Genomic DNA, 213,540 nt, shown 5'->3' on the forward strand with positions numbered 1-213,540 from the left:
GACCGCCACAGACCTCTGTGTACCCGTGCTGGGGCTGTGGAGGAACCACCCCATCGGGTTGGGGCGGGGGGAGTAATACAGGCATCAGGGATATTAGGTGGAGACTCAAAGGAAGTGTGGGTCTGGGCGAAGGTGCTTCTGGGAGACGGAACAGCAGGTGCAAAGGCCCTGAGGCAAGAGGCAGTAAAGTGACCAGGTATTGGAGGGGATGAAGTTGGTGGGAGACGAAGACAGAAAAGAATGGGGTCCCAGATCCTGGAGGGCCTGGAGGGCCTGGAGGGCCTATGGTCTTTTCCTGAGAGCAGTGGGAATCCCTGGGGGTTTTGAACACCAGCTAGGTGGACACGGACTGACTTATGTTTTAAGGAAACTGGAGGCTGCTGCAAAAATTCCCGCACAGAGGATGTGGCTTAGACGGGGTGGTAGCAGTGGAGGTGATGGGCTGTGGTAGGAATCTGCAACCACATTGAAGGTCAGGCCTCCAGGGTTTGCAGATGGAGGGGTGTGGCTATAAGAGGGAAAGGAGGTTTTTGAGCTGAGCACCTGGAGAGATGGGGCCGGCACTGACTGGACGAGGAAGAGCGTGGCCGAGGGAGGTTTGCTGGAAATGAGAAGCGGGGCGGGGGAGCCTTTAAGAGACCAGGAGGAAGCAGCAGGGGAGAAGGCAGAGGGCAGCATCCTAGGGCAAGAGCTTCTCAGAGGGGCCAGACCATGTATTTAAAACACAGGAGGTGGTAAGGACACTGGGGGGGTGGGGGGGGGGACCGGATGCTGAAGAGAAAGTGACAAGAGGGAAAGTGGAGCTGAGGGCTGCGGGCCTCCTGGAAGTTATGCTGTAAAGGGAAATGGGCAGGGGCAGGTGCCCCAACCTTTTGTTTTTCCAGAAGGGAGAGTTCACAGCATCTTAGGTACGTGAGAGGCGAGCCTCCAACAGGTTTCTCTGAGCCCACGTCTAGGCAGAATATGGGGTCCGTGACCATAAAGACTGTTCACCTTGTTCTCCAGGCTCACCTGTGAGCAGGGTACCAAGGACGTGTCAGCGCGTGTCTGAGGAATGAGCCCGAGCAAGAGAAGCCCTTACAATTGTCCGAGTGGGGAGTGAAGGCTTGGGGGTCAGGGGTTGCCAGCGGGGGTGGGGGGGGGGGAGGAAGGCAACAGGGGCTGGCTCAGAGAGGAGGGGGTTTGGCAGGGGTGAGGGGACAGCAGACCTGAGTCTGGGGTGCCCACCCGGTGCCCGGGTGAGTTTCTACAAACAGCAGATTTAGGCCCTGTGGATGCGACCGGTAAGGGATGGGGCCCGGGAGGCCGCCCCTGAGGGGTGTGGGCCGCGCCCAGCGCAGGCTCTCCAGACCAAACGCCACGGGGTTATTAAGACCCAGAGAGGTTGTGGATTCAGACATGAAGGTCATGGGCGACGTGGCCAAATGCAGTGTCCCTGTCCTGGGCGGAGGCGTGAGCTGGAACCGAGGGAATCGCCAGCTAGTGTAGACGAGACTCCTGGCAATAGGGTCACGGACCCGCAAGGGGAGGAGGGCAGCCGGGGCCGGGAGAGCCAGCCGAGCCGGACGCTCCCCGTGACGCTGGCCGGGGCCTCTGCTCCCGCCCCTCAAGTCACCGGCGGCTCCTTCCCACCGTCCCCTGGCCCAGCGGCTCTCGGACTCGCGCTCGCCTCCGAATTACCCGGGGCTTGTCCGCACAGACTGCAGGAGTTTCGATTCTGCGAGTCTGGGCGGGGGCACCCAAGACAGCTTGCGTTTCCAACAGGTCCCCGGGGCGCTGCAGCGCAGGGGCCCCGCCTGGGCAGCGCGGCCCCTGGAGCCCACTTCGCGGAGGGGCCGGCGCTCGGGGCCCGCGGGGCGCCGCCTCCGGTTGCCGGGCAGAGCCGGGCCGCGCGCGCCTCCATTGGCCGCAGGTGGGCCGCGCCCCGCCCGACAGGTAGTCCGCCCCGCGCGGAGCCATTGGGTCGCGGCCGCCGGGACCCCCGGGGATTGGCCCAGGTGGCGGCCCCGCCTCGCCCTCATTGGCCGCAGGTGCCACCGCCCCCGCCCCGGGACCGCCCGTCCCGCCGATTGGCCGCCCGCCGGGCCTCGGGTCGGCCATGTTCCGACCCTCCCTCCTCCCCCCGCCCCGGGCCTGACGCCGGGACTCCGTGCGCACACCTCGCGCGCCCCCGCCGGCCGTGCCCCCGTCCCGCCCAGCCCGCCCCCCAAGTTCCGCGGAGTTGGCCGGACCCGCGCCCCGGGATCCCGGCGCCGCGCGCGCGCCCTTCCGCGTTCCACCGCGGGCCCCACCTGGCGCCCCGGCCGGCCGCTGGGTCCCCGCGCCATGGCCCGAGCGCCCGGGGCGCGGCGCTGACGGCGGCCGGGGAGCGCGCCATGCCCAGCAGGACCGGCCCCAAGATGGACGGGAGCGGCTGCCGAGTCCGCCTGAAGGCGCACTCCAGCGGGTGAGCGCGCGACGCCCGACGGCGGGGACCGGCCCGGACCGGGGGGCAGAGCCAGGCGCGGGGACCGGCCCGGACCGGGGGGCAGAGCCAGGCGCGGGGACCGGCCCGGACCGGGGGGCAGAGCCAGGCGCGGGGACAGGGGGGCAGAGCCAGGCGCGGGGACCGGCCCGCACCGCGCCCGCCGTCGGGGGCAGTGTCGCTGCGGCGCGGGAGGGAGGGGACGGCGAAGGCCCTCGGGGCGCAGGGGTGCCGGGGAGGTCCTGACGCGCCCTCGCCGAGAGGCGGCCGTGGACGGGACGGGCGCTCCAGGCGCCCTTGGACGTCGCTCGCGGGAAAGGTCGCGGGGTCCTCTGGCGCCGAGGATGGGGCGCTGCGGGCTCCGGCGGCCGCTCGCGTCCCTCCTCCGCTCGCACTCGCCCCGAGGACTTTGCGGCGCGGGAGGCGGCCCCCGGCCCCGCACTGACATATTCCCGCCACAGCTGGTTGGACATCAAGGCCACAAACCTGTAAAGACTAAAGTTTTCGTCAAGTTGTGAAAACTCCTGGTTGAGTTGTAAGAATCAGGGTTTCCTAAACTTTCCCCAATTTAGCCGGCCGGAGTTCTAAGAAAAGTTTAATGACCCAGGTCCTGGGTGCAGGACGCAGGTTAGGGGCAGTGAGCAGCCCGTGGTTGCGCGAATTGGGGCGTGGTGGGGGTTCCCGTAAGTCTCCGGGAGCGGTTCTGTTGGGACCGGATCTTTCGGACACCGATCAGCTCTGCGTCCGCGCGCGTCGCCCTGGGCTCCACCTGCTCGCTGTAAAACGGGGCGAACGGGCTCTTCACAGAGGTCAGAGGCCGGGAGCGCCCGGTACGGCTCGGGTAGCGCCCCACACCCAGCAGCCGCGGGGCAGGGCTGCGTGGGGGGGGGGGGGGGGGCGGGGACGGTGCCCAGAGGCCAGATCCTGCCTCTGCCCCGGGAGCGCTGTAGACGAGGCTGGCGGGAGAGCTTCCTTACATTCGTGTTGGTCTCCAGGGGCCCTGAAATCGGACCCGGCTGTCCGAGGGTCACCGGTACCGGCGCTGGGAGGGGAGCGCATCGCTAGCCTGGCGCGTGAATTTGGCCGTCTTGGCCATAGTGGCTTGCCACGGGCGCATCTCAAAGGTTAGGGTTAGAGTTAGGGTGCATAGTCCCAGCTGAGGAGGGGCTTGCGGCTCTTGAGCTCGTGAGGGCACCTTGTTTGGGGTGTGGGGTCAGACCTCTCCTGTCCTTTCTGCCATCCTCAGCTGGGTTGCCTGGGAGCAGGGTATGTGTGGGACAGTTGGTGACAGGGCTCCAGGGAGGAATGATTTCTGGGGAAGGCCAGTCCACCTGAAGAGGTCCAGGAATCCTGTTTCTGGCCTGGAAGGGTGGTCTGTCCATTAAAACTAGTTCTGAGGCTGTAACATCCTGGCTTGCTGGTTTTGGTAAACCGTGGAAGGCCTGTCACAACACAGACGCCCTCTTCCCAGCCAGGAATTGTGGGATCGATCAACAGCCACTTTGTGAAAACTCAGAGTGGATCCTCAGCGAAAGGAAGTCCATACCCCAGCAGCCTGGGTGGGTGGGTGGGTGGGGCCTGCCCCCCCCCCCCAGTCTGCCTCCAGGGTGGGGCACTGAGGGCAGGGATGGAGGCCCTCGAGGAGGGTTCTGGGCAAAGTTGACTGGAGCTCTTGGGGGTTCTGGACTGAGCCACCACTGCCCTCACCCTGCCCCTGACTTTGGCCCCTGGAGAGCGCTTTGGTTACTGCCAGTAATGTGACCTGTTGAGTCTGCTTTCTCTGGGCTGATGTGGCCCACTCGTTCCTCCCATTCCCTACCTCAGCTCCCTCCTCTCCCCTCCCCTCCTCCCCTCCCCTCCCCTCCCCTCCTCCCCTCCTCTCCCTTCCTCCCCTCCCCTCCCTTCCTCCTCTCCCCTCCCCTCTTCCTTTCCCTCCCCTCCCCTCCCTTCCTCCCCTCCCCTCCCCTCTTCCTTTCCCTCCCCTCCCTTCCCCTCTTCCTTTCCCTCCCCTCCTCCCCACCTCTCCCCTCCCCGGCCTTCCCCACCCTCTTCCCCTCTTCCTCCCCCTCCCACACTCTTCCCTTCTCCCTCTGTGGTGCTCCCGGCTGTGCAGACAGTTCCTGCCTAGCCCAGCTCCTCACCCCACCCGCGCCTGCCCCATGTGTCTCCCAGGGCACTTGAGAGGCATAGTCCTCAGAATGCAGCGAGGATGCATTCTGGAAAGCACCCACCAAGGTCAGCGCTCACTTATCCAAACAGCAGGGGTCCAAGTGGAGCTCTGTCCCCGACGGGACTGTGCTGCCACCTTGCTGGCAGATTGTTTGGGGCAGAGGTCAGACACATCGAAGACGCCATTCTTAAAAATAGGGGGCCCCCAGCTTGGCCTTGGAAGATGTGCTGTGACTGGGGTCTCAGCAGGGTCCGGCAGCACCTGTGTCATGAGGAGATTCCCAGGTGATGTGGACCCGAGTCGGACGCTATGCTGGGTGGCCTCTCAGCGCCCGCTTTCCTGAGGTCACAGGAACAGCCGTGTGGGTCTTCCCTTTCTCCAGCTCAAGCCTGGGCTGCTGTCCCTGCCGTCAGCTTTGGGGGAAGGTCTGATGAAGCCCGTGGGCTTGAGCTGAACACACTGGGCACACCCCCCACCCCCTCCTTTGATGGGCAAATAACCTGGTCCCTGAGCAAGTGCTTGCCTGGCTCTTCCCGATGCCCCTGCCTCGTTCTTTCCCCCAGTTAGGCAGGTCCCGGTGCAGAATAGATCTTTCTGTGCAAAGGCATTCATGGTAGTAATTAAAGAATAAAACTGGTCAGTGGTTCTGTTGGGGGTCCTGTAATATTTTGTTTGGGAGATTTTTCATTTAATCAACTCAGTTATTAATAAATCAATAGTATTTGATTTAAATGTGCTCCTTGGTGAAACGTGTGCATCCTCTGCCCCAGGGACATCCTGATCACCAGCCTAGACGCGGCGATGACCTTCGAGGAGCTCTGTGAGGAAGTGAGAGAGATGTGCAGTCTCCACCAGGGGCACCCGCTCACCCTCAAGTGGGTCGACAACGAAGGTAGCCCTTGGTCTGTGGTCTGGCAACGACATACCGTAAATCTCCACACGTGTGCTTGTGGGAAGTTAGGTCAGCCCTGCCTCAGGGAGGTTTAAAACTATGGAATTAAGCTGGTTAACAGCCAGCTTCCCTGGGGGGATGCTGGAAGTCATTTCCGGGAAGAGGCTGCCTTCAGGGAAGCTTGGTTTGGGGGCTGGGAAGGGAGGAGAGCCCCCAGGGCAGCGGGGAGAGGGCTGCAGGGGTCTCGCTGCCCCGCCTGGGCCAGCCCTTGCCCTCCTCCCTGTTCTTCCTCTCTCGTGTTCTGGGTTTTCCAGTGGGTGATTTGGAAAGGTGAGCTCTCTTCTGATTTTCCTTTTCTCAGGGAAAGCAGGAGGGTGAGTAGCTAGGGCCCCGCGGTGCACACATCTGAGAAAGCTGGGGGGTGGGGGCAGCTCCCGGGGTATGGGTTCTATGCATCTCTGTGTTCCTATCCAGGATGGGGGTAGGGAGTCTCTGCTTTCGTCCAGGACTGAGCCAAGAAGAATGTCCTTTATCTTGCCCAACCGAGAGTTAGCACGGTTTTGCTCTCCAGGTGGCCTTCTTGGGGCTCAGGGTGAACTCACTTCCCTTTGGGGGATCCACCGGCTCTGATGTGGGGCCCTGGTCGGAGCTGATTCCTGGTCTGGCTGGTTCTTGGACTTCCTAGCTCTGCTGTGGGCGGCTGGTCCCGAGCAGAGAGATGTGGCCTTTCCAGACTCGAGTTGGACCCCTTTGCCGTAGGCCTGCGGTGACCTCAGTGATGTCTCTTGCCCCGCCTAGGTGACCCCTGCACTGTGTCCTCCCAGATGGAGCTGGAGGAGGCCTTCCGCCTGGCCTGTCAGCACAGGGACGAAGGGCTCACCATTCACGGTTAGTGGCAGCTGGAGGGGTGGGGTGGTCCCACTGTGGTCTGGGGAGAGGGGAGCCCAGCGTCCCCCAGACAGCCTGGGGGACTAGAGGCCATGTGGAGGATCGTGGTTTAAAATGTCGGGATTCCAGAGAGAATTTAAGGATGTCGGATACAGTGCAGCTTGGGTTTGTTTTTTCTCTTATGTTTTATTAACCCAAATAAAAACTGCTGTGGCTGATAGAAAAGCTCCTTCTCACTGGACACAGGAGCCTGGGTTCTGGTTGCTGGTCCTCATCGTCCCCATTCCCTGGAGGCCAGCATCTCTGGGCACATCAGAGGCCTGGGCTCGCTCACTGGCCTCCATCTGTTCCCGTCCCCGGCGAGGAGCCCGGACGGTGCACAGCACCACTGTCTGGGGACAAGAACTTCCCTGTGCCTCTCTCCTGGCTCACAGAGTTCCTCAGCCCAGTAAGCTCAGAGCTGGGTTACACGTTGAGTCACGTAAATGTGAGCTGTTATCATTGCAGTATAGCCTCTGTAAATTGGGGGTGTCAGGCTGCCCCCCCAGCACTTTCGGGGTTCTGTAGGGTGTCTGAGCGTGGTTCTGGCAGCTGTGGCCCACCAGCCACGTCTGCGTTCCCTTCTACGCGGGGCGAGCGGGCAGCGACCAGAGCTCAGGACCAGCGGTTTCTGTGGGACCGTCATTGTCCCTGCTACTGGGGTAGTGGGTGGGTACAGGATCGATTCTGAGGCTCTTTATGCAAATGTGGTTTAGAAACTGGAGGTCTCGCCCCGCCCACTTCCTGGCGGTAAACACGCTTAAATCGCTGCCGGGATGCTGCCGGCTAAGGTGCTTTAAAAAGCCACTTCTATTTTCTAGATTAAGGGAAGGGTTGTTTCAGCTAGGGTTTAATACTTTGTAAGCTTCTGTTTTAATAATCTATTATGGAAGCCCAGGGTATATTTTAAGATACTTCATTTTGATTCCACTTGAGTACGAGGTGGAATCTAACGTACTTTCCAAAGTCCCTCTGTGAAGGAGGTGTGTGTCCTCCCCTGTCCGTGCTGGCTTACTGCTGCGCACCGGCCGGCTTCCTTGGGCGGCTCTGCCTGAGTCCCCCGACGGCTTTTCGCCCCGAAGTCTTCAGTGGACTTCGAAGTCCCGTAAAAGGGGGCTTGACGTCGGTGTGGTTGGGCTTCCACGGTTGTGCCCCCGTGAGCATCTCCCCACAGGGGGCTTGCCAGCCACCTGGCCTTTGTGTGCGAAGCCCGACTCGGAGCAGGACCTCCCGCAAGGTGCCCCGAGTGACAGACTGCTCTCTCTCCCTCTGTCCAGTGTTCCCCAGCATCCCCGAGCAGCCAGGCATGCCTTGTCCGGGAGAACACAGTGAGTACCTTTTCCTGTGACTCGTGTTGCGTGTTCTGGCTCGAACTCGTGGCCCGTCGTGTCGGGAATGTGGAGTTGGGTGCCTTGTGTGGCCCGTGGCTTAGGAACACTTATCCTCCTGCAGCGACGCGGGGCAGAGCGCGTGGCTGATGCGGCCTCACGTGGTTGCCGTGGCCCTTGTGCGTGGCTAGCGAGTGCTGCCCTCCCGGCGCTGGCCTGTCCAACGGTGCCGCATGGAAAAGTCCAGGGAAGCCCTGATCTCCCTGAGGACGGAGGGGCCGGGCTGGGGCATCTGCCCCAGCTGCTGCCACGCCCGCACCTGGTCGTTTGCCCCCTCCCCAGGACTTCTCCTCCTGGGGCTGTTGGTAGGGGACGGAGTCCCAGGAGCAGTGGGGCCGGAGGAGAGCTTCTGACCTCGTCCCAGGGGCCATCGGACCCCAAGCAGGCAGAGCACTTCCGTCCTGCCCTGTCCTTGAAGACAGGGCACTCATGTGGGCGTAAATCACTCACCAGCCACCCGGACCCTCCCCCGGCCTGGTGCCCTGCCCTCTGTGTTGTGGCGAGCACCGACCTCCGGGCCAGCCTGGGTGCCTGCGCGTTGGGCTCCCCTCGGCCCCTTCCCAACAGGGGACCCAGGGGCGGGCTCTCTCAGCCTCTTGTCGGGTCCCTTGGTCTGTGCTGAGTTCCTGTGGCCCCCCGGACCCGGTGGAGGTAGCGAGTGGGTTGTGTGCGTGAGCGCTGGGCTTAAAGCACTGGGGCTGAGGATGGACTCGGGGACCCTTCGTGCCAAGGAGAGAGTGGCTGGTGATTGGGGAGTGGCCTTGGGGCTTCCAGAGAGAACTGGGGACCCTGAAGGAGCGGCCAGCACGGCTGTGGAATCCTGGCAGGAGTGGAGCAGGGCGGTCTGACGGGGCCAGAACTGCCGCGGGGCTGGCTGGACACGCTGCCCTGGTGGGTGGGCGGGTGCTGGATGTGGGGGCCGGTTTCGGGGAGAGCGGGAGAAGCTCTAGGGGCTCGTTCCTTCATTCGGTCGTGCCTGTGCCTCCGTGCCCGGCGCTGCACAGGCTGGGTGCGGGCAGCGGGAGCCCCAGGACCTCCCAGCTGGGAGGCAGGCGGCGGCCAGATAAACACCCAAACGCTCAGAGGGGGAGCAGGGGGCAGGGTGGGGTGGGTGAGCCTGCAGCTCGAGAGTTGGAGGCCAGGAAACGCACTGAGGAGGGGGTGGGAGAGGGGCCGGCCCGTGAGCCATGGAGGCCAGAGGGCCGACCTGCCAGCGGGGGCGGGCCCTCCCACGCGAGCCTCCCCGCAGAGGGGCACCCAGCTGTCGACGGGACTTGACCTGGCCTTGTGTGGGCTCAGCCTCTGGAGGGCAGGAGGGTGCGCGGTTTCTGCCCCCAGCGCGGTAGACGTGGGAGTGCCGGGCAGTGGCTGTGTCACTGTGCAGGAATGCAGAGAATGTAGGGAGCTTCTAGAAAGCACTGTCCTTGAGATGCTTCGAGGGGTGGCTCTGGAGCTTTGATGACCACTCAGCCTTGCTGATCGTACCGCCGGCACCTGGAGGCAGCCGGTCCCAGGGAGGGGCTGAGGCTGGCTGACAGGTGCTGTCTCCCCCTGCGCGCGGTTCCCGGCCGCACACACCCTCATCCCTGCACCGGGCACACAGGACAAGGGCTGCCTCACCTGCTGGCCAGGGGTGTGTGAGCAGAACGCCTTCCTCACGCGGGTCTCCTGGGCTCTGGGCTCTTTGAGTGTTGGTCTTCTCCCCAATATTTTGCTCTTTTGGCTTGATTTTAATGCCAAAAAAAAATCCGTTCTGGTCACCGATGGCCACGGTGTGCGGTGAGATTTTGGTGCCTGTGTGGGCACTCACATCCGGTGTTATTGGTCAGCACGCCTGATGCCTGGGGAGCGAGAAGGGTCAGACAGGTGCCAGGTGAGTGGCGCCCCCGAGCTGTGTCGGGACCACGTGAGGAGGGCTGGACGGACTGATGGACGGACGGGCGGCAGAAGTGCAGTCCCGCGGTGGCACCTGGGCACGTCCAGCTGGAAGGGCCACCCTGCACCATCTGGCCTGTGTCCACTTTCAGCAAAACACCGTCCAGCACATTCTATTCGGGTTGTTAATCGGAACTTAGTCGTTTTTATAGAGTTTCACAAGATCGTGTAAAGTACACATAAGATAAAATGCACCGTTTTGGCCACTGTGGAGCGAGTGACTCTGTGGCAGTTAGGACATCCAGTGTTGTGCCACCTCTCCCTCCCGCCCGTCGGCGGCCGCTCCCCATTCCCTGCTCCACCCAGCCCCCCACGGCCACGGCTTGTCGCTCCGGCTCTGGATTTACCTGCTTTGGACTCCCATGGAGTCATGGGAGGTGCACTTTGTCACTGACCTCTGTCCCTTAGCATGACATTTTCCACCTTCATCCCTGTCATGGTGCGTGTCAAAACCACGTTGCTTCTTTTCCCGGTTTTTCACTGTGGTAAATTACATACAGCATAAGACTTGCCGTCTTGACCATTTTTTAAAGTTTATTTATTTTGAGAGAGAGTGCATGGGTGTGAGCAGGGGAGGGACAAAGGGAGAAAGAATCCCAAGCAGACTCCACGCTGACGTGGGGCTCGATCCCATGAACCATGAGATCATGACCTGAACCGAAATCAGGAGTTGGATGCCCCCCAGGTGCCCCTTGACCATTTCTAAGTGGCTGGTTCGTTGATGTTAATCATGTTCACCCTGTTACGCAACAGTCAGCACCATCCATCTCCTGGGCTCTGGACTCTGGATCTCAGCTCAGGTAGTGATTTCACGGTTCGTGAGTTCGAGCCCCACGTCTGGCTGTGCACTGACAGCAGGGAACCTGCTTGGGATTCTCTCTCTCTCTCCTTCTCTCTCTGCCCCTCCTCTGCTCGTGCTTGCTCTCTCCCTCTTTCAAAATAAATACACACACATTAAAAAAAAAAACAAATTGAAGCTCTGTTCCCACCGGCACCTCCCCCAGCCCCTGCCACTCTCCGTTCTATGACTTTGACCGGTCGAAGTACCTCACGTAAGTGGAGTCAAACAGGATTTGTCTTTTTGTGACTGGTTTATTTTACGGAGCAGAACGTCCTCAAGGTTCATCCCCATAGCGTATGACCTGTAGCATCACAGGGTTTCCTTGTGTTTCCAAGGCTGAATGATATTCCATCGTATCTATGGACCACGTTTGGTTTATCAGCCACAGGTGGACACTGGGTCGCTTCCTTGCTTCAGCTCTTGTGAACACAGATGTACAAATATCTCTTAGATCTTGCTTTCAATTTTGGCGGGGGGGGGGGGTGGTATATACTCAGAAGTGGAGCTGCTGGGTCATACGGTGTCTCTGTTGCCACACTGGTTTCCACACTGGTTTCCACAGCAGCCACACCGGTGTATGTCCCCACCAGCTGTGCACAGGGTCCCAGTTTCCCCACATCCTCACCAGCACTTACCAGTTTCCAATTCCTTTTTTTTTTTTTTTTTTTTTAATTTTAGTGAGTGAGCGAGTGGGGGAGAGGGGCAGAGGAAGAGAGAGAGAGAGAATCTTAAGCAGACTCCACACTCAGCACAGAGCCCGGGGCTCCATCCCACGACCCTGGGATCCTAACCTGAGCCGAAACAAGAGTCAGATGCTCAACCGACTGAGAAGCCCAGGTGCCCCTCCGTTTTTTGAAGCATCCCCATGGGTGTCAGGGGGCCTCTCGTAGTGCCGACCCGCATTTCCCTGAGGGTGAGTGACGCCGAGCATCTTTTCCTGGGCTTCTTGGCCACGCGGTGTGTTCTTTGGAGAATGTCCGTTTGTGTCCTTGGTCCGTTTTTGAGTGCGGTTGTTAATGTTTTTGCTGCTGGGTTTGGGGAGTCCTTTTACGTTCTGGGTTTTAATCCTTCATCAGCTGTATGGTTTGCACATACTTTCTCCCACTCTGTGGGTCGTCTTTCCGCTCTGGATCGTGTCTCTTGATGCACAAAACTGTTAACCTTTCATGAAGTCCAGTCTGTCCGTTTTTGTTGTTTTTGCCTCTGCTTTTGGTATCCCATCCAAGAAACTGTCGACTACAATGTGGTCAAGTTTTATCCTACGTTTTCTTCTAAGAGTTTTATAATTTCAGGCGTTACATTGAGGTCTCTGACGCATTTGGGGTTAATTTTCGTATATGGCGTGAGGTGTAGGGGTCCAGCTTCATTCTTTGGCATGAGGACGTCCAGTGTTCCCAGTGCCTGTTTGTTGAAAAGACCAACCTCTCCCCATTGAATGGCCCTTCTCGAGAGTCACCTGACCGGCGTGGGAGGGTTGGCTTCTGGACTGTCTGTTCTCTTGGACTTCGAAAGTCTGTTTTTATGCCAACATCACGCTGTTTTGGTTACTGTAGTAAGTTTTGAAATCGGGGAGTGTGAGGGCTCCGGCTTTGTTCCTTTGCAAGACGGTTTGGCCGTTCTGGGTCCCCGGAGATGATTTTTAGGATGAGTATTTCTGTTTCTGCAAGAACGTGTCATTGGGATCTTGCTAGGGGTTGCATGGAATCTTTGGGTCGGTTTGGGTGGTATTAACGCGACGACAACATGAAGCCTTCCAGCCCGGACACGCGGGATGTTTACTTTTATCGTCTTTACTTTGAGCACGATGTTGTAGTTTTCAGCGTGCAAGTCTTTGACCTCCTTCGTGGGTTTAGTAAGTACTTTATTCTTAATGCTATTGTGAGATGGAACTGTTTTCTGAATTTCTTTTTTTGGGTTGCTCGTTGCTTGTGTATAAAAATGCAGCCGATTCTGGTGTCGGCTTTGCATCCTGCTATTTTGCTGAATTTGTGTCCTAGTGCCGACAACTTTTTTGTGGAATCATTAGTGTTTTCTGTGTCATCTGTGAAGAGATCATTTTCCTCTTCCCTTTCCAATGGATGTGCTTTTATTCATTCTTTTTTCTTGCCTGACTGCTCCTGTTAGAACTTCTAGTGTGTGGAAGAGGGGAGCAGGCATCCTTGTCTTGTTCCTGATCTTGGAGGAAATGCTTTCAGTCTTTGAGCACTCGGGGAGATGCTTGCGGGGGATGTTCATATATGGCTTTTACCACGTCCCTTTGTTGCCATAATGAGACTTGTATATGGTCTTTGTCCCCAATTTCTGGCCGAGCTCTTAAGTCCCTCGGAATCTCCTGAGCAAGGCGAGTGTCTTTGTCATTCTTTGTCATGGGAGTGTCATTCTTTAAGAGTACCTTTCGAACACATTAGAATTTATGCTAATGAGGGGGTTTAGGGTGGGGCCTCTAGATAGCCTCAGGATGGGGCGGTGACCAGAAAGGCCTAGTGACTAGAGCGGTTTACAGTCTTACCCCCTGACCTCTCGGGAGGAGAGAAGGGCTGGAGGTTGAATCAATCCTGCCTCCTTAAAACCCCGTGAGGAGGGTGGGTGGGGGCGGTGTCTGGCGGTGACACATGGAGATGTGGGGACAGGGGCTTGTCTAGAGAGTGTGGAAGCCCCACGCCCTTCCCCCACACCTTGCCCCGTGGATCTCTTCCGTCCGGCTGTTGCCGAGTTAATCCAGTCACTCCAGCAAATTAATCCCACCTGGGAGGGGTTGAGGGACTGCGTCATCTGTCGCCATTCGGTCTACAGCACGCAGTTGACAGCCTGGATTGGTGACTGGCCTCTGAAGTGGGGAGGCGGCCGTCTCGTGGGCCGAACCCTTCACCTGTGGGACCTGGGGCTGACCAGGTAGAGAGCGTCAGAATTGAGTTCACTGCTTGGCGCTAGGGGGAGAAGACACGCGTGGTGCCTTCCGTTCCTCGTTTGCCGAGGGTTTTGTTGTTGTTGTTTTAAAAGCGAAGTCACTTGGGGGCCTGGGTGGCTCAGTCGGTTAAGCGGTTAAGCGTCTTGGTTTCAGCTCAGGGCTCAGGTCATGATGTCACGGGTTCGTGAGTTCGTGCCCCGTGTGGGCTCTGTGCTGGCGGCATGGATCCTGCTTGGGATTCTCTCTCTCTCTCTCTCTCTCTCTCTCTCTCTCTCTCTCTCCCTCTCTCTCTCTCTCTCTCTCCCTCTCTCTCTCTCTCTCTCTCTCTTTCTCTCTCTCTCTCTCTCTCTCTCTCTCTCTGCCCCTACCCAGCTCATGCTGTCTCTGTCTCTCTCAAAAATAACTAAACTTAAAAAGATAAGTAAATAAAAGAAGTCACTTTTGTCAAGAGGATATGGAACTACGTTCCATAGAGCTGGGAACTCTAACGTGCAGAAATTCAGCAGCTTCACCTGAGGGCTTCTGGCATCTCTAGGCCCAAATAAAAACTGCCTCTTTAGATTGGAAACATCTACAGTGTGCATGTCTACAACGTGAATCTGCCTAAAACCGGGCAACGCCGGGCTTTTCAGGAGCTCCCATCCTAAGCCACCGCCTCCAGTGACTAGAACTTTCCGTGAATCTGACAAAGACTGGAGAGATTTGGTGCTCGGCTGGAAGTCAGGGTGTGTGAAGGGTCCGGAGTGCTCCAGGAGCTTCCTTACATGGTTCCTGACACCTTCCCAGTCCCCAGTGTCCCCACACCCACCATCGACAGCCGTGTCTCAGCCAGCAGCTCCCCTGTTCTCCTTCTCTCCGCCTCCCCATCTGCCATATTGTTCTCTCCCTTGTTTGTTGAGTATTTTGACCACGAAAGGATTTTTCTCTTCATGAAATGCCCTTTCTTTGTCAGTGGAGCCGACCGTGTGGTCGTGTGGCTTTTCCCTCCATTCTCTTCCTGTGTATCGCACTGATTGGTCGTTCCCCTGTGGAGCCATTGCTGCGTTCTGGGGCAAATCCCACTTGGTCACGCGCTGTGGTGCTGAGTTCTGTTTCCTTTCGCGTCAGTGATCAGAAGAATACTGGGCTGTAGTTTTCTCTTCCCGTAGTGTCTCTCCCTGGCTTGGTGTCGGGTCACGGCGGCCTCCTAGAATGAGTTCACAGATTTCCCTCCTCTTCAACGTTTTGGAGAAGTTTGAGAAGGATGGATGTTAGTTCTTTAAATGTTCTGTAGAATTCACCAGTGAAGCTGTCTGGGCCAGGGCCTTCTTTGTCGGGAGATCTTTGATTATTGATTCAATCTCTTTACTGATTGTAGGTCTGTTTATATTTCCTATTTCTTTTTTTTTTAATGTTTATTTTAAAGAGAAATCCTTTTTAAAATTTTATTTATTTATTTATAGAAGCCATGTTTTATTTTATTTTATTTTTTAATTATTTCAATGTTTATTCTCGAGAGAGGGAGAGGGAGAGGGAGAGAGAGAGAGAGAGAGAGAATGAGTGGGGGAGGGGCAGAGCGAGAGCGAGAGCGAGAGAGAGAGAATCTGAAGCAGGCTCCAGGCTCTGAGCTGTCAGCACAGAGTCTGATGCAGGGCTTGAACTCATGAGCCGTGAGATCTTGACCTGAGCCAAAGTTGGACGCTTAACCGACTGAGCCACCCAGGCGCCCCTTGAGAAATCCTTTTTTTTTTAAATGTTTCTTATTTATTTTTGAGAGACAGAAGACAGAGTATGAGTGGGGAGAGGCAGAGAGAGAGGGAGACACAGAATCCAAAGCAGGCTCCAGGCTCTGAGCTGTCAGCACAGAGCCTGACGCGGGGCTGGAACCCACGAACTGCGAGATTGTGACCTGAGCCAAAGTCGGACGCTCAACCGACCGAGCCACCCAGGAGCCCCAAAAGTTTGTCAATTCTGTTGATCTTTTCAAAGGACCAACTCTTGTTTTCATTGATTTTTTTTTTCTATTGTTTCTGTATTTTCCGTTTTGTTGATCTCTGCTCTAATCCTTGTTATTTCCTTCTTCCTGCTAGCTTCGGGTCAGTTCCATCTTCTTCTTCTTCTTCCAGTTCCGTAAGTCGAGAATTTAGCTGGCTGGTGGGCGACCGTCCTTGGTTTCCGGTGTTGGCTCCACAGCGGCAGGGCCCCCCGCGCCCTGCGCCTCTGGTTTCATCTGTCTCTAAGTTTGTTTTATTTCCCTTGTGATTTCTCTTTTGATCCATCCGCTGTCTCATTGGTGGACAGGGGCGACTTTTCCAGTTTTCCTTCTGTGATTTGCTTCCGACTCCGTCCTGCTGTGGTCGGAGAAGACGCTTTGTGTGACATTTATCTTTTGAAATCCATTGAGACTCGCGGCCTCACCTGTGGTGTCCCGGAGGATGTCCCGCGGACGCCTGAGAACGTGGGTGCGGCTGTTGAGCGGAGCGTTGTGCGGGTCTGTGAGGTCGCCTTGGGTTGTTGTGTGGAGACCTCTGTGTCCTTATTACCTTCTGTCTGGATCTCCCGCAATGTGTTTATCCGTTCGCGTGCTGGTGGGCACTTGGCTGTTTCCCCGGCTGCTCTTTCTGGAGAGCCCTGCTGTGAACATTCTCCCGCGGGCTCCAGGCTTCGAAAGTCCCGAACGGGTAGCTTGGTTTTGGCCACACCGTACAGTTTGTACCTGCTGAGGCATCATCGGGGTGAACTGTCAGCAGGGTCCCCTGAGCGTCCCCCCTTTAGAGGCGGCCTGACTTCAGTCCAGCCCCGGGTCCCGTGTGAGCTGACCTCAGTAGCCTGAGGTTGCCTGTCGGGTGCAAGTGATGGGGTGAATGTGCTCTGGGGGTTCGGCTGCGAGGCCAGGCCCCCTGCCCTCAGCAACGAGGGCCCCGCAGGAGCCGAGAGACCCAGGAGGGTCCCTCCCACCAAGTGGCAGCACGTTTCTGGGGCTTTCTGGGACGAGGCCTGTGGCACAATAAGGAATTAAGAATCCTGGCAGTTTGGGGGGCCAGGGCTCTGTGGGAGAGGTGAGCAGGCCACCCGTGGCCCTGAGGGGACCCGCAGTGAGGCAGGCCTGGGGCGGCCCTAGCAGTTTGTTGAGGCCCAGAAACAGTGTGGGACGCCCACCTGCCGTTCCAGGCCACCCGAGGCCGAGAGGAAGGTGGCGGCTGCACAGAGGGGCTCTGTGGCCTCGCGAGTGGCTGGGCCTCACTCCCCGTGCGCAGCTCCGTTCACAGCCATGCCCGCCGGTTCTCACTCGGGCGGCTCTTCCCGCCACTGGTGTGCAAGGCAGATGTCGTCGCCCAAGCCGCTCCTCTGTCTCGTGCCTTTTTGTACCTCCGGTCACGCAGAAATGTTATTGTTGTGAGTTTTGCATGTTCAAATCTGTTAATATTTTCCTTTCTGGCTACCCCAAAGGGCAGACTTTTGTTTTTTTGCGTTTAGGTCTTTGATCCGTCTGGAACGTGCATGCGTCTCAAGGGGCCCCAGCTCTTGGGCCCGAGATGCAGCACACCTGGCTCTGGTTTGTACCTGGGGCTCAGGGAACCTGGGCTTTTTTACCCGCAAGATGCAGCAACTGTCTCACTTGGGAGTGGGGGGGACGTTACTAATGCATCACACACGCCTGGGCCATGGCTCCCTGGAAGCAGATGGTCACTGTGACAAACAGCAGAGCGGTGCTCTTAACCGGGGGTGTCACCGGGTGAAGGGGGCGAGGGCGAGACAGCGGAGGCTGCGTGGGCTGGACGGTGGGCGGGGTCCAAGGTCCCTTCCTGGGAGGGGCCGCCCCTCTCTGACTCCCCAGCCCCAGGGCTGCTGCAGCCAAGGGCCACCAGCGCAGAACAGCGTTGCCCTGCCTGGGTCTGAGGGCTGAAGTCTGAGCAGGGGGCTCCAAGAGGGCGCCTTCGGACTCTTGGCTCCTGGTGGTGGGCGCTGTGTCTTCCCTCCAGCTCCTCCCCCGAGTGTCTGTGACTCTGCCTCTGTGTGTAAAACAACGGAGCGATGGGACTGTATGTGCTCAGTAAGTGCTTATTCAGCATGTCCGTAGAGGACTGAGGCCCAGGTGGTGGACTTCAATGCGGTCAACGAGAGGGGCCCGTCCTGACAGTGAGAGAGGCTCCCGGCCGGGGCCTCTGTGATGTCCCAAGGGGGCTTCCTGGAGGAGGAGGAGCCTCGCCTGACTTAGAGCTGGACTGGGCCCTGTAGACACACTCCCTTCTTGGGCAGGGGCAGCCGAAGTGGCTTCTGGGCCTGAGCCTGGCCCCCGGGGCAAGGCCTCTGTGGTTGAAGGGAGGTCGTATCTGGGTCAGGACCCCGAGAGGTCAGACCCACCTCCCAGCGTGACCCTGTGGGTCTGGGGTTGGCCAGGACGATGATGTGAGCTTGCCTTTATCTGCCCTTTGTCTGCTGCCCTGTGGGCCGGGACAGGGGACAGGCTTCCTCACCTGTCGGGAGCCCCAGGCGTTTGGGAGCTTTTGAAGTCCTCCTCCTACCAGCTGCTGTGGGGCGGGTGGTAACAGGCCCGGCCCCAGGCCATTTCCACTTCCACTCCCGGGAAGGAAGGTTTCCACAGCCTGAGACTGAGATGTTAAAGGCGGGTGTCCTGACACAGGCTGACAAATGTTGCTGACCTGTGTGGGGGGACGCTGGGCTCACCTGGACACATCTGTCCGGAGGCTCAGAGGAGCAGCGGCCCCAAAATAGGGGCTGGGTTGGGGCTGGTGGGGAAGAGCTGTGGTGACGGGAAGGGAAGGGGGTGGCAGAACCTCTTGCTGGGCCGTGGCAGGACCCCCGGGCCAGGCCCAGCCTCACTCCCCTGGCCCTGCTTTCTGGCTCCTGCCTGCCCCGCCCATGGCCCAGGGCACTGTCTGGCTAGAAGCTTCCCTGAGGCTGGACGGCTGCCTGGAGGCAGGGTTACTCAGGGAGGGGGACTTGGCTGGGCGTGACCCACACGGCCACACCGGCTGGAAGCCGGGTGTAGAGTCTGTGGTGTGAGAAGTGTGTTCGGGAGACCGGAGAAGGTGGTGGTTGTTACACGCGGGTGGTCACAGCGCTGCTGGTCCAAACCTCAGCTCCGAGGTGAGCCTGCTGTGTGGCTTCAGGCAGGTGGGCGTGCCTCCCTGGGCTTCCTTTCCCTGTAAAGGGGTCTGTACTAGTGGCCACCTCGCGGGGCTGCGTGGGGGCTCCAGGAACGAGCTGAGTCTGCGGTGAGGCCGGCTTGCCCCCACCCCGAGCCCGCCCAGCTGGTCAGGTGTATTAGGGCCCTGCGGGCGGTTGTGGGTGCGTTTGGGCCCTGCAGGAGGGTTGTCGGCGGCACCGGGAGGAGGGAAGAGCCCAGGGGTGAGGGGCTCTAGGTTGGACCAGTCGGTGGAGCAGGGACTTGGGGGCTGAAGCCCTCGGACGCATCTTCCAGGTGCCGGAGGGCAGGTTCTCTGGGAGTCCCTCTGGAATATGCCCATTCCCTGCTATTTATAGGTGTGTCTATTGTTTCCGTAAAAATGGTGTTTCATTCACCTTTGTCTCAAATTACTTGCAACAAACTCAAAGCTAGTCATCCAGCTAGTACGGGCTTCGGGCTTCCGATAGATAGAATTAGCAGCCGGCCAGTTGAGCCTGGCTTTTCTGAGATCTTCAAAACTGGATGTTCTGGTCCGGATTGAATGTGCGCTTGGCTGGAGGACAGGGGCTGTGCCCTAAAGCTCAAGGCTTTGCTTGCGGTGGACTTGGGCTACGTTGGAGTTTCCCGCTGAGCCCTGTGTAGACGTGGTGGTTCGGTTACTTTACGACTTTGTAGTCTCAGCCAGGGGTCTGCACACTTTCTGGAAAGGCCAGGTAGTAATCAAGCGGTCTGTGCCCCAGCGCCTCAGCTGCCTTAGACAGATGAGCCGCAGGGGCTGAAATTTCTCAAATGCGTGTTTTGTGTAAATTCCACGCTCTTGAGAAATTACAAGCCATCCTTAACTTGATGCTTGGGGCCCCGAGCCTGTGTCCCCCAGCCCTCGCTCCCTGTGGTGGAGCCCTGGGCCTCGGGGGGGGGGGGGGGGGGGGAGCCTCAGTGTTACCTTCACGGCTCGCGGTGTGTGAAATGCCTTCCCGTGGCCACTCAGCGGCAGGGTGATTGGAGCCCCCAAGTGACTTCAGGCCCCACTGTGAGCGACTGACGGGGCTGGAATTTGAACCCAGAGCTTTGGCCCTGAGCCTGTTCGTGTGCAGGAGCGAGCACAGATGTGGGAGCCCCGGCGCCTGCTTGTAAGTGGTGGGTGGGGGTGTTCGAACCAGGCGTGTGCAGGTCCCGGGCAGGGTGTGTTTTGGTGCTCGGTAGGGGAGAGGTCCCCCCTGAGCCCCCAGCCCCCGGCGTGGATCCCGGCTATGGAGGGTCATTGCAAGTCCGGTGACTCCAGGCAGGCCGGACGAGCTCCCCGGCCTAGGCTGAGAGTGTCTTTTTCCTGGGGTTTTTGGGAATTGGAGGGAATTGGGGGTGGGCTCCCCTGTAGCCACGATGGCCGGGACCGTGGCTTCTGTCCCCCTTCCCTTCTGGGGCCACGGCACCCAGGCCTCCGGACGCGTTCTGAGTCTCTGGACCCGGCGGGGCGGTTGGGGGGGGGGGGGCACTCCCACTCAAGCGGCCCCTGCTTTCCCGCACCCTGCCCGGGGGCCTGACCTGGGGGGGGGGGGGCGGCACAGCCGCCTGGGCCCTGTCCCCACGGACACTGCACTCCAAAGGCTCTGAGGCCGAGCTGCCCTCCTTGTGGCCGCTGCCCCGCGTCCTCTTTCAGGACCGTCCTAATGCAGAGATGCTTGTTTTCATGTGACGTCAGCTCCTCGGTATCCAGGCCGTGTTTTAGTTGGTGCCTCAGCTGCCGGCCCCAGCTTCCCAGGGGAGCCGGGTACCACCCGGCCTGGAGACACGAGGAGGCAGGGATGTGAGAGGCGGGGGACGGGCCGGCCAGCCTGCCTTTAAATACCTGCTCCTCGCCGTTGAGCGCACCCTGCCCGCGGTGGGCCCGAGGGGAGCGGAGGGCAGCGCCGGCGCAGGGAGGGTTAGGAAGATGCCTCCCTTCACGCCCACCGCTCCGTAGAGCATAAAGAACCCTGTGCCGAGCAGGGGGGGGGGAAGAAAGCCCGGTGAGTAATGCACATCGCTTGTGCCTTTCTGTCCGGGGCTGCAGGCCCCGCGCGAGGCGGCGATGCTGCCCGGCGGCTGGGTCCCGGCCGGCGGCCTGGCCCGCAGCCTGGGCGCCGCACAGATGTTCCAGCCACGGGCGCCGGGGGCAGGGATGCGGCGGCCGGGCGGCCGGAGGCTCCTGTTTCCGAGCTGACAGGTTTTCGGCTAAACAGGCCTGGGAGGAGCTGCCGACGCGGGGGGCGCCGGAAGGAAACGTATCCCCGGGAAGCGAAGCGCGGCCTGTCAGCGCGGCCGGGCGGCCCCGGGAAATGAACGGCCTCGCGGTCCTCGGGGGGCTCTGGCCGCGGGGAGCGTGGCTGCGGCGGGGGGGCTCGTCCGGGCGACTCCAGTCCGCCGTGACCGTGCGTGAGCGCCGCCGGCTGCTCCCTCCGCATCGCTGCGGGGCGAGGGCTCCGCGGGGCCGCCGCCCCCGGCCGCGGCCAGCACCTGCCTCCCCGCACCGAGCCCCGCAGGGCTGCTCCCGCTGTGCGTGCCCCTGCCGGCCCCGGCCCCGTGTTCGCGTTGACGACAGCGTCGTGTCGGAGTCTGGGCGGCTCGGCCGGTGTTGACGTGCCCGGCTCGCTCCGGCGGGGTCCTCGGGTGTCGGCGATGAGTGTGGGGCCAGCGTCCGGTTTTCCGTGCTGAGATGGTCGGAGGTAGACCCAGATGCGCCTAGGGGCCGCTCGGTTGCTGGTGGGGATGTGGGAACGGGGGTGATTTCTGACGTCCATTTTGCAAGGTGTTTTTGTAAAAAACAACAACAACAACAACAAAACCCAGAAAACAACCACAGCAGGCAACCCCCCCCTCCCTGGGGCTGGCGGGGAGCTGACGGCCTGGGGGGACGGGCTGCCGGGGGCGGATGGGATGGCCCCTCGTGTGGACGGTGCCGGGGTGATGGGGAGGCCTGTGAGCAAGCCCACCCCTCCCCCAGGAGCAGGAGGGATCGTCTCTGTGCTGCCAGCCCGGGTCACAGGGGTAACTCGTTAGTTTTGGTCCTTGAATTAGGAAATTCAGGGTGTGCTGATGGGTGCGTGGGAGAGGAGAGGGAGCAGGGGTGTCGGCTCACGTGTGTGCTTGCCAATGAGGAGAAATTAGCTGTGTCATAGTTTCTTGGGATGTCTGGGACATCTTGGCCTCTTTCCTTCCGTGTGGTCACGTGCTGCTAGTGTGTGGCCGATGTGAACCCTCACGGTGCTGACCCATTGCGGGGGGACCCGGAGCTGGGCCTGAGCAGGTGGCTTCCGGGGCCTCAGCAGGGTTTGGTCAGAGCCAAAGAGCAGGGACAGGTTGGGGAGGCGAACCCCCCAAAAGACCCCAGTGTGTGTTGCTGTCGTCAGAGGGGGCTGGGCTGTGTTTCACCTGTGTCTGTCCTGGTCAAATCCGCGTGGGGTCTCGTATGCGTCCTGTCTTGGCGCGTCAGCCGCCGACAAGGTGCCATCACGAAGTTCAGAGCCGCTGACAGTCACGGAAGGAGTTGTGTGTGCCGTTTGCCCAACTCTGCGGGGAGTGTGGTCCTGCTGACCTTCCAGACATCGGCTGTGGGCCGCCTGGACACCAGTCGGTCACCCAGAGCAGCCGAGAGCCCTGGACGGTTCCCTCCGCCCGGTGGATGCCGCCCTCAGCCCCTCCTGTCAGGTGTCACCGTGGTGCAGACGTGGGCTTGTCCGTAGTTCCAGTGGACACCCCCTGTCCCCGAAGCCGTCCGTATTCCTGCCTTGTCCCCTCTGCTGTTTGTGTAGTGGCAAAGGCCACATCTCGTCTGACCACCCAGATGTTACAGGGTGAGCCCCTGTGGGTCGAGCCACCGGGTCGGAGCTCAGGGCGGCGGGTGCCTGCGGTCAGGCTCCAGACTCCTCAGGGTCCAAAGACCAGGCCAAAGGGTTTTCCTTTCCCAGGACTGGGAGCTGTTTCAGGGGCACGCTTTTCTGGGGAGAGGGGGAGCCAGCCCAGTCCTACTGAGGATAAACCTCTGTTCCAGGTTTGACGTGTCTTTGGTGTTTATATCCAATGAACAAAGTTGTTTTTTTTTTAAATTTTTTGAATGTTTATTCATTTTTTGAGAGATGGAGAGAGATAGAGTGTGAGTGGGGGAGGGGCAGAGAGAGAGGGAGACACAGCATCCGAAGCAGCTCCAGGCTCTGAGCTGTCAGCGCAGGACCTGACGTGCCGACGTGGGGCTCGAACCCATGAACCGTGAGATCGTGACCTGAGCCGAAGTCAGACACTTAACTGACTGAGCCACCCAGGCATCCCGAGAAAGTTTACTTTTTGTGCCTCCCCCTTCCTTGCTGGTGGCAAAGAGGAGTTTAGGGGCCAGGGTCTGGGTGGGTCTGGCTGGTCTTGCTTAATTAATCCCTCCTGCCACAGGGCCTTTGCTTGTGCCGTTTCCCTTGCTCTTGCAGAGTGAGTGGCACTTAGGGCCACTGTCCCCACAACCACTGCCCCCTAAGAGTTGGATGGGCCTTTTGTGCTCCTGTGGGGCCCCAGCTCTAGGCCCAGGGAGCCCACTCTGTAAGTGTGTGTTGCTTTATGGGAGGGACAGAAAAGCAAAGTAAGCCTTCTGAACCAATTTCTCATCCAGCATTGGGATTGTTTTTGGTAATAAAGTTACAGCACGGAAGACAGCGCCGCAAAACCCCCACAGGTGTATTTGGAGTGGCAGCTTATTTTTAGGATTATCCTAAATAGGTAGAGTAGGGCACTTCATCTACGACTGGTCTCCGTGTCTCCTTCTGTGTCTTTGAGGCCTCCAGGATGACCCGGCCGATTTGTCCCCACCCCAGGCAGCCGGACTGTGACCCGGCAGCTCTGCCACTTCCCCTGAGCAAGGTTCAGAACCAGGAGAGGCAGGAATGCCTAGCTGACAGCTAAGGAATCTTTCAAAGGCGCTCTGCGTGCAGTCGGACAGAGACGCCTGCTGACCCAGCCCCACGCTGCTGCCTGTGCGTTCGCTGGGTGAACGAGAGACAGTATCCACAATGTCGGTGGGTGGAGGGGACCCTGAGTTTATGTTTTATTGTTCAGTTTGGTGGTTTGAATGTGTGTGTGTGTGTGTGTGTGTGTGTGTGTGTGTGTGTGTGTGTTCAGTTTGCTTTTTTGACTTCTCTTCTGGGAAATTTAAAATGATTTGATTTGTAGCAATATGGAGCGTCGCCGGGGTGAAGGGCCCCAGGTGGAGAGCGGGTGGGTGGTCGGCGCCCACCAGGGCTGCCTGTTCACTTGGCCCCTGATGGCGCCCTGGTGCCCTGCCTCTGTTTACCCATTTGTGAGCTGGGATTGTGGAAGGAACTGAACAAAGTCATGTCGGGCATAGGTTGGACGTGCCTTATCTTGGTGAGGGAACCATGCCGTTACCGCTAAAGGCTTGTGTATAAATTTGTATTGTATGTTATTCTCATATTTTGGATTTGATTTTGAGTTTGATATATTTCTGTCTTAAGGTGTTGAATAGTCCTTTGTGGTTTAAAAGGCCAGAACAGGTATCTCTGCCCCTTCTACCTCCTGGAGGAGCTCGCTTTCAATCTGAGCGGGTTCTTGGCATTTATTTCCAGATTTCTAAATAACACGTTTATGCTGCTGTTTCTAGACTGTTCTGTTTGGGACATTACCTGTTCCCCTCTGTCTCTGGAATAGGTGAGTTCTCCCTTCTTCTGCCCCCAAAATAGTGTTAGATCACCATTTATTGTTTAATCACTGAGTGTTCACATTATGACAGATTGCAAAGATAGTCATGAGCCACTAGAATTACATTTTTTTAGTACAACTTTTAGTTTTTCTTGGAAATAATAATTGCCTTTTTTTCATGGAGTTTTCTAGAAGTCTTATCTCAAATTTGCATGTAATTTTTCCAGCAGGGTAGCTCCCACCCCCTTGATGTCTGCACCATATCCCTCCTGGTGCCTCCAGGGCCTTGGCACAGTCTGTCTTGGGGCCTCTTCTGCCATCATCCTGGGTAACCCCTTGCCCCTCTTCTCTGCCTGCTTCCTCCGTCCCTGGCTCCACCATCCCCTCTCTTGGCTTAATCTCTGGTTCAGACATCCTTCACAGACTTTCTGAGAAAGGGCAGCCTGGAAGTAGATGTTTTGAGATCTGGTTTACAAGTGCTTTTGCGCTAACCGTACTTTTCATGATAGTTGAGCTAGGTATAGAATCCCATATTGGAAACCGTTTTCCCCAAGCATTTTAATTTTTTTTGTCTATTTATTTTGAGCGAGAGCAAGAGCAAACAGGGCAGGGACAGAGAGAGAGGGAGAGGGAGTATCCCAAGCAGGCCCCACACTCTCAGGGTGGAACCTGACAGGGGGGTCGATCTCACGAACCCTGAGATCATGACCTGAGCCAAAATTAAGAGTCAGACAACTTACTGACTGAGCCACCCAGGTGCCCCTTTCTCAGAGCTTTTTTAATGTTTGTTCATTTTTGAGAGACAGAGCGCAAGCGGGGGAGGGGCAGAGAGAGAGGGAGACCCAGAATCTGAAGCAGGCTCCAGGCTCCAAGCTGTCAGCACAGAGTCCGATGCGGGGCTCAAACTCAAGGAATGTGAGATCATGACCTGAGCTGAAGTCGGATGCTTAACCGACTGAGCCCCCAGGCACCCCTCCAAGAGCTTTGAAGGGCTTGCACCAGCATCTTCTAGCTTCCAGTCCAATTGAGAAGTCAAGAGCCATTTTGACTTGTGTGTGTGTGTGTGTGTGTGTGTGTGTGTGTGTGTGTGTGTTTTCTTTTCTCCTGAAAGTGTCTTTTTTTAGCTCCCCAAAGTGTTTTCTTTGTCTTCAGTGTTTTCAGGTTTCATTATGATATGTCTTGATGTGGCCTTTTTTGTCTCTTGTGCTGGGAAGTTCCCATATGGAAACTGAAGACATTCAGGCATGGGAGGCTTTATTTATTTCGTTGATGATTTCCTCTCATGCTATCATCTTTTCCTGGAGCTACCGTGGGTCATTCATTGGCACTCTTAGACTGATCCTCTAATTTTCTTGTCTATTTTCCACTTCTAGGAGAAGTTTTATTTTCTAGGAGATATCTTCCATTTTTCATGTCTTAACCATCTTTAAGTTTGTTGTCTTGTCCTTAGTTTTTAATTTCCAAGAGCTCTTTTTTGTGTCCTGAAAGTTTCTTTCTTTTTTTTTTTTTTTTTTTCTGTTGTTATTTTTTTAATAACAGGCGTGGAGCCTGACACAGGACTCAATACCTCAAGCTGAAATCAGGAGTCAGATGCTCAACTGAGTTACCCAGGTGCCCTCGAAAGTTCCTTTTTAAAATAGTAACTTTCTCTTGTTTCAGAGGTGGGAAATCACATCATTTGTTTGAGGTTATTAATTATGGCAAGGGCCCCCATGATGTAATTGTGCACGTTCTCGAGCACTGTGCTGGTTCAAGGCTCCCACGTATGAGCTGGAGTCACCCTCACGATGGCCCAGTGAAGGATACACTGTTGTGTCCATCCTGTGACAACGGCACCTGAGGCAGAGAGAGGTCAAGCGATTTTCCCAAATCACAGCCACACGGAACTGAGACTTGTGCCCCACGGCTGGGCCCGAGTTTATGCTCTTTGCTGCAGTGCAAGTGCCCACTCTGCCCCTTGCCAGCCACATGACCGAGGTCACAGCCCTGTCCACCCTGCGGTCCAGACCCTGGGCGTGACTCCCCATCGCCGCGAAGACTGGGGGAGTCAGGGCAGCGCGGTGTGAGCTCGGAGTGGTGACAGACAGGAATGACAGTTGTGCAGTTGAGTGAGCGGTGAAGTCTTGTCCGGTGTTTCATTTGGCTCCCGACACGGCTCTGTTTCCGCCAAAGTTCTTTTCCTCCCTTCGTTTTGGCCTGGGAAGGTTTCCGCAGCCCCTGGGTGACCTTTCGTTGTCTGCCTGTGTTGACACGGGGGGCACTGCAGAGCTGGGGGAGGCCAGAGTATGGTGGCCAGGGGGGCACCCTGCCTGGGCAGGGGCCCGGGTGCCCCACCTGGGTGAGGGGACGCCACCATCCCCCGGGCTGAGCCCACGGTCCGCCCGCTGCGCCGGGTGAGGATGGGGCCTCCCCTTTAGAGGTTGGGAGCCTGCGCCGTGGGCACCCCACTCCCTGGCACGTGGAGCTTTGGACTCCCGGGCTTTTTGGTGTCCCGTTCCGCCCGGTCCCCTGCTGACTGCCGGGCCTTCTGCTTTCCAGGTCCCCACCTAGGGCTGCTCCCTCCTTTGCTGCTCTTTTTATTGGTGTTTTCCTCCCTCTGGCTTTGGTCTTGGGAGGGAATGTGAGTAAATGTGTCCCTGCTGCTGTGTTTACCTGGACACCATCTAGATTATACCTTCCTGAGGCTAAATTATGCAGGAGGACTGGGGTCAGAGACGTCTTCACGACGGACGTGGGCGTGCGTGGATGCTGTGCATCATCAGCACGTCCCGAGGGCCCTGAATCACCGCGGGACCAGGACGAGGCCAGGGCCTTCCAGGAGCGGCTGTGACTCATTTCCCTTTGTCGGCTGGTGGTGACTCTCACACCCCTGTCCCTGAGTGGATTTGAGAAGGTGCAGCTGGGTGGACACCCAGGTGTTTCGGCCACACTGGGGTGCGTGTGTGTGTGTGCGAATGGACTTTATTTTTTACAGCACTTGTGGATTTTCAGAGAACTCGGAAGATAGCACAGACTACCACAGTCCCCCCATTACTGATGCCTGCGTTGGTGTGTATGTTGCGGGGAACTAACCAATTTCAATAGGTTACCGTTAGCTAAGGTCCACGCGTTATCCAGATTTTCTTCATTTTCCTCCATATCCTCTTTCTGACCCCACATGACGGGCACTTAGTTCCCACGTCTCCGTGGGCTCCTCTGAGCTGTGACAGTTTCTCAGACTTTGCTTGTTCTGGATGACCGCGGCGGTTTTGAGGGTTGCTGGTCAGGTGTTTTGCTGGTCACAGCGTCTCTTGATTTGTGTTCTTCGGATGTTTTTTTCTCGTGGTTGGACCAGGGTGTGGGTTTTGGGGAGGAAACCCCAGAGGTGGAGCGTTCTCTCATCGAATCACCGCTCCCCACTCCCAACACGGCCTGTCGCTGGGCTGTGTCTGCCGCCGACCCCGCTCCCTCTTGGGAAGGATGTCACTGCACAGTCCACACCTGAGGGCAGGGAGGCACACCCCCTCTCTGAGGGACGTCTGTATGAATTACCTGGGTTCCGCACCGAGGGTTGACTCTTGGCTCTGTTTATTTCTACACCAACGTCTGTCTCGGTCAGTGTGGGCTCACAGGTGCGGGTGTCACAGCTGGCACTGTTCTCATTGCTGCGAGTTGGCCCCGGGGAGCGATGAGGGCCTGAGGGTGCTCCTGCGGCCCCCAGGGGGCAGGCAAGGAGGGGGATCTCTGCGCCCCCTTCCAGCCAGGACGGAGGAGGCGCCGGGCCCGGACCCACAGGCCCAGACACACTGCCCAGTCGCCCGCCCCGGACACAGGCTCTCCCTCACGTCCCTTTACCTCTGGAGCTTCTCGGGGACACATGGCACTTTTTGCTTAGTCTCAGGAGACCAAGGCGGTGCCCTGATCAGCCTTCACGGTAGCTCAGTCCTGGACAGAGCAGCCAAGCTTCGATGGGGACGCCTCTGCTTGGTAAGCCTGCTCACTTCTCTTCCATCGCGTGATTTTGTTCCACGGTGACATTAAAACAGGCTTGATCAAGGTTGTCGTGGTTCCAGCTGAAGTCCCCAGCTGGACACTGCGTCGTTGCACCGGGGAAGGTGCTCCCACCTGCCCCACCCGTCCTGGGCGCCTTGTCTGCACTCCGGTGCTGTGCCTGTCGTGAGGCGGAAACGTGCGCGGCGGGGGCTTGGGGGGCTCCCCGAGCGGCCATTCAGGGCAGACTTGGTAACGTGCATCTTTCAAGCATCCGTCTCACCGTCTGCAGATCCGGTAACGCTTCGCTTACCTTAGCCAGGAAGGAACATGAATTGGTATGGAGACTACGGCTGATCATTTTGTGGGTCTGAGATTAGTTGATCCTGTGATAGAAGCAGTGGTGTGCTGGGAACGTTCAGCCGCCCGCTCTCTGGGGAAAGGACAGGGCCGACCTGGTTTGTCTCTTTCCCTGTTGGTCGGGTGTAGACACTCCCACCTGGACGGATTCCAAGCTACCACCAGGACTTCGCTGAAGGCACGATTGGCTCCTGAGAACTGGGCACAGCCCTGCAGGTGTCCCTGGAGAGGGGCTTCCCCCGTCGAGAAGGAGGTCGGGGAGGTGACAGGTGACCAGGTCCTGGTGGGCTGGTCGCCGCAGCTCTGAAAAGGACACCTTTCCGATTGGCCCTGGGCTGTCCCCCTTCAGCACAGGGCCCATAACATGTGATGGTGAGCCTGGTGACAACAGCCTCTGGGGCAGTGCACCCTGGAGGCCGCATTGGAGGGACAGCACGCTGTGCCTGCCGGCCTCTCACATCCCCTCCGCTCTACTCTTCTCCTCATGTCTTTTTTCTTTTTAATTTTTTTTTTAATGTTTATTTACCTTTGAGAGATAGAGAAAGAGCGTGAGCAGGGGAGGGGCAGAGACAGAGGGGGAGACAGAATCAGAAGCAGGCTCCAGGTGCCGAGCTGTCAGCACAGAGCCCAACGCGGGGCTCGAACCCACGAACCGTGAGATCATGACCTGAGCTGAAGTCAGACGCTCAGCTGACTGAGCCCCCCAGGCGCCCCCTCCTTCTATCTTAATAGGGCTGCCGATGAAGTGACATGGAGATAGTGACACCAGTTCTGCATGCTTCTGTCCCACCTCACTCTCTGGAAGCGTCTGGCTCTTGGACTGGACCCTGCCCTGGGACCCTGGAGGGACAGGACTTAGGGAGAACGCGCTGTCTCGAGGGAGGGGCCGCGTGGACCCCTCCTTTCCAATTCCAGCCCCCGGCCCCGTTGGCCCACCTGCCGCCCTGGTCAGCAGCCGCAGCACCCTCCTCACACTCACGAAAACCTGAGGATCTGAGACCTTTTGGATGTGTGGTCTTCATCTAGCATTGACTGCATTTGAAACTTAAAAAGGGAAATAGTAATTCATTCAAGCGTTTTAAGCCTGTTACATGTTAACATAAGGAATGTTAATGACAAAATTTAAATTTAATTCTAATGACTCCTGTCCAAAAAAACAAAACAAAACCTTGAGGGTGAGGGTGGCCACTCCACTGCCAACCTCGGTGATGTCGGGCGCCGTCGGGCGTGGGGCAGCCGGCTGGATACGCCCATCTGCTTCGAGGTCAGCCCGTCGCTGAAACGCAGGGGGAAAGTTAGCATATCAAACAATTTGGAGGGTTTTAATAGTCTTTTCAGATACACGTGCACAAAGTGGTTGTTTCTTACAGGTCAGTTGCCACGTGGACTCGGAAACCGAATCTTAGGTTAAAATCCTTCGGTCTGTCTTGATTTTAGGGTGTTCGTGACCCAAGCGTGCTTTGTCCCTGAGCTGTGCGGCTCTCCCAGAGAGGCTCGGGGAACCCCTCCACCCCGTTGAGAGATTGAAGGAGGCAGAGACGGTCTAACTGTGGGGATAGCTTGTACCCAGGGCTCTCCAGCAGGGGCTCCCGGCACCCTGGGGTCTGTCCCCGGGCCTCACCGGGCTTAGCCAGCTACCCTGTCCCCACCCCCCCCACCCCCCCCACCCCCGCCATGGTAGAACACATGTGGCTGGCTAGTCTGCAGCCCTGCTGTCTGTGCTGAGGACATTCGGGGTCCACTACCTCTGGGTGCCCCGCCACGCAGGCCACTCAGAGTTGGGCCTGTATGGCTGCACTGCGTCACCAAGTGGAGGTCAGATGTGGGGCCAGGCACTGGAGGCGGGGCCTTTCACAGCTGTGGGGCTTGCACCCCACGGTGACCGGCCTGAGCCTGCTGTGGGGTCTCCCCACCCTGCCCTGTGAGTCTAGGTGGGGCTGGGCCAGCGATGAGGGAGCCAGGTGAGTGCACAGAGGTGCCCCCAGGCTGTCTGAACCAGCTCAGGTGGGCACTGCAGCGTGGCAGGAGGGCGGAGTTGTGGGAGTGGCAGGAAGGTCCTGAGGGAGAGGCAGGTCCGCGTCGCTGTGCCTGTGGGTCCTGCCAGCCGGCCCTTAAATTGTACTTCCTTGGATGGTGTTTTTCTAACGAAAACTTCATTGATGATATTTTTGATTTTTTTTTTTTTTTTGCATATTTGAGGTGAAGATGAGGACGTGGAGTTGGCCTGTGTTCCCACGGCCCCTGGGGGTTCTTAGCCAACACCTGGGGCGCCTTTATGGTGGCATTTTGCCAGATGTGTCCGCAGACCTTCAGAACCGGGCTCCGAGGGGCGGCCATCCCTGTGGTCCTGCGGCCGGCCGGCGGCAGGGGCCGAAAGCCCCAGTCTTGGCCAAACCAGGTTTTTGTTCATTGTACTTTTTTGAAAACACTTTAGTATCTGCAGATGCTCCCGGCCGATGCGCTGGTGGTTTCCATTTGAGCACGAGGGCCTCGCAGACGGTTTCGGCATCGACTGGTGGCTTTGCCAGACTCAGGTGCTGGGATGCCGGGGACCCTTCCCCCGCGCTGGCTGGCATCATGCTGCGGGGAGAGCGCCTCCTCCCCAGGCTGGTTACAAAAACATGTGCAGGACCCACACGGACTGGAGGGTTTCCTAACACTCGAGTGTATGAAACTCCCCTTGTGCTGTGATTGATACTCAGGCTCAAAGCCTCCCACATCGAGCGCGGGGTCGGCGGGCTCCGCGGGCTCTGACGTTTCCGAGTTTTTGAGCATTTTGCTGCTTCCTGGCCCAGTTGCTTCCGGGACCCCCACTCATTCTGCAGGCCAGCCCGGGGCGGTGTTCCTCAGGAAGCCCCGGACCCCACGCAGCCCCCAGCCCTAGCCCTGCCTCCCCCCACCCCCCGCCGTGCAGCCCACATAGGCAGACACGAGGGGTCCAGATCTGGTGGCCAGAGCCGAGGCCTCCGCACGCGGGGCGGGGCTTCTGTGCCTCTGTTCCCTGCACTTTGTGTGCCCGCCCGGGGCACACGTTTTCAGGGGTTGTCCCAGAGCTGGTGTCAGCCTGGCCGTCGCCTGGGTTTATGTTTTTCCTGGTCGCGTAGTTTTAGGGCATTTCTGCCATCCTCGTTTGGCATACGTGTGGGTTGTATAAACCATTAACCTGATCCAGAAATAAAAACTGCATGAAAAGGTTACTCAGTCCCCTTTAGGCGGTTCCATCGCTCCCGTGTGTCTCTTCGTGAACACGGGAGCGTGAGTGCGTGTTCTCCTGCGAAGGGTCTCCGTGTGTGTATGCCCTTGTTAATGTCTGACCCGCGCCCACCTTTTTAGTAATAGGATCATGTTTGTGTCTTTAGAAGGAGAACAGAGATCAAAGTAAATGATGAATTAAATACCGACGATCGCCACAAGTACCCCCAAATCCAGAAAAACAACGCAAGTTACACCGTGCAGTAAACACCTGCTGGGCACGATTCTAGACTTCTTTCTCGTCAGTATTTTCGAAGGGTCAACACTCGGCCTTCTCACGGCAGCTTTCCGGTATTTTCTATAGGGAAGCCTCAGTGACCGTTACCTCCATGCCCCTGTCCTTTGGTTGACAGAATTTTACTTCTTGGCCACTTACAAAATCCTTTCTTTTTCCAGCCTCCTAATTATTACTGGTTATGCCGCATAAATGTTGAGGATTGTTTTGAAATTTGGGGAGAATCTCAGCCCATTGCTTTCATCTGAGGTGGGTCGGGCTTCAGAGTGCTCTGGGTCCCCTTGTGGGGGACCGGTCTCACTGCTCTTTGGGGTGAGCTTGCCCCATTATGTTGTCATCAGAGCCCTCGTTGGAGGCACCGATCGTGTGAATTTTACGTTCTCTGCACCCACGTTGTAAAGCCCTGGAGGTGTGTGAGGTGTTGGGCCCGATTTGGTGTCACCCTGCTGAGGACGGCCACCATGGGCGGTGCCGCTCCCGCGTTCTAGGTCACGCCGCTCGCCGTCATTCGCCGTCATCATTCGCTGTCCTTTTTCTTCAGAATAACTGCTGGTGCTTCGAAACCAGGAGGCAGGTGGGTGGTGATCGTTGGCCATGCAAAGCGTCTTGGCAGACAGCGCGATGCCCGCATCCAGCCACCCTCCCCCTCACGCGTCTTCCCTGGTAATTATGGTTTTAAAAACTCACCTGATATAAAATTTACCACTTAACCTTTTTTATTACTCACTTATTATTTATTTACTTGCTTGTTTGTTGTTAAGTAGGCTCCGTGCCCAGCATGGAGCCCAAAGCGGAGCTTGAACTTAACAACCCTGAGGTCCAGACCGAAGCCAAGATCAAGAGTCAGTCGCTTAACCGGCTGAGCCACCCAGGCGCCCCTCACTTAATCTTTTTTAAATTATTCTTTTGATGAAGCTTTTATTGTTTTAGAGCTATTTCGGTTCGCAGAGCAATCGTTCCCGTATGTCTCCTGCACCCACACACGCACAGCCTGCCCCACTGTCTGAGCCTCCGCGACCGTCCATGAGCCTGTAGGGACCTGTTACATCACCGTCCACGGTTAACGTTGGGGCTGCTCTCGGCGTCGTACGATGTGAGGGTTTACACAGTGTGAGGGCATGTGTCCACCATCGTGGTATCTTACAGGGACTTCGCTGCCCTGTAAGTTCTCCACCTGCTCGCCCCTCCCTCCCCCAATCCCTGGCCACCACTGATCTCTTTACCGTCTCCATGGTTTTGCCTTTTCCAGAACGTCACGTAGTTGGAATCCTACAGTGTGTAGCCTTCAGATTGGCTCCTTTCACTTAGTGACATGCATTCAAGGCCCCTCTGTGTTTTCATGGCTTGAGAGCTCATTTGTTGTTGGCGCTGAATAACACCCATTGTCCGAGTGTGCCGCAGTTAATTTATCCATCACCTGCTGAAAGACGTTGTGGTTGGTTCCAAGTTTGGGCCGTGATCAGCGAAGCTGCTGAGGCCTCCGTGTGCCGGGTTCTATGTGGACGGAAGCGTTCAGTTCCTTTGGGTAAATCCTGAGGAGTGTGACCGCTGGATCGCATGGAAAGAGTATGTTCAGCTTTGTTGATGTTTCTGTATTTTTGAGAAAGAGAGAGAGCGAGCGTGCTCGAGCGAGCATGAGTGGGGGAGGGGCAGAGAGAGGGGGAGACACAGAATCCGAAGCGGGCTCCAGGCTCTGAGCCGTCAGCACAGAGCCCGACGTGGGGCTCGAACTCACCGACTGTGAGATCGTGACCTGAGCTGAAGTCAGACGCTTCACCGACTGAGCCACCCAGGCGCCCACGTCCAACTTTCCATGAAACCGCCAAACTGGTCCCCAGAGTGGCTGCAGCGTGTCGCGTTCCCACTGGCAGTGACGCTTCTGCTCCTCATGGTCCCAGGTTTTGGTGTGAGAGCTCTGAAATTTGGTCATTCTCGCAGGCACGGCTTAGCCGTCTCAGTGTGTGGTTCACAGGCGTTGGCTGTGTGTGCGACAGACCTAGAGCGCTTTCTCCTGGGCCCCAGCACGCAGGAGCCCTGGCGGGCGGGGCGGAGGCGGCTTTGTCCCGGGGCGGACGGAGCCGACCGCCGGCACCTGTGGACAGCGTCCCGAGCTGCCGGGTGGCCCTCACGGCCAAGGTGCCTCTGGGGAGGCGTCCCCTCGCGGGGGTGTCGATGGCGCCCTCGTTTCTGCAGGACCCATTTGGGCCTTACCCATCGTGCGGAAGGTTTTCATGTTGTGTCTCCCCAGGAGTAAAACAAGATATCCTAGCGGCGTGTCATTATATGGTCAGAGGGATGCACCGTGGCCGGAAGAAGCTAAAGGGGCTTTCTTCCGTTGTGTGAGGGGGGACAGGGTCCTGCGGGTGGTCGGCCGGCTCAGCTCGGGCGCGGGGCGCGGAGCCCCGTCCCGCCTCGAGGTGGGGCCCGGGGACAGGCGTGAGGGGCGGGCTGCCTGGTGACTGGCACGTGTCGGCCGCCTGGACGCTTGGTGTGAGGGCATCCTTTGTTCAGGCCGGAGCAGGGCTGGCTCTGAACAGCTGCTCTCTCTGCCCACCCCGGGAGGGGGTGGGGGGCGCTTCGCCGTAGATGCCATCCAGGTTCTGCCACCTCGCCCTGGGTGACCAGGGAAGGTCACTCTTCTGTTTCTTCATCTACCCGGCCCAGGCTCCGCTTCCCTCCGCCTGGACAGCCTGGACAGCCGTCCTCAGGGTCTGTCTGCCTCCCCCGGTCCCTGTGCTGTCTCCCTGTGTGCTTCCACCCCTCCCCCTCTCCCCTCCCCTCCCCTCCCTCCCATCCTTCTCTCCACCCCTCCCCCTCTCCCCTCCCCTCTCCTCCCTCCCATCCTTCACTCCACCCCTCCCCCTCTCCCCTCCCCTCTCCTCCCTCCCATCCTTCACTCCACCCCTCCCCCTCTCCCCTCCCCTCTTCCCCTCCCCCATCCTTCTCTCCACCCCTCCCCATCCCCCACCCCTCTCCCCTCCCTCCCCTCATCCTCTCCACCCCTCCCCCTTCCCCATTCCCCTCCTTCCCTCCTCCCTCATCCTTTCCTCCAACCCTCCCCCTTCCCCCTCCCCCTTCCCTCTTCCCCTCTCTACCCGTCCCTCCCCCATCCCCTTCTCCCCATCCCCCTTCCACACCATCCTTCCCTCCCCAGTCTCTGCTCAAAGGCCTCCCCCTACACGAAAGCTCACCCCACCCTTGTGGCCCCCATGGGCGTTTACGAAACAAATTTCAGTGAAGCTGTCCCTCAGTACAGCAATGGATCTCATGACTCAACTCCCCTGCTCCCGTCGAGGGGGTTCCCAACGGTCCCCATATCCCGGGACTGGTGGGGGATGGGGAGGCTGCGTCGTCGGCACTGCCTGCGGCCTGCGTGGAATGTCACCTCCCCTCTCTGGGTCAGGCTGCGGGAGCCCTGAACAGCCTGGGGTCACGTGTACAGCTCAGCTGTCTGGGAGCCGTCACAGTATCTCCCCCCAGCAGGGACTGTCTCCGGAGGGACAGTGGTGACCGCGAGTGGGTGCGTTGGCAGAAAGGATGCGACCCAAAGTGCTTCTCGGGGCCATGGGGGCGGGGGGGGCTCTTCACATGGAGAAACGAAGCTCTGAGTGTTCATCGCATTGCGCGTCCCTGTCCCCGTGTCTGTGGTTCTGTTCGTGGGACCTGGTGTGACCAGAGTGACGGCCTTTGCCTCCTAGCATCAGGGGAAGGGTCTGAGACAGAGTCCATCCATGACGCCAGTGACCTGGCTGTGGGAGGGGCTGTCATTTTTGCTTTTAACATTTAGCTTGTTTTTGGACTTTTTTCCATACAAATATTTTAACCATATTAATTTAACTTTCTGTACAATTTGCAGAACCTCATTTTTCTTGGTATGATGATCTGAGATATTATTGAATACACTTAGTGAATACCACTTTCAAAACCTGCCAAGTGTAACACGATTTGGACATTTTATTTTATTTTATTTTTTTAATTTTTTTAAATGTTTATTTACTTTTGAGACAGAGAGAGACAGAGCATGAATGGGGGAGGGTCAGAGAGAGAGGGAGACACAGAATCGGAAGCAGGCTCCAGGCTCCGAGCTGTCAGCACAGAGCCCGACACGGGGCTCGAACTCACGGACCGTGAGATCATGACCTGAGCCGAAGTCAGACGCTTAACCGACTGAGCCACCCAGGCGCCCCAATTTTATTTTATTTTTAAAGTTTATTTGTTTGAGAGAGAGAAAGTATGAGTCGGGGGCAGGGGGGTAGAGAATCCCAAGCAGGCTCTGCACTGAGCCTGACATGGAGCTCGAACCCACAAACTGTGAGATCATGTCTTGAGCCAAAACCAAGAGTCAGACGCTTAACTGACTGAGCCACCCAGGTGCTTTGATATGGATACATTTAAATAATGGTCAGAGAATTATGGCTCAGCATTGTTTTTTGTGGGTTTTTTAATTGTAGCAAAATACACATAATATAAAACATACCATTTTAACTATTTTTAAGTACATTCCCATTGTTGTGCACCCAACCCCACCATCCATGTCTAGAACTTTCCATCTTCCCAAACTGAGACTCTGCCCCCATTAAACACTACCTCCCTCATCCCGCACGCCCCCGCCCCCCGTCTCTTCTGGATTTGCCAACTCCGTAAGTAGAGTCACGCAGTATTTGTCCTTTTGTGACTGGCTTACCTCACTCCGCGTTCTGTCCTCAAGACTCAGTGATGTTGTAGCAGGTGCCAGAATTCCCTTCCTTTTTAAGGCTGAATAATATTCCACATTATGTTTATGCCACATTTTGTTTATCCATTCATCCATTGGGACACCTGGGCTGCTGCCACCTGTTGGCTGCTGTGAACACAGGGGTACAGATGTCCCCTTAAGACCCTGCTCTCTGTTCTTTGGGGCACATACCCAGAAGTGGAGTTGCTGGATCATATGGTAATTCTGTTTTTGTTTTTATGATTATTTTTTATAAATGTGTATTTATTTTGAGAGAGAGAGGGGGAGACAATGAGCAGGAGGAGGGGCAGAGACAGAGGGAGAGAGAGAATCCCAAGCAGGCTGTATGCTCGGCACAGAGCCAGATGTGGGGCTCGATCTCATGAACCATGAGATCATGACCTGAGTGGAAATCAAGAGTCAGACTCTCGACAGACTGAGCCACCCAGGTGCTTTTAAATTTTTAATGTATTTAAAGCTGAACTCTTTTCCACAGAGGCTACGCTATCTTGCACTCGCACTCACAGTGTTCAGAGTTCCGGGTTCTCCATATTTTCAGGAATACACAGTTATTTGCTGTGTATTTATAGTAGCCACTGTAATGGGCGTGAGATGGTCTCTTGTGGTTTTGATTTGCGTTTCCCTAATAATTAGTGACATTGAGCATCTTCCGTGTATTGGCCATGTGTCTTCTTTGGAGAAATGTCTATTCAAGTCCTTCGCCCATTTTTAAGTCGAGTGTTTCCTTTTTTATTGTTGAGTTGTCCTGGTTGGGTTTTGGTGACGGACCACACACCGTGTTGATCTTTACCTGGTCTGTTGGATCTCACTGCTCTTCACATGTTGTAGAAGCAGGAAACTTCTGAAGGCATCGTCTTCCGGGGTGGAGAACACGTGAGCGTCCGTGGTGTCGGTGCTGAGTGTGGGTGACTGTTTTCCTCCTCTTCTGCTTTCTTTTGATGTTGTTCAGACCTTTAATCGGATTATTTATATAGCAGAAAAACTCACTCCGAAGGAAAAAGGCTTGTGTAGAGCAGAGACCATTGTTTGAGAAGCGCCCTGAGGGAGGTAAGTGGATTGATCCCCTCCTCACCACCAGCAGTGCAGTGAGTTGTTGGCCTGCATTTCATTTCTCCCCCGGACACTTGTGGGGCTCCAGCCTAGCCCGTCACTGGGTCTGTGCCCAGCCCTCCCCGGCAAGCTCAGTTATTTCAGCCCCCTCCCCCCGCCCCCAGCACGTTTCCCTGCACCAAGTGAATCCCTATGAGAACCGGAAAAGTTCGAACAGCCCAGCCCAGCCGGGGTCTCTGGCCCCCTCTGTGTGAGGGCAACAGTGACAGTCCCCAGTGCTTCCTAGGATAATGCCACACACGGGGAGACCCAGTTCGGCACGAAGAGGGGGAGGCCGCCGCGGTCCTGCCTGGGGCAGGAGGCCCTGGACACCCCTGCCGGAGCAAACACGTGGTCTGAATGGTTGGCCCTCTACCTGCCCTCCTCCCTTCTGGCAGCAAGTGCTGGGCCCCTGTGAGCGTAAGTCACAGGTGAATGAAAACCAACTTCATTTTCCCAGCTTTTGGATTTTAAGGAAGCCGTGGGGTCAGGTGGACTGGAAGTCCTGCCAGTTTATTTAGGAAGGAAACCTTCTGGAACGCCACATCGATGTTCCCGCAAGCAAACAAAATAGACATAATTTATTCATGGGTTTTAGCTGGTCTGTTCTTGTACGCAGGGAACTTTTTAATTTAATTATTTTTCAGCATTAAACGATGGCTCATCTGAGGAAGCCAAGGCCCTGATTTTCAAGATGCTCAGATTGTGAGGAGCTGGGGGCTGGCTGATGCGTGGGAGTCGGGGGGGGGGGGGGGCGGGGGGACTGGATTTCAGCCCCAGCCAGGACATTAAACAGATCTGACATCTTAAACGAGGGGCCCCCAGACCCGTGCCCCTCACGCTCTTGCCTCCCTGGTGTGTGCGTGGGAAACGCAGCCACGCTCCCCTCCGAGTGGGGGAGCCCGGGCGCCGCCCTGCCGCTCCAGCGTCTGGAGACCCGGTTTGGCACAGAAATGCGTGATGGGTTATTTTAACCAAAGCACAAGAGAGAGTGCAGCGCCTGCCAGAGCGGGTGGGGGGATCCTGCTGTGAGAGAGGCTTGCAGCTGGAGACCGGGACTCCTGGCTTCCTCCTCAGTGCCGCCGGCATGGATGGGCACGGTGCTGTGTGGACAGGTGTGGACAGGCGCAGAGGCCATGTGGATAAGGGTGGACAGGTGTGGGTGTGCATGGATGCGGTGTAGACAGGTATGGACACTGTAGACGGGTATAGATGAGCCGACTCGCTGCTCCCTGGCCTCCCCGCGTGCTCCTTTGCTGCCTCAGCACCCACTTGGAGCCCAGTACCTTCTGGACCCCCCGGGTCCCTGGGCGGGTCAGACTGTGTGGGTGTGGGACCCCGGCCTGCTCTGTGGGGGACTCCTGAGCGTAGGCCTGTGTCAGGGCACCAGGGGCGGACGGGGGGTGCCCCGGTCCCCATGTTTATCGCCACGTCTCTCTCTGGACACGCCTGTGCCCTCCACATCCTGTGCAGCCTCCTCCCACGGAAGCCACGGGTCCTTGGAATGTTCTACCTGATGCGGTTTTGGCGTGCTTCCCTTTACCATTGCCCCCCCCCCCCAATCTGGAGCAGCAGCCCCTGTTTGGACCCCATCTCTGGCGAGACAGCCTGGCTGCACTAGGCTGTGTGGCCCCAGGGACCCCCTCCTACGTGAAAGCATCACGCGGGCGCGTGCCCGTGCCGGCCCCTTGGGGGACACGGCGGTGGCCGTGGTGGAGTCTCAGCGTGTCACCTCTTCCGAGCCTTCTGCTCTTCAGTGGTCCCCCAGCTCCCCTCGCTCTTCTCAGCCTCGACTTAACTCCTGCCGTCGCTGTCGCGCTTCTGAAAGCTCGACAGTGGTCGCCTTCACTCTCCTGCCCGTGGAAAGCTCTGTCCCCCTTCCCCTGCGCTCCCCACCCATTAGTGTGGTGTCCCCGTGCCCCGCCTGAGCCATGGTGCAGATAGGGTCATGTGCCCTGGCCTGCGGTGCCCGGTGGGTGGGAACTCTTCCCCTGGGGTCTTGGGCTGCTGCTTTGTTGGTCACCGGGGGTCCGTGCACATCGCCCCCGGATTGCAGGCCCCCGGCCACACGGTCCCCGGAAGCGTGCCGTGTGCCCAGTGTTCCCGTTTCACACAGTCCGTGACATTCTCTGGCTTGCCTTGCAGAGCCCCTTTGGCTCTGTGATGGTCCAGCTCTGCGTCCTGAACGTCCGGGACTCGGGCTGTCCTGTTGGCCTCCTTCTGCTTTCCTGGAGGGAGCCCTTTCCTGGTGTGTGGTCAGCTCTCGAGGCATGGATGGTCCGCCTGTGGTTTGGTGGCCACAGGGGCAGGCCGGGCGCGCTCGGGGGGAGGACGCGCTGCTTGTGAACGGGGCATATTGGTGCAGGAGGCGGCGCCCACGGCGTGCTGGTCAGTACTTGGTTTCCACCATGGGGTTGCGGGAGCGAGGCCCCTCACGGAGGAACAAAGAAAACGCTCCTCCCAAAAGCCCTGGGTTTCCAAGTTGCTCAGGAGATTCTCAGGAGGAAAAGGGCAGTTCATGGTCTGGGCATTTCCTCTGGGGACGCGCCTTCTGGGGCCCCTGCCCGCTGTCGGTGCTCCAGGTGGCGTCCAGTCCCCAGCGCCACGAGTCTTGTGCCCACATCTGAGCCTCCCCGCTCCAGCTTCTCTTCTCCCTGGCGCCCACGTGGTCAGCACTACCTGGTCAGCATGTGTCCCGGGGCCCCGGCGGTGTGCGTGGACACAGGGGCCAGCTCAGTCTTCCGGGCCATCCGGCCGGCCCAGGCCCTTCCTCCCAGGGAGGCGCTCGGCGGTCCGGCCGACGGAGGACCCTGGCTGGGCTCAGCGGCACGGCGCCTGTCCCGCCCGCATCTGCCTCCCTGGTGGGGTGTTGGCGGTGGTCACGAAGATGCCCTCCCATTCTTTGTTCTGAGTCCTGTGATTGAGGCAGGTGGGTCCTGTGCGTGCCCCAGGGACTCCTGCCAGAGCCTTAGGTCACCGAGCATCAGGGCAGCACCGGAGGCTGCCCTCAGCGCCCAGACGCCTGCCTGCCAGGAGGAGGCTCCGAGCTTGGGTGGCAGCGTCCCCCAGACCCCGCGTCCTGCTCCGGCCTCTGCTCTCTGGGCCTCAGTTTCCGCAGGGGGCAGATGTGGACACAAAGAACTTCATCTCACAAGTTTGAGAGGATTGAATGCGGTGACGCAGAGACGTGCCCCGTCCGAGCTCCCCTTGTAGGTGCTCGGAGGCGGTGGCCGGTACGGGACAGCACCGGCGTTGGTAACGTGTTTCCCCGGGGTGCGTGAGGGTTCTCCGGGAGGGGGGCACGGCCGCTCCCACGGCCACCGCCCGAGAGTCAGCAGCGAGTGGTCCTGGGCTGGAGGTCGTGAGCCTGGGGAGGCGGAGCTGAGCATCTTCCGCGGACGGTCAGGCTTGCTCGTCAGACTCCTGAATCTTTGTCAACTGTTGGCTCTCGTGTAGCAGAGACTGAGGGAGTGCTATGGCGGGGGGGGGGGGCCCACCTTGACCTCAGCCTGAGTGTCACTGGACACACACACACCTGGGAACACGGTGTTTGCCCACAGCACGCGGAGCCTTCAACGCTGGAAGCCATTACTTACGCTCGTGTCGGATTTTGCCGTGTTTCGGGGGAGAGAGCCGTCAGGAAGGTTGATCAGCTCACGTGCGTGCAGAGCTGGTGTAAGTTCTCGTAACAAAGGTGGGTCCCGACGGTGTTTGTCACCCAGCACATCCTTCGACATCACTCGGCGGCACCCTGACGGACGAGGCGCCCACGCACAGGAGGCTCAGGACAGCAAGGCTGCGTGTTGGCTGGCATGGTGACAAAGGTGGCTTTAGGGCCAGGCCAAGGTCAGTTGGGACGCCGCAGACCTACCAGGGGCTGTGGGCTCCACTGGTGCCCCCGCCGATCTGCTTCCCCCCCGGGGACAAGGCGGTTTCTCTTCCTCCGTTTTGACAAAGACCCCGAGCTCTGCCCTGACATCGGTTATCCTCCGGGGTCCTAAGCCCTCTCTGACCCTCAGGCTCGATGCCCTGACGTCACAGGCCTGGGTCTGGGGGGAACTTGGACCCATCCTGGCCCCCCCAGTGCTGAAGCCGCTGGGGGAGAGGTTGTCAGGTGGGCAGTGGACACAGGTGGCAGGGCCGGCTGACACAGGCTGTGGGCCTGGCTCCCACTCACTTCTGGGAGGGCCGAGATTCCCGCTTCTCAGGATTGTGCAGACTCATGGGTCACCTGTGTGTCAACCCGTGTGTCAGGCACGTGGCTGCGGGGAGCACTGGTTGTCTTACGTTCTGGTGCGACCGAGGACCCTGGTGTGACGTTCTCTGGCCTCTTCGGGGGACTTGGGAGAAGGCTGGGAAGAGCCGGGCTATTGGAGGATGTGGGAGGCACGTCAGGTTCCCCGTGGCAGGGGCCCATGGGAGAGGAGGTCCCACGAGTACGGAACACTTCACTGGCTGGTTTTGGGGACCCCGGGGTGTCCAGGGCGTGGCTTCTCACGGGGATGCGGCCCTGGGATGTGCAGGCCTTCAGACCGGCTCCCTAGATGTAGCAGGTGCTTCAGTTAAATAAAACAGACATGTCTGCGAAAATGGGAACACGAGGTGTGCTGAATTTCAACATGGGCTGTGACCCTGCCTCTGAGTAGAGCGGGCCCTGGGACCTTCTCTGCATGGTGGGGCTGTTTGCGCCCAGGGGGGTGTCGTGGCTCCTGGAGTCAGCGACCGCGACTTCGGAACCTCTCTGAGGACAGATGGACTGCAGCTGGGAGGGGTCGGCGACCAGCGGGAAAACCAGCTCCCCACCACGCCCCTGGAAGCTTCTGGTGGGTCTGCTGCTGGTGGGGGGTTTTCGACCGTGCACCATCCCGGCAGAAGTGGAGTGGCCAGTGCTGAGGCTGGTGACGGAGAACCGCGGCCGTGCGTCCTGGCCTCCACGGACTTCAGCCTCCGTGCTGCCACTCGTGGACGGGATAATGGGGCTTTTACTGCTTTTAAGCTGGTAACACAGCCACCTTCACGTGCGCTGTGATTTGGGGCTTCGTGGGAGAAATCTGTTCCTGGCGCCACACAGCTCTGTGTGAGCGGAAACCTCCTGGTCCCCCATTATGGCACAGGGAGGGACGCCCCTTCCCCCGAACTGGTGGGATCGTAAATTAGGAGATCCGTGTGAAGGGCGGTGCGAGGTACCCAGCGAATGGGCTCTTTTTTTACCCTTTCTAAGATGGCCCCTCAGCACGGCATTCTGGAAAGGCCCCCTCCCAGGGCCCTGTCATTCATTCATTCGCTCGTTCATTCAGTAGTTCATTCGTGTGTGCTTTGCATGCACGTTAGTGGCCGTCCCTGCGTGCCAGGGCTGGGGAGACGCTGGGAGAGCATTGACCTGCAGGATGCACTGCTAATCCCCCCTTGTTAGTGAGCAAACATGCAGAAACAGGTAATTTAAAGTTCTACGTTATAATTAGGGTAAGTGGCCGCCACGGCGGAGCCAACACGGAGACATTGGGTGGGGTCGGCCGGCCCACGCACCCAGGACGGCCCGCAGAAGCCTGGCCCCTGCGGTGACGCTCCGGGGAAGGAGTGGGGGGCGGCCTGCAGGCGTAGGGGCATAGCATGTGCAAAGGCCCTGTTGGCAGAGCAGCCGTGGGAGGCGACGCTGGGGGAGCTGCACAGGGTCCCTGGTGACTGATTTGCTGCCGCTGCATTTCTCGAGCCCGTAAGGAGTCAACACGACAAACCTGGGCGTGACCTGCTTCCTCTTCTCATTAGGTTGGACATGCATTGTCCGTGTCTGGCTGAAACGGACTTGCAAGGAGCAGAAAAATCTTGAGATACATTTTCAAGGTGACAAAAGTAAGACGGGGATGGCTTACGGTGGGGGAAGGCGCCGCTCGGTGTGGAGCACCCCGTGCTGACGAGCCCTGTCCCGGGGTGACGGGGGCACCGGTGTTGAGCCAGCTCGTTGAACCGGACCCCATCCCTGTCGACTGTTAACTGTCCCCGTGTCTTCTCAACACGGCGCCGCTCAGTCTTTGCACCCCAGCCCAGAGGCGAAGCGGAGACCTTCCCCTCCCCTGGCCGACCTGCCCGCTCCTCCCTGTGACCCACAGTGCAGCCTCCCTCGGTTCGATTCCGTCTTGCAGTGGTAGAGGTTGTTTTGCTAAAGTTATTTCTAAATGTGCCACGTGGAAAACCGTGTGCGTCAGGGGAAACCATCTGCGGTCGCGAAGTTTCCACAGAGGCAGCAACTTTTGTGCTGGCGCATCTCGTCTTGTCCCCTGTTCACCTGACGGTCACCAGCTGCCAGCCAGGACCTCTCCTCTCTGTCCCTGCCTCCGGTGGCCCCGACTGGCTGCCCCTTCCTTCTTGTCTCCGAGGTCTGGGTTTTGCCCCCAGGGTTCTGTCTCTGGATCTGAACGCCTCACCCCTCCCTCTCTGATTACAGCCTCGCCCGGACACCAGTGATGGGGAGCCCACGGGCTCTTTGCGGGCTCTTGGACCTCCTCCCAGCTCAGGATCCCGGGCGGCCGTTTGGGGTGAATGTAGGGGGATGGGGGACGGGACGAAGGAGGAACAGGCACACCGGCGGTCCGCCCTTAGCACTGCCCTCTCCTCTGCTGCCCTGAGGACCGGCTGCCCAGTGTGTGTGTTGAGGGCACACCCCAGCTGACCTCTCGTGCCCCCACTGCCTCCACTCACCTCAAGGAAAACCGGGGCCGCACCCAGGAGGCAGGTGCCCTGGTCAGACTGCTCCCCGATAAGGAGGGGATCCCAGGCGGGGCCGGGGTGGGCAGCCTCTCTCCAGGCACCTCCCTCGTCTCTCGGTGGCCAGCGGGTGTCACGTGGCCTTTCCTTGCCTCAGTTTCCCACTCTGGTGTGACCAGCACGGGGTGAGAACTCCATCAGCTTGGATGAGCCAGTGCACAGACGGGCCAGCACCGCACTGCACACCGACACGGCCACACAGGCTGGTGGCCGTCAGGGGCCGTCGAGGCCCGCCTCATTGAGGGGAGGCGGGGTGGGGGGTTCTGCAGAGGCCCCTGTGGCGGGGACACTTCTTTGGAGGGAGGTTTTGGTCTTGCTAGAATTTCCATCAGGTAAAGGATCACACTTTTACTTTGTCGTTTTGGTACACAATCTCGCACTTCGGGTGGGTGGGGTGGGGGGTATGGGGCTCACTTCCTGGAGGCTGGGGGCTCCGGTGGGTTGCCTTGCTTCCTGACGGCTGCCTTTCTAAAGTAAGCAGGACTATGAGGAAATAGTTACTTTATTTTGTTAAAATGATGCTTGGGGCGCCTGGGTGGCTCAGTCGGTTAAGCGTCCGACTTCGGCTCAGGTCATGATCTCATAGTCCGTGAGTTCGAGCCCCGCGTCGGGCTCTGTGCTGACAGCTCAGAGCCTGGAGCCTGTTTCAGATTCTGTGTCCCCCTCTCCCTCTGCCCCTCCCCTGCTCATGCTCTGTCTCTCTCTGTCAAAAATAAACGTTAAAAAAATTTTTTTTTTTAATAAAAAATAAAAAAATAAAATGATTTTTTGTGCAGGGATCCTGAGGGGCTCCTCTGGGACTGGCCTGGCCCCTCGCAGGGTGGCGGGGGGGGGGGTGCTACTTTCTGACCCTGGAGTCCCTCTGGCAATATCGAAATCCACCTGTGCCCCCTTCTGGTTTTAGTTTTGACAACCCCGAGCTTTCCCACAGTAGTTTCTTAAAACCTTTCAGAAGGCTTAATTTCTAGGAGAAACAGGCCCCTTTTGTGTGTTTAATTACTAAAGCTGTTTTGAATCTCACACAGAATTTGAGAATCTAAATAAATGCACTGGCTAAGTCCTCTAGCTGGGGGGATGCTGGGGGGCACCCTCCACCCTCACTCTTCTATGTGGGACCCTGGATCCCCCGTGCAGTTGCTGACGCCCCCACCCCCTTTCTCTCCTTCGACCTTGTTATAAAAGCCCAGGGATGACCTTCAGTGGGGAGGCTCCGATGCTAATTTACTTGTTTTCTTTTTAGTTTGGGTTTGTTTCGTTCGTTTGTTCGTTCGTTCATTCATTCAAGCTCAGCTGTTGTGACCATGAGCCAGGCAATTCAGGTGCACTTGGCCTCTTGGCCACTGGGTGTGGGACCCAGAGCAAAGACTTCAGGTTCCTCGTGCCTCAGTTTCTCCCTCTTGGTAGGACTGCCTGCTCATTAGGCTGGCAGGTGGGGCTGGTGTGAGGGGCCACACCGTGCTCTGTGCTGGCAGCGGTCGGGGTTCCTCTCGTCCCTCACCCACTAGAACAGGCCCCAGGAAGGGAGAGGTGTGCCCGCGGATGCACATCTGAGCCTCAGCCAGCCCCCCTCTCCCCCCCCCCGGCCGGGTGTGTGTGTGTGTGTGTGTGTGTGTGCATGCACGCGCATTCCTGCCTGCTGTGTTGCTCTCCTGTCTGTTGCTGCTACTTGGAGGTTAAGGACCGGGCAGACTTTAGAGACACAGAACTGACCTGAGTCCAGACAGCGCCACCCTCTGGCCGGCCCTGCAGTCCGGCCTGGAAAACCGAGGACGTCAGCACCTGCCACACACAGGAGACAGCTGTTCCGTATGCGACAGGCGTAGGGCAGGTACGTAAGAGAAACAGATCAGAGGCACTTATGCGGTGGACACACAGGGGATGCGTCTCGAGAGAGGAGATGTGCGACACAGCAGAAACACGTGTGACAGATGCAAAGACGTGTAACAAGTACACAGGGGAGACGTGCGTACCACGGACGCGGAGTAGGTACGCAGAGGACTCCTGAACAACATGGGTTTGAACTGCACGGATCTGCTTACACATGCTTGTTGTCCATACGGTGCGTGGCTGTAAATGTTTTCCGTACGATTTTTGCAACATTTCCTCTTCTCCAGCTTCCTTTATTCTAAGAGTACAGTACGGCCTACTGTAATGCTGTTGTGGTGCTGCGATACTGTATTACGGTAACGCAAAAAATGTGTGTCAATCGACTATTGGTGTTATCGATAAGGCCTCCTGGTCCATAGTAGGCTGTTACTGCTCTACGTGGATTTTTGTCTGTGCGGTGGGGTCGGCACCCCCAACCAGGGTGTGTTCAAGGGTCACCTGGGTGATGGCTCTGTAGCAGAACTGCATCTGTGACAGGTGCCTGGTAAATCCAGACCTTAAAACAGACGCGTAGTGGATACATAACAGGCCCAGCACACTGATGGTGCATCAGGAATGATTCCAGGGCCCCTTGCACCAGAAAGGGTTGCGGATAAGGGCTGGAAAAACAGTGCAATTTCCTTTCCGTCTTTTCACGTTACCAGACGTAGAACAGCCACTCTTCCTGTCCCGGCCAGTGGGGGAGCCTAACTTCTGAGGGGGCCCTGATGCCTGGCGGGGTTTCAGGCCAGAGTGGGTGGGTGGTCTGGATCCAGTCCTTGCCTTGACCCAGCCCCACCCCGGACCCGTCCCTTAGCTCTGCCTGAAGTTTTGTTTTGTTTTAATTTGTATTTCTCCCCCAGAGTCTTCTGTGGGCTTTGCAAGTCCTGCTTGCAAGTTTTTGTTCTGTTTTTGCTTGTGTGGGTCAACCATAGATTCCTAGAAACTTTGTCTTTTTTTTCTTTATTTCAACTTTGTAGAAGAGAAGTCTAAAAATACAGCCCCCCCCCCCACCTCACTGGGGGTCCAGAAGCAAATGCAATGGCCAACCATGGGGGCAGATAACCCGTAAGTGGCCCCACCAGGGGATCACGGGACCCTCCCCTCTTTTTCTTGTGATGTTTTCTTCTCTGGGCAGGCGCAAAGCTTCTCTTCAAGGAAGACAAGGTGTGAAGGAGGTGCCCGCAGGAACTTGTTTCCTGACCCCCGGCCACCCCCACATGTGCCAGGGCGCTCTGCGAACACAGTTGCCTCCCTAGCCTGGGGCTGGTTGCTCCCAGCGCCCTATCTAACCGCCTCTTGAATTCAAATCACATCAACGTGATAAATAAATTTTTAATATTGCGACCATTCTAGGCCTTTCTCAGTGGATAGAGCTACAGCTGGCTTTCTCCGGTCCCTTTTAGAATGAGGCGAGGTGTAAGTAGTGGAAAGTCCGCAGCCATTTGTCTGTTTAACGCACACTTACTGAGGCCCATGGTGAGAATGGAAATGGGAATGTGATTCCTGTGCTCAGGAAACTTCCGGTTACAAGCGAGGGCCGGCACAGCGAAGTAAATGGTGGTCTGGCGGGACATGGTCAGCGTGGCCATGTGCGTACCTGTGCTCCTGGGGCTCCTCATCGGCTTGCCCAGATGTGGGCAGAAGGGAGGAGAAGGTGGGGCTTACAGCATCCGCAGCTGAACATCAAAACTGGGGCCGGACTCTTAGGATCTCTAGCCCCGCAGAGGACGGTGGCCCTGGACGCGGGGCCCTTGCCCTGGAGGGACAGGGAAGACAGTGGACTCGGTCACTGTGCGCAGGCCCCATGGTGGCCGCCTCTGGTTCAGGGCCTGGGATGACGCCACATGTCCACACGGAGTTTGTGTCCTGGCGGGGAGAGAAAGATTGGACAGGTGAGCCCGCAGACCTCTGGGGAGAGAAGCCGGGACAGGCGAGCCCGCAGGCACATGGAGCCACACGATGGCTGGAGGGCTGCGGGGAGGGGTGGGGGCTGCCTCCATGCACAGAGGGAGCAAGCTTTGCCCAGGTGGGAGGAGGTGAGGCAGGAGCGCAGAGGAACAGGGGTGACTGGGGGTGAGGGGAGGGGAGGTGCCACTGAGAGGTGGGAGCCACGGGATTGGACGTGATTGGACCTATGATGTAGGAAGCAAATGGGCCCACTGCTGCCCAGGAGAGGGTTAGGGAGAAGGGGCAGGAGTCCGGCACTGGGACAACATTGGCGGAACCTGGGAGGGCTGGGGGTGGTTCCCCTGTGAATGGGTGGGAGCGGGAAGTGAGCGTGGAGGGAGGAACGTGGGCAGGTGGACGTGGGCAGGTCTCCGGGGGAGGGGCGCACAGGATTACAAGGTTTACCCTTCCCGCACGGCCCCTGTTGACCGTCCGGCGGCATCCAGCCATTGTTTTCAGCGACGGGGTCCACCCGCATCCGGGACGGCACCCCATTGGCCTCTGGCTTATCTGTGCTCCCCCGCGGCCCCACGGTACCTCCAGAGTGGTGGTGCTGTTCGAGCGGACGCTGGGACACTCTGTTCGTGGGGAAGGTCATTCCTTTTCGTCACAGCGCCAGCGCCCTCTGCACCTGGGGTCTCCTGTCGGGGGGCTTCACAGGCACATACACTTGTGTCACGGCCACACCGACCCTGCCCACTGTCTCCGGCACCGTGTCTGCGCTTGTCCCGTGTGGTCCTCCAAGCCCAGAGATGGCCGGGGACACAGGGCATCGGCAGACGCGAGCCCCAAAGGGGCCGGAGGTGTGGGGAGGTGGTCGTGAGCATGTGGGGGGCTCACTGCTGACAACAGGCTCGTTTCCCTCCGGCTGGTCTGAGAGTGAAGTGAGGGCAGCAAGCTTTTGTTCCAGTGTCCCGTGAGGTCTTTTTAAATGTCCAGGTGAAGTGGGTTTGGGGTGAGGCAGTCACGTGGCTAAGAGCTTCAAAGAGGAGCTCGAGGGCCCCCCAGGGTCCTTTCTCGGTGCTGCTCTGGGGGCCATGATCGGGCGACTTCGGGAGGATTTCTTTGAGATGTTTAGTAGTCGTGGGACAAGAGTCCTTCCTGCAGGGTGGACAGCGTGCTGGGACGAGCCCCGGGGGGGGCCCTCCGTGGGAGGGGAGCTGTTGCTCTGGCCCTCCGTGGCCTCATTTGCACCTGACTTGTTCCGGAAGCTCGAGCCCCCTGCCCCCCAGCTGACTCAGTGGCCCTACCGACCTCTGATTCTCATGATCACAGAGCCTTCTTCCCCGAGAGCTGGCTTTGGAGAGACCCGGGCTCCGACTCAGAGTGGGTGCCAGAGCCGAAAAATGGAAATGAGTTTCTTGTTTGTTTTTTTTAAAGAAAATTGTCATGAGAAATTCCAAACATCTACAAAAGTAGAATTGTGTACTGAAGACAGCTCCACCAGTGACCGCTGGCCAGCCAGTGCCCCGCCCTTCCCAGCCCAAATCCCGGACATCTAGCTTCCACACTGCAGCAGACATCTCTAAAAGACAGCATCCCGTAATAGCGTTGTCTCACCGACACAGAAAGACCTTTAATGTCACGTTTTAATATCGCCAAATTGGTAAATACTATTCCAATTCCCAAACTGCCTCAGTTTTTTAAAAGAGGGCTTGCTTTTGAATCAGAACTGTAATCAATAAGGCACGTACCTCGCGGTTTATCGCGCGTGTGGATGCGTGTTTGGTCCGTGTCGTTTATCGCGTGTGCCGAACGTTCCGTCTGCACCGGGGTCCCCCCGGGGCTGTTCTTCTGGGCCCCCTGCCCCGCCCCACCATCCCTAACCCCTGCCAACCGCACACCTGTTCTCCATCTCCATAATTCTGGTGTTTGGTGAGTATGTGCTCAGTGTGCAGTCCTTTGGGACTGGTGTCGGCACTCAGCACAGCGTCTGGGGACTCACCCAGGGAGGTGTGTGTGTGTGTGTGTGTGTGTGTGTGTGTGTGTGTGTGGGCTCCATTCTCCTGCCGCGTAGCGCTCCACGGTGTGGCCACACATGCCCTGGTCAGCTGCTCACCAGTGGGTGGTGGGTGTGAGTCCCGTGGCAGATGGCCTCGCCCTCCTGCAGCGAGTCCTGGAGACCCTCCCCAGACCAGCGGCCACTCCTCCCTGGAGCAGCACCGAACACCCGCGTGGATGGGCGCCGTTCACCCGTGGGTCTTGGGGTTCGCCCGCAGCAGGATCCTTACGCAGACACCACACCCGCGTTGCTCCTTCAGGGGCTTCCCTGGGAGCGATTCCTGGCAGTGGGTCACGTGATGGGTGCCTGTGTGCTTACGCTTGGTGCTGCTGACTCCCGCCGTCGGGCCCTCCCGTGCCCGCACGGAGCTGTCCTTCCGTGACGGCGGACCTGAGACAGCGGGAGAGCCGTACTTTAAGTAGCGCTTCAGAGCAAAAGGGATCAAGGTAGACCCCTCCCGTGAGTTCCTGCGGATCCCTTGCGGGGCCCGTGGTCCTCCTGGGCCTGGCGGAAGCCTGTGCCGAGCCCGCCCTTCGTCCGATCTTCTCTTCACCTCATCCTTAGAACTCAGTGCAAATGTTCCCTCCTCCGGGAAGCCTGCCTGGCCCCGCCTACCTCTGTGCTTTCCACGTACCTCAGGTTAGGGGGTCTCCCATCCCTGGGACCAGGCACTGACCTTGGTGGCTCCTGGAGGCCAAGCCATGTTCCTACCGCCTCCGGGTCCCTGGAGCTGGGGCCATGTTGTCGTCACCTCTGGGTTCCCGGTCTTGGCAGACCACTGTTGTGTCCCCGGCATTCGTGACGGCTTGAACAGAGGAGGGGAGGGAATTGGCGGTGGCTTTGGTGACCGTGGTGAGATGGGGTGTCCCCTGAGTTGAGGCCCCCTGAGCGTGACCCCATGCTGGGTCTCTGGAACAAACGTGATTGGTGCAGACAGGACGCCAGGGGCTGAGGCGAGTGAGGGGCACACCCCGCACGCTTCCGTCATCTCTCTCACCACCCCCCCCACCCCTTCTTACAGGAACCTTTGATGACATTGGGCCGACCCATTGTCTCCATCTCAGGGCCCTTGATCACAGCAGCAAAGTCCCATTTGCCTTGTAAGGTGACGTACAGTTTCCAGGGACTAGGATGGGGACGTCTCTGGGGGCCGTCGTTCAGCCGAACATGGAAGCTTCCAGGCCTGTAAGTGGGGATTTCTGTCCCCACTGGTGGGGTTCCTGGAGTGGGAGCCTGAGAGCCAGCTCTAGCTATCCCTAGGGGACCCTTGGCCTTGGGTGGCCTCCACTGGCTTCTGTGGAGTGGAGTCCATGATACCTACCCCTTCCTCCTATGTGGCTTCTTCTGATCCAAGGTAGTAATGGATTGAAACACGTCAATCACAACACCTGCACTGAGCAACCCCAGGTGGCCGGCAGGTGCCAGCCGCACGGAGCCGATCCCCTGGAATGTGAGTCGGAGGGAAGGGGAGGTGACAGCAGTGACCTTGATGGTTGATGTCGGCTCACACTCAGGCCGGCTTCGGGGATGTCCTGACACAGGCCTGCGGGCCAAGTGCGTCCCTGAGACTTGATCTTGCTGGTGCCGGCAGCCTGATGTCCGGCGGCCGACCAGGGCAGGCCGGAGATGGTGGGGTGAGGGTGAGTCCAAAATGTCCAGAGGCAGGGTTGGTGGGCTCGGTCACCTGCTGGGGTGCGGGGGGAGTGTGGGTTTGTTGCCAGGGTAGCCCAGGAAGAGGCCAGGGACCTTCGGGACAGGGCATTTTATTCAGGGCTCCCAGGAGTGACCAAGAACAGGAAGCAGATGGGCCCAGGCACAGAGATCGGCTTCTCTCCGCAGCACCAGCTTCCTGGGAGGGGCTCCACCCCCGGTCAGGTGACTTCCTAGCCTCCCGTCTATTGGGTCACATCTTCGGGGAACAAACAAAGCCTCTGGCCTGACTCCGAGGTTCCACTGTCCCCTGGATGCCCTTGGTCCTTCACAAACCCTTCACTGGCCAACCCCCCACCCCCCGCCCTACGGGGATGGGGAGGGCTGGGCCCGACGGGAACTGGGGGCAGACTGTGTAGGTGGGGAGTGGAGCCCCACAGGGCTGGGGGTACAAGCACCTGTTCGGACGTGGCCATGCGGGTCCTCTCCTCAGGGTGCCACACCTGTCATCGTCACGCAAACCGGGAGAGCACATGCACGCCCACCCCCCCCGACTCCCAAGGGCAGATTCTGGGCATATTCACACTGTACCTCGGGTTATGAGATGTGGACTGTTTTCATGCCGGCGCTCAGGTGGCAGTAAGTGTGCATGGGGTGGGTAAGAGAGGCGCCAGCGTGTTGGCAGGATTCTGGGGACACTCACGCTTCAGCCTTGGACTCCCTTAAGCCACTGTGTCAACCTCGGCTCTGCCTGGGACAAAGCCCACCCTTGCCAGACCCTCTCTGAGCTCCTGTTCAAGGGGGTCCAGGTCCTTTCCCCAAAACCTTTCTTCCTTACGATTTGATCCTCAGACACAGAATTTACAAAAATTTGGCACCTATGTGCATCCGGCCACCATCCAGCCATCTGTCCCTCGAGGTTTGCAAATTTCCACCCAAGAGGGGAGGACCACCATTGGTTTTCTCACAGATGAGCTGGGGCAGACCCCTCCTTGTGCTCCCGCAGCTGGAGGGCAGGCCTCTTACTGCTGGCATCCCTGAGGCCCGGGCGCGTCTTGCAGGTCTGTGTGTCCCTTGGGGGCACGCACAATAGTGGTGCTTCCAGTTTCGGGCCTCTTAGATTAGACGCGGAATGTTGAGGGGTTGGGCTGGCATCTGGGGCAGGGGGAGGGCTGGGTGTGGGCGTGGGGTGCGGGCACAGAAGTACTTGTGGTCCAGTCCCCGGAGGTGATTCTGACGGATGGCAGGTCTGTGGTGTGGCCGAGGAGGAGGACGGTCAAGGTCATTGGTGTTGAGATGGAGAGAAGGTGACCCAGTGCCCAGATGTTTGAGGGTGGGGAGATGATGGTGTTGACGCGTGCAGAGGGGCAGGGAGTGGTCGCGGGGAGCCCGCCCGCCATCCCCGGCCCTGGGAGGTGGATGCCAGGTCGAGGGCCCCGTGGGGCTGGCTTTCGGGAAGAGAGGGCTTGCAGGTGGTGTGAGAGAAACACATGACCCGGGGCTCTGCACGACTGTCACGTGTCTGCTGGGGAGTCAGAGACATCAGGCAGAGAACCAGCCTGCTCAGCCCCTCGCGGCAGGGACAGGAAGCGCAGGCTGACAGAGGTGCCTCGGGGACCCCGGGAGCGGGTTTTCTGTGTGCGTCCCAGGTGTCTGTGCTCATGGCAGTGCCATCGATGCACTGTGGTGAGCGAAGACGCGTCTGGAACAAGAGAGACGCCCCCTTCGTTGCACTAAAAGAGTACAGTAGACGTGAGCTCTTTTCAGAGGTGCTTTTATGTGACTTACAAGGGTACTTACAAGGGTGGCCAAATAACAGGTTGCGTTTTGAGTGTGGGCCCCAGAAGGTTCATCTTAGAGAGCGGGGGGAAAAAAAAAGCCAAAGACAAGGTTAAGAACGCAGTACGGGAGTCCCCTCTTGGGCCTGTGCTGATATTGGGAGTTTTAACTTTTCTCCATGGAAGAAAATGACCTGGTGCCTCCATTCTCCATTTTCTTTCTGATTTTTTACCAAAATAAAGCATTCCAGAAACTGTAAAGTCTGGAGTGTTCAACGGAATGAGTTTTTACAAGGTCCCTGTCAGCTTCCAGTTGAATAGGGGATACCCCCCACCCAGGCGCCTCCCCCCACCCCCACCGCCCCCCCACCGACAGATAGTTTTGCTTGTTTTCGAACTTTTTGTTGTGGAATCCTACAGGATCTCAGTCAGCATCTGTGAGTGTGACTTCCCCAGAGTGTCGGATGTGGTTCTGGCTCATCATTCCCTTTGCCCCGTCAGGCACTGTGTGAATTCACCGCGACTTTATCCGCTGCGCTCGTGAAGGTTCCGGTTTTTAGCTGCTGCACACGTGCGTGTACGTGGATGTGCGCTGAGCCTCGGGGCCTGGGCCTGGCCAGCCGTGTTTCATCTGCCATCTTCCCTGAAGCGGCTGCACCAGTTTACGCTCCGCCCTGTTTCCGGACATCACTCGTGTGGATTTTTTCCAGACCAGCAACGGGTCGTGGCACCAATGAGTGTCGTACGATTGAACTGCGTTCTGACACCGTCTGCCCGGGGTTAGTGCAGGCCCCACAGGTTGATTCCACAAGACTGCCCCGATTTCAGACACCTGTCGCGGTCCCACGATACTCCCAACCAAGCCACTATCAGCCAGGTGTCCCCAAGACCCCCTCGCAGGTTCAGGAATGTGCCAGAATGGCTCACAGAACTCAGGAGGACACCTCAGTTTGCTGGTGTATCGTGAAGGGTGCAACTCGGGACCAGCCTGACGGGGGAGCTGCAGAGGGTGAGGTGCAGGCCTCGGCTTGTGGACGCCCGTGACCTCCCCGGGCGCACGAGCCTGCAGGCCCTTCACACCTCGTCGGCTGGGGACGTTTCCTTACAGAGCTGTGATGATGAAATCCTCGGCCATTGGTGATTAACTCAGCCTGCAGCCCCTCTCCCCTCCCCAGAGGCTGGGTGTGGGGTCCCAGCCCTCCAGTCACGCCTCACTCTCTCTGAAGCTACCGAGTCCTCTCCTTAGTGTACAAAAGACCCTCCCTCTGTCACTCTGGACAGTGCAGGGGTTTAGGACGTGTGCACCAGCCCACCCCTGTGATGAGTGTGAATTCATCGCACCCCTTCAGGCTTTCGGGGGGTGTCCAGCACGTGGGGGTGTCGCCAAGCTCTTCAGGTGTGCCAGCGGAGCCGATGTAAAATGAAATGAAATTCTGGTCTCGGTTTGCATTCCTCATCGCCTCTTCCCACATACTTCTGGACTTTCCTCAGGACCCGCTTTTGTGACGTGCCTGCCCACGTCTTCTGCGTACTTTCAAAATTGGGGTGTTTAAAAACAACCCAGTTGGGGTGTGCGTCCTTTTTATTGATCTGTAGAGTCACTGCATGTATTCTGGTTGTGAGGATCACCACGAATTTGCTCTGACGCCCAGCGGTTTGCGTCTTCATTCTTTCGATGAACAGAAAATGGACTCTTATGTCACAATTAGTGCTTTTGGTAGTGTGTTGAAGAAATGCCTCTTTGCCCCAAGGACCTGAACACGCTCTCTCATGCCACGATTGCAAGCTTTCGTGACTCCTGTGACTCCTGTGAGTGAGCTTGGTGTGTGTGGTGTGAGGTAGGGGTCGTTTGCATCCTTGCTGGTAACCAACCAGTTGAACCAGGACCATTTCTTGAGAAGCCCGTCTGTCTCCCACCACATTTCAGTGGCATCCTTGTCATAAATTAGGTGACTGTGTGTGGGGACCTGTTTCTGGCCTTCTGTCCCATTGATCTTATACCAACATCACACTGGTTTAATTCACCTTGATGATAACCATTCATATCGTGTGTTGTAAGTCCTCTGATTTTGTTTTCCTTCAAGATTTTCCTGGTTCCTCTCTGCCTTCTCAATTTCAATACAGATTTTACAATTGGGTTATAAATTCCCAAAACCCAGTGAGGCTGTTTATTTGTTTGTTTGTTTGGTTGGTTGGTTGGTTGGTTTCAGTTTGGATTGCATTTGAATTTATAGATCAACACGGGAGAACTGTTGTCTCTACAATATTGAGGCTTCCAACCCCTGAGCATATACTTGTGCGGTCTTCACGTTCTCTCGGTAACATTTTATAGCCTTTTGTCCAGCAGCCCTGCACGTTGTTTGTAGAGCACTTCACTGGTATTTAACTTCATGTTAAGTGATGTTACTTTTATAGTTCTCCATAAAACTTATTTGTTGATAGAAATGTATTGAGAAATGCAGTTAGTTGCTTCACGTTGACTTTTTGTCCAGCGACCTTGTGAATATGATAAATTCACACATTAATGCTGGCACTTCATCTGCAGACACCTTTCGATTTCCTAGACAATCATTCTGTCAGTGAATAACTTTTATTTCCATCTCCCCAACCCTGCACCTGTTGCCTTCTGGCACTGGCCGTGTTTACCTTTCCAAACGATGTGGAACAGAAGTGGTGACAACCAGCAGCCTCTTGCTCCTGATCTGGGGAAAGCTTGCAAAATTTCACCATTAAGGATGTTTGTGAAGGGATTTTTTTCCTTCTGAAAATCCCCACCATCAAATTAAAGTGGTTCCATCTTATTCCTAGTCGAGTTTTTGTCCCGAATTGTGTTGGATTTTATCAAATGCTTCCTTTGTCTCTTGACATACTTTTCTCTTTTTTTCTATTAATAAGGCAAATTAACTGATTGACTTGAACGTCACCCACCCCTGCACTTCCTTTATGCGATCCGTTTGATTGTGATGCTTACCTTTTCTATAGTTTGCTGGATTCACTTTGCTAACATTTTGTTTGGTGTTTTTGCAACCTTATTTGTGACAGAGACTGGCCTATTATTCTCCTTTTTTGTAACGTTATCATCAGAATTTAACACCGAGGTAGTTTGGCCTTATAAAATTAAATGTTTTTCTTTTTTAATTCTTACGCACATTTTACGTAAAATGATATTAGTCCTAACTTAATTATTTGGAAGGATTTACCAGTAAAGCTCTATGAACCTGGAGTCTTCTTTGTGGGAAAGTTTTAAAAGCTGTTTAATTTTTAAAATAGAAATCAAATATCGAAATTTTGTATTTCTTCTCTCATCTTTAGTCATGTTTTGAAGGACTTCGAAATGTCTAAAGATTTATTGAAAGTTCATAGCTTTATTATGTTTTAAAATATCTTTAATATCTATAGATATTATTAAATTATTGGGTTTGTCTTTCTCTTTTTAATTTTGTGAGTTTTTCATCATGTGTTTTGTGTCATATTGGGTGCATACAAATTTAGGATCATGATATCTGCTTTTCGGATTGATACTTTCACCATCTTTAAATTTTTAAGATGAAAAATACCGTTAGCCTGCGAGTTTCCTTTGTCCAACATCAACATAACTATACTAGCACCTGTATATGCCAAGGGGGAGGAGAACATAGTGTTTACGTGGTGTCCTTTTACTTTAAACTCTTCTGTATCATATTTTGACAACAGGTTGTACTAGCAGAAGTTGCTTTTAGTGTAGGCTGACAGTCCATGTCTTTTAATTGAAGCATTTAGTCCAATTACATTTAATGTGATACTGAAATGTTACAGTTTAAATCTGCCACCTTACTATTCATTTTACAACCTACCCATCTGTTTCTTTTTCACCTTCCTTTCTTGCCTGCCCTAGGTTCAGTCAAGTGTTAGTATTCCAAACTCTCCCCCCTTTATTAGCTTTGTTTAGAAATACTTCAAAAAATACATTTTTTAAATATTCTGGCTGCCTTAGAAATTACAAAACATGTTCTTGGAATGTACCTTAAATTAAATACTTGTACTATTTCCCAGGTAAGGCAAGAACCTTAGAACACTTCAGTTATATTTAACCCCTATCAATTTCTATGCTATTATTGTCATGCATGTGGATATCACATATATTTTAAACCCCAGAAATCATGATTAATAATTGTTTTAAATTTTTTTTAACGTTTAGTCATTTTTGAGAGACAGAGAGAGAGTGCGAGTGGGGGAGGGACAGAGAGAGAGAGAGACACAGAATCCGAAGCAGGCTCCAGTGTCTGAGCTGTCAGCACAGGGCCCAATGCAGGGCTCGAACTCAACAAACCGTGAGATCATGACCTGAGCCGAAGTTGGACGCTTCACCGACTGAGCCACCCAGGCACCCCATTAATAATTGTTTTAAATGGTGCTCATTCAGATTTACCTGTTTCTATAACCTTCTGATGTGCTTGATTTCTTCCTGCCTGATCATGTTTATGTCTGAGACCATTTTTCTTCTGTTTGAAATATCCCTTTTAGTATTTCTGTTAGCACAGATTTGCTGATAATTAGTTGGTTTTGTTTGTGCGAAGATGTGTTTTGCGTTCATTTTGGAGGGCTGTTTCCCACTGGGTGCACGAGTGTCGGCAGTCAGGGGTCTCCCAGCACTTTGAGTACGTTGTTTCTTTCGGGAAGTCACCTGTCAGTCTTGTTCCCTTGAAGGTGATGCTTCTCTCTCTCTTTCTCTCTCTTTTTCTTCCTGGCTGCTTTTAAAGTGGTCTTTGTTCTTCTATTTCAGCAGCCCTGTGAACGAGAGGGAAGTATTGAATTTATCCCAACTGAGGTTATAGAGCTTTTTGGATCTAGGGTATAATGTCTTTTGTCTTTTTGGAAAATGTCAGCCAGTATCTTTTCAACTGCTGCCCCATTCACTCCGCCTTCTTCCCTCAGGACTGCATACCCACATTTTTTCACTATATCCCATTTGTCTCTTATGCTCTTTTCTGTATTTTTTTTTTTTTTCCATCCTGGTTTTCTTTACCTTCTGTGCTTCAATCTGGATATTCTCTACTGATGTGTCTTATTTGGTATAATCTGCTTTTAAGTCTTTCTCCTGAATTATTAACATCAATTACTCTTTTTTGCTTTTAAATTTCTGAAATCCTAGGATTTTTTAGGGCTTCTTTTTCTCTGGGTCTCATTTGATGGTGAAATTCTCTCATCTAATCTTTTTAAATACATTTGAATGTCTGAATTACCTGAGTCTATTTCTGTAGACTATTCAGTATGCTTCTCTTTCTTGGCCTGCCTGGTAATTTTTGGTTGAATATCAGATATTGTGTTTGAAAAACTAGGTAGGCACTCTGAATGATGTTATTTTCCTCATGAGATAATTAAATTTTATTTTGGCAGACGGAGTTTGGGCAAATCACCTTGATTCAGCTCAGGCTGGCCCATTGCCCCTTTTGCATATATGTCTCTCAGTAATGTCAACCCAGAAGGTCTGGGGGTTAGCAGAACCCCAGTCTCCAGCTCTTGTCTCCCCAGTACCAAGAGCCGGCCAAAATGTCTACCTGGGCTGTCTTTTGGGTTTTGTTTTTTTCTTTTAGCAGCTGCTTTTTGCTTGGCCTCTTGGCCTCTGGCCTTGAACTTGTGCAGCTCGGGAACCACTGGATGCCCCGAAGGTTGGTTGCAGGCTGGTTGCAGGCTCTCTTCTTTGCAGGGTCTCGAGGGGGCCTCGCAGGGCAGAGCCACGATGCCTCCCCGGTGGGCCTGAGGGCAAAGCATCGGCCCAGAAGGGCTTATTCTCCAGCCTTAAGATCTAATGGGACTTGCCTTGTAAGTTGTGGGCGCGCTCGGGCCCCCAGCACCTTTTCCTTCCTTCCTGTCTCTCCCTTTTGGAGCGGGAACGGCCATCCCAGGCCCGTCCCCACATTGTATTTTGGAAGCACACGTCTTGTTTTGGAGTCACAGGTCCCCAGCTGGACAGGAGTCTTGTCTCCGGGTGAATCGTACCTAGAGTCTCACTGTGCCTCATGGAGACGAGTCCGTGGATGGCAAGAACTGATGCTGGGATGAGTTGAGGCCTGAGGTCGGTGGGGTGGCACGAGTGTCCTTTGCATGTGAGAAGAACACAGACTTGAGGGGACTGGGGCAGAATGTCAGGGACCGAATGTGTCCCCGCAAACTATACGGAAGCCCTAACCCCTAACGCGATGGTGTTTGGAAATGAGGTCTCGGGGAGGTGATAGTTGAGGTCACGGGGCGGGGCGCTTATGATGGGATCATTGCCCTTCTGAGAGCCCAACAGCTGTCTCTGCTGTGAACACACAGCGAGAACGTCCTCGGGCCAGGAGGAGGCCTCTCGGGGACCGCCGCACCTGCGCCTTGATCCTGCCCAGACCTCCACCCTCCAGACCGAGAGTCACTTTTGGCTGCTCCCCACCCCCTCGTCTCTGGTGTTGTGTCACAGGAGTCCAGGCTGGCTGCGCCCCTTCCTTAGGCTTGGGTTTTCCTGGGCACGCTGAGCCCCGGCTTCTGTCTCCTGATGGCTGCCCGGGAGCTGCAGGCCTTTCTGTTTGGCCTCCAAGGACTCACCAAGCAGCCTGACGGGGCGCCTGGGGGGCTCAGTCGGTTAAGCGTCTGACTCTGGATTTCAGCTCAGGTCAGGATCTTACGGTTCGTGAGTTAGAGCTCCACGCTGACGGTGCGGAGCCTGCTTGGGATTCTCCCCGCCATCCCCTCCGCCCCTCCACCCCCGTACTCTCTCTCAAAATAAATAAACACTGAAAAAAAAAAAACCTGAGGACACAAGGTGGCCCTGGTGACACAGCGCTCCTCCTGGCATCGTCTCATCTGCTCATGTGTCTGACTGTGAGGCCCTGGCACTTTCCATGGTGCTTTTCCTGCTGTCGTGGTTTGATTTTGGAGGCAGGATTGGACCCAGGTGCCCGTCCGCGGTGCCCGTTCTCCTGGTTGGAGCTGCCGCTTCCCTGGTGAGCCTGGCTCTGCCTCCCGTGTCGTGGGAGGTGTCGTGGGAGGGGCGGCTGGTCCTGCTGCAGCCGTGGGGGCGCCGGGCAGCTGTGAGCAGCTTGTAAAAGTGAATCCACAGAGGAAAACCCCCACACAGGGAAGAGTTGCATTCTGCATGAGTGTATTTGCAGTAGGTTACTTGCAAGTTGGTATACATCTTTCCATAGACTCTTTCAGAAATTTCGCTCAGCCATTTCTTTTTTTATTATTTTTTTTATTTTTGAGAGAGAGAGCACGAACAGAGGCAGGGCAGAGCGAGGGGGAGACACAGAATCTGAAGCAGGCTCCGGGCTCTGAGCTGTCAGCACAGAGCCCGACGCGGGGCTCGAACTCAACGGACTATGAGATCATGACCCGAGCGGAAGTCGGACGCTTAACCGACTGAACCACCCAGGGACCCCTCGGTCAGCTGTTTCATTAAACGCTGATTTGTACCACCAAACATTAAGATATTTGTGATAAAATTATTCGAAAGTTGAACTGTTATAACTCCTCTCGCTCAGAACACCTCTTAGGATTGGTCTTCTTCACGGACGTGGATGGTGTTCGGTGAGGAAGGGCGGCTGTGTGGACCCCTCGGCGGCCCGCGACCCTGTCCTCCCGGCGGTAAAGGGGTTGCGCCCCATGGGTGCTCCATCACCGTGGTTGACGTGCGTGCACCTCGCTGGTCCTTAGAGCCAATCAGAGATCGGTTCCGAAGCGGGCGTCCTGCGTGTCCCGGTCGCTTGCGTCTGTCCGCGGCGCCTTTCCCTCTGGAGGAGGAGCGCTTTGCGTCCCCTGCCCCGGCCACTGACACGGCAGCGCCTCCCTGTCCCCTCCTCGGTGACCCGGCTTTCTCTGCCCTGCTGGCCTGGCCATGGGGAGAGGGGGTGGCAGGGATGTCATGCTGGCAGATGCTGGCGGCCCAGCCCGAGTGCGTCCCCACTCCCCCTGCTGGAGAGGCTCTGCTGTGCGGCCCTCACGCAATTTAAGCTTTAAAACCAGGGTCTGCCAGCGGGTGTGGCCGCGGGTTAGCCTGGAACCGGGGGGCAGTGCCCGGGGGGGGGGGGTGCCCGCGTGGGTAGAACCCAGCTCACTCCTGCCTCCTGTGGCCTCCTGGCGTGTGGATGCTGTCCCCGTCATGTCCACCCAGCCAGTGGTGACCCGGCCTGGTGCTCCTGCCCTGGGGAGGGGAGTCCCTCTCGGCAGCCTGGTCGGGTCATTTTGGTCATGTGACTGCCCGGGACCCAGGACATCACTGGGGGTCGCCCTGCTCTGTTTTCGTCAGCGCCCTTCCCCGCCTGCACAATGACAAGGTTTGGGGTGGCCCCGTGCCCGTGTGCTCCCAGCGAGGGCACCCAGGACTTACGATGACAAGTGCCTCACACACACCATGGGCCAGGAAGCCTTGCCCCGGGGCACGTCCGGGTACCTGTCCTGAGGGCTGACCCCATGATTACTGGGCCGCCCCCCATGGCACGTCACTGCCCAGCTGTCCCCTCCGCGTCCCTTCGTCCCCTGGTTTAAATATTCATGGTGTTTATCATCATTTGCCGTCAGCTCCAGGAGGACAGTCTTCTGTCCTCTTTGTGTGTGTCCCTAGTGCCTCCCGAGGGTGCTGACTGCTTGCAGGGATGAGGAGATGCGGGCAGCGGCTTCGCTCCTGTGCGGGCCAGTCAAGCACCTGTGTTTTCCGTGTACTTACCTAGACCTTTCGTGGTGTTGTTGTCACAAGGCCGTGTCCTGTGCTGCATCCTTGTGGGGAGGAGGTGGCCCCTGCCGTGCAGGTAGAAGCCAGGCAGGTACGACACTTCCCGCGGGGACAAGGACTGCGGCTCACGTGACCCGAGAAGGCCACTCGCCTCCCTCATCACGTGGTTCCCGGCTGTGTGGTCCCAAGACCTTTCCCATGGCCACGTCTGTCCCTGTGGTTCCTCGCCCACCTTCCACGGCTCAGCACCCTCTGACCCACACCTCGAGCTGGAAGGAGATGCTGAGAGGCAGCCTTGTGATCGGGGACACCCCTCAGGTGCACGAGATCTGTGTCCTGTGCCTGTCCCACCCCGCGGCCCCAGCCCCTGGCACGGTGACCGTGTGTTCGTCCCTCAGAACCTTCCAGACTGTGCAGCAGCCCCACAGTTTCCCCACAGCCGGGCTGACATCCCGCCCAAACCCCCAAGCTGCTATTACACAAGGTCACGTGAAGGACGCAGTAGGAGCCTTTCAGTGGGATGTGACCTGGGGGGAGTGTCCTGTGAGCCCAGATGCCGGCCGGGCGATGTGGCGCAGAGAACGGCCCGGCAGGGCCGCCGGCCCCCCGCCTCCGTCCCCTCACACCAGCTCTGCACACAGTCCTGGATGACCGAGCGACCAGGGCATCTCAGACGTCTTAGCCCAAAACATGCTCTTTGTCATTGCTGTTCTGTGTCACAGACCAAGCCCGGCGGCCCCCGCCCTCGGGGGCACAGAGCCGGGGCGCGGGGGAGGTCGCTCTCCCTGACGGAGCAGCGCCCCTTCTGCCCTGAGACCCCGGTGTCGACCTCACGCCACCTCCCACCCCGCGGCCCGAAGCCACCTCGGCCTCGCCTGGGGCCTCGTCACCGACGTGGGACCCCCTCCCCGGGGGCATCGGGCCATCCGGTCACTGTGCCCTGACGTGTGCCACGTGGTGCGGCCACTCGCACCCGGTTCCGAGGCGCCGCGCGGGGCCGCGGTCCGCTGCCCGGGGACGAGAGGGGCCGGGACATTCGGCACGGCCCACGCCATGCCCTGGGTCTGCGGGCGCAGGGCGTATCTCTCGGCTCCTCGGCCGTTCTCGTCGGCGCCCTCCAGACGCTCGATTGCCATAGAAACCGAGCTCGTTAAAATTCCCCACAGCCTCCTAATTATAGAATTTCAAAGGCGAGCAGCCCTTCCTCCGAGGGTTGGAGTTGAGGTGGGGGGTGGGGGCAGCCCACGCGGGCCCAGCGCCGCCCGGAGCTGGCCCAGCTTTGCCGCGATGCCACGTCTGCGGCGCCCAGGACGGGCCCCGGAGGGCACACCCCGAGCCCGGAGCTCGGCCCTGACCGCACAGCCGAGACGGGACCCTGGGGGCCGCCAGGACTGTGGGCGAGCTCCACGTGCCTCGCGCGGGCCCCCCACGCGTCTGTGGGCGGGCTCCGCGGGCACTGGGATCAGGGGGACGAGGTGGTCGAGCCGTGGGGGCGCGGGGCCCGTGTTCTCCCCCGAGCAGCCACGCCTCTGCACGCACGTGCTCTCCGAGGACACGTGCTCTTTTCTTCCTTTGTGAACCGTGCCTGTCACTTCGGATCGGGAATAAGGGCCGTGACTTTCCGGGCAGAAACCCGGGACCTGCGAACGTGACCGTTGCCCGAGCCGGTGGCCCGTGAGGTCGGTGGCCGTGGCCTCCGAGGGGAGGGGACCGTTGGGCCCCCACAGCCTCCATCGTCACCTCTGAGATCAGGGGCTCGGGAGGGCAGAGCGGGTTCCATCCGGCTGCGTCCGGCCCCGCACTTGGGGAGCATTCCAGGAAAGACTCAGCTTCGAAAGCGTTGGGCGCTTTGTTTGGTGTTTGCCACTGTGGGAATTTGGGTTTTCCAGGAAAGGCTCTCAGTTTGGTTCAGAAGTTAAGGAAGTGCTAATCCCAATCCAGTCGTGAGAGAAGCCCCAGGCTAAACCCCCAGGCGGGCACCCGAGTCTGACCACGCTCCTCAAGGCCAGCAAGGTCGTCAAAACCCCGGGGCCGGCTGAGAAACCGCCACCACCAGCGGGTCCGCGGAAGGACGACATGCCGTGTGGGATTGAGGGTGTTGTCTGGGCCAGAACCAGCGCGTCAGGGAAAAGTTAGCGGGGCAGAGCGTGTGCCTTAGTTGACGCGTCAGCTCGTTGGCGGTAACGAAGGCTCCACACACTCGTCCGATGTCAAGCAGAGGGGCACCGGGCCTGCCTGCGGTCTGCACCGTTCCTCCCAAGTCTGAGATTGTAAATTGCTGTGCCCATAGCCTCCAGCCAGGATAGAGCTTAACCCGTACCCACCCCCGTGACCTGTCGCCCGGAGGCCACACTGTCCTGAACTTGGCATTGGTCTTTCACTTACTAGAACAATTTCATCTCGTGATTATGGATCCTAAAACAATTTGTTGTTGATTTTGTCTATTTTGTGGTTGTGTAAGAGTGGCACCGTTTCCTAAAGCCATTGATATATTGATATATGTATCAATATATCATTTTCTATTGACTTTTTAGGTAGTTTGATTTTCGAAGATGTATCTGTCATGCTGTGGGTGGCTCAAGTCAGGTGTTACCGCCAGTCGGGTCCTGTGGTGCAGCCGCACGCTCACTGCGTCCATTTACCATCCTCTTGTCTGTGACCCTGGGCATCTTCAGACGTGCTTGAATGTCCCCCAGCTCGTGTGTGACAGTTTCTCTTGGGCTTTGATCAAGGAGTAATGCAATCGCTAGGTCGTGGAGGAAGCAAATGTTCCTCCCCACAAATATCGGTGCTATGTTATCCCCCCCTCTCGGAGAATAAGCAGCTTCTAGGTTGCTGTACGTCAGGGTTGTGGGAGATTAACCTGGGCCCACCGCTCAGGCATCGAGGATACCGAGGTGCCTTTGGGTTTCCCTGATTACTCACGAGGTGGGGCTTCTGGTCATTTTCATTCACTGTCTGTCTTCTGTGGAATGCCTGTTCTTGTCTTTTGTTCATGTTTTTCCTTTGTTAACTTATGGAACTTGTGTGTGCATCCTAAGTCACGAAGCCTCACCACGTGTGTGTGCTGATTCTCTTTGGCTTCCCTGGTGGCCTCTGGCTGAACATGCGTGCTTGTTTTGATGCACTCAGGTGCACTTGCTCCTTTTTCTACTGCCTTTTGTGTTTTCAGAGTTTTTCTCGCCTTCATATTAGTAAGATCTTCTCCTACGTTTCCTTATAGAATTTGTTGTCGTTTTGCTCCTCATGTGTAAGTTCTAGTCTTTTGAGGGGACAGAGCTGTGTGTGGAGTGAGGCCTATGCAGGCCACGTGCAGCCCTTGGTCTTGTCCCCTCGGTGAGTGTGCCTGCCTGCTGTGCATTCCCTAATGCCCCTTGGCCTCTGCTAGGACATCTTCGTGTGTCTTATTTTGGCCGACTTTAACCAAATTTGAAGGATATCCAGTTGGGCATATTTTTAGACATATTTTAGGGCATATTTTCCGTGTGGCAAGTGGGCCGGAATCAAGAAACCCAGAGTGTTGGTGCTGGTGTGTCCCCATCAGGCCAGCTCGGTTCCCTCTGTATCTCTGTGTCCCCTGGTCTGTGTCTGTCACTCAGTGCTTTCTCTCTTCAGGACACCTGGGGGTTGTGAATGCCACATCCAGGGAGGGTCAGGGGATGTGATCACCATGCGTGGGGACAGCCAGACCTGTGGACATCAGCACCGACCCGCTGCCAGCCAGGCATCCCTCAAACCAAGGCAGGTGGCCTGGAAGGGCTGGGTCTGGCAGGGCACGCCTTGTCAGCTGGGCAAAGGCCCTGGAGGTCACCGGGGACTCCTTAAGGGCAAGGGACACATAGACTGAGGGTGGTACTGCCTCCTGTGGACTCCAGGCCTGAAGCCCAGGTGTGAACTCACAGGGGGAGAGCAGGAAGGTGGAGGCTGGTGCCACCTCCCTCCAGGCCCTGCTCTTGTCCGGGAATTGCTGAGAGCCTGTGGCGGGAAACCTTTGAGGGGTCCTTGGGCAGCGCGTGGGCCTCTGCCAAAGCCCCAGCTGCCCGCCGGCTGTGGGGCTCCTGCCGCAGAGGAATCCGACTTCTTGTTTCTTGGTCTCCCGCTTAAAGGGAGGGAGGCAGGCTCCGAGTGGCCGTCCAGCCAGAGCTGCTAATTTGCTTGTTTTAAAAACATTCCGTTACAGTTTCCACATCGGTGTATATTCGTGGCACTTCCACGGCTCATGAAAGTGGCTTTCACTGCGGAACTTTATAAAAGCACAAAGCTTCCCGTTGTATCCTGAGTGTTTTGTTTGTACCAGCGTTTGCCTCAGAGTGTTTGGAAGGAGCGAGTTATGAGCATTTTTAGGGAAGAATAAAACCAACGGTTCTAGTTCCCCAACTGGCTCTGGCATTTTTGATCAGCAGTGTCCTTCTTACAAGTTTACATTATTGAACGTGTGTTTTGAAAGCGACGTGTTGGGTAACGCTCGACTCAGCACGAGCGCCCGGCCTGTCTGCCCCACCTCTGCCCCGAGATGTGTCAGGCCGGGGACACCGGGAGGGGGTCTTGTGTGTCCGGGTGGGCAGGTCGCCCGGCCGAATGCTGTGTTTCTGGCTGACCGTGGACTCCACGTGGCAGCCGCAGCCCCTCTGTGGATGGTGAGACGTGAGCTCACGGCCCCTCTGAACCACATCCCAGTGTGGAACAGGGGGCCTGGTTTCCGCGCCCAGAGGAAGGAGGGTGGAAAGGAAAACAAGGAGGAGGGCTTGGAAGTGGGCTGGCCTCCAGTGACGTTCTGGCCGGACCCTCTCGGGGGCCGCCCGGCTGCTGTCCTCCCTGCCAGGGTGGCCGCCGGGCACACCGTCGCGCCAGCCCCTGGACGGAGCGGCCGTCACCGCGGGCTGACGGCCACCGGGCTCCTGTCCTCGTGTGGGGGGGCGCTGGTGGCCGCGGGGCTGTCCTTTACCCGTCTTCTATCCTCCCTAGAGTCCGTCTACCGCCGCGGAGCCAGAAGATGGAGAAAGCTGCACCGCGCCAACGGCCACCTCTTCCAGGCCAAGCGCTTTAACAGGGTGAGTGCCGCCGACGCGGGGCCCGGCCTGAGCAGGACCCTTCCGCGGAGAGTGGGCGGGGCCGCGGAGGCCGTGCCAGCGGGTTCCAGAAAGGAGCCGTGGTGAGGCTCTGGTCAGGCCTTTTCTGCACGTGGTGGCTGTTTGACGGATGCAGTCTGTGCATCTCGGCGTTGCTCTGCTGGGATGACACCAGCCGCAGCGCGTGCTCTTGGCCGCGAGGACCTCCTGTGTGCCCGGGGCCCCCTCACGGCCCGCGTCTGCCACCCAGGTGGGCCCGCTGCCCAGCCCTTCGTTTCCATCGTTCCTCTTCAGGACGCTGTCACATTCTCCAGCAATGATGTGGTTTGTGTGGCTTTGTGGTTGGTCCGCTTCACAGTGGGGGAGGGGGCAGGGGGTGCCTGCAGGTGCCTCACTGGCCAAGGCCCTTCACGTCCCGGGGCCGCCGGATCCCCGCGCCACAGACGGGGCTTAAAGCAGCAAGTCCTTCTCTCCCAGTTGCGGAGCCACAGGCCCCAAGCCGCGGCGTGGGCAGGGCTCTGCTCCCTCTGATGGCTCTAGTGGACCATCCGTCCAGCCTTTTCCAGCTCCCGGGGGCTGTGGCGGTCCTGGGTTTGTGGCTGCTGCAGTCCGATGTCTGTTCTGTCCTCACATGGCCTCTCTTCTCTCGTAAGGACGTCCGTCGGGATTAGCCCCCACCTGATCGACTATGACTTCATTTTAACTAAGTACCTCTACAGAAATTCTTTTTCAAAAATGAGGCCTCATTTGGAGGTTGTAAGGGGACGTGAATTCGGGGACACCATTCAGCCCGCTCCAGCAGCCACACGCGTGCTCACCTGAGGGCCTTTGCACGTGCTGAGGGCTGTGCCCGGTGCGCCCGCCCCCATGCTCTCGGAGCACGTGGTCTGTCTTACTTTCTGTCTCTTGGCTTGGACGACTATCCAGCTCCTCCTCTGTGCCCCCGTCACATATGCACCTGCTGCCCCCCACTGGGTGCAGTGCTCTGGTCACTGGGACTCTGAACGTGGGTTCCCCGATGATTGGAGGAAGGTCAGCCAGGGGAGACCCAGGGCACTGGGTAGGGACCAAGAAGAATGGGGCACGTCTGTGAGGAATGAGAAAGACCCTGGGAACCGAGGTGGGTGGTGGGAGAGCACAGGCTCCAAGGAATGTCAGGTGTCTTGGGGGAGGTTAGGCATCACCAGCAAGCCAGTGCCTGAGGACAGAGGTGTGCCCTGGGCCGACTGGGCCGACTGGGCCGACTGACTGGGTGTGGACGGGAACTTTTGTGAAGAAATGGAAACATCCCAACTCCCAGGGTGCAAAGCACCTGCCGCCCCCTCCCCGTGTTTATTTTACCAGCCAGCTTTGCGGCCAGGAGGCTTCTCTTTCTGCACATCTGGGCACCAGCTTGGTTCTGGACAGAGAGGGGTCTCGGCCAGACGGGACCAGCCACCTTTCGGGATATCACAGAAGGTTCTAGGAGTCCCGCTCCCCCATGTTGACTGCTGGTGAAACACCGTTTCTTCATCACAGCTGACTCACCGGTCCAAGACGAAGCCCACCCAGCCAGCAAGACAGGCCGGGGCCCGGCTTGTCCCCCCCTGCAGATTTTAGGAGAAAACCCCATTTCTCTGATTGCAGGGTGCAGACCCTGACTCTGCTTTCCCCTGCCTGCCCCTCCTGCCCCTCCCCGTTCCCACCCTGTTATACATGTTCAGCTGTCCCCAGAGCCCCAGAGTGGGTTTCCCCACACACGGGGAGGGAGAAGGGAGCCTGTCCGAAGACCCTCGACTCAGATCGTTTGGTCGTTCACAGATGAGGAGGCAGATGTGTGTGCAATTTGTTGACAATTTTGGTTTCCCGCCTGACTGTCCTTGGCTTGACGTCCCGTTGCCTGAGCCCTGGCGGCTGGCTCCGTGCCGTTCACCGTGTTAATCACAGGGCTGTGCACTTCAACTCCACCTGTCACTTGAAAGGATGTTTGCAGAGCCCCGCGCTTTGTTCTACAGGAATCGGCAAGACCTACAGGCGAAAAGCCCCCAAGAGGTCATTTCCTCCGTCCTCCTCGGCAACTCAAGGGCGGAAAGTGAGTGAACTCAGTCACACCGCCGGCCATCTTCCCAAGGCACCTGCCTGGATCGTTATTTGCCTTCGACATGACGTTTCTTCTAGAACAATGAGAAAAGGTTCCATTGGTGAATCAAAGGGAGAGATCCAGCGAGTTTCTGGAGAAGAAATGAAAACCTCTGTCCTGGAGCAGGAGACACGGGCGGCATGGATGGGGGGGCATGAGGGCGAGGCCCCCTCTGCAGGATGCGACTGATGGTCAGAGTCCCGCCCTGGGAAGCCCCGGGGCGTGAGCATCTCTGGCAAATGCCCGTCGAGGATTTCTCCTAAGCTTCTTGGTCCCAGCGACTAGAACAGGGGTTAGCAAGCAATTCCTGTTAAATCCATGTTGAGGGCCGGAGAGTAGATACCTTAGACTCGCTGGGCCACAAGGCCTCTGTCGCAGCCACCGCCCCGTCATAGTATACTAGCCACAGGCAGTGGGTCGACAAACGTGTGAGGGCCTGTTCCAGTAAAACTTTATTTGGAAAAGACAGGTGGTGGTCCTCATTGGCCTGCCCCTGGACTAGGGATTGGAGTTACCACTGGCTGAACCATCAGGCCGCGAGAGGAGCAGTTCTGGGGCCTGGCGGGAGCCGCCTTTCCCACCCCGCAAGAAGCAGCAGAAACCCAGACCAAAGGCTCCGACCTCAGATGAGCTCAATATGGCCCAAAACTAGAACGGATGATGTGAAATCCGAGCAAGGGCCAGATTCAGTGGCGTGTAAGGAGACTTAAAATGTTTTTACCCCATTAACTTATTAATTCATGTGAATTTCAGAGAATCGTGGCTCGGGGGTTAGGTTTTGATTTATTTCTTTGTGATGTCTCCTGAAGTGTTAACCAGTCAAACACAGGTCTGAGATCAAGAGCCCTTGCCAACGTGCGATAGCCTCTCCGGACAAGCGAGGGCACGCCGCTGCTGGTCAGCGGCTGGCCCGGCCCGGCCCCTGCTCACCTCTGGGAAGGAATGTGTTACCTCGCAAAGGCACCGGTCGGCTGTGAGTTTGCCCCTATCCGCGAGCCAAGCGTTGCAGATTAGGTTGTTCAGGGGTGACAATGGGAAGGCTGCTCGTGTTGGTGGGTTACGTAAGAAGGTGCTTTTGTTTCATGGCTTCATAAATGGTGTTTGACAGACACACGCGCAGAAGAGAGTGAAACCCATCTTCATACCTGAAGCTCCTCCTTTGAATGCGAAGCTGGGCTTTTACCCGGCTTGAGACCGTGGCCCCCGCGGCCGTCCACTGCGCCCCGTCCAGGCCATTCCCCGCTGGGCCCACCCTCTGTGCCTGCCAGCTCGTGGGACAGACGCTTTAGGCAACACGGAGGACTCGGAATAAATTCTTCTCTTTCCTGTTTCCGGAGTTAAAAGTGACGCGGGGTGTGTGAGTGTGCGTTTGCTTAACCTTAGCAAACGTGGTTGGGGCACCTGTGTGCCAGGACCAGCCCCCCTCAGGCCCTGGTTTCTGAGCTCGGTGCTTCGCTGGTGAGGAGTCGGCTTCTTGGTGCCCGTGGCCCTGAGCACAGGCCCACGGCCTGTCCGTGTCACCCCGATCCGCCCCCCCCCGGCCCCCGCCCGAGTCCACCCATCAGAGGATTCCATCAGCCGTCGTGAATGAACTACAGTACAGTGTGGTCCTTCACGGTTGTCTCCAGGAGCAGAGACTCTCTCAAAAGAAGGGAATTTGTTAAAAACGGCAAAAGAGGCTAAAGCCTGCCAAGGAGTTCAAGCCAGGAAAGATGGTCGCGGGAACCCGGCAGACGTGCGGCCACGCGTGTGACCGGCTTTCTGAACACACTCATCTTCGTGCCCTTTCAACAGCCCAACGTGAGGAAAGCATCACCAAACCAGCTGACGATTGCCATTAATTTCAGCTACTTAGAGCTTGAAGAACGAAGATTGACCGCGGAAAAATCTTTAAAACTACCAAAAACCCAAGCAATCGCAGGCTGCCCCTAGCGGCCAACACACGACACGTAATGCCAGGCAGAGTTAGTCTCTCTGTGGCTGTGCGGGGGAGGTGTGTGGATGCCCCCCACGCCCCCCTCAGCCTGGGTCACTGCACCAGACGGGGAGCCACCCTGTTCGGCACACGACCCGGCAAGGGCTGGAATCCCCTCCGGTCCCTGCAAGCAAGGGGGGGCCTTGCCCGGGGAGGGGTCTTGTCACCCCTGCCGGAGCGGGACCCCATGGTTCCCCCAGCCTGGGAGCGGACCCAAGCAGGGGGCCCGGAGCTTGGGCAGAGCCTGGTGCCCGACGTGACCCACTGGTTGGGCCACCTCTTGTCTAGCTCCCATCATCGTTCGGGACATCAGGGAAGGTGCAGCGTGCCCCAGTGCTGAGCTGGGTCCCCTGCAGTGAGGCGCGGGCCTCAGGGGCGCCCAGGCCCTCGGCGTGACGGCCGCTGTCCTTGCAGAGAGCGTACTGCGGCCGGTGCAGCGAGAGGATATGGGGCCTCGCGGGGCAGGGCTACAGATGCATCAACTGCAAGCTGCTGGTCCATAAACGCTGCCACGTGCTCGTCCCGCTGACCTGCAAAAGGCATATGGTGAGTGTGGCCCAGATTGGGCCCGGGGGCCCGCGGGGGGGGGCAGCCTCGAGCCCACTGCCCACGCTGACCCTGGCGGCCCTCAGTCCCCCTCTGTCCAAATAGGGTCCTGCCGCCAGCGAGGCAAGAGGAGGGGCTGGGACGGGGCCCCTCTTCCGAGCCCTGTGACCCCTAGCACTCGTGGCGGGGGGCCTCCGGTGCCCGCTGCCACTCTGGCACGAAGGTGCGGGGCAGGGAAGGCTTGTGTGGACCCCAGGCACGAAGCAGCTCTCGAGCAGAGCAGAGGGGAAAGCGCCATGACGCTCCGCACGCCAGGGCCTGTGCCGTGTGACCCTCACCGCCAGCCCGCGATCCTGGAGTCGGAGCTCCCAGCCCTTTGAGATGCTGTTCGTTTCCTTACTGAGCGTCCAGGCTCCCTTGTGCTCCTGGGCCTCTGGCCGTCACCCCTGATGGGACAAGAGCAGAGTCCAGACCTTGTCACACCCTGATGTTGCTGAGCCCTGGGATGTGGGGTCCCGTAGGTCCGCGTCGGCCTAAGAAACGAGGCCAGCCCCACAGATGTAGTCAGTCGGGGGCCGAACGATGCCAATGCCTGGAGCCCGGTGTCCGCCAATAGGGGGCTGTGGCAGGGGTGACCTCAGCCTCCTGGGACTCTGATGCAGCCGTGGGGGCAAGGGAGACTACCAAGCACTATGAACAGATGCCCTGCTTTTTAAAGCACCTGCTGGAAAGGTCACAGTGTGAGGTGCTGAGTGATCACCCTGCCTGTGGAATCACGAAATTTCTATGTGGGTCTCTCCACCTCCAGGGCAACAATGTTACCAGGTACACTTGTGTAACATGTATTGTCACACACGCTACAATGTGTATACCAGAAGAGGTGATCCTAGAAAGTCACAGGGTATCTGCAGAAGCTACACTGTGACACCTGACCGGTCACTTTGTAATGCTCATGTCTTCGCAGGATTCTGTCATGCCTTCCCAAGAACCTGCAGTAGACGACAAGGACAACGTGGACCTTCCTTCTGAGAACACCGATGGAAGTAGGGGCTGCTTTCTTCCCACTCGTGGAGCCCGGGCTCTCCGGCCCGGAATCCCTGCTTGCCCGCCATTCTGACCACACCTCACTGAGGGCCTTCCCTCATCCTGGGCAGAGATGGCAGGGTGGGGTGGCCTTCTGTGGGCACGCACATCTCTGTGAGTGGCTGCCATAGGAGTCGGGGTGGGCGTTTTCCCTCGGCACCGACCGTGGGAGTTCTAGAAGTTGTTTACGGTGGCACCCACCCTGGGAAGGCTGCTGCGTCGAGCTGGTCTCCATCCGTGGAAAGGCCTGCTGTCAAGGTGGTTCTTGAGTTTCTGTAGGATTTCGTGGGGGTTTGGGTGGGGGAGAGACTTTTGTTTAATAGTAAGAAGCATTCGGAGAATGATTTTGAATACTAGTTGGACTGATGGCTTAGCTCTGAGCTCCCAAAGTCTGTGGATTATTATGAGAGCTTCGAAGAGTCCCTGCCCTCGAGTGGTGAATGTGAGCTCTGCACCCTGAGAGTCCTTGAAGGATGGAATGAGACCACAGAAGATAAAGCATTTAGCACAACGGCTCACACAAAGCAGACAACAACCCACACACTCACCCACCCACCCACCTACCTACCCATCCAACCATCCATCCACTTATCTGTCCATCTGCCCATCCACCTACCTATTCATCTGTCTACCTGTCCACTCATCTATCCACTCACCATCCATCCATCCACCCCCCCCCCACCTATCCATCCACTTATCCATCCGTCCATCCTTCTGTCCATCCATCCTTCCGTCCATCCCTCCGTCCATCCATCCAACCATCCATCAGTCCATCCATCCATCCATCCATCCATCCACTCATCTGTCCACCCACCCACCCACCATCCATCCACCACCCATCCATCCACCCATCCTTCCATCCATCCAACTATCCATCAGTCCATCAGTCCACCCACCCACCTATCCATCTATCCATCCATCCTTCCTTCCTTCCTTCCTTCCTTCCTTCCTTCCTTCCTTCCTTCTGTCCGTCCATCCATCCATCCATCCACCCACCTACCCATCCATCCATCTATCCATCCATCCATCTATCCATCCACCATCCCCTCTTCTGCCCGCCTGCCCACCTATCCATCTGCACACCCTAAGAACAGTGTCTGGAAAGCTAAATACCACAGTCTTCTTGAAGTTACTTCCACATGAATCGCTGAGAACATGTGTCACAAATGCAGGTTCCCGGGCTCCACCCACAGAGGTGTAGAGTCAGCAGGTCTGGGTGGGACCAGGAAGCTGCATTTTCTTATGACTGTGCGGTCAGCTGTGGCCACTCCGTGATTCGCCCTGAATGCTGCAGATTTGGCCTGGGCCACCGGTGTGTCCAGAGGATCGAGGGGCCCTGGGTTCCCCTGTGTGTCAGGCTACATTCCTGACAATGCCTAGAATGCCCTGTTTTTTCTTTCTCTCTTCACTAGTTGCTTATATTTCTTCAAGCCGGAAACATGACAACATTAAAGATGATTCTGAGGTGAGTAAATGAGATGGCTCGTTAGTGTTTCCAATCTTTTTTTACAAGTTCACTAGCTCGTTTCTGGGGCAGTTATGGAAATTTAAATAGGAACTAGACAGGCTTGGGAATGCTAACCTGTCTAACCTCACCGTAAGCGAGGGAGTGGTCTGCGGGCATCTAGGGTGATGTTCAGTCAGGGCTTCAGGATGGAGTCCCACGGAGGTTCTGGCGTTTCGCGCAGAAGGGATCTCCAGAGCATTAGGTGGACAGAGAGCGAGCGTGTGCGGCTGACAGGAGCCACTGCTCAGTCGCAGGCGTGAGGGTGCAACGTTCACTGCACGGTTCTCTCAGCGACGGGGAACTGGGGGATGAGGTGTCATTGGCCAGGCCTGTGTGAGCCCAGGCCGCGGGCTGGTGTGAGCCTGGGTCAGGGGACCTCTCTGCCCTCAGAATCCTCTTCTGTCCAGTTTGGGTAATGATCACTCCTGGCACACACAGGAAGCTTTCCACGACACCAGTCAGTGGCGGGGCTCTTTCCGCATGGGTCCAGGGTGGCACAGGCCATCCCCGCCCCCACAAGGGAACCCCCATGCTCCTCGGCTTTGAGAAAAGGAGGGAGAGCTGGTCCCTGGCGGGTGGGGTCGCTAGCTTTTTATTGTCTCCCGGGGTCCACGTGGAGGAATCACCCTGGGTTGTTCTTGCCCTTTGTCCCGTTTCGGGCGTGTTTATGGCTGGGCGGTCCAGGGTCAGAGGTAGATTGATAGATTCTTGCCGAATTTGCTAGTGACTTGTTCTCCCCTCACTCCTAAGGGTTCGAACGTTGCGTTTTCTCCTGTCTCCTGTCACAGGACAGGCGTTCCCGTCACTGGGAAATTGGCACCTCAGGAAGCAGCAGGATGTTGGCACTGCCCGCGTGGGGCACGGGGCCTCTGGCTTTGGGGGATGGGGTATGCAGTGTGGCGAAGTCAGTGTGTTGGGGGGCAGTGAGGAGTGGGTGGGCGCCGGCCCAGAACCTGCCTGCAGAAAACAGGCTGCTGGCCTGTCATGGCTCAGTCTCGCTGGGGCACGTCCTTTTATGAATCCCCCAGAGGCTCTTTGGGGCGCAGATGTGGCAACACCTGCTGCAGGGTCAGTCTCCCCAGTGCCCCCTCTCTGTCCAGACAGCAGAGTGGGCCCAGGGCTTACAGCTCTTGAGCTGCAACTTTTGTCGGATTTTATGTGCATCAGACCCTCCCTTGATTTGTCTGTTGTACCGTTTCCACACCACCGAGCAATTCTCCAAGTCTTGGGGGACCCTGACCAGGTGTCCTACAAATCTGACCCCCCTCTACCTGGAGCTAGTGTCAGACCCCAAAGGGAAGGGCTCAGATACCGTTCACGCATCCCGGTGGCCACCTGCGTGTGCTTCTGACCAACCAGCTGTAAACCGGGGTTCCCACGACCCTTTCCTTGGGTTCAGTTAATTTGCTAAAGCGGCTCACGGGACTCAGGGAAATATTTTGCTTCCTGGATGCCTGGTTTGTGATAAAAGGAGATCGCTCAGGAACAGCCGGATGGAGGAGGTGCACGGGGCCAGGGCTGGGGGAAGGGGGCGGGGTGTCCGTGCTCCGTCCAGGCCAGCTCCCCGTGTCACCAACCAGAAGCTCTCCAGACGTGGTCCTTTTGGGTTTGTGTGGGGACTTCGTAACAGGGGCGTGACTGATGAGTCCTTGGCCATTGGAGAACGGGCCCAACCCCGGCCCCTCTCCCCTCCCCGGAGGTCAGGGGGTGAGGCTGAGTTCTGACGCTCTATAATAAGCAGGGGTTGGTAATCACCCCCATCTTTAGGTGGCCTGGGCTTCTCAAAAGTTGTCTCATTAACATAAAAAAAATGCCTTTTCTGTGAGGTAGGGAGCTCCAGGGGTGTTTGGGAACTCTGTGCCAGGAATGGGGCTGAGACCAACATATTTGTCAGTATAAATCCCAGGGTCACGATTTACTCCTTCTGTCCCGGGAAGCCTGCTGCTGCCCTTTTGTGTTCCACCCCGGCTTTGGACTGAGAGTTTCGGCTCAGGCCTGTGTGTGGCCGGCTCTGGGCGGTCGGTGGGGCATCAGATGATTCCAGTGAGTGAGGAGAAGTCACACAGACTCCAGTTCGCAGCCTCCGTCCACAAAACCTCAGGACAGCTCTGCCTTGCTGGGACCACAGCTCTCCCAGAGTACCTGATAAATGGCGCCCAGACTTCCTGACTTTCCTTGCTGGTCATTCCCCGTCTGGGATGAGTCAGGAGCACTTAGTTACCCCCTGCTTCCCCTACAGATACCCTTGCCAGAGACAGTTCTTAGGAGGGAGGCTTCTGTTCTTAATCGGATCACCTTTCTCTTTTATTATGTATTTCCAGGAGTCCGAACTCGGGCCTTTGCAGATCTCAGCTAGTTCTGCTCTGTAGCCCCCGGGGGAGCCTGTCCTGGGGAGGCCGGCCCCTGTCAGCCACGTGCCCACAGAGGGCCGCCTGTGGCTGGCGACTGGGCCACGGTCTGCAGAAATGACGGGCTTTCGGAGTGGCGGGACTGGGGTGGTCTTCGGGGCACAGAGTCGGGGCCCGTGAGCAGAATCGTGCCCTGAGCTCCAGGCCACGCGCAGGGACTCGTCACCCTCCGCGGGGAGGGGGGAGGGGTCCCGCCCTTTCCCACGTTCTGTCTCGTCCTCAGGACCTCAAGCCGGTTATCGACGGGATGGATGGAATCAAGATATCTCAGGGGCTCGGGCTGCAGGACTTTGACCTGATTCGGGTCATTGGGCGCGGGAGCTACGCCAAGGTGCTCCTGGTGCGGCTGAAGAAGAACGACCAGATGTACGCCATGAAGGTGGTGAAGAAGGAGCTGGTCCATGACGACGAGGTGAGGGCCGGCGCGGGCTCGCGCCTCCTTCGTGGGGACCTTCGGGCTCCTGGGCTTTGTCCCGTCAAGGGGAGCAAGACACTCGTAACAAAATTCACCGCTGCGGCCACGTCCAAGTACACGTTTGTGTATACTCGGTGCCTCGTCCCCGCCGTCTCGTTCCGGGCCGTTGGCACCCCCAGAAGGAAGCCCCGCGCCCGCCGGCCGTTGCGCCCGCCCCCCCGCACCACCCATCGGCCTCCTGTCTCCGGCCCTTGCGTGTAGTCAGAACTGCATTGCCTCTTATGCCTGAGCAAGACTCCGTTTGGTGAGCAGACCACACTTGGTCTATGTGCTCACCTGTTGGTAGCGACCGGGATTGCTTCCACCTTTTGGCGACTGTCATTCGTGCCGCCGTGAGTGTCCACGTACGGGCATCTGCTCCTGGCCCTGCGTCCAGGCCTTTGGGGGTCTTCCCGGGAGCGGGGGCGCCGGGGCGCCAGGGTTCCTGGTGCTTAGCTATTCGAGGAGTCACCAAGCAGCGGTCCCACGGCAGACGCAGCATTTCCTGTTCCCACCAGCCACGCGTGAGGCTCCCGCTTTCTGCGCACCCTTTCCAGGAACTGCTGCTTCCTGTTTTTCGATTACCGCTGTCCCGGCAGGTGTGAGACGGCAGTGTGCTTTGCATTCCCGTGGTGACTCCCTCCGTGGGCCTCTTGGCTTCGTGGACGTTGGGTCTTTTTCCCTCGCACTTGAGTGCGGGTTCCACGTCTTTGGCTCACAGGTAGCAGTGGTCCTGGGACTCCCAGCCCTGTAGCGCAGGAGGCGGCTCGGTGCGTGTGGGGCCAGAGCACCCAGGAAGGCTGCCCTGCCCGGGCCCCGACTCGTGGTTTGGAGGGAGAAGGGGGGCTGAACTGGAGCTTTTACTTGCTCTGCCGGCAGGGTGCATTCGTGCAGTGCACGGACTGCCCAACTGGCCCTTGAGTGCTAAGCTCACAGGTGAGGAGACTGCGGCTCAGAGAAGCGGCGGCTTGCTACCACCTTCACTGCTGGCCAGCAGCACTGCACGATGACTCCAGACGCCCCCTCCCAGCACCCTGGCCACCTGGAAAGTTAGTGGAATGTGTGAGGTCAAGTTTGTAGAATTGAAAGAAAAGGTCAGGAGAGACTTACTGCTTTGGTTCATGCTTGGCGTTTTCAGGTCATCCCCTGTGGCCCAAGGTGTGACGGTGGGACTTTTAGGTGGTCTCTCGAGAAGAGCGGGACTCTGGGAGTCAGTGAGTGGAGCTGAATGTGTGTGAGCGTGTGTGCACGTCCACGTGTGCCACGGGCGTGTCGCTACGTGTCTGCCCGTGTCATGGGCGTGTCTGTGTGTGTGCAAGACTTCGTGTCACATGGCTGCCTGTGTGCGCGTCTGCGTCTGAGGGAGACCCCGGTGTCCGTGACCGTGAGTCTGGGCTGTGGACATCAGGCGTAGGGGCACCGCAGTGGGCTGAATGGCGACCCCTGAAAAGATACGTCTGCATCCTAATCCCTGGAGCCTGTGAATCTGGAAATGGGGTCCTGGCAGATGTAATTAGGTTGAGGATCTTGGGGAGATCACCCTGGATTGTGTGGGTGGGCCCTGAATGCAATGAGAGGTGTCCTAGAGAAAGAGACAGACAGACAGAAGCAGCACAGACACCCAGGGAAGCCGATGTGGTGATGGAGGCACAGGAGAGTCAAGAGGCCCCCCCTCCCCCCCCTTGGCCCACCCCCATGTCAGGCTTCTGACTCAGAACAGAGAGTACGAGTGGGGAAGTTTCCAGGCCCTGGAAACTCGGGAGCCTGGCAGCAATGGAGTGGGAGACCCTGGCGGCTGGACTCGGGGGGGGGGGGGGGGGGGGGAGTCTCGGCCACTCACGAGGGTTTTCGCCTGAGCACCTGGGGACCCAGGCCCCTTTGGAGCACGGATGGCCAGGCTGGTCGGGCGCTGCGGGAGGCCTCCTCTGCAGTGCGAGATGCCCGCTGCGGCTACCCAGCACCCATCGCCCGAGCGAGTCTGGAGCTCAGGGAGAGGTGGGCTGGGAGCGCTCTGCATGGACGTCAGGTCTGCAGCCGGTGTGCACGGGGGGTCTTCTGGGGGAGAGAGGGGGCTCCAGACTGAGCCCAAGGAGGACGAAGCCGACATGGTCGTTGGTCCACTGAAGAGTGCGCTCTTTTGTTTGCAAAAACCTTCAGGGACAGGCGGCGCCGCTCTGGACACATTGCTCTCCCTCTCGCTTTCTCAACCCCTAGGAGGAGAGGTTTAACCTGGAAGTTTGGGAACCTCATCTACCTCTGCTTTTGGGGTTGGAGTGGAATCAGTGCTGTGGAATCATTGTGGCTCTAGAGTAACTTGACTTTGCAGCTTTCCCCCCAGTTCCAGCGTGGACTGGGAGGCAGATAGCCTGTGGCGGGAGCTGGTACGAGACATGGGATGGGATACTGGGGAATCTGCTTAAGCATCCATCCTGTTTCCTCGCGTCTTAAGCGGAGATGATAATACCCACGTGCCAAGGCTGCCGTGGGGAGCACGTGAGGCAGTGCATGGAGAGCCTGCAACCCAGAGGCCAGCACGGAGCTGGTGGTGGAGGCAGGGATGTGGTGATGGAGGTGTCATGGTGATGATGGTGGGGATGGTGATGGTGATACATTTCTTAGTGGGCATTTTCCTTTCCTGTGTGCACTGTCTTCTTACAAGCAGAGGTGAGAGACACGTCTCTCTTGCCCCCCTTCTCCAGGATGAAGGGTGTTTGGGAGCCTCATTAACACACCCTGGTTTCTATTTCAGGATATTGACTGGGTGCAGACAGAGAAGCATGTGTTTGAGCAGGCATCCAGCAACCCTTTCCTGGTCGGCTTACATTCCTGCTTCCAGACAACAAGTCGGTAAGAAAACGAGCACGTTTCTAAGAGTGCTGCTTCCTGAATTGAACTACGTGGAAACGGAGTTGGCATAAGGTTTTCACTATCGTATGTGAGGTTCTCTGAATTGCAAGCATGGGGCTTCTTCTTTGGCTCATCAGACTAGCTTTGTTATTCTCATTAGCTGGTGTCATATTAAGTAAATTTCATGCATTTGAACCTAAATTATTTCACTGCATTTATAAAATATTTGACGAAAACATCCCACTGAGTTGAGTCTAGGCGTATAGGCGTTGGGTCAGGTGTTAGGATGCCACTGTGGGCAGGAGGTGGGTTTCTGTGCTCATAGCTCTTACCGACAAGCAGAATAAATAAATAAATACCAACGGCTTCACTCATAAACTTAGGTGTATAGGAATCCTACTGTTTTAAAAGGCCTGGGTGGCTCAGTTGGTTGAGCAGCCGACTCTTGATTTCAGCTCAGGTCATGATCTCACAGTCATGAGATCAAGCCCTGCATCGGGCTCCACGGCGCAGAGCCTGCTTAAGATTCTCCCTCTCCCTCCGCCCCAACCCCACTCGTGCTCGCTCGCTCTCTCTGTAAAAAAAAAAAAAAAAAAAAAAAAGTTAAACTAAAACAAAAGGCTTGAAAACTACTGGTCTAGGATAGTCAATATATATTTAGAATTCTTTTCAGCCAGTTGACTTGAACTCACCCAGTTTGTTTATTTGAAAAATTATTGACCACATTCTGTGTCGGGGTCTTCCAGACCACCCCCAGGTTCAGCGATTTAGTAGGAGAACTCATGGGACCGGCACACAGTAGGACTCAAGGTGAAGATTTCTTGCTGTGAACGGGTATAAAGCAAAACTGGCAAAGGAAAGAGACGCCTGGGGCCAAGTCAGGAGAAAAGCAGGCGGGAGATTCTAAGGGCAGTCACACAGGATGCCCGTGCTCGTCCAGCAAGGAACTGTGACAGCTTGGGGTGTCTACTGGGGGCTGACAAAGGGGCGCCCTCCACCTGGCACAGAGCAGAACTCTGGGCTGCCGGAAGGCGAGCAGGTGTTGAGCAGAAAGCATACTGTTGGTGCCCAGCGGGGCCGCCCTCCCTGATCGGTGGCAGGAGCTGCTACCGGGCAAGTCAGCCGAGGGCCAGCCTTGCAAGCAGGCCTTTCTGAGGACGACAGCGTCTGTCCCGCTCGTGGTAACTCAGCTCAGCTGTAAGTCAGGCCGGCGACTCCTACAGTCCCACGTCCACCCGCAACTCCCTCCTGACCTTCAGTCCCCTGGCCCACCTGGACTGGCTGCCACCTGTGTGTCCAAAGCACCTGGGATAAATGACCTTGCCCTTGTTCCCTCCCTGGGTCTCACTGATCGCACCTCCTCAGTGTGTCGCAGATTCCTCTGTTCTCTCCAGCCTGAGCCCCGGCCTCCTTGGGGCCTCGGGTCTCTGTTCCCCCACGTCGCGCTCAAGCCATGTTTGGAAAACACCGACCCAGACTGTCTTTCTCCTGCCTCGAAGCTTCTCTGGCTACTTTCCCAGTTGCTTGTGCGATACGATCCGGGCTCCCCGGCTTGTGGACGAGGTTGCTGTGACCGGGCTCCTCCCTGGCTCCCCCCCTCCCCCGCCCCGTCCCTTTGCCACTTTGCCAGGTGGTCCCAGCCCCTCCCACCTCCTCTCCTGCCCGAGAGCTTCTGGAAACGCCCGGCAGTCACAGATTCCCTTTACTGTGTTTCGGTACATTCCCTCCATGTGTCCTTTTAGGCTGGCCTCAGCCTCTGGGAATCATGGAACACGCCCAGGGGAAGACAGCCCATCCCAACCGTATCCTTCCCGAATGGCGAGATCCCAAAAGACTTGTGTTTTGGTTAATTTCCCTGTACGAACCGCGGGGATGTGGATGTGGGAGGCCAGACTTCCAACTTCACTCCCATTTTTGCCTGGAGCACAGCCCTCGCTGCCCCCGGAGATGGCCTGGCGTGTCATGTGCCCAGGTGGACTGCTTGTCCGTTCGGTGTCTCTGTGACCCCTGTGACACAACCTCATGCCCCACCGCTTTTCCAACGGACATTTAGAAGATCTGTTTACAGTGTTCGGGGGCGGGGGCAATAATTAACGTGCACGACAGGTTTGTCTCTCCCTTTCACAGGATCTGTCAGTCTGTCTGGAAGCACCAAACGCTTGGCTGCCTGGGCTGGGGCGTCTGTCCTGAGCTGTGTTCACGTACCTGCCTCCCCGACTGGCTCTGGGTCCGGGGCAGCAGTGGTGCTGGGCGGTTTTGTGTCCTGAGCACTTGGTTAACACCTGGCCCCTCGTAGGCAGGCGTGGAGTTTAAAGCATGTTTTGTAAAGGTACAATCAAGTCCCTGGTATGGGGATAAGAGAACGCGACTCACACATCAGCGGGGGTCACAGGTGTCACAGCCGGCTCGGAGGAGAGCTCCAGGTCCAGCGCGCACCTGAGCCATCCACGGCAGAGATGCGGACTCACGAGGGGAGAACCGCCTGGTTCCGGGCCCGGGGGCCCCGGGGTCCTTCCGGCAGACGGGCTGCCTCGCAAGTCGGCCTTGGCAAAGCCGCTTACACAGTTGGGAGGTCACCCCGATTCGCCGAGAGACCCCCTAGAGCAGAGAGCTGGGAGGACTCGTGCACGCAGCCCCCGGTTTTCTGCCTGGAGGCCCAGCCCTGCTGTCGGCGGTGCGACCTCGCACGGGGTCGCCTCTCTGTGCCCCAGTGTCCTCTGGGAATGGGGCTGCAGGGCTGCTGCCTCGTGGGGCTCCTGTGGGATTAGTAGGACACAGAGCCGTCGCCACGGGCCCAGCTCGTGGCCACCTATGCATGGACGTGGGCCCCTTTGAGGGCCTCTCTCCACGTGGGTTCTGTGCCTTTGAACAGAGGCACCGCCAGCGGGGTGTCGGGGCTCCAAGGGACAAGCAGCCTCCCTGTTGCGGTCGGGTGTCTGTGAGCACTGTGCCCACAAACCCTCCCGCCAGCAGGACCCCCCCCCAGGGACTGAAGTCAGGAGCCGTGCCGAGGCCCCAGCGTGCGGGGTGGGGGCGGCCGCGGGGACAGGACCCTTGTGGGCAGCAGCGCCCGCAGACACCGCGGGATGATCAGCCACCGGAGCTGTGGCTGCCTCTCGGGGCGGCCGCGTCCGTGCTCGTGGCTACACAGAAACCCCAAGTTTTACGGCTCGGCAACAATATCGCCGCGAACGTCACGAAACAAGTGCAGTCGTGTCGTGATACAAAATAAACACCTGCGTCGCGGAGGGACCACGTCAGCGCTGCACCGACCGCCCGTCTTCCAGCGAGCGGCCAAAATCAACTGCAAAATTGCCTCAACAGGAATTGCTTCTGTTTGAGCCGTTCCAGGAAAAATGGGCTAACGTGGCTATTTTTAGCAGCCCCCCCCATGAAGTTGTAGTCTGGGGACACTTTTCTCACTTCGTGGGATCTCAGATCTCAGACGAGCACGCTGCCGTTACGCCATTCGCAGTTAACTGGCTGTTCCGTGTGCCTCGGTGTATCGTCGTACCCTCACTCCGCGTGGGGGGCGTGCTCGCTGGGAAACAGAAGGAGCCTGTTCCACCCTTGTTTGTTTACGGAAGAGCCTCGTGCGCTCTCCGCCAACCTAGACACTCGAGTGAATTGCTCTTGGTTCAAAGTGGTGTCTAGGTAGTAAATGCCACTTAGCCAGTGTTATTCTGTGTTCTCTTTATAAACTGCACTCGAATACTTGCCTTCAGCTCTGGAGAGATGTCAGCCGGGACTCAGTAATGGCCCCGGCTCGAGGAGGGACCGCAGTGCGTGAGCGACGGCCCGGGAAGGCCCTGAGAGCGGGGGTGAGGAGGGGGCTGGAGCTCGGCCCTAGCGCCTCTCCGCGGGGCGGGTGGCAGGGATGGGTCCCAGGCGAGCTGGTGTGTGTCAGGAAGGAGCAGGAGATGACTTGTAGATGTAAGGGGCCGTCCCGAAGCTGTGCGCAACCATTTAGGCTCCGGGGAAACCGAGGCGACGGCAATTCCCAGCGAGGTGGTGTTGTGCTGGGGAAGCCCGAAGCCCAGTCCCCGGGAGGGTTGGCAGCGTGGGGTCAGGGCATGAGCAAAGGCCCCGTGGGCACACGGAGGCCTGAAGGGAAGGCTCAGAGCGGAGCTGGGGATGAAGCGTGTTGCCCGATGCCAGGCGGGATCCCCAAGCAGCCCCGAGAGTGGGGGAGAGCTCCCGTGCATCACGTGGTTGTGCACACGGTGGCGGCCGGGGGATGGTTGGCGAGGCGAGAGGCGGCTGAGCAGAGGCAAACCATGTCCCTGGGGGCTGGGGGAAAACCAGGCTGCCTCGGGGCCGTGGGATCAGAGGGAGGCCGTGAGCAGGGCAGGAGCATGGGCGCCTCCCCTGTGAGCGCGTGAGCCACCGCGCATTCAAATTACAATACGCTTGTCAGAGTCATGATTTAATGTGAGCCTGGAATTAAAGAAGCAGGTGCCACGTGGTGGGGGGGCGGGGGCAGGGGCAGAGCCATCGATGCATTTGCTCCTTTTGTACCTGGACCGTCCGCAGGGGTTAAGATTTGGCCCTGACCCGGTTCCCAGGGTGGGACTGCCTGGGCCCTGGACCCCCCAGCAGGGAGGGCGCAGTGGGGGGAGGGTCGTTCAGTCCCACCTGCAGGAGGTTTTGGGGGGCTCTCCGCTTTACCTTCACAAGCCCAGGTAGACGGCACTGCTTTTGGAAACATCGAGGGCAGTGTTGATGGACCGTCTCGAAGCCCCGAATGGTGAGGGGCCCTCAGGGACCAGCATCCATCCCCAGGGCCTCAGCGCCGAGCCCTCCTGCCACCGGGGACCATACACTGCTCTTGTGTGCAAGCGGGTGGTTGTGTCTTCCTCATCCAGAGGTGACCGGTCGCTTTGGGGCCAGGACAAGTTGGGGGCAGGCACGTTATTGCCGTGTGCTTGAGGACAGAGGAGCCTGGGCGCAGGCCATGCTCTGCGGCATCCTGGGACTGTCCCCTCGGCACCTGGGGACCTGACTCGGATGAGGCCATGAGGCCAAGTCATCCTGGCCCAGGACAGTTCTCACTCGGGCTCAGACGAACCCAGGGCTCCTCGTGTCCAGGAAATTGTCAGGACAGACTGTGACCTCAGAGGCCACAGAAAAGAGTAGCTTCTTTTAAAAACTTTATGCAATTTTATTTTTCTATTTATTTAGTTATTTAAGCCATCTCCATGTGGGGCTCGAACTCACGACCCCGAGATCAAGAGCCACACTCTCTCCCGACTGAGCCCTCCAGGTGCCCCTGTGCAATCTTAAAATGCAGAGAAACGCCAGGTGGGGGGAGACAACTCAGCGGACCCCCAGCGCCCTGGATTTTCACTGTCACGCTTTTGTGTCTTATTTTTTCCTTTCTGCTGTTTGCTTTTTGACGTGGGTACAGTTTTCTCCGTGCGGAGTCTCCACTCCCTGGTGTCGTTCCGGCCCGAGTTCTTTCCTCCCCGCAGAGCGGCCGGCTAAGCTTCGCGCCCTCCTAGCTTTTCAGACGTGTGGTTAGAACGCTGGTAGACAGGAGGCCGCCCCTCGCTTCCCGTCCACGCGTCGGTTCACCTCTTTCTCTGATGACGCGGCGCGGGCGGCGCGTGGCAGTGGGCGAGCCTGGCCTCTTCCCGACCTCGTGGGAGTGTTCTGATGTTTGCACTGTGAGCGCATCGGCAGCTGCTGTGGGAAAAGTGGCACCAAGCCACCTGACGAGTGTCACACAGATACCTGCTCCCGCAAGAGGCTGGGGAGGTGGGGGACAGCAGAGGCCGGTGTCCCCACCTGCGGCCATCACATCGGGCTCTGCATCTGCAGAAGGGGTGCCTCGCCTGCCGGAGCCGTCCCCTCCTGACGCTTGGACGACTGTCACCTGGTCTCCTCCGGGGCCTCCCCCGGGAACCTGGGCTACAGTTTGCAGGCTCCCAGCCCCAGGAGTTGCATGAAGGTTCCGGACAGGCCAGTAACCAGCAGGGATAGTGGCCTTGTTTCTAGTTTACCGTCCAGAAAGAACGTGGCCGTGGGTGCCCGGGTGGCTCAGTCGGTTGAAAAGCAACCTGAGTCAGTTCAGCTGAGGTCGTGACCTCCTGTTTTGTGAGTTTGAGCCCCGCGTCGGGCTCCGTGCTGACCTGGGAGCCTTCTTGGGAGTCTCTCTCTGCCCCTCCCCGCCCCACACACAATAAATAAACATTTTAAAAATGAAGAATAAAAGTAAAAGGGAGAAAGGGCGTGTCAGTGTCCCCACCATGTCGGGACGCAGCCGTTACTAAGCCCCTGAGCTGTGCCGTCACGAGGTACACGTGGGGTTGACGTTTGCTTGACTCCCTGGGGGACAAGGCCACGTCGCGCATTATTGCTAATGTGCTTTCAGATTTGGTTTGTGGATGGTTCTTCTGGGAGTTTTCACCAATATCCATTCTGTACGCTTCTTGCGCCGTCCTCGCTGGATTTTTGAGTTTTCTCTTGTATTCTCTAGAACATTCTCAATTGCGCTGGCGTCTCTTGGCAGGACCTCGCGAGACGCCTGGGGCTGGGGCTGTGGAAGGAGCCGCCTCCCCCTCTGCCTGCCAGCTTTTGTTCGCATGACTTTTACGTTTTCCTGGCGGGAACGCGCTCCTGCCGGCGTCCTGCGGCCGCTTCGCGGCGGTGGCCTCTCCTGCTTTGCTTTGCTCCGCTCCTCTCCGCTCCGTGCGCAGGTGGCCTCCTGAGCGGTGTGTGTCCCTCTCCCGTGTGAGGACGCCTGCCCCAGCTCGGCCCCCGCGTCCCCGGGCCGAGCCTCCAGGCCCCAGCCACGGGTGGGTATGTTCTGCAGTGTCTCCCGCTCCGGAAGCTTCCGCCTCTTGCCGGCACCTCTCTGCCATCTTCGACCTGCCCGGTCCTGCGGGGCTCACCGGCCTTGCCTCCTGCCTCCCCTCCTTGCTGTTCACCACGAGTTCTTCTTTTCCTCTGTCCCCCGAGCGGCTTCTCCTTCCTCCCGGGACCGTTCCCTTGGGGGGGGGGGGGGGGGCGACGGCCCCCGTGGTGTGGGAGAGGCACCTGCAAGCGGGGGTTCTGAGCCTGGGGTCTCGGTGCCCCGGCCTCGTGTGACGTCAGGTCTCGTCGACAGCGACCGTGACCCCGAGGGAGTCCTTTAGCCTTGCAGGGCCCCGGCCTCCCGCGTGTGAAGTAGGGGAGGGGTAGAGCTTTGCCTCTCGGTCACCGGGCGGACCGTTAAGGCGCGGATGTGCTGAGGTCACTGCCCGAGCTTCGGTGAGGCCGCACGAGCCCTCCTTATTTCTCCTACCAGGGGCCTGCACCTTCTCTCAGAGGGTCAGACAGTAAGGATTTTCACCTCTGAGGGCCGCTCGGTTCGTGTCGGAAGTGTTTGCCGTGGTGCAGGCAGCCCTACACAGCACGGAGACACCGACGCTCGCCAGTGTCCCGATAAAGCTTTATTTACAAACAGGTTGTGCCGGCCCCTACCTAGTTCATAGTTTCACCCCCTGACCCAAGCTCGCTCTATCCTGTGGCATCGGTGTTTCCGTCTGACTGGTTTGGGGGGCTGGGGGCTTTATTCCCCAGGGGTGGGGAGACGTGGGGGAGGGAGTGCTAGGTCCTCGGCTCTGAGGAGTGAGTGCACGCTGGGCTCTCGCTCTGAGGGTCTGTGGGGGTCCGTGGGGGTCCCATGCCCGGGTTTACTGCAGCCAGCGGGGCACAGCCCCTCGGTCCCCCTCTGGGGGGGTCAGGGCAGGGTTAGGCGCCGACCTGGGCTCCTCAGTCCTGCTTCCTTCCCTTCCCGGTGGAGGACACGCAGGCTGGGGGGAGTTGGGCAGAGGTCGGCCATCCGATGTTGAAGGGCCGCCCCAGGCCTCCTCCACCTGTCGCCGGCCCCCCTCTGGGTTGGGAGGGGCTGTGGGTGAAGGGACTCGTGCCACACGGGAGCTGCCCCGCGTGCCAGGCGCCCACTAGCGGGAGGTGAGCCCTGTGACTCTGGTGCAGTTTTGCTCTGAGGAAACGCCGAAAGCAGTCTTAGGTTTATCTGTAGACCAAAGACGCGGAAAAACATAGGTCTGCCGCCACCTTCGCAAAGACAGCAGAGTTCCTCCTCCGCTGGGATTGGGGCTTGATCAGCTTTGCAAAGTGAACAAACCCCTTGACCTGGGAATTACCCCAGGACCACAGAGCAGCCCAGCCTGGCTCCGCCTCCCCTCAGATTCCCACGGCTTTTCTCTGGGTGGAAAAAGGAAACTGCCTTTGTTTCCACTGCTCCGTTTTTAAACGTCCCCTCCGTTTTTCGGCTCCTTAAAGCTCCCGATGCTCTCCCCAGAGTTAGCGTGCCGTTATTCTCTCTGGCCGCGGCGTGGGTTTGCATCATCACCTGACGTCACCGCAGGCGGGCCGGGCCCCGGCAGCGTTTCCCGGGGAGCACAGCGTTGGGGTGAACGTCGCTGCTGGGGGGGCAGGCCGTCAAGGGAGCCGTATCGCCTGGGGACGTGATTCCTGGTCCTTGTGGAAAATCTCTGCCCTGCATCTGAAGTCACCCTCGGGGTTAGAGGTCCGGGGGTCTCTTCCCAGGGGTCCGATGACCTTTGCCACACTTCCGCCCTGGTGGCCGCCTGTGCAGACTGTCAGAGCCAGATGGTGGCGTGAACCCTGTTGCCTCTGCTGCAGCGTGAATGCCAACACACAACACACACGTGAGCGGGCGAGGCTTTGTGGGGGGGAGCGTCACAGACGCAGCCGAGTCCGTGGGGAGGTCCAGGTTTCTGCACCAGATGCGCCCTTTGGAGCAGGGGAGCGGAGTGAGGGTTGACTTGCCCCCCGCCTCAGGCCGGGTGGCCGGGGCTGCTCGGGCCTGTTTCCATCTGCGGATTCACAGATTTCGGGCCGTTGCTCTTGTAAGTGTGTAAAAGTGTGTGTCAGAACCTTGGTAGGTGGTCTGGAGCCCGTCTTCTCCGGTCTTGTGGCACCTGTGACCCTCCCACTCCCCGCCCGGAGGAACCATGATCTGCCCTCAACGGGGTGTTTCTGGAAGATTGTGCATGAATTTAACTTTGAAAACGGCATCTTACCAAACTCGAGAAAGAGGTCATGCAGTAGGAACCACGCGGTAGCTGGCCTGGAGACCGGGACAGCGTGTGGTCTTAGTTCCTTAGTCGCGGGGTCACACAGGGTCACTCGGGCCCCCCTGCCCAGCTGCCCCCAGGCCTCTCACCGTGAAGTCACCCCTGCGCCGGGGCTGTCCGTCCGGTGTCCAGCCCCCCGCAACCTCGCCCGCCGTCCCTGGTGCCTGCTCACCGCCCCGCCCCCATCCAAACCTCCTGGGCTCCCGCCCGGCAACAGGGCACCTCCTGTGCCTCCCTGGGGTCCACCCGGACTCAGCGGCCAGAGCGGTCACTCGCCGGACGTCGTCACCCCTCACCTGGCCTGTGCACCCGCACACCGCCCTCCTGTCCCCTCTGCCTCCGGGGTGGCCCTGCAGCTCCATGACCTGCGTCTGCCCTCTTGGGACACCTTCCCCAGCCACCTGTGCACGTGGTGCCCTCCCTACCCGCAGTGGCTTCCGCCCCCGCCCCTGCCGTACCTTCACCTCCTTTACCCTAAGGCCGGCCCGTGGGGGGAGTGCTTGCTCCTGTGCTGAGGGACATGAGCGGCTGAAGGGGATTGTCACGGTGTTCTCTGTTGGAACTGAGCCCACGCCCCCCAGGATGTTGCTTCAGTGACCCAGCTCTTCAGGCTGGGCTGCATTCCTCACCCGGCGAGAGGGGTCAGGTGACCCAGGGGCCTCCCTCCTCATGGGAGGAGAGCTGACGTGCCCGCAGCCTGGCTCAGCGGTCCTGGTGCCGGGAATTCCCCACGTTGAACCCCCACTGGTGAGGTCCGCACGGGCCGCCCTGGCGTCTCAGCCCCAACCACCCTCTGTCTCCCTCCAGGCTGTTCCTGGTCATAGAGTATGTCAACGGCGGGGACCTCATGTTCCACATGCAGAGACAGAGGAAGCTTCCAGAGGACCATGCCAGGTGGGTGTGGGCAGGCGGGCACAGGCCGGCAATGAGCTGGGAGGGGCCCGGGGGGGCACAGCAAAGAGGACGTTGCTGTCCCCTGCCGAGTGTCAGACTCCAGAGCCAGCTGGCACGTCGCCCGGAGAAGTGGGTGCTTCCTAGGCGAGTATGTGCGCACAGGGACACCGCCGAGCTGTTTTGCCTTTTTCCTGTTTCCAAAATGGGGGGGGGGGGGGGCACACTCCTGCTGGGAACTCACCTGAGTGGGCATCATGGCCGCCGCCTCTGGTTCTGGTTCACGGATGCAGGGCGATGGCTCTCGGAGGAGAATAACCCATTTCTATTGAAGTGACAGTGACTCTCGGGGCCACCCACGCCGCCCGCCCTCCGCAGCCTGGGCCCTAAGTGTGAATCTCCTCTCCACCTCCTTCCTGTTTTCCATGGTTTTCCCTGCTCCTCCTCACCTCCCTTAAATCAACTCCACGCAGGGGCGCCTGGGTGGCTCAGTCGGTTGAGCGTCCCACTTCAGCTCTGGACATGATCTTGCAGTTTGTGAGTCCGAGCCCCGCATCAGGCTCCGTGCTGACAGCTCAGAGCCCGGAGTCTGCTTCCGATTCTGTGTCTCCTTCTCTCTCTGCCCCTCCCCCACTCATGTTCTGTCTGTCTCTGTCTCAGAAATAAATAAACATTAAAAAAAAAATCAATTCCATACAGTGATTTTGGTCACCTTACATCCTTTCCGGGGAAAGGCAGGTACTAACCCAGGAGTGGCTCGCTCCCCACACAGTGGCCTTTTCTTTTTTATTTATTTTTTATTTTCTTGAAGTTTATCTATTTTGAGAGAGATCGAGAGGGCACACGTGGGGGAGGGGCAGAGAGAGAGGGAGAGAGAGAGAATCCCAAGCAGGCTTCGCGCTGTCAGTGCAGAGCCCGACATGGGGCTTGATCTCACGAACCGTGAGATCAGGACCTGAGCCGAGATCAAGAATCAGATGCTTAACCGACTGAGCCCCCCGGGCGCCTCACGTTTTCCTTTTCTTTGATTGTGGTAGAACAGACGTAACCCCAAATACACCATTATTGCCAGTGTAAACGCACAGCTCAGGGACATTAGGCACATCCACACGGTCATGCGGCCATCCCCACCGCCCGCCTCCAGAACTTTCCATCTTCCCTAACTGATGCTCTGCCCCTGTGAAACGCTGGCCCCCAGCGTCTCCCCAGTCCTCCCAAGAGACCTCGAGAGTGGAATCCTAGGCATGTGTCCTTTGAGGACTGGCCGACGTCCTCAGGCTTCATTGTTGCAGCAGGCTCAGGAACGTTCCCTTGCATGGAGGGACCCCGTTTTGCTTACCCGCCCGTCTGACACTGCTCCCGCCTTTGGCTTCGGTGACCGGGTGGCCCGGTGCCCGGGCCCTTCGGGACGCTGCATCGTGCGGCCTTCCCGTGTTAGCTTCCTGAGGACCCTCCGTGCTGTTCTCCACGGGAGCGCCCACCGGTCGTGCTCTCACAGTCCGCTCTCCACGTCCTCGCCAGCGTGGCTTACTTTCCGCCCGTCTCTGAGAGTGGCCACCCTAGCGGGTGTGTGGCGGTCCCGATCTGCGCTCCCCTAACGTCTGGGACGCCGAGCGCCTCTGGCGGTCTGGTTGGCCCCACGTGCTGGATGAGCACGAGGACCCCAGGGCGTCGGGCGTCCCCCCAGCTCCCGCTCTGTCCGGACCCGGGCCTCTCGTCCAGGCGCCTCGTTGACTTTGCTCTGCTGCCCCCAGATTCTACGCCGCTGAGATCTGCATCGCGCTCAACTTCTTACACGAGAGAGGGATCATCTACCGGGACCTGAAGCTGGACAACGTCCTCCTCGACGCGGACGGCCACATCAAGCTAACGGACTACGGCATGTGCAAGGCGAGCACCCGGCCCCCAGGGCCACCCCGCCTGCCCCTGGAATTCCCGGTCGGCATAGCACCGTGGCCGTCTCGGCCCCTCGGGGTCGGAGGTGCTGACCGCCCGGTCACCGCGGCCCGAAGGGGCCCAGGCCAGGCGCCTCCTGCTCTAACCGACCTCAGACGCTTTTCTTGCTTCCTGGTAACTGACTGTGTCCCCGCAGGAAGGCCTGGGCCCTGGCGACACCACCAGCACGTTCTGCGGGACCCCGAATTACATCGCCCCGGAGATCCTGCGGGGAGAGGAGTACGGTGAGCGGGGCTGTGGGACGGGGCTGCTCACAGGCACACAGCAGGCGGGTGTGGACGAGCACAGCCCCCCACCCCTGTAAGGGACCCCTGACCCCTTGGGGATGCGGGCACGATGCAGAGGGTCAGGTTGACCTGCTGGGGCTGACGCTGCCGGGGGACCTAACCACGGACCCCGCAGCCGGGGAGAGCGGTTTTATTGACCAAATTACACCTAAAGCACACAGCCCTCACTTGGTTCCCTCCTGTCACCCGCTGGCCTCCGCCCTATGTGAACCTGTGTGGCTCCCACGTGTCCCGGGTGTCCATTCAAGCGTCCCCTGGTGGAGGACACTGCGTGGGGTTCCTTTTGTCTCGAGGAGCCCTAAGGGGTTGGGAAGGAGGAAAAGCCACACGAAGCCACGAGCCCCCGGGCCTGGAGCCCCAGTTGGTGTCCTGCCCCCAGTCAGTGGGAGACACACGGCTGTAAACCGAGCCAGCAGCTGTAGGTTACCCAGAATGCCCTGCAGCCCCTGCAGACCGTGAAGAGCGTGTCTGCGCCTCTCCGTTCTCCGGGTTTGAAATGAAAACGAGATTACAGTGTGTGCGCGTGCCTGTGTTCGCGTGTGTGCCCCGGATACGTGTGTGTGTGCGCTCGCACGTGTGATGCATCTTTGTACACGTGTGCACACCCCACACCCTTGTGTCCTAGGGTTTGCAGTGGAGCACATCACCAATATGTCACCAAGTATTTTTAAACGTTTCTTTGCCGTGAAAATGGGGGCTGGCTGGCTGGGCGGGTAGGTCGCTTGTCCTCTGGGGCAGGAGGCGCCCAGGAGGCTGCTACAACCAAAGTCGCTGAGTAGCCAGACGGGGAAGGACAGCCGGTAGATGGGCAGGCCGGTTGGGGAGCCTAGCAGCTGGCCCGGGGCGGGATGGGGGCGACTGGCCCAAGCAGTCTCGGGGCTGCGGGCACGACTGAAGCCAGGCTTTCCCACTCCCGCTGCCCTGTGCAGTAAAATTGTTAACACTGTCAGATTAACTGAAACAGTGAATACAGAAAGATGTGAAAAACGGGGTTTCTTTTTTCAAGTTCATTATTTTTTCAAGAGAGAGGGAGAGAGAGAGAATCCCAAGCAGGCTCCCCACGGTCAGCACAGAGGCCTATGCAGGGCTTGAACTCAGGAACCGTGAGATCAGGACATGAGCTGAACTCAAGAGTTGGACGTTTAACCGACCGAGCCACCCAGGTGCCCCTGAGTTTATGCAGGCTTAGAGAAGGGATTTTTTTCAAGCTCAGGTGAACCGAAGGAAAACGAAAAGCACGGCTGCCCAACAGGTGTGCTCAGTTTTACGTGTCTGTGTGGTCGAAGGGGCCACAAGCAGGATTAAAGGCCAAACGACAATCTGGAAAACCAGCAAAGTGCCAGGCATCGAGTTAATGGTCCTGGTGTGAAAACAGCCTTGCAACTAGTTAAGAAAGAAAAACACAGGGGCCCCACGATGGTGGGCAGAGGGGTCACAGCGCCGGTCAGAGACGTGCACACCGCCCCACTCGGCTGCCTCCCTCAGCGGTCGGAGCACCCCCATCCTGCAGCCGTGCCCCTGCCGACCGCCCGTGTGCCGGGCCTCTGCCATCCCTCCAGGGTTCAGCGTGGATTGGTGGGCACTGGGCGTCCTGATGTTTGAGATGATGGCCGGGCGCTCCCCCTTTGACATCATCACCGACAACCCCGACATGAACACAGAGGACTACCTTTTTCAAGGTACGTGGGCCACCGGGCGTCTCCCGAGGGTTCAGGTGCCGCCCCCAGGCTGTGCGCGCAGGTCTGTCCCCACCTCACGGAGCAGGTGTTTCCTCTTTTGGGGGGCTATGGATGGAAGGGTCCCGGGCTGGCCCCTGCAGTGCTACAGAAGCCACGTCCTCATAGACTGGCTCTCAGGGAGGCAAAGGCTGGGGTGGGAAGTGGGAGCCCCACCAGGAAAGACAGCCTGCCCTGCTGTAGCCCGGACTCCTCCCTGCCCCTGCCAGGTGTGCACCCTGGAGGCCTGGGTGGGCGGGGCCACCGTTAGGGTCTAGGCCGAGGCCATCCGGAGGTGCAGAACACCTGCCTGCGGGATGCTGATGCCCAGGAACACCGGGTCCCCACGGCGCCCTCTGGCGGTCGTGTGTGGAGGCGCCCACGTTTGTGAGGATGCTCTTGGCTCCCGTGTGGTCCTGGGCACGTGTGACTATGCGCACGTGGGGGGCGTGGGGGACCTTCTGTGGGCGAAAGGCCCTGCTGCATGGAGGGAGGAGGGGCCAGGGCCCTAAGAGCGCCCTGGACACTCTTGCTCAGAAAGGGTTTGGAGCTCCCAGGTAGCTGGGCAGAGCAAACACAGTAGGGAGCGTCGGGAGGGACACAGACTCCTCACCAGGGCCCCGATCGTTGCAGTAATCCTGGAGAAACCCATCCGGATCCCCCGATTCCTCTCGGTGAAAGCCTCCCACGTCTTGAAAGGATTTTTAAACAAGGTACACTGTGGCCGCCCTGACGTCCCGTCCCGTCTGTGGCTGCCTGGGCTGACCGGGGCCCCGCGGGCACTTGTTTCCAGGGTCAGCTGCGGGACGCCTCGGGGTGGGTGTGAGTCTCTGCCTCCCTATTTGACCTCTGTCCCGTGAATCATCAGTTTTTAGTCACACTTGCCGAAACATGAGATGCGAAATCATGCCAAAGAGAAATTTAACGAAGCCTCCGGTGTTAGGGGTAGAATTTTTAGTGAAGGGAATGTCTGCTCATCACCGGGCTGGTTAAGACTGGCTGGAGATGATCCGAGGAAGCTCTTTCTATCCTGGAGGGAAGGAAAGCTGGTCTTCTCTTGCCGTGACTTGGGGCTTCTTTGCTCCATGCTGACATGTCCTTATTTGATCTCTGACCCCTAGGACCCCAAAGAGAGGCTCGGCTGCCGGCCACAGACTGGATTTTCCGATATCAAGTCTCATGCATTCTTTCGCAGCATCGACTGGGACCTGGTAAAGCACAAAAGACCCAGTCCCCACCCCACCTCGCCCCCGAGGCAGGGATGGGGGTGAAGGGCATGGTTCCTGCCGTAGTGAGGATCTGGGCCCCAGAAGCGATTTGGAAACTCACCTGTTCACCTATAATTGACAGGGACCCTGTGGGGCCGTGATCAGCCCCTGGGACGGTGGTCCCAGGTGGTCCTAGGAGAAGTCCTGCCTGGGAGTCCCCTAGCACACGCTATACCGCCTCGGGTCGCCTTGGGGATGTCCTTGATCTGTGACCACACCGCCTGGTCCGAAATCCAGTGGTGGGAGCCAGCCCAGCGAGGGGCGTCTTCTCTGGTTTCATAGTTGGTTTTCCAGAGCCGCCTTTCTTGTTCCCGTCCCGGGCTGCTGCTAACAGCAAAGTGTGCAAGCCCTTCCGACCTCCGTGCCGTGGTTTCTGGTGCTAAAGGGGAATTGAACCAATTTTGTTTTGAAATACATAGATGGTTGCAAGTTACTGAAATATAACCTGGAAAATATGCTCCTCCGAGGAAAAGGAGATTAGCTCACTAAGTACATGTTGAACTTGAGCTTGAACTAGATCAGGTGAAAGCCCCTCTCTGGGGCAGTGTCGTGCCCCCCTCCTGGCTGCTGTAGTGGCCCCGCGGCCAGCGCCGAGCACGACCCCCAGCCCTGTGGACGGAGAAGCTCTTGTCCGCTCCACCTGGTCACTGTCACTGTCACTGTCACTTTCCAGAGGACAGTCATCTGTGCCTTTGTGGGGAGAAGGGCCAACCCCATTCTCAAGACCCTGGTCGCCCGCCCTGCCACACGCTGCCCTGTCCAGGCCCTGGCTGAGCTGTTTTCAAGACAGAATCCAGCCTCCTCTTCCTTGGGGTTATTAGACAAATACTTAGAACAATATTCAGAGCACATGCACTTTTTAACTAAGAAGCTGACTTTGAGGGGCGCCTGGCCAGCTCAGTCAGTGGAGCGTGCGACTCTTGATCTCAGGGTTGTGAGTTCAAGCCCCACGTTGGGCATAGAGCCTGCTTAAAAAAAGGAAAGCTGAAGAAAGAAAAAAGGAACTGCCTCTGATGACTCCAGCAGCAGTGGGAGGAGATCTAGATTCTGGCTGGTCTCTATTATCCATACAGCTCGGGACACGCTGGAGGAACGAGCTGCCCCCAGGCTAGGGTTAGTGATGGCCCCTTTCTGCTTTCAGGCCTGTCCCCCCACCCAGGCACCCATAGAACCCCTGGAGGGACCGCCCATGGCCCACGTGCCAACTGGCTAAGCTATGGCAGTGCCCAGTGCCCTCGCGCCCTGCAGACTTAGGTTCCACGAAGTGCAGCCCCAGAAACAGGAAAGGCCTCTGTGGAAACCTCGCCCACTGCCCTGGGGCTCCGGCCAGATGTCCGGCCTCGGCGAGAGCCCTTTGATGCCGCATCCCCTGAAGGTGGCACCTGCTCATTCTGACCAATGCGTCCTTGCCGAAAGCCCCATTCCTGTCTCTAGTTGGCCTGGGTCTCATTCTAGACCTTAACGGTTTTCCCAAGATCAGAAGGGAGAGGGTCGGGGGCGTGGATATGAAGTAAGGAGGTTAGTCTTTTATGATCAGAGTCCATGTTTATAAGCCACATTCAGAACCCAGTGGGCCGAGGCAGGCGCATGTGGGCCCGCCCTTGGCTCTACCGAGTGAGGGACAGCCTGGCTGGCAGCCGCCGTTGCTTCAGATGCACATCTGCCTGAGCAGAAGCACGTGCTTTGCGTGAAGAGGGACACGGGGTCCAGGGCCCGGAGCCCCCGCGGTGCTTGAGGGGGTGTCGTTTTCGCTGAGAGGACTATGAGATAGTGGAGGGAAGAAGCATTTTGATGCAGTGGGTGCTAGCGTCCCTCTGCCTCATGGCCCCCAGGCCAGTCCCTGCTCCACACACGTGCTGTTGGGGGTCATAGCCCAGAGCTGGGGAAACGGGGAGCAGTGGAGACCAGAGAAGCCCCGCTCAGAGAGGCCGGGGCCCCGTCTCGCCACGGCGTGCAGCACCAGCCTCCCGCCGGGCTGGGGCTGGAGCCCTGCGGTCAGCTGGACCCTGCCCTGCCCCTCCCTTCTGCCCAGTCCTCGGGGACCCGGCCTCCGGGGCCTGTGCCTCTCCCCGCCCCCACTGCTGCCCTCCCAGCGGTCCCCTGCCCGGCCTCGCCAGAGGCAGCCTCCTCTCAGGCGGCACTGAGCCCCTCGATGCCCCTGGCACACTCTGCAGGGCCGTCCACCTCCTTCAGCCCATCAGAACAGACCCACCTGGCCGCCATGGCGAGCCCCTTCCGGCACCTTCCTTCTGCTCCCACCCGGTGCGGCCGATCGGCAGCCCCCCGGGAGGCACTCCAGGTGCACCGTTCTCGCTCCTGCTTTTGACTGAGGAAAGGGGGTCCGAGGGAGGGTGGGGGTGGGGGGGCCGGGAGGATCCCAGGTGAGCACCCAGGTGCGCTCGCTTCTTGATCTGCCGTGACTTGCTGTTTAAATCTTATAGCAGCCAAGACCTAAGGTAGGCAGCTAGTTTAAGAAGTGCCCCCCTTCCCACTTCTTGGGGGAAAAGACTTCGTCCTGACCAAAGAATTTGGGTAACTGCGCAAAGGTGAGAAGCTGCAAACTCCCCCCAGGCACAGCCCCGTGGCCCCCGTGCGTTTGGACACGGCTGACCCGCTCTGGCTGCAGGGACGGCCGTTCTCTCTGCCACGCAGCCCTCCTGGCATCCTCTGGGTGACAGAAGACGCCTGTCTCTGCCCTGTGACTGGCTGCCATGCTGGCCACGTCCCTGTGCGTGTTGGTCAGCCGCCGGAAACGACTCACATCTGAGACACCCTCATGTCCTTCACTGGCTCAAGTGGGGCCCGTGCTTGTCACATCCCGTGCCCGGAACAACTCCCCGTCACGTTGGTCTTGGACAGTCCCACGGCTTGCTCGGGGACATGTGGCGGCCCCCGCTGGAGGTCCCGGGCTCAGCCCTTCCAAGGGCCCTCCAGGCCCCGGGAGCTGAGGGGCGGGGGCTGCACAGGGCTGGCTCCACGTGTGGCTACATGGGAGGGAGGAGACCCAACGCGATAGATCCATGGAGCAGGGACCCCCGTCCCTCACTTACGGCTCAGTGTTCTGGGGAACGTGCCTGGCCCAGCACTGGTAGGTGCACAGCACACACCTGGTGAGGGGGGAGGGAACTGGGCGTGTAACTGAGGGACTGAGCCGGCAGGCCCTCCCCACCCTCGCCCATGTGACATGCTGCTGAATGGCACCTGTCCTGGGCACCCGTCTCTGCCCTGTGGCACAAGCGTGTCCCAGCCCCATAAATGGTGAGTTGGAAGTCAGAGTCTGGATCCTGAGGAGTCCTGTTTCCTACCTGGTGAGCATTGCGATTAGAAAGTCAGAAGGTCAACGATGGCTTTATGGGGAGGAAGGGCCTGGCGGGATGGGCGCTCACCAGGCACCGGCGTGGGCAGTGGTGTCCCTGCCAAGTCCCCGCTCCTTTATGACCAGGATTCCAAGATGTAAGAAACAAAAAAACTCCCAAGAGCAGCCTCCTTCGGGTTCAGTGGCAGGACCACTGGGCCCAGCGTGGCTCTGTCCCAGGTACCGCCAGCATTTTTTTAACTCGGGTCAGGACTTTTCTGGCTTCGGATACGTTTTCCCAGATCTTGTGTTTAAGGGAATGGAAAACTGGCATTCAGATACAGGACGTGTTTAAACCCCGTCTTCCTATTCCATTCTGTGACTTAAGTCCCTTCCAAAACCCAAATCCGGTGGAGACGGCGCACAGTACACGGCTCTGACCTGTCGCGTTGTCCTTCCCAGTTGGAGAAGAAGCAGGCCCTCCCGCCGTTCCAGCCCCAGATAACCGACGAGTACGGTCTGGACAACTTTGACACCCAGTTCACCAGCGAGCCCGTGCAACTGACCCCTGACGACGAGTAAGGCCTCGGGAGGGTGGCGTGGCGAGGCAGGGGGAAGGCTAGGGCGGGGCCCGTTGGGCGCTAGGAGGCTCTCCGCTGGGGGCGGGGCCTGAGGAGGTGAAGCCGCGGCGGGGCGGGGCCTTCTGGGGGCGGGATGCCGCAGGCTGGGGGCGGGGCTGTGAGGGGCCAGGAGGCTACAGGCAGGGGCGGGGCTTGCTGGGGGCGGGGCCGTTGGGGCCTCATTGGGGTTGGGGCGGAGGCTGCTGGGGTGTCAAGCGGCCGGCGGGGGCGGGGCTGACCCAAGCCCGCGCCGTTCTGTGCACCCAGGGACGTCATAAAGAGGATCGACCAGTCGGAGTTTGAAGGTTTTGAGTACATCAACCCGTTACTGCTGTCCACCGAGGAGTCCGTGTGAGGCCGTCTTCTGTGTCATGGACACGTCTGTGAATGACCCCTTCACTCTATCCTTAACCACAGCGCATGCATGCCAGGCTGGGCGCGGGGCTCCGGGCGCGGCCAGGGAGGGACGCTTGCCGCTGAGACCGCGGACGGGGGCGTCCCGCCGGCGCTTCTCGGGGCGGACCGGTCTCGCGTCTGGGCCCGCGCGGCCGGCTTCGTGCTGGAGGAACCTGCTTCTCGTGCCTGCGCCGCGGAGGAGCCGCGGTGACCGTGTCCGAGGGACAAACTGCCCCACGATTTCGAAGGTGCACACTTTCCACAGAAACAGAACTGACCTGCTCCGCCAGGAGAGTTAGCCTGTAACGTCCTGAGGAATAAAATGTGCCCATGATGTCGAAGCCTGCCTTCGGTGCCTTTTTTCCTGCCAGGGGCGCCTGCCCGGCCTGGCAGGTGACATCACACGGGCGGGCCGCAGCGGGCGGGGCCATGCACCTGCAGGAGGCTGGATTCGGTAAGTTCCTGTCGCTGAGATTCAACACATATTTTGTTTGACTTTTGTTTTTAATGTTTATTTTTGAGAGACAGTGAGGGGGGGAGGGGCAGAGAGAGGGGGACACAGAATCCGAAGCAGGTTCCATGCTGGCAGCACAGAGCCCGACACGGGGCTTGAAATCAGGAACAGCTAGATCATGATGTGAGCCGAAGTCGGACCCTTCACCGACGGAGCTCCCCATGAGCCCCTTAACACGTAGGTGCTTGAACAGCGGTGCAGGCTGATGCAGAGGGCACGCCTCACCCAGAGTGGGGCATTGGATGGCAAGGGGCCAGGATCCTAGATTCTAACGCTGCTCCCCGAAGCTCCTGAAGACCACAGAAAAGGGAGAAAATCGAACTAAACTCGCACAAAATACTTCTGAAAACACTAAGCAGCGCCTACATGATGTCTTACGTATTAAATTTTTTAAAAACTATTTGTATCAGTAATAATGATGCTCAGAATTGGGAAGTTTGAACAGATCTGTGTGGGTGGCCGTCCGCTTACGGAATAAGTCTGGAACACCCACACGCACGCTCCTGACACAGCCCACCTCCTGCCCCCATAACCTGCCCAGGTGGCATGCGCCCATCACCCTCCTCCTCGGATGAATGCCAAACTGAAGGTTTTCTAAAAGGAGGTGAGCCGCCTCTGACACGCTCCTTGTGGCTCGAGCCCCGGGCAGGGCGTGGGAGGGCTCCTCTTCCACCCGCGGGACACACCGAGTGTCCCTCTGCCCACTTGTGCTCCGTCACCACACGCACCGCATCCCCCGCGCACCGGGGCTCGCCTCTGCACCCCGCGGCTGGGGGTTTGGGGCGGGAGATGGTGGTAGGAAAAGTGGAAACGAGGGGCCACCTGCGTGGCAGTGCCCCCGTCCTGCCCTGACTCAGGCAGATGAGCCGACTCGCGTGCTCAGGGCGAGGCACCACCGACCCACAGCCCCCGGCCGCCCGTGGCCTCTGGACCCTCCCACCCCGGTTGCAGAGCAGCCTTTACACGACACGGACACTTGCCCCAACCAGCACCTCAACCGCAACCCGGAAGTGTTGCCTCCGAAGACCGAAATTCAGGACCGCAGAGCAGATGGGGGAGCCAACTTCGGGGTCTCAGTGTCACAGCCGGTGGTGACATCCAGTAGCACGGCTCCTGTCGGAGGGCCACGCGGTCACTCTTGACTGGTGAGCAGCGCCCGGGGACGAGCGGATGTCACCTGGGGAGGGTGAGACCCCCAGCGTGCCCAGGAAAGGGATAACGTCCCCTGAGAGCCCCCTTCATCCTGATGGGGGCCATCTGCCACAGTGGGTACAAGGACAACGTCTGCAGGGGCCCCGGATTTGTCCCCATTTACAGCACGTACTTCCCTGCCACGGTGCCACCGGCTTCCCAGTTACCAGTGTGGCCGCTCACGTGCGAACGTGTGCAGCGTGCTGCTTGTGGCCAAAGTATAAATTAAGGTGCGGGACAGATCGAGGGAGGGCTCGGAGACAGCCGTCCTGACATTTGCCAACAGCTCTGGGCCCCGTACGGCGCGCGTCCTGCTGGCCCGAGGAAACTGGAGCCGCCGCGCTGTCCCGTGTGGTCTGTGCGGTTAGCGAGCCGTGCGGCTGGCCGCCTGCCTCCTGCAGACGATGCTGCCGCCCTCGGGCCCAGGCCGTCGGACTCTGCCCATCTAGCACAGGCTGTAGCGGACACACTTGCTGTTATTTTTGTCAGCAGTGGATGTTTCTAGGAAGCAGCGGTTTTTTCAAAACCAGGCTTTATTTAGAGCAGTTTCAGGTTCACGTGGAAATGGCGGGGCAGCTGCAGAGCCCCCCCCGCACCCCCCACCCTCGTGGTCCCCCTCCCCCTCCGAGAGGCTGCAGGGACGCGGCATCGTCTCCAGGGTGCCACGTGTACGTCTCCGTGCTGGGCAGCACGCGGGTTGGCACAGAACGTTTCAGGACACGCATCTACCACTTTAGCTCATGCCAAGTACCTTCGGGCCCCGCGAGACCCCCGGGCTCCCGATTCGGGCCCCTCCCCCATCCTCTGGCCCCCAGTGGTCTTCTTCCCGTCTCCGTGGCGTTGCCTTTCCCAGAAGCTCCCACAGTTGGAGTCCTGTCCCACGTAGTCTTTTCAGAGTGGTGTCTGTCACCCGGGCCCTCCGTGGTCTTTCCATGGCTTGTGTGACCCGCTTCCTGCTGCCGGTGCTCTACAGCCACGTGGCTGTGGTGGGGACGAAGAGGTCACCAGAGCCCGTGGGCCACCAGCACCGGAAGGAAAACTACCTACACAGTCTCGTGCCCCATTTTCCACTTGCCCTGGAAGCCAGAACACAGGGCTGGTGCAGAATGTTCCGGCAGACTGGCCTGCCCACTGCCGGTGGCGCCTGGCCCGTTCCCTGCCCCGAAGTTCCCCACTGGAGGAGATGCTGCCCGTCGGCGAGGTCCGGGGTGCCTCACAGTGATTCTCTTCACCCTGGAGCAGTCTGCGCTGTGCAAGGAACAGGTTCATCCGGGGAATTAAAACACGGTGCGAGCGGAGTCTGCGGAGGCGGGAGAATGCACTGTCCCCTGCCTGTCCACCTGTCTGGAGACACGGCCGACTTTGGGACAGATGCCTAGTTCGCTCACGAGAATCTCCGCTCATCTGCGCGAACCTGGGTCCTCCCGCCGAGGGGCTCTGCCCATTTCTGACTCCAGGAAAGCACCCTGCTTCCCGAAAGCCAGAAAGGATCCTGTGTTTCGGCCTCAAGACGAACCACCTACAACGCCAGCAGTCCACACGGGCACGTTTTTTAATAGGCAGCTTCCAAAACGGTTCTGGCAGGTGGAGTCAGGGCCTCCGTGCCCGCGGGGCTCACGCAGGTCAGTCACCACACCACGTCCTCTGCACTCTCCTCCAGGCACTGAGCGAGGTGGTTGTCGATGTCCAGCTGGGCCAGCCTGCGACAGGGAGATGGTCACTCACACAGAGGCAAGGGCGCCCAGCACACACGTTCTCGCCCTCCCCTCTGCTGACAAGCACAGCGAAGGTCAGCCAGAGAGAGACCCGGTCTCCACAGCTGGTCAGAACCCAGGGGAAGGTCCGGGGGGTGGGAGGGGGGGGCGCACACCAACCAGAAAAGGCCCTTCCCCAATCCTGTCGCTTGGGGAGGTTTCTCTGGGCCCAGGCGCTCAGTGCACCTGCCACGGGTCCGTCAGACACGTTCTCGAGGCTCACGCAGACTCCTGCCTCTGAGGCTGGGGGGCGGGCGCACCCTGTGTCTGAACGAACCCCCCCAGGGGATTCCGGCCCCGACTCGGCTTGAGAACCTCACGGCTCCCAGCCAACTGCCGGGGCTGGAGCCTGAACGCCCGTCCCCAGGAAAGGGGATCGGCAGAGACCATCAGCGGTGCAAGAACGGGTCAGCGGCTCCTCCGTCAGGCCTCACGGTCTTCCTTCCTCGTGCCCACACCCCCAGAGGGCTGAGCCCCCCGACTGCAAGCAGCAAAGCTCCTGTGTCCACTGCAGCGTGGGGTCTCCCTTACCTGGTGGCTGGCCGGCCCGCGGCTCCTGGGCCCCCTGCTATCGGCCGCCCCCGGACCAGGCCCCCCTCGTCCAGCCCTGCTCATGCTCCGGACGGGCCCAGCCTCCTCCGTCTCCCTGGGCTCGGCAGCCTGGATGACGACCCCTTTCACGTTGGGACTCGAACGTCACCCACAACCTCTGCCCCAGCCCAGGCATGTGTCACGGCGGCCGAGGCCCCACCTGCACCTCACAGAGTAGAAGACGCGGGTCCTGCCCCAACAGCCCTCCCCACCGGGGGCTCCCCAGGTCTCCATCAGTGGCTGACAGAACGGCCGCCTCATACAACGTCCTGAGTCCTGTCGGGACCTCCGGAGACGCCTGTGGGACATGGCCTCTGAGGGGATTTGCCCAGATGGCTTCTCTACTCTCAGAGACCTCCCAAGATGGGACCTTTCCTCTGCCCACATCTAGGGCCATCCTGGTCAGCTGGTCAAGTTCACCCGCCAGAGGGGAAAGGCCCTTTCCCGGGACATCACCGCGAGGCCCTGAAGGCCACGGCACCGCCCTCACCCTGTGGCTCGGGGAGCCCATGCCCCTTCTGGTGGCCGTCGGCCGCCCTCAGACCCTGTAGGCGGCTCGGTGTGCTCTGAAGTCCCTGGGGCCCCTGCAGGCTCTCTCCGAGGCTGCCAGAAGATTCTAAGGTCTGCACCAGGCCACCTTGTCTGGGGTGTCCGGGAGGTACCCTCTGGGCCCCTTCGGACCTCCCCCTGGTCAAAGAGCTTTGTCTCGGCCAAACCCGTTCTACAGAGTCCCTGCAGCAGCTTGTCCCAAGACAGGCCTGCCTCGCTGTCCCACGGGAACCCAGTGTGTGGACAGCTGGCCCGGCTGCACGAGAGGAGACTCAGCCCAAGATCCTCCGCTGGCTGCCGACTCAAACAGAGCGGGCTCCGTGTCTGGCAGCTTGAGGGGCCTCGGAGCCGCAAGACGCCAACAAGCCAGGCTCTCGTGGAGCACAGGGAACAGCTCAGCTTCCGGTTTCCATGTCTTCGTGTCAGCTGGCCCATGGGAGCCTGTTTTCCCAACCGTGTGTGTGTGTGTGTGTGTGTGTGTGTGTGTGTGTGTGCGTGTGTGTGCGTGTGTGTGTGACTCACGGGCATCAGAAAGTACACGGGGCACCGGGCACGGCAACAGGCACATCTTCAGGGCACGGGGCTCACACCCGGTCTGGCGAACCCAGTACGTGGTTGTCTGTCACACTGAAGAATAAAACAGTGCCCCGAGTGACCTGGAAAACGCTAAGGCTTTGAGAAGATCGGCGAGTTTGTCCTCAGGCGCCGTCTCCCCGAGGCACATACTCCGCCAGAATCGCTACGGGCGTCTGTCCCCCCCCCCCGGGGACAAACACGGAGAGCAATGCGTGACTTCGGTTTCCGGGGGAGAAGTTCCCAAGTGGGGCGCCTGGCTGGTTGGGCCAAAAGAGCGTGTGACTCTTGGCGTCGGGGATCGTGAGTTCGAGCCCCACATTGGGTGTAGAGTTTACTTTAAAAAAAATTTTTGGTTTTGAATGAAAGATATTACATTTAAAAAATTCCCAAGAATTACTAAAAGCCCACGCTTTTCTAGAAAAGTCACAAGACAATGTGACAGTTCGATTACCGTGTCCACCTGCTAACCCGGGCCCTCCCAAGGCCCAGTCTGTCTCCTTGCCCCGAACATCCCACAAAGGACGTGAGCCTTCGCTTCCAGTGACCCGGGATGTCTGTTGTCCCCAGTCACAGCCACAACCTGAGGGTTGTGCTCTGGCCCACGGACCCTCTCCCTCGTCAAGTGGAAGAACGTGCCACAGTGTTTCCGATGCGCGGAGACGTGAGCCCAAACGCGCCGACACCTACTTTGGGAAAAATGAGGCGCGCTCCCAAGTCTTCCTTCAACTGCTTACAAAACTCGAAACTGGAACTTTTCTGTAACGTCTCCGTCGCTGGAAGTCTGTTTTTTAGACTGTGCAGAAATGCCAGCATGCCAAGGACAAAAAGGACCCCCTAGAACAGGAGGACAATTGGGGCACCCGACCGCATCAGCTCTCCAGAAAACCATTTCCCTCCGGGGCTCCCGATGGTACCTCCGGCCCTTGGGTTTCTGCGGATGGGGATGAATCAGGAAATCAGGAGCACCCCTGGTTTAAAGGCGCTCACTGCTTTGTCAGAACGGCCAAGCCAGCCCCAAACATCGGTTCTGGCAAGAGGCAGGCAGGACGGTGAAAGGCTGGGTCCGCAGACGCTTTGCAGACCTGGCGCTCACACGACAGCCAGGGAACCTCCCGTGGGCCACCGGGCTCCCTTCTCCCTGCCCGGCAGGTGGCTTCCCCTGCCGAGACCTCACCCACTGCCTCGCCCGACCTGTGGGCTCCGCGAGGAGATGAGCACAGGGGTGCCGGGCCCACCCCCAACACCAGGCTCTCAAAGGCTTGTTGTGATACAAAGCGCAGCCTGGAGAAGCCCAGACAGCCGAGCACAGACGGGACATCGTCTCTCTGATTAAAAGGTCGGCTCTAAAGACCTTCCGGTGCGGGGCTCCGCGCTGCTTATTTTGATAAGGTTTGCTGGTGTTTGCTCTGTCATCAGCGGCTCCGTTGCCTTCCCCGTCCTGGGCTGTTTTTGCTTCCGTGGACCAGGGACATGACCCGCGACTTAAGGACACCGTTCTCCCAGCCACGCGACGTCCGGCGCTGGTCCGCTTACCGAACCTGCTGTCCGTTCACTTCACTTGACCGGGATCCTTTTGATAATCCTGACCCCTGTGAACCCCACGTCTGTGTCCTGAACTGTGTGACACACGGCCCAGGAGCTGGGCGTCTGGAGATTAAGATCTTAACAAAATTGGAACCACTCCCCTTACTTAAAAAAAAGAAAAAAAGATAAAAGATATACATCGAGTTTTTAAAGAACAAAACACCTCTAGACACAAAAAGTCATTTTTAAAACCTCCAACCTACCACTGGGAAGGTACAGTGAACTATGTACACAGGAAACTGCTTGGTGACCCCACAGTCTGGCAGTCACCACAGGGACCCTGTGTCAGGGTGGACCGGCTTAGAGGCGGGGGAAGAGGTTCGGTGCTCCCCCCAGGCCGTGGCGTCCTCTCCAGGGAGGAGAGGGCCGGCGGACCCCCAGACCTGCCCGTCTCCCGAGGCGTGCTGTCCCTGCGCGCCGCGCACTCCGCCCGCACGAACTACTGTTTGAAGGGCCCACAACTGAGCTCGGGCACCCTTAACCCCCTAAAGCCCGCTGTGGTTTCCAAACAGGGCTGGGGTCCGCAGAGGCGGAGGGAGGCCGAGGGCGGGGCGCACTCACCCGGGGGCGAAGTCGGTCTGGCACATGGGGCAGGTCCGCAGGGTCGGCGCCGCCTCCCACGGTCGCTCCCGGGCGCCGGGGGTCCCGCGGGGCTCAGGCCCCAGACATCGCTGCGGGGACCGGGCGGGGGACCCCGGGAGCCCCCCGGCCCCAAGGAGCGGCTTGTAGCAACGGCCTGAGCCCCCGCCTCCGCTCGGGGCCGGTGGGAAGGGCGTCCAGGAAAAGGTGTGCGGTCCCACGGTGAACACCTCGGGGGACGCGGCACGCTCGGGACCGCGTCCGGATTCCTGCCAAATGGGGTCGACGGGCCGCGTCATTGGTGCCTGGGCGCCTCCGGGGCCAGGGACACACACGCACCCGGCCACCCCGGGGGTCCCCCCGACGCACCGGGCCGGGGAAGGCGGGCAGCGGCGGCAGCTCTCCGTCGGGGTTCAGATCCGCTCTCGCAGCGCGCAACAGCTCCGCCCACGGCCGCGCGCACTCGCCTACGTCCTCCGGGGGGGGCCCCGCGCGGCCACTGAGCGAGCAGAGAGACCTCAGTGGGGGGCGCTCCGCAGGGGGCCCGTGGGGAGGGGGCTCGGGGAGGGCGGGTGGGACCGGGGAGACCTCGGCGGGGGGGTGGGGGGCTGGAGCGGGGAGACCTAGTGAGCGTGCGTCCCGCGAGGGAGGGGGCTGGCGTGGGCGGGGAGGGCTGGGGGGGAGCGGGGGAGGGTGACAACCCCGAGGGGGCGGAGCGAGCCGGGTTCCGGGAAGCACACACGGGCCTGCCCCCAGCGCCCCGCGCCCCCTTCCCCCGTCCCGCGGCCCCCAGCCTCACCCGTCCCCCGAGGACGGCCTCCGGCGGCGCAGCCCCAACCGCGGCCTCCGCGCCGCCTCCATTTGTCTCGAGCCGCGCGTCCGGCGGAAGTGGGCGGCCCGCCGCGGACCCCGCCCCCGAGACAGGCCCCGCCCCCGGCCCCGGCCCCCGCAGGGCTCCCCGCCGGCTCCCCGCCCCCTCCCTGCGGGGACAGGACCCGGGCCCCGGGCCCGCGCGCCAAACTCCCGCCTGCGCGCCGTAGACCCGGGCCCCCTCCTCGACCTGACCCCACCCCGCCCTTGTGCGCGCTGGGAGCCGCGCTTTGCACCCGCCCCAGCGCACCCCACAGCCTGCTCCTCGCGGCCCCGAGGCGGCCTCGCCTTTGGGACACCGTCAGGGAGGAAGGGGTTCTGACCTCAACATTTGGGGAGACTGAGGCCAGGGGTCCCTCCTCTAACCAGAGGTGGGACTGAGGGAACTGATTTCCAGCTGCAGAGGGGCGTGGGGGGGACCCCATCTCGCGCTGCCCCCCCGTAGGTTTGGGGTCTGCAGAGGTTTGGGAGGAGAAACTGTACATGAAGTCAGGCCAGGGGCCCCTCCGCATCCGCCCCCGGCAGCCACCCTCAGTTAAAGCCCACCTGCCCCATCGCCTGGGCCCGCCCTGGCTCTCCCACCTCCCACCGCAGGGGTCAGCTCGGACCCTCAGCTTCCCTCTCAGTCCAGGCGGAGAAAGGGACTAGCCTCCTTAGGACCATCGAGTTTTCCTAATAAAGGGAGGAACCTGTTGTTTTTTTTTTTTTTTTTTTTTTAATTAAGGGGGGGAAAAGTGAGGCAACAAGGTCCAGGTGGCCAGCCAAGGCGGGGAGGGGGCCTGTAAGGGAAGGCTTGTGGGGGCTCCCGGAGACTCTCGCCGGCGAGCCCCCAGCCCACCACTTGGTGGCAGCAAAAGTCCAGGCACCCTCCGCCGCTGCTGCTCCGTCGGAGCCCTGTGCCCCGTGGGCCCCAAGACGGGCCCCTGGGTGACCCCCACCTCACTGGGGCTGGAGTGCACAGGGAGCCGGGGGGCCGGAAGCTCCCCTCCGTGGACACGTGGATGTCACTTGAGGCGCTGGGACCCCAGCGGCTTTGGGGCTCTGCTCTTGCACCCCCTTCCTCAGGGCTCCCACGGCCCAGTTCCAACCCTCCTCACCCTGGCCCCTCTGCGCCTCACGGTCCTGCCCTCCGCCAAGCCCAGGTCTTGGGCACCCCCCCCTCACTGCACACTCCAGTCCCAAGGCCCCCCATCCCGAGGTCAAGGTCACCCTTCATCCAGCTGCCAGGACAGACCTTCACCCGGGGGGGACGGGCCTGTTCACCAACGCTCCCTGAATGTCTACCTGTGTCGGGGACTGTCGTAGATACTAACGCCCCCCGGGGGAGCGAGGCAGGGTCCTCACCCCCAGAGCCTGCCCACCGATGGAAAACAGACCCCACGTGCATAAGCCAGCAGAGCTGCAAGCAGGTGGTCCCAGGAGTCCCTAGAGGAGGCGACCTACTGTGGGGCCTGCTCCCAGGGTGGGGAAGCCCAGACGGACCCCGGGCATGCAGGCCGCAGGAGCCCGGCAGCCCCGGGACTGCCCAGCGGCTCGTGTCAGGGGTTCCCACGCGCCCGGCTTCAGCCTCCACAGCCTCGAAGCCTTTGATGGAAACACCAGCACTTCTGCAGTCCGAGCCACGGGGACACGCGGGAGGGCCGGCGCTACGCCTCCCTGAGGCAGAGGAAGGCGCCGACTTCTCCCCGGGAGCTGAGCGCCGGGGTTCAGTGTCCCAACTATTCCTGCCCCTTCCAGTGCCTTCCTCTGTAGACCTCGCACGGCCTGGGCTCCTGACCAAGAAAGGCAGAGCAAGGCATTGGCGGGGAGACTACTGCCCTGGCCTGAAGGCAGGTGACCCCCCGGTGAGGACAGGTGTCTCCGGTGAGGACAGGTGACCCCGTTGAAGGCGGGTGACCCTCTGGTGAGGGCAGTCGTGCCCCGGTGAGGACAGGTACCCCCGGTGAGGACAGGTGACCCCCTAGTTAGGGCAGGTGACCCCTGGTGAGGGCAGGTGACACGCTGGTAAGGACTGGTGCCCCCGGTGAGGGCAGGTGACCCCCTGGTTAGGGCAGGTGACCCCTGGTAAGGGCAGGTGACACCCTGGTAAGGACTGGTGCCCCCGGTGAGGGCAGGTGACCCGGTGAGGACGAGCCCAGGGAAAGAGTCAGGGCCTGACAGAGCCTGGCTGTGGCCTAGGGCCCAGAAGGGCGGGGGGCACCCGTTCTCCAGCCCAGGGGGCCTTGCTTGCCCTTGGCTGCCAAGGGAGAAGCCCGGGTCCCCAGGCCAGGCCGGCGCCGCCTGGGGAGCAGAGGCCCTCCGGGAGCCAGAGCACCGTGTACAACTCGTCCTCCTGGGGGCTCCTCCTCCCTGGTTTCATCCGGCTCCCGGGGATCGACTCCCCCCATCCCGCCGGCGCCTACAGCCTGGGACGCTTCCACGGACGACGGAGCCGGGGTGACCCGCCAGGCGGGGGGCAGGTGCTGGCGCCTGTCAGGAAGCCCTGCCCCTCCCCCTCTCTGCCACCGCCTGCCCGACAGACAGCTGCCCGCTGCCCCTGCCCGCACAGGGACCTTTTGCGCGGGGAGTGGAAGCGCCAGGTCCCCCGACGCAGCGGCGGTGTGGGACAGGAGAAGGTCGGACGTTGAACTTGATTGAAGGGCTCACGTTTTCTGGGCCGCCCGCCGCGGTGACAGGCAGCGAGCGGAGCTTCACTGGAAGATCATTTCTGATCGTGACGGATGCCCGCCCTGCGGAGACAAGTTCCATACGAGCCAAATTCGTGTTTACGAAGACCGTCTCCGCGAGAAGAGGCCCCCTCGGGCAAAGCAGCAAGTGCGGGGCAGGGGTGCGGGAGCCCGCAGCCAGCGGCCCACTCCGAGCTCTCCCCGGCTCCGTCCGCAGGGCAGTGCTGGCATGTGCGTGATGGGCCAGTGCCACCCCCTCCCGGGTGCCGGGTCCAGCGTGGGACATGTGCGGCCAGGCGGTCAGGGGCCCCTCGCTCCCGCCACCTTCCGCCACCAGGGAGCACAGGTCTCGGCTCCTGGTGCTCTCAGAGCCAGGTGGGTGCGGGTTCCTCGCTCCCTCTGGGGGAGCGAGACCGACCTCCCGCAGGCGCCGATGTCCCCAGGAGCCCGGCCGAGGTTCCCAATCAGACCCTGCTCCGAGGCAGGGCTTGAGCCCCGCGAGGCCTCTAGCCACGTCCCGGCCCGGAACAAGCTGGGGCGGTCTAAGCCCCCCGCCCCCTCCTTGGATTTTGGGGGGGCCGGTTCTGCCCGCGGGCCACCGTGCAAATGGGGTCAGGACGGCACGGATGGGCGGAACAGGGGCCGAAGCTGGCGGGCACGACCTGGAAAGCCCTGGAAAGCGGAACGGCCTTGTAGGTGACGCTGGCTGTGGGCGGCGCGTGTTTGCGGCGGCGGCCGCCGCCTCCCTTGCCGCGTGACGGGACAGCAGGGCTCCCGCTCGGGGCGCCCCGGCCGTGCCTGCTCTCCAGGTGAGGACGGCCCGGAATGCCGGGCCGCCTCCTCCCCAGAGTTCGGCCCTCTGACGAAGCCAGGCGGCGGGCTCCGCTGGACCACACCTGCCGGCCGGCGTGTGCCAGGCTGGCAAGCCTGCCCGCAGCCAGGCAGAGGCATCCGTGGGCGTGCGGAGTGCCTGGTAGACGGGCCAGATTGAAGCAGTTGCCTGGGAAACATCGCAGGATCTGTAGGGCGGCAGTGGGTGTGTGGGGCCCGCTCACCGGCTCTGGAACAAGGGCGTGCGCGGCCTCCTCCAGGCGTCCCCTCCCGGCCGCAGAGGGATGGGCGCGGACGGCCGGGACCCGGCAGCGGGCAGCGGGCTGCAGCCCCCGCTCTACGAGCCCAAAAGCCAAGAAACAGCTGGGGCGTTGGCACGGGAGAGACGCGGCCCCGTTTCCAAGCCCCCACCTCTCTCCGGGACAAGTTTCCGAGCCCTGCTTCCAAGCCTCCCCACCCCGTCCCGGCGTCCCGTAGAACCTTGTCACTGCCGTGAGGTCCCGCGTCCCGCGCCCCCTGTTCCGTCCTGCGCCCACGCCCTCTGCACAGCCACACCGGCCCTGCCTGTGTCCCTGTGTCTCCGGCTCAGGCTTCTGCCCCCCACTGGCTCCCCCTGCTGACCCTCGGGCTCTGCTCTGGTGCCCCCACCCCCCCCCACTCCCCCACCCCCACCCCCGCGCAAAGAAGCCTTCCTGAGCCACCTGAAGCTCCTCCACAGGCCCTCCGTCCACCGGGTGGCCGCTGCTGGCTTTTCCTACCGCACAAGTGGGGGCGGGAGGCCGGGGGTGCCGCTACCTTCCCGGAGGGCCAGCCTGCCGTCTGCCCCCACCGTGTCCCCAGAGCCTCCGGCGGGGCCGGCCGAAAGGGGGCCCAGACGGGACTCTTCGGCCGACCCTGAGTGTGAGCCAGGGGTGGGCTCTCCTCCTGTGGGGAGCAGGGGTCACGTCAGGGGGTCGAGCCACGTTGCACCAAACTCTGCGTCCGCTGGGAACCCGCGAATGGGACCCGATCTGGAGGCCGGGTCTCCGCGGACGGAATCAAGTTAAGAGGCTGCGTTGGGTCAGGGTGGGCCCGCAGTCCACCCCGACTGGTGTCCTTGTGGGAAGAGGGAAGCTTGCCAGAGCGACGCGGCCCGGGGGCAGGAAAGGTCCTCCCCGGGGCCTTCGAGGGACGGCGGCCCTGCTCAGCGTGAGTGGGGACTGTGGCCCCCAGACTGTGCCAGCACGGACTAGTTCTGTGGTTCTGAGCCCCCAGTCATTTGTGCGGCAGCGTCGGGACACCGTCTGCTTCAGCACCCGGTGCGGTGCGGTCAGTCGGGGGCGACTGGGCATCCCCGACCCGCCTGTCTCACCCCCTGCCTGCTGACCACCCCCCAGAGCAGAGGAGGCCGCTGCCGCCTGAGAGTATGGCCCGGAACAGGCCCAGCTCAGCCTCAAGCTCACGAATGTCCCGGGGGGCGCCCAGGCCGGGGTGACAGGGGTCAGACCCACTCCCAGGAGCGAGGGGCCTCCCCCGGCCTCCCCCGAGTGGGCGTGGCTTCTCCACAGGGACCGCTCGTCCCACCTGCTGCCTCCTTAGGACAACCCTGCCGGGGCCTTGACTTCCTGAGATGCCGGCAGGTCCCTGTGCCTTCCAGGCCCCCGGCCTCGGCCACCATGAGCCATGGCTGCGCGGCCACCACGAGCCCCCGTTTCTGTGAGGCCAATTTCCAGCCTGGCGCTGTGAAAGAGCTCTGACCTGGAAAGCTGTCATCCGCTTCCCTGGAGGTGTCCTTGAGTTGGCTCCTGGGGCACCTGCTGGGGCCCACAGTGGGGGGGAGGGGTCTCTGTCAGAGGAGCTGCTGGGCCTCAGCCTGGGCCTTCACTCCTCCCCTTCTCCCCTTCCTCCCTCTCCCTGTTCCTCCCCTTACCCTTCCACCTCCTCCTCCTCCTCCCTCTCCCTGCTCCCCCTCCTCTCTCTCCCCTCTCCCCCTCCCCTCCTCTGCCTCCTCCCCTCCGCTTCTCCCCTCCTCCCTCTCCTCCCCTCCCCTCCTCCCCCTCCTCCCTCTCCGTGCTCCTCTCCTTTCCCTCCTCCCCTTCCCTGCCCTCCTCCCCTTCTCCCTCTCTCCTCCCCTCCCTCCTCCTTCACCCCTCCTCCCCTCCCCTTTCCGTTATGCACCTCCTCCCACTTGACTTCTTTTCCTTTCTGTCCTTTTCTCCTTCTTCCCCTCCTCCTTTTTTGCCCCAACCCTGACCCTTCTTCTCTGGCCCCCTCCTCCATTTGAGGGCAGAGAGGCTGGGTCAGGGGTCAGTGGATGGTTATTTGACCTCCCTGGCAATGACAGGTAGAGGTCTTTGGGGGCAGGGCTGCTGGGCACGGGCAGGGGGAACCCCCTCTCTCCTCTACCCCTACCCCCAGGGGCCAGGCACCTGGAGTTACTTATCAGCCTTTGAGTCTTACTGGGACCCTTTGACCAACCAGAGGGCCAGGCTGCCACCAGGGGTCACAGGGTTATCAGCTCGCGGCACAGTGAGGGACACTAGTCCCCAGCAGAGGGTCTGTGTCTCCGCTTGCCAGGTTTGGAGCAGGAAGCTGGTAGGGTTTTTGCCTGGCCCGGTGAGGGGGCCGGCAGGAGGGGCCAGGCTGGCTCTCTGACCTGAGACCCCTCAGCTTCACCCTTCCGGAAGCCGGAGCTGCAGGAGCCCCAGCCTCGCCCGCTACCGCTGCCCCGGGGCCTGGGCCTCAGGTAGGCGCCGAGCTTCTCCGACTCTGCTGCCTGGACCTTCCAGGGCCTGGCAACACCCCCTCGCCCCTGCACAGGCCAGAGGGCAGCCCTGGTTCCTGAGGGTCCCTTTTGAGGCCTGCAGGGGCCGTCCGGCCGGTGGGAGCCCTGGCACACCGGCCTGCAGAATCCCTTGTCTGAACTGGCCGCACACCCGCCCGGGGCCAAGCAGCGGGGGAGGGGGGGCACCCACGTAGGCAGCCGCCCCAAGTCCCCTTGGGCCACTGAAATGGGCCTGTCCTTCCTTCCCGCTGCCTGGGTCACGCTGTCTCCCCCGGGGCCTCACCTCTCCAGCCCTCAGTCCAGGATGCGGAGGGAGGGGTCCTGGCTGGAGCGGCAGCCCTGGGAGACAGCCGGCCCCCCCAGTCCCTGAGGCACCTTCAGGCCCAGCTGGCCGCTCAGAAGCCTGGGGAGGGGGTGCATGATGGTTGAAAACACCCAGAGGGGAGGGAGGGGGCTGGGGAGGGAGAAGGGCACTGGGATCTGGAACACAGGACTCCTTTTGGGTTGTTGTTGGGGATGCGGGGAGGCACAGGTGGTCCTGTCCACCCCCCCCCCCCCGGTGGAGCTGGGAGGGCAGAACCAGCCGGCCACCGCGGAGGCCCCACCAGCAGCCCCTCTCCTCCCACGCCGCCTCCCTCTGTTCCCACGGGGAGTGTGGGGGCTTCCGTGTGGCCCGCACTCTGCTAACGCATCGCTGGGCAAGTCTCTGCTGCTGGCCACCCCGCCCCCGCCAGACGCCAGGCGGCCCAGCGGCCTCGGCGCACATGGGTCATACGTGCCTGGCCCCTTCGGTCATCGTCCGCCCCTTCGTGGAGGGCAGGGCAGGCAGCTGGGGCCTGAGCGGCAACCCCCACCCCCCGGTCTCCCAGCTGTGGGGATGGTACCCCCGAGGCCCTGCTTGGGGTGGAGGCAGGGACAGGTCCCTGATTTCTCAGAGCCCTAACCCTCTGCCACAGAGGTGAGACTGTGTCAGTGTCTGCTTCTCCCACAACCTGCCCTGCGAGCAGCCCCACTGAGGGGCCAGGGGCCTCAGGCCCAGCTCTCGCTTCGGGGGCACCAGCCTGCTCGCCCGTGTCCAGCCCCGCGGGGGAGGTGCCGTCATTCGGCCCCATTTACAGACGGGCCTACTGAGGCCAGGAGCCATCCGTCCCTTAGTCCTAGACCACGGGACGGTGAGCACAGAGCTGGGGCTTGAACGCAGCGCCCCCTCACTGCTGTCTGGGCTCCTGGTCTCGCTGCCTCAGCGGCAGCTGGGGGCCTGGCATAGGAGTGGTTGGGGCCACAGCGCGAGGGGCGGAGCTGGGTGCCCAAGGCCGGGCAGAGCGTGAGGCCCACTCCTCCCGTTTGGGGGCTCCTAAGCTTTGGAGAGCCCTCTGCTGCACCCGCCTCCCCCAAGACCCTTGGGGAGTTGACTGTCCCCCCTGCTCTGCACCCATGCCCAGCCCCTCCCACCGCCTCCTAAGATGCCCAACCCCCCCCCACCACCTCCTAGGATGCCCAACCCCCCACCTCCTAGGATGGCCAGACACCCCCCCCCCCCACAGCCGCCAACAAGCAGCACCTCCTCCCCACGGAACGAGAGCATCTGGCTTTGGGGGGTGGGCAGTACAAAGAAAAAGCCACCAAGCCATGTGGACAGGGAGGGAAGATCTGCCAGGACTTCAGGCCACAGGGGCCCCCTGGGGACAAAGAGAGGCCCCAGATGCCTGCCACTGCTGGGCAGCCTTCCCTGAGGGCCACAGCCCCAGGCCCCCTGACCACCCAGAGTGGCCTGGAGCTGGTGGGCACGTGGCAGAGGGCCAGCTGGGGTGGGTTCCAGCTGCCCTTGTCCCCACAGGCCGGGGCTTCCGGGGATAGCTGGTGAGGGACCTGTACTCAAGTGGTGGTGATGCCCCGCAGCACGGAGTCCTGTGAAACAGACCTGGGCCTCGCCACCTCCGCCGGCGTCCCCTGCTGTCACCTGCAGGCACTGTCCTCTCTCTGCTGGTCAGTTGTCCCTGATGTGCCCATCCTCAGACCTGCCCTTGCCATCGCGGCCTTTGTCCCCCTGTCGGCCCCTCCTCCCAGGTCACCGTAAATGACAGTAGCCCCCGTGGAAGTGTGAAAGAAAGTAGGCGAAATTAACTGTAATAACGTGTTTCATTTGAGCCCAACATCCCTAAAACATCACATTTCAACGAGGAACCCGCACGTACGTGATGAGAGTGTTGTCACGTGTTCTCTGGTCACGCTAGATGTCTGGAACCAAGTGCAGGGCCCGTTGGCCACAGAGTGAGTGCTCGGGGGCCACGTGTGGTGGGCAGCACCGTGGACTGGGGGGCAGGAGCCTGAGGAGCCCGTGGTCTCCACTCTGGGCATTTCCTGCCACATTGAGGCTGCAGGCTCCAGCGAGGGGCTCCTGACTGTCCCCAAATCCCCTATCAACGTGCTTGGACACACTGCTAAGGGTGGGAGAAACCCCAGAGATTCGTCACCCCACCCGGGCCTTCTGTACCCCAGGTGGGGGCGGGCCTGGGCCCTGAGAACGCCCTCCTCCGGGGAAAGCAAGGGTCCCTCTGGCCTCAGCCTCTCCATTCCTCCCCAGCCTGGCCTGAGAGCCAGCACGCCCCGGCAGGGGTGCTGACGCCCGCTGTCTCAGTCCGTCTGGGCTGCTCACAGATTATCTCAGACCGGGGCTGCAAGGCTGAGATCTGGGTGTCGGCGGGGTCGGGGTCTGCTGAGGACCCTCTTCTGTGTCACAAATGACCGACTTCTTGCTATGTCCTCACCCGGAAGAAGGGGCGAGGGAGCTCTCCGGGGTCCCCTCTCGAGGGCACTGATCCCATCATGGGGCTCCCCCCTTGTAAGCTACTCGCCTCCCAAAGTCCTCACTTCTCTAGTGGGGGCTTAGGTTTCAAGGTGAAACCTTGAATTTTAGGGGATGCAAATACACCGACCGCAGAGCGCCAGCTGGGTTCCAGGTGCCCTGCCAGCTACCACTCGGGCGGGGGGCGCCCCGAGACCCAGGCTCCACCACTCGGGCGGGGGGCGCCCCGAGACCCAGGCTCCACCACTCGGGCGGGGGGCGCCCCGAGACCCAGGCTCCACCACTCGGGTGGAGGGCGCCCCGAGACCCAGGCTCTGACGTGCAATCACACGCACACGGGGGGGGGGGGGGGGGGGTCGCGGAATATCCTTACTCTGTCCAGGCGCTTTGCCAAGCTCACAAGACAGGTCACGAATTCAGAATTCTCAAGGAGGAAGTTCAAAGTGAAACAGTTTATCTTTAGAGAAACAACAGCGGCTGGCCGGCGGGCTGGCCAAGGCGGGAAAGGGACTCCCTTCCAGCATCTTCCATCAACTGCTGTTACTCCGTGAGGGTGAGACCCCTGCTCCACCTGGTGCCGGGGGGCCCAACCAGCCAGGGTAGGCCCTTCCCCAAGAGCAGGTGTTTGGGCCCCCCAGGGGTAAATCCGGTCAGGAGAAACTACCCGAGGTTGGAGAGGGGTGCATTTTCCCTGAGGAGCCATCTTCGTGAAAAGGCATCCGTTGTCTTACAGACGCTGAAGGGGGGGCGGGGGGGCGCTCTGCCTGGTGTGAGGGAGCTCGAGCCCGGGCAGGGTCCTGGTGGGGGAGGCAGGCAGACCCCGCCTAGCACGGCGGCCCGGGGTGGCCCGTCCCCGACACAGGGTGGAACAGAAGGCCTCTCCCCTTGGTCGCTGGGAGTGGAGTCCTCCCCAGCGCCCCTCGGCCTTCTCAGGTGTGGCCGGCGGACACCGGAGCCGGAGGGGGCAGGACAGGAGCTCGGTGTTCCTGCTGCCCGGCACCCCCACCCCGGCCAGGCTTCATCCTTGCTCCCTGGGTCCCTCGCGGCGAAGCCTTGGCTCCGCAGGGGGCCCTTCCGCCCACAGCCCGTGTTCCTGAGCGTGTGTTGGTGCGTGCACACGGGCCCGTGTGTGTGTGTGTGTGTGTGTGTGCACTCCTCGTGCTCTCTCTCCCCCGGAGCTTTGACCGCGGGGTTCCCGTGGGGGAGACCGAGCCCAGAGGGGCTCAGCCTGCTGCCCAGGGTGTGTCTTCAGCCTCAAAGCCCCCCTCCCCGGGGAGGAGCCGCTGGCAGGCCCGGCTCGCAGGGGGGAGATCCCAGGGAGGGGCCCTTCAAGCCCTGCCCCCCGGTGAGAGCCGGCCCGCAGCCCCGCCTCCTGCCCCCCTTCCTCCCTCTCAACTTTGCCCTCTCCCCCTCCCCTCTCCCTCTCCCCCTCCTGCAAGCAGATCCCAATCCAAACTTGTTAACCTCTCCCCGGCAGCCCTTCCAAGTTAAACATTACTCACGGAGATGAGAGCCTCTGGGCAGCGCTCGGCCTGGAGGTGGGGCGGTCTGTGGAAGGTGCTGGGCAGAGGCCAATGCCAGGCCCGTGGCCGCGGGACCTTCCCTGCCGTGTCCGTGGGGCTGTGGGAGATGGCCCTGGGGGTGGCGGGCCAGGCAGCCTGCACCCCGTACCCAGGCGCTCTGGCCCCATGGCCAACTCCTAAAGTCACGGGCAGGGCAGCCGGCAGGGGGTCCCTGGGCAGGGTGGGGAGGGGCTGCCCAGGGACCGCGGAGGGGCCTGGCCGGGGCCAGGCGAGGGACTTCCTCTTGCCTGTTACTCCAGCCTGGGGACACAGCATTCAGAAAAGTAGCCTCGGCCACTCGGAATCTATTGTCCGTATCCAGTCCTCAGTGTTTCCAGCAGCAAAGTGGAGGCAGGGGGTGCTGTTTGCTGAACTTCCCTTCCCTTCGCCCCACCCGGAAGCTGTGCTGCCCCAGCCTGTCAGTGACAGAGGTGGGGGGGGGGGGCTCTCAGGCTCAACACAGTACCCCCTAGGACCCTGTCCCTGGGGGAGCAATGCTGGGGGTGAACACCTCTTCCTCCTCCTTACTTCAGTGCCCTCCACCCTCCACGTGGACCCTGACCAGAGCTGCTGCCTCAGGGCCTTTGCACCTGCTGTTCTCCACCCAGAATGCTCATTCCTTACCCATTTTGGGGCTTTGTTGAAATGGACTTCATAAGGAGCCCCCTCAGCATCCCATCTACCTCACTCTGGTCTACTCTTTGTAGGACTGTGTGTCCCCATCTCGTATAAAACATACGGAAATTTAATTTTTCATTGTCTCTCATGAAACTGTAAGCACTTGAGAACAAGGACTTTTTCCCGCTCATCTCTCAGTAAATACAGGTCCTTGATAAACTTGGTGGAAGAAATCGATTCCACATTCATGCCTGGCATGGGGTCTCCCCCGTGGACACCACCGCCCCTCAGGGCCAGAGCCCCCTGACCTCCTCCTGGATCTCAGCCTGGGCAGGACGCGTCTGGCTGACCGGAGCTCAGACCAGGGGCCTCGCGTGGGGCCCGGCAGGAGCCCAAACGGTCAGGTCGGGAGGAAAGGGTAGGGGCAGTGGCGGTCCCGGGAGCCTGCGTTGTTACGTAAAGAGCGCGAGGCAGAAGGGCAGACGGACAGGACTGCCTGCGGGTGCCGGGGGTGCCCAGACTCCGCTTGCTCCGGGGCCACGAGCTGTCTGTCCTCAAATTTCACACCCTCCGCATGAAGCCTGCTCTCAGGCCCCTCAGCATCCAACAGCTCCCCAGACCCAGTGACCCCTTCCTGTCTTCTGCCCGGACAGAGCCCGCTGGAGTTGGTGCTTAAGGGGACAACCCCGTCCACCTCCGGCTAGAGCCGCCCCCACTCCAGGGGGCCCCCAGCACGGGCAGGGCCCCTGGGACACAGCCTGAGGACAGACGGGCTCGCAGGGGTGGGTGCAGTGGGTCACGAGGCCCACCTGCAGGGCTGGCTGCTTCCCTGCACACCTTTCTGTGAACGCGTCTGTGCGGGGCTCCGGAGACGGGCGGCCCACCTGCCTGCCTCGTGCCCGGGCCTGCGAGCGGCCTGCCCACGTCAGACAGGGGCGAGTTGGGGCTTCGTACCTCACATGGAGCAGGAGGGCAGGAATGTGAGCCTCGAAACCACCTTGTTTCAATACCGTTTCTGGGAGCAGAGACCGCAGCCGACGGGGTAGCTGCTGTGAGCACCTTCTTTGCCCTTCTGGACGCTGGCCCGATGCAGCGCGGCCCGACTCTCGGACCGGCCCCCACGCCCCCCACGTCGCCCCCTCTGCCCTGCCTGTCCTGCTCCCCTCTCTGAACCTCAGGCCCAGCTTCTGCTTTGGGTGGGGGAGGCTGCTGGGGGTGGGGCCGGGGTTGTTTTGTCTCCGCCCCTTGGGCTGCCGGGGAGGGGCGGGCCCTGCTTCGGGGTGGGGGTGGGGGTGGGGGTGGGGCCCCCCGGCACCCCCGCACCCCAGCAGGCCACAGCAGGGGTGTGGTGCCCCCCACCCCACGCAGCGCTTCCCAGCCCACGAGCCACCGAGGAGACTCCTCAACCACTGTGGAGAAAGTGAGTCCACAGTGTGGCGCTAGCACCCGGAGGGGGGAGGGTGTTTCACGGGAGGTGGGGGGCGGTGACCCGGGTAGCCCACGCTCCCACCCCACCCCAGTCGCACATGGCTGGCCCTCCAGCCCCAAGTGTCCTTGTGCTTGGTTTGCGCCGAGGACTGAGCTCAGGCTGGGCGTTACAGGGACAGCTGGGTAAAGTGTTGGCCCACACGGGCGCGGCGGTTGACCCCCGGTAGGAGACCCGGGCCCAGGAGCAGAGGCCGCACGGCTCCACTGCCGATCAGGACCCAGGTGTGCAGCGCATGGCCCACGACAGGCCCGGACAGGACTGCCACCATGCGGGAGGGGGTTCGGACGCCCAGGGGCACAGCGGCAGGGGCTCAGCCGACCGGGCCACGGGCCCCTGCGGCTCTCCCGCCACCTCGGAGCCCCTCTGCCGTAGGTCACCGGTTTCCGACGAGGGAGCGGCAGGGGCTTCCCAGGCCAGACGGGCTGCTACCCCCGCAGCCAGCGAGGCCTGGCGCCGGCCTGCCCCTGCCTCCCCGGCCGCGAGGGCCCGCGCAGCTCCCACAGGGCGGCCCGCATGGCAGGGATCCCGGAGCGGGAGGGAGGGCCGCCCTGGGCCCGTGCCCTCTGCCACGGGGGCTCCAGCACAGCCGCCCTGCGGGGACGGGCCGCGCGGCCCCCCAAGGCCCCGCCGGCGGGCGGGCAGGGGCGCGGGGGCGCGGGGGACCCCACGGCCGGGGGAGGGGAGGGGGGTGGGGGCCCGGCCGGGGCGCAGGGGGGCGCGCGACGGGGTCGGCCCGGCAGCGCCCGGAGGCCTGGGCGGCAGGAAGGGGAAAGGTGACGTCATTGCCGCCTGGAATCTGCTGTTTGGAGGCGTCGCCATGGAGACCGGAAGGCTGGGGCGGGTAAAAATAGCAAACCCGAAGGGTGTGCGTTCCAAGAAATCGAGTCTCTGAAAAGAAAGGAGCCGTGGTCTTGTTTCCGGCCTGCGGGCTCCCCGCGTCCCCGCCGCCCGAGAGCCCTGTCCCCTGTCCCCTCGCAGGGCGCAGCGAGGCGCCTTGGAAGCCCCGATCGCCGCAGAGGCCTCCCTCCGGGCGGCGGGCAGGGCGGCGAGTGGCTGGGTGTCCTCCCGACTTCTCCTTCCAGGCAGGGCCAAGCGGGCGGGTGGGGAGGACAGGGGCTTAGCACCCTGTGTCCCCCCCCCCTCCCCGCCGAGGAGCCCCCCACCACGGGGCTGACAGCGCAGGCGGCCCGCACACCCACCCCACCCGCGTCCACGGCCCCCCTTCCAGGCGGGGAGCGGGGAGCGGCCCTGCCCTGCTCCTCACTGCCTGCCCCCCAGATGCCCTGCACATGTTGCCCGTCGGTCCCTTCAAGCCGTGTCCTCACGGGTCACCCTCAGTCCCCGGTTCCAGGTCACCCTCAGTTCCAGGTCGGTCATGGAAGTGCGGCAGGGGGTCCGAGGTCCCTGGGCCCCTGTCCCCCAACAGCTGAGGCCGGAGGCTCCTGGGAGGACCCCCAGCAGCCAGCGGAGGGCTCCCTGGGCTGGGGCCCACCTCCGGGAAACATGGCTGTCCTGCTGGGGCTCCTTCCGCCCCCCCACCCCCACCCCCTGGGTCCTTCCCTGGGGGTCCTCTGTTCTGAGCAAAGTGATATCTGGTTGCCTCTCCTCCCAGGAGCACACGTCCTGGCTGAAATGTCGCTGGGCTTGGGGCCCTCGGATGATCCAGGTGTCCTCGGAGGGGCCAAGAGCACCAGATGGGGCCGGGGGAGGGGAGGGGGTGCCAGCGGGAGCGACCCCCAATCCAGAGAGAGAGGAACGCCTGTGCCCGTCCTGGGAGCAATGACTGAAACGCAGCAGCCAGTGATGCCCTTGGGACCCCTTCCCTTATGCCTGAGATCTGGCTGGGGCTGGGTCGCTGCCCACCGCCCTCCGGGTGCCGCTCAGGGAGGACCTTCGGTCTCCTGTTCCTGGAGGGGTGGGGGCTGGGACCTGGGCTGAGCAGCCCCTCCTCCCGCACGGGGTGAGGGGGCCCTGGGAACATGGGGGTCTTGCCTCTTAGGCCCAGACCCCCTTGGCTTGTGGTTGGAGCTGGAGAGGGGAAACGGAGCCCCGTGTAGGGGGAGCTCCTGCCCCCAAGAAATAGCTCACATGCCTTATGTAATGAGTGAGCTCACTGGTCCGCCTGCCAGGAATGACGGCAGGAGGGCGGGAGGGGGCCTGCTCGGGGAACCAAGCGTGCCTCCGATTTACAGTTTATGATTTTCAGGGAGGGGAGCCTGTGGCCTTGCTTCCAGGAGAGAGGAGCCCAGGGGCCTGGGGTGGGAGATGGCAGACCTGGGTCCCCCTGGCACGGGAGGAGGCCCTGGAGGGGCTGGGTGCTGTGACCAGGCCTGGGGTGCCGGCCCTACTCCCCACCCCCCCACCAGCCAGGTGCTGACAGAACCCTCCTAAGTCATCTAAAACCCTATAGGGAGCACTGAGGGAGCTCCGGAGGGGGGCGCCAGCTGCCCTCCTCATCTTGGGACTCTGCCGCTCTGAGGATGACTCCCCTTTCTCCCTTCCCTGCCGGAGCACCCCCCCCCCCCGTGGCCCCTCACCTCTGGGGTGTGCGGCGTCCTCTCGCCTCCTCTGCAGTAGGTTCGAACCCTAACTCAACCTGGCCTCTCTGTCTCCTGGAGAGGCTACCTCGGGCCCAGAGAGGTAGAGGTCTTAGGGCCCCCGCAGTTTGGGGGCCGTTAGGGCGGTGCCTGTCAGACAAGAGGAAGCACCTGGGGACACCTGGCCAGACCAGTGGCTGGGCCTGAGGCAACGTGCCTCCTCGGACCTCTGTCAGCTGGTCAGTCGGTTCACCAGGATTTAATGAGAGTCTGTCTACTCACCACTCACTGCTAGAGTGACAGGGCCCCTGGCGGGCAAGGGGCAGGTGACAGGCAGAGGGCAGATAGCACCAGGCAAGGGGAGGCTCACTCCAGAGCCTGGGTGGGGGGCGGAGGAGGGGGAGGACAGTGCTGGCGCCCGGGTCGTGTGGCTGGAAGGGCCGAACGGAGGCAGCCGGAGGGGCTGGGGGCCCGAGAGAGGGAAGACGAGGCTGTGTCCTGCTGCTGTGGGGAAGGGCAGATACAGGAGAGAGAGGGGACACCTCGGTGGGGGTGGGGGCCCAGCAGGTGGGACTCTCCCTCCACAATGGGGAGGGAACACAGCCGCTTGGGGAAATGGCTGTCTCAAGGGGCTCCCTGCTGCCCCTCCCCGGATGCTGGGAGCACTCACCGGGGCGCTCGGAGCACTCACCACCACATCACCTGTCTGAACCCTGCGGCAGGCTCCCACCGGCTCACCCCACGGTGCCCCGGGCAGGTCGGGGGCACCCTGAGCCTCGCCGTGCTCTGCTTTGACACGGCGACCATAGCACCTCCCCACTCAGTGCCTCGAAGGTGCGATACTGGGGTGTGCGTACAGCCCCAGGCACCCAGATCCCACTTCTGGCCACGTGGCCCGACGGTCATAAGCGGCATTGCGGTAAGTCCGGCCCCGGGAGGACCGACTCTGGAAGGTGCCAGTGGGAAACTTCCTGCAGGCAAGAACCTGCCCTTCCTGCCCCCATCGGGTCCCCAGTGCCCACCCGGCTCAGCAGTGTCTGTAGGGCAAAGAGGCGGGGGTGGGGCGTGGGGGCGGGTCTTTGAAGGATGCTGGTGATGTCCAGGCCCCGGCTCCGCCCTGATATCCCCTCCGCCCTGCAGCGTTGTGCCCCCACCCCTCTTGGCTTACGTGGAGGCCACATGCTCTGACTTGGGGGCCCCCGGCTGGCCCAGGGCTACAGGGCACAGGCATGAGGCGGCCACCCTGTGATCTGTGGGGTATGGCCAGGGCCCCGGGCAGGCCATGCCCGGCAAGGTGTACGTTCCAGAGCAGCACAGGATGCTTCGGGGGACAGGGTCCTGCAGGCAGGGGTGGGGCTGCAGGGCAGAGCGCCCACACAGGCTCTCTCTGCACTCCTCCAGGCTGAGTCCTCTCCAGAGGGCCCCACCAGCTGAGGACACATCCCTAGAGCACACCAGCAAGCCCTGGAGCTCAAAGCCCCTGTTGGGGGTCGGGGGGGGGTTGCTCTGGGTCCAACCCCTGCTCACCTTTCCTGCTGCTGTTCCTGGATCCCCAATGTGCTCTGTGCTGGCCGAGCTGTTTCTCCCAGAGGAAAGGGTTCCAGAGCCGGCTTGGTCTCTCCAACCCGGGGCCTGGGGCCTGGGCCAGGCCCCCTCCCGCCCTGGCTGTGGCTTACAGGCAGGACATAGCAAACACCTGGCTCCTGGGCGCGACGGCCCTAATGCCCTGCCCAGGCTCCCAGGGGGTGGGCAGTGACAGTGCTGCCCCATCCAGCTTCATTTGGCAGCTGAGACCAGGCCCGCCACGGTGGGACCCACCAAGCCGGCAGTGCCATGGAACCATGGGGTGGGTGGTTGGGGCAAGGGGCCCCTGATTTTCCCTCCTCCCACCTGGAGGAAGACAAGGGCAGTTCCTGGGCAGTAGACGGGTACATAGGGGTGACAAGCAGGACTTAGGGGCACAGGGTGAGGCAGTCAGCCCCTGCAGCACTGTGCTGGGCTCGCCCCCTCATTCCCAATGGCAGCCAGAGTGGGACTCGCGTGTCCTGTGGCCAGGTGCTCTGCTCAGCTTCCCAAGCATCACCTTGGCTGACCCCCCACTCTGCAGGTCTTAACTGCCTGCTGAATGCTGGGACCCATGGGTGACCCTGCATAACCCTGGCCCCTGACCATCCCAGGGAAGGCAGACACACAATCTCAGCCACGTGGAATGAATAGTTCTTGGATAGCCCACAAGGCTGACCCCACAGAAGCTCCTATGGGGAATGGGGGGGGGGGTTCTTCCTGGCCAGAATGGTCCAGAAGAAACAACAGGGAAGGTCAACAAAATCAAAAGCAGCTTCTTTAGAAAACTAGAAAGTGCGGGTCAGCACAAAGAAGAAATTAAAAATATCTATAGTTTCCTCACTCGGCAAAAACCACTATCTTGTTTTCTGATATAGGAACCGAAGGCTATAAAAGTCTGAGTACTACGTCAGCTGCATCTAGGAATTTTGACTAACAGTGTTTTCATTATCATTCTCATTAAAAGATTTTGTGATTCCATTTTAATTCCTTTTCTAATCAATGACTTAGTCAAAGTCTGTTCTTTAATGTCCCAAACTGTGGCATTTTATGGTGGGAATATGAATTCATTTTTCTTTGTTATTTTCAGTTTAGAGTTCCAGTTTGTTTGTTTTAATTATTACCAAAGAAAGACAGATACATAGGTAAAAGGAACAGAAGGAGCCAAAAAGTTAGGCCACTTTCAACAAGTCCGTAGTGGTCCCTGAGTCCCATTCTGGACCCTGGGTCCAAGGGTCTGGTGTCAGCCTCTCTCAATTCTTTCAGCTGTTTCTTGTCTGATGTTTCTCCACATTTTTAAATTACATGCCCTCGCTTTTTTTTTAAACCAGATTTAGACATTATGAGATGTCACTGAAGGAGCTCTCACCAGCACCCTCAGCTCCTAGTCTTTCTTTTTTTTCACCTTCCCAAGTGAACTATTTCATTTTTTTTTTTTTTTTGTTACTGTTGTTTGCACTATTATAATTATGTAAATACCATTCACTGCTGGGCCAAGTAGTGAACTCTGTTTAGATTGTTTTCTTTGTTTTTCCTGGAGTTAACATTTGCCTTTATGTTTTCACCTGCTGAGTTTCCTCTGTACCTATAGCTAATGCCTCCTACATCTTCCGACAGGCACTCCGTACAGTTTTTGATCTAGTAGAATGCATCCTATATTCCATTGGTTCTGCATTTTCCTAGAACTCTCTGTCCTGTCCCAGTCTGGGATGGCTGCTCTCTGAGCTCCACCACCAGGCTGGTGGGCAGAGTCTCCAAGTCCCCTTCACAGAGTGGACAGCCCCTTCCTAACTTGTGCTGTCATGACTGGTTCCAACTCCCATTTCAGAAAGGCCTATGACCTCCACTGTGTCCCACACCGGCCTGAACTCTCAGCTCACAACAGGCATAAGGCCAGCTCCAGGCCTCATGTAGGCTGCTCTGTCTCCACACTGCTCACCACTATGGTTCATGTTCCAATGTTTCCAGTTCTGCAGAACTTCCTTCCCTGTGCATTTTCACAGAACATTTAAAGAGTGGCCTCCACTCTCTGGCATACATTTGTGTTACACAAGGAAGGGGACCAGCTCCTCTGCCCTCTTGTTTGAAAGAGAAGCCGATGCTCTTGGTGTCCTCCTAGTGTCCCCTCAGGCCTCACCCTACAGGCACAATGGTAAGACTTTCGGCTGCCTCAGGCTAGAGCCTGCTCCGCTGGGCAGTTCAAGCTAAGAGGGGTCAAAGAGAGAATTTATGCTTCTTCCCATAACATCCTTAAAAATACATCTTGGGGGCGCCTGGATGGCTCAGTCGGTTAAGTGTCCGACTTCAGCTCAGGTCACGATCTCGCGGTCCGTGAGTTCGAGCCCCGCGTCGGGCTCTGGGCTGATGGCTCAGAGCCTGGAGCCTGCTTCCGATTCTGTGTCACCCTCTCTCTCTGCCCCTCCCCCGTTCATGCTCTCTCTCTGTCTCAAAAATAAATAAACATTAAAAAAAATTAAAAAAAATACATTTCGTGTTTTCTAACAATCTCCAGCTTACGGAAAAGTTGTAAGAATGATACAGGACCTCTCCCTGAAGCATTTGTGAATTAATTGCTGACCTAGGGCTCTACCCTGCACCCAAACAAGGCTGTTCTCTGACATAACCATAACACCTCGTCCAAAGTAGGGTCATCGCCATCTGGTCTTAGACTACATCCAAGACTTTCTGGTTGTCCCAGTACTGTGCATGGGATCCAACCCAGGGCCACACATCTGTGCCATCATCTTTTTAGTCTCTGAAGATCCAGAACATTCCTTGGCCTCTCCCTGACAGCTGAAACCCTGACACCTGTGAAGGTTCTGGGCCCGTCCTTCTGTACATAGTCCCTCCACGTGGATGTCTGAGTTTTCCTCGTGATCAGAGGCAGGCTATGCTTCTTCGGCAGGAGAATCGCACAACTGACGTGCCGTCTGCCCGTCCCACCCTGTCAGCGGTGCAGGACTACGATTGAGCCAACGAGTGATGGTGTCCGATTAGATTGTTTGGTTACCGTGGTGTCTGCCCGCATCTCCCCTGGGGACTCACTCTTCTTCCCTTAGTGATTACGGGAACCTTGCGTGAGGCACTTTAAAACCAGGCAAATAGACTATTTCTCATCAAACTTTCAACTTACAAATATTTTATCCTAGTAAGTATCTGAATATGCGTGGACTTGTGGTTTCCTATTTTATTCTGTGATTATAACTTGTGACAATAATTGTGACCTCTGATTTGCCAGTGGGGGGGGTGGAGCTTCAAGCTGGTAACGTCCTTTTGACATGTCCCAGTTATGCTTTGAGCCCTTCAGTACTTCTGGGCACAGGAAGGTGTCCCAGGCTCATCCTGTCCTCTCCCTGCCCAAGCCCTGGGAACATCTTGCCAAAGAACTCTGGTTCCTTCTGTGGAGGATGGAATTTAGAAACCAGGATGTGTGTTCTCAGTGTGCTCACTGCTGTTGGGGTGTCACTCCTCTCAGGCCCTCTCACTAGACAGAGCTGCGAATTATATGGATGTTTGTACAAACACACGTTTACATCTACAATTTTTCTCTTTGTTTATAAACATTGCAACTTATCGGTTCACGGAAGTCTTGCTGATTCCAATTCAACACACGATTCATTTATTCCTCTCCATATTAAAAACAATGTTTATTTTTGAGAGAGAGAGAGAGAGAGAGAGAGAGAGAGTGTGTGTGTGTGTGTGTGTGTGAGCTTGAGCGCGGGAGGGGTAAAAATAGGGGGAGAGAAAGAATCCCAAGCAGGATCGGAGTTTTCAGCGCGTGAAGCCCAATGCGGGACTTAATCCCATGACCCTGGGATCATGACTTGAGCCGAAATCAGAGTCAGATGCTCAACCGACTGAGCCACGCAGGTGCCTCATCCAGGTTAAGGTTTTAAAATGGCATCTTAGCACTTTCTTAACAATGACAGTTTGTGCCTGGCTTCAACCAGGTGTTTTCTTCCACTTCCCAGGGGGCAGGGGGCAGGGGGCAGGTGGGAGCTGGGGAGGACTGGGCTGGTCCACTCGGGGAAGCAGGAAGCCATCTGTTGGGGTCTCTCTGTCGGGGCTGCTGCCTCGAGCCTTCCAGCCCTTTTCCCCCATTGGGCCTGTGAGCGTCCCCCTCCCCCCCCATCACTGCCAGTGCCCTCACCTCTGACCCTGAACACTGCTGGCTCCAAGGCCAGCTCCCAGCCTCTCAAGCCCTCCTCAGGACCCGAATGATGTCGCTCCTCTGCCGGCCGATGTGTCAATCCTTGGCCACAGGAGGTGGAAGCCACGTGGGGCAGAACTTGGTCTCCTTCCCTGTTGGTCCCAGCACTCAGCCCTGTGCCTGCAGGGGTACAAGTCCCACAGATATGAACACACACAGCCGGCTGCCCACATCGTGAGCCGGGGCGGGGGCGCAGGTGTAGTGGGTCCCTGCCCTCCGATGTGGCTTTGCCCGTGGACTGGACCTTCTGCCTGCCAGCCTGGTGCCTGGCCAGTGGTAGGGGGACAGGGGGAGGAGTGAGCCACCCACCATCCAGCTGTGGGGGTGGGGTGGAGGGAGAAAGGCCAGCAGGGCTGAGACACCCCACTGGGTCAGAGAGAAGACAGGGAGCCTGGTTGGCTCTGTCTAGGCATGGCTGGCCTGGCCTTTGGGGGGTGAGGTGGGCTTGGCTGCTCCAGAAACTCCAACATCTTTCGGGGAGGAGGCCTCGAAGTCCAATGAGGAGGAGTTTTAGAGGTGATCCAGGCCCTTTCTGCTTCTCAGGGCTCTTCACCCCTCACCTGTCCCCTACTACATATCTCCCGCAACTTGGGAAAAATGTTGGGTCCCCTGCCCGGCCCCTTCCTGGGACCCCTTCCCAGACGCATGCGAAGTCAGAGGATGTACAGGGAAGTGGTCCATTGGATCTGGGCACTGCCTATCAAGGGGACCAAGGGCTTGGGGCCCCTGTGGGGGTGTCTGCTTGGCCAAAAGAACAGGAGAAATTCTGTGCTTGGCTGGAAACCCTTCCCAGACAGCCCTCTGGTGCCCCAACCGCCTCCTTTGGATTACAGGTTGCCCGAGCTGTGTAGAATTCAAACCCACGTGGAAGGAACTAACCTTCTCAGGGAAAATAGAAACGTTTTTGGTCCAAATGTGGAGCAAGAAAATGGTATCCCAAAACAAGAGGTGCCTTTTCTTTGTTTGTGAAATACTCCTTTGGAGCTTCATGTCTGCACACATAGAGACGCCTCCTATCGGGGCTGCTGTTGCTGGGGGAATCCGAGAGAAGGGTGGGAGGGACAGCCCTAGGACACAGGCGAGGGTGGGGGGGGGGTTCGTGTCCATGGAGGGGAGTGATCTGGTGTCCAGACTTGGGGCCACTGCACCCTGAATCTCAAGCCCCTCCCTGGCGTCCCCCTGTGCCCGCCCATCCTAGCTGCCTCCCCAGACACCTGCCGGCACCTCAGGGGTGACACGGGCCATAGTGATGCCTGGTCGGCTCCCCGGGCAGGTGCCACCCCCTAGGAGCGCTGGACTGGGGCCACTTTCAGCCTCCACTGGGGAGGTAGGAGCAGGAGGTGACAAGCTGAAGTCAACTGAAGGTCACTCAGGCTGGAGCGGGCATGGTCCTCACATGTCACCTAGTGCCCAGGTCAGCTTGGGTGCCCGTGTCCTGTGGAGGAAAAGGTGTGGCTGTGTAGCTTGGCTGGACTGTCCTGCCCTGGGGTTGAGCACAGATAGAACCATCTCTTTGACTTCCAGTGCCTACCCGCTAGGCCTCAGCTAAGATGCTGCCTCCTCTGGGGGCCATCTAGCCAGCCTGTCCAACTTGGAGCCTCTGGTCTTTTCCTGTCCTGCACTTTCTGGTTTGTCTCTCCCCCTTGCCAGCCAGTCGTGGAAGGACACACAGTGAGGTGTCTCCCTGGGGCTGCCTCAGGCGCCCTCCAGACGTGGAAGGGGCTCTCCAGCCGGGGGGAGGGGCGGGGGAGAGGGCTGCAGCATAAGGGTCAGGCCGCCTGTCTACGGACCGACCCCGGGCCGGGCCCGGGCAGTGACCTGGCCTGTGCGCGCAGGGCACAGTTCCCGACTCGGGGTTGTGCATCGGAGGCACAAAGCCCCTGCCCCAGGGAGCAGGCAGTTCTGCACTGGGACCAGTGGGAGGCGAAGCTGCGGGCTGCCACGCGACCAGGGTGCACGGTCGTGGGGTGGTCGGTGCAGCCGGTCAATCATCCAGGGGACAGGGGCGGGGGGGGGGGGGCGCGTGCTGGGCCGCGCCTGCACGTGTGGTGGGTCCCTGGGCCACGCTGCACTGTGTCTCTTGTGTGGCCTCCCTCGGGTGGGGCAATCCTAACGTGGAGTAACCCCCTAGACGTCCTCGTCATTCTATGGGACCCGGGTCGTGCTCTGCGGCGTCCCCGCCGAGCGTGGGGTCCCCGTGGACTTGACGGCGTGGCGGGCGGCGGAGGCCGCGCCGCCCTCGACCCGCCCGCCCCTCCGCGAGTCTGCGGTTGTGGCGGGGGCCGCGTGTGGGTTTCGGGGCCCCGGCGGCGGCGGCGGTGTCGGCGGCGGAACCGGCGCCTTCCCAGCGGCGCAGGAAGCGGCCTCGGCCGGAAGGGGGGGCCCCGGGCGCCGCCGCTGCCCCCGCCGAGCGCCCTTCCGGAGGGCGGGGCCGAGCGGGGCCGAGCGGGAGGGGGGGGGGCCGAGGGGGACCGAGCGGGGCCGAGTCCGGGGCGGGCGGGGCCGAGCGGAGCCGAGTCCCCGGCGGACGGGCCCGAGCGCGGCCGAGCAGGCCCGAGCCCGGGCGGGGTGGCGGCGGGGGGGAGAGCGCGTTCTTGGAAGAGCCGGGCCGGGAGGCGGTCGCATTCCTGGCCGGCGCTGGGCTGAGGCGGACGCGCGGCTCCAGACGGCGCGAGGGGCGGGGCGGCGGCGGCGCGGGGCGGGGCGGCGCGGGGCGGGGCGGCGGCGTGAGCTCAGCGCTCGGCGCTCAGTCCGAGCCGGAGCGAGCCGCCGGGAGGATGTGCGCCGAGCCCCGCGCCGCCGCCGCCGCCGCCGCCGCCGCGCTCTGAGGGCCGCCGCCACAGGCGCTCCCGCCGCCCCGGAAGCCGCGCGCGCGCAGGCGGGCGGGCGGGCCGCGGAGCCGGGCGCGGGCGGCGGGGTGGGCGCGGGCCGGGCCGGGGCGGCCGGCGGCGGGCGCGACGCGGCCGGCCAGCGCCGCCGGGACGAGCCGGGCGGGCGCCGCGCGGTGGGAGGAGCGGGGCGGCGGCGGCGGCGGCGGCGCGCCGCGCGAGGACGGCCCGGCGGGCCCCGCGCCCGCGCCCCCGCTCCTCCCGGGCCCCTCGGCCTCGGCCGCCGCGGCGATTCGCGCCTCGCGGCGCCGGCACCTGCCCGCGCGCCCCCCGCGAGCCCCGGGCCCGCGAGCGTTGGCGTTGGCGTTGGCGGCGCGCGCAGGGTCATGCCCCGCGCCTAGGGCCCGGGGGGCGCGCGGGGGGCGCGCGGGGGGCCCGGGCGGCGGCGGCGGCGGCGGCGGCGGGCGGGGCGCGGGGCGCGTGGATGTGGCGCCGGGCCCGGGCGCCGGCGGGCTCCAGCGGCGGGACCCCTTCGCCCCGCCCGCCTACCCCTTCGCGCCCCCGGGCGAGGCCGAGGCCGCGGCCGTGATCGGTCGGGAGCCGGCGGCGGCGGCGGCGGCGGGGGGAGGGGGCCGGGGCAGGGGCCGGGGGCGCCGCCGGGGCGCCCGGGGCGGCGGCGGGGGCCGCGGGGGCCCGGGCGCGCGGGAGCGGGAGCGGCCCGGGGAGCCGGAGCGCACCATGGAGGCGGCGGCGGGCGGCCGCGGCGGTTTCCAGCCGCACCCGGGGCTGCAGAAGACGCTGGAGCAGTTCCACCTGAGCTCTATGAGCTCGCTGGGCGGCCCGGCCGCCTTCTCGGCGCGCTGGGCGCAGGAGGCCTACAAGAAGGAGAGCGCCAAGGAGGCAAGCGCGGCTGCGGTGCCGGCGCCGGTGCCCGCGGCCGCTGAGCCGCCGCCCGTGCTGCACCTGCCAGCCATCCAGCCGCCGCCGCCGGTGCTCCCCGGGCCTTTCTTCATGCCATCCGATCGTTCCACCGAGCGCTGCGAGACCGTGCTGGAGGGCGAGACCATCTCGTGCTTCGTGGTGGGCGGCGAGAAGCGCCTGTGCCTGCCGCAGATCCTCAACTCGGTGCTGCGCGACTTCTCGCTGCAGCAGATCAACTCGGTGTGCGACGAGCTGCACATCTATTGCTCGCGCTGCACGGCGGACCAGCTGGAGATCCTCAAAGTCATGGGCATCCTGCCCTTCTCGGCGCCCTCGTGCGGGCTCATCACCAAGACGGACGCCGAGCGCCTGTGCAACGCGCTGCTGTACGGCGGCGCCTACCCGCCGCCCTGCAAGAAGGAGCTGGCCGCCAGTCTGGCGCTGGGCCTGGAGCTCAGCGAGCGCAGCGTGCGTGTGTACCACGAGTGCTTCGGCAAGTGCAAGGGGCTGCTGGTGCCCGAGCTCTACAGCAGCCCGAGCGCCGCCTGCATCCAGTGCCTCGACTGCCGCCTCATGTACCCGCCGCACAAGTTCGTGGTGCACTCACACAAGGCGCTGGAGAACCGGACCTGCCACTGGGGCTTCGACTCGGCCAACTGGCGGGCCTACATCCTGCTGAGCCAGGACTACACGGGCAAGGAGGAGCAGGCGCGCCTCGGCCGCTGCCTGGACGACGTGAAGGAGAAGTTTGACTATGGCAACAAGTACAAGCGGCGGGTGCCCCGGGTGAGTGTCCCTGCCGGCCGAGGGAGGAGGCTGGGTGTGCTGGGCCCCAGGGCCCGGAAGCTGGGAGGGCCGGGGAAAGGCTGGGGGGCCGTCCCGGGGCCAGGCAGGGGCTCTGTCCCTGCAGGCCGGGACTTGTCTTAGGGTTTGTTTTTGAGGAAATTCAGGGTGGCGTCAGTGTCCCCATCGACGGCTGCGTAGGAAGGTCCTCCGGCTCGATCCCCATGATGAGCCGGCTTGCTAGGAGTTGGGGTGGGGGTGGGGGGTCCTAGTGTTCTGCGGCCTGGTGGGCACAGAAGCCATCGCTCAGATGGGCTGCGAAGGGCAGGCTTCGGGACTCAGACGCTCTTGTCCCGAGTCCTGGGAGGTTAGATGTGGGCCGAGCCCAGGCTGCAGCCTCAGGCCTGGGGCCTGCCTTGGGGCCCTGAGGAGGTGTCCAGACCGAGTCGGCTCCCAGGCTCGCAGACAGAGAGGGCTGCCTGCCCATGGACCGCAGCAGACAGAACTGGGCCAGGCAGCGCCTGTTTGTGCCTTGAAGTCTTGGGAGACAGACTCAGAAACGAAGCCAGGTGTCCAGGCCGCGGTGGCAGGGGGCCGAGACACGGCGACTCCAGCTCTGTGCGTCTCCGTGGGCCTGCCAGGGTGTGAATCCTTGAGTCCCCCGTGTGGCGGCAAGGGCCACTCGGCCCTGGGCTTGGGGCCCTGGTCAGTGGGCACCTGGGGCCCTGAGTAGGAGTAGCTCGTGGCCTACGATCTGTTTTGGACACGCCTGGTTCCTTGTCTCCCTCTCTCTGAAACGCTGAAGGGCGGGGGAGGCCACTGGCTGAGGCTCTGTTGTCTGCCCGGTGGAGGATCTCTGATCCGGCCGGGCAGCTTCTGGGCCACTGGACGCCAGAACCTTTCATTGGGGTCCTCACCAGCTCTTCGTGGTGCCTTCCCCTCCCCAAGTATTTGTAACTTTTCTTTTAAATATCCAGGCTTATTAAACTGCACGCTCGGAATGCTGCACTGGCTTAGCTATTCTTAGGAGGCCTAATTAATTCAGCTATTGCATCAAACTTTTCTTTTTCTAAATCTGTGAATAGATGCTCCCGCCCGGTTTTCTCTGGGCGCCCCTCCAGCGCAGTGTCAGAGTCTCGGTGAGCAGAGGAGGGGCTGGGGATGTAGGGGCCTGTTTGCCTGTGCTTGGGGAGAGGGCTGCCGTGTGCGCGCGCACACGTGCACGAGCGTTCGGTGGCATTTCTGCCCTCAGCTATGCCGGTGCCCAGGTGGCAGCCGTCCGCTGACTGTAGGGCAGGGGTTGTGCACGAGGGATGCTTTGAGTCGGGGAGGATGCTGGCAGGAAAGGCCGGCCCGAGCCCTCGATTTCAGATGAGTCTGTGATGGGCGACGCGATAAGCACCCCGTGTGAACTGGGGGCTTTTCTGTTTGGGGCGCCCGCTCCTTCCACCGTCGCTGTGGCCTAGGGGAGTCCTGTGTGCAGGGCTGTGGTAGGTGCGGGCTGTAGCCGGTGGGTGAGGCCGTGGCAGGTGCCCCACCTCCAGAGCAGGTGGCAGAGGGCCTTGTCCGGCGGGGTGTGCCTGTGTTGGCGTCCAAGTTGTGGGGTGGGGGCTCGCCGGGGCTGGCCTTTGGTCACAGCTACAGTCCTGGTCCCGGGGTCCCTTGTAGCAGGCCCTGTGCTTCTGGGCGCGGCCGTCCCCAGGCTCGGGGAAGGCCCAGCCTGGGCTCCCGGGCCGGAGCGCTGCCTGGGGAGGAGGCAGGACTGTTTCCGGGCGCCACCGTCCGTGGAGCTGAGGCCAGACCCCGTTTCTGCTCCGGCCTTTTCAACAGATGACCAGCGCCCTGTCTCCTTCCGTGCTTTCCCCCATGCTGCTTTAAATTTTACGTACCGATTAAACGAAAATTTCCCAAGATGAGGAGGACGCGCTTATCGTAAGTGGGTGGGGTCTCCAGGTCAGTGTCAGCCCCCACTGTCCCGTGTGGTGGTGGCCTGGGCGTCTGCCCACGAGCTCTCGTGCCGGCTCTGCCACCTCGTGGGGTGCTCTTCCTGCTGGCTTTTTCTGCCTGTCCTGTTCTTGGGGCTCTGCCTGCTGTCTTGGCTCTGTGACCACGCAGTTGGGAGTCCTGGGGTGTGTCGTTCTCTTTAAATCCCTTAGCAGAGCCATGTGCTCGTCTGTCTGCGTGCCGAGGGCACCACGTGAGGAGGAAGGTCTCGGCTTCAGGGAGGGATGGGACCCCCCGGCTGCCTAGACCCCACTTGCTATGGAAGGAGCTGCCTGGGAAGAGCCCCCCCCCCCCCACCGTGCCCCGCCTATCTGTGATCGCTCCTTCCGGTCGCCTCTGATGGCTTATTTGTGGAATATATTTTGATTTCTTCAATTATTTTATAGCTTAGTTTAGTATTTTTGACTTAGCAGGGATGAGGATAGCAGGGAACAAAGAATGTGCTAGAATTCCTCTCTGTAGGGGACATGACTCCCCTGGGGCCTTGGGTTCTGGTGAGGCAGTGGGAGCTGAGGCACGTTCCCGTGTTGTGGGGCTCGAGCCGCCCAGCTCTCCTGCCAGCCGGAGACTCGGCACCGTTCGCCCTCGGTGCCAGGAGGGCCGCTGGTCTCTGGGGGTCTCGGAGACCCGCTCACCTTTGCCCACCCTGCTTTGCCTGTGGCTGTGGCCGTGGTGGGTTGTCTGTGGTTGCCCCAGTGTGGAAATGAGTGTGGGGTGGGGCTCCGACCTCGAACCTGGAAATCCTGTGAAGGAGGCCTGTCTGCGAGTGTGGGTTGGCAGGCCTCCTTAAGGATGCCCCCTCGCGTCACGGGGGCCTGCGGGAAGTGCTGTCGGCCGTGCTGGGGCCGTGGGGAGCCGTCTCCCAGCCTCTCCCCGCTCCCCCACCCACGGGGTGCTGCCCTGGGCGCCCTGTGGTAGGCTAGCCCAGCCGTGGGACCCCAGGGGATGGCTCCCACGTCCTCATTGCGTCTCTCCTGCTGCGTGACCTCGAGCCAGTTGGCCTAACCTGTATGGGTCTCCGTTTTCTCGTGTATGAGATGGGGACCGTAGCAAGTGGTGACCGGTGATGTTTTATTTCTCTAGGGTGTTTAGGTGTCCGGTAGGGGTGGGACACGTCCTGTGTGGAAGAACACATGGCAAGGAGATGGGGACCGTGGTGCCCTTTCTACCCCTGCTCTCCTCTTCTGCCCGACTGGCTCTGTCCCTTCCTCTTGGGCTTGTCTGATGGTGTCTGCGCTGAATTGGTCTGGTTGTTTAGCAGCGTAGGTTGCTGTCACAGAGGAGGACGTGGGTGCTGCCGGCTCAGCTGCTGCTGGGGGCCTGGCCTCTTGGCCCGCAGGAGGCCTCCTTGCGGGGTAACCAGGGCCGACCGCGGGACGGGGCGCTGCCTCCCTGGGGCCCGGGCAGGGTTGGGGCTCCTCGGAGATGCTCTTTGTTCTCCCGGGGGTCCCGGTTCCCAGATCGGAGAGCCTGGCTTGTGCGGATCGTCCATCCGTCCTTCGGATCGCCAGGTTTTCAGAAGGGTCCTTTTGTAGCCTTGCCCTTGTCATGCGGCTCGTTGTGCTCCAGGGGCCTGCAGGCCGATGGCCCCTTGGTGTGTGGCGTGAGGGTCCGCGACTGCATGTGTCTGGATTCCTGACGTTGGGACAGGTTTTCTCGTGTCACCTGCAACTTCTCCCTGGTCAGAGGGCAGGCTTCCTCAGAGCAGGGACCGGCCGGCAGCCCTGGGGATGCCGAGTCTTGTGGCCTGTCTTGGGGAGTGACTGCACCTCTTGGGTCCACAGGCCGGGAAGGGGGTCTTGGCCTGTGGACTCTCTCCCGGAGAGGTGTGTCTGGTCTTATTTGAGCTGATGTTATCATGGGAAGGAACAGTGTGAAGACGGTGCTGCCAGGCTGGAACAGACTCCGACCCGCGCGCTTCCTTGGGGCCCCCTCTTGAATGGGGTGCCGTCCTTTGGATGCCGTCTGCTGTGTGGGCAGAGACTTAGCGACGGAGTCGTCTCTTTGTCCACTTGCTTTGCTGTAGGTTTTTGTGGGGTTCCGTGGTGATTTCCTGGCTGCAGACGTGTGGTTGAGAAGGTGGGTGCCGGCTTAGGTGACGCCCTGGACGGCCCTTGGCCACCCCCTCCCACCCATGCGGAAGGACAGGGTGTGCCAGAGTGAAGGCTGGGGAGTCTTCTCCGGTGGGGGACGTGGCAGCTCAAACGAGCTCTGCTTCCCCCCCCCCCCCCCCCATGCCGTGGAATTGGCCGTGCGGGAGCGAGGGGCTGCTGAATGGCTGGCCGGGTGCCTCAGCCCGTCTGAGTGAGCAGAGGCAGGTCTAGATGGTTCTCCAGGTGTGGGCTGTCCGCCTGTCTGTCTGTCTGCCTGCCATCCTGCCAGTTTCCAGCTGGGCCAGTCCCCCTAGCTTCTGGGGTCTCCCCAGGGCAGCAGCTCGCCTGGGGCAGCGGGGTCATTGAGTGACCTTTGCCTCTGTTCCTGCTGTCTTACTGGGGTCCGTCCGTCCGTCAGCTGGGGCTATGAGAGTAGGGTCATTGACTCTTGGCGTCTCGGTTTCTCAACCTTCCCCGCAGCCAGTTTGTGTAATGTCTGTCTGAGGTGCCGGGTGAGGGCAGACAGGCCTGCGCTGGAGGAAGTCTGGGGGAGTGTGGCCGAGCCGCACCCCGCACCCCTGGCCGCCGGGGAGCCGGGGGGGGGGGGGGCTGGGGGAGGCCGTGCTTCCGGGGCCGGCCCTGGCCGTCTGGCGGGAGGTGACCGCGGGAGGTGGCCCAGGCCGGCGGCCGGACTCTTCACGGCGGCCCCGGAGACTGTTACACAAGCACCAATAATGTGTCTCTTTCTAAGGATTGCGAAAGTCAGGGAGGATTTCTCCACTGGAGGAATTATGCAAGTTTCAACTGAAATGTTTTTAAAAAGTTTCTTTGTTTTGAGTCAAAATATAGAGGCTGAATTATTTCCTTAAGGTCCGTGAGAGCTGCAGGGGGAGGAGAAGGCCTCCGTTCTTGCCCCAGCCCTTGCCCTCCTGGCTCGCGGTCCCTGGGGAAATGGGGAACCAGGCGGAGTTGGGACGGAGCCGGGGCGTGGCCTGGGGACCATGCCCATTGCTCCCCGCTTTCTGTTTATTGACCATCTCAGATGGGGGGAGGCGGATCAGAGTCGCAGTGAAGGGACAGGAAGTCATTTCCTGGGGGTGTGGGGTGGTGTGGGGCTGTGTGTGGCGGGCGGCCCCTCCCTGCAGGGCCTCGCGTGGTCTGAAGCGGGTTTCGGTTGGCGTTGGGTTAGAGCCACAAACGGTGTCCATGGGAATGAAGTGGCGTGGGTGGTAGGGACCTTGGGGGGGGGGGGCTACACATGTGGCCACCCTGTTGCACGTGTGAGCATGACCCAGGTCCCCGCCCTGCCTGACCTCTCAGAGGCTGCCCTGCACCCCCCCCTCCCCCGCTGCCCTGCCCGGTAGCCCAGGTGCGGTTTGTACAGGCAAACTTGGGTCACGCTCAGGAAGCCTCTAGCATGTTTGCAGGGCTGGCGTGGAGTAAACAGTAGCTCTTACGCTGCTCCTCTGTGAATCAAGAGTCCGATTCTAGGGGAGCCTTGCTTTCAGAGCAGTGAGGACGGGCTGGAGGCCCGTTTTGCTGCATGAGACTTACTGTTTTTCTGGGCAACATCACCGCAGAGGCTCGGCGAGGTGGAGTGGCCTTGCTGGTCACAGCATGGGAGCCCGGAGGGGGGCCTGGGGGTGGGGGTCCCTCCAGTTTTGGGACTCACCACCGCTTGTGTCAACTTGTTACTAAAATTAAGGACCCGGACCCTGGTGTGAAATGGAACTGGGATGGTTGGGGGACGGGAGAGATGTCCAGAAGAAGGACGAGAGTGGACGGGGCACCTGCTGGGGCAGAGATCCCTCTGGCCGCGTGTAGGTCTGCTGGTGACCGTGGTGCCCGGTACCTGCTGCGCGTGCCCCGGGCACTGCTCTGGTCGTTGCTGGAAATTTTCGTCCCTTGGGGTAATCCTCGTGTCTTTCGTGTGGGTGGAGGCAGATGGGAGGCTTCGGGAGGGGTCCTGGCAGAGCCCGGGAAACCCGTGAGATTGTCTGGGTGTTTGGCACCTGTGTCTCATCTGACTTTACTGCTGGGACTGGGGAGGCTGCAGAGAACACGACTTGGAGACTTCAGCTACAGGTCGCGATTCAGGAAGCGCCGGCGCCACGCTCGGGGCCACGCTCGGGGCCGCGCAGCCTGTGGTGGTCGGGCCTTCCGCTCCGTTCCCCGGGCCACCCCGCTGCGGTGGGCCTGGGATTTGTGTGTTTGTGGTTGTCAGCCTCGTGGAGGGGGCAGGTTGGTCACAGCTGGGTCCCCAGTTCCGGGCCCGGAGTAAATACTCCTTGAATGACTCACAGAGGCATGAAATCACTAGTTATCGAGAAACCTCGGCAGCTCTGCTCCTGACGGCGAGGAGAGAGGGAGGGAGTTTCTCGGGAGTAGAGTGGTGTCCCTCAGGCGTCGTTTGTCCTGGCCGTGTCGTGTGTCGTCAAGAAGGTGGCTCGCTCAGATCTGCGCGGGGGGGCTTCGAACCTGCTCTGACTCGGGTGCTTGGCTGTTGCCTGTTGAGCGAAGGTGTTCTCAGCTCTGGCGCCGGATGAGCCTGGCCGTGCTGCCCGCCTCGAGGGGGCTTCCGATGGCACGTTAGCTGGCTGCTTTGGAAGGAACATCTCTTGTTGGAAATAGGCTTCCCGGGGACCCGCTGGGGTGCTTGAGGTAGAGGGTCACCGCTGTGGCAGGTGGGGTGGCAGGGAGGAGAGGGGAGCCCGAGACGGTCAGCCGGGTCCCTGTGGTCTGAGGGCCCCAGGTGCCAGTGGGGCTCTCGTGTGGCCCTTGCCCCCTAACCGGACCCCGGAGCCCACGTGTGAGGGGGCAGGTAGGGGTGACAGTCCCATGATGGCGGCTCCACCGTGTGTCCCAGCTCCTGGGTCTGAACCTCTGGGATGGGGGTGGGGACAGTGCACGTGTTCTGGGGGCATCTGCTGGTGGCGGGTTGTCTGTCTCCCTGCCCCAGAGGCCGTCTGCTGTGTCCTCACGGGAAGCTACTTGCTTGTGACTTGGTGTCTGGGGACCTGCCTAGAGTCTGGGTCTGGGGCACGTTCTCCCCTGTGCCCTCCTCTTCTCCACCGGGGCGTGCGGCGTGTTGGGGGAGGAAGTGTGTTTTTGGCGGGGGGGGGGGGGGGGGGGGGGCTGAAGGTCTGTCCTGCTTCATACGCAGGACACGACCCCCGCGCTGCAGTGTCCCCACAGCCCGGGTGAGCACGGCCACCCCCGCCGGGCGCTCGGTGCCGGATGACCGGAGAGAACCTTTCATGGGGGCCAGGCCTGCCTTCCCTTGGGAGCAGAGCCAGCTTCTCGTGCCCTGTCTCCATCTGTCCCCTGTCAGCTGAGTGTTCTTTCGGTGACCCCAGCCCCCTGGTGAGACCTCTGTGTGTGGGGGGGTGGCAGCGATGGGCGAGCCGGCTCCTGCGTGTGGCATTCGTGGCTCCCCCTCTGGCCCTCCTTCCACAGAGCCGTGGGTTGGGCACCACTTCAGTCCGTGGGGCTATCCCCGTGGATGCTTTTGTCTGCCTGACGTTCTCCGTCCAGACCTGCTCCCCGCTACACCGAGACCGTCAGGATGGGAAGTGACAGTGGCTCAGCTGTGGGGACGTGGACACTGGTCTGCGATCCTGATGTAGGCTCTGTGCTGAAAGTGACACAGAAACCCCTGTTGTTGGTTTTTTTTAAATTTTTTAATGTTTGTTTTTGAGAGAGAGAGAGAGCGAGAGCAGGGGAGAGGCAGAGAGAGAGGGGAAGACGCGGAATTTGAAGCAGGCTCCAGCTGTCAGCACAGAGCCTGATGTGGGGCTTGAACTCGCAGACCACGAGATCATGACCCGAGCTGGAGTCAGATGCTTAACCGACTGAGCCACCCAGGCGCCCCCATAAGCCCCTGTTTGAAAGACCCACAGCCCTGTTGCCGGCCTGGGCCCTGTGGCGCCCCGTCTGGGTCCCTAAGCCGCCCTGGTCGGCTGAGATCCATGCGTCGCGCTGGTGCCGGGGCTGCCCTGGTCGGGCCCCTGCTCACAGGGAGCTCCCCTTCTCGAGGGGGGCGCTCTCAGCCTTGCGGTTCCTGCCGTGTGGCCCCTGGCCCCCACCGCAGAGCGAGGCCACGTGTGCCAGCCTGGGGCCTGTGCCTGTGTGTGGACGGTGAGCGCGGCCGTCCAGGCTCAGCCATCGCCACCGGTGAGGCAAGTGTGTTTCTCCAGTGGCCGGGCTGGTGCTCCCTGAGCACGTGGAGGACCCCGGATGGAAGGGGGCGGTCAAGTGCGCCACCGGGGAAGCCGGGAACCCTCTCCCCGGAGGGACAGGCAGGTGCGCTCGTCCCACGTGCTGGGAGCCTGCATGGGAGGTTGAGGCAGAGGTGCCGGGCGGGGGCGGCCAGGAGCAGCCCATGGTGGGATCTCCGGGCTGGCGACTCTGCCCCCTTCCCACCCCGGGCGGGGGGCCGGGGCCGCGGCCAGAGAGCGCTGCGGAGGTGAGGGTACCCCGGGCCTGGCGGGAAGTCCGTGCGGCCCCGGCGGGCGCGTGCGGGTGGTCCCGCCTTACCTGCTGCCTCCCTGCTTCCTGGCGTTACAACTGTGTTGCCCAAACCATTAAAAAAATGATGCTCCCGAGCTGAATGATATGCAAATGTAGTCAATTAAGCGAGGGGATTTTAATTAGCAGTTTAAGTTCATGTGTGAAGTGCCTTGCCTTAATTACTTGACAGTTTTGTTGTAAATTTGCTAAGTTTTTTTTGCAGAACTATCAAAACTGTGATTTTTTTTTTTTTTAACATTCTTGTATGCAGTAAGTGTCGCCCAGCCTGCCTGACCTTAGTGGATTTTGTCTCATTTTAGGAAGCTCTTTCAGCTTTGAGAACAAGGTAGGCCCGCGGGTTGCCTCGGTGCGGCTCGGCGAGCGGGGACGTGTTCCGTGTTTGTGGAGCGCGGGCCGGCCGTGGTCTTGGGCTGGGGAAGCGGGCCCGGTCCTGGAGCGGAGGTCAGGGAGGGTCTTGACTGACGGGACCACAGAGGGCTGGGGGCTACAGGCCTGTGCCCTGAAGAGCTTTGAGGGGCCCGCACGGTGGGCCCGGGTCCCGTCGTCGCCACAGCACCCATCTCGGTCCCTGATGCCTGCTGGGGGCCCGGGGGGAGGTCTGGACTTTGAAGCTCCTTCCCAAATACGCAGGAGGAAGCCTCTCCTCCTGCACACCCCCCACGCCCCGAACCAGAGTGTGGTGTCCACCCCACGGGCTCAGCCGGGGCCGGCCTGGTGTCCCTTCGCTGCCTCCAGGCGAGCGTTCCGGCGTGGGAGCGGGTGGTCCTGTGGGGCTGGCGTTGGAGCCTCCTCCCCTTTACGGGAGAACGTGCCCTCACTGTTCTCCAGAGGGTCTGGGGTCACGGAGGGTCCCTCTGTGGATTCCCCTGCACCCCTAGACTTAATTGCCTGGTGGAGCTTGGCGCCTCTTGTGTAGTTAGACGTTTTATTTTCTCACTTAAACGTTTTTATTTGAATCGTGATTGCTTTGGTGGATCTGTTTTCTCAGTCTCTGCGACAAAGGCTTGTGTCTTGGTTCTCTGGGTGATCCCTGGGGGGCCGAGGACCACGACGGGGACCCAGCAGGGCGGCCCCACAGGGTGGCCTGCCGTCCCCGTGGCTCCAGGCTTTTGGAACCTTGGCCAGCGTCAGCCTCCTCAACAGGTGTGAGGGGCCGGGTGCCCGTGGAGGGGGTGCAGGTGGCACCGGGGAGCTGGGCCAGGGGGTGGCAGGAGCTCGGTGGCCGCTCTGCATGCCTGGGCCTCTGCCGCTGTTGGTTACGCTTCACTGGCCTCGTGGGACAGAAATCCAGGAAGGCGGTGCCGGGCAGGGCTGCCCGGATCCCTTCCTGTCACTCCCGGCGCCGAGATGGTGGGCGCGCGCCATCTGATGCAGGGCCCGGGAGGGGTGCGCCCCTTCCAGCGCCATCGGGGCGCGTCTGGGGATACGGATACGGAAACGGAAACGCACAGTTAGGGTGGGAGGTTGCCCGCTGACACCTGGGTGGCGAGGCTAGTGAGTGTGGCCCACACGCCCGGCCCAGCACTTCCCAGTGTCTCACTCGTTTGGTTTCCTCCGACTTCTCCCCCTTTTTTTTGCACGGGGCGGTGCTGATTTCGTAGTTCAGCACTTCATCTCCTAACGTGTCCAGAGTCCGCACGGGTCACAGCCGTGGCGCCGTCAGCGTAGCTGACAGTAACGAAGGGATCTCCTTCCTGCCAGAGGCGCCCAGCCCGCACTCGGGTCCCTGCTGTCTCAGAAGTGGCTCTTCCGCGCTTGCTTTGCAGGGTCCAGGGCCACCGTTGCTCATGACTGAGGGGCCTTCTGCGCGTGCCTGCTGCGTGCACACGTGTGCGTGTGCCTGCCTCTGTGCACGTGTGTAAGGCCACATATTTCCAAGTATTCTGTGGTATCGAGGGTTCCGGCATTTATTTAGCTGCGTTTTTGTTACGAGTGAGGCTTCAGGGAGCGTCTTGCCGCAAACACTTCCCGGAAGCCTCCGAGCACCAGCGTAGATGCGGGAACGTCATCTCAGACCGGCTGCGCCCCCCGCGTCCCCCCGCGGGTTAAGAGGTACACTCTGTCTGCTCTGCTCTTCTGTTTCATTGCGACCCCCAGGGGACTCCATCCTGAACGTCCTGTGTGTGCGCCTGTGTCCCCGTGGAGCCGGCGTGGCCCCGTCACTGGCGCCTGTCTGCACAGGCCCTCGCCCGGCGGCTCTGGTCACTCGCTTGCCGCCTCGTTGCCGTGTGGCTTTGCCGCTTGAGCACATCGGCCTGTCCTCACTCTTGGGGCGGATGGTCTGGCTTCCCACGTGGATGACTTTGAACAGGAGTCGCGGATCGTCGCCGGCCCGTGTGCGCGTGCCTGGGACCTGGGCCCCGAGTGACGTGGCCGAGCCGGAGGGCACCTAGATCGTGCTGGGCTGTCCTCTGAAGTGGCTCTCCCGTCCCCCTGCGGGGGGGGGGGGGGGGGGAGGGAGGGGCCCCCGTGTCCTGTGCTGGCCGAGGTCAGTCCTCTCTGACCGTGTGTCTCCTTGGGCACGTGTGAGGTCAGGTGGGGGGGCTTCTTGTGGAAGATTCGGCAGATCAAAGGGGGCACCTGCTGGTGTTACTTACACACACACAACATGCACATCTGTATCTCCTGTGCCTCCTAAATCTCGACTGAGGGGTGACCGCTCCGTGCTCTGACGCCAGGAGACCTGGGGCCCCTGAGAGGGTTCTCGATTTTACACATTCCTGAAACTCGTTCTGTACATGGCTTGCCAGTTTGTTACACGCCCAGAGAATTAAGAAGGTTCCTTTGCTCTTACAACCTTTGGTGGCTGTCATTCGGGATAACTTTGTTAATTTGAACGGTGAAAATCTCATTTCTTAACTTCTTTCTACTGGCATTGGCCATTTTGTTATTGTTCGTGTTTTTGTAATTAGCCTCGTGCATTTGCTTTGTTGTGGTAAAATATTGCTATCGTAAAACTTGCTGTTCTAGCCTTTTTTTTTTTTGAGAGAGCATGTGGTGGGAGCTGGGTGGGGCAGGGGGTGAGGGGGAGAGAGAGAGAGAAAGAGAAAGAGAGACAATGAATCCCTATAGGCTCCACGCTGAGCCCTACTCGGGGCTCGATCCCACGAACTGTGAGATCATGACCTGAGCCAGAATCAAGAGTGGGACGCTTAACTGACTGAGCCACCCAAGCGCCCTAAACTGGGTTGTTCTCTAATTGAGTTTTGGAAGTTCTTTACATAACTTAGGTATGTTCTTCACCCAATGTAATTTGCTAATGTTTTCTGCTAATCTGTGACTGACTTTTTCATTCTCTGAACAGTGTCTTTAGGAGAGCAGGTATTTTTAGTTTTGATGAAGTCCAAGTTACAATTTTTATTTTATTTTTATTTGTCTCTATATATATACTTGCTGTTTGTTTATTTTGCGAGAGAAAGAGAGGGAGAGAACGAGCAGGGGAGGGGCAGAGAGAGAAGGGGGACAGAGGATCAGAAGCGGGCTCCGAGCTGAGGGCACAGAGTCTGATGTGGGGCTCGGGCCCACGAACGGTGAGATCGTGACCTGAGCCGAAGTTGGATGCTCAATCAGCTGAGCCACCCACGCACCCCAGTGTTTTTAATTTTTTGAGAAACGGCCGCACTTTCCTACAGTGGCTGCACCGTTGTGCGTTCCTACCACCAGGTGCACGAGGGTTGCGTTTCTCCCGCATGCTTGCTGAGGATCCGTGTTTGTTTTGTGTTTTCTGTGGTTTGGATAAGGCAGCCACCCTGATGGGCGCAGGCGGGTGGTCGGTCGTCGCGACCCCGGTCTGCACGTCCCCGCGGTGGGTGAGGTGAGCGACCCGTGTGCTTCTTGGCCGTGCGCTCGCCTTCTGTGGAGAAATGCCTGTTCAAGTCCTTTGCCCCTTTTTGAGTCGAGCTGTTCTGTTTTATTCATTGGTGGGAGTTCTTGATGTATTCTGGATGTGAGTCCCGTCCGTTGTGGTAAGTGACGGTCCGGTGTCATGTCTCTGGTACGTATTGGGGCCTGCGATCCTCCGTTGGCGTCAGAGGCAGGAGCCTGCCTGTGCAGGAGACCCTCCGCGCCACCCAGGCAAGGGCAGGGACTGGGGTGAGGGGCTCTGGGTGTTTGGGGGGGCAAGTCTCATGGTGCGAGCACAGTGGCAGGTGGACCTGAATGTGGATGTCATCTTATTTTTGATTTTGTTTATTAAAAGATTTCATTTTACTTCATTTATTTAAAAAAACCTTTTTTTTAATGTTTGTTTATTTTTGGGACAGAGACAGAGCATGGATGGGGGAGGGGCAGAGAGAGAGGGAGACACAGAATCCGAAGCAGGCTCCAGGCTCCGAGCGGTCAGCACAGAGCCCGACGTGGGGCTCGAACTCACGAACCGCGAGATGGTGACCTGAGCTGAAGTCGGATGCTTCACCGACGGAGCCACCCAGGCGCCCCAAAGATTTTATTTTTAAGTGATCTCTACACCCAATGTGGGGCTCGAACTCACAACCCCGAGATCAAAAGTTGCGTGCCCCACCGACTGGGCCAGCCAGGTGCCCCGTGGAGGTCATTCTGCTGTGGAGTGCCTACCGTGGGTGCGGCCTGTGGCAGCCGGGAAGGGGTCAGTCCCCCCTCGAAATCCATTGTGTCCGCAGCTCACACCCCTCTCGTGTGGACTTTTAGGTCCAGGCCTATTCTCAGCCATAGTTTGCACTAGTTTGCTTCTGTCGGTTCCAGGAGGCTAGTAGGGGTGACAGGTGGCCTGGGGGGTGCTGGTCCTCCAGACGGGCCAGATGCGGTTGTGTTGAGGCACCTTGTGTGGGAGGCGAGTGTGTGTAAGTGACCACGGCCTTGAGGCTGAAGGGGGCGGCCTTGTCCTTTCTGCAGAGCCCTGGAGGGCCTGGCTTCCTGGCTCTTTGGGTCATGGGGTGGCCCCTGGGGCCTGGAAGGTTGCCTTGGCCAGGACATGTGGCAGCCACGCTGCCTGTGCCCGTCCCTGGGGCTGCCCTGACCGAGCCAGGGACTCCGCTGCCAGCAACCATTTCCGTGACTTGGTTTCCAGATGCCCCTTGACCCTTGGCCTCTGGGGTCAGGTGCAGGCTTGGATCCGAGAGCAGATTCCTGGTCCAGGTGACAGCTCTTCCTTTTCGTCGGGCTCTTCTTAGCTGTGGACTATTAACAAGGGCAGGGGTGCTCTGGGAAGGAGGCTCCTCAGTGTTTGTTTGGCAGATCCTCCTGGGGTTCCCATCTGCCAGGCGCTGGTCGGAGGAAGGCCTGGCCGTGGGAGCCTGGGCAGGGGCCCTGCGTCCAGCCTCAGGAAGGGTGGCTCTTTGGGTTTGGGTTGAAGGGGGAAAGTTGAAAATCTCTTAGGGGCCACTTGTCTGCTGCCCACAGCGAGGCGAAGGTCACTGTCCCTTTTTTTTTTTTTTTTTAATTTTTTTTTAACGTTCATTTATTTTTGAGACAGAGACAGAGCATGAACAGGGGAGGGGCAGAGAGAGAGGGAGACACAGAATCCGAAACAGGCTCCAGGCTCCGAGCTGTCAGCACAGAGCCCGACGCGGGGCTCGAACTCACGGACCGCGAGATCGTGACCTGAGCCGAAGTCGGCCGCTTAACCGACTGAGCCACCCAGGCGCTCCCCCATTTTTTTTTTTTTTTTAAAGTTTGTTTATTTTTGAGAGAAAGCACGAGCAGGAAGGGGCAGAGAGAGAGGAAGACACAGAAGCTGAAGCATCTCCAGGCTCTGAGCTGTCGGCAGAGAGCCTCATGTGGGGCTTGGACTCAAGAGCCATGAGATCGTGACCTGAGCTGAAGTCGGACACTTAACCGATCGAGCCCCCCAGGTGCCCCAGAGGTCACTATCCTTGACAGTGTCCTTGAGTCTGATTTTCAGCGTCCTTTTCTCCTTCCCTCATCTCTGGATGAGGAGTAGTCACCGCAGCTATTTCCGGTCAAGTAGGAGTTTCTAGAAGTTTCGACAGAAACGGCAGAGCTCCCTGGGCGTCTCCTGGGCCCAGGTCCCGGCCAGGCCCCTTCCTCACCCTGGGATCCCGGGTCGTGCCGCTTCGCTGGGCCTCGGTGTCCCCTTCTGGAGCACGTGCTGAAGCGCCGTGCCGCGCAGATCTGAACCTCCCAGTACTCGCAGCGCCCTTTCTTAGACCCAAAGCCAGGGCGTCTGACACGGGAGGCGGCCGGGAGCCCGTCGGGGCCACGTGGCACGCGGAGGCTGGTGCAGCGGCTCCCCCCCCAGCCAGCTGAGCCGGTGGGATGGACGTCAGCAGGTGCTGTGAGCAGAAAGCGCAGGCTGTGCCAGGCAGTGGAGGCTCCCTGTGCCCGCGCTGGGTGTGTCCGCGTACCGGGACCTGTGCCGTCCATTGTTGGCACCGCCCCCCTCCCTGCGTTGGCGCCTCCCCTTCCCAGACTGCAAGTCTCAGCCACCTTACGAGGGGCGGCGTCCACGGTGGGGCGCACGATGGAGCGTCCCACCCGGGCCTCTGCGTGTCAAGTCCGCACGGCCCCTGACTCACCCGCTGGGATGTCGGGAGCCCCCACTGTCCTGGGAGCCAGCAGTGGGAAACTCCTTATCCACAGCCTTGATCTGAATGGGGTAAAATGGACCCCAGAGCGATTCTTTTTTCTTTTTTTTAAGTAGCCCAACTTGGGGCTTGAACTTGTGACCCCCAGACCAAGAGTCGCATCTGCCATCGACTGAGCCAGTCGGGTGCCCCGACCCCAGAGTGCCTCTTATCTGGAAAGATGAGGTTTCCCAGAAAGTGAAAACAAGGCAGTGGGTAGAGAAGCAGCTTAGAGACCGTGGTTCCCTGTCCTGCTCACGTTGGGTGGACAGCCGGCGACACCGGCCCATGGACCTGACTTTTACAGCTGTCCTGCACCTTGGCCGGCGGCTGGGCCTTGGGGCTGCGGTTCTGTGCTCGGCAGTCCTGGCTGGATCAGAGGCGTTTCTTTCCATCTCCTGCTGCCTGTGTGTCCAGGTCCACGTGCTCGTCGGGTTCCTGGATCGTTGTCCCAGAGAACGGAATTGGAATTTGAGATCAGGTATCATAACCAGGGTTTGTTACAGTCCTGGAAATTGGGGGTTTTCAGAGTTAGGGGTCATGTGGCTGTTTCGTTTCCGACGCACTCGGCTGCGTTGAGAAAAACCACTAAACGGGCTTAACTATCGAGGGAGTTGATCGTCCTGCACCAGCCATGGCTCAAACGTGGTACCTGCCGGGCCGTCCCGAGAGCACCGGGCGTGCGGTCTTGGCACGTGTGCTTGTGTTCCCGCGTGTCCCCCTGCTGCGGGTGGCTGATGACGGAGTGGAAATCTGCCCATCTGTAGGCCTGCCGCCTCGCCTTGGCTTGGGACTTTTCATTTTGGAAAATCTTTCAGCCTCTGGTGGAGTTGTGAGAGCAGCCCTCACCGAGGCTCATCACCGTCGACACCTCGCCGCGTGGGCGCACCTCTCTTTTGAGAGTGCGTCCTCGGTGCACGTTTCCTGACCGTGAGGACGTTCTGCTGTTGGCACGGCTTGGTGACCGCCAGGGTGCAGCCTGCGGCCGGGGTGTCTTTGTCCCCGAGCCTCTTTGGGGTTCATACCTTTTTCATACCCCGAGCCTCTTTGGGGTCCTTCACGACGACGGTGCACAGGGGGCACGGGGCGTCCTGTGGATCGTGCCTCCGGTCCGCCCGCCTGGCGGAGGTGGCGGGGGCAGCCCGCGGTGGAGGCGGGGGCCGCGTGCGGCTTGTGGATTCCTGCACCCGCCACTCGGCAGGGAGCCAGGTCGGCACAGATGGAGGCCTGTCCCTGGATGTGGACACGTCCTTCCAGCCGGAGCCCTGCTGAGTGTGGGGTTGGGTCACAACAGGGCACATGTTGACGGCCGAGTATTTTTCTGCACGTGAACGTTGGCCTTTTTTCCGCGTCTCTGTCGTAGGTCATTTATAGAAACTGAGCCGCTTCCTTCCGTTCCGCGGTTTTCCCCGGCTCCTGGCTCTGCAGGCCTCCCACGAGGCTGCGTCTGCTGACACTTCACCGTCCCTTGCCTGTGTCTCTGCCGGCGGTGCCCGGAAAGGCTGGGGCACGTGGGCACTCCTGCTCTTCCTTGCTCAGAATGTTCTCCTGGGCTGGCACCCTGTGCCGGGAGGCTTCCCCGGAGGCCAGTATGGCCAGTGGGGTCAGGAGGGACAAGAAACCAGGGCCGGGTGGTGGCATCCTTCAGGTGCTGGTTGCTGTGGCTTGGGTTGCGGTGGGAGCACGGCAACTGTCGTTTTTGTTTCCAGTCTTAAAACAAGTCTTAACCTCGAATTTCTGGAAGTTCCGCGAAGTCAAAAAGGCAAAGGTCCGGTGCCGTTCAGCTGGCCCGAGAAGGATGAGCGTGCTTTGAGAGCAGGGATCGCTGCCCTAGCGTCAGGGGTGTCCGGGCTCTCGTCGGGGAGCAGCCTGCGCCCCTGACCCCCGGGAGCAGCCTGCGCCCCCGCCTCCTGGTGTCCAGTCCTTTCTGGAGGAGGCGGTGTTCGTACCGTGGTTTTTCACGCTCCCTTTGTTTGTGGCCCAGGGGCCGGGCTTTCTGACGGGACGAGGCGGTCGTGAGCGTGGGTCTGTCACACGAGCACTTCGAGGAGACGGCGTATAAACCTGAGTTGCTCCAAACCCTCCCTCGCACGCCCCGTCCCCGAGGCTTTGGCCTCTGCCGGGGTCTCGTTTCTGTCCCTGAACACAGGTTCCCACCACGCGTGTATTTATTAATTGCCTGCATGCCCCACGGCCCAGCAGCAGGAGGCAGGGGCAGGAACGGGCCTTTTTGGGGGAATGAGGGCACAGGAGCAGCTGGGGCCGTGTGGCGGGGGCCATGTACCGGTTGTCTGCAAGGGCCTGGCGGGGGGGCATGTGGGAGTGGGCGGCGGGTCCCCCAGCGGGACCCGATGCTGTCCGCCGACGCCCCCCTGCCCCGTCTCCGCCCGGCTGTCAGGGTCCGCGGCCCGTGTTGAACGGAGGCCTTCGTCCCGGTGCTGCCGGGGCCGCCTCGGAGCCCACGCTTCAGCGGGAAGGAGCCCACAGCTGCCGGGTGGCAGTTAGGGGGCTGGAGGGGCGAGTGCCCTGCCGGCCAAGGCCTCGGCCAGGGTTAGTGCCAGTGGCCCCTGGACGCTGGGGGCCAGAGTAGACGTCACGGTCAGAGTGCCTACGGACTCACCTGCGAGCCACGCCCACCCTGCCCGTCGACTTCGAGGCCTGCTCTGACTGCGGAATCCCTGCAGGCCGACGCGCACCCGCCACGGGCTGGCGTCTTGTTGGTGTGGCCTCGCCCTCACGCCTGCTGGAGTTCACCCCGCTGTTCGGCGGTCCCGGGAGGGCCTCTCCCGGGGGTGCCGAGAGCGAAGACGACCGGCCCCCTCTTTGGGCCCTGGGAGACCCTGGCTGCGACAGAGGAGACAAGGGCTACCCCGCACGGCCTTGGGGCTGCGGTCCTGCAGTGCTGGAAGGGCCTTCGTGGGCCCGGAGCTGTCCTGAGCTGTGCTGGCCGTTCTTGTTTCCGACGCCCTGGGCGCATTCCTGAGTGGTCTCTAGGTGTGTCCGGGGGGACGGCTGTTTCTCTGGGTCTTTTGGCTCCTGCTTGTTTGTCTCCAGGTGATTCTGAAGTCCAGATTAGGTAGCCTCCCTGGACGTGCCTGCTTGGAAGACTGGCACGCTGGGCCTTTGCACCCCCGCCCCCCGCTGCATCGCACCGGCGCTGTCCCCTGCCCAGTCCTTCTGCCCTGACATGGCCTCGGTGAGCCCGGTGATGGGGAGTTAGGACAGGTGTTGGTGCTGAGGGAGAGGCTGCCCCAGGCCCTCCTGCTTCACCCTGGTGCACCTCCTGCGTCATGGGTGCTTGGGGGATCCCTGCCCCGCTGTGGCCCATCATGTCACCTCCCTGTCCCTTGAGTAGCCCTGCAGTGATGCTGCTTCACCCAAGAATGACCAGACGGAAAGCTCAAGACCCCATTTAGATCTTTATTTGTCTACTGTTCATTTTAAAGTACTTGACGCTCAGTCTGGACATGTTGAGAATGCACCCGCTGGCTGAGGGACTGTCCTTTTGATGTGCCTGGCCATCATGGCCACCTCTGGGGTTGGGCCGGGTGGACCAGGGGGTGGGAGCACCCTTGGAATCTTCTGTTTGCTGCCCACACAGCGACGGCAGCTCTCCTTCCTCCAGATGCCTATTCCCCTCCGTGGGCACTGGGAGCCCGTGGCCCTGCACCGCCCAGAGTGGCCCGCTTGGTTGAGTGACAGAGTCTCAGGTGGTGCCCCTGCTTCCCACGCTGCCGCCTCCTGGATGCTCTCTCCTCCTTTTGTGGCTGCTTAAGGGGTCGGTGGACGAGGTCTGCGTCTACAGGGCGAATGGCACAAACCGGGCATCCCCCGTCCTGTCCTCTCCACTTGGCCTTGGGCAGCGACTTCCTGTTGTTCAGGCTTTGTCCTGTCGACCTCCTGTTTGTGTCACCTGCGCCGCTGCCTCCCCAGTCCCGCCTCAGCTGCTCGCCCCTGCAGCCTGCGCCCAGACCCGCCGCGTCGTGTCTCACGTTTGAGGACTCCGTCCTTTCGCTCCCTTTAATAGCTCTGCGGTCACGTTCACCCCGATCTGGCATCCGACTCCTGACCTCACCCGCCATCTGCCCCGCCCTGGGGCCCTTGTGCCGCCCTCACTTCCTCTCTGCTCTGGGCCCTGCAGTTGGTGGCCTCCGTTTCCTGCTCGCTGGCCTGCTGTTGCCACTGGCCTTGGCCCACCTGGGAGGCCGGGCCAGTGCCGCACACGGTGCGTGGCCCACCTCTGCCTTCCTCTGGAGCCCGGGGCCTGGAGGGTGGCCGCGTGGGGCCTGGCCCGCCGTCTGGTGTGCGCGCTGGTCCCGGTTGGGGCTTGAGCTGGTGGTGTTTCTGGGTGGTTGGTTCTGTGTCCCTTTCCTCTGGAGGCTTCCATGGCCTTGGTCCTCACTGCTCTGTCTCTGTTACTTTCCAGGGCTTTCCTCAGCTTTATTGCCTAACTCTGTGTTCTTGTCTACTTTCGGGCTTTGTGATTTCATTTGTAATTTCTAAGATGTCCTTTTCTGGTTCTTTGTTCCTTTTGTGAAAACTTTTACCTGTCCTTGTGTTGTGGCTGTGTCCTCTTGTCTCCTGTCCCCAGGGACGTTGACAGGTTTCTCTGAAATCCCGTTTTTGCCTTGTTTCTGAGCTCCACTCTCCCTGCCTTGGCGACGCCTGACCGTCGGGCCCGGCAGGGTGGCAGCACGCCCTTGGCCGTGGGGCCGGCGGCCTGCTCCTCATGCGGACTTGCAGACCGGTCCCTGACTTTGCTCCCTTCAGACCTCCTCTCCGCCCCCAGGCCAGCGGACCCGGTGCTTTTCCTGGCGGTGCCCAGGGGTCTTTCCCAGAGCCTTGGGCCCTTGCCCCCTCCTCCCCGCCCCTCCTGTCGTCACATGTGCTCAGGGTCAGGACCGCTCCTCCTTCATTGGACGGGAGGGGTTTGCGCGACTTTTTTATTTTTAAGAATTTATTTTTAAGCAGATGTACACCGTGGGGCTCAAACTCCCAACCCAAGATCAAGAGTCCCATGCTCCACTGACAGAACCAGCCAGGCGTCCCGTGGCGATTAAAAAAAATTTTTTTTTTTTTGAATTTAAAAGATTTTTTTAATGTTTATTTTTGAGAGAGACAGAGCATAAGCGGGGAAGGGGCAGAGAGACAGGGAGACAGAATCCGAAGCAGGCTCCAGAGAGCGCAGAGCCCAGCGCGGGGCTCGAGCTCACAGACCGTGAGATATCACGACTTGAGCTGAAGTCCAACATGTAACCGACTGAGCCCCCCCCCAGGCGCCCCCGTTGGCAGTTTTTTGAAAGGAGAATGGAGTCGAAGCATTTTTGCGTTTTCATCTTAAAACTGGTTTTTGGGGGCACCTGGGGGGCTCAGACGGTTGAGCGTCCAACTCTTAATTTTGTCTCGGGTCATGGTCCCAGGGTTGTGGGATTGAGCCCCGTGTCGGGCTCCGCACTGAGCCCATGCTCGCTCGCTCGCTCGCTCGCTCCCTCCCTCCCTCCCTTTCCCCCTCTCTGTCCCTCTTCTCATGCACGCTCTTGTTTCTCTCTCTCCTCCCCCACCCAAAAAACGGCTTTCTTCTTTCAAATGATGCATTTTAATTATTACATCTTCTCCACGTGTTTCCTGGATTTGCAAAAGGTGTTGGTGTTTTATTATTTTTTTAAGGTGTTGGCATTTTAAGCGTGGAGGAAGGAAGGGTGCAGAGAGCTGCTTTGGAAAGGAAAATACAGCAATGCCGGTTACTTGTGATTTGAACCAGAAGTAACCCTCAGGTCCCGGGACTTACTTTCTTGGAACGTTTCCTCGCGTGTGTGCGTGCATTTCACACAGGGTTCGCCGTCCTTGAAGGTCGTCAGGGTCTGTGGCCGAATGTGGTCTCCACTGAGGCCTGGGAGAGCGACAGACCCCAAAGGCTGCTTCATCCCCAAGGAGTGACCGAGTTCCAGATTCTGTTGAGGGAATGCAGAGTGAGGAAGGATGTGAGCTCAGACGTTCTAGAACCGTTTTTTTAAATTTTTTTTTTTTTTTTTTTTAACGTTTATTTATTTTTGAGACAGAGAGAGACAGAGCATGAACGGGGGAGGGGCAGAGAGAGAGGGAGACACAGAATCGGAAGCAGGCTCCAGGCTCTGAGCCATCAGCCCAGAGCCCGACGCGGGGCTCGAACTCGCGGACCGCGAGATCGTGACCTGAGCTGAAGCCGGACACTTAACCGACTGAGCCACCCAGGCGCCCCTAGAACCGTTTTTTTAAAAGCGGGTTGAAAACTCTTTGTCAAGAAGTGAGGCCTGTCGGGAGGAGTCTCGTGATCTTTGCTGCTCGTTTGGGAGGTTTTTCTCTGGAGTGCCCTTTAGTACCCGGCTGTTTATCAGACCGCCCCAAGGCCCTGTGCCGCCTTCTCTGGGGAGTGTGGTCTGGAGCTTTCTGTTAAACGTTTGCTTTGCTTCGTTTGTTCTTGGCTCTGGATCAGTCCGTCGCTCTTGCTGGTTTTCTAGGCCAGTAGTTTCTTAAACTTGAGCTTCAGAATTCTTAAGAATGGCTAGCTTCCGGGGGGTCTTACCCCCGGAGTGTCAGATTCCTAGGCCTGAGACGGGTTCTGAGCGTTCGCATCCCTCGTAATTTCCCCGGTGATCCTGGCTGCACTGTGGGGAACCCCTTGGGAGAAGCCCTGATCCACAGCGCTGCCTGCCCGGCCCTGGGCCGGATCCAGCCCCCACCCGTCTTTGTAAATAAAGTTTTATTGGTTCTCAGCCACGCCCCTTTTTGTTCCCAGTGTGGGCTGCTTCTGTGATGAAGCAGCAGCTTCAAGTGGTTGTGAGTGGTTGTGAGTGAGAGCGCACGGCCCTCAAAGCTAAAAATACTTACGATTTGGCCCTTTACAGGGAAAGCTTGCCAATTCCTGATCTAGAGAAAGAAATGATTTTAATGCACCGCTACTGTATTTTTGTGAATCTTTACGGGATGGAAAGGATATGTTTGGGATCAACCACAGAAGAAATGGTAACCTTATGCTGCTAGTTTATATTTGTCGTGGACCCGTGGGAATTGTTTAAGACTAGAGAACAGTCGGGGCGCCTGGGTGGCTCAGTCGCTTAAGCCTCCGACTTCAGCTCAGGTCATGATCTCACGGTTTGTGAGTTCAAGCCCCACGTCGGGCTCTGTGCCGACAGCTCAGAGCCTGGAGCCCGTTTCAGATTCTGTGACTCCCTCTCTCTCTGCCCCTCCCCCGCTCACACTCTGTCTCTGTCTCTCTCAAAAATAAACATTAAAAAAAAAAAAAAAAGACTACAGAACGAATGAGTCCTGGACTATGAAGGGTCTGGTTGGGATACTTGTCGTATAGTTATTTTTTATTTTATTTTATTTTATTTTATTTTTTAAGACCCACTTCTTTTTGAGAGAGAGCGTGCAAGCAGGGTAGGGGGTGGGGGGGCAGGGGACAGAAGATCCCAAGCAGGCTCCTGCACTGTCGGCACAGAGTCTGATGGGGGTCTCGAGATCGTGGCTTGAGCTGAAATTGAGTTGGACGCTTAACCGACTGAGCCCCCCAGCGGCCCCTAAAACAGCTTTTTAAAGATATACTAAACATCATAAGCTGCATGTAATTAAAGCGTGCGGTTCGATAACTTTGGTAAGTGTGTACACACGTAAAACCATCACTAGGGTCCCAATCAGGAGCCTGCCCATCACCCGCACAGTGTCCCTGTGCCTGTTTGTGATCCCTCCTTCCTGCCCCCCCTCCCCCAGGCAGCCACTGATCTGCTTCCTGTCACCAGAGAGGAGTTTTCCTTCTCTAGAGCTTTATATAAACGAAATCTCTCTCTCTCTCTCTCTCTCTCTCTCTCTCTCTCTCTCTCTGTTTTTGGGTTTGATTTCTTCCACTCAGCATAATTATTTTGAGATTCTTCTGTGTCGTGTGTGTATTTGTTTAACTGCTGGGCAGCGTTCGTCGCGTGGATGTGCTGCGCCTTGTTTACGCACACACCTGTCGAGGCGGCCGGATCCTTTCCAGTTCTCGGCGAGTCAGGCGAAGCGGCCGTGACCGTTTATTTACCAGTGTTCGTAGGGACACACGAGCTTCTCTCCTTTGGCTGCGCGCCTCCGTGGGGAGTGGCTGGGTCAGGGATGTAAATGTGTGGATGTTGAACTTTCTAGTAGGCGTGCAGTGGTATCGCCTGGTGGTTCTGTGTCTCCCCGATGACTGGCGATGTTGGGCTGCTCTTCGTGCGCTCGTTTGCTGCCCAAAGATCTTCTGTGATGAAGCGTCTGTTCGGAATCCTGCCCGTTATGGAAGGAGTCGTTGCCCTGTTGTGCAGTTTGAAGACTTCTGTGTGTGTTCTGGGTGCACGCCCCTTTCACGTTGATGCCTTGCGGAAATCGTCTCCCTCTGTGGCTTTCTTTTTTAACAGCGTCTTTTGGAGAGTTGGCTGTGAAACGTTGATCAACTCTGATTAATCGGTTCTGTTCTCTTGGGTCGGGCCCACGGTGCGCTAGCCGACAGATCTTTGCCTCAGCCGGATCACGGAGGCCGCCTCCTGTGCTTTTTCCTGGACATTTTGCAACTTTAAGGTTTACGTTTAGGTCTGTGATCCGTCGGGGGTTCATCTCGGGTCCGCTGCGAGGTGCGCGTCCGAGCTGATCGTGCGCACGGACGTCCCACTTGGTCCCGCACCGTTTGCTCAAGAGTCTGCTCTCTCCCCGCTGGATTGTCGCTGCACTTTTGTTCAGAAGCCGTTGTGCATATGCGTGTGGGTTTCTTTCTGCACCGTGTTGTGTTCACTTGGTCTGTTTGTGTGTCTTTTTATCAGCACCCTGCTGGTTTTGATTACTACCGCTTTCTAGTGCAGTCAGGTGATGTGAGCTCGCCAGCGCCGCCTTCCCGTTGGTAGGCCGTCCTAGGCCCTCTGCGTTTCCATATGAATTTGGGAAGCAGTTTGTCATTGCCGTGGAAAAAAAACCTGCCAAAAATGTGATTGGGATTGATCTGGGAAGAACTGACATCTTAACAATTCTGAATTTTCCAAACTGTGATCAAGGCAGTCACTCCGTGCGTTTGTTTTAAATTTCTCTCGACAACATTTCCCAGTTTTCAGCGCATAGGCCGTGATGCCTTTTGTCAGATGTATTGAATTATCTCTAAGTTTTTCTTTTTTGGTGTTACTGGAAGTAGTATTGCTTTTTACTTTTTTTTTAAAGGTTTTTTTGTAGTTTCAAGTTTTTATTTCAATTCCAGTTTGTTAACATACAGTGTAATAAGAATTTCCAGTAACGTTGCTCAAAAAAACATTTTTTTAAGTTCATAAATTTTTTTTAATGTTTATTTATTTTTGACAGAGAGAGAGAGAGAGAGAGCGCGCGCGCGCGCGCGCATGAGCGGGGGAGGGGCAGAGAGACAGGGAGACACAGAATCTGAAACAGGCTCCGGGCTCTGAGCTGTCAGCACAGAGCCTGACGCGGGGCTTGAACTCACGGACCGCGAGATCCTGACCTGAGCCGAAGTCGGACGCTCACCCGACCGAGCCACCCGGGCGCCCCTGAAGTTTATTTAGTTTGAGAGACAGAGCAGAGGAGGGGCAGAGAGAGGGAGAGAGAGAATCCCAGGCAGGCTCTGTGCTCGAGCTCACGAACCGTGAGATCGTGACCTGAGCTGAAACCAAGAGTCAGACGCTCCACCGACTGAGCCACCCGGGTGCCCCTCAAGTAACATCGCTTTTTAAATTTCAGTGCCTGGTTTTACGTTGCCGGTACGGTTGGCTTTTGTATACTGACCTTGCCTCCTGCAGGCCACCTGGCAGCTCACTCCTGAGTTCCAGTAGCTTCCTTGTCGATTCCATCATAGTCACAGATGATAATGTCACCTGTGAATAAAGCTAGCGTTACCTCTCCCTTCGCAGGCCTGACGCCTGTGACCTGTCCTGCCTGGTCGCGCTGGCTGGCGTCTCCAGCGCAGAGTTGACTAGAGGTGGCGCGAGTGGACATCCGTGCTCCCCGTCATGGGGGCTGGCGTGCCGCGCTCTCTCACCGCCGGGTGCGTTAGCTGTTGGGTTTTCGTCGGTGCCGTTTATCAGACTGAGGGAGTCCCTGCAGGCCCGTCCTAGTTGGTCTTGATCAAGGACGGGTGTTGGATGTTGTCAGATGCTTTTTCTGCGTCCACTGAGATTATCGATACGAGGAATAAGTAACTCTTTCGGTTTATCGATACGGTGAATTATGCTGATTTTGAATGCCAGCTAAACTTATTCCTGGAACACATCTTCCCTCGTCATGGCATATTACCCTTTTTTAAAAAAATCTATTTACCTGTCTGTCTGTCTTTAAAGTAAGCTCTGTACCCAACGTTGGGCTTGAACTTCCAACTTGGAGACTAAGAGTCACCAGCTGAGCCAGGCGGGTGCCCCGGTGTATTATCCTTTTACGATATTGAAGTTTGACTTGGTAAAATTTTGTTTATAATTTTTGCATTTATATTCATAAGGGATATTGGTGTGTGGTTTTTTGTTATGTTTTGGTTTTCTTGTAATGTTTTTTGTCTGGTTTTAGTATCACGATAACGTTAGGTTCATAGAATTATTGGGGAAGTAAGTATTCCCTCTTAAATTTTCTGAAAACTACTTCTCTTTTTTTTTTTTTTTTAAAGAGGGTCATTCCTTTAAAACATTTTTTTTAATGTTTATTTTTGAGAGAGAGAGAGAGAGAGAGAGAGAGAGCGCGCGGGGGAGGGGCAGAGAGAGGGAGACACAGAGTCTGAAGGAGGCTCCAGGCTCTGAGCTGTCAGCACAGAGCCCGACGCGGGGCTCGAGCTCACGAACCGTGAGATCATGGCCTGAGTCACAGTTGGATCCTTAACTCACTGAGTCACCCAGGAGCCCCCCAAATTCTTCCTTTTAAAAATATCTGGTGGCAGGACTCCTGGGTGGCTCAGTCGGTTAAGTGTCCGACTCTTGATTTTGGCTCAGGTCATGTCTCGCGGTTTGTGGGTTCGAGCCCCGTGTCGGGCTCTGCGCTGACAGTATGGAGCCTGCTTGGGCTCTCTCTCCTTTTCTCTCTGCCCCTCCTGTGTGTCCTCTCTCACAAAATAAATAAACTTAAAAAAAAACAAACCCAAAATATATATTTGGTAGTACTTACCGGTTGAAGGCCATCTGGGTCTGGAGGGTTGTGGAGAAGGTTTTAACTAGATGGGGCTGTGCAGGCTGCCTGCTCTTGGTCAAGGGTTTGCTCTCCAAGTAATTGGTCACTTTGTCTATGCCGTCAGCTTTGTCGTCATAACGTTGTTCGTAATGTTCCCTTGTTAGTTTCTAACTAGCTAGAGAAATAGTGCTGAGGCCTTTCACGGTCCTGATGCTGACTGACCATTTTTAATTCTTTATCCCCCCCAAGCAGTCTAGCTGGAGGCTTAACAATCTTACTGATCTCCAAGAATCGGCTTTGGTTTCACTGATTTTCTCCGTTATTTTTCTGTTTTGTACTTCGTTGATTTTTGTCTTGATCTTTATAGTTTTCTCTCTTTGACTTGCTTTGGGTTGAGTCTGTCCTTGGTTCATAAGTTGGAAGCTGACTCAATTATTTAAGACCTTTCTTCTTTTCAAATACTTGATTTTCTCCTAAGTCCTGTTTTCAGGATTTTGCACAGATTCTGATGTGCTGTGTTTTCATTTTCATTCCATTCAAATACTTTTATAATTGCCTTTTGATTTCTCCTTTGATATATGGGTTATTTAGAAGTGTGTTACTTTGCACATATTTGAGAATTCTGCAGAGATTTTTTTGTTGTTGTTTTCTAATTGAGTTCTGCCTTGGTCAGAGTACACGGTTCGTATGATATGGGCCCTCTCAAATGTACTGAGACTTGTTTTCAGTCCATAATAGACTCTGTCTCGGTAAATGTTCCCTGTGCGCTTGGCTGGGACCTGCGTTGGGGGCGGGGGGCTCTGTAAATATTGGTCAGGTCAGATTGTTGATGGTGTCGCGTGGTGGTGCCGTTGTGTCTTTGCCGATTTTTTTATCATTGCCCGATCGAGTTTTATGGAAGAGTGTTGAAGTCTTCTAGTGTAATTGAAGGTCTGTCTCTGTGCAGTTATATTGGTTTTTGCTTCATGTGCTTTGTAGCTTTGTTATTTGGGGCATTAATGTTTGTGCTTTGTGTCTGGTTACTTGACTTTTGTATCCGTTGCCCCTAGTTAATGTTCTTTGCTCTGAAATTGACTTTGATACTAATATAGCTATTCCGGTTTTCTTTGGGTTGTTGTGAACATGGCAATCTGTTTCCATCCTTTTTTTTTTTTTTTAAGATCTTATTTTTACGTGATCTCTGCACTGAGTGTGGGGCTCAAACTCAACAGCCCCAAGATCGAGAGTCACATGCTCTTCTGACTGAGCCGGCCAGCCGCCCCTGTCCTTTGTGAATTCTTATGCCTGTGGCCGTTCTGGTCAGTTTTAGTGGCTGACTCTTACTGTGGTTCGTGTTTTCCCACTCGTTTGGCTGCACATCTTTTGAAAGTGATGTCTGGTGCTGCACGTTCCTGTGTCTCTGTCGGTCTTCTCGGGCTTTGTCCCGAGGTGCGGTTGAGCTACTTGGAGATAGCTTGGCCCTTAACCGGTCTCTCGGGGTTTGTTAGGTGGGTCCAGGGCAGACCTCCTCTCAGGGCTAACTGGACAGAGCCTTCGTGAGTGGAGTACCGCCCCAATTCAGAGGTTTCCCAGCCTGCCTGGTGGGAGCCTCGGGTCCTGCTCCCACCCACCCTGTCGGTGCCTGTGTCTGTTCTTGCACACGTGTTCTGGTCTTTGCTACAGCCCCCACCCCCCCACCGCGTGTGTCCCTGGACCGCCAGTTCCATCTCCTCAGCTCCACCGAAACCCTCGCGACGGTGAGCTGGGCGGGTGGAGGGCTCGGCGCGATTGCTTCCGTATCTTGGGGTCCCTGTGCTTGGCTGTGTGTGCCTTGAGGGCGGGCGGCTGCTGGGCCTTGTCTGGCTTTTGGCGCCCCCAGATCCTGGGGGCAGGGGTGATTGGCCCCTGTGACGCCATCCTGGCTGCAGATGGTTCCTCTCGTCTCGTTGTGGCTGTTGTCCCCCGCTGAAATCGACTCGCGGTTTCTCTGATCAGGTACTGTCTTCATTAGCGACACTGGAGAAGGAAGGCACAAAGTAAGGGAGCTGCTGTCCTTTTGCTCGCTGCGCACATCGGCAGCACGGGAGGTGCCCTGCACAGGCAGGGGCTTCCGGCAGAGGTAACTCATGACTTTGGGGGCGCCTGGGTGGCTCAGTCGGTTAAGCGTCCGACTCTTGATTTCGGCTCAGGTCATGATCCTGTGGTTCTGTGAGTTCAAGCCCCACATGGGGCTCTGTGCTGACGGCTCAGAGCCAGCTTGGGATTCATTTTCTCTACCTCTGTCTCTGCCCTCCCCCACTTGCACCGTCTGTCTCTCTCAAAAAATGTAAATAAACTTACAAAAGACAAAACAAACAAGAAACAGCTCAGGACTTTGAACGACAGACCCTTGGGGGTGACCTCAGCTGGAGGAAGGAAGGTGAGCAAAGCAAGCTGAGGTAGAAGGTTCTAGAAAATCGCTGAATTGTGCTGACTGGCGTGTCCATTGTGAGCGGGTGTATTTTCCTTTTTGCAGTAATTTTGGCTGCATTAAATTCGTTTTGTTACCGTCTTCATTACCGCCTTTTCAATTTTAGTCGGAATTGATGATGAACAAAGTACCATGATTTTGACTATTCAGACTAGCAGCTGCATCAAGCCAGCGCTCAACCAGCCTAGTGACAGGCGTGGCGCTCCTGTGCTCTCGGTGACACCTGCAAGGACGGGCTGTGTCCACGCGCTGTGGTGACACCTGCAGGACCAGGGTTGGTGTCCTGAGCTCTCGGTGACACCTGTGAGCGCAGACAATGCCGGCAGTCGAGCTGGCTGTTGGGGCAGGGGTCCTACCCTTCCCGTGAAGCGCCACTCACAACTGGGGGGCTCAGCCTGAGCAGAGATACAACTGAGTGTTTTGGCTTGTTTATCAGCATCTCCGGACAGTGGGGTCCCTTTAAGAGTGAGCAAGTTCACATTCATGGTGCTCTTCAGGGAGGAGCAGGGCAGTAAGGGTGACCCGTACTCTGTCAGGTGAGGGTTGTGGCCTTTCGAGACCACCTCCGCCTGGAGCCTTCTCTTAGGGCTGAAGGCACGGTCGGCGGTTTGGGGGCTTGGCCGGGCTGGAGGGGGTGCTGTGTTCTCATGAGCTGCCTGGGGGCAGGGGGCTCTGGGGAGCGACGGGGCAGCGCTCCTCCGCTCTCATCTGAAAGGCGTTGGGTGCGTGAAGTGGGTGCTGGGCAGTGGCCGGACCACCAGGAAAGGCTCGCTCCGAGGAGGGAGCACCCCCGTGGCTCTCGACGTCTCCGACCCCGTGCCCGAGCATGCTTCAGGGACGACGGCCTGGGCATCCTGGTGCCGGGTGGAATCATGAGCTTTGTGCTTCCAGATCGTTCTCGGTCACAGGTCCACGGTTCTGCTGCCCGTGAGTGGGTTCTCTGAGCGGAAGCACCTCTCGCGTCCGAGGACTTGGAAGCCTCTTGTCTTGGTTGGCGTTCAGAGCTTGCATCAGAGGCCCCCTCAGCGGGAAGGCCGGCTGTCTTCCCGAACGGCCTGGGCCGGCCCCAGCTCTGTGGTCGGCTCTGTGCTCCGTGGCCACTGCTCTAGGGATGGCGGCTGCCGGGGCTGCCTCGATGGGGGCCTTGCGGGCACGGTGGCTGCCACACCCAGCAGCTGGTCCCCCAGCGGACGTCGCTCACTCCTGCCAACTGTCTGTCCCAGGGCGCTGGCACTCAGGACCCTTCTGAAGGCGCTCCATGGAGCTGCTGTCCCTCCCCGAAGAGTCCCTGAAGACCCCCACCCCCACCCCCACCCCCACCCCCCACAGCCGGGCCTGGGGCAGCAGCTCAGAGAACGAGTTGTCGGGCAGGGCCTGAGGCCCGGGAATCTGGTACTGTGTTGTATGTGCTCATGTTCTGGGTCTTTCCTGACAGCTGGCTGGCTGCCACCGCTGTGTGCACCCCCCACCCCGATTCCTTCGTCCAGGCTTTTGGACGAGGCCACGTGTTGGTTCGGCGCTTTGAGCGAGCACACGGGCAGGGGCTCGTGCAGGGAAGCAGGGCCTTGAGCACTGGTGCACCTGAGTGTGGCACAAGGCGCCCAGCACGCAGGGGGTGGGGAGGGGACGGGCGCTGGCCGCATCTCGGCTGTCGAGGGGCGTTTTGCTTCCTGAGTTGGCTCTCTGCTGCGTAAGCAGGACCCTCCCAGGCTTGTGGCTGTGTGGGGGGCTGTGTCCAGGTCCGCGGGGCCTTGTCCCGCCTCCGCAGGTGGTGCCGAGCTGACCGAGGCCGAGAACTCTGGAGAGGGTGATGAGGAAGCAGGCGGGGCCGAAGAGTCTTGCCCGGCGCCCACCACCCCCGCCAGTCCTCAGAGAGGACCATCCTGAAGCACAGTGATTTGGTTTGGGAGATGGGGGTGAGTTTTCCTGCTGGGTTTATAACACGGTTCTTTCCCTGGTCGTGTGGGGTGTTTTACCTGACTTGCCCCAGGAGGGCTGCAGAGCAGGGGGGCCGGGGGGCCCTGCGCATGCGTGGGGTAGGGGTGTGGGGGCTTTGCCAGCCCTGGTGCTCCTGCCCCGGAAACGGCTCAGAGCCGGCCCAGCTGGGCCGTAGCTTGGGGGTGGTGCCGGCTCGAGTCCGTGGTGTTGGGGGTCCATCCACCACTCAGGACAGTGACCTGCTCACTGCTGGTTTCGATGGTCCTCTCACACTGGGGCCTCGGTGTGGCTGTGCTGTTGGGGATTCCAGGAGAGCACACGCCTGACTCTCGAGCCCTGCTGAGGACCTGCTGTGATGTGCGGCCCGTGCCTCTGGCCGGCACATCCCTCGTAGGCCTCTGCCCTTAAGGCCTAAGGAGGCCACGCAGAGCCTCGGGGGCTGGAGGGCAGGCTGGGGCAGACCCGGTGAGGGCCTGGGGAGCTTCCGAGCTTTGTGAGAGGACCCAGATTCGAGATTCTGCTCCCCGGGCCGTGAGTGACCGTCTAGCTGGTGGTGGACTTTATGGTGATATGAGCACGGACTTGGAAGGGAAGCACACGCAGGAGGAGCTGGGGGTGGCCGAGGGCGTCCTCCGCCGGCCCTGTGCACAGCAGCACAGGGACGGTCCTCGTGCGCTGCCTGTCCCGCACAGCACAGGGACTGTTGGGGGGTGAGGGTGGGCGGCACCCTCACGAGGAAGGAGCGGGTTTGCTTTGCTGGCGAGCACTAGCCCGGGGCAGCAGAGGCCAGTGCCTGGCTCATCTCTGTTTTTCTTCGTGCCCGTTGGGAGGGGACACACCCGGGGTGGGCATGTGAATCCATGCACGGCCCTCCCCTCTGTTGGCCGCGCCCTGGGCGGTCGCAGTCTCGGCAGGAGAGCCCATCTGCTGGTGGGTACGGTCACTCTGGGGCCTGTGCCTCTTGGGTTTCTATCCTTTCTGGTTCTCAGCGTGAGCAGGTCTGGGAGATAGCGATCACTCCGCCCGATGCCAAGGGCTGGATGCAGCCCGGTGACCTGCGCCGGCCCCCTGGGATTGGGGGTGTGGCCGCAGGTCCTGGGCTCTGTCCCCATTTACAAGAGGTCAGGCGGTCACAGAGGGTGATGAGGCCTGCGGGCCCCGGGCCTCCATCTGGTGATTGTAAAACGGGCAATACACATTTTTGGAGGGGGTATGGTGGAGAAACAAACTGCAGACGGTGTCAGGGGCCACCCTCTCTGCGCCCCCCCCGCCCCCCCCCCGCCCCGGGCAGACACCTTTGTGGCCTTTTTCTCCTGGTGTGTATGCTGAGGGTGAAAAGTTCAGGCCGTCCCATCTCCAGAGGGGCTGGGGGTGGGGCAGAGCCACACGCCCGCTTTCCTTCCTCCTGGTCCCTGAATCATGAGGGTGGCCGGGGAGGGCTGGTCCGACTGTGGGAGACCCTTGAGCTGAGGTGGTGGACCCGTGTGCCCTGCTGGGCTCTCAGTCGGTCAGCTGGCCGGGCCTGGGACGGGCGGACAAGTTCACCTGAGCCCCCTCCGCCGCTCTGGCCCTGCCATCCGCAGGCTGGGGCTGTGGGGATGACCGGGACCGTCCCAGCGGTGGCCTGGCTGGCCCTCACGCTGCCACCGCCCCTTCCCCGCCGGCTTTCCCCCACCCGTTCAGGAGGATGGCACCTGATCCCGGAAGTCTGCTGGGGCTGTTGGGTGACGTCCTTTCCGAGACGGCCTCCTTCCTAGGGGTGCGGAGTTGGGCTACGTGAAGCCCCATGTCACTGGCCTTCCTTAAAGGAGGGCCTGTTTGGGTTCCTGTTACTGCTCCGGGCCGTCTGGGGGTGGGGGGCCAGCGTGGGGATGCGCAGCACGCGGCTGGCGGCTTTGTGCTCTCTGTCTGCCCCACAATGACCCGGACGTTCCTTCCCTGTGTGTCGAGCGGCTCCTGCCCCCAGAGACCTTTGTTCCTGTGAGCCCACCATGCTGGGGGTGCCCCGCCACTCCTGTGCGCCCCTCCCCCCGGGGCTCTGATGCAGCCCTCGTCCTCTCTGAGGGGCTGCTGGTGGCTGCCTGGAGCATGGGAACTCGGGGGACCTTGGGGCACCCCCCCCCACCCCCCACCCCCACTCCAGGTTTCCTGCTGAAGGGCCAGGAGGTGCTGACGACAAATGTCTTGGCTGGAGAGGCTGGTGTGGGGGAAGGGAAGCCTGGCCAGGTTCCCAGAAAGCCACTTCTTGAAAAGGGACCCCATCCCCGATGCCACAGGCAGACCAGGTTCAGGGAGGCTGGGGGAGGAGGGCTGAGCCTGCCCCGATTGGTTGTTTCTTTTTCTCCAGGGGGCAGTGGCCCCATGGGCAGGTGCGGGGCCAGCTGAGCTGAGGGGCCCGGGGAGGGTGGCCTGGCCGTGGGGGCGCCCCGCCCCCACCCCCTTGCAGGCCCTGCAAAGAGCCGGGTCGAAAGGTCACCGCCTTAATTTTTGTTGCCGCCTCTGAGTTCCCACGACCCTCGCCCTCGGCACAGACGGGCAGGCTGGGAGCTTTGACAGGGCCTTTCAGGGGATGAAAAACACGCCAAAAGGTCAGAATCGCAAGCCACCAAGGTGAAATGTTTCAGTAGCTTAAAACTGGCGTTAGGAGTTGCGAGCAAACACGCATGTGGGTCCAGGTTTCGGGCAAGTGGAAACCAGAGCTCGTCCTAAAGCCCAGTGGCCTGGAGATAAACAGACGGGGGGCGGCTGTTCCCTGGACCCCCTGTGCGAGTGGGGCTGGGTGTGGGGGTGCGGGCCGGCCCGGGGGTCCCAGCGGCCGGCGTGCGGGCACCAGCTCCCAGCTCCGGCACAGGGAAGCGTCCTTTGTGATTTAAAACCAAATGATGGAGGGTGAGTTAGTTCATGTTTCTGCATTGTGACTGATGGTCCCCAAAGCCCTTAAATTAAACACTGCCGTGTCTCGTAAATATTGTCCTTGCTGTAATTACACGTTTGATCAAAACCGAGTCTTCCCTGTTGCTGTTTTAGCGTGTGGTCTGCAGGGTTGGAGTCTGATCTCTCTCCCCTCTCCTTTATCCACGTGTTCTGGCCCCGTTTCTCCGGACCCTGGAGCGGACGGGCTGTTTCTGCTCACGGGAGGATGGCCGCTGCTGCGCACCACCCCCCCAAGCAGCCCTGGACCCCACGTGACCTCCACGTGACCTCCCCCCGCCCCCCAGCTCTGTGCAGCCCGCCTTATTAGATGTGTTTCTTCCTGGGGGGTGGGTCAGGTGGCAGGAGCCCCTGGTCTTAAATCAGGGGGGTGCCTGGTAAAAGTGATCACCGGCCAGGGGAGCACCTGAAAACACAGGCTGCTGGTCCTTTCCACCAGGAAGACATTTGTTACATTGCCAGCAGCCCCGAAGCCCAGATGTCTGACCCCCAGGCTTGCTCTTTCTCAGATGGCCCCTGAGGCCATCTGGCCCTTCACCGGTCAGTGCCAGTCCCGGGGTCTGTGCCGTGAACCCGGGACTAGGGCTCCCGGGGCTCCACACCCCGGGCTTGTGGCCGCTGTTCTGCCTCTTGGCCCCACTTTTCTGTTTGCATCACTCTGGTAGATTCTTGGGCGTGCTGGTATAGACAGGTGTGAGCCAGGCTTCTTGTGCTCGCTCTGTGGGTGAGACGCAGCTGTTGCACGGACCTTCCTACGGGCGAGACGGGCGAGACGGGCGAGACGGGGCAGGCTGCCTGCTTACTCTCTACTCTGCGCCTGCGGCGGGGTTCCGCGGCGGGGTTCCGCGGCGGGGTCCCGCGGCGGGGTCCCGCGGCGGGGTCCCGCGGTGGGGTCCCGTGGTGGGGTCCCGCGGTGAAGTCCAAGGACTGGCTGCACCCTGTAGGGGTCGGAGCGCTGGCACTCCTGAGGCACGAGGCTGGGGTGGAAGAGTGACGACACACGGTTCCCGCGGATATGTCCCCCTGGTCGGGGTTGGCTGTCCAAGCTGGCTGCAGGCTTGGCCGCTAGGGCTGCTCTCAGCAGTTGTCTTCATGCGGCCGGGTGCTGTGGGAAGGAGCCTCGAATTTAGGCGTCAGAGAAGTGGTGAGGAGGTGGCCGGGCCACGTTCTGGTCACGGAAGCGGGCCGTGCCGTTCTGTGCTTGGGAGGACGTCTTGACCCTGCTCCATCGGGCGTGGCGTCCTGGGGGCCGAGGCCTGGTCTGGCCGCAGTCAGGCCCCTGACCCTGGGAACCTGCGGGGCAGAAAGGCTGCCGGAGGGGCAGTTGGGACGTGGTGTGCAGGGGGATCCGGGGAGCGGTGTGCTTCAGACCCCTCGCACCGCCTGTCCGGAGGAGGGGAGTGGATGGGGGTGGGGGTCTGGCTCCGGGGGAGCACCCGCAGGACTCGTGTGCCGGGTCGTGGCCCCTGGCAGGGGCTGTCGCAGCTTCTCACCGTGTGGGACTGGCCGGGCAGCTTAAGGGGTGGCCTGCGTGCTCCGTGCTCCAGAGGGGAGTGCCCGGCCAGGAAGGAGGGGCAGGGGTCGGGGGCTGTGGTCAGGGGGCGTGTCTTGGTGTCATTCTCCAGACCTGGGTGTGGTTGGAGGTGGCGGGTGGCCTTCTGATTTTCTGGAAGGGCCAGGTAGGGGTGCTCCCCTCCTTCCTCCCTGCAGCTCAGCCCCCGCCTGGCTCCCAGTCGTCTGTCTTTCCTTTTTTTGTATTTGTCGGGAATGGGAGATTGTTCACAGGCTAGAAAGTGCTGAAGTATTTGGGGAAACCACCCTCACACCTCTGTTCTGGTTTCTTCTCTGAACTGCCAGAGTGTTTCTGCTACAAAGCTTGTGTGCACTTTCCCGTGATTTGGCACAGATGGGTGCCACACGCTCACGTCCCTCCGTCTGCCCACGTGATGCCTGAGGTTCTGTGCCCACGCTGGCGGTGTGTGTTCTGGTGTGCGGACAGCCTGTCCCCACCCCCCACCCGCCCCGGGCCGCCTGGCTTGTGTCCATCCTGCCCCACGCAGGCAGCCCCGGTGACGCCTGGCCACATGCAGCCTGCGATGCGTTTCTAGAAGTGGGATGCCGGGTCAGGGACCCAGGAGGTGTGTCAGTCAGTGGGACTTGCACGGGCGAGGGCCACTCCCACGAGACAGGCCGTATTCTAGGCACTGGATGCTGAGGAACACTGACTACACCCTCTGGCCCTGCTTCTCTTGCCATATCCATTTTTTGTTAAGTTAAAAAAAAATTAAGGAGCGCCTGGGTGGCTCAGTCAGTTAAGCATCCGACTTCGGTTCAGGTCATGATCTCGCAGTTCACGGGTTCAAGCCCCGCGTCGGGCTCTGCGCCGACAGCTCAGAGCCTGGAGCCTGCTTTGGATTCTGTGTCTCTCCCTCTCTCTCTCTGCCCCTCCTACATTCGCACTGTCTGTCTCTCTCTCTCTCTCAGAAATAAACATTAATAAAAATTCCCGTTAGCGCACAACGTAGTGACTGCACATCCACGTAACACGGCCCTCATCATGCCCGGCGTGACCGGCGTAACCCTTCATCCCCGTCAACCTGCTTTGCTCTCTGGGAACAGCAGCGCGTTATGTGTAGTTAGGGTCTGTTTCATGCTTCATCTCTTTTCCCTTTGCCCATTTTGTCCATTAAATTTCACCTATGAGTGAAATCCCGTGGTATTTGCCTGTCTCTGACCGACCGAAATATTTTTTTCTTACTGACTTATTTTGCTTGGTGCTGTACTCTCTGGTTTGTCCGTGGTGTTGCAGTCGGCAAGATTTCATTCTTTTTTAAGGCTGAGTAATGTTCTATTTATTGTGTGTGTTTGTGTGCATGTATAAGTATACATGAGCGTATGTGTGTACGTACGTATACGTAAGCATACGTGTCTGTACAAGTGCATATATAAGCACACGTGTGCGTATGTATAAGCGTACGTGTGTACGTGTGCGTATACATAAGCATACGCGTCTGTGTGCGTATATAAGCATGTGTGTGTGTGTGTGTGTGCATATGTAAGCGTACGTGTGTGTATAAGTGTACGTATGTGTCTGTGCATGTGTAAGCGTGTGTGTGTGCATATGCGAGCGTACACGTGTGCGTACATACACATACATACACGCACCTGCACCACGTCTCGCGTGTCCTCCGGTGGGCTCTTCGACTGCCTCCGTATCTTGCCTGTTGTTGGCAATGCCGCGGTAAACGTAGGGGTGCACGTGTCTTTTCGAGGGAGCGTCTGTGTGTTCATTTTGTTTTGTTTTGAAATGTTTATTTTTGAGAGGGAGAGAGAGACAGAGCACGAGCAGGGGAGGGGCAGAGAGAGAAGGACACAGAATCCGAAGCAGGCTCCAGGCTCCGAGCTGTCAGCGCAGAGCCCGACGCGGGGCTCGAACCCACGAACCGCGAGATCACGACCTGAGCCGAAGTCGGACGCTCCACCGACTGAGCCACCCTGGGCGGCTCAGGCGCCCCTCGAGTGCGTGTTTTTATGTTCTTTGGGTGAATACCCAGTAGTGCAGTTTAGTGGTGTACGGTATTTCTATTTTTAACTTTTTAAAAAGTATTTATTTATTTTGAGAGGTGGGGGAGGGGCATGAGGGGGTGGAGAGAGAGAATCCCAAGCAGGCTCCGCGCTGTCAGCCCAGAGCCCAGCGTGGTCACAAACCATGAGATCCCGACCGGAGCTGAGATCAAGAGTCGGATGCCTAACCGACTGAGCCACCCAGGCGCCCTCGTATTTTTAACTCTGGAGGAGCCTCCACACTGCCCCCGAGTGGCCGCACCAGCGTGCACTCCCCGCAACGGTGCACGGTCCCCCCCGTCTCCGCATCCTCGCGGACACCTGTTGTTTCCCGTGTTGTTGATTGAAGCCAGTCTGGCGGGGGTGAGCCGGTGGCTCCGGTGGCTGTGAGTGGCACTTCCCTGATGATGACGGGTGTGGGGTCGGCACACCCGTCCTTTCGCCCTGCCCGTGGCCGGCGTCCTCTTCCAGGGGGGCGCGGTGCCTCGGTCATGTCGGATCCGCGCCGTCCTTTGCTTTCTGGTGGCTCAGAGTTTCCTGGGTCAGGCACCGCTCACCCACCTGGGCGGAGACGGCCACGTGGGAGACAGCAGGGTTTGTCCAGCCAGACGGGATCATCTTGGGGCCCCACCGTGGGAAGGGCAGTAGGCTGACTGGCCTGGGGCAGAGGTGGGAACCCTGGTGAGGTCCCGTCCTGAGAGACGTTTCGGGAAGGACCACAGGCCGTGTGGGTCCCCCGCTAGCTTGTGGAGTCACAGAGCTCCCTGTTTGTTTTCCCGTGAGGAGGACGCCCCCACCACCGGGTGCTGCCGAGGACGCTCCTCCGAGATAGGCGTGGCGGGACCACAGGGTACTCGGTGGTCCTCCGGCCTGCTTTCAGGCTGGGGTCTGAGTTTGCACTCTTAGGTCGGGGGGCTGCCCCTCTGAGCCCCCCGGGGCAGGAGAAGGGTTTAGGGGCCTTGGTTTTTCCATAAACATTTTACTGCGTCTTTAAGTGTTTGCCAGAAGCTGCAGAGGGGGCCCGGCCTGCGGTGGGGACAGGACCGTGCAGCCCTGCCTGCCCCAGGTTCCGTGGGAGAGGCCTGTGCACACCGGTCCACAGTCCCCGGACACCGTGGGCCGCGGAGACCCTAGGACCGAGCAGTTTCATTTGGCTGGTTTGGGCTCTCCTCTGTGATCCTGGGGAGTTGTCCTGTGAGAGCCTTCGTGCGCAGGAGCCTCTAGGAGCTGGTGTCTGCTCAGGCCCCCAAAACCTCCTTCACTCGCTGCACCACCCACAGCCCGGGCACGAGACCGGGGTTCCATATCCCCCACGTTGAGCTTCTAAAGGGGGTCTGCCCCGCCCCTGCGCCTGGGGGTCCGGGTTAGCGGCGTCACACAGTGGGTCAAGGCACCAGGACCCATCTCCGCTCTCTGAGGTCATCTGCTGCAGTCAGAGATCATCTCAAGAAAGGAGCCTTATGCAAGGCGGCCCGGACCCCAGAGGCAAGTCGGGAGCCTGGAGGCCACCTGCTCCTGCTGCCTGGGGCGGCCCGCAGGGACTCCGCATCCTGGGGCCAGTGGTGCGTGTGGGCTGTGCGCAGGAGGGGTGCCGTGGTCTCCCCTGCGGGCGTGTGGAACGGGCGGCCTGGGGCAGCTGTGAAGGTTGGAGCTCTCCCGGGAGTGTCGGCTTCCTGGTGGCTCTGTGCTCACGACTCGTCGGCTCTGCTGGTTTTCTGTGGAAGGGACCGAGACTTCTTCCTGTCGCTTCTGTCCCGATATGTTCAGGACCCGGCCTTTGAGACCTTTCCCGTTTGTTCTGGAATCGGGGGTCCTGGGGCTCCTGTGCCCCTGGTGTGTTTGTAATGGGCGTCGAGTGTCGGCGCCTTTCGTCCTTTGCTTCCCCGGCAAGAGGGGTATTGAGGTGACTGAAACGTGGGGAGACTCCAACGAAGGGGCCCAGGGGGGCAAGCACAACTGCAGAGCATGGCCTGTACTTCTCTGTCTCTCCTCCCCCGGGGGCAGACCTGCCTACGGGTCCTGTTCTCTGCTTCCTGCCTCATGGCCCAAAGTAGCTGCCCGAGCCAAGCCTTCACGTTCAGTGTGCCCGTAGACGCCGGTGGGGGCGGGGGGCTGCTCTTGAGATAGGGCGGAGTCTGTGGCCGCACCTGGTTGCTGGAAGTTTGAGCCTGTAAGCTGAACAGCAGTGAGCGGGCTGTGGGTGCGCGTGCTGGTTCAGGCTTCAGGCTGTTCATCCTTGCTGGGAGGCTGTGAGGTTCAGCAGCTGAGACGGGGGGTGTGGGGGGGGGGGGAAGGCCCTGGGACCAGACTAGTGGCCTTTTGAAAATCTGTGGATTTGTATAGCTGACTTAAAGACCACTCCCAGCAGAGAAACCCCTATGCGGTGGGTCCCTAACCAGAGCGGCTCTCCTTCCAGCCTGCGCGTCGTCCTCAGAGCAGTGGGCCTTTCCTTCTGCTCCAGAGACCGATGACGTGCTGGGCCCATAGGCCTCGGGAGAAGTGGGAGGAGACTGAGTAGAAGCCAGGGTCCTGGGGAGGGGCTGTGCAAGTTCAGCAAGCCTGAGATAAGCCGTCGGTTTCCTGCGTCCGAAGTCCAAGCTGCGGGCCACCACGCGGCCTCCACTGGTTAGTTCTTGACAGGTGCACAGTTGGCGCCCCAGCAGACGTGCAAGTCAGGCGCGATGGCCCCTGTCCATCCCCTCTGTGTCTGCTGGCAGGGCACAGGTGTGTCCAGGGAGTGGGCGTCCCTGCAGATCAGCCCCGGCCTTGGGGTGGGGACCCTGATTTGTCTCAGCCAGACTAAGCTGGGCTTCCTGTGACAGCTGGGCACGCCCCTCTCCGTGCAGGGAGAAGCCATCCAGGCCTCCCCACGGATTGGGCGCCCACTGGAGGGGCGGTGCTGTCGGAGTCCGGAGGGCTGTGTTCCCGGTGCCTCGGACCGGAGGGTCGTCGCTACTGTTGCGGCCCTTGCCTTGACCCCCAGGAAGCTCAGGCCAGACACCCAGAGCTTTGTGGCAGCATACAGGGAAGGTGTCCGAGACAAGGTGTTCCTGTGGCCCTTGGCAGGAGGTGGGAGAGGGCAGCTGGGTGGAGCCATGCTTCTGCTCGAGGCCAGACTGGCCTCCCTTGACCTTACCTCCTACCTTCACACACTGCGGGTGTTTCTTGAGCAATTGCCATGGCCTAGTGTCTCTGAGGCCCCAAGGCCACCCTCGGGGCTTCCTCTGAGCCCAGAGGGGACTGGAGATGCCAGAGGCTGGCGGAGCCCTGCCACCCCCACCTCTGTTGTGTGTGACCCTTTGGGGGGACTTAGTGGCCAGTGACTGGACAGTCACCTGAATTCCTGCCTACCTGGCTCTCGGTCCTGGAGAGCTGTCTCCCCCAGCCCCCCACGAGACCAGGCGTGCGTTTCAGCCATTGTCCCGAAACCCCCGCCTTCTGGCTGCTCAGTCTTCCTCCTGGGGAGTGTGGGCCTGACGGACACCCTGGCGGGAGGGAAACCACTACAGAGGGCGCAGACCCCCCCCTTCCCCCATCTGCCCCCTTGGCCTTCTGCGAGCACCTTCTCTGGGCACTGTGTCCGCCACCCCCCCCCCCCCCCCCGCCTTTGCGCCGGGGGGCCCACCCGGCCCCCTCCCTGTTCCTGCTGCCTGCTCTTCTCTGGGCTTGCCAAGAATGTTGGGAAATGGGGGGGCACAGGAAATGCCTCCTTCCCTCTGAGGACAGCCCCAGCTGCAAGTGGACGGAGCGGGGGAGGGGCACGGCCAGTGGAAAGTTGTTCCCCCGCCAAGGCAAACCCGCAGTCCCAGCCCTGCACACAGAAGGGCTCTTTCTCCCTAATTCTGGTCCATTGTGAGTGTCCTGTGGGCGAGACCGAGGGCCTGTGCGGCCTGCTTACTCGCAGCTCTCCCGAGACAGTGAGCTGTTTCCTTTCAGCTGTTGAAAGGGGGGTCCTTTAAAAAGCAGATTCGGTGGGGACCCCCCGCCCCCAGCCGTCTGTGTCCTCGGCCGAATAGGAGACACTTGGCGCCCCACAGCCCCTCCTGTCACCGTCCCCAAGAGAGGGGCCTGGGCATGCCCGGTCTTCACTGGAGGAGCCTGGCTTTCTGGAAGTGTGCTCTCAGGGGTGACTCCCCCTGCACAGCCTGGCAGGCTCTTGGCTGTGGGGTCCTGGTGGCCTACAGAAAGTGCTCCTCCTGGAAGCGCCCCGGGGGCTGCGCTGCCCGACCCCTCACCCATCTCAGATGAGCCTGGTCTGCAGCACGACCCGGGAGAGGCTGCTGTTGGATATTTAAAAACAAAACCAGGAGACCCTGATCCGTGTAAGTAGATACTCGAAGTGTGGCATCGCAGGAGGTGAGGGTCAGCGCTTAGGGGTCCCGGGTGGGCCAGTCCCTGCAGGGAGCAGAGCCGGCCCCAGGCTCGGTGCAGGGGTTACCGCCGGCGGTCTGTGGTAGATGGGGCCCTCGGGAACCATGGACGCCCTTGTTTTCCGTGAGCCCGTCCCAGCCGCCTGCTGCGTTATTCCAGGGTCTGCGGAGGGGCTCCCGGCCTTGCCGCCCAGCCGGGCTGCTGACGCTGCCAGATGGTTTCCTGGGAGACCCCTCCCTTCCCTGCGTGGCCTTTGGCTCCATGCCGCGAGGGGCGTAGACACCAGGAGGGGGCGGTGGGTGGTCGGGTGGCAGGCCAGACCCCCCGGTGCAGGGATGTCACCCGACACTGGCCTGGCAGCCTTGGCGAGTACCTTGGTGCCCCGAGCCCAGGCTGCCGCCATCCGCCAGGCCCGCCATCCTGGGCGGGCCTGCTCCCAGCCCCCCTCTCCTGCTGGTGCCGGGGGGCCTGGAGTCCGTCCTTGGATGGTCAGGAAGGGGGCATTGGGGGTCTTTGGGCCTAGTGACCGGTTTCGGAAATCTAGGAGGCGTTCTGTTTTATGAACCGGTCCCCGTTGTAGGGCGGGCCGTGTTCTCCCTGCGTCGGCGCCTCGGAGGTAGCAGAGCCTGGGTCGACCCATTTCTCAGAGGGAAAAGCTGGTGTGGTCCGAGTTCTTCTCAGGTCTCCTGCCTCAGGCCTCTCTCACGCACACCGTCCTGCCCTCTTCGGGGTCCCTGTGAGCCAGGGTCCACGTGGGCCCGGTGTCACCCCCACCGCCACCTCTATCAGGGCTGCAGGCAGTGCTGGCCCAGAGCCCATCAGGCTTCTTGTCCCCTGCCCGCCCCACCTCAGACAGGAGGGGCCAGGCCCCCTGGAGACCTTGTTTGAGAGTGACACGTGCATTTTTGCAGAGTGTGCTGTTTCGCTGGGTTCCTAGGGAGTATGCGCACTGCTCGGGACGGACCCTTGTGGTGGCCCTGCCTTTCTGCGCGCTGGTCAGAGCCCTGGGGGGGTCCAGTGCCTGCTTCTGGGCCGTGTCCGCGATCAGAACGCACTCCTCTCGTGGCGGGCCCGCCAGCCGTCTTTCAGCCCTGGCGCTTGGGACGCTCCGCCGGTGACTTTGCCTGTTGCTGGCCAGCCTCGTTGCCACGGCCCGGAAGTGGAGGCGGCCCTGCGGGCCCGGCAGCGCCCCCCTGTCCTCTGGGCTGTTGTGTCGGTTTCTATGGAGAGAAAACAAGGAGGCGCTGCCGCCACTGCTGCGCGGAGGAGGCGGAGGAGGGGAGGAGGCGCTGAGGAAGCAAAACAGCTCTGGCAGGGGCGGGGCCGCCTCTTCCTGGCTGGGACAGAGAAAGTGCTGGTCTCCAGAGCCGCCCTGCAGCCCCCCTGCAGCCTGATGGCTCCCTCTCCCCTACACACCCGCCTCCTTTGCTGACTGCCCTGGGGGGGATCTGCCCTGGGTGGGGGGATCTGCCCCGCGACCACCCCCCCCCCCCACACACACACACAGCCCCTGTCCAGTGGCGGGAGTGTCCGGCTGGGTGGAGACGGTCCCACAGGGTCTTGCCAGTGCGCCACGGTGATGACCGGTGATGGACAGACCAGGGTCTCTCTCCCTTCCTGCCCACACTTCCCTTCCGATCCCTCGCACCCAGCCGCAGCCTCCTCGCTTGGCTCTGGGTCACCCTGCTCTGCTCAGTGCTATTTGCACGTACGGTGTGCCAGGCACCGCAAAGGTAAGGGGCCAAGGCAGCGTCCCCCTGCTCATCTGGGCCACCAGCTCCACAGGTGTCCTCTCCCAAGGGCCCCTCCCCCGCTGACCTGCGATCCACAGCAGGGAGGGTCCCCAGGCCTCTGCCCTGCGGCAGGGTCTCCTCCTGGCCGGGAACTTATGCCCTTATGCTGCCCAAATACCTCCCCGGGGTGAGTTCCCTTCCATTACCTGCCGCCCCGAGGAGGTCTGGGGGTGGAGAGGTGGGCCCGTACGTGGCGCTCCTCTGTGTCCCTGGCCGGAGGGTGGGTCGGTGCTCGGTTTCCGTTCTGAGACTGTCCCCGCCAGTGGCCAATGCAGAGAGGGGAGTTTAGGGAGACACGCATGCTTTTCTCCACGGACACACACGAGGCCTTCCTGGTGAGAGGAGCAAGAAACGGTTGTACTTTGTAAGCTGAACTAGGAGCACGGAAAGCCTTTTGGATCTTGCCGATGTATAGTTTTATTCCCGTGTGGACCTACTGGAATATTCTTGGGCCTCGCTGGGCAGTTTGATGCAGCGTGCCTCTCTCTGGCTCCGGTTCAGAGGTGGCCTTGGGCGTAGCAGAGCCCGGCAGCTGCGGGCGGGTGTGGCCTCTGCGCTCACTCTCTCCAGTGAGTTTCCATCTTCCCTGACGTCAGCTGGATTTTGCATGGATTTGCAAGGTGTTAACAAGTGGGCTTAAAACTCTAGCTCTGGAAGATTTTGTTTTGTAACAGATTAGAAAATGGCTTCCAGGGTCCCGTGCCTGGTGTGAGGGGAGGCTCAGCCGCGAGGCGCCGGGCTGGGCGGCCTCTCAGGCGACACTTGCGGGTTCTTGCGGGTCCGCTTGAGGGTCCGCTTGAGGCCGTCCTCTGTGGGAAGCCTTTGCCCAGGATCCTGAGGGACCACGGTGGCCACTGCTGAGGCCGTGTGACTGCAGGCCCCGTGTTGATGTGCACGTCAAGGACCGTGCGGGGCCCCGGTCGGGGAAGCGAGAATGTGCCCAAACCCAGACACAGAAGGTTCCCTCTTCTCTGCAGTGTTTTTCAGCCTGTCGCAGTGGTTTTCATTGCTGTTTAAGGTCCTTTCCAGTAAAGGAAAATTAAAAAATGTAGGTTACTGCCCTAAGTTTTACTGTTCATCTTCATATTGTGCAATGCCAGGGGCGCCTGGGTGGCTCAGTCGGTTGAGGTCGTGATCTTGTAGTTTGTGAGTTCGAGCCCTGCGTCGGGCTCTGTGCTGACAGCTCAGAGCCTGGCACCTGCTTTGGATTCTGTGTCGTCTTCTCTCTCTGCCCCTCCCCCGCTCATGCTCTGCCTCCCTCTGTCTCTCAAAAATGAATAAACGTTAAAAAAAAATTATATTGTGAGATGCCAGTTTTAAGTGCACACACGAGAGTATGTAATTTGAATGCAGGGTCACTGGCATCACACGGTTTGTGTTCTGTGCCTGGAACACGCGTGTGTGTTTCCTTATTACCCGGAACAGTGGAAACACAGCACAAAGCTGACTCGGCCATTTCTCTGTCACTTCCTGCTGCACGCACGCGCCACCAGTACCCTCAACCCTGCCCGACCCCCCCACCGCTTCCCTACACATTCAGCTGGGCAGGGGGACCAGGACGGCCCGTGGCTGTGTGTGGGGCGGAGCCCTGGCCTCCTGGGGCTGGGAGTGCCCGGCGACGACGCAGGGTCTCGCCCCTGACTCTGGCTGCTTTACCTCCCTGGAGTCACCGGCTCCATGCACGCCCCATTGTCCCATCAGACTCCACGATACAGAACATTCTATCGAAGAGGAGGTTACCGAGCATCCCTGGACAACGTCCGCAGAGCATTAAACCCCGTGCGCGCACTGCCTGCCCCTGGAGCCAGCCGGGGGGGAATGTCTTAACTTTTAGATTAAGAAACCATCAGAGGCCCAGCTTGCGAGCACCCAGAGGGCAGGCCTCCCCAGACCCTCTCTCCCACCCTCCCCCTGCCTCCGGAGCTGCTGTGGAGGCCAGATGTCCTACAAGGGGTGCTCCGCTCCTCATGTGAGCGTTAGGCTCTGGGGGGCCTGGCGGACTTTCCTGTTCCGAGTGGACGCCACTTGGGGATGTGTTTTTATTTAGACCCTGAAGACTGGAAAGTGTTGGCTCCGCACAGGAGAAGTTTCGTGGCCCGAGGGAAGTGGCGATCTCCCGGGGTGGGCACCTTAGACTCCCGGAAACATCGCCCACGGACTCTGTGCCTCGGGCCCCGCCTCGAGGGGGACTGCTGGGTCTGCCCCATGGACGCAGGGCCTGGAGCCAGGCAGTGCTCCCCACCCCCCCAGCCCACTGCAGGGGCCACCTCCCCTGAGTGTATGTTAGCTGCAAGCTTCATCCTGGGGGGGGCAGCCGGGGGGCTGTTTTAGAGCAGAGATGCCTCATCCTTCTCGCCTGCTACTTGGTTTGAAGCCTTCGCTCTTGGTGGCTTGCAGGGTGAATTGCCTGCAGGGTCGCCACTGAAATGCAGGTCTGGTGGGTGAAGTGCCTCGGATGTCACCGTTCCCGTGTGTGTCTCCTGGGCGCTAGGGAGGGAGGTGTGGGGCCGGGGCCTGTGGGGCCCTGCGTCTCCTCCAGTTACCCCGGGGCGGGGGGGCTTGCCCACCACTGCCCAGGGCTAGCAGCGGCTCTCTGTGCTTGGATGGAGTCAGAGGTCATACTTGGTTGGCGGTAGTTGGCCTCTTGGGGTTGGGGCAGGGCCCTTGGGAATCAGGTGGTAGCCAGCCAGGATCTGGGATCCAGACGTGGGCTGGAGTTTGGAGTTCTTTGTCCTTTGACCCCACCAGTGCACCAGCCAGCGCTGTGCCCGTGTTGCAGGCACGCACGCAGATGCGGCCGCCCTGCCGGGCCGGGAGTATCTCTGCCCCCTCCTCCAGGATGCCCGCCGCCAGGTTCCTCCTCCTCCTCCCCCCTCCCGGGCCCCCACGCCAGCCCTCCCGCGGCTCCGTCATAATCGAGCTGTTATGCATAATTCATCGAGGGTGCTGAGCCTTGGAGCCTTTGTGCGTGGGAAGAGGGGCTGAGCGGATGGAAGGCTTTCTCTGCACGGAGGCTTGGCAGGCTTGGGCTTGCTGGCTCTCCAGGCCCAGCTGCTGCTCCTGCAGGGGTGGGTGACGGGGTGAGATGGCACCTGGAGAGGTGCGTGGCCGGGGACACAGCCCTCACGTGGGGCTGGTGGCCTCGGGGGTCAGAAACTGCGGTAGGGCCGCCTCTCGCGTGTCCTGTCTGCCTGCCGGTTCCTTTCTCTGAGATTAAACGCCTCCCCTCTGCTCCTGGCCAAGGCCCTGGGAGAGGCACCGGCGTCCTGAGACCTGTGGCTGGCGTCAGGTTGAGAGTTTCAAGGAGTGAGAAGGCTGTTTACTGGAAGGCGGCCAGAGGCAGGAGGCCTGCGGGTGTGGCTTCGGCTTGAATTCCGTGTTGGCTGGGTCTGAGGACTCAGCAGCGTCTCCGTCCGCCCCTTGGCCGGCATCTGGGCCGATGTTCTGCAGGGACGTGAGGGGGTGTCCGTCTTTCCAGGGCCACCTGTGACCCTGCCCCTGCCAGCCTGACCGCATTTGTGTTCAAAAGAAGCGTCTTCTCACGGTTTGCTCTGTGAGAGGCCCCTTGGGCCCCTGGGGTGGGGGCAGAGCTGACCTGACCCCTCCCTGAAGTCGTCACGATCCCCTCGTTTCAGACTGCGTCACCCACACCCCCGTATCAACCCCCAAAGTACCTTCCCCCCCCTTCGCCTTTTCTCTGAGGCCTTCCACCTCTGACAGATGACAGGTCACACAACACATAGTATACGCGCCCTCACACGCTCGCACACGCTGGACATACGTGCGCACGCCCACACACACCTTACAAATGCACATCCGCACATGTCCTGTATGGGCGCACCCACGCGCCCGCACACGCTATACATGTGTGAGCCCAAACTCCTGCACACAACATACATACGTGCGCCCTCGCGCCCACACAGGATATATATGCGCGCGCCCCCACGCCTGCACACACTACGTACACGCACACGCGCTCGCCCACGTTCCTTGTGTGAGCATGACAGGCGTCAGTGTGAATCAGGGATGTGGTTTTTGTCCTGAGCACCAGGTCAGGTGATGGGGGCGTGTGGGAGGTCACCTGCAGATTTAAGGAGAGCAGCTGAGGGCTGTGTGGGGTCCACACCCCAGACAGGGCTTGCAGATCCCTGAAGGTCAGAGGGTCACCAGGACCTGCAGGGAGGGCGCTGTCCACGTGGGAGGCGATGGAGACACCACACAGGCGGTGAGGGGGGCAGCGCCACGGCGGCCCACGCGCGTCCTGGTGGCAGGTGCGGGAGGCAAGAGAAGGGGCTGGTGACGGGAGCCCCCGGTGGGGGAGGGGTGGGTGGGGGTCAGGAGGCAGGAGGAGGTGGCCGCTGCCCTCTCTGCCTTCAGTGTTCCCTGTTGCTTCCACGCCAGAGGCGGGGACTGGCCAGGGCGGCCGGGGGCCGCGGTCGGCTGGGGTGTCCGCAGGAAGGTTCCCGGGCAGCTGCAGGCTGTGCTGCCCCTGGCCCTCCCTTCCTGGGCTGGGTCTGCTGGGGCCACCCGAGTTTGCTGGTTGTTTGTGCGGAGGCCGGTGGGGGAGGAGGGGCGGCCCTCCTTCCGGAGGGGCCTCCGTGGGGCACGGGCCTGCCGCCCCGGTTCTGAGCCAGCCGGCCGGGGGAGCCGCGCGTCCTCCGCTGCGGCCCGCGCTCTGTGGGGCGTTTGCAGTGACTCTGGTGACTCTGGATGGAGGGCGTGTTTGTCTTCGTCGTCTCTGGTGGGGGCGGGAGGCCGGACGTGACAGCTGGGCGCTGGGGAAAGACCCTCCTGCTCACCAGCTCCCCCAAAACAAAGAGTATTGGGGAGCATTAAAATAAGCCCTGAAACAAAAGCCATCGATTTTCAGAATGGCTTCATTGTTCTTGGAGTTCTGTTTTGTTCTCAGTCCTTCTGACAGTTACTTTCCAGTGACTGCTGAAGAGAGGGTCCATCCCCCCCGACGTTGTCCCCCTGGGCACCCCCCACTCACCTTCTGATGCTACCGGTGAGGTTCTGCAGGGGCGTGGGGGGCCCACGGGGTCAGGATGGACGTTCTGCGTGGGAACCCATTCTCCGTCTTGGCTCCGGTGGGCGTCTCCGATCGGGGTCCTGGACCCCCTGGCCCGGTGGAGGTGAGCCTCCCCCTCCCCTCCTGAGAGCAGTTGGGCCGCAGGAACGGCGTATGGGCCCCCCAACCCTCCCGGAGCCGCCCTCTGCTTTTGAGGGTTTCTTTGTGTTTTGACAGACCGGCCGGTAGGTGATCCCCAAGCCCAGCGGGCCCTGGAGCCTGGAGCGTCCTTCCATCGTGGTGCCAGGCCAGGAGCGAGCGGCAGGGGTCTGGGCGTCCTTGGGGAAGGAAAGTACCAGCTGGTGCCATGAGTGTCAGAGCCCTGGCGAGGAGGGTTTCTGGCCCTAGTGAGGTCCGACTCCTGGGCGAGGGGCGCGAGGTCTAGCAGTCGGTACCTGCGTTTCCTTAGAGGGGACCGGCTTACTCTCAACAGCGTGGAAGTCGCAGAAGAGTTGACCTACTTAAGTTTTTTTTAAAAGATCAAGGTGAATCTTTAAAATTGCTATTTTCACTTCATTTTGAGGTTTGGCGTTGTCTTGCAAATTTAATCTGCTTCCCCTGTACCACAATAATCAGAAATAGGTTAATTTAAGTATAATATGAAACATGAATTATCCCGTGGAAAATATTAATGGTACTTATAAAAATAGCTGTGCAGATTCTAGAACTGTAAAATCTTCGGGAACAGTCCATAATGTAGATCTTGGGCTGATTTAGGGTGGCTCCGGCTGGGGATTTAGAGTTTACCCGTAGGAGACGGTGGAACTCTGTCACAGAGCATCTCCTGTCCCGTTAGAGGACGTGATGGTACAGGAGGCCCTGCCCCGCTCAGGGGCAGAGCAGGGATCGCAGGCCGGGCGGGGAAGAGGACGCCATCCCGTGCTGTGCCTGGTGGGCTCTTCCCCGGGGGGTTTGGCGGGGGGGCTCCCTGCCCGTCGCAGAGCCCAGCACGCCCCTCGGAGGGAGATCCCAGCAGCACGGGGCGGCTGTGGGCGGTGCGTTGCAGGCCACCTCTTGCCCACTTTGTGCCTGTCCGTGGACAGGCAGGTGTGACTGGAGTCCCCCCATGTTCATATGTCCTTGTGCTCAAGGATGTGCCGACCCCTGGACCCACTGAGAGTGCCACGTGATCGCCGGAGGGCATGTGTTGGGGACATTTGTTCCCGTTGCTCTCAGGACCCAGCTTCCGTCACGGGCCCCCGCATCTGTGGGGATTTGCCACATCGGATGCTGATGTGTCCCCACACGTCATGGCCCCAGAAACGTGGCGCCCACTAGAACTTGTCGGTGGTGGCATGACGGTGTTGACCTTGAACCTGGAGTGTCAGACTTCCATTCTGGTCCCCCTTCTGCCTCACCTCTGAAACCTGAGGGCCTGCCTCTCCCCAGTCCCGGAAGGTTCTTGGCCACCGTCCCCGCTCTCTCCTCCTGGAATCCCTCCCCGTCTCTTCACGTCTGTTCCCACCTCTCATGTTTTCATCTCGTTTTTCTCTGCGCTGCGTTTGAATAATTTCCTTGAGAACTATTTTTATTCTGGAAAGTTCTGCTTTTTTCCAATCTGTGTGATCTTTTTTGATGTCTTACTCTTTTCTCGCATTTTTTTCTTTGCGTGTTTACTCATTTTGAGCTAGGGCTGTCACAGCCTTTCTCCCCGTTGCTCTAGCGGACGAGGCCCTGGGGGCCGGCCCGCTCCCTGCGTCTGGGGCCGGGGCCGGGTGCTGGCCCCGGACTCCGCTCATCTCAGCTTCCACCGGGGGCTCTCGGAGGTCCTCGCGGGTCCGTTCCGTAGTCCCGGGTGGGCTGGGGACTCGGCGGTCTCCTTCCTCCCAGTACAGGCGGTTGGGGGTCTGCCCCTGGTGGTCACCGCGGGCTACCCTGGGTTAGCGTGGCTGACGCATCACAGGGTTTTCTTCATCTTTGGTCCCGGGCGCTTGGGCTTTTCCTCCTGAGCTCAGCCCCATTTCACGGGGGTGTTGTGCTGTGTCAGAGAAGACTGTGACGTGTGGAGTGGTTGTGGAGGACGACTCCGGGCCCCTCGACGCCCTGAGGCTGAGAAGCGGACGTGGCAGGGTGCCCCCCACCCCGCCCTGTTCTGTGGGGGTCTCCGCCTGACGGTCTCCTTGCTGATGTTTCTATGAAGAGTTTCCGTCTCTCACTTCGTGGTCTTGGCTCTTTCCTGCTGACCCACGAGTGATGGGAAACCACACAATGAGTTGGACAGTCGGGCCCCCAGCACTTCCGCTGGCCCCCCCCCCGTGCTCCCCGCAGAGCCCCAGCCCTGCGCCCCCTGTGGCCTTGCTCCGGAGGGTGAAGCCCGCGGGCTCTCGTCCCTGGGCTGTGGCAGTCTCGGTGAGGTTGATGTGACAGAAGGCTCCGGTCCCCTGGAACCTGCGGGCGACCCAGACGCTGGGCCCCGCCTCCCCCGCCTCTGAACGTGCAGCCGGTTTCCAGTTGGACATGTCACTTAGTGGTTGAATTGCGTTAAAATCTGCCTGTTGAAAAAGAATTGGTTTTTAATTCAGCGTCTAGGAAATGGCTGCGTGTGTTCAGGCTCCTAGATGTGGTTTTCCTGTGACATCTCTACCTGCTAAAAACGCTCTGTCGCAGTCAGACACGACGTTGCTGATCTGCGAGAACTTCAGGCGCGTTCTCACGGTGTGGGGTCCCCGAGGCTGGGCCGAGCGCTGCTCTGTCTTGTGCGTGGTTCAGGAGGCAGTGACGGCCCCACAGAGGGGTCCTCTGAGCAGGCTGCCCCCAGGTGCCAGCCCCGCGGCCCTGGGTCTTCGGAAACTGAGGGTCAGGGCACAGACGAGGGACTGTTAGTGTGGGCGCTGGTGGGGGAGGGGAGGGGAGCGGACGCTGACCCGACGGCGTGAGGGTGGGCGCCTCGGGCCGGCGCAGGGGTCACGCACACGTTCGCCCGGGCCTGGCGCTGTGCGTGGTGGTCTCGAGCGGCACCGTCTGGGGATTGGCGCCAGGTTGAGCGAGCCAGCCAGGGTGGGCTCCCGCGGTGCCCACCGTCCGGGACACCAGACCGCAGGGCTTGGGGAGGTGGGGGTCAGGTGGGCCTCGGGAGCCTCGTGGACCCCCTCCTGCCCTGAGCCCCCGCGTTTGCGCGCAGCACGCCCTCACCACACCCCGCAGCCGTGGCCAGGGCCACGTTGTCATCCTGGAGTCGCCCTGGCTGCCCAGCTGGGCGCCGAGGCCTCGCCCAGAGCTCACATAGGATGCCTGGCCCTTGCCCGGGGCACAGTGGCCTCTAGGAGCCCGTGTCCCCCCCGTCTCCCTGAGCCGGCTGCCCCTCGCACTCTCCTCCCCTCCCAAGAGCTGCCTGCAGTCCCGGTGGCTCAGCCCCTCCGCCCCGCCGGCCGCTGTCCTGGCACCAGGTCCTGGCGCAGTGGGAGCGGGCCAGGGTCTGTGCCAGGCTACCCTGCCTGTCATGGAGCCCTTGCCGCCCCTCCGCCCACGGCTCAGACAGGGGCATCCTGTGGCTGGGACGGGGCTAGACCGGAACGTTCCCTGACCCGTGATGGGCGCTCCTTTCCGCACGGGCCTTGTGTGTGGGACCTGAGCCACGTGGTGGTGGTGGTGGTGCCGAGGAACCCGGTTGTCCTAGAGGGGCCGTGCCCGTGTCCTGCTCAGCGGCTCGCTCTGTCTGCTAGGAGGGCGGGAGCTGGGGAAAACCATTGACCCCATTGGTGGTTTGGGTTTTCAGCCAACAGTTCACTTTTTTTTTTTTTTTTTTTTTTAGAATTTCTTAATAGTTTTATTGAGATATAATTCATGTAACAGAAATCGCACCTTTTGTAAGAGTACGGTTCGGTGGTTTTTAGTATATGCGGCCATCGCCGTTATCACCTTCTAGAGTATTCTCGTCACCGCAGAAAGAAACTCCGGCGCCCTCACTCCCCTCCCCCCACACCCAGCAACCACTCCACTTCCTGGCTGTGGATTCGCCTCTTCTGGGCGTTTCATCGAAACGGAGTCACACAGCAGGCGTGTGGCCCTCTGTGTGGACTTCTCCCTGAGCATCGTGCGCGTCCAGGCTTCGCTCCTTCTGAGGCGGAGCGCGGGTCCAGGGCGTGCACCTGCTGGTCCGCTCCTCTGGGGGGAGGGCGTGTGGGATGTCTCCGCGCCGGCTGCGGCGAATCGTGCTGTGTGAACACTTGCGTGCAAGTGTTCGTGTTGGACGTGCGTCTTCAGTCATCTCGAGTGGACGCCCGGGACCGGGCTTGCCGGGTCATAGGCTAATTCTTTATTTAACCTTGTGAGAAACCACCTAACTGTCCCGCAGCGGCTACAGCCCTTCACCTTCCCGCCAGCGGTGCACGGAGGCCCGGATCTCTCGCCGCGTCCCCGGTGCCTTGTACTGCCCCTCTTTTAAAAAAGGGTAGCCATCCCAGTGTCACGCGGCGGCTTGCTTTTTTTGTTTTTATTGAAAATAATTGTTTTAATGTTTATGTATGTAGAGAGGGAGAGAGAGAATCCCAAGCAGGCTCCGCACTGTCAGCGCGGAGCCCGACGTGCGGCTCGATCCCTCGAGCCGTGATCGTGACCTGAGCCGAAACCACGAGTCGGACGCTTGATCGACTGAGCCACCGGGCACTCCGCACCTTGCATATTTTTAATCATCTTTTTTTTTTGAGATAATTGTGGATGGACGCGACCATAAGAAATAACAGAGACGTTCTCCCGTATACTTTATCTAGACTGCTCCATCGGTAACACCTTGCAGAATCCTAGTACGGCTGACCCTTGAACAACACGGGCTTGAACCGTGCGGGTCCACTTACGTGCAGGTTTTTACTCAAGAACCACGTTGGAAAAATTTTTGGAGATGTGCGACAGTTTGGAAAACTTGTGGATGAGCCGTGTAGCCTGGAGATACGGAAAAAATTAAAAAGTTAGGTATGTTGTGAATGCATATGATACATTTAGATGTTGGTCTATTTTATCATTTTTGCAGTAAAACTCACAAGTCTATAAAAAGTTAACATTTATCAAAATGTATGCACACGACACAGTCCCTACATGGTGCCATTCACAGTCTCTCCTTACACAGGCACGAGCGGAGTGATACTTAATACAAGACCAGTCATGTGTTAGTTGGCTTACTGTCTTGTGACTTTGCCTTCAGAGAATTAGTGTAGTTGTCCCCTCTCTCCTAATTGGAGAGACTGCACACTGTCCTGTCATCACCGGTAAACGGTCTTAAAAATGGAACAGCGTTTCCAATTCTATAGTAAGACTATGACTGGGGGCGCCTGGGTGGCTCAGTCAGTTAAGTGTCCAACTCTTTTTTTTTTTAAATGTTTATTTCATTTTATTTTTGAGAGCGAGAACGTGAGCGGGGGAGGGACAGAAAGAGAGGAGGACAGAGGATCCGAAGCCAGCTCCGTGCTGGAGCCTGACTTGGGGCTTGAACTCACGAACCGTGGGATCATGACCTGAGCCGAAGTTGGACACTCAACCGACTGAGCCACTCAGGTGCCCCAAGTGTTGAACTCTTGACTTCGGCTTGGGTCGTGACCTCCTGGTTTGGGAGTTCGAGCTCCGCATCGGGCTCCGGACTGATAGTGCCGAGCCCGCTTGGGATTCTCTGTCCCTCTGTCTGCCCCTCCCCTGCTCGCTTTCTCTTTCAAAGTAAGTAAGTAAACTTAAAAAAAAAAAAAAAAAAAAGAATACGACTGTAATCCTAGATGCCATAAAAAGCTTCGTAACGATTCCTACGTTTGTGCCCTGGCTAGGCTGCCAGAAAGCGGTCCCGTCTGCTTCGTAATCAGTGAGTGAATCGTTATGCTTGTAAATACATACGAGTTTATTTTCCACACCACCTTTTCATCTTCGGTGTCAGTGCCAGTAACGCGTGTAACATCTCCAGTGTCTCCTGTCACAGAAGACAACATCGATGTAGGTCCCGAGGGACGGTTCGTCTTGTAAACAGTCCACGGGACTACAGTATCGGTATCGACAAATACAGACCCGCAAATGCTTTTCCTCCTCCTTTTGATTTTCTTAGCGCTGTTTCCCATAGTCTACCTCATCATAAGACGCAGCATGTGATACACGGAATATACGAGATACGTGTGGACCCATGTTCGTGTGAACAGTGAGGCCTGGTCGTTCAGTTGTGGGGACTCACGGGTACACGCACATTTTCGACGGCGTGGACGGTCAGTCACTCGGACGGCCGTTGGGCCCGTCTTCGCGGTTCTCTCGGGGCTTCGCAGAAGAGCGCGGCCCCCGGGGCACGTCTGTGGGCGCCCACCTCCCTCGGCGGCCGTGCCCGCCACGCTCCTGGCCCCGGTCTCCCTCCCTCGTCGGCAGCGTGTGCAGTTTTCATTTGCGTTTCCCTGATGGCCGTGGTGCCGACCCTCTTTGCGTGCTCGTTGTGGGTCTCGCTTCGCGGGAGTTCTGGTCCCGTCCTTTGCCCTTTTCGTAGTGAGGTATTTGGCTGAGTTTTGGTTCTTCGTGAATTCCGATCCCGGTCCCTTATCAGCTACCTGATTTGCATGTCTTTTCCTCCCTTTCTGTGGTGGTCTTTCCACGTTCTTGGTGGCATCCTTTGAAGCCCAGAGAGGTCTTGACCTTGATGAATTTCCGCTTTCCTGTTTTATCTTGTCCTCGTGCTTCGGTGTCACCTGAGCGGGTGGGCTGTCAGGGAGGCTGGGGCTGTGGCCGCGTCCCCAGCTCTGCCAGAAACCCTTGCGGGCGTCTGCGGCCCCCGCTTTGTAGACCTCAGAGTCCCGGAGTTTTCTCCGAGCTGGTGTAAGGAGGCAGTTCTTTGTCGAGAAGCCGCACAGAAGCAATCTTGGGCGCGAGAACCTGAAGGGGCCTCCCCACAGGGGTGCTGGGCCAGCGGCGTGGGCCGTCTCCGCTCGGAGAGTGCAGCGAACGCGTGAGAAGCAGACACGAGGCTGGGGTCGCGCCCTTTCCAGGGAGACACTTCGCAGCCACATAGGAAATCACATAAGCCAATAACGGTGGCGGCGCTACAGGAGGTTCTGAAAGAAGCCGGCCCGGAAGCGGGATCTCGCGCCAAACTCGGCCTCTTTTGCCCGTGACTGGTGGCCCTCGGGAGCGTCCACGCAGGACGTGGCTCTCCTGGTGGCCATTCTTTCCATTTCTAGAACGTGAGCGTGTGGGTGATGCCACCACTGGGTAGCGCGGCCTCCGGGGGTGCGCCCCTGCGGCCTGTCATCCCGGCCTCCCGGACGAGGTCGGCCGTGCGCACGGGCGGCCGGTGACCTCGCCCCCGGGCCTCAGCCTCTGCGGGACACGTTGGCGCTGTCGGCACCTCCCAGAGACCCTTCCGCTGGAAGCAGAACAGTCTTGGGCGTCTGAGGAGACTCCGCCCGCCTCCTGGCACGGCCGGCCCAGGCCTTCGGTGCGGGACAGTCCAGACCGACTTGACCGCTCCAGCGACCGCGGCTCGAGGCCGTGTGTGGGCAGCTGCTCGCGGGTCAGACCCGAGGCTGCGTCGTGGGCCCTTGGAAGGCCGGAGGGGACGCGGGCAGGAGCGTCCCGCACTACCGCACGGACACCCGGCTCTGTGAGCTTCCCGTGGGGGTCCCGCTGCCCGGAGGGAGTTGGGACGAGCCCCTCAGGTTAGTCTCTTGGCACGGGTGCCCACTCTGCCGTCCAGTGTGCGGAACGGAAGCTGGCTCCGTCGAGAGGGCGACGGCCTGCCCGACGCCCGGCTGCCTTCCTGACGGTATCTCGGCCGCACACACACTGTGCCACTCGCGGGGCCTCGGCAGCAAACCCTGGCTTCGTGCAGACGCGGGGCCCTGCGGGGGGTGGACGCCGGGGTTGGCGCTGTCCTTTTAACAAGTTGACGGTCACCGTGCAGGACGACGCTTTGCTCTGCTGAGTGGCTCTGGTGGCGGCTCCGGTGGGGACTCCGGGTGCTCCTCCACACCCTCCTTGGGTCAGGCATCGCCCTCGCTCCCGGGCCGAGACATGGCGTGTCTGACGTGGCCGTCCGTGGTGGTGGCCTGGACGGAAGTGACGTCTGTTGACCTTGCAGCCGCTTTGCTGGGTGCTGGTCCGGTGTTCTCCGCATTCTGTCATTTGAGTCTCAACTGTGCCTCTTTACCAGTGAGGCCTGTTCGAGGTCTGTGCAGTCGCCTCAGGGTCAGGCTGCCTGAGGCCCAGGCTGGGGGGTCTCCGCGGTGGATTTGTGCTGGTTCTGGTCCTCTAGGCCTCTAGGCCTCTCTTTCTTTGCTGGTAAATAAATGGGAAGTAGTCACCCCGTGTGGCCGCCGGTGTTTGCCGAGGCCTCCAGGCCGCCTTTTCCACCGTCTGGCTGCAGCCTCCTTGGTGTCTAGGCGTTGTCTGGGGACCCTCTGCCTTCTCCCTGTGGAGCCTGCTGGCGCCGTGGGCCTTAGTGTGAGGGTCCTGCTCAGGGACAGCAGCGAGCCAGCCCTCCCTCCCTGGGGGCATGTGGAGTCGGGAAGCTCCGTGTCTGAGGCCCCTGCTCCACGGTTCGCCCCCCCCCCCCAGGTTCGCATGCTGCTTCTCGTGCAAAACCCACTGCTGACAATGTGACCATGGCCTTCAGGGCTCCCGGGGGCAACGCAGGGTCCCCTGGAGCCCCAGGCCCCTCAGCCCTCATTTTCTGTGCGGTGACGGACAGAGGGGCCTCCTCTAGCACTGTCACCTCCTCCTTGTGTGGCCTGCCAGCAGGTAGCTGCCCCAGACCTTACAGTAATCACTTGTTCTTTGAAGACCGAAGATCGCCCAGAGTGGTGGAGGCCAGCCCCTCTGCCCGTGCCACGGCCTTCAGCGGCGCCCTCTGCCTCAGGCACCGCGAGAACTTCATCCGTGAGCCCGACGACCATGACCTTCCCTGGCGTGGCCAAACCAGGCCGAGAGAGGTGCCGGCTGCTCGGCACTGGGACGGCAGGGCCCCTCGGGGGCCGCTGGGTGGGCGCACACCTCTGTCTGCCAGTTTCGTTTTGATCGGGGTGTGTGAGCCCTCTCTGCAGAGGTTGGCTCAGAGCCCCGTGTCCGAAGGCTCAAAGCAGGGACCATCCGCGCCGATCGGCGGTGAGAGCGACAGGGCTAGGACCTGTTGTTCGGCTTCTAATTAATAATTAGGCGTAACAGGCAGGGTGGACGAGCACAGTGTCGGGAGCACCAGGCTGAGGCCCTGCAGCGGGGCACCGCCCACAGTGACCGTCCCTGCCTTGGGAGCACCCTGGCGGTCGAGGCGGCGGGGTCTGCCCGTACTCTCCTGCGTGGCGACTCTCCGTGGGGCTGGGCTCCGCTGGAGCACAGGTGCGGAGGCCGTGGGGGATTGGCCACTGAAAGGCTGCAGGACGTGTAGACCACGGGCAGCCCTTCTTTACAGCTGCTCCTGCCAAGGTGCCGATGGCGCGTGGCCTGGCCGTGGTTCCGGCAGGTGGCGGAACACCGTGCGTCCAGGAGGACGCGCGTGGTCTGAGGCTCCGTGTCGTTATGGGGTCTGGTGAGTCCTCCCACCGCCGTGACGCCAGGAAGGGGCTCACCTCCTGGACCCTGGAGAGCCTCCCCTGGGTCTGGACATCAGTCCTCGGTCCTGTTGGGCCCCGTGGGGTCCGGCCCACAGTGAACTGGGGTCTTGGGAGGTTGGGGATTCTGCCCCTCGTCCCACCTGTGACTTCGACATTCTCTTTCCTCATCCCTGGGGAAGTGACCAGAATTCTGCACCCGAGGCAGCCAAGGGTGTCAACGTCAGACCAGATGTGTCAGCGGAGCGCTGGCCGTCACTTCCTACGCACACGCCACCAGAGAGGGCTTTTTGGCCACTGTGGCTCCTGTGGCTCAGCTCTGCAGCCTTACCGGGTCAGGCTGTGCCTGCCCCTTGCCTGGTGCTGCTGGGTGAAGCCGATCGCTGCCGCCGAGCCCTCGTGGGTCCCTGGCTCTGTCCCAGCCACCGGGGCCTGGCCCTGCTGCTGTGCGTTCGGGAACCCGAGAGTCATTTCCTCTGTCGGGACGCCTTCGGTGGGGATCCGGAGCTCTGGGCCCTCGGACATCTCCGCACGGTGGCCGGCTACGGTGACGATGCTCCCAGCCAGCACCTGGCACTGTTGGGCCAGAGGGGACCTGGGTGGCAGTTGATGTCAGCTCCACCGTGTGGCGCCCAGGGCGGCATGTGTTCCTGGCCTTGGGGTACACGGCCAGGCAAAACACAAACCAGACAGTCCCCGGCTGCGCGGGGTGGGGGGGGGGGGGGCGCGTGGTGCCACGCACCCTGTCCAGCTGAATGTGTCATCCAGTGCTCTCGTGAGCTCTGAGTGCACACCTCCACGGTGGGGAGGCCGGGCGCTGTGACGCGTGCCAAGGGTGCCTAGACACGGCGCGGAGAGAGGGGGTGGGGGCTGGGGAGGCATCTCAGACAAGGGGGGGAGCCTTAGACCCTGGCCCCACTGGCCTGAGCGGTCCCTCGGCTGTGGGAGCCGGTGCGGAGGGCAGGTGCTGCAGCCGCCACTTACCCCTGAACACACGCTTGCTCCTGGACATCCGTGCCCCTGGCGGGGCCGGTACCCAGCGGGCACTGTGCTTCTGGTTCTGGGAACATGGGCAGCTCCGGGTAGGACGGGCGGTCCCGATAGTCACATTCAGATCCTCAGTCCGAGGTCCACACACCCCTCAAGTGCCTCTGAGTAAAATTTGGGCTCTGTGGAGCTGGGTGGGGACGGTGACTTTATTCCCACTGACTTAGATTGACGTCTCCTGCCGGACAGCCCCCCCGGGCCGGCTCTTGTCCCCCCGTGTGAGCTGTGTATCGGAGGCCGCGTGTCTACAGGGCGTGGCCTTGTCAGCGCTGCTCTGTGTTCAGACGGTCCCGTGGCATCTGTGCATGGGAGGTGCTCGTGCTGGTCCCGGTGCCGGTGCTGGTTTTGGAGCTGGAGGCGCGGTGCACGCCTGCAGACCAGCCCGGCCTCGCTGGGGTGGGTGCCGATCTCGCTGCTGGGCCATCTGGGTGTCCCCCTGGCTCTGCCTGGCACTTGGGTGGGAGCTGTGTCTTTACTGGTGCGTCACCCCAGAACTGGGTACCTGCGTGATGGTTAGCGGCTGTTGTGGCAGCCGGAGCTCCGCGCCGAAGTCAGACCGCGCTCTCGGGCCTTGGGCCGGCGCCATCGGCCGGCCTCTGGATCGTCTCCTCCCCGCCTCGTCCCCCACGTACTTTTTTTTTTTTTTTTTAGGACGTGCAGGGCGGCACACGAAAAGTGGTACGTGGGGGTGGCAAGGCCGGCAGCCTTGGGAGGCAAAGTGGTCGTGAGCTCGCTCCCCCAGAGCGCGTGGGGCACAGCCAGTGGCGTCTCTCCCAGGGGTCTTGCCACCAGGGGTTCCCCAGATGCCAGGTCAGAGCTCCGCACCCAGGCCTGCACCAGTGCTGCTGGAACACGGGGTTCTCAGCAGAGCGTAGGGGAGCCAGTGGCGTGGAGCCCAAAGACCTTCTCCTGCCCTGCCCTGCCTCTGGGCCGTGGCCCAGGCTGTCCCGCTGTGCATTTGGGGCCCGGGCGCTGAGGCGTGGCCTTTGCCAGCGTGAGGCCCCGAGGTCGATGCCGGAAGCCGCCGTGGCTTCTGGCGGCCACCGGCCCTCTCGTCCACCCTGCTCTTCCCTGCGCTGGTCTTGGGTGGTGGCCGAGAGCCCGGCAGCCGTCCTGACCCCACTCCGTGTGTGTCTGATGGAGCCTCTGTCTCGACTGACACCCTGGCCCCCGTTGACGTGAAGGTCAGGTAGCAGGGTCACACCTAAATCGTGCCCCGAGTCTTGCAAACCTGCAGAGGCCCCTGGGCGTGAAGCGTGCAAAACCCCCGTGTGGGTGTCCTTTCCTCCTCTGTGAGGAACGCGCACAGCCGCCGGACAGTCCTGGGCGTGTGCCTGTGCCGTCCACGGCCAGCTCTTCGACGGAGCGGCTGCCTGTGGCGGGATGGCCCTCGGCGTGCTGTCCCGGAGACCGCACGTGTCCTGTGCCGGGACGTGGCACAGGACACGTGCCCTCGCCCTTGTGGGGGGCCACCGGTGGGTTCCGGGGGCAGGCTCCCCACCGCCCTGGCCGTGTCCTGGGCCCGGAAGCCTGCGCCCTCCTTGAGGTCTGTGGGCCCCCGGGTCTGGCGTGGAGGCCTTGAGAAGGGGCAGAAACCACAAGCGAATGTCCTTACCTGCTTGCTGACCTCTGGCGGAGTAGGAATCACTGGGCAGTTTTGTCCCTGATCATCTGCCGTCCCTGGGGCCTAAGTGTGCCCTGCTGGGGACAGTGGCCTTCCAGGCCCGAAGAGGTATGTCCTGGCCCAGCTGTGTTCCTGCTTCTCTCTCTCGTCGATAGAAGGGGCTCGCGGGGGGTTTTCTTGCTATAGGAATCTCAGAGGAGTCATTCCAGCTCCGTGAAGACACCTCCCTGTCCTGGGGTTGACGGAGCTCGGGGTGGGTGGGGGCGAGGGAGGCTCTGGCCCTTTCTCCAGAACCGATGGGCTGGTTTTGAGCGCTGGGTGCTGGCAGGCCACGTCCCTGCCCGGGAACCTGCCCCGCTCTCCCCCGCCGCGTGGATGGGGCTCTGGCCAATGGGCGCCGGGCGCCACCCGCCAGCCCCGTGCGTGTGGGGGTGGCCCCGTAGCCGGAGCCGTGTGACGCCCCCGGAGTCTCCCTGAGGGTTCTCAGAACCTGCAGGAGCCGGCGCCAGGCCTGCGGCTTTTCTCTCGGTGAGAACTCGGCCTGTCTTCTCCCCTCCCGGCCTCCTATCTGCTCCGACAGGAAGCCCCACCCCTGCTGGCGTGAGGCGTGACTGACCCCCGCTCCCCTGTCACAGGCGGCCGGAGGCGGCCGGGCCGCGCAGGCAGACATCACCGGACTCTTGCCCCTAAAAAGCGCTAACAAGCCGTCTTTCTTTCCTGATTGTTTCGCATCTGAGCAGACCGTCCACAGCCGTCTGTGGGTTTGCCCTGAAGCGCCTCCCCGGAGCTGGGCGCGTCCCCCTCGGCTGCAGGGCCACAGGCCTTGGGGCATCTGCTTCTGCATGAGGACAGAGGCAGGTGTGTCCCTGCACGGAGTCCCCCCTGCGCCTGTCTGTCCACCGAGAGGGGCTGGGTGCCCCGCGAACACGCGTGCAGGCAGATGTGCTGGGCTTGGTCAGGCCCTTCCTCTGGGATCCTCGGTCCGCAGGCCTTGTGCCCGGGCTCCAGTCAGCCCTGTGTCTCTTGAATTTTGTGGTGACAGACCGATGAGGGGGGACACCTTGCCTGACCACTTGCCTTCCCCTCCCCCACCTCCCTCCCGGGGCCAGTTCTGTGATACAGCATTTCCCCACCTGTTCCAGAGCAGGGAGGAGCCCCTCCCCCATTAATCCCCCCCCACCCCCCTCCTGGCCAAGGCTTCCCCGCACCTGCTCCCCCTGAGGTCAGGCATCATCCTGGCGGCCCCAGGCGGGTGGCAGTGTGTCCGCCTTGTGGTACGGACCCCAGGACCCCAGCACAGCTGCCCTGGGCGGGAGGCACGGTCCATCTCCGCAGACTGTTTGGCCGGAAGAGACCCCGTCTCCCTCAGGGATCCTGTGCCATCAGGTGGCTCTCCTTCTGACACCTGCTTGGGAGGCCACACCCACCATCGTGTCCCACAGACCTTTGGGTCCCTGGGAGTCTGGGGCAGCTTCTCCGGCCTCCAGCAGCAAGGTGTGAGGAAAGCAGGAGTGTGGCCTGTGTCCCAAAGCGGAGTTGTGCACTTGGTGGAAGGGGTTTGTCCCTTTTTTTTGAGGATGCTTGCTTTCGGGGTTGGGGGAGCTTGCCAGAGGGCAGCTGCCCCCTCCGCCCCCCAGCCGACGGCAAGTGGTCGAAATTCTACTCGTCGCCCAGAACACCGGGGACCCAGGGACAGAGTCCCCACACTTGGCCTGTGAGCCTGCCCGCCACCTAGTATGGCCACCGGGAGGAGGTCGGCACCTGTGGCTCCTGTTGGCTGTTGGGGCTGTGGCCAGGGGCTGTCCCCTCTAGTCCCCACCCTGAGCCCGGCCTGGGCCCCCTGCCCTGGGCCTCCTGCGGCCATCGGGGGAGGTCACGGCACGGTAGCCCCACAGGTAGTGCCACGGCGCCCTTTCTCACGGAAGTGGCTTGTCCTGCTGGAGTCCGGGCCGCACATCACCGCGCACGCCTGGTGCTCAGAGCGTCGATGCCCTCAGGGGCTCCGGTGACAACTTTTGTGTCGTTCACAGGTCTCCTCCGAGCCCCCGGCCTCCATCCGAAAAACAGATGACGCCCCCTCCCAAGTCCCCACGTCTTCTGAGAAGGACAAACAGTCTGGCTGGCTGCGGACCCTGGCCGGCTCCTCCAGCAAGGTCGGGCGCGGGGCGGCGGGTACAGGACGTGGGATGGTGGGTACGGGGACGCGGGCGGCAGGTGAGGGCACGGGCACGGGGCTCTGCGCTCCTGCCTCTGACCCCTGGCGCCTCTTCCAGCAGAGCCTTGGCTGCGTTCACCCTCGCCAGCGCCTTTCCGCTTTCCGACCCTGGTCCCCTGCGGTTTCTGCGAGTGACAAAGAGCTCTCCCCGCACCTTCCGGCCCTGATTCGAGACAGGTGAGTACCTGCCGTGCCGGCTGCTGGCAGTCAGTAATTATCGGTGGGTGAGACCTTTCCTTTACGTGGCCGCCCGGAGTCGTCCTCAGACAGAGCGCGTGTGATTCGAGTGAGGCCGTCACCCTGCGCGTCTCAGGACCGGCACCCACCCCTCCCGGGCGCCCCTTAAACGCCTGAGTGCACGGCGGTGCGCGCTCAACACGGCCGGTGAAGGGTCCCGAGTCTGTGGGCCTGGCGCTCTTTGTCCCCGCCTGCGGCTTCGCTCTAACCTGCGTCCGCGTGGGGCCGCGTGGCGGTGGAACTGGCCCCGTTCCGGCAGGAGTCCCAGAAGCGGGGGTCCTGTTGACTGGCGTCCGGGTGGGCACGGCCAGAACTTGTGCTTGGGGTGCGGCCAGCGGCCGTGCTCCAGCTGCCCCGGGGCTCTGGCTCTCGCCGCCTCCTTCACACCCTCCGGGGGGGGGCGCGTCCGTGCCGGCCACCGTGGGGAGGGGGGTGGGGGGGGGCAGACGCCCGTGGCCCCAAGGTCCCCCCACCCCTGCAGCTTTTACTCCTACAAGAGCTTTGAGACGGGCGTGGCCCCCAACGTGGCCCTGGCACCGCCGGCCCAGCAGAAGGTCGTGAGCGGCCCGCCCTGTGCCACCGTGGTGTCCCGGGCCCCCGAGCCTCTGGCCACCTGCGTCCAGCCACGGAAGCGGAAGCTGGCCGTGGACACCCCCGGAGCCCCGGAGACGCCGGCGCCCGTGGCCGCCCCGGAGGACGGCAAAGATTCGGAGGCCGAGGTGGAAGTGGACAGCAGGGAGGAATGTACGTGTGGGTCGGGGTCCCCGCCTGCCCCCGGGCGCCGCCCGCTGCGCGGAGGTGCGGTGAGCGCTCTGCTAACGTCCGCTTCCCCTCCCGTCCCTGTGTCCGCAGTCACCTCCTCCCTGTCCTCCCTCTCCTCCCCGTCCCTTACCTCATCCAGCTCCGCCAAGGACCTGAGCTCCCCGGGCACGCACGCCCCGCCCGCCGCGCCCGCCGCCCCCGAGGCCGCCGCCCCCGCCGACACCGCGAGCGGCGGGCTGGAGGCGGAGCTCGAGCACCTGCGGCAGGCCCTGGAGGGCGGCCTGGACACCAAGGAAGCCAAAGAGAAGTTCCTGCACGAGGTGGTGAAGATGCGTGTGAAGCAGGAGGAGAAGCTGAGCGCCGCCCTGCAGGCCAAGCGCAGCCTCCACCAGGTGAGGCCGCCGCGCGCCCCGCCATCCCCTCGCAGAGCCGGCCCGTCGCTCGGGGCGCCGGGGAGGAGCGGGGGCTTGGCCTGCCGCCCGAGGCTCGTTCCCGAAAGCCCTGTGTCGTCAGAGGGGGAACGAGTGTGCAGGCGGGACCGGCTGGCTCCAGGCACGCCGGATTCTAGATGATTCCATTCAAGTGACTGCCTCCTGCCCGAGAAGGCGCTTGGGGCCTGGGGTGTCTGGGTCCCGCCTCCGTCGGGGCGGGCGGGCGGGGCCTCCGCCCCGACTCTGCGGCCTTGCCGGGCGCACTCGGGATCGCGAGTTCACACCTCTGCGGTGGCGGTGGCGTCTGGCAGCTTCACACGTGGGCTCTAGCACAGCACGGGCCTGCCGGTCCCCGGGGCGCCGGGTCCCAGACGTCTCTCCTGAGCGTGTGTCGGGCGCTCGCTCAGAACGCCCCTTCCCTGGTCTGGTGGGAGGCGTGATTTCCCACACGCGGGCTCACTGGCGCCTGTGGCGCGGGGGCCGCCGTCTCTGGTGGCTGGGGAGGGACGGCAGAGGCGGAGGCGCTGAGGAGGGAGGTAGGGAGCCTGAGCGGGCGCCCGGCCTGGAGGACGCCTGGCGGCTGGAGCGCGCCGGGCCGAGGGGCTCTGCCGGGAGGGGTTGGGGCGTCCGGGAAGGCAGGTGGCACCTGACGCCTGAGGGGGAGGCTGTGGGGAGCGGCGGGGGCAGAGGGGCCAGGGCGGTGACCCCAGCCCGGGTGTGTGCGCCACCCTCCCAGGAGCTGGAGTTTCTGCGCGTGGCCAAGAAGGAGAAGCTTCGGGAAGCCACGGAGGCCAAGCGCAACCTGCGAAAGGAGATCGAGCGCCTCCGGGCGGAGAACGAGAAGAAGATGCGCGAGGCCAACGAGTCCCGGCTGCGCCTGAAGCGGGAGCTAGAGCAGGCGCGGCAGGTGCGGGTGTGCGACAAGGGCTGCGAGGCCGGCCGCCTGCGCGCCAAGTACTCGGCCCAGGTACAGGCGGGGGCTGTGGCAGGGGCTTGGAGGCATCACCTGGTGCCTGGGTGACAGGTGGGGAGACGGGCTTGCGGGGCCCGGGGCCCCACCTCCAGACTCGGCCGCGTGGCAGGCGCCGTGCTGGCATCTTGGGGTCCTTTCTCACCTCGAGGGGTCCACCACAAGCTTAGGGGACCACGGGGGACCGGCAGGCCGACTGGCGCTGCACGCTCTCCTGGGCTTTGGGGGTCGGTCCCCCGCGGGAAGGTGTCCTCTGGCTGCACACGTGGGCGTTCTATGCCCTCTTCCCTCCCGACCACGCCCCTCTTTGGTGGTTTCCCTTGAGAAACCGGCTCTGAGCCGCCCCCCACCCCGGCGGTGCAGAGGAGCCCCGGGCAGCCCCAGCCTCGCCCCACACAGCTTTAAACACCTCAGCACGTCCGGATGGGCCGTCCTGCCCGGCCAGGGATCCGGTGCGGGGCGGTGGGCACGGCAGCCCCTCCTCCCCTTGCCTCACCGGTGCTGGGAGGGTCTGGTCTGGGCTTTGGAGGGAAACTGGCCTCAGGATGTCGAGGGCGCCCGAGGCAGCTGCTGGCGGGGGGGTGTGTGGGGGGGTGGGGGGTGCTGGTAGTTCCCACCCGCCAGCGGCTCGGCACACCCGTCTGGACTCCGGTCACGGTGCCCCCGGAGGGGCCCTCCCGGCCCCGGCTGCCGCCTCCCTCGCTCAGCGGCGCGCGTCCCACGCAGGGGAAGGAGGGCGGCTGGCGCGGCCGGGTGGGGGGCGGGTGCTGACGCCCGGCGTCCCTTCCAGATCGAGGACCTGCAGGTGAAGCTCCAGCACGCGGAGGCGGACCGCGAGCAGCTGCGGGCCGACCTGCTTCGGGAGCGCGAGGCCCGGGAGCACCTGGAGAAGGTGGTGAAGGAGCTGCAGGAGCAGCTGTGGCCGCGGCCCCGGCCCGAGGCCGCCGGCAGCGAGAGCGCGGCCGAGCTGGAGCCCTAGCGGAGCCCGCGGGCGGCCGGGTGCGGACGCCGCGGGGGCGGGCGGCCTCCCCGCCCCCGCCAGCCGGGGGTCTCTGCGCCTGCGCGCCGGCGGCCCGCCCCCGCGTCCACATAGCACAACGTCTTACTGTGCCTATAACCAAGCGAGCGTTTGGAACCACATACTTTTGGAATCCACTGCAAAATTTTCTACTGGCCAAGTTCGAGTGTGCAAGCCGGGTTCCCAGCGGAGCCGGGGCCGAGGCTCCGTGCCCGCCGCGGTCCTTCTGCTTGCCGGGACGTCCTACCATTTACATTTTTGTTATAAGCTATTTAAAACCAACGAGAAGACTTGATACTCCGAAAAATCAACAGGTTTTTTAATGACTAACTTTTCAAAGCCCCACCAACACGTGACGCCATCTGAGGACCTGCTAAGGGAGCCGGGGCGCTGCCCCGCAAAGCCATCTCAGCTCGTCCGCGCCCGCGCGAGGACAGGGAGGGTTTTCTCCAGAGTCTATTTTTTCAGCGACGAGGACCCAGGCCGCCTGTGCCGGCCGCCGGCGCCCCGAGCCGGAACACTGCCGCCTTCCGCCTGCCCGGGCGCCGCTCACCACCGCCACCCTCCCCCGGCCGCCCCTGTCGCGTCGGGACTGAGGCCGCAGCGTCGGAACAAAAACAGCATTACTTCACTTTTTTTTTTTCTTTTTGTTTGTTCATTTAAACGTATATTTAGAACTGCACTTTGTCAAAACTCTTCCCTTTTTATTCCCCAGTTAACTGAGGTTTTTACTTTTCAAATATTGCAGACCCATTTATAGAGCAGTCCACATCCTAAGTGCTCGAGTGTTTAGAAACCCCCTCTGGTGCTCGGTTGAACAAGGGAATCACAAAACGGAAATGCAAAAGCTGAACTTCGGGGGGTAGTTCTGTGCCTTCCAGCATCTTGTACAGCAAATCCTGACTCGTCTTTTTACCCCCGAGACACCTGTCTTCAGTCGCGATCGAATCTGCCACTATCAGAATAAGTTACTTGCATTTATTCCAGATAATCTCGTTTACTCTCAACTGTTCATGCAAATTGTATAAGGTTTTTTATGCCCAAGCTTGAAAAACGATTTCCCAGTAGACAAGAGGCGGCTACCCATCCCGAAATTACGGTATTTATTTACGTGAGAAAGATCTTAGCCAGGATTCTTCGCTCGACCCCGTTCTAACGCCGAGGCAGCTGCCAGCGCGCACGGAGGTGGGGACCGCTGGCTGGCGCAGGTGCAGACGCCGCCCGCCGCCGTGACCGGCAGAGGCTTGGTGACCGTGTCATCTGCAGGGTTCTTGCCCGTGGTTTACGGGGGGGGAGGGGGGGAGGGGCGCAGGTGCTGCTGGACCCCCCTTCTAAAGTGCAATGCAAAAGGGACATCATATATATGCAGCGTTTGTTTGGATTTTTTTTTTTTTTTGCTTTTGTTTTTCTTTTGCAGTTATGAAATCTGTATGCATGGAATGTTAAACCTCTGCCATATGTATACCCATCGATGGGCATTATTACCGGGCCCTGCGAGGGGCCGGCTGTGCTACACAACACGCAGAATGCTGTGTTCAGCCTCGTGTTTCCGGAGTTGTGTTTTTTCAGTCATTTCTTCAAGGGAAACGAAATGATTTAGCTGGAGCAGACCTTTAAGTGTGCTTCTGTGTGACTGTGCTCTGTTGCCGAGTCTGAAAGTCGTGAGAGATCAAAGGGCCCGTGGGCCTGTCGCCCGGGCCATCCGTTTGCTTCTCGGTTTTTTAGGCCCCAGCGGGCGATGAGCTTCTCTAAGTTCTGTGCAGGCACCTTCCCCGCCCTCCCCGCCCCCACCCTCGCCCTCGCAGTGCCCACCTCCGGTCACCGTCTAGGCCGTTGGGTCCACGACCCCACTTGCCAGCTTTGCCCCAGGACGTTGGGAAAAGCTGGCCAGGCCACGGCAGCTCGCAACCCCCCCCCCCCCCCCCCAGGCCCGCCCCTCTGTCCCTGTCTGAGGCTCCTGCGGCCTCGCCAGAGCTGGTGCGGCGGGGACCAGCTGTCACGGGCTCCCTGGTCACCAGCAGCTTGAGCCTTCCCGGGCGGCTCCCGGGGGCAGCTGGGGGGCATAGGCTTGTTCCGGCCGCTTCCATCCTGGGGGGTGGGGGGGGCCGGTCCGAGGGTTCGCGCAGCCGCAGAAGGGAGAAGGGGGGTCTTGTAGGCTGTTGGCTCTCCCTGTGTGTAATACCCATTACCCGAGTGACTGTGCACCCGTTTAATTACTCATTATTTCTATGCTGAAAGAGGATTTTTAACGAAGGGAAAAACAGCAATAACATTCATATCTTTGGAGCAGCTAACTCACACACATAATATCCTGCTTTTCGTACAGAACGAGCCCCGTGTAAAAACAGTCCCTGTGTAAATACCTGTCCTCTACACTGTCGTATCTCCCGCGTATACGGTGGTTCCTTTTTCAGAAACTCTTTTCTTACCTGGTAGTTGTCCTGTTTTCTGGGTTGTTTTTAACTGAGGAAGAACAGAGCTCACCTGCCGGAGGGGACGGACCCTCTGCCAGTCCCCGCAGCACCCTGCGGGCTCCGTCCTGCCCGCCCCTGCCCGCCCACCGCGTCCACCAGGCTCGAGAGGCCGTCTTGTTCTTGCTTTAAGTCAGGAGTCACAAGCGACATTTTTTTTCAATTAAGGAAAAAAACCACAGCTCTACCTTTATATCCGCCGGGAGCGTCTGCATCGCCGTCCGCGTTTTCTCCTCTGCTGCTGCTAATGACAACATGGTGACTTACTCTACTATCGAAAACTATTTTTATGTAATTAATGTATGCTTTCTTGTTTATAAATGCCTGATTTAAAAAGAAAAAAGAAAAAGCTTGGCATATTTATCTACTTCGCTGTGTACCCGTTAGTCCTTTGGCGCCCCTCCCCCAGACAGAAGACATTGTACAATAAAGGACTTTGAGCGTATGCGGAGGACAGCCATGCTTGGGCCACCCCACCCGCCCCCGGCCACCACCGGGGCCTGAGCCCGGGGAGGGGAAGTGGGTGTCTGCCCGTCAGACCGCGGGGGGCCTTCGGTGTCCGCTGACCCCGAGTGGCGTGGGGCGCGGGTGGGCAGCTGGGGTGCGGTCTGACTCTCTAGGCCCCCCCCAGCCGGCTCTTTGCACCGTGGACCTCAGCTGGAGGGGACCCAGGCCGGGGTCCCCCCAGCGTGGATGGCCTGCTCCCCACAGCAGGTGGCCCCAGCCTGCTGTCCCGAGGGAGAAGCAGAGGGACTCCGCTGTGCTGGGCCCTGGGGCGCTGGGCTGCCACCTCAGCCCCTCGTAGGTCACGTGGAGGTCATTTTGCCTCGAGGGACGCCCAGGTCCCAGCCCCCCTGGTGCCTCCGCAGCCCCAACAGTCCCGGGAGTCCCCCGGGGAGGGGTGCAGGGCAGGCCGCAGTATGGGCGGCCCGGAAAAGCCCACTCTTCCTCGGGGCCAGGCTTCTGTCCAGCCTCGCCTCTGTCGGTCACTCGACGGGCTTCCCAACGCCAAGATCCCAGCCCCTCGTAGGGTGCCACCGAGGGTCTGAGAGAGAGGCTGGGCTGGGGGTAGGTCAGGAGGGAGGGCTGTGAGCTGGGCCCTGAGCCACAGCCCCCCACCGCTGCCCCCTCATGCTGCGCATCGGGCCCCGGGGCCCTGCCTGGGGGTCCTGGGCCCCGAGGTGTGGACGGCAGACCTGACCTCAGTGGGACTCTGCCGAGGGCCACACGGCACACCCTCTGGAGCCCACCCCTGTTCACCGCTGCCCCCTCCCTTGCCTGGGTGTCCCCCGGGCCTGGCTCCCCGCTCCTCTGGGGGGGGCCTCCCGCTGAGCTGTGTGTCCCAGCCTGGGCAGGGCTGGGCACCCGTCCAGCTCTCTCCGTTAGGGAGGCTGCCCCTCACTGTCTTCTGGGGTCTCCTGAGTGGACAGTCGTCCGCTGCGGTCTGTTGGGCGTCCCCGGAGGCACTGCGAGCAGAGGGCTCCTGCGGCCAAGGCCCTCCCGGTGCCCGGTGCCAAACACTCGTCCCTCCCTCCGCCTCACGACCGAGCCCACCAGGATGGGCGGCAGGACCTTGGGTGACCTTGCAGACTTGTCCAGACCTGCCATCGCCATGGGACATCGATCCCTACCACTGAGTCCCCTCCCTGGGGCCTGCCAGGTGGGCATCTTGACCTGGGCCCTGTGCCTGGCGAGGGCCTTTCCGCGTCCTTCCCCAGAGCATCTCCCCAGGCCACCGCCCAGGACCCGCAGGCTCTCGGCCTCCAACCGCACCAGCCCTTCGAGGGTCCAAATGCTGCCAGAATGTAAAAAATGAGGGGAGGGAGGCAGGGGGTGAGAGGCGGTCCTGAAGGACTGGAGGCCCCTGGGGGATGGGGAAGGAGGGCTTCCTGGGGGCGCAGGCCGTGGGCAGGCTTCGAGAGGCAGCTTGTGGCCAATGTGGTGCTTGGCCCATTCGGGGCTTTGGAGCTGGGCCGGTGGCGGCCTCGGAACATGGGATGCTGGGGCTCACTTTCGGGTATAATTTGACTTTAAAGGGCCCTGTGCACCCCGATGCGGGGCAGACAGGATAGGGGCTGCCTAGTGTCAACCCCCGGCCCAAAGCCGCTCTTAAGAGGTCACGGTGGGAGAAACCCCCTCCCCAGTATTCCCAGCGGCCTCCTGCCTCCTTGCGCTGCCTCTGGGTCCCCTGGCTCCGGACCGTCCACACCGCCGGCATGCCGGCCAGGGGCTCTTCAGGGACCCACGAGGCTGTCCCACAGCTTGGCCTCGTTTGTCCAGAGCCCTGGCCTAAGTTCTCGGGCCCCTCCCCAGCTGGTGCTGGTTTCCAAGCCCCTCGAGGCCCTGGGGATGCGGCGAGCCCACGGCAGAGGAGGTGCTCCTGGGAACTGACTCGGGTCCCTAGTTTCTGGGCCTGCCCTGTGACCCCCCACCCCCAGCTTTCACTTCTGCCTCTGTCACCAGCAGCCAGGGCCCCACCCGCGGCCCCTGTGCTCCGCCGTGCCTGCCTGTCTCTGTCTTGGGATCTCTGCCCCTCCTCCAGTCTGTTGGCCCCTGAGCCACAGTCTGGCCCCCGGGGCCCCACCCACCACCCTGTGGTCAGGGGGGCTGACCGCAGGCCAAGAACTCGCACCCTTATCTGGGGAGGCGGATGCCAGGCGCGCCCTCCGTGGAAAGAGGAAGCCGCCTGCCCATTTACAGTAACAGCTGGTACGGCCTCCTCCCCTGAGCCCCCTGGGGGGAGGACTGCGGGGTCAGGCCCTGGCGCTGAGTGTGGTCCCCAGCCTCCGCCCCACCCACACCCAGCTGTGGCCAACAGCCCCCCCTCCCTGGCTCGCCCAGCCTGGAGCCCGACCCACCTCTGCTCCCCACGACACCCCCTTCCCTGTCTCTCTCTGCCTGTCCTGTCACAGGTCACCCCTTCTTGCTGGCCAGGAAGAGACAGGCTGGCGGGCTCCTTGGGCAGCTCCGAGAGACAGATCGGGGTCGTTCATGAGATCCCCAAGGCCCCACACCCACACTCTGCCGGCCAGGGGCCTAGGCACACTCTGGGTGACCGCCGCCCGCAGGAAGGCAGGGATCCTGGAGGAAAAATGGGCAGCTGGCCCACCCTTTTGGAGGGTCCCGAAGGACAGTCTGTGACCTCGGGAAAGGGTGGGGCTGTGACCCGGCTGTGCTGGCCTCGGCAGGATGTGAAAGCAGGGCCTCGGAGAGGACCCCGACCCTCCCCACAGAAACCCACCGTGCTCTGCGCCCTCCCGTGTGCCCTGCCCCACTGCCAGGCAACCCTGGGAGGGGTGGGGGCAGAACTTTGGGGGCCTGGATGCCTGCCCGCCCCCGCAACCCCTGCCATAGCGATGACGTGAGCCGTGCAGGCCTCACACCCGCGGCCATCTGTGCCCAGACCTGTGCCAGGGGCTGGGGGCCGCGAGTGCCGGGACTCTCAGCCCTGGAGCAGGTGGCCCCTCTGTGGGGGGTGGTAGGGACAGGCAGGTGGAGCCGGCCTGGCTTCTCTTTGGAGTGTCCTGTGCCCGGCAGGTGTCTGTCAGGGCCGGGGTCGGGCCTTCCTGCTCCATTGCCGGCCCTGGAGCCCTTACCGGCAGGAAGCCTGGCCCAAGCTCTTGCCCAGCCGAGGCCACTCCTGCCACAGAAGCTGATTTTGCAAACTTCAGGAACAGGGCACCTTGTGAAGGCTGGGGCCCGAGGCCAGGGCTTGGGTCCCCTCCTCATGAGGCCCCTGTCAGGGGACATCGGAGTCCGGCACAAGGCCCAGGCAGGGTGGGAGAGAGGGGAAGGCAGGAGAGGGCCCAGGAGATGGGCCCAGACAGGTGGGGCCGTGTCTGGGTCCTCCGTGCAACGAAGGTGGGCCCTAAGCACTGCCGTGGCGTCTGCACGCTCGTGTGCGTGGGAAAGCCAGGTCGGCTTGCACACGAGCCGGCAAGTGACAGGTGCCACCACTCCCCTTCCAAGTCTCCCCCTCGCCCCCCCCCCCCCATGAACTTCCCTTCCCTGTCTCAGCCCCACCCAGGTAGCTGGGTATCCTTGCCCTCCTTTCCTTTTCTGGGGCTCCCTCCGGTACTGCGGGCTGCAGGCATGGGGCAGGGTGGTGAGTTCCCATGGGGTCCAACCCCCCCCCACCCGCCCTTGGTGGAGCTTTGACCTGGTGGACGTGTGGCCCACACCCCCAACTTCCTGTTTCTAAGAAAAAGCAGTCCCAGAAAAGTCTTTGGTGGCAAGGGGGGGGGGAGTTGGGGGGGGAATCTTTGGAGGCTTCTGGCCAAGGTCTGGGGAGGCGCTGGGAGGGGTTTTGTTTTGTTTTGTCCAGAGGCGGGGGTGGGGGTGGGGGTGGGGGGTGGGGGGGGGGTGGGGACTCGAGGAGAGCTGCGGCGGGTGTGGCCTGGCTGGGCAATCACTGGTCCATCACTGTCCGGCCATCTGCCTTCCCTGGACACCTGCTTCCCCAGGCAGGAAGGCAGCGGTCAACTGGGACAGGGGCCCAGGTCAAGGCTCCTCCGCCCCGGCGTGGCCACCTTGGGTCTAGTCTCCCCGGCGTGGCCACCTTGGGTCTAGTCTCCCCAGCACCCATGTCAGGATATGGGCCACCCCCCACCCACCATCCTGCAGCTGGCAGTGAGCAGGGTATGCGGGGGGAGGGGGGGCTCCCCCAGTCTGAGTTTACCCCCTCCCCCCCCAGTCAGATGCAGATTAGGCTCCTCTCCCACACCCCCCACCCCGGGGGAAGGGCCGCGGCAGAGAATCCTCCGTGGAATTAGAAAGCTGGTTCCAAAACATTCCGAATTCCTGCTCCTTCCGGCCGGGCCGGAAGCGCGCCTGGGGAGGGGCGGGCAGGGGCGGGGGCTGCGTGGTCCCCGGAGGCCACGGGGCCGACCCTCCTGGGGTGATCGTGTTGCACGGGTCCGGATGGGCCGAGGACCTGGACTCTCGTAGGCCTCGCGGGCCCCTAGGGGGCAGGGGGCGTCGCCCGCGACCGAGTCTGCGCGAGCCCCCCCCCCCCCCCGGGGGGCCAGTAGGTCCCCACTTCCTTCCGCCGAGTCACCTTCTGGGGTCTGGCGCGGGGTGGGGTCGAGGGCCGACACCGGGGGTCCTGCGGCCCTCGCCCCGCGGCCTCGGTTTCCTATCATGCGTCTGACGGAAACCCGCCACTGCGCCCCGCGGGGCCGCCCCGCCACCCGGTTTCACTTCCCCCGCCCGCCTCCCGGCGTCGCGTCCCAATTCCGTCCGCAGCCTGGGTCCCGGGCGCCCCCGCAGGACCCGCGCAGCCGGGGCGCAGGAGCGAGCTGGGGTTCCCCGAGCTCCCGGGGGCGCGCGCAGGAAGTGCCCCCCGCGGGCCGGGCGCGGTTAGCCCTTCCGGTCCCCGCTCGGGGGGGAGGGGCGGTCCGGGCAGGCGGGGGGCGGGGGGCGGGGGGGGGGTCCTCCCGCTCAGAGCGCGGCGGGCGGGGCGCGGGCCCGTCCACGTGTCGGGAGGCCGAGCCGGGCGGCGGCCCCCGGCGGCGGAGGCGGGAACTGCAGCCCCGGCCGGGTGCGGGGAGGGCGCGTGTGCGCCGGGGACGGGGATCCGCCCTCCCGGGAGGGCGCCCGCTCGGCCACCCTGCCGCCTGTGCGGGAGCCCGAGGGAGACCCGGTCCTTTAAGCGCCCCCTCCTCCGCCCCGCACCTGGCGAGGAGCGTTCCCGCTGGTGGAAGAGCCCCCTTGCCCCCCACACCTCTGCCCCTTCCCCGGGGCTCCATAGAGGCCCTGGGCCCTGTCCCCGCTGGTGGTCCGCACGCGGGCCCCGAGTCACCGCTGGGGGACGCACCACCTGGGTCCAGTGGCTCTCTCTGTGCCCCGCTTCCGTCGGCCCTTGGGGGCCGGGGCCAACTCCTGGGGAGTGGGGGCCTTGGCAGGTGTGACCACTGGAGACCCTAAGAGACACGGAAGGCCACACGGTGACCTATGACGCCCTTAGAAATGCTCCCCCCACCCCCAGCCTCTCCCTTGCTCCTCAAGGACTGGCCTCCCCTGCCCTGGACCTCACTCACCAGGATGATGATCCCCTCTCCACTACCCTGCTTCTCCCCCAAGCTGCTGGGACCCCACCCAGTCCACACCCAGGCCTAGCCCTCCTGCCCTTCTCTATTGGCGGAGCAGGCCCAGCCGCCCACACCTGGCCTCCCATTCTTACCACCCCTTCCCCCACTGTGCACCTGCTGACCACCTTTCCTGATCAGCAGCTGTTTGGTGCCCCAGGTGCACCCCCAGTCCTGCCCCCGGCATCCTCCTAAAGCCTCTCTCACCTCCTTTTCTGCCTCACCTTTGCCCCCTTTCCTGGGGCGGGGGGGTCTTCCAGAGTGGGCTCACTGAGGATTTGCAGAGGGAACGAGGAGGGAACGGGGCCTCCCCGGAAGGCCAGCCCCATCCCTGACCTTGGCCCACGCAGGGGCTCCTGTGGTTTCCGTGGCCTATGGCCAGTACCTGTGCTGCAGACAGGGCCAAGGAAGGTTCGAAGGCTTGGGGGGGGGCAGGTAGCACCCCTCCCACGCCCTTCCCCGGTCGCCCCAGGAGGGAGGCCCTGCAGACTGGGGTCCACCCTGCTGGGCACCGGAGCGACATTTGTGGGGACCACTGTCCCGGTTCCTCCTGTCTCTGGTTGTGCAGGGGGCAGGGCTGGGGGGCCGACGGTTCTCTGAACTGCTGGGCGGAGTTCCCAGGAGGAGGGGTACCTGGAGTTTCGGGGAGCGTCACCATCTGGGGGTCACATGGGGTGGAGACGGCTGGCCTGGTGGCTGAGCCCGGCACATCCGGCAGGCTGTGCCAGGCTGCCCGGCTGGCCGGCCGGCCGATGACAGCCCTATTTATAGTCTCCATCAGAAAACGCCCCTGACCAGGGTGGTGGGGTGGCCGGGCTGCTCCTCGACACCCGGGGCCTCGTGCCAAGAGGAGCCCAGGCTGGAGTGGCTCCGGCCCGTACGGGCCGCCGCCTGGCCTGCTCACTCCCCTTGGCCACCCCCGAGGCTCGCTGACGGACCGCAGCCGCCCTGGGCCTGAGGCCAGGGGGTCCCCCAGGGTTACCTGCGAGGCAGGGGACCCAGGGCAGCTCCTCCCCACCTGCTCGGGCCCCCAGCTGGCTCCCAGGATGTCCTGTGCTGGCTGTGGCCCAGGCTTTTCCATCAGAGAGGCTGTGGGCTGGCCCTCAGTGGCCGTCTCCTGCCTTGAGGGGACAGTGGCGGGAATGGGACGGCCCCTCACAGCCATGTCTGTTCTAGGTGCCGAGCGCCGCCCGCCCCGGGATGGTCTTGCGGAAACAGGCCCCGTGATCCCCGCGGGACGGAGGGCTCCCGGGGTGCTGGGCGTCCTTCGGCAGGCAGTGGGCCGGGCCTCCCCGGAACCTGTCTGGCGGCGGGCACCGGGCACCCCTCAGGAAGCCCTCCCTGGGAGGAGGGGCTCCACACAGCCGGCCCGGCACCGAGACTGGGCGGCCTGCCCGGGCTTTGCAGAAGGAAGGCCTCCCCTGAGAGTCCTGGGTGACCCGCCGGCCGGAGGGGGGAGAGGAGGCTGGGCAAGCCGCCTGCGCGGGAGGGGCCCCCTGTGCTGGGCGCCAGGCTGGCGCGGGGTGGTCTGAGAGGTCGCCCTCGCCAGGGCCCTGCTGGGAGGTGGGCCGGGCAGAGAGGGACAGGCCCCTGATCCGTCTGTCCCTCTTTCTGTCTGGCTGCAGAACTCCGAATGAAGAACGAATACGTCCTCTTCCAGGCAGTGCCTTGCCAGGTGCTCAGCATGGGGTTATCACTCTGTAAATGTCCCCCGAGCAAGTGGACAGCAGGAGGGACCCTCGGGGGAGAGAGCGCGCCCCAGGGGAGAAGGGTTTCGCTTGTAGTCGGGGAGGGGCTGAGACCAGAGCCTCCTCCCCAAGCCCCCTGGGGGCTGAGTAGCTTCTTGGGGTGTAAGGCATGTGGGGGCAGCCTCACGCTACCCGCTCTACCAGCCCCTGCCCGCCTGCCCCAGCCCAGTGGCGGAGGTGGCTTTGGGGCCTCGGAGAAGCCTGCCTTCCTCTAAGGAGAAGGCCCTCGGGGTCTCCCCGGAGGGCCTGACGGAGCCCCTGCCTGTCTGATGGCCACTAGGTCAGGACCCCGGGTCTAATGTCCCCCGGCCCCCGCTGGGTCAGCACCGATTCTGGGAGCAGCGACCAGGCCCAGGTCCCTCCTTCCCCCACTGAGGACCCACGTAACGGGTGGGCTTGCAGGCGCTCAGACCTCCAGATGAGAGCTCTCCCACCCGGCCCCCGCCCTAGGCTCTCCCCGACCCCGCAACGGCGAGGGGTGAGGGGCCTTCCGGGACCGGTCGCCGCGACTGCCGTGCTGCCCCGGAGGGCCCAGCTGCTCCCGCTCGGCCCTTCACCTGCCGGATGTGAAGGCCAGGCCAGCCTGTGGCCGGGACTCTGCTGACCCTCCCTCTTTCCTCGTTTTCTTGGGAGTTCAAACTCCTTGCGGGTCTGTCCGTGGGACGCTGTGAGGACTGGGACCCGGCCAGGGGGCAGCTGCCTCTGTGCCCACCCGGCGTGCCTGCTCACTGGCTCAGACACACCACTGTCCCCAAGGGCACGTCCACGCCGTCACCCAGGAGTCCCAGCAGAGGGTGGGCAGTGGGACAGGGCAGGGGACCGCTATCCTGCCCAAAAGGGGGCCCACGGGGTGTGAGCTCCCCTCAGGCCTCAAGTGGGTCATCTCACTGGGCCGCAGCCGCCTCGCTGGGAAGCTGGTGGGGGCGCAGGCGTGGGGAGAGCCCTGGGGGACCCACGGGGCCAGTGCCCGCTCTCAGATTTGCTTGGAAGACGGAAAGTAGGAGGGTTCGCGGGCCATGTGTCTGCAGGACCGTAGGGCCGGCCTTGCTCTGCGCGCACTTGTGTGTGTGTGTGTGCGCGCGTGCGCGCGCGGGGACTCAGGGTGGGACGGACCACGCCTGCCCGCGTCCAGAGGCCCCGGGGGCCACAGTCCCGTCCGTGTGGGGTGGCGACTCTGAACTTGCGCCCTGGGCTTCGTGACTCAACCCCACAGTGCTGGTCTGGAATGGAAGGCCGGAGGACACCCCTGGACAGCCTGGAAAACGTCACAGCTCTTCTCTTCCCAGCACATTTTTCTTCCTAAACTCAAACATTTTTATTGTTTTTGACGGAAGGGAAGTTTCATCTGGAAAAGAGGAAAGGGCCGCAGGCCCCGTTGCCGAGGATCCGGGCAGACCCGGGAGGACGCGAGGCCCTGACGGGCTGTTCTAGCAGACCTTGGCGCGTGTGGCCCTCCTAACTTCCGGCTGCCCACTAGGGGCTCTGCCCCACTGTTGACGCAGCCGCGTGTGGACACGGCTCCTACGGCAGCTCACGGCCACAGCCCCACCCGCCTCCCTGTGCTTCCGGAAGGACGCAGTCCCCAGGGCCCGGGCACGTTCTGAGCCAGGAGTCGGTGGTTCCCAAGAATGGGTCCTTTCTGGGGACTCGCTGCTGGGGACACCGGCCAGCAATCCGTCCCCTCCTAATGGACGGAGGCGGAGGCCCTGCTGAACCAGGCTGGCAGCATCTATGGCCACTTGAGCTCGTGGAACCAGAAGGCTGGCAGGTGAAGCTTGCTGCAGGTGACACAGCGGCCACCCCACACCTCAGGCTCAGAAGCACATCAGCTCCCCAGTTACGGAGGCTCTGGAACCCCCCCCTCACTGACTCTGCGGTCAGTGGCCCTCTGGCGGCTGGCTGGCCGGCTGCCTCGCCGGGTCTGGAAGCTAGGACCGAGCAAGGGGTGGTCCTGGGGTTCAGCAGCAGGACGAGATCCATCTGGGCTGTCCATTTTGGGCAGTCATATCGAGGGAAAAACTGGACGGGAACCCTAATAAGCAGAGAGCAGGAAGCACCAAGTGAGGGCACGGCTGCCAGGGGCCCGATGTTGGCTTTGCCGTAGGGATGCCTTCCCTGTCTGCTCCCTCTTGCCTTTAGTAAGAACAGTTATTCCATGGGAAGCTACCTCCTAAGGACAGGCGAGCCTCTGCTCCATTCACCCGTGATCACACCCATCACCACCATCCTCCCTCTTGACCACACATCCACTATTTGTCCATACACCTGTTCATCCATCAGTTTCCCCACACTCCTATCCACCCATCCGCCCATCCTTCCATCCACCCATCCTTCCATCCACCCGCCCACCCTACTGTCTGTCCATCCATCCATCCTCCCATCCATCAATTCATCCATCCACCCACCCACCTACCCATCTATCCATCCATCCATCTACCCACCACCTACCCATCCAGCCATCCTCCCATCCATTCATCCATCCTCCCATCCACCCATTCTTCCATCCATCCATCCATCCATCCATCCATCCACCCTTCCTTCCATCCTTCCATCCATCCTCCCATCCATCCTTCCTTCCTTCCATCCTTCCATCCATCCTTCCATTTATCCATCCATTTTTCCATCCATCTGTCCATCCATCCTTTCATCCATCCTCCCATCCATCCATCCATTTATTCATCCATTCTTCCATCCATCTATCCATCCATCCATCTACCCACCTACCTATCCATCCATCCATCCATCCATCCATCCATCCATCCATTCATCTTTCCATCCATCCATCCATCCTTCCATCCATCCTTCCATCCTTCCATCCATCTTTCCATCCATCCATCCATCCTTCCATCCATCCTTCCATCCATCCTTCCATTCATCCATCCATCCATCCTTCCAACCATCCATCCATCCTTCCAGCTACTCAGCTACCAGTCTCCCTGCATACCTCCTCTGCCCAATGTGTCTCCAGTGCCTCCCATTCTGCGTGGCACAGAGCAGGTGCTCTGAAT

General features: G+C 60.5%; 2 protein-coding genes and 1 long non-coding RNA gene across 8 annotated transcripts; 2 read left to right on the plus strand and 1 right to left on the minus strand.

The window, feature by feature from the left end:
- The first annotated feature begins 2,297 nt into the window (after positions 1 to 2,297).
- Positions 2,298 to 100,547, plus strand: PRKCZ (protein kinase C zeta). Its single transcript, XM_042951814.1, has 18 exons — positions 2,298 to 2,446; positions 5,405 to 5,526; positions 6,325 to 6,414; positions 7,731 to 7,781; positions 67,629 to 67,714; positions 72,241 to 72,372; positions 73,337 to 73,415; positions 74,868 to 74,920; positions 77,594 to 77,782; positions 80,574 to 80,671; positions 90,586 to 90,672; positions 92,424 to 92,559; positions 92,762 to 92,849; positions 94,472 to 94,591; positions 95,261 to 95,340; positions 95,749 to 95,838; positions 99,653 to 99,768; positions 100,078 to 100,547. Exons 1-18 carry the CDS (start codon positions 2,376 to 2,378, stop codon positions 100,163 to 100,165), a joined length of 1,776 nt encoding a protein of 591 aa, XP_042807748.1. The 5' UTR covers positions 2,298 to 2,375; the 3' UTR covers positions 100,166 to 100,547.
- LOC122227378 lies at positions 95,532 to 99,897 on the minus strand. 3 transcript variants are annotated; one of them, XR_006205998.1, is made up of 3 exons: positions 99,632 to 99,897; positions 96,071 to 96,274; positions 95,532 to 95,835 (listed from the first exon to the last, which is right to left on the minus strand). It is a non-coding gene; the product is annotated as an uncharacterized LOC122227378 (long non-coding RNA). The 3 variants fall into 3 exon arrangements; XR_006205999.1 differs by lacking the exon at positions 99,632 to 99,897 and adding an exon at positions 99,201 to 99,625; XR_006205997.1 differs by lacking the exons at positions 96,071 to 96,274; positions 99,632 to 99,897 and adding an exon at positions 95,957 to 96,064.
- Positions 100,548 to 133,003: 32,456 nt separating the features above from the next.
- Positions 133,004 to 203,143, plus strand: SKI (SKI proto-oncogene). 4 transcript variants are annotated; one of them, XM_042954022.1, is made up of 7 exons: positions 133,004 to 133,995; positions 196,625 to 196,747; positions 196,868 to 196,986; positions 197,528 to 197,796; positions 197,899 to 198,200; positions 198,976 to 199,206; positions 200,000 to 203,143. In XM_042954022.1, exons 1-7 carry the CDS (start codon positions 133,027 to 133,029, stop codon positions 200,186 to 200,188), a joined length of 2,202 nt encoding a protein of 733 aa, XP_042809956.1. In that variant the 5' UTR covers positions 133,004 to 133,026; the 3' UTR covers positions 200,189 to 203,143. The 4 variants fall into 4 exon arrangements, with proteins under 4 accessions (XP_042809956.1, XP_042809958.1, XP_042809957.1 ...); XM_042954024.1 differs by having other exon boundaries at positions 197,528 to 197,790; XM_042954023.1 differs by having other exon boundaries at positions 196,871 to 196,986.
- The last annotated feature ends 10,397 nt before the right edge of the window (positions 203,144 to 213,540 follow it).

Source organism: Panthera leo, chromosome C1, assembly GCF_018350215.1.
Source record: "Panthera leo isolate Ple1 chromosome C1, P.leo_Ple1_pat1.1, whole genome shotgun sequence".
NCBI classification, from domain to species: Eukaryota; Metazoa; Chordata; class Mammalia; order Carnivora; family Felidae; genus Panthera; species Panthera leo.

Excerpts from the sequence above, each read along its gene's own strand:
- SKI (XM_042954022.1), top strand. The coding sequence starts at position 133,027 with ATGGAGGCGGCGGCGGGCGGCCGCGGCGGTTTCCAGCCGCACCCGGGG. Across the intron at positions 133,996-196,624 it reads ACAAGCGGCGGGTGCCCCGG|GTCTCCTCCGAGCCCCCGGC; the intron begins GTGAGTGTCCCT and ends TGTCGTTCACAG. Across the intron at positions 197,797-197,898 it reads CAGCAGGGAGGAATGTACGT|TCACCTCCTCCCTGTCCTCC; the intron begins GTGGGTCGGGGT and ends CTGTGTCCGCAG.
- PRKCZ (XM_042951814.1), top strand. The coding sequence starts at position 2,376 with ATGCCCAGCAGGACCGGCCCCAAGATGGACGGGAGCGGCTGCCGAGTC. Across the intron at positions 7,782-67,628 it reads GCCTTGTCCGGGAGAACACA|AGTCCGTCTACCGCCGCGGA; the intron begins GTGAGTACCTTT and ends TATCCTCCCTAG. Across the intron at positions 90,673-92,423 it reads CTTCCAGAGGACCATGCCAG|ATTCTACGCCGCTGAGATCT; the intron begins GTGGGTGTGGGC and ends TGCTGCCCCCAG.